At 51.5% G+C, this 284,099-nt stretch overlaps 3 protein-coding genes across 11 annotated transcripts; 2 read left to right on the top strand and 1 right to left on the bottom strand.

Annotated features, from left to right (window-relative positions):
• The first annotated feature begins 53,415 nt into the window (after window positions 1-53,415).
• On the top strand, window positions 53,416-190,365 carry Ksr1 (kinase suppressor of ras 1). Of its 8 annotated transcripts, none has more exons than XM_028866907.2 (21): window positions 53,416-53,874; window positions 130,915-131,055; window positions 155,069-155,216; window positions 157,216-157,642; window positions 159,497-159,501; window positions 161,806-161,866; window positions 164,080-164,163; window positions 165,441-165,502; window positions 165,597-165,703; window positions 169,685-169,850; window positions 172,214-172,255; window positions 174,280-174,334; window positions 174,882-174,930; window positions 175,625-176,004; window positions 178,251-178,347; window positions 182,231-182,364; window positions 183,010-183,141; window positions 183,341-183,476; window positions 184,222-184,355; window positions 185,260-185,340; window positions 187,498-190,365. In XM_028866907.2, the coding sequence occupies exons 1-21, from the start codon at window positions 53,644-53,646 to the stop codon at window positions 187,574-187,576; spliced, it is 2,751 nt and encodes a 916-aa protein (XP_028722740.1). In that variant the 5' UTR covers window positions 53,416-53,643; the 3' UTR covers window positions 187,577-190,365. The 8 variants fall into 8 exon arrangements, with proteins under 8 accessions (XP_028722740.1, XP_028722741.1, XP_028722742.1 ...); XM_037201307.1 differs by lacking the exon at window positions 53,416-53,874 and adding an exon at window positions 90,019-90,187; XM_028866908.2 differs by lacking the exon at window positions 172,214-172,255.
• Window positions 190,366-216,141: 25,776 nt separating this feature from the next.
• Lgals9 (galectin 9) lies at window positions 216,142-239,756 on the top strand. 2 transcript variants are annotated; one of them, XM_028866906.2, is made up of 11 exons: window positions 216,142-216,290; window positions 223,916-224,004; window positions 226,720-226,921; window positions 228,978-229,088; window positions 230,641-230,736; window positions 232,419-232,454; window positions 233,053-233,103; window positions 233,664-233,705; window positions 234,504-234,592; window positions 234,743-234,905; window positions 239,189-239,756. In XM_028866906.2, the coding sequence occupies exons 1-11, from the start codon at window positions 216,234-216,236 to the stop codon at window positions 239,333-239,335; spliced, it is 1,083 nt and encodes a 360-aa protein (XP_028722739.1). In that variant the 5' UTR covers window positions 216,142-216,233; the 3' UTR covers window positions 239,336-239,756. The 2 variants fall into 2 exon arrangements, with proteins under 2 accessions (XP_028722739.1, XP_028722738.1); XM_028866905.2 differs by lacking the exon at window positions 230,641-230,736 and having other exon boundaries at window positions 216,152-216,290.
• Window positions 239,757-241,708: 1,952 nt separating this feature from the next.
• Window positions 241,709-279,499, bottom strand: Nos2 (nitric oxide synthase 2). Its single transcript, XM_037200989.1, has 26 exons — window positions 279,400-279,499; window positions 275,203-275,287; window positions 274,278-274,400; window positions 272,844-272,992; window positions 268,233-268,395; window positions 267,385-267,476; window positions 265,943-266,084; window positions 265,707-265,846; window positions 263,285-263,459; window positions 263,092-263,193; window positions 258,574-258,768; window positions 258,107-258,189; window positions 257,595-257,739; window positions 257,405-257,509; window positions 255,997-256,046; window positions 255,515-255,689; window positions 254,661-254,793; window positions 253,545-253,623; window positions 252,666-252,847; window positions 251,495-251,658; window positions 249,768-249,975; window positions 247,643-247,730; window positions 246,658-246,779; window positions 245,368-245,516; window positions 244,361-244,555; window positions 241,709-242,221 (listed from the first exon to the last, which is right to left on the bottom strand). Exons 4-26 carry the CDS (start codon window positions 272,963-272,965, stop codon window positions 242,123-242,125), a joined length of 3,108 nt encoding a protein of 1,035 aa, XP_037056884.1. The 5' UTR covers window positions 272,966-272,992; window positions 274,278-274,400; window positions 275,203-275,287; window positions 279,400-279,499; the 3' UTR covers window positions 241,709-242,122.
• Window positions 279,500-284,099: the final 4,600 nt, after the last annotated feature.

Raw genomic sequence — 284,099 nt, 5'->3', positions numbered from 1 at the left:
GACCAATAGAAGGACTCCCACAGGCATTGAGCATCTCTGTGGTCCTGGGCCCTGTGCACTACCTGCTATCATTGGGGAGATGGTGCTGGCCATGTGGTTCAGTGGTAGACCGCTTGTATAGCGTGCAGGAGGCCCCGGGCTTTATCTCCCACTCAACAAAAATCACTAAAAATGTAAAAGGCAACCCCATCTTCAGGAGCTCTCACAGGAGGAAGCATATTGAGGTCACATGGAAGGCTCTCCTTGTGCTGTGGCAGTCAGCATCCACAGGAACAGTGGCCACGACTTCCTGAACAGCTTTTGTTTCAAGTGCCAGAGTCATGGTCACCACCACCAGCACCATCAGCACCAGGATGCCACCGTTTCCTGACAACGGCTGTGGTCGGCATCTGTTAGAAAGTCTTTGCTTGTGTTGGGTTTTTTGTTTGTTTGTTTTGTAGTCTGGACTGGCCTTGAATTCAATATGGAGATGAGGCTGGCCCTGAACGTCTGTCTATATTGCCTCCACCTCCCATGTGCCGGGATTGTAGGCCGGCATAACCATGCCTGGCTTATTAGCTACTCTTTTATATTCACAATGCAAGGGAGACATTCTTACCTCATTTTTTGTTTTGTTTGTTTGTTTGTTTTTCAAGACAGGGTTTCTCTGTATAGTCATGGCTGTCTTGTAATTAGCTCTGTAGACCAGGCTGGCCTCGAATTCACAGATTCATCTGCCTCTGCCTCTCCAGTGCTGGGATTAAAGGCATGTGCCATCACTGCCCAGCTATTACTCCCAGTTTTTAAATGAGAAATGGAGGCAGTAGAGGTTAAATTACTTCCCCAGGCCTTGGAGCAGTGGATCATCAGTTAAGAGCACTGGTTGTTCTTCCAGAGGACCTGGGTTCAGTTCCCAGCATCCACATGTAAGGTTCACAGTCATCTGTAATTCCATTTCTAGGGGATCCTATGTCCTCTTCTGGACTCCTCAGGCACCAGGCATGCAAATGGTACGCAGATACACGAGCAGGCTTAACACTCTTGCCCAGAGTTATATGGCGTGTAAGTGGTAAGTGAGAATTTGATTGTTTGGTGTTTGGTTGCTTTGTTCTAAATGTGTGTGTGTGCGCGCACATGCCTTGGTGCAAGTGTAGACAGAGGTCAGAGGTCAACTTTGTGGAGCAGGTTTTCTCTTTCCATCTTTACGTGGACACCAAGGATCAAATTCTCTATGAAGCTGAGGATGACCTTGAACTCCCGATCCTCTTTTTCTCTGCCTTCCAAGTGCCAGGATGACAGGGTGAGAGTCACTGTGCCCGGCAGAAAAGAGCCAGTGGGGGTCAATTGCCTTTTTTTCAGTGCTTGGAGCTGAATGCAGCTAATTCACAGCAAGCAACCTTCCTTGGGCTACATTCCCAGGTTTTTTTGTTTGTTTGTTTGCATTTGGGATATAGTCTTGCTTTTGTATCGAGGCTGTCCTTAACTGCTCATCCTCCTATCTCAGCATGCGAGAGCTGGAATTGCTGGCATGCGTCATTATGCCCAGCTCTAGGTGGGGATGTGAACTCAGGCCTCGGACTCCAAAGCCTTGGCTCTTCTCAACACGTGAGCCTTTCCGAAGGAGCAGGTTCTGAGAAGTGTTCCGAGGCATGAAGGAAGGGGCAATGGACAATGAGTGGGCAAAGGAGCATATGTCTGTCTAAGGTGATGGGTGGGGTTTTCAAGGCCTAAGAGATGAGATGGGTATCCACGGGCATGGCATTCAGCTGGAAGGTGGGTATGCTGACTGGCTCTGGTCTCAGAACAGCTTCCCTGAACACCTTGCTGCTCGGAGCAAACACAGCCTCTGCTTGGGCATTGGTTTGCTCAGATTCATGCCGTGGCTGAGAGCAGACTCCTATTTTACACCCCACCCGCCGAGGACCCTGGCGGGAGGAACGGGGCCGCCCCGGCTCCTCTCCAGGCAAGCCAACAATGGCAAGTAGTGGCTAACTACCAAAGAGTCAGTCTGTTATCTCCTGTTGGGCAAGTAGGGGGCCCAGTACCAACTGTGGGCCTCGGACCATCCACTCACAGCTTCCTGGGTCACTCCCACCGGGAGTCAGGGCAGGGGCATGGAAACAGCTTTGAAAGCCTTTGGCAAATGGTGCCTGGTTTCCCTTCTGTTCTGAGTGGGTTGACTGGGGGAGCTGCCCCAAGTCTATACCATTTGGGGGCTCTCCCCAGGCCTGCCAGGAACGCCCGACAACCCCCCACAATCAGTTCCTGATCTAATGGAGGTGGGGGCAGGGCCTGCCTCAGGCCTCCTGCCAGGATCCCCAAAGGGCGGGAAATGAGTTGGCACAGAAATTACAGTGTGCTGTTAGTCGGAGCATGAGTAAGGGTGAGCCTGGTGCCAGAAGTTCCTCCTCAGAGCAACGTGGAAATCTGTGAGAAAGCCGCGGTGAGAGCCAGGGGAGGAGTCCCAGATTCAGGTCAGCGAAAACCAGGGATTCCCAGGTGGCAGCTGACTGAAACCCAACTCACTCCTGCTGAAGCAGAAAAAGATACCGTTAGCTCATAGGACTAAGAAGGGCAGGTAGAGTGGGAAGTCTGTCAGGGAGGCTCCCTGCTCACCCTGCTTCTCTCCCCATGCCATCTCTGGTGACCCTCACCCCCCCCCCAGCTTCCCCTCCCCTCCCTCCTTTTAGTAACAGAGATTCTTTATGATGGGTGGGTCCAGCCATGTCTCCCAGCTTTCCCTGCATATAGCCACAGCCACTGAGATACAAGTGGGAACTTTTGAGCAGGGCTTCTAGAATGTTCTTTAAAGGTCTAGCTTACCCTTGCCTCTTCCCTCTTCTGTCCACACCGAGGATTTGAGGAGTGGTCCTGAGACAGCCATCTGGGGTCCAAGAAAATTACACTGGGCTAAAATATTCTGAAGGAATTTTGTGCTGAACCAACCCAGGAAATGGAATCTTCTGGAATGTTGAAAAGGCACTGTGGTCATGTCGCATAGGATCTCTGTGACTTGTGGATGAAATCACACATGAAATCATTTTCCACCTTTGCCACCTGGGAGTGGTGTTTTCAGTGGTGGGAAACATGTGCGCAGAAGCATGTTTCTGGGTCCTTCAGCGCTACGTACGTCACCAGGAAGGGAACGACTCCGCAGCTCTAACTGGATGCTCCTGGGGAAAAGCCAGCTTGGACCATGTGGCCCTCCCTTGATGGCACTGCCTAAGAAACAAGACCCCTGGTTGGCTTAGCATGGGTCACATGGCCTCCCGGGAGGCGGGTGGCCTCTGTTATGAAGAAGTCGAGAGTGCTTGGCCATAAAAACAAGAGTCCTCAGAGGTGTGGGGGCTGCTGGATGGAGTGAAAGAACCAATTCCCATGGGTTGTCCTCTGACCTTCACCAGTGCAGTATACACACACACACACACACACACACACACACACACACACACACACACACACACAAAAAAAAAAAGCTCGAAAAATGTAACAAAAAAAAAAGAATTTTTAAGAGATGCATGGCCATGGACTCCACCTACCCATAAGCCTCTAGCTGCTCCACTGTCAGCTTCCCCTTAGGTCACGTACAAAAACTTTGTTCAAGACCCTAAACAAAGCCCAGAGGCTGGGGATGTAATTCAGTTGGTAGAACATGCATACCTGCAATCGGCAAAGCCCGGGGTTCAATCCCAGCACCACAAAACAGAACAGGCCACCAAATGCTACGGTATCATTTTTGCCAGACACGATGTCAAATGACTGGGAATCCCAGCACTTGGGAGGTGGAGGCAGGAGGATCAGAAGTTCATAGTTATATAGTTATATAGTAAATTTGAGATCAGCTTGGCTACAGGAGACTCTGACCCAAAAATCTTAAATAAACAAAAATTAAAAAAAAAAAATCCTTCCCAAAACAAAACAAAAGCCCAGTCCAAACAGACCCATCTTGAAGGGCTGTTTTAGAGGGGTTGGAGAGATGGCTCAGCGGTTAAGAGCACCCACTGCCTGCTCTTCCAGAGGACCGGGGTTTGATTCTCAGCCCCCACATGTTGGCTCACAGCCATCTATAACTCTAGTCCCAGGAGATCCGATGCCTCCTCCAGCAATAGGTATTCACGTGGTGTACATACATACAGGCAGGCAAACACACACATAAAAATAAATCCTTTAAAAAAAAAAAGAACGGAGTTAGCTACAGAGGCTGTCCTTCATCTTGTCAGGCATATAACAAGGTCCATTCCTTCCTGCAGGTGGGGCTGGGACCTTTAACAGGGTTTCTGCCCCTGGGTCTCTTGTTTAGAAGAACCCCCATCCTCACCTGAGCCCTTGAGGACTCTTAACATGAATTGCTAAACTCAGAGCCAGATATTGGGGTGAAAGCTGAAAGATCAGAGGAATAGAACAAGCCAGCCACGAGTTCTTGCTGCTAGGACATCCTCAGCCCGAGAGCTACTTCCTGTATACTCACGCCTATATACCTTTCTGTGCCCTACCATCTTACTTCCTCTCTCTGCCCAGCTACATCACTTTCCTCTTCCCGTCCATCTCTATCACTTCCTGTCTGTCTGTACAGACCTCCAGACCTCTGTGGTTAACTAGCGCTGGGATTAAAGGCGTGTGCCACCATGTCTGGCTCTGTTCCCAGTGTGGCCTTGAACTCACAGAGGTCCAGATGAATCTCTGCCTCCTGAATGCTAGGATTTAAGGCGTGTGCTACCACTGCCTGACCTCTATGTTTAATACAGTGGCTGGCTTTTTCCTTTGATCCCCAGGCAAGCTTTATTTGTTAGAGCACAAACAGAATATCACCACAGGATTCAGACCCAGGAAGCTCCCCATGAGGAGTGTGAGGACTGTTCAACAGGCAAGAGATGGCCAGCCCTTGTGCCACCCAGCATGGTACCCATCACACTCTTGCATCTCTGTACCCACATTGTGAAGGAGGCCATCGCCTCAGCTGGAAGGGAGTAAGCAAGCTGCTGCATGGAGCCCACAGGGCTCCACGCCTGTAACTCCACGAGGTTTCCAGATTTCCAGCCAATACTGGGAATATTCTGACGCAAGCTTGGCCACTTTGGAAAGCCTGGCCTAGGTCTGGAGAGATGACTCAGTGGTTAAGGCGGCATACTGCTCTTCCAGAGGCTCTGAGTCCTGTTCCCAGCACCCACATTGGGCAACTTCTCTCTCTCTCTCTCTCTCTCTCTCTCTCTCTCTCTCTCTCTCTCTCTCTCTCTCTCTCTCTCTCTCACACACACACACACACACACACAAATGAAACAACCCTTTTTATTTTTAAGTGACCATAATGAACCAAATTGTTCCATCAAAGCCAGCCTAGGATGGAATTGTCCCTTTGGTTTGTCGTTGTGTCCTGTGTAGGTGAGTAGACATTTGCTTGCATAGTCTCAGGAGAAGTTAACGTAATAGTAGTCCTCAGAGAACATTGTATTCTTTCCTGGCAAAAAAAATAATAAATAATATTTTTTCAGCCAGGCACAGTGGAACATACCCACAAATCCCAGCACTCAAGAGGCTTAGAATTGAGAGCTGGAAGCTAGCCTGGGCTACACAGCAAATTTTAGAAAAAATGATCCCTTCAAGAGAGTGACTGCCTTTGACCCCAGTGTCAGGGCCTCCACCCCAAGAGTAGGACCTCATAATTCTACTCCAGGTTCACCTCTACCAGAGGCCCTAACAGACTGGGGAGGGTGGTGTGGTATGGTATGGCATGGCATGGCATGGCATGATATGATGATATGATATGATGCTCTGCTGTATTTTTAGATGGTTTTACTATATAGTCCAGCCAGGCCTTGAACACGCCAGTCTCTTGCTTCGCCCTCTCAACGCTGATTGGCAGTTTTCAATGCTTCAGCCCTTCCCTAGTGGGACATGGTTTCCAGTCTTGTTCTGAGCGCTGGTTCCTGCCCTATCCCCCACATCCTGGTCCTTTGTCGCTCTTTTCCTAAAGGGAATGAACCTTCTCTTTCCTCCCAAACTTCTCCAGAGGGAGCCCACAAGTTCTGCTTTCACTTCCTCGTCTCTTCCCCGGTTGGCCTCTAGGAATGGTTTCCATCCCTATTGTCCTGTTCCCCCTCTTGGTTTTCATCCCACGTGACCGCTCTGTGGCAGCCCTTCTTGACCACGCTGTGGCTTGTGTGACATTCCCTCCTGTTCTCTGGTCTCACTGCCTTCATCTTGTCCATCCCTCCCCACTTACTTTATTTATTTCAAGACAGGGTGTAGTGTGGGAGCCCGTTCTCGGGTTCCTCGTGGCTTTACCCAGCAGGTCCGAATAGAGGATGATCAGGACCACGGGCCTGAGTGCAGGTGTCTGAGATGGTCTGCACTTGGCTGTGCTGGGGGAGGAGGTCTTTTGCTCCACCCCTTGGCGTCTCTATAAAAACCCTGGGCCAGAGACAGTCGGGGCCCATTGGAATAGGTTCCAGGCCCTCTCGAGGCTATCCTTTATTTTCTATCTGTTTATCTCTGCAACATTCTCCGCTATAAATCCTTCTATCTAATATTTCCTGCTGATCGCACTCAAGAAAACTCTGGGAAGCTGTGGGGGTGGTGGGTAAATGCCCCACAGTGTAGCTAGAGTTTTCCTGCCTTGCCCACAGTCAAGACAAATCTCTATCACCCACCAGTCCCACAGCCGCTCAGACCTGACCAAGTAAACACAGAGACTTATATTGCTTACAAACTGTATGGCCATGGCAGGCTTCTTGCTAACTGTTCTTATATCTTAAATTAATCCATTTCCATAAATCTATACCTTGCCACGTGGCGTGTGGCTTACCAGCATCTTCACATGCTGCTTGTCATGGCGGCGGCTGACAGTGTCTCCTCTGTCTTCCTGTTCTCTCTTTTCTCCTCTCTGTTAGTCCTGCCTATACTTCCTGCCTAGCCACTGGCCAATCAGTGTTTTATTTATTGACCAATCAGAGCAATTTGACATACAGACCATCTTACAGCAGCAGGGTCTTGCTATGTAGCCCAGGCTGGCTTCCAACTCCTGGCAATCATTCTTGCCTCAGCCTCTAGAGTCCTAGAATCACAGGTGTGTGTCATCAGGCCTACCCCAACATATATGCTTTTGGTTTTGGTTTTGGACAGGGTCTCACTGTATAGCCCAGGTTGGCCTTGAACTCAGCAATCCTGCCTTAGTCTCCCAGCTGCTGGGGTTACAGGTGTGAGCCACCACACACAATCTTACTCTCTTTTTGTGGTTTGTTTGTTTTAGACAGGGTCTCTTGTAGCCCAGGCTGGCCTCAAACTCACTATGGAGCCAGGGATGACCTTGAACTCTTGATCTTCCTGCCTCTACCTCCCCAGTGTTGGGATTCCAGGTGTGTGCTGCCAGGCCCAGGATTACTTGGTACTGAGATTGAGCCCAGGGCTTCAAGACGCTCAGCAAGCACTCTTCCTACTGAGTCACATCCCCAGCCCCTCACTCATCCTTAAACATTTCCATCTTCTTTATTTATTCTGACTTCTTGTTAGATAAAGTTTTTGAGAATGGTTCCCTAAGTCTTAGTGGTTTTTAAACTATAGGTCATGACCCATTAGTGAGTGATGAAATCAGTTCGGTGTGTGCTGGATCAATGCCTGTTTTCTAAGTAGAGCCATGAGTTACAGGAGCCTTGCCCACAGTAAGCTGAGCACTGGGGTACTGGGACACAAATTCTAATTGGCCTTAATAATAAAAACCCAGAGTCGGATATCAGGGTGAAAGTCGAAAGATCAGAGAAGCAGAGCAGCCAGCCACTAAAAAGACTTCTTACCTCTAGGAATACTCAGACTGAAAGGGCTGAGCTCCTGTCTCCGCCCCGCCTCTTCACTTCCTGTTTCTTCCTCCCGAGTGCTGGGATCAAAGGCATGAGATCTCAAGTGCTGGGATTAAAGGCCTGTGCCACCACTGCCTGGCCTCTAGAGGCTAGCTCCACACTCTGATCTCATTTGTTTATTTGTTAGAGCACAAACAAAATATCACCACTGTGTACACACTTCCAGTTTGTGGGTTGTGAGGAAAGAGTCGTTCCTTCTGGCTGAGTAATAATAATTGAGAATTTCTGTTCCACAGCGTGGAGGTTCCTGTGAAAGCAAGAAGAAGGAGGCCACCAGGATGGCTCAGTGGGTTAAGATATTTGCTGCCTAGTCTGTTGATCTGAGGTTGATCCTCTGGATCCATGTGATGAAGAAACAAGTGGTTCCCTCAAGTTGTCCTCTGACTATCCATGCCTGACCTCCAAAACAGCACCTCCACCACAACCCTAAAATAGATAGATTGCAGGCCCATTCCATCTTTGGGGTAGCTATCCAGCACACCAGATGCCAGCACACCAGACAGATACTCATAGCGTGTGGAACCAGCCTCGCTGCCCATCAACAGGTTGGTGGATAAAGAAAATGCAGTACATCTGTATACACAGTGGAATAGTAGTCACCCACAAAGAATGAGATCCTGTCATTGGCAGGAAGATGGTTAGGACTGGAGTGTTAAATGAAATAAGCCAGACACAGAAAGACAAATGTCACATGTTATTTCCCGTGTTCAGAAGCCGGGAATTGACCTAATGGGGGCTGGGGAGATGGCTCAATGGTTGAGCACACTTCTTGCTCTTATAGAGGACAGGAGTTTGCTTCCTAGCACCCACTTCGGAAAAGCTCACAAACACCTGCAAACTCTAGTTCTAGAGGATGAAATCCCCTCTTCGGGCTTCCTGGGGCACCTACATGCATGGACACATATGAAGATACAAACACACGCATAATAAATAAGACACAAGTCAATCCTTGAAACGCCAGCTTGGGTGTGAAATGGTGGCTAACAGAGGTTGGGAAGGGTCAGAAGGAGCGGATATGGGCAGGCTGAGTTTGATGAGCGCGCACTGGAGACATGTGCAGAAACGCAACACTGAACCTCGTCAGCACACAGTTAGTGCATGCTAGTCAAAAATGAAAAGACAGCCGGGTGTAGGAACACACACTTGTTAACTTCAGCACTTTGGAGGTGAACATGGGAGGACTAAGAGTTCAAGCTTATCCTCCTTTGGCCACACATGGCAATTAGTGGTGACAAGCCTGGGTGCAAGGACAAGCCTTTGGCTCCCTCCCAGGCTCACCCCAGAATCTGATGCTGGCCCAGCCTGCAGTCACTCTCCATTCTGGCCAAGGGAGACAGTCAAAAATATCACCAGTCGGGACACCAATTGGGAAGCCAGATGGGAAAGTCTGGAGCTTGGGTGGTGAGGCAGACAAGGCTCTCTGTTCCTGGTGCCGCTGCTTTCCGGTGACCTTGGGCACAACATTCAGTCTCCGCTGGTCTCCCGAGCGCCACTTGTGAGGAGCAGGGCTGAGTTCCTGCACTAGGTCTTCAGGAGCAACCCACACAGGAGACGGACAAGGTTAGGAGGGACTTAGATGTTGGTCTCTGTTCCTTCTTTCTCCAACCAAGTCACGTGTTTGAAGCCCCCACTGCGGGGAACTCACTGTCTCTGACTCCACCTCCGCTGCCAGTGTGCTCTTCCCTGTGCGGGATGGACTTCTGTGGGCTCTTCTCATTAACCCAGTTTCCCTGGGGACTCTTGAACTATGACTAACTCCTTCATTAGGATATCCCTTAGAACCACTTCACTGGGCTCTGTGACTTTCCTGGAAGCCAGAAGATCACTCTCCATGCACAGCGAGCCTGTATGTTCTTGCCTTGTTTACCTCATTCTAGCCTCCAGCCTTCAGGGTCCCTCACTCCCTAGTCTGGGCATCTTCTCAGCCTCCCAGGCCACCTACTTCTCTTTGCACCTCAGATGAGCTCTTCTTGACTTCCATAAGGAACTCTCAGTATCTATTCAGCCCGGGAGGCCCCTCTCTACCTCACTAGGGCTGGTGATCCTTCCAAGATGTCCCAGCCGCTGGAGAGAGCATCTGAGGCAGTTGACAGGCTCCAGGTCCACCGACCTTTAGTTCTCCAATGACTTTGAGTCAAAAGCCCATCCATACCATCAGGGACTTAGGTCTTGGAGTTGTTTATAGATTCTGTCACACCCTGGCCAGGGCAACCTAACCATATCAGAACCAGGGTGGAGGATGTTCCCTGGCTCCTCCTCCTCAAAACCAGCTTCCACTAATGACCACCTGTCTGCAAGTGGTAAGAGAGAAATCCCTTGACAGCTGGGAATTCCCATGTGACACTGTCTCTTTTGCTCTGTGCCCTGGTGGTCATGAAGTCCCATCAGACCCAGTCCCCAAGACGGGTTATCCCCTCACTGTGTGTCCTCACGGGACCTTTCCCTTATGTCCCAGACCCTGAGCCTTCCTCCCCTTCTCTGCATTGGGCTCTGTCTCCTGCAGGCCTCTCTGGCTCTGGTCTGTCCCCACGTCACCATTCACAAGCCTGCTGAGTGGATGGGACTCAGCAGCATCCTAGGACTGGCGGGCTGAAAGCAGCTCCATCCCGCACATGGCTGTCGTCAGTGAGTCACTGCGCCACTGCTGTTTATTAGGACCCCGTGAGCTGATTTGCCAGCTCTGGAACCATGGGAGCTGGCTAAGTTTAGTATGAGAGCCGTGAGTGTGAGGACGTTGTGTTCCTTCTCCTTCTGGCAAGACCCGAGACTGGAGCCTCCTTTTCATCTTCCTGCTCCCCGACAAATCCTTGCTTCACTTACCACTCTATTGGCCTCCTCCCAGCACGCCTCTGCGATTAAGGGGGAAACACCCCTCCATTGTGCTAGGGCTGGCGAGCCTCAGATCGCTGCAAAGTTTTCAGGGAGAGAGGCCTGGGAAAATAGGGTGCTTTAATGTGTGACTGCAGATGTGTGCATGACTCTGGGTGTCTGTGGATCAGCTTCATGGGGTGCCGGGACCCCCAGAGTTCTTATGGGAACACGCCTTACCATGGAGAAGGGCTTCATGAATTGTACACTGACTGCCCTTAGAAGCAATCACTTTCAGATGGAAAGATGGCTCTCCTTGTGTCTCGCAGCCCCTTTGATCTTTGGTCCTTCCAGGATGACACCTTAGAGTCTTCTCCAGGTCTGCACCAGGAACAAAAAATCCCTGGGACCTCCTGGTTCAGGCTAGGCGGGCTGACAGGACACGGCTCTTAGATAAATCCCAGGGGCAGTGGAGGAGGTCTGCAGCTTTCAGCCCGCCCTGAGGGAAGTGATATCATTGGCAGAACTCGGGTAGGCCACCAGGGCGGTAAGGGTAGTTGAGAACTGTGATGGTGAGTGGAGGTGAGAGCCAGCAGGGAGGCACCTCCTCCTAACTCCGCCCCCTGATGGGTTCCACACCAGTGTTTGAAGGGCTGAGTCGGGGTGGCCGGGCTGCTCACCACACCTGTGCTTGTTGCCACACACGGGCTTGCCTGATCTCATCGGGAGAACCTTCCTGCTAGATCTGACGCCATGGCTTCTTCCGTCTGTTGCGCAATGTCTCACAAAACCCAGATCGGCCCTGAACTCCTCACCTTCCTGCCTCTGCCTCCAGATCTGCTCCTGCTGACTGCCTTTAATCGTTTCAGCTCCTCCCTGTCCCTCATCCTAGCTCAAGGAACTCTGCCCTGCAAACATGTGACACTCGGTGCACAAGGAAGTCCACGTGAGCATGTGTCAGGCCACACACCGCTGGGAGGGTGGGTCAGCCGTCAGAAGAAAGCAGGGTATGTTGTTCCATGTCAGACACTGTGGCCTGACCTCCTTCTCCCACCAAGTAAAGGAGCGATAACATGTGTCCTGCCCTCTCCAAGGGTGTGAAGCTGAGAGAGACAGAGTCCCGTGGTCACCAGTGACCAGCAGATCCGTCCCTGTGTTGACAGCTCTGCCTTCTGTTGTCCTGTCCAGAGGTTGAACTGGCTGTTGCCTCTGTGTGGCTTGAAGGCCATTTGGGCTCCCAAGACCCAGGTTCAAGTTTGAAATCAGCCATTTGTCATGAGACCTCTGGGAAGTCATTTACATCATTCAGAACATGACCTTCCCAGCTTACAAAAATCCAGGGGATGCTAAATCTGTACTTCCTCACCCCTATGGATGGGTTTGGGAGAAAAACTCAGGCTAGCCCCAGAGTTGTGGGAGCCCTGCCTCAGCCTCCCTAGTGCTGGAATTACAGATACGGAATACTAGATCCAGCAAGCCACACCCTTTTAAATTTTTTCCAATATTTTTTGACAGACCATTTAAGATCAAGTCTCATTCTGTAGCCTAGACAGGTTTAGAACCCACTGTACAGCACAGGAGGCAGTCTTCCTACCTCAGCCTCCAGAGTGTCGACATTAAAGGTGGGAGCCACTGTCTTAGGGTTTTATTGCTGTGAAGAGACACCACGACTACGGCAACTCTTATAAAAGAAAACATTTACTGTTCAGAAATTTAGTCCGTTATCATCATGGCGGGAAGCATGGCATCGTGCAGGCAGACACGGTGCTGGAGAGGACCTGAGAGTTCTACATCTGGATCTGCAGGCAGCAGGAAGAGACTGCCACATTGGGCCTGGCTTGAGCATCTGAGACCTCACACCTACTCCAACAAGGCCACGCCTCCTAACAGTGCCACTCTCTATGGGCCTATGGGGCCATTTTTATTCAAACCACCACAGCCACCATGCCAGGCTTTCAGTGAGAGTTTACTATCTCTGCAACGGTCTCCCAGAGTTGGTCTTGGGATGTAGCTTGGTTGGTGAATATGAGGCCCCAAGTTTGATCTGCAGTACCCACCCCCAACACACACACACACACACACACACACACACACACACACACACACACACAAAGCAGAGCATGGTGGTGCACACTTGCAATGTCAGCCTGGGGGAGGCAGAGACAACTCAGCTCATTTGGTGAGCTGCAAGCCAAGGAGAGACCCTGTCTCAAAAAACAAAGACAGTGTCTAAGGAACACATTTGTACACACATGAGCACCCATATGAATGCATGCACACACACACACACACACACACACACACACACACACACACACACTCCCAGGGTTGTCACGAAAGCATAGTGATAAGGCACAAGTGTCTACTGAGCATTTTATTCTAGGTACCAACTCACAGTAGCGAACAAGCTGAAGTCTCCGTCTAGTGGAGCTGACACTTGGTGTGACGGACAGTCAGTCAGACAGACAGTAACCAAGTATGTACAATGTCGTGTTAGGGAGATGGATAGAAGTAAGGGTAGGGAAGAAAATGAAAGAGGGGGCCCCCAGGTGGAGAGGCCCTGGGTTCTATCTGTCCCTAATACCACCAAAGGGGGCGGGAACAGAGAGGGAAGCAGGGAGGCAAGGTGGGGGGATGGGGAGAAAACAGCACAGAGGAGAGAGAAGTGGGGTGTCCCATTCGCTGATAACATGATCTATTGGCCAACGTTTGCTAAAGTGCTTGCCTACCATGCCGGAGGCCCTGGGATCTGCCCCCAGCACTGCATAAAACCAGGCACAGTGCTACTGTGTAGATGTGGAAGGCTCAGAAGTTCAAGGTCATCCTCAGCTACAATGTCATCCTTGGCTACATAGTGAGTTCAAGGCCAGCCTGGAATATGTAGGCAGAGTTTTTTGTCGAGACAGCTCTGTCCCACTGGTCAGCTCTGTCTTGCCAGCTGGCTCCCAAATAACCACACAGAGACTTATTATCAATTATAAGTGCTTGGCCAATAGCTTATGCTTGTTACTAATTAGCTCTTACAACTTAACCCATATTTCTTATCTACCATCTGCCACATGGCAGTACCTTCTTTCAGCACGACATGAAAGAAGTCACCTCTCTCTGGTGACTTTTGTGACTCCGCCCTCCTTCCCAGAGTTCTCTCTGCCCCATAATCCTGCCTAGCCATTAGCCAGTCAGCTTTTTATTAACCAATAAGAGTAATACAGTGAACAAAAGGATCATCCCATAGTAGAAATTCATGAGACCTTGTCTAAAAAAAAAAAAAAAAGAAAGAAAAGAAAAAAGAAGGGGGCTGGAGAGATGGCTCAGGGGTTAAGAGCACTGGCTGATCTTCCAGAGGACCTGGGGTCAGTTCCCAGCACCTACATGGCAGCTCACAACTGTCTGTAACTCCAGTTCTGGGAGATCCGACACCCTCACACAGATATACATGCAGGCAAAACACCAATGCACTAAAAATAAAAATAAGTCATTAAAAAGAAGAAGAAAAAAATGTGAAAAAAATGAACCAAGGAAGTAAAAAAGCTAAAGCCCCCTGGGAGAAGAGAGTCTCGGGTCAAAGCACACCACAGCCCCGTGCTGAGTGGACACATCTTGCGTGTTTGAGGAAAGATGACCTAGAACTAGAGCACAGGGACCCGGGGGAGTTCAGGAGAAAGCGGAGACCTCCACAGGGACTTTGGATGCCCAGGCCAGGGGGGCATCAATGTTCTGAAATAGTTAAGTGCTGACTCATAGATCTGACTCTCCATTCATCTGCATTTTAGACTTCGGGCAGGGTCTCTAAATAATAATAAGAAATTGTTATTGGGCTGGTGAGATGACTGAGCATGTACAAGCCTGACAAGCTGGGTTCGTGCTGGGGTCCAGACGGTGGAAGGAGACAGCCGCTCCCACATGTGGTCCTCTCTCTCTCTCTCTCTCTCTCTCTCTCTCACACACACACACACACACACAGAGAGAGAGAGAGAGAGAGAGAGAGAGAGAGAGAGAGAGAGAGAATAAAAATGCAATTAAAATTACCTTTTTGCGCTGGGCGGTGGTGGCGCACACCTTTAATCCCAACGCTTGGGAGGCAGAGGCAGGTGGATCTCAGTGAGTTCGAGGCTAGCCTGGTCTACATAGTAAGTTCCAGGACAACTAAACCTACATAGAGAAACCCTGTCTCAAAAAACAACAACAAAAAATTACATTCTTGGGGTGGGGCACACATACCATAATGTGTGCACATGGAGGTCAGAGACTAGCCTGAGGAAGTAGATTCTCTCCTTCTATAGTGTGAGTCCAAAGGATCGAACTCAAGACATCAGGCTTGGCAGCAAGCACCTTTTACACTAAGCCATCTTGTTGGCCTCAGGTTTCAAAAACCAAGGTGTGTGTGTGTGTGTGTGTGTGTGTGTGTGTGTGTCTCATTTGTCACAGCGTGCATGGAGGTCAGAGGACAATGGGGGAATCGGTTCTTTCTCTCCACCTTTATATGGCCCCAGGGATTGAACTGAGTTCTGGAGACTGTAAGTGCCTCTACCTGCTGAACCGTCTCACCAGCCCCAGACCTGAGGCTTTTTTACGTGGCTGCCAAGAATCCACACTCGGGTGCTCAGGTTTGAGGAGCAAGCACCTTACTGGCTGAGCCGTCTCCTCTGCTCTCCGGCCCATTTTAAAAGACATTCATTTACTTTTGTGCACAGTGTGTCTGTGAGGCTGGGTCTACATGGACCGTTGAGTGTATGTGGAGGTGAGAAGACAGACTAGGGAGTCTCTTCTCTTCTTCTGCCGCGTGGGTGCTGGGACTTGAACTCAAGTTGTCAGGCTTGGCAGCAAGTGCCGCTACCCCCTGAGCCATCTCGCCCACCCCTGTGGTCTCTTTTTAACGTGGATTATTTGTATTCTCATTATCCTTTTGTAGGAGTTTGGTTGGTTGGTTGGTTTTAGGTTCATTTTTATTTGTGTGTACCATGTGTGCAGGTGTCTAAGGAAGCCAGAAGAGGGTGTCAGATCCCCTGACGCTGGATTATAGGTGGTTATGAACTGCCCGGTGTAGGTGCTAGGAACCCACCCGGAAGAGCAGCAAGTGCCCTTAACTACTAAATCATCTCTCCAGCCTCAGGGGAGCTCTTTGTGTGTCCTGAATAGGACTACTTTTTTTTTTTTAATTCAAAGTTCAGGATTTTAATCTTATCCTAAAGTCATTGAAGCAAAAATCATCATAAAACATTTTGCTTTTCTTTAAAAACCTTAGTGTAAAGCACACAGCCACACACCAAAAAGAAGCCCCAGCTTCTGTCAGAAGAATGGTTGTGTATGGGAAATGGAACCAAATAACAATGCTATCCTGGGCTATACAGCCAACTCTAAACAAATGAGGCTAGCCTGGGTTACACAAGGCCCCCTGTCTCAAAAACAAAACAAACAACAACAAAAAAGCCAACGAATGAATAAACCAGGGCCAGGGAGATGACTCAGCAGGGAAAGGCACCTCCTGCTCAGCCTCATGACTCAGGTCCCATCCCTGGGACCCTCAGGGTAGAAGAATCAGAGAACCAGGCCTGCAAGTTGTCCCCTGACCTTCACACATTCTCCAGAACGCACATAAGTGTACGTGCACACCCCCCAACCCCCATGCCCGTATGTGCACACAAATAATAAAATTTAATAATAATAATAATAAAGCCAGAGTTTCATTAAAATAAGATGGATGTGAAGATAGCTCACCTAGTCTCAGGTAGTTTGTTATAGTAACACCAAAGGCCTACGGTAGACCTTCAACAGGAATCCTGACGGCCAGCTTCTGTGTCGCTTGCTTGAGCCTGGAGAAGCTGAAATATGAAGTCTCAGAGGTGCATGGTGGGTCAACAGGCCTGTGAGTCAACCCTCTTCCTGCATGGCCAGAACTCCCTCCGAACCTTCAATCCGTGACCCGGAGCTTGCTTATGTGACCCTGTTCACTCAATCTGACCTGCCATCTTAGACGAAAGATACTCAATCCTGTGACTTTGTAGATAGGGTTGCATAGGACTCTGGAGGTCGAGTGGCCATCCCAGCTTCCCCCAGCTTCCCCTGGGGAGTCAGCGCCCTCTTCCCCACTTTTCCCTTCATGGTGGCTCATTTTCCTTTCCCAGCTATGTGCGGCTGAAACAGCCTGGCCACTGTGTGACCACAGTGTTCCCTCCAGAACTTTCGAGTAAACAAAAGAAAAGCTGCCTGTTGGACTTTTCCAAAAATACCTACAATTCCCACAAAACAAAGGGCCTTTCAGGCCCAAGGCAAGGATTTGCTCGTATCATACACAATCCAGTACAAACCATGTTAGCAGTGAGAGCAGGCGGACATTTCCTCTGTAGTTTACTAACTGGGTCCACTGACTTGTGAGAATGGTTCTGAGGTACTGCCAAGCTCTGCACAGGGCTGTGTGTCTGTCACGTGCTGCCTTCTCTCCGAAGCCCTTGCTGGCTTATCCACCAGCACTCAGGAACTGAGGCAGGAGGATCACTGCAAGTTCTTGGCTAGCCTGTCTTTTGTTTTGTTTGAGACAGGGTTTCCCTGTGTAGCTCTGGCTGTCCTGGAACTCACTCTATAGACCAGGCTAGCTTTGAACTCAGAAATCACTTGTCTCTGTCTCCCTCCTGCGGGACTAAAGGTGTGAGCCATCATGCCCAGCTTCAAGACCCTGTCTTAAAAAAAGAAGAAAGGTGGCCTGGTGGTGGTGGCACACGCCTTTAATCCCAGCACTCAGGAGGCAGAGCCAGGCGGATCTCTGTGAGTCCAAGGCCAGCCTGATCTACAGAGTGAGATCCAGGACAGGACCAAAGCTATAGAGAAACCCTGTCTTGAAAAACAAAACAAAACAAAACAAAACAAAACAACAAAACAAAGAAGAAGAAGAAGAAGAAGAAGAAGAAGAAGAAGAAGAAGAAGAAGAAGAAGAAGAAGAAGAAGAGAAGGAAGAAGAATAGGGGGAAGGGGAGGGAGAGAGGGAGAGACAGACAGACAGACAGACAGACACATGTTTGCCTACACTTACAGTACTTGGTCAGGCTGGTTCCTCCTCATGTCCCTTTGCAGCCCCTGTGGCAGGCAGAGTATCTTCGTCTGTCCCTCCACAGCCCTCTGCCCAAACCCCAGTTTCCAACCTCTCCTAAAGTCTGTTATTTGTCCTCACAGCAGATCTCCTGTTAGACAGGAATCCTTGTGGCCTGACACTGGGCATCCTGCACTTCCGTGTCCCGAATTTCTATCACAACGCATGTCTAGTTTGCCCTTGGTAACTATTTGGTATTGAAAAGATGAGTCAAAGAAGGTTCCAGAAGTATGGCGACAACAGCTAAGCCAGTCTAGGAGAATGCTCTGTAACAGAAGCTCACGGAACTCTGCAGGTGCATTGTTTTGGTTACTGTTCTGTCACCATGAAAGGACACCGTGACCAAGGCAAGTTATAAAAGAAAGCGTTTAACTGTAAGCATTTGCTTACAGTTTCAGACGGTTGGCGCATTGTCACCATGGTGGGGAGCATGGGGCCAGGCAGGCAGGCATCGCCCTGGAGCGGTGACTGAGAGCTCCCATCTTGAGACCCAGCCGTGACACAGACATAGACACTGGGAGTGGTGCAAGCCCTTTGAAACCTCAGAGCCACCCCAGGGACACACCTCCTCCCACAAGGCCACACCTCCTCATCCTTCCCAAACAGTTTTACTACCTGGGGCCCCCGCATTCAAACCCATGAGCCTATGGTGGTTGTCCTCATTTAAACCAGCATATATGTGCTCCTAAGATGTAGGTCGGGCTTCCTACCAGCCGCTTGTTACCTCAGTTTCATCATCTAGATAAGGAAGAAGCATAATAACCGCTAGGCCGGGCGTGTAGCGCGGCTGGTAGAGAGCTGGCCTGGTGTATACAAAAGCCTGGGTTCCACCCCCCGGCACCACAGAAACCGGGCATAGCTGTGCACTCCTGGAACCCCAGAACTCAAGAAGCAGAGGCAGGAAGATCCAGAGGGCAAAGTCATCCTCGGCTAGATATCAAAAAATCAAGTTCAAGGACAGCCTGGGATACATGAGACCTAGTCTCAAAAAACAAAACAAAGGCCTGGGCCTGGTGGTGGTGGTGCACACCTTTAATCCCAGCACTCAGGAGGCAGAGGCAGGCAGATCTCTGAGAGTTCGAGGCCAGCCTGGTCTACATAGTGACTTTCAGAACAGTCAGGGCTGTTATATAGAGAAATCCTGTCTCAAACAAACAAACAAACAAACAAAAAACCCAACCTAATAAATAACAACAAAAACAACAACAAACCCCAACTGCTTTGTAAAAAGCGGCCAAGGAAGAAATGAGCTAGCTCAGGAGAAGCCCCCAGAGCTGTGCCTGGCACATTTCACACACTGAATTTTATAATCACCACAATCACTATTGTTATCATGAGTATTATAATAATAGCATCTTGCTGGCAGGGCAGGACGCTAGGCTGCGCGCGAGTGAGCGCTGACCACAGAGGGCGCACGTCCTGGTATTTTGCTCACTCAGGCAGGCACCTGGCAAAGGATGAGGGTGAGAGAGACACAAAGGGGTAACAGCCGATGCTAGAGAGCCTAAGTGGCTGGGAGGAGTCTAAACTGAATGGGGCTGTAGAGCCCTGGAGTTAGGACATCCAGAGAGAGGCCCACTGTGTGCTGGAGGCCTCAGTGCTGGACACCTGACCAGCAGCAGGCCTGTCTTGCTCAGACGTCTTCCATATTGGACTAATAGATTGGCTGTTACCTCTCCAGTGTCCTAGACAACATTGGAACCAACATCTTTAAGTAGAGGACTTCCTCTATTCCATGTGGGGGTTGTTTTCTCAAAGTAGATGACCGAGGAGTAGAATGAGCGGCTGGAGAGACGAATCAGCAGTGGGAGTACTCCAGGCTCTTCCCGAGGCCCCAGCCGGGTTCCCAGGTGCCTCGCATCTCCAGCTCCAGGGAACCCAGTACCTATTCTTGTCCCCAGGGGCACTCAAACACATACAGAAGATACACCCATACACACACATTTTAGAAAGGGAAATGTAGAATGACCCATCTAGTCAAGGATTAAGTGCTTTGGTACCAGCAAGAAGGGTCAGTAGGTTAAAGGCCCTTGGCACCAAGCCTGACCACCGAGTTCAATCCCTCAGACCCAAGTAATGGAAAGAGAGAGCAAACTCCTGAAAGGTGTCCTCTGACTGCCACACTTCTGCGAGCACGAGTACACACACACACACACACACACACACACACACACAGATAAATAAATAAATGTATGTTAAAAATGGTTAAGTACTTTCAACAACCAAGTTATTTCCCAAAGGTTATTACTAATAGTGTAATTAATTGGGGTTCTCTGCAGGAGCAGAACTGACAGAATTAGTTTGTATTCCAAAGGGACTTTATTAGATTGCCGTACACAGCAGGAGACAGGTAGCGGCTGTCTGCACACTGCAGTGACTCGGAGCCTGGGAGCTGCTCACTCCACCACATGGGACGTGTCCGCAGTCCCAGTGTGGCACTGAAGACCTGGAGGACTCCTGGAGAGCTAACAGTCTGTAATCTGTGTTGGAAAGTTGGAGAAGCTGGGTTCTGGTGTCACCAGAGTCTCGAGGCTGCAGCAGCAGCGGCAGCAGCAGCGGCAGCAGCAGCAGTGGCAGCAAAGATGCACTCTCCAGCCAGGGCTAAAGCTGGGCAGGCAAAAGCATCCCGGTTCCTTTGGAGCTTTGGAACTCTTTATATTGTGACTCTGCCTGGGCCACCAGCCTGGGCGACCCGCCTGGAGAGAGTCTCCTCACTCAGTTAACCCTTCCCGGAAATGCCCGGTGCCGGAAGCTTTCACTCCCGCCCGCAGGGAGACTTCTCAAAGTCTCTCTTGCTTTCTCTTTCTCCTTTGTCCCATGAAGAAATATTCCTTCTCTGAAGGGATGTGGCCCTCCCGACCACGGCCGTCTCTTGGCTTCACCGTCCTCATGCAAGCAAAAAGTCCGTTTTCAGCTGGACAAGGTGGCAATCATGTCCAACACACAGAAGTCTGAGACAGGAGGATTTCTGAGTGCAAGGCCCGCCTGGGCTACATAAATGAGATTTGTAAAAAAAATTTAAAAAAAAAGAAGGAGAAAGGAAGACAGACAGACAGACGATTGTCCTACTTGGAGTCTCCTTACAGGAAGACTGTCATCAGTGTCTCAACAGTCCATGGTTTCCATTTAATTCTTCCAGTTTTCATGTGTCAGCATTCTACCTGCTTTTTCTTTTTAATTAAGTAATTTATTATATGTCTATAGGTGTTTTACCTGCATGTATGTTTGTGCACTACATGTGTGCCTGGTACCTGAAGACTGGAGTTACACATGGTTGTGAGCCACCATGTGGGTGCCGAGAATTGAACCCAGGTCCTCTGGAAGAACAGCCAGTGCTCTTAACCCTTGAGCCATCTCTCCATTCTCTCTGTCTGTTTTTAGTTGAGGCTCTCCTGGGCTTTTGCTGAAGAGGTCATGGCTTTCATCTGTCCAGGACAATGATGAGAACATATAACCCAAGTACTCAAGCTCCAGAGATATGTATTCCATTAGACCGCTGGCACTCAGCAACTCTGTGATAAGTCGGAAACATGGTTTGAATAAAATTGGCCCCTATAGGCTCATATAGTTGAATGCTTAGTCACCAGGGAGTAGAACCCTTTGAAAGGATTAGAAGGATTAAGATGTGTGGCCTTTTTGGAGCAAGTGAGTCACTCGGGGTGGGTTTTGAGGTTTCAAAAGTCCATGCTTCTCTCTCTCTCTCTCTCTCTCTCTCTCTCTCTCTCTCTCTCTCTCTCTCTCTCTCTCTCTCCTCTCTCTCTCTCTCTCCTCCCCTGCCCCTCTCCTCTTCCTGCCTGAGGATCATAATGTAGCTCTCAGCTACTGCTCCAGCACCACGCCTGCCCTACCTGTCCTCATGCTCCCCACTGTGATGAAAATGGACCAAGCTTCTGAAACTGTCAGCAAGAGCCTAGTTAAATGCTTTTCTTTATGAGAGTTGCCATGGTAATGATGTCTCTTCACAGCAACAGAACAGTGACTAAGGTGTGGGGTCTCTGGTCCTCTCCGAGCACCATCAGTTTCCTCCTTTCTGAATCCTTAGAGAATTGGTTTAGACTTTCCTTTCCATCAAAAGCATTTTGGAGGGTTGGGGAGACGGCCCAGTTGGTAACGTGCTTGCCACACAAACATGAAGACCGAGTCCATTCCCAGAACTCGGTAAAAGCTGGCTGCGGTGTCCTGTGTTTATAATCCCAGCACTGGGGAGGCAGAGACAGGGGGATTCTCGGGACTTCCTAGCCAGCCAGTCTAGACATATCGGTGAGCTCTAGGTTCAGCTCTTAGTTCAAAAACTAAGGTGGAGGGGCCAGCAAGATGGCTCAGAAGGTAAAGCACTTGGCCCCGAGACGGATAACCTGAGTTTGATTCTTGTGACTCACATGGTGCAAGAAGAGAATTGATTTCTCTGATGGTGACGTGTGCACCATGGTGAACAGACACAGACACACCGTCTTAGTTAGGGTGTCTACTGCTGAGAAGAGACACCATGACCAAGGCAACTCTTATAAAGGGGTGGCTTACAGTTTCAGAGGTTCAGTCCATTGTCATCACGGCGAGAAGTCAGACATGGTGCTAGCGGAGTAGCCGAGAGTCCTACGTCTTGCAGGCAACAGGAAAATGGTCTGATAGTCACACCGGTTGGTATCTTGAGCAAAAGAGACCTCAAAGCCCACCCCCACAGGGACATGCTTCCTCCAACAAGGCTATACCCACTCCAACAGAGCCACACCTCCCAATGGCCCTGCTCCCTTTGGGGGACATTTTCTTTCAAACCACCACACACACATAGACACACAGACACACACACACATAGGCTCACACACACAGACACATACACAGACGTACATGTATACACACACACACAGACATGTATTCACACAGTGAAACCACCACATACACATACACAGACACAAACACACATGCTCTCACACAGACATACATACATAGATGCACACATACACAGACACACACAGAGACACACACACAGACACATACTCAGACACACACACACAGATATAGACACACACTCTAAAAGTAAAAATAACAACAACAACAACAAAAAAGATGGTCCCTGGTGGTGGTGGTGGTGGTGGTGGCGGTGGTGGCGGCGGTGCATGCCTTTAATCTCAGCACTCAGGAGACAGAAGCAGGAGGATCCCTCTGAGTTCCAGGCCAGTCTGGTCTACAGAGCAAGTTCCAGGACAGCCAAGGCTACACAGAGGAACCCTGTCTCAAAAAAACAACAAAATAAAATTTTAAAAAGGTGGCGAATTACTGAGAAGACACTCAGTATCAACCTGGCCTCCTTACCATGAATGAATACACACATGTGAACACTTACACACATGGATACACACAGAATTTTAAAAAATGGTTTAAAGAAAACATTTTTGGGGGTGAGTTGCATACGTGGAGTGGCGGACATTGTGACCCCATATTTAGGTGGACAGCTAAAGGTCAAACAGGTGAGGCATCGCTGCTCGGCCTGGCACATGCTGCTGCCTCTTCCCTCCCCAGACTGGAGAGATCTCTTTATATTTATGTCACTGGAAAATGTCCCACTCTGTGCAGCTTCCCAGGAACAAGCAGTCTCGGGGGTAGTTTGCAAATGAGTACATGTCTCTACAGATGGCAGGCCTGAGATCAGAGCAGTACACCACGGGTACAGCGTCACATGGCAGGCCCGTGGGTGGCTGACAAGATGTCCCAGAGTGGAATCAGTAGACTCTGCCCCCTCCCATCCCCATCTCCTTCAGCCCCACTTGGGCTATTCTGTCTTATCGAGTGCTCACCATGCCACCATGTTCTCTCTCCAAGCAAGGCTGTGGCCCTCCACCTTGTACTACCCAGTAGCAGGAACTTAATGTCAGGCACTGTGGCTCACGTCTGTAATGCCCGTGCTTGGGAGGACCAGAAGTCCGAGCTATGTGTCAGATTTGAGGCCAGGTTGGGGTACATGAGAACCATGTTTCAAAAACAAACAAACAAACAAACAAACAAGCAAAGCAAAAACCCCAAAACCCCAAAAGCAAGTTATGGTTGCACTCCAGAGGTGGAGGCAGGTGGATTTCTCTGAGTTTGAGTATAGCCTGGCCTACATAGTGGGTTCCAGGCCAGCCAAGGCTACATGGTGAGACCCTGCCTAAAAATTTTTAGTTAAAGTAAATCAATAAGAACTCACCAGTTTGTATACCTAAGAAGTCCAGGAGCAGTAGAGGCATGGCGGGGTCCTCGGTGTGCCTAGAGCCCGACGGTTCCTTCTGCTCCCTCCCTTGCTGGTTTAAGTCACAGTCTGCTTTCTTTTGTGATGAGAAATTCACCAGGCAGTATCCATCCTGTTTCCAATCAATTCAATTTAAGACTCCAGGGAAAGGCTTTGATTGGGCTGTCTACTCACACACACGTTCCCAAGCCAATAGGTATGGATGCCATAGGTTTGCTGTGGGTGATGTTTTTAAGATAACTTTGTGCTCTCTAGCTAGCTGGGATTGGCTTAGAACCCGCCACATAGCCCAGGCTGTCTTCGAACCCCCAGGGTTCCTCCTGCCTCTGACTTAGGAGGGCTGAAATTACAGGCATATTTTTTAACTTTATTATTATTATTAGTGTGTGTGTGTGTGTGTGTGTGTGTGTGTGTGTGTGTGTGTGTGTGCATACCACAGCGCACATGTGGAGGTCAGAGGACAAGGGGTGGGTTCTGGGTTCGAGGACTGAACTCAGGTTCTGAGACTTGGTGGCAAGCACCTTTACCTTTTAATCCATCTTGCCGGCCCTGATGTGGGTGCTTTAATGGAGACATTTATCTACTATGAAACTGGGGTGGGAGGGAGATCAAAGAGGGTTCCCCAGAACCACACATGGACTTCCACAGGGAGAAGGGTGCACTGCTTGGAAGTGGGAAGGCTTCTGAGGAACCAAAAGCAGAATCGGCTTCTGGTTGGGAGCACAGCACGAAGAATCTTGCACCCACAGATCTCCAGGAAAACCGGAAATGTTAAGCACACGGGATTGTCCTCTCAAAGGAATGAACTAAAACCTGTTCTTTCATCCAGAAAGCTGGGGATTGGAAATGATTAATTGTCTGGTGATGTGTGTTATCGCTTGGGCCAGGCCATCAAGCGCCTACAATCAGAACTGGAGGTGGCTAAGTAATCTAAATGACCCTTACAGCCAGGGGCTCCCCAAGCTCACACATCCAGGACTGGAGATACCTAATAGTCTGAATGACCCCTACATTATCTGTATGGCCAGGGGTTCCCCAGGCTCCCACAGCCAAGACCAGAGGTGGCTAATAACCCCAATGTCCTCTACGATATCTGTGTGACCAAGAGCAGGCCAGATCTTCTCCTAGGCCTTTAAGCTGGTACAGGTAACCTATCTTCAGGACACATTTTCTTGGAAGAAATGACATGAACCCTGAGTTGAGTTTCAATGTACTTATGCTTTCTTGTGCCTTGGGGATTGTGTTACCCCGAGAAACTTTTCCAAATCATACCCCGTTTAAATATACTGGCAATGAATGCTCCCACATCAGACTCCCCGAAGTCTTGATCATCCGGGTTGAGGTTCATTTCCCTGCTGTGATCACCTGTAGGGTCCCCTGCACCTTGTCAACACCAGAACTTCCAGGGTCTCGTCCTCGTCCCCGCAATTGTCTGTGGCCTCTGCCTCTTACTCAAAGGGCACAGCAGCTGGAGACAGGCGGATGTGGGCTCACCCGTGGTCCTGATGCTCAGCTGTGAGACGCTAATCAAATTCTTTAGTCTACTCCAGCTCGATCTCCTCATCTGTGGTGGCTCCTATTTCACAGACTTCCCGTGAGGATGAGCCAGCTTCAGGCCTGGTGCCTGGCATAGAGGGGGCTGTGGTTGGAATCTGAAATGCCCCCACGGGCTCATGTTTTGAAGGCTCAACCCCCTGCTTACAGTGCTCCTTGGAAGGCTAATGGAACCCTTAGAAGGTAGGGCGTGGCTGAGAGAAAGATGACCAGGGATGGGTCTCTGAAGGTTTAGCAACCCTCTGCTTCACACCAGTTTCTGCATGTTAGATGTAAGGAGCCTCTGCCACAGGCTCCGGCCGCCACCGGCCCCACCATGCCCTCTCCCCAGGATGGACTGAGCTCTCCCTGAAACAGTGAGCTATCGATGTTTCTGTTAGGAATGTGGCCACCGAGACACGAAAGCGTCTGACATCGACAATTGTCCACTCGTCTCTGGTCTCCTTGCCTCTTCTCCTGACGCCGGGTTTGGGTTCTAGGTCTTAGTTCTCAAACCTGTACCAGATCTGCCTATCCTCAGGGCTACCTGCCCTCCTCATGGGCCTGGGCTCGGGGGTGGGGGAGGGGCTTCCCTGATGGAGCAGCATCAGGCCTCTGAAGGAGGTGGTACATGCGACCTTTTTATTTATTTGTTTTCATCTTGAAATATGTGCAGTTTTCTCACACTGTCACAGAACAAACAAAACCTTGACGTATGGGCATCTATTTACAAGCCTGGCTCTCTCTCTCTCTCTCTCTCTCTCTCTCTCTCTCTCTCTCTGTGTGTGTGTGTGTGTGTGTGTGTGTGTGTGTGTGTGTACCTGTGCCTATGGAGGCCAGGGACAACCTTGGGTGTTGTTCCTCAGAAACCATCCACCTTACTTTTTAAAGGAGAGTCAGTGCAATTTCACTGTTTTTAATTTATTATTTTAAGACAGGATTTTACTATGTAGGCCTGGGTAGCCCAGAACTTGCTATGTAGATGAGGCTGGTCTTGAACATAGAGATATCCACTTGCCTCTGCCTTCCTAGTGTGCCACCATGCCTGACCCTTTAAAAAAATTTAAGCTGGGCGTGATGGCACAAACCTTTGACCCCAGTACTTGGAAGGTAGGGGCAAGTGAATCTTTGTGAGTTCAGGGCCAGCCTGGTCTACATAGTGAGTTCCAGGACAGCCAAGGCTATGTAGAGAGACCTAGTCTCAAAAACCAAACAAAAAATTAAATTTTTAAGATTCCATTTTTATTTTTTGATTTTGTTTTTTAATTGTATGTATTTGTGTCCATGTGTTGGTTTGTGCATGTGACTGCAGTTCCTGCAGGGGCCAGAAGAGGGCAGAAGAACCCTTGGAGCTGGAGTTGCAGGTGGGTTTGACCTGCCACATGTAGGTGCTGGGAACTGAATTAGAGTTCTCCGTAAAAGCATCACAAGCTTTTGATCACTGAGCCATCTTTATGGCTCCCTTTTAAATTGCACTTTTTCTTTTCTTTTTCTTTCTTTTTTTTTTTTAGTACATGTGTATATTTGGTTGTGTGCACACTCACATGTGCACATATGCATGCCACCCTATGCAAGTGGAGGTCAGAAGACAACTTTTGGGAGTTGGTTTCATTCCTTTCGCCACCTACCTTGTTCTTTTGAGACAGAGTCTTTTTTTTTTTAAAGATTTATTTATTTATTATATATACAGCGTTCTGCTTGCATGTGTCCCTGTACGCCAGAAGAGGGCACCAGATCTCATTATAGGTGGTTGTGAGCCACCATGTGGTTGCTGGGAATTGAACTCAGGACCTCTGGAAGAGGAGTCAGTGCTCTTAACCTCTGAGCCATCTCTCCAGCCCGAGACAGAGTCTTTCACTGAATCCTGGGGCTCACCAGTTAGGCTAGGCTGCACGGCCAGCAAACCCCAGAGCTCTGCCTGTCTCTGCACCCCTGGCTCAGGAATTATGAGCATACGCCACCACCCCTAGCTTCTTACATAGGTTCTGGGGATCTGAACTCAGGTCCTTACACGTGCACAGCAAGCTCTTCCTAACAGAGCCATCTCCCCAGTCCCTGAGATGCTTCTTTTAACAGGAATCATGAAACCCTCGAGTCAATACACCGTCATAGGCTGTCTCGTCTTATTCTTGGTGGGAATTCTCTGGGCAGTTGCTGATGAGGGGCTGGCTGTACCTACCGCAGGAGCTTGCTGCCATCCCCACTGGAAGCACAGGCTGGGACCCAGTGCCTCTAGACGAGAAGCCAGGGCACAGTGCCTCTGCCTGTCTGTCTGGAAGCTATTTTGGTGAGTTCAACCTAACGGCTGTCATTGCCGTCTCCGCTGGCTTGATGTCCTTCCAAGATACAGCAGGACAGGAGGCAGCTGCTTTGCTTTTAAAGTCAAATCCATCTTCTTCCTGCTCAGAGAGAGGCCTTGACTTCCACCGAAGAAAGAGGCATTACTCCCCCACTCCAAGCAGCCTTGGTCCTGTCTCCGCTTTCAAGACAGGAGTGGCCCAGGAAATGGGACACAGAGGCAGGTGATGGCGGAAAGGAGTGGCCTGGAGCGGCTAAGGAAAACCTGGAATAGGGTGTTGCTAAGAGGACCCACAGGGCCTGGAATGGGGACTCCAGCTCTAGGTGGCTGGCTCGTCTCTCACCTGCTGGCTGTAAACTGTCAAAGGCCCTTGTCTCTTGCTCCCACAAAATTTTGGCCTCTCAGGGTCCCCACTCTTCCCAGTAGAGGATGCTCTGCCAGTGAGGAGTGATTTGGGAGAGAAAGCTTGCTCTTGTAGAATGTTCTTATAGGCCATAGCTGACAAGTCCCTTCCACTGAATACTTACTGGCAGGGAATTCACTCCCTGCCAGGCCTGTGCCAGGCACTTGGGATACAAGATGACTATGGCTTCGGCTCAGCATGTAACATGCTTACTGTATGGAGGAGTCATGGTGGGGGGCAGTCACACCTATATCCAATAAGTACAATGAGGGGGTGAGGTTTTGGAAGGCCAGATTGGTGTAGCAGGGAAGGCTTCCTAGAGGAGGTGTCTTCTGGTCTGAGTTCTGGAGAACTGGTAGAGGCTAACTGGGCTGGGGTTATCAACCCAGGGGAGAGACATGGGCAAGAGGCAGGGAGGACTGAGCGAGCCTGAGGAGCTCCGAGGAGTTCTTAGGAGACTCGGGGCAGCAACAGTGCTGAGGCCTGGAGCCCGCCAGTGGGAGGGTGCTCACCAGTCAGAGGCCTCCCTCCAGCTGCTCCTGACCTCATCTCTGTCCTGCTCCGCTGACTTCCCTGCGGCTCTGAGTGCGCTCTGTTCCTGTCCTTCCTGACGAGAATACGGAGCCAGTCCAGCAGCCAGCCTGGGAAGGAGGATCTGATGGCAGCCAATGATCCCAGTCTGTCCAGGAGCCCAGGATTCTGGACTCCCAGGCCAGGGCTCCCAAAGGACGTGTAACAGCTCTCTCTCTCTCTCTCTCTCTCTCTCTCTCTCTCTCTCTCTCTCTCTCTCCTTCCCTCCCTATTTTTTTTTTTTCCAAACAGAGTCTTTTTATGTACACAGGCTGGCCTCAAAGTCACAAGCTTCCTGCCTTCGCCTCCCAAGTGCAGGGATTACAAGGAGGTACCACTGCATCCTTGACTAAATGTAAAAAGAATAAAGAATGATTAATAAGCTAAGCGGCAGGGCTGGGGACAAGTCGGCAGTTAAGAAGAGCATTTGCTGCTCTTGCAGAGGACCTGGGTTTGGTCCCCAGCACCCAGGCCTGACAGCGCACAACCACCCGCAGCTCCAGCTCCAGGAGATCCAATACCTGTTACCGGACCCTGAGGGCACCCCCACACACTTATGCACGTATCCCCCACCCACACACAAATACACACAAAGATACATAATCGAGAGTAAAAAATAAATCTCAAATTAGAAGAGAAGAAGAAAGGCAAGCCTGGTGAGGGGTGTTGTTGAATAAAAGCGCTTGCTGCACAATCCGGGCGACCTGAGTACGTCCTATGGCACTTGTACCGGAGACAACAGGTTGCCCATAGAAAAAAATCTCCATTCTTTCAGGGCATGGTGGCTCCTCCCTTTAACCCCAGCACTCAAGAGCCAGAGTCTGGCAGATCTCTGTGAGTTTGAGGCCTGTCTGGTCGATACAGCAAGTCCTGGGCCAGCCAGGGCTACATAGCGTGACCCTCTCTCAAAACAAAACAAAAATGTCCCCGTTTTCTTTGCCTCATTAACTCTTATTTGCCCATCAAGACTCTAAGTCCTCCAGCAGCTGTTTTGAGAGGGACGGGGAGACAGTATCTTGGTTTGTAGCCCAGGCTAGCCTCAAACTCACAATGCTCCTGCCTCTACCCACCAAGTGCTGGGATACAGGCACATACCACCATATCTGCTCTTTAAAGATTTTTTTAAAAGTTTATTTTGATTTTATATGTATGAGTGTTTTGCCTGAGTGTATGTCTGTGCACCAAGTGACCCAAGAGTCCAGCAGAGGGATCAGATCCTCTGGAGCTGGAGTTACAGACAATTGTGAGCTGCCAAGTGGGTGCTGGGAATTGAACCCAGGTCCTCTGCAAGAGCAGCAAGCACTCCCAACTACGGACTCATCTCTCCAGCCCCACACCAGCATCTTTAGAGACCTGTGCAGTGAACGCTGTGATGAGATGCCCAGACACCCACGTCAGGGCTGGCGGTCTCTTTCCCCAGTTCCCAGGAGGTCTGCCGGCTGCTACTCACAGAGGAGGCTCACGGTGGAGAAGGCACTAACTGAGAGGAGCTGCGGGCCTTGGAGGAGAGAGGAAGAGGTACTAAACAAAGGTCCAGGCTCCCTGCCTCCATCCGGACAGACTCCCAGGTGTCCTCTCTCTCCAGGGTCCTGTGGGCTGGAGTGGGCACTTGTTGTTGTGATGAAGTCTCTCTATACCCAGTGCTGGCTCTGAAATCTCTTCTTGAGAAACTTCTCCCCCCCCCAGTGACACCGTCTTTGACCCCCAAACCAAGATAGATTCCTTTACTATATGCTCATGTCTCCTCAGCGAGCTTTTATAACCAGCATGCTGTCTAGCCAGTGTCTGCCTCCTCCACCAACTGTAATAGCCCCACGGGTGGGAGCCATATCTGATACGATTCTCTGTTGCGTCCTATCATTCTTGCGCGTGATTTTGAAATATTTGTCCAGTGAACAAGCAACTTTACTATCCACCTAATCTAATCCCTGAGGAGGTCATCGACTTTACTTAGGGCTGGAGAATGTCTCCTTCGTTCACTTGATAAATATTTACAAAGAAGAACAAGGTCCTACCTCTCTCAACATCAAAATAATTCCAGATGGTTCCAAGATGTTTATATGTGAGAAAATAAAAGCTGTAGAGTTCTAGGGGAAAGATGAGTATGTTTTAGAAAAGACTTTTGAGGCACTAAGGGCCTTTATAAGCATGACACAAAAAATAAAATCAGGGAGAAAAGGTTATTATGTATGTTCACATAAAGTTTCAGACCTTTATAAGGGAAAAAATAAGGAAGGTGGGTGTGATGGCCCATGCCTGTAATCCCCTCCACTTGGGAGGTGGAGGCAGGAGGATCAAGAGTTCCCAACCACTCTGGGCTATGTAAAACCCTGTCAAAAGGGTGTGTGTGGGAGCAAGAGTAGCTGGAGATGTAGCTGGGTTGGTTGTGTGCTTGTTTAGTGTTCACAAAGCCCTGGGTTCGAGACCTAGCCCCACCTGAATCATCCTTAGTGATACACTGTAATCCCAGCACTCAAGAGGCAGAGGCAGGCAGAAGTTCAAGGTCATCCTGGGACCAAAAACAAGTGCAGAGCAGCCTAGACCATGCAAGACCATGTCGGTTTTGTTTTGTTTTGTTAGATTTATTTTATTTTAAATTATATGTATGTGTCTCTGTGTGGATAAATACGTATGGGTCCAGATGCCTGTGCAAGGCTGAAGGTGGCAGATCATCCCAGAACTGTCATTATAGGCAGTTGTGAGTCACCCGATGTAGGTGCTGGGAACCAAGTTCAAGAGCAACAGTCCTCTGAAAAGGCTGCATATGCACAGGTGTCCAGCACTCTGAGGCCAGAGGCAGCTCTGTGGATTTGAGGCCAGTCTAGTCTACAGTGAATTCCAGGACAACCAGGATTTCATGGTGAGAACCTGTCTCAACAAGAATGAAAAGCAATGCAGTGATCCAGTGATCTCTCTTCCTCTTTGTTTTTTTTTTTTTTTTTTTTTTTTTTTTTTTTTTTTTTTTTTTTTTTTTTTTTGAGACAGGGTTCCTCTGTTTCAGTCCTGACTGTCGTAGAACTCACTTTGTAAGCCAGGTTGACCTCGAATCAAAATCACTGAGATCTGCCTGCCTCTGCCTCCTAAGTGCTGGGATTAAAGGCGTGCACCACCACCACCACCACCACCACCACCACCACCACCACCACCACCACCCAGTCAATACGTGATCTTCACCACAGGGTCTCCAGCCCCATGAGACCTTGTATTCAAAAGCTAAATAAAGTATTTGGAACAGTTATATGATAGGAAGCAAACTAATCTACTGTAACAAGAAATCCTTGGAAATGAGAAAGTTTAAAAAAGAAATCTTGGATCTGGTTCAGCGGGTCAGCACTTGCTGCTCTTTCAGAGAACTTGGGTTCAATTCCCAGGACCCACATCAGATGGCTCGCGATCATCTGTAGCTTCAGTTCCAGGGGATCTGCTGCCTTCTTCTGACCTCCTGAGTATCAGTGTCACACATGGTGCACAGATACACATGCAGGCAAAACACTCATACACATAAAATAGAAATACATGCATCTTTTAAAAATGTATTTTAAAAAGAAAGTAAAAAAAAAAGATAGAAAATGGAAACAACGTGACAAACTTCAGGAAACCTGCTTTGCATTCTGTGCTCTTCAGGATGATACAATCATGCAATGTCATTTTTTCCATAAGAAGTGTGACTGGGTTAATACAAATCATTGACAGTAACCACCAGATCTTGGCAAGGGTATGGAGAAGCAAAGGATTCATTCACACTCATTAGCAAAATTCGACTTGTACTCTTTGGAGATCTTCTTGGTGGTATCTGTTAAATTAAAAACAGCAGTCACCTCATTTGGCCTCAAAATCATACTTCTAGGGATGTGCCCAAAGTCGTGCATTAGGACAGAAAGTGCAAAGCAGGGCGTTTCTATGTAAGAAAGTAGGGAAAACTTTGTTAGGGGAAATTAGTTACTAAAGAGGTGGTCAATGTAGAATAGGATTCTAAATATCTATTTCAGAGAACAAGGTAACTCTGCCTGGCTAGTTTTATGTCAATTTGACACAAGCTAGAGTTATCTGAAAGGAGGAAACCTCAATTGAGAATTGAGATCCAGCTGTAGGGCATTTTCCTAGTTAGTGATTGGTGGGGGAGGCTCCAGCCCATTGTGGGTGGTGCCATGCCTGGGCTAGGGGTCCTGGGTTCTATAAGAAAGCATGAGCAAGCCATGATGGGCAAGCCAGTAAGCAGCACCCCTCCATGGCCTCTATATCAGCTCCTGCCTCGAGGTTCCTGCCCTGCTTGAGTTCCTGTCCTGACTTCCTTCAGTGATGAATAGAGATCTGGAAGTGTAAGGGTCAAATAAACCCTTTCCTCCCCAACTAGCTTAGTTCCCGCTGTTTTATCACAGCAAGAGTAACCCTAACTGGGACTCTCTTGATGGACTAAAATAGTCTGCATCGTACAGAAATGTGTGCTATTATTTTCTGGAGACATGGACAAGCTTATAACATCTAAAGAGGGGGAAATGTAGAAACTGTATCTGAGAATGCATACTACCAATGCTCACAAATGAGGAGTCGGGCCAGTGAGATGGCTCAGCAGGAAAGAGCACTTGCCAAAAAGCCTGATGACCGGAAGTCAATCCCCGGAACCCACATTTATGGCCTCCTCCCACTGTTTTTTCTTTCTTTTTTCTTTTCTTTTCTTTTTTTTTGTTTGTTTTTTCAAAGACAGGATCTGGTTAAGTAGTCAAGGCTGTCTTCAAACTCCAACTAATTCTCCTGCCTCTGCCTTCTGATTGCTGGGGTCACAGACTCGTGCCACCACCTTCTGCAACTCTGACTCTCTGTGCCGCGAGTTTCCCACGTGTTTGACTTTTAAGACACTAGAGAGGACAGCAGGCACAAAGGTCAGGGACGATAGGATGCACTCAAGGCTGAGCTAACCACAGCCCTAAGGCAACCGCAGAGAGGAGATGGACAGGAAAGGCGGGACACAGCCTGGGGAGACCTTGCTCTTCTGAGGAGAAAGGGGTTCTGTCTGTGCTTTCCCTTCCTCCTTTCAGCCACTACTGTGGCCTCCTCGTGTCTGCACATCTCCGACTGCAGCTCAGCCCTGCGTCCTCACCTCTCCTCTGGCTACGCTCTTTCCCGTGATTTCACCTAGGCTCGTGGCTATAGACACCATCTCTGTCAGGTGCAGGCTTGTTCTTCCCCTGCAGCCAGGCTCAGGATGCTACTGCCTCCTTGGGGCCCTTCACCTAGGAGGCTTCTGTCTTAGCCCATTTCAAGTAGCTGTGATGAAGTACCTGAGGCTGGGTGTGGTGATATTGTGTTCCCCAAAATATTGTGCACCCTAATAAACTTCTCTGGAGTCAGAGAACAGAACAGCCACTAGATACAGAGGCCAGAAAATGGTAGCACACACACCTTTAATCCTAGCATTCTGGAGGCAGAGATCCATCTGGATCTCTGTGAGTTCAAAGCCACACTGGAAACAGCCAGGCATGGTGACACACGCCTTTAATCCCAGGAAGTGATGGCAGAAAGCAGAAAGGTATATAAGGTGTGAGGACCAGGAACTAGAGCTGCTTAAGCTTTTAGGCTTTTGAGCAGCAGTTCAGCTGAGACCCATTCAGATGAAGACACAGAGGCTTCCAGTCTGAGGAAACAGGATCAGCTGATGAATTGGCGAGGTGAGGTGGTTGTGGCTTGTTCTGCTTCTCTGATGTTCCAGCGTTGACCTCAGTACCTGGCTCCAGGTTTGTTTTTATTAAGAAGACCTTTTAAGATTCATGCTACAGCTGGATAGTTGATACAGAGTTCATTTGGTTTGTGTTTCTGGAGGCTGGCGTCGGTGGTTCTGGCCTCTGCTTGGCATGCACTATGCAATGAGGCAGAGCAAGAGGGCCAGCTCCAATCTTCTTTCCTATAAAGTCGCTAAAAAGACTGTGGGGCTCCGCTCTCGTGCCCTCTTCTGGCCCCAACGACCTCTCAAAGGCCCCATTTCCAAACACCATCGATATGGAGCTTAAGTTTGCAACAGTCAAACCATAGTGACACCTGAGACCTAACACATCTTTGCTTTGAGTTGCCTGGACTAGGGGCCCACACCTGTAATTCTAACCCTCAGGAGGCTGAAGCAGGAGGATAGCAAGGCCAAGCCGGTGCTGCACATGCACTGGACAGTCTTCTCCTTACGTCACCCATTAATCAGGGAGGCCGTCATCCCCCCAACTGCTCAGTGTGGCCGTTGAAGTCTCTCTGACTCCCCACTTTCCTTCCCAGCATCCCTCTTTCCCTGCTATTAGCAAAGTTGTTCCGTCTTATTTCCAGATAGATCTGACCTGGCATGATGGCACACATCTTTGTTCCCAGCACTTGGGTGGGAGTGGCAGGCGGGTCTTTGAGTTCAAGGCCTGTCTGGTCTACATAGTGAGTTCCAGGCCAGCCAGGGCTGCACAGTGAGACTCTGTCTTAAAGAAAAGGAATTAGAAAATAGACTCGGTTAGTCCCCTGTCTCCATCACCTTTGTCACCTTTCACCCAAAGACAGGAACAAATGATGACCACTCAGACGAGAACCAAGAACGGAGTTAGCCACTGGCGCTGGTGTGTGCACAGTTTCCACGGCAAGCAGAGCAGCGGGAAAGCTTTGGGGTGGCTGACAGGAGGAGCTTCGGGTGGTCCCTAACTGGAAATGATTGATGCGGAGACTGTAGAAGGGAGGCATCCTATGATTCCTAGTTGTCCACTTCCTGTTACTGTAATACAATAATGGAGGCTGGGATACTTAGAAAGAAAAGAGGTTTATTTTGCTCGCAGTTTGGGGCTCTGGTGAGGGTCCTCGAATTACACCACATCATAACGGGACCAACGCTACAGAGAGAGATCAGATGATGCTGTAAAAAGGCAGAGGGTGATTCCAGAATCTGGCTCGCTCCTTCATAACGAGCATTCATCAGTACTTAGGGGCCCGTGAGAACGGCATCCTACATTACTCTCTCCTGAGCATAGTATCTGCAATAGCCTGACCTGTTCTTTTCTTTCTTTGTTTTTTTTTCATTTTGTTTTTCAAAACAGGGTTGCTCTGTGTAGCCCTGCCTATCCTGGAACTTGCTTTGTAGACCAAGGTAGCCTTGAACTCACAGAGATCTGCCTGGCTCTGCCTCCTGAGTGCTGGGATTAAAGGCATGTTCCACCACTGACACCCAGCCTGACCTTTATTGATGAAATCATTAAGGCTACTCCACGTAGTTAAAAGGGAGGTTCATTTTGTGGGGTAACTTAGAAGTGAAGGGGTAGGGTACAGGGTCTGGGAAAGGTGTAGTGCCGTCCAGCGGTGTTCTCTGGAGAACTCTGCTCCGTCTACCTCCAGCGTCCAGGGTCCAGGAACCAAGAGAGCCGGCGCATCCGGGATCTCAGGTCTTCAGGGTCCTCTTTCAGCCCCGCCTTGTAGGCGTGACAGTGGGGGTTGGAACTTCCAGACCAAAGCTGGAATGGCTACCCACTACAGACCTTTTCTGACTAGACCCCAGTTAAAGGTCCCATTCCATCTCCTAACGTCAACACACTGGAGTGAAGCACCCCACGTGAACTCTGGGGGGAACAGAATGGTAGGATTGGCTTGGGGGTTGTATTTGGCTCTCTCTGCTTGGTCTTTTGTTGGGTGGATGTGGGGGGCACTGGAAACTTAATAGATAAGAGTGCATGCTGCTCACATACCTACTGGCTCACGGGCACGGTAACTGCAGTAGATCTGACGCCCTCTTCTGACCTCTGAGAGCACTGCACTCATGTATACAAATCCATACGCAGACATACTTACTAGAAATAAATAATATACAAATCCCTGCGTGCATTAGCGGTGTTTCTAGTTGTGTGGCCTGGGCAGTACCTGAGAATCTGCATTTTTTTTACAGTTTAAAAAGTTCTATGGGCCAGTGAGATGGCTCAGCTGGCCGGGGTGCTTGCTGCGCAGTTGGAGCAGAGGGTATACTCCATTGGTAAAGTGCTTGTCAGCACTCCTGGAACCCTGGGATCGAGACCCAGCACTGCATAAACTGGGCATGGTGACACAGACTTGTAATCTCAGTAGTTGGGAGGGACAGACAGGAGAATCAGAAATTCAAGGTCATCCCTGGCTAGCTAGTCAGCTCCAGGCCAGCCTGAACTACATGAGACCCTGTCTCCAAAATAAACAAACAAAACCCAAATCGTGTGTGTGTGTGTGTGTGTGTGTGTGTGTGTGTGTGTATTGAGAGAGAGAGAGAGAGAGAGAGAGAGAGAGAGAGAGAGAGAGAGAGAGAGGCAGGCACGATGCTGGGAGGCAGGCGACATGAGAGTTGAGAAGCCAGCTTACAGACCAGATGGCTGGGTAAACCTACAAAGGGCCAAAGTTCTGGGCCAGGCTGGGGCCTCTGCAGTCAGAAACTGAACCATAAAGAAGTCCAGAAGCACCCAGCAGCGAGATGCAGTTAATCTTCTGAAACTTTAACTTGTAGTAACAGAGGAGTAGGGTTAATAGTACTTTCCTTCTAGAGTGCTGGAGTAGACCTGGACATACATTAACAGACCTAGTCAATGCTTTTCATATGCTAAGTGCTTGCAACTATACGTAACGACTGCTTCTCTGGACCTTGGACAGAATTATTAAACCTACAGAGAGGGGTTTGGGAAGTATGGGACATGGGGGTCAGGTGGGGTGGTGGTGGTGGAGTCTGAGGCCACCCACCAGGTTCCCTGAGCAGTGCCGGATTCAGTAGGCTGGGGTGGAGGACTGGGTACTTGCACTGAGTCTGTATAGGTAACCGGACCACACTGACAGGGCTCAGATCCCACAGGGAGGCCCAGGTAGCATCAGAGACAGGCCATCTCCAGTCCTGCCATTAAAGAAGCAGGTGTGGTGGTGCATGCTTGTTACTCCAGCATTTAGGAGGTGGAAGCAGGAGGTCAGCGTTGGCTATACAACAAGTCTGAGGCTAGCCTGGACTACATGAGACTCTAACCAACAACAAGACAAGAAAGAAGGCTGAGAGTTGCAAGTCCTTGTAATTTAGACCAAGTATCTAAATTTAAAAAGGGAGGGGTGGCAGGCTGGAGAGGTGGCTCAGTGGTTAAAAGCACTCGACGCTCTTCCAGAGAGAGTACCTGGGTTCCCAGCACTCATTGGTGGCTCACCGTCACCTGTAACTCCAGCTCCAGGGGTTCCAAAGCCATTCTAGCCTTCGTAGGCATCCACAGATGTGTGTTATACATGCACTCAGACACATCCACATATGCATAAAAAAATCTGATTTTTACCCTTCTGAGCCTCAAGGCCTGGACATAAGGACTAGTCCTCAAGCAGACTGGCTACCACTGCCAACTACATGGTTTGTGGAGCATGATGTAAATGAAGAGTAAATCTAAGATCCTGTCGGGCAGTGGTGGCGCACGCCTTTAATCCCAGAACTTGGGAGGCAGAGGCAGATGGGTCTCTTTGAGTTTGAGGCCAGCCTGGTCTACAGAGCAAGTTCCAGAACAGCCAGGGCTACTCAACGGAAGATTCTCCGGGTGGTTATGGTAGACCATGAACTGAGTGTGGGACTCTTAGCAGTTCAGGATGCTCAGGTCACAGTCCCCTGAAGTTGCTTCTGGTACATGGTTTCCGTCAGAGTGATGTGACAGGGGACAGCCTGGTGGACGGAGGGGACACTGCCTGCCGTGGAGAGCAGCTCAAGGGGAGAAGAAGTGGTGTCATAATTGGGGAGCTGCCAGCTGTCTTGGGGTGAGGCTTGCCCAGATCAGCCTGGGAAGGGGTGGGAGGGGAATGAGCCCCCCTCTCTGGGAATTTGAGAAGTCCAACCTGTCAGTTTTGTTCTATAAAGCATTCACATGTGTGTGTGAGTTCCAGCTGGTGGGAGTTGTGGTTGGATGTGGGTGGGAGGGAAGAGAGGGTGTGACCCCTCTGCTTCATGTCCCTTCCTGGCCCTGCACAGCCCCCGTTCACTGGGCCCTTTCCATCTCCTAGTGGGACTTCTCTTGGGACTGCCATCTGTTCTTTTTGAAACAAACAAACAAACAAACAAACAAACAAATATATTTTAAGCTGAGTGTAGTGGTGCATACCTTTAATCTCATCACTTAGGAAATAGAGGTAGATAGGTATCTATGAGTTCAAAGCCAACCTGGTCAACATAGAGAGTTCCAGAGTTCCAGGCTACCCTGGGTTGTAACATAATGAGGCCCTGCCTCAAAACAAAGCAAAGTAAAAAAAAAAAAACCCACAAACAAATCCTTGTTTTATTTATTATTAGTATTTGTGTGTGTGTGTGTGTGTGTGTGTGTGTGTGTGTGTGTGTGTGTGTGTGTGATGCACATGCAAATGCTGCTGCTCATGGTCAGAGAGCAGCCATATGGAATTGGTTTTCTCCTTTGACCTTTACAGTGGTTTTGGGATCAAACTCAGGTCATCAGGGTCGCATGGTAAGTACCTTTACCAGCCAAGCATGTGTTCTTTTATGGCACTCTCTTGTTGGGGAATATTATTTATTGCCCAATATAAGGTGTGTTACTTTTGTTTATGTTGCATTTGTTTAACTCTGTGAAGCTGTGTTACTGTGCCTGTCTAAAACACCTGATGGTCTAATAAAGAACTGAATGGCCAGTAGCAAGGCAGGAGAAAGGATAGACGGGGCTGGCAGGCAGAGAGAATATATAGAAGGAAAAATCTGGGAGGAAGGAAGAAGGAACCAGAGAAGAAGGATGTCAGGAGCCGGCTACCTGGCTACATAGCCAGACATGGAGTAAGAAACAATAAAAGGTATACAGAAATAGAGAAAGATAAAAGCCCAAAGGCAAAAGCTAGATGGAATAATTTAAAGTTAAGTAAACCTGGCTAGCAACAAGCCAAGCTAAGGCCGGACGTTTATAATTAAGAATAAGTCTCTGTGTGTGTGTGTTTTTTTTTGGGGAGCTGGGTTGTGGGCCCCCCAAAAGAGTGAAAAACAACCAACAATACTCTCTGGTAGGAGGGGACAATCCCCACTTGGATGGCATTCAAAGACAGGAAAAGAACACTATAACCCAAAAAAGACACCACCACCATAACGGGAGCCACATAACTGCCAGATATGGTGGCACATACATGTTGTCTCAGCACTGGGGAGTCTGAGGCAAGAGGATCCCAAGTTCAAGGCCAGCCTCTGTCACATAATAAGCTTAAGGCCAGGGGATATGTAGGCTAAACTTGTCTCTAATTAATAAATGAATTAAAAAATCAATCTAAGAGTTGGGGTAAGGTGATGAACAAGAAAAAGTATGATGACAGGTGTGTGGAAGGCTGTAATGAAACCCATTACTTAGTATACTGACTTAAAAAATAGATTTGAAGAGGCTGGGATGGTAGCTCATTAGCAGAGTATTAGCCTAACGCCCACAGAGTCCAGGTGGTGCACACCTGTCATCACAGTATGTTGGAAGTGGAGGCAGGTAGATCAGAAATTCAATGTCATTCTCTTCAGCACAAGGAGTTAGAGGTCAGCTTGGATTATAGGAGACCTTGTATTTAAAAAAAAACAATAATAAGGAGTGGGCACCAGGAAGAACCACATACCAACATTTGGTGTAAGCAGCCTGGGCAGTGGGCACAGAGACTAGGGCAGGCTTGCTGCAAGCCTGTGTCTCTGTCGGGATGCTAGCTGCGAGTTTGTAAACAATCATGGGGTGTTTTGGAGTCCCTTCCCCACCTAAGCACCTAGCCCCCCACCCTCACCCTCAGCCTCTGGGAAGAAGCATGTGAGGAAGACAGATGTGGAATCCTAGCATGGGCTGTCCTGGTGTGAGCTTAAGGGGTGCACTCTTCCCTTCCTTTGCCTTCTTTCTGGACTGAAGTTAGTCCTGCCTCCCCTTCAGTAAAACAGGCCCTCCTGGGACAGTAAACACAGCTAGGGAATGAGGTTTTTTTAGCTTAAATTGGCCCCCTGTGCTGTGGAATAATACTTTTGAACACTCTGAATATGCATTACTCTCATTGGTTTAATAAAAAGTGAACTGGACAATAACTAGGTACGAAGAGTTTAGGTGGGAGAGCCAGAAGAGAGGATGCTGGGAAGAAGAAGGGCAGAGTCAGGAGGAGTCACCAGCCAGATGCAGAGGAAGCAGGAGATAAACATGCTGTACTGAAAAAAGTACCACCACGTGGTAGAGTATAGATAAGAAATATGGGTTAATTTAAATTGAGTTAGTTAGTAACAAGCCTAAGCTATCAGCTGAGCATTTATAATTAATAATAAGTCTCTGTGTGGTTATCTGGGAGTGGACAGGAGGGACGAAAAACTCTGGCTACACCCCTGGATTCAGAAAGGAACAGCAAGCCTTTTGGAGCATTGTGGTTTGTGTGAAGGTCCCTTCCTTCACAGGCCCACAGTCCACAGCCAGAGATGCAAAGGGAAGAAAGGCTTGGGGGCCATACTTTGGCTGAGTTGGTTAAAGCTCATGGAGGGACAGCACACAGGGTCTGGAGGACAGCACACAGGGTCTGGAGGACGGCACACAGGATCTGGAGGACGGCACACAGGATCTGGAGGACGGCACACAGGATCTGGAGGACGGCACACAGGATCTGGAGGACAGCACATAGGATCTGGAGGACGGCACACAGGACCTGGAGACTGGCATATCCCATGGCACCAGCACTAAGCACTAAGAATGTTGGAGACTTGGAACACGTGATCTGGGCCAGCCTGGAGGTAAAGGAGGACTTCTAGGAAGAATGATGCCTGGTTCCTCAGTGGTGCTGGAAATGCAGGAGTCAAAGTGAGTGGTAGTCTCCTCACCAAGGTAATGTGAAAAGCAGTTGGCTTGTGACTTTATAGATGATCTGGATTACTTTTCTTGTTTCCCAAATAAAACTCAGAATTATAAAATCTAAAAACAGACTCGCTCCAGCATACCTGCAGATTTAATATTTTGTGGGGTTGAGTGTTGTCTTCATCCCTATGCTTGTAGGGATGAATGCCATCAGTCTCCTCAATGCCTTTACCCTGGAAAGGACATGACATTATGTTTCATCTCTAGGTATGCCCCACCCATGCCAAACATCTGCAAAAAACAGTTACCCAGGCCCTCAACTCAGGACCCTGTCCAGGTGTATCTTTTTCTTTTGCATTCTGTGACCACTGGAAGCTTCTGGACCCAGGAGTCATGTACACACTGTGGTCTGGTATTTGCACAACTTGTTCACATGCTCCAGGCTCAGAGGCTTTAGGTAGCCCATTCATGCCCTCTCTATGTAACCTACTCAGGCTCTGCAGAGGAGAACTCGGCAATAAAGTGACTGAATTAAGGCCACAGTGGGAGCGGCATTCTGCAATCCTGGCTCTTTTTTCTTACGCTAAAAGCAAGTGGAAGAGAGATGATCTCAGTCTTTGATTTGTCAGATTCTGTGATACTAACATGGGACCACAGCCGGATGGCGGCGGCGGCGGCGGCGGCGGCGGCGGCGGCGGCGGCGGCGGCGGCGGCGGCGGCGGCGGCGGCGGCGGCGGCGGCGGCAGCAGCGGCAGCAGCGGCTCACGCCTTTAATCCCAGCATTCGGGAGGCAGAGGCAGCCAGATCTCTGTAAGTTCGAGGTCAGCCTGGACAGCCAGATCTCTGTAAGTTCGAGGTCAGCCTGGACTACAAGTGAGTTCCAGGAAAGGCGCAAAGCTACACAGAGAAACCCTGTCTCAAAACAAAACAAAAGCCAACCCCCCCCCCAAAAAAAACAAAAAAACCCAAAAACATGGGACCTCATTTACAGCCAAATCTACAGGACCAGACTCTCAGATGCTTTCATATATATTAATGGGTAGAATATATACATACACACATATACATATACTTAAATATATGTATGTATAGATTTAATGGGTAATGAATGTTTTGTTGCAGACCTGTGATTCCTGGGAGGCTGAAGCAGGAGGGTGGAGAGTTTGAGATCAGTCTGAGCTATATAGCATGACTCTGTCCCCAAATCAAAACCAAATAAAATTGCAATAGAAGGGGCTGGAGAGATGGCTCAGAGGTTAAGAGCACTGGCTGCTCTTATAGAGGACCTGGGGTCAGTTCCTAGTGCCCGTGTGGTGGCTCACAACTCCCTGTAACTCCAGACCTAGATGATGTCCTTTTTCTGGGCTCTATAGGCACCTTGCACACTCATGGTGCACACACACCCAGGCAAAACACCCATATGTATCTGTGGTGGTTTAAAAAAAAATGGCCTCCAAAGGGAGTGGCACTATTGGGAGGTGTGGCCTTGTTGGAGTAGGTGTGGCCTTGTTGGAGTAGGTGTGGCCTTGTTGGAGGAAGTATGTCACTGTGGAGGCGGGCTTTGAGGTCTCATATATGCTCAAGATACTACCCAGCGTCTCAGACCACTTCCTGTTGCCTGCACAAGATGGAGAACTCTCTTCAGCACCATGTCTGCCTGTGTGCCACCATGTCCTGCCATCATGATGATGATGGACTAAACTTCTGAAAATGTAAGTCACCCCAATTAAATGTTTTTCCTTTATAAGAGTTGTTGTGGTCATGGTGTTTCTTAACAGCAAGAGAAATCCTAAGACAGTATAAGATAAAATTAATCTTCAAAATTTTTTTAATTCAGTAGAATCCATACCTGTGTATCTGGAATCATTCTTCTAAAAGTGTAACAGAGAATGTTTAAATTATTGATTTAATCTTGCAGTATAGCATTTGCAGAGTCCTTTACTATGTATTCATTCAACAACTATTTAGCACCTGCTGTGTACTGTTCAAAGTGTGGAGGATATAGGAAAGGGCAACATCATTGGGTAAGAAGCCTGAACAGCTAGCAGTATAGCTTAGTTGGTAGTGTTAGCCTGGCATGAATAATATCCAGGATACGATCTCCAGCACTCCTTAAACTGGGTGTACCGACACAAGCCTATAATCCCCACACTCCAGAGGTGGGAACAGGAAGCTCTGGAGTTCAAGGTCATCCTTGGCTACATATTGGGCTCAAAACCAGGCAGGGATGGATGTAAGAGAGCCTGTTTCTACAAACTGACGAACCATTTGGCATAGTGATGCTCACCCTTGGTCCCAGCATTCAGGAGGCAGAGGCAGGCAGATCTCTGGGAGTAAAGGGCATCCTGGTCTACATAGTAAGTCTCAGGCCAGCCAGGGCTACATAGCCAGACACTGTCTGAAAGGTGAGGAGAGAATACCAGGGCAGATGGGGTAAAATGATGGGATAGAGACAAGGGTGCTATGGCTCAGTGTTCCACAGCCTGGGGTCCGGAGTCAGAGTCCAAGCCTGACTTAGACTTCAGCAAGAGGCACTTCTGTGTTCCGAGGACAGAGGCTGGACCCTTGGGCCCAACGGCAGGAAGTCTGGCATATTCAATGTGTTGGCTTCTTGTTTCTCAAGGAAGGATGAACCAGGACCCACAGCAGAGGAGAACAAGGAAATCTGTGTTGACAGAAGAGAGTATGGAGTAGCTGTCCTAGAGAACAGGAACGGGAGCTTTCTAGGAAAGGCTGATGGGATTGCCAGGCCTGCAGAGTGCCAATCTGAGGTCTGTGGTCACGCATTTAAAGGGCAGCGGGTGGCAGGGCCATGTACTTTCTTTCCAGCATTGACAGTGGCTTCAGCCCAGGCTCGCAGAAGGAGGGTGTGGCCGTGTGAAGGATGGATGCTAATTGGGTTCCCATGGTTTGAAGAGGAAGCACAGCTTTGCCAGATGTCAGCCAGGAGCGATCTAGATGGAGTGGCCAGGCTCAGAAGCAGAGGAGCCTGTTAGGGTGGAAATGTGATAATAAGGATGGGCGGTTTCCAGGAAGCGAATGGGTGGCCAGGAAGCCAGAGATCAGGGTACATGAAGAGAAGACCCTGACCTGGGCTCCGGAGCAAAGCAGCTTGTGAGGAAAAATTGTCACAAGATGCTGTACCTTAGCAGCTTCAAGCCAGCAAAGACTTTGAAGGTGGAGGATGATAAATGGCCTAGGTGGTAACTGGAAGCCAAGGGCCTCGTGTCTCCTTCTGGCCTCTTCTGGCCAGCTTCTCTCCCTGTATCTCCCAGAGTGCAGTTACGGGTTTTTTTTGCCTGGGTGCCTGAAAATATACGTGGTGTGTGTGTGTGTGTGTGTGTGTTTGTGTTTGTGTGTGTGTGTGTCTTCAGTTTCAATCCTAAGAAAGTTATTTTTCTTTCCTTCCCTCTTCCTCCTTTTCCTCTTTTTTTTTTTTTTTTTTTTTTTTTTTTTTTTGTGTGTGTGTGTGTGTGTGTATGTGTGTGTGTGTGTGTGTGTGTGTGTGTGTGTGTGTGTGTGTGTGTTTTGATACAGGATCTCATAATGTAGTCCAGGCTTACCTGGAACTCACAACAATCCTCCTGTCTCACTCTCCTAAGTGTTGGGTATAATCCAGCACCTGACAAGAAGGCCATTTTCCAACGTGGCTCCTTTTTGCAGCCTGGCCTAGAGCCTGGTTCTGACCACTGGCACCAGTGGTGATGGTATGTGTTCTAGAATACACGCTGTGGGTCAGTCTCCCCAGAGAAAAGCCTGGTCTCTGGCTGGCTGCCTCCCAACTTCTGCACATGCAGACACACCTCAGCCCTAACTGCCTTATTTCCGCCACCCCTCGGCCCCTGGGAGGGAGGGGCTCTCAGATCGACATTAAGTATTTTAAATAGCCTTACTTGTATGTGCGTGTGCCTGAGCACTTGTGCCACAGCGCACATGTGGAGGTGGGGAGTTGGGTCCGTCCTTCTGCCTTTAAGTGGGTTTTGGAGATTGAGTTCAGGTCCGCAGGTTTGTGAGACAATCGCGTTCCCAAATGAGCCAGCTCACCAGCTCTCCTAGATCCCCTTTTTACAGAGGAAGGAATAAAACCTGGGCAAGGCGGGAGTGGTGGCACATGCCTTTAATCCCAGCACTCGGGAGGCTGAGCCAGGCGGATCTCTGTGAGTTCGAGGCCAGCCTGGGCTGCCAAGTGAGCTCCAGGAAAGGTGCGAAGCTACACAGAGGAACCCTGTCTCAGAAACAACAACAACAACAACAACAACAACAAAAACCTGGGCAAGGTAAAGAGTTGTGCCACAGTGATGCAAGGTCAACTCAAGCCCAAGGAGACTCACGATCCAGTTAGGGAGATGGGGTGGGGAGCAAAATCCTATGGACTGTGGATGCTGGTAAGGTGACTCGGCTGCTATGACGAGGTAGGTGCCTGTGAGTTAGGTCAACAGAACAAGGAGAAATGTGGAGAAACTAGGCTGCAGCTACAAGTGACAGCCTGAAGCCTGTGTGATGGTAATATTGTAATACCAGCCCTAGGTCGGCCAGGGCTACGTGGTGATACCCTGTTGTGGGGGCGTGTCATGCTGGAGGGGTTGGCAAGATGGCTGAGTGAGTAGAGGTGTTTGCTGCCAAGCCTGATGATCTGAGTTCAATCTCCTGATTCCACATGGTGGAAGGTAAGAACTGACCCCCGTGGCTTGTCCTCTGACCTCTACATTTATGCTGTGGTGGGCTTGCATTCACATAGACATACACAAATAACTAAAGGTATGTTTTAAAGAATAACAGTTTAAGTAAAGACATCATGACACGAAAGCCCACCATGGCCCCCACACCCAAGATTGGTGAGTTAGGGTAGTGAGGACCAACTATCACACAGGCTTTCTAATCTTGTCTTTAATTCTGGGGTTCATGGACAACCTGCGGGGACCTAAAACCTCCTTGCCTAGATGTATCTTACTACAACTGAGGGTGTCTATATATTGATTTTTCTAGAGAGATGCTTTATATTTCTATCGGCTTCTTCTTCTTCTTCTTCTTCTTCTTCTTCTTCTTCTTCTTCTTCTTCTTCTTCTTCTTCTTCTTCTTCTCCTTCTCCTTCTCCTTCTCCTTCTCCTTCTCCTTCTCCTTCTCCTTCTCCTTCTCCTTCTCCTTCTCCTTCTCCTTCTCCTTCTCCTTCTCCTTCTCCTTCTCCTTCTCCTTCTCCTTCTCCTTCTCCTTCTCCTTCTCCCTCTCCCTCTTCCTCTTCCTCCTCCTCTTCTTTTTCCTTCTCCTTTTTTGAGACAGGGTTTCTCTGCATAGCTTTGGCTGTCCTGGAACTCACTCTGTAGACCAGGCTGGCCTCCAAGTTACAGAGATCCGCCTGCCTCTGCCTCCTGGGTCCTGGGATTAAAGGTGTGCGCCACCACCCCCCAGCCATCTATCAGACTCTTAAGTTACGGTCTTGACTTGAAACAGCCTTGGGTGGTGATAAGCTTGAAGAGGCTGGCCAGACCCTGGCATGGAAGGAACTTGCAGGCTTTGATCAGAAGTCACGGTTTGCTCTGCAGTTCTTGGCCTATGCAGTTTTCCAGATGGAAAGCAACAGGGAAAGCACTTGGGGAGACAGCCAGGCTCAGTGTGACCCCCAAAGTTCAGCTCTGGTGTTCTACAAAGTGTTGCACAGCTGGCCTTAAAAAAAAAAAAAAAAAAAAAAAAAAAAGCTAGGTGTGGTGACTTACACCTGTGATCTTAGTGCTCAGGAGACTGAGAAAGGGCAGATACTGAGCTGGAGGTCAACAAGGTATATACAGCAGGCGCCAAGCTAGCCTGGGGTGCATAGTGAAACTTTGTTTCAAAAAGTTTTCAAAATCTTATTGAGTCTGCCCGGATGTACAGATGCGCTACCACCCTCTATTGATGTGGACGGAACTCAGGGCCAAGCTCTTCCACACCCCTCATCTTTTAGACTTTTTCCTCCCCACCCCAGCTGAGTCACCACCACCCCCAGCTGAGGTCCGAACCCAGGGCCTTGTGATCCTAGACAAGCGCTCTACCACTCAACTTTTTCTTGTTACCATTCTGTAGTTGGACTTTCTTCTCCGCCACTGGCCCCAAATCAGGACACGGAGAATTATTATTAATTATGAAAGCTTGGCCTTTATAGCTTAGGCTTGTCTCAACTAGCTCTTACAACTTAAATTAATCCATTTATATTAACCTACATTCTATCATAATGGCATTACCTCTCTTTCATCTTGCAACTCCTGTTTCCTTTCCATGTCTCCTGGCACCTAGATTCCTCCTCTTCTTCCTTTCTCTCCCTGGAAATCCTGCCTAGCTCTCCTGCCTAGCTGTTGGCCATTCAGCTCTTTATTAAACCAACCACAGTGAAACATCTTCATACAGTGTAAACAAATATTCCACAACACCATTCCCTGGGTAACGTAATACAAAAGCCCTGTACACAGCATTGGCACCTATGAGGTGTTCTGGATAAACTGGAGGTGTTGAAAGTACAGCAGGGTGATGGGAGGTTAAGGTAGGATATGGGCAACTACTAATCTATATTTTGTTGTTTTTAATCCAACAAAGTTGGAGCTTACTAAAAACAACAACAACAACAACAGGTTTGTGGGTCAGTGAGATGGCCGAGCCCTCAAGAGCCTTTGCTGTGCAAGCCTGACGACCTGAGTCCAATCCCCAGAACCTACATAAAGGTAAAAGGACAGAGCTGACTTCACAGTTCTGTTGTGGAGCCAAAGTCGTCTCCTGACCACCACGTGCATGCTCACAACAATAATAAATAAAATTAAAAAGAGAAAGAAACCGGTCTATGGTTTTTTGTTGCTCCTGGTTTGCTTTTGTTTACTTGAGATAGAATTTTACATATCCCAAGCTTGCTTTGGACTTGTTTTGTAGCTGAGGATGACCTTGAACTTCTGATCCTCCAGCTTCCCCCTCTTGAGGGCTGAGTCTCCAGGTACGTGCCACCAGGCCCAGTTTATGTTGTACTGGGCATTGAATCTGGAGTTTTGTGAACACTGTGTAAGCACTGTACCAACTGAGCTCCACGCCCAAGACAAGATAGAGCTTTCATACAGATTTAAGCCTGGGTATTAGGGGAGAGAGAGGTTCCTAGGAAAAGGACAGTGCACATCCAAGACACTGGTGTGCTTCTCAAGATGGTGTCGCCTGTTCTCAAACACGGAAGCCAGGGAGGTGACTCAGAGGGTAAAGGCAATTGTCACCAAGCCTGATGATCCAAGTTCAATCCCTGGACGAGTTGTCCTCTGACCTGTACGTGCGCACACACACTCGCACACAATGTTACTCGGGCTTGCCTTGAACTTGTGGGCAAAAACGGGATGAGAGGTATATGCCACCACGCTCTGCTATAACTACACGGTTTTCTGTAAGAGGCTAGTTCATCTTCTGAGGCGGGGATCTACAGAAAGTCCCTGAAGATACGGAGGGACGATTCTACTCATCTCGGCTGTGTCCCCAGAGTGTGGCCCTGTGCTGAACATGGTCTTTGCACCCCAGTGAGTATCTGCTGCATGGATGGAATGAGGAAAGTACAGACATGCAGATGTGTGTAATATCAATAGAGAAAGTGCATCTTGGGGGGGAGATGACTCAGAGGGTGAGAGCACTTACTGTACAAGCACGGGGGGACTTGAGTTCAATTCCCAGAACCTGTGTGAAAAGCTGGGTGTGGCTACCTGTGTTGATTAAGCTTGTGGCTGGCCGCCGTCCGCAGCGGCCATGCAGACGGAGGAGAGCGCTGGATGTGTCGGTGACGGAAGAATCATGAGCCATGGTTACCTTTCTAGAGCTTTATTGAGAGAGAGGGAGGGAGAGGGAGAGGGAGAGGGAGAGGGAAAGAGAGAGAGAGAGAGAGAGAGAGACTGAGTGGAGGGAAGAGAATACGGAAGAGAGGGCACAGAGGGCACGCCCGCTTTTTAGGCTGGGACACAGGCTAGTGACGTAATTAAGGACATAATCCTTACAACCTGTGTACCTGGAACCCCAGCACTGTCCATGGAGGTGGGGGAGGGGAGACAGAATTCCTTCTGGGGTTTGCTGGATGCTTCGGGTACTTTAAATGATTTTCTTAGGGCCGGAAGGATGACTCAGTGGTTCAGAACACTTGCTGTTCTTCCAGAGGACCTGAGTGCGATTCCCATGTTAGGTAGCTCACAACTGTCTAGAACTCTGGCTTTATGGATCCAAAACCTCTCTCTGGCCTCCACATGTGTCATACATACACACATACACATAAATCAAACAATGTAAAAATCTTTTCAAAAGAGAGACTATCTCAAAGGAATAAGGCAGAAAATGATAGACCATGATGCCTGACGTCCTCCTCTGGCCTCTATGAGCAATCATACAGACACAGGTACTCACACACACAACTGGACACACATTACACACACACCACACTCATATACCTATACAGACATCCAAAGGGCTGGGCATGCAGCTCAGGGGTAAGAGTGTTTGCTTAGCATGTGTGAGGAAGGAAGGAAGGGAGGGATGGAGCGAGGGAGTAAAAGTAAGTAAGTAAGTATGGCGGCACACTCCATACCAGGAACCCAAGATGAAAGGATCCCTATAGACTTGAGGCCAACCTGGAAACTACATAGCGAGTTCAAAGCCAGCCTCCATTATGTAGGGAGGCCTAACAGTTTCCCATATCCTTTCCATTTGCTCTTTCTCAACACACTGTGGAGTATGTCAACTTTCTGCCCTTGGGCCTTTGCCTGGAGTGGTGCTGTCCTGGAGAACCACGTGCACAGCTTCATCTCCCGATTCCGATCTCTGTTCAGCTGAGTGTGGTGGCACACACTTGTCCTATCACTGGGGAGGGAGAGGCAGGAGGATCAGGAGATAAAAGTCACACCCTAAGCTACATAGTGAGTGGGAGTCTTGGATGCATGAGACCCTACCTCAAAAACAAAACAAAAGTAATTAACAGGCTGGAGAGATGGCTCTGTGGTTAAGAGCATGACTGCTCTTCCAGAGGGCCTGGGTTCAGTTCTCAGCACCCACATGGCAGCTCATGACTGTCTGTAACTCCAGCTCCAGGGGACCTGACACCCAGGGCAAAACACCAATGCACATAAGATAAAAATAAATTAATTAAAAAAGAATAGTGAAAAGAAATAACAAATCTCAGCTCTGTAATCAGAGTTCTTTCTTGACTACACTTCTTTCTTTATAGCGCCCAACACTCACTGAATTTATTTGGGTAATGTATTGTTGACCTGTGTGTGTGTGTGTGTGTGTGTGTGTGTGTGTGTGTGTTTCATTTAGAGTTATTTTTATCTTTACTTACGTCTATGTACGTGTGTGAACGTATGCATATGCCACATGTGGTCAGGTGCCCAAGGATAGCAGCAAGAGGCTGGCACTTGTCTAGTCTGTAGCCCTGCTGGTGCCGCCATGGTGGCATGGGTAGGCATGAATGCCACAGACCATAGGACAGCAGGGTCCCAGGAGCTGGTGGGATGTCTCAGTTGGTAAAGTGCTTGCCATGTGAGCCTGAGGACCAAAGTCTGATGCCCTCACACCCATGTAGAAGGTGGGGCAGCAGTGCATGCCTGCATTTCCCGAGACCTGTTAGCTAACTAGTCTAGCAGAACTGGCTACCCCCAGGTTCAGTAAGAGACCCTGCCTCAAAACAATAAGGTGGGGAGTGACTGAGAAGTCTAGTCCATCTACCTTCTGCACTGTGACTTCCTTTCTTTCCTTTTGTATATTGTTTTTTTATTAAGAAATTTTCTGTTCATTTTACATACCAACCACAGATACCTCTCTCCTCTCTCCCCCTGCCCCCCAGCTTTTCTCCCCACCTTACCCCCACTCCCACTTCCTCCAAGGCAAGGCCTCCCATAGGGAGTTGGCAGAACCTGGTACATTCAGTTGAGGCAGGTCCAAGCCCCTCACCCTGAACCAAGGCTGAACCCACCATAGGTACTGGGTTCCAAAAAGCCCACTCATGCACCAGGGACAGATCCTGATCCCACTGCCAGGGGGCCCTTAAACAGGTCAAGCTAAACAGCTGTCCTGCACTGTGACTTCTTAAAGCATGGTATCCACACTAGCAGCATCAGTACCACCCAAGAATGTGCTAGAAACGCAAATTCTCAAGACCCAGTCTCGGATCTATGGATCAGGAAACTACAGGCTCTGGGGCTATCATCCAAGGATAAACAAGCCCTCTGGCTGATTGTGATGCTTGCTCAAGCTTGAAAAAGCACCGTCCCAGTTTTATTTCAGGGTAAATGCAGGGTCTGGAGTGGGGCTAAGGTGAAAGTCAGGGCTGGGGGATTGGTAAGTACAGCACAGGGCGCTTGTTCATGCCGAGGGGGATTGCTGTATCATCCTCATTCTTTAGACAGGGTCTCACTATACAGCTTAGGCTGGTCTCAAGTGAGGAATCCTCCTGCCTCAGCCTCTAGAGTGCTGGCATTATAGATATAAGCTACCACACCTTGCTGTAACAGTGATTTTGTTTTGCTGTGTTAGGTTCATCTTATTGTATGTGTTTGAGTGTTTTGCCTGCATGTATGTATGTGCACCATGTGACTACTTGGTGCCTACATAGCTTAAAAGACTTCAGAGACCCTAGAACTGGAGTTATAGGTGGATTGTGAGCTATTGGCTGGATCCTCTGCAGGAGCAAGTGCTCTTAACTGGAGAGCCATCTCTCCACCACACCACTTTCCCTTTGAGGCAAGACCTGACTAGATAGAAATATGACCCAAGCTGGTCTTGAATTTACTATGTAGATCTAGGTTGGTCTTGAACTCATGGAGATCCTCCTGCCTCTGCCTCTGGAGTGCTGGAATTAAACATGTGTGACACCACACTTGGTTTCATTTTCCCTTTTTAAAAAAAATTGGTAGATGAGACAGACTGATAGGAGAGGAGAGTGAACAGGTGTGGCGAGGCTTAAATGCTGGGTTGGGAAGTACTGGGAAATACCACCGCTGTAGCCACTGACTGCTTGGGTTCAGGATTTCATTCAGGAAGTCTGAGTTTAGCAAGGAGCTAGCGTTTATACATGACCACAGATGCCAATAATTAATCTGGGTGCTGTGCAAACATAATCTCCCTTTTAGAAACCCGGGTTAGGTGGCTGTGACCTCTTCTGATGTGAAGGGGAAACCCGGAGAAGAGCCATTTGCCTAAGTTCACATAACAAGCAGTGGAGTGGTGGAAATCAAATTTGAACTCAGGTTCTCTCTGCTCCGAAAACTCTTAGAAGTGTTTAACTAATTAATGTGCTGTCCACGTGTCATCTGCAGGGTATGAGATTCTAAACTTACTTTGTTGAGTAAATGGAACGCAGAAGAAAGTCCTTTCTCCTTGCCTGTCCATTAACTTTAGTATAGACCGTTCAGGGTCAAGGTCTATGCGAACACAAGCACAACTCAGGGTCAAGTGTTGTGAGAACTAGATGTGGGTGGGGGGTGGAGGTGTTCTTTCCCCTTTCCTTCGATAGTGCTGGGGAATTAAACCTAGGGCCTTATGATTGCCAGGCAAATGTTCTGCCGCTGAGCTACATCCTTAGCGCATTCCCATACAATATCCCACTTTACAGGGCTCATCTGAGTGTGAACCATCAGCCCCTGCCCCACCCCATTCGCCAGTCGTGGGAAGCTACTCATATGTGTGCGCTTGCGTGTGTGAGAAGGTGGTAGTAGGTGGAAAATGGGAGTGAAGGAACTGAGGAGGATGGGGAACCAGGCTCCCAAGACCACGATGCGCAGGAATTGGAGCAGGCGCAGAGGATCCCCCTCCTAGGCGGCAGGCGGGGCCAGAGTGCGGGCGGGGCCCCGAGGGCGCGGGCCAGGAGGCAGACGGCGCGGCGCGGACTACAAGTCCCAGCACGCCCCGCGGCCTCGATCCGGCCCCCGCGGCCGCTTAAAGGCTCCGGCAACCGCAGCCGTCGGGTCGCGGAGGCTTTCGCTTTGCCGCCGCGTTTGGGCGGCGGGAGGAGCGGACTGGGCGGCCGGCTCTTAGGACTTCAGGATCTGGCGGCGCCGAGGGGGCGCTTTTAGTGCAGCCCTCCCGGTTCAAGGCTCTTTTGCCGAGGCGCCCGTGCTCCCGGGCTCCTCGCCTCGGCTCCCCGCGGCCCCGATGCCGAGGCATGGATAGAGCGGCGTTGCGCGCGGCGGCGATGGGTGAGAAGAAGGAGGGCGGTGGCGGGGGCGCCGCGGCGGCCGCGGACGGGGGCGCAGGGGCCGCGGCCAGCCGGGCGCTGCAGCAGTGCGGTCAGCTGCAGAAGCTCATCGATATCTCCATCGGCAGTCTGCGCGGGCTGCGCACCAAGTGCTCTGTGTCCAACGACCTCACGCAGCAGGAGATCCGGACCCTGGAGGTAAGGGGCCGCGGCGCTCGTGATCCCGATCCGGCTGTGCCCCGGGAGCCGCCCCGCTGCTTTCCTTCCCGAGTTGCATCCTGCAGCCGGGTCTGCTGGCTAGAGTCTTCCTCCCTTGCCTGAGCTCGCTGATGCGGTGGCTTGAGGACCTACGACCAGCGCTCACCTTGGAAAGATTTGGGGGAAGGGGTGTTATAGTGGGGGCCTGGATGGAGGCTCTAGAACCCGCGTGCCGGGTAGGATGCTCGCGGGCATCCCACTGCAAACCCCTCTCCGCCCTCACTCCATTTCCAGTGCCCATAGTAGTCATTGTCCCACTGAATCACGCGCTGGACTTTTCTCGGTGTGCTTAAGCCCGGTAGCGTGGGCTGGGGTGATGGGGGGACGTCCCCTGAAGTGTGAGCGTCGCCCGGTGGCACTGACTTTCCCTCACTACCCACTCTTTTTGTCCTGTTTCCTTTCCTTTCCACCAGGTCTTGTCTGCCACTTTTCAAAAAGTGTTTGCTGAAACAGCATTTTTGCTGTTGAGGCGTTGGGGTGCTTTTCTTTCGCGATGTCATAGCAGTTCACTGCTTAATTGAAATTACCCATTGACTTCCCCACGCCACCCCAAACGTTGGGCTTTGGCCTAGGGAGGATTATACCGGGGAAGGGAACCTTTGGTAAGAACACACTACTTAAGGGGGGGGGGGTTGCTGACAGATGACCTGGAGTGCGATGAAAAATAAGATGTGTGAGCTGTCTTCTCTCAAATTATAGCTGGGAAGTGCAGCATTAAAAGGATTTGGAAGGACCAGCCAGCAAGGTGGTTGGGATTTCAGAAGGGGGAGCTCCCCCACCCCTTACATACTGGAGGAAAAACTAGTGCCTTCCCAGCACACTTGCAGGGACGGGAAGACCTTTGAAAGTTCAGGGGTCAGTTAATAGCTCTGTCCTGAAGAAGGGTCTTTCCTCGCTTGGCATTGTCTTATCTGCGCTCCTGTAGGTCTGAGGATGTCTGTTTTATTAGATATGTGATCTCACACACACACACACACACACACACACACACACACACACACACACACAAAACGTTGCTAATTGCATCTGCCAGCTGTCATAAAGCCAGCCAGTGATTGCTGTAATTATTACAAGACCAGTCCTCCCTCCTTCACACCACAAGCCTGAATTCTTGTTTGATCCAAAATGCTCAGGGTGACTCTCCCTTAGCTGTATTTTCAGAAAAGTCACAAAGCCAGGGACACTGGGAGACTCCAACCAGGGCTGGCTATTATTATTGTTTTTTTGTTACAGTTGCTATAGCAGGACCGACCAGGGCTTTGCTTAAAAAACAAACCCACAAAGCTCTGCACTGGGCTTTTCTGCATGTGGATTTCTTGAACACAGCTGAGTGTGTGTGCCCCACAAAGTTCAGTGTTGAAGCTGAGACAATAGGAGGCCTGTGTGTCTTAGTTCCGGGGTCTTGTCCAGCAGTGTATGTCTTGAGCTGTTTGTAGATGTAACCAACCGTCTTATTAAATAAGAAACCCAGAACCAATGCAAAGAAGAAAGCCAAGATGCGTTGTTGGGCAGAGAGAATGTTCTGTGTTGGCCTCCTTTGGTCCTCCCCATGTCCCTTTGAGGTGCTCCTGAATCCCAGGGTGTATGGAGAATGGCTTACTCTTTATTCTCTGCCAATTTTCTTTGTTTTCTAATGTTGACAAAGTTGTGGCATTTAGGATACCCCAGAGCCTCCAGCTGTTAGGCCTCTCAGCTGTTTAGGCAGCAGCCTCCCTACTGGGTGCATTGTGAGGTCATCCCTGGTGGTATTCAAAGGCCCAGGGGTCATGTGCAGTATGAACAGGACACATGCCCTGTTCTTTGCAGTGTATTTGAAGGGTCTTTCTGGTCCCTGAAAAGACAAGACTTTGGGTGACATTTCAAATGGGAATTTTGACCTCGGAACTGGTTCCCTGGGACTGTTACCAGCTAGTTTGGGTGAATCACTTCATCCCTGGGGCCTCAGCTTCCCCATCTGCTTGGAAGAGGTTGGGTGGTTCCCTTCAGGCTGTTTCTGAAAAGCTCTGCATTCTGTTGTGGTTTAGACACACACACACACACACACACACACACACACACTCAGTTGGGTTGAGTTAAACATTTGTATATGCTCTTCTGTGTAGATGTCCCTGTTTAAGAACAGCACTAAAAACCAGATGTACTGGACAGCTTGTGTAGGAGCTGCCTTTCCTCTTGTGAGCATCTTGACCGCCGGTGTGCTGGGGAACAGAAGGCCCACACAGCTTTGTAGTTGGTCCTGTTTCTGTCGACCTTGGGCAAGCTTGATAACTTCTCCTCTCAACCTTCCCCTCTGTAAAGTGGAGACGGAGTGCTTTCAGCTGTAGGGTCTGATGGAGTCTGTCTGCCCTGCTACCAAAAGTCCAGCTATAAACTTTCTGGTTGGGGCCTGGCGACATCGATGTACAGGGTGCCTTTAGGAGAAGAAGCACATAGAATTGATTTTCCCCAGGTGATGGCTGGAGGCAATCCCAGAAGGCTGGATCAGGGCAGCTCACCCCAGCAGCATGTAGAAAGGCACCTAACTTGGGCTAGTCTCAATGTCCTCTTGAGTTTCTGATTTTTTTAAAGTGTTTCTATGTGACTTTATGTGCACCACATGTGTGCAGGAGCCTGAGGAGGCCAGAAGAGGGCATCAGATGCCCTGGAGCTGGAGTTGCAGGTTAACTGTCTGGTGGATGCCGAGAAATGAACTTGAATTCTGTGCAAGGGCAGGAAATTCTTTCAACTTTTTGTTGAGCCCCCTTTCCAGCCCCAGATTTCTGATTGTGTGTGTGTGTGTGTGTGTGTGTGTGTGTGTGTGTGTAACCTAGGGATAGGTCTTATGTAGCCTTGGCTGAACTCAGCATACAGATTAGGCTGGTTTTGAACTCGTGGCTAGTCTTCTGTCTCTGTCTCTTGAGTGCCAGGATCACAGGTGTCTGGTTAAAGAGCTTGGCTTATACAACTCTATCAGACTTCTGGCAGAATCTCAAGAGGCCCAGCCCACTTTGGCCCTTCTTAGCTAAAAACTCTTGATGAGAGCAACAGCGTGTGGGATTTCCCCTGTGAGACCCTGACCAGAGAGAGGCTGCTTGTGAAGGTCCCAGGTCATGATGATATGCTACCTGCTGATGACTTTGCTCTGTGGAGCAGTCCAGGTCGAAAAGGGAATTAAACCGGGTGGGGAGTGTAGCTCCGTGATAGAACACTTGCTTGGTATCCGTAAGACCCTGTGTTTAAATCTCCAGTACTACATTTAAGAGGAGGAGAAAGGAGCCAAGGTTTAATGTTCACCCCCTGCCTGCCCAGCAGTGTGCTGGCCTCCTCTCAACCTCTAAGGATTTACTGAAGCTCCACCAACTTCATCACACACATTTCCCCTGTCAAAAAGGAAAGGGCAGGCAGGAGACTTCTGGAATGAAGTTGTGGGGCTGTGTCATGGGGTAGAATCTCGTGCCCTGTCTCTGGCAGGCCCTCAAGAGGTCTGACCACTACTCCATGAAGCAAGGGGGGATGTTGTCACTCTCCAGCTGTGCCCATGGAGGGGCACCTGGCTTCTGTACAGCTGGGTCTGTTGGCCCCATCTGTGGGTTCCCTGTGGGTCCCCTCTGGGGGGAGATAGTGGTGTACAGTGCATTCACTCACGTTGTCTCATGCTTGTTCACATGGTTGGTGCTCTGGAGTCTGTTTCTTTTTGCCAGTGTACTAGTGCCTCCCACAAACAGGCTCGGTGTCTTGTCCCAGTTGCAGGGTCCCTCAAGGGCTTTCTTTGCTCATGAGTCCTTTCTGGAGAGAGGCTAAGAGAAGCAGTCATGGGACAGTCTCTGCTTTTGGTCACTTCCCTGAGCAGGTACCTTGGAGACTTTGCTGTGCTTGGAAAGCAGAGAGGCTTCATCCAGTGGGCTGGGCAGAGTTCAGAGTGTTCTTTCTGTGTTGGGACCCCTGGAATTCTCCAGTGGAACTACCAAGAGTGGGAGGATGTGTTCACTGGCCAGGCCTTCCGTAACTACTGATGTGCTGACGGTAATCCCAGCTGGTGGCTACCTGGACTCTGGTAGGTGGGGTCTTTGGATGTGAGGGGCATGTTCCATCTAAAGGGGTAACCAGGCAGGTGAACAGCAAGGCCTCCACTACCATGAATGGCAGAGAGCTTCGAGTGGGCCTTGAGTTAGGAATCCCGTAGAATCGGTCAGTCTGACTTACTGGTTCCATAGGAAACATCGCCAGAGCCTCGGTGACTGCTTCCAAGTCAGACTTCCCTAGAAGGATGCGACTAGAACCTGGTTCTCTTTTCCTAACCCAGGTAGTGTCTGGAGAGAATCATTCCTCTGCCTTGATTTTAACCTTTTGCCCGAGAAACTCCAGATATCACCAAAGGGACATGGAGCTGAGGGCCTGTGTCTTTTGGTGTCAACTTTCACCTTGGTGACCTTTAACCTGGGCAGACCCACTTCTCAACTGACCCTCAGAAGACGCCTAAGGAGGACGTGCTGTTTGTGAAGGCTGTGAGCCATGGAGGGCTGGATTGCCGCTGGCTGGAGGGAGACCTTATCGCGTCCGCACCCGGGGCCTGGAGGCCAGGGTTGCCGCCTGGGATAGAGACGGAACGCCTCCTGGCTGCAGGGCTCTTTCCTCTCTCAGACACCTGGTTTGGCTCATCATCCTGGGAAGCAGCATTCCATACCAGATGCTTCCCTGCCTGCCTGCTGGCTGTGGTCCAGAGAGGGAGCATGCACAAAGGTGCTGGCCTGTGGTGACACTGGCGGTGTCTGCAGATGTGTGGGAAGGTGACAAAGCCTCGGTTGGGTCCTTGGGCTGAGCTTTAAAATGGTTTCGTTACCTTGGTTTATCGACGGCGTGCTTGTGGAGGTCAGAGCACGGCTTGGTTGAGTCGGTCTTCTCCTTCTACCCCGTGGGTTCAGGGAATCAAACTCGGGTCATCAGGCTAGCTGAAAAAGCCCTTTTATTCCCCTGAGCCATCTTGCCAGCCCCCTGAGCTGTGGTTTTTGTTTTTGTTTTAAATGTCCTTGCAGGGCAGATTGTCTGTCCCGTTTTTTTTTACATTTAGTTCAGAGGGTGTTGGCCTTCACTTGGCGACTTTTCCTCTGGATAGACCCACTTCCCAAATGTCCTTCACAGGATGCCTAAGGAGGATGTCTGTGTGTGAAGGCTGTGAGCCAGGGAGGGCTGGGGACTTGGAGGCTGGGGTTGCGGCCCAGAGGAGGGATGGAATGCCTCCTAGCTGCAGGTGCACCAACGTTCATGGGAGTGACCTCCGCAATGAGAGCGTCCACATACGTGAGGAACATTCTTGAACGCGCTCCGTGTGAAGTCCTCCAGTAGCCCTTAACATATGCTTTCATACAGTGACCATTTTCTGCAGCCTGGGAGATTTCCAATTTGAAGATCGGGAAACGGGAGCTAGGAGAGCCAGAGAGCCTGAGTCAGTAGATAGTTGAGTCTGAGTTGACTGGTGTTGAACTTGCAGTGATCTTTCTGCCTCAGCATCCCCAGTGCTGAAAGTACAGGCGTGTGCCACCACACCACACCCTGGTCTTGGGAACTCCTGTTGCAACCTTGGCAGCTAGCTGCCTCTAGAAACACTGCTGTTGGGAGGGGTGGGAGAGGATTTGGTCAGCCATGAAGGACTGGCCCAGGATTGGCTCAATTCCAGCCCATTGAGTTGATGGGTGACTGCCCTGTCCAGCCTTTGAGTTTGAATGGTGGATGACTTCCCTCCCATTCAGCTCAGCACATTCTCAAAGCAGGAGGTGGGGCACCCAACCCTGCTGATTTCATTCTGAGAAAGGAGAAGCTGCTATGAGATCAACTTACTCAGAGATTTTTTTTTTCTTTTGTTTTTTTTTTTTTTTTTTTTTTTTTTTTTGAGACAGGGTTTCTCTATGCAGCTCTGGCTGTCCTAGAACTAGATATGTAGACAGGTTGGCCTTGAACCTGGAGATCCTCCTGCCTCTGCCTCCCCAGTGCTGGGACTGAAGGTGTGCACCACTGTGCCGAGCTCACTCAGTTTTGTTTTCTTTTTTAATGGTTATCTGTGTTATTCTTTCTGAGCAATTCTTGAGACAAAGAATATCTATCTAACTTGCTACTTTTAATTGCAGGTGCTTATGATACACATTAATACATGTTCCCTCTGCAAAAGGGAACCGTGCTAGATAATAGAAGAATCACCTATTATGCCGCCTGTCAGAGCCAAGCCCTGGGACCGTTTTTTTCCCCCCCTGACTCCTAGCTTTCTACTGTGCCTCTGCGTGGAAAGGTACATGCGTGTGCTTGCAGCGTGTGCCTTGTAGGTGTCTCTGCCTCAACATGTGCACGTTGCAGTGCCACCATGAGTGACCGTCATGCACCATGCCACACGTTCCTTTAACCAGATCCCAATTTTCTTCTTCTTCTTTTTTTTTCTTTTGGTTTTTTTGAGACAGGGTTTCTCTGTGTAGCCCTAGCTCTCCTGACACTCTCTCTGTAGACCAGGCTGCCCTCGAACTCATGGAGATCCACCTGACTCTGCCTCTGAGTGCTGGGATTACAGGCGTGTGCCATCACTGCCAGCCTATTCCAATTTTCAAAGCTGACTTTTATTTTATTTTTATTTTTTTTGACATGATGGCATATCTTGATGCAAGTAAGATTTTGCTGAATTAAAAATGTATGAATATATTTAGTATGTGTCTTTACATTAAAATTTTTTTATACATATGAGCGTTTTGCCTGCATGCATGTGTGTATGTGCACCATATATGTGCCTTGTGCTCTTAGAGGCCAGAAGAAAGTGTCAGGTTGCCTGAAATTGGAGTTAACAGATGTGTGAGCCACCATATAGATGCTGGGGATCAAACCCAGGTCCTCTGGAAGAGCAGCCAGTTCTTATTATTACTGGTTTTTGTTTTTGGTTTTTTGGTTTTTTGAGGCAGGGTTTCTCCATGTAGTTTTGGTGCCTGTCTTGCTTCTCGCTCCATAGACCAGGCTGGCCTCAAACTCACAGATCTGCTTGGCTCTGTCTGCCTCCCGAGTGCTGGGATTAAAGGCATGCGTCACCACTGCCCAGCGAGCAGCCAGTTCTTGTAACCACTGAGCCGAATCTTCAGCTATCCAGTGTCTGTCCATTTAAAGAAAATGTTTTTAAACACATTGATTTTTAAATTACCTTTCTTTATGTATGTGGATGTGTGGATGTGGGTGTGTGTGCCACAGTGTGTAAGCGAAGGTCAGATCACAACTTGTAGGAAGGAGTTGGTCCCAGGATCTAGCTCCGGTCAGCAGACTTGGCAGTAAGCACCTTTGCCTAAGTGGAGTACCTGTTAGGGAGAATTAACAGTGGTTAACAGAAGAGCCCTGAGCTGGGAGTCTCTCTCCTGAGTGACACCAGACAGCGCTTTGATCTTGACCGACTGACAGGGAAGACATAGACTTTGTCCTAAGGAGTTCCTAGGAGAGGAAGCATGGCCTGGCCTTCTCTGCTCCATCTAGTCGGAGGGGTCCTGGGGGTTGGGTGGGATTTTGGAGAGCTGTCTGAAGTATCCTGTGTAGGCCTGGCTCCGCCTGAATGGAGGATCCTTTCTATTTACACCACCACACCCAGACTGTCTGGTGTCTGACTGAATGGACTGTCTTTGGCCCCGACTCTGTTCTTTCACGGCTTGCTCACTGACAGCTAGCTCTCCTGCAAACCTTCCCTCCTGAGGAGCCTGGGGTATGAAACCTTCATGTACATGGTGTGTTTTTGTGATATCCAGCCTTGGTTTTGCTGTCAAGATAATCGTAATGACGTAGGCCTGATGACACTCGCTTTCAGTGCCAGCATTCGGAGAGGTGTTGGGGGTGGGGAGCGTCTCACAGTCAAGGCCAGCCTGGTCTCTAGGCTATAGTGTGAGTTCCAGGCTAGCCATGGGCTATGTGGTGAGGCCTGTCATGTGGCCTGCTCACTTTTCACTTACTCAGAGAAGCATAACTTTTTCCTTTTCTTTATCTTTTTCTGGATACTGGCCAAAAGCCTAAGCTTGCCTTCCTGCACACCCTGGGCTTCTCACCTGCTCCCCGAAGCACCCCCTCCGGTTCCTCCATTGCCGGACCTAACCGCTTCCTTGAAAGCGTAGTTTTCTCTCTTCATCTTCTCATCTCCCTCCTTCCAGCAGCTCCGGTGATTTATAACCCGCCTGTCTTGTTTTTCCTTTCACATTCTCATAAAATTGTCCTCGAGCTTAAAAAACGGAGGAAAGAAAGAGATATGATTTTTTTTTTCTAGTTGTTTCCAGATGTGGTAGGAGACCCCACAGCCACACAGGCAGCTTACCTCACATCTGCAGAGAGAAAACCCTCCCGATCAATATGATGCCAATACAAGCCTGCGGTTGGTGCTGTGTGGATGGTCGTTTCCGACATCCTCTTTGCTTCTTTTTCTATGCTAAAACCCAGGTGGAAATGCAGAGGCTTCCTCTGGGGCCGGCTACTGAGCCGAGAAAACTGTGTCATGGATTCTTAGGCATTGAAAAGACGTCTCAGTCTCGACGACCACCACCACCACCTCCACCCATCAAACCTGTGCGTTTGAACATGTCTGCGTTCTCTCTGTTCCGCTGTTGGTGGGCAGCAGAGCGTTTTTAACTGGGCAGATTGCCACGTCGAAGCCATTCTACTTGTATGCTGCCCCCCACCCCCACCCCTTCATTTTTCTGCCCTGGGAATAATGACAAGAATGAGCTAACACTTGAATTCACAGTTTTAAGGGGGGAAATGGGGAATAAAATATGCAGTACAGGAACCAGCCAGCTCTGATTAGGAAAAATGAATTTCCACACAGCACCAACTGCAGGCTTGTATTGGCAGGTTATTGATCGGGAGGGTTTGGCTTTCTGCAGATGTGAGGTAAGCTGCCTGCCTATGCGGTGGCGAGGTCTTCTACTGTATCTGAAGGCTTTGAAACCACCTTAGCTGATTAATTTGAGTTTTAGATTTTCCCCTCATTTTTAAAAGACAGTCTCTATCTAAATAACCCCCCTATTTAGCCCTCATTGCCTGGAACTTGCTGTTTCGACCAGGCGGTTCTCTAAGTTGCAGTGATCCTTCTGGAACCGTGGCCTCCTCTGTGCGGGAATTTCAGACCTATACCACCATGCCTGCCCCATGCAGAGAGAATTTCGTTATATATAAAAAAAAAAAGTTAGCAATCATTTTACGTTTATAAGGCTTATTATTTTATGTGTGTGTCTCAGTCACTGTTCTGTTGCTGTGAAAAGACACCATAACCAAGGCAGCTCTTAGAAGATTAAACATTGCGATGGGGGCTTGCTTACAGTTTTAGGGGATTAGTCCATTATCACCGTGGAGGGGAGGCATGGCAGGCGCGGTGCAGGAAAAGAGAGCTACATCCTGATCCACAGACAGAGAGAGGGGGGCAGGGTGTGTGTGTGTGTGTGTGTGTGCGTGTGCCTGGTATCTACAGAGGCCAGAAGACAGCATAGGATTCCCTGGAACTGGAGTTACAGGTGTTTGGGAGCTGATATGTGGGAGCTGGGAACTGAACCAGGGCCTCCCAGAAGAGCAGCCGGTGCTCTTAAACACTGGGCCATCACCCTCCAGCCCCAGTTACAGCCCATTTTAAAAAAAGTGATCTGAGTGTTCTCTGCCTCACTGGACAGCATCTTAGACTACTGTCCCTCTAAGCCTGGGGTCCCAAAAGGCTTGATTTGAGCCTTTTCCATACTGCAAGATGCTCCTCTGGAAGAGGGCTTTAAGTAGAGAATGTATTATGTTGGTTCCCTACCACCCACAACTTCAGAGGCTAAGAATTTGTTTTAAAGGTCCTGAGAAGTTCTGCAGGGCTTCCCTAAGGACTCCTCCAGGGCTTCTCCCCCAGCCCCCCCCCCACCCCCCAAGGAAAGAGACCAGAAACTGTAGGCCCAGGTGGAGCCAGTATTGGTTTTATTGTAGGTGTTTTATAAACTGTAGGTACAAGGCAGGGTTTGGGGGTGGCACGGAGCCCAAGCCCCAGTGGACTCAGCCATTGGGAGAAGTGGCCTTTTGTTGAGGACAGTGCTTGAGATTTGGTGGCAGGGGTCTCCTGGGCACTGCATCCTTCCACCATTGGAAGACAGAGAGGTCTGCCTGCCTGGGCATCCCGCCTCCCGCCCTCCCCCATTCCTGGTTGGCAGAAAACAAAGTGGGAGACATACAGATGGCTGTGGGTGCGTTTGAGCCTGGGGCTGGAGGGGAGGGGAAGGGCTGCAGACAAGGAATGCTTTTTCAAACAAAAAAGGAAATGCTGGCTCCGAAGGAGAGGAAAGGAAGCAGCTTCCTGTTGCTGGTGGTGGCTTTTTTGTGAGAGAGGCGGAGCCTTTTCTGTCCCCCTAGGCCCGAAGAAGCTGGCTGGGGCAGCCTCTCCAGCCTCTGCTCCCTCTCTGTTGCCTGAAGTGGCGGCGCCCCTCTTCCCCAGATCGCCAAGTCAGGTGGACATGGCGTTTTCTAAACCGCCCCTCAGTACCTGCTCTAACATGGATGTGTCACTGTAGCTGGCACTTTCCTGCCTGCTCACTCCCCTGGCCTCCTTGCTAGGAGCACTTTCTGGCGCATCCTCCTCACACCGGTGCGTGTGGCAGGCCCTCCCATCATCCTCTTCGGCAGGAAAGGAACCGAGGTGCAAGGAGCTTCAGTTGACTGGAGCGTGAGGAGTTGCGCAGCCCAGGATGTGCAGAGCTGTCATTTGAAGCTGGGTGGCCTTTTTGTTTTTGTTTTTGTTTTTTGGAGGCAGGGTTTCTCTGTGTTGTCCTGGCTGTCCTGGAACTTGCTCTGGAGACCTGGCTGGCCCTGAACTCAGAGAAATCTGCGTGCTCTGCCTCCCTAGTGCTAGGATTAAAGGCCTGTGCCACCACTGCTTGGCTTTTTTTTGGGGGGCGGGGGGAAGGACAGAGCCTCAGCTTAGGTTAGCTTCAAACTCACTTTGTAGCTGAAGATGACCTTGAACTTTTCCTTCTTCCACCTCCCAAGTGCAGGGATTATAGGCCTGTGCAATGCAGCTTAATTAAAAAAAAAAGCTTTGTGTGTGTGTGTGTGTGTGTGTGTGTGTGTGTGTGTGTGTGTGTGTACATGCACCAGGGAGCGCGTCAGTTTTCTCCTTTACGTGGTTTCCTAGGATTGAACTTGGGTCTTCAAGCTTGCACAGCACGTGCTTTACTCCTGAGCTATCTTGTCATCTCAGCCTTTTTGTTTGTTTCTTATTTTAGTTTTGTCTTTAATTGTGTGTCTGTGTCTGTGTGTGCAAGTGTGCAAGTGAGTGCAAGCGCCTGTGGAGGCCAGAGGCACCAGGTCCCCCTGGAGCTGCAGTTACAAGTAGTTGTGAGTGAGTCTCTTGACACGGGAGCTGGGAATTGAACTTGTGTCCTTTGAAAGAACACCCGAAGATGCCTTTTAACCACCGAGCCATCTCTCCACCCCTTGTTTGACACAAGATCTCTGCACTGGAGCTCAGGCTGGCCTCTGAACTCAAGGTAGTCCTCTGTCTCAGCCCCTGAGTTCTGGGATTACAGGTGCCTACCACCGTGCTTAGCTATGTGTTTTTAAACTTCATTGTGGAAATATTCAAACATGCAAAGGTAGAGAGAAGGATGTGTTGAAGGACACCCCCCACCCCCAACCCCCTACCCCCATACACACCTCGTAGTGATTCTCCACCAGAGGAAGCTTCTACAGGAAGCAGCTTTGGCCAGTCTTGGTCATCAGCCTTGTTCCCTCTCTGAGGAAGCCCACTTGTGAAGTGGTAGCCCAGGCAGGGCTTCGCCTGTATCCCTTGACCAGGAGGGCTCTCCATCCCACGATCCCCAAGCTTGTCCCAGGCTCTCCATCCCACGATCCCCAAGCTTGTCCCACTCTGCTCTGTCAGTCCTGCCATCTCCCACTCTAGCCAGGTCCTTTAGTAATGGAGGACTTCTTTATTCTCAGGGCTCTCCTCCTGCCCCAAGACCTAGCTGGGATCCTATAATCACACTGAGTGTGGTCTGTGAGGTACCTGGATGGCCTGTCCACTCTTTTCCATGGTGCAGGCACATTTTCTTACTTTTCCTTCCCTGTCATTAGGTAGATGAGGGCGCTTTAACATACACGGATTAAGTGCCCCAAAGCTGTGGCACTTCATGGTGGATGTTGTCTTCTGCTCATCCCTGCTGGTTTAGACTGGCTGAGTGAGATCCAAGACCCAGCCGGAGCTTCCTTGGCCTCTGCAGGTCTGTGTCTTGGCTCCGCCTGGTTTTTCCAGAAGCCAGGTTTTGCTGACTGCTCTCTCATGGCTTTTCTCGGGGTCTTTGGACAACCACAGTGGCTCGCTTTTGGTCCTGTAGGTTTCTGCTGCGTTCCGCAGTGTCTCAGGTGCTGTGTTGTCCTTTTTGACTGTTGGACATTTCTGAGCTCAGCCTCTCAGACACAGACAGGCATGATGTCCTTATGGGAAGGGCCACTCTGGGGATACAGGGTATGCATGGGCTTTGGGGCCAGTGTGACAGAGTCATTTCCTGACTCCTTCCTATCTCTGACCTCAGGCAAGTTGCTCAGCTCTCTGTGTAGTTGTGTTTTTTTCTTTCTGATAGATAAGGAGAGTGCAAAGCTATTTTGGACATTTGTGAGAACTTACCCAGATGCAGAGGGTTCATGGCACAGCATGCAGTATTTAAGAAGAAATTCAACGCACATACACGTTTCCTTGCTCAGCATCAATGAACCTTTTGCAGGCTCGGGGACGGAACCTAGGGCCTCACGTAAGATAGACAAGCGCTTTCCTAATGAGCGACATTGGCAATGGTGTCTTTTCACTTTTTCAGTTTTGAAACCCGGACTTTCAGTCACCCAGGCTGACCTTCGGGTGACTCTGTAGCAGGCCTTGAACTTGTCAACCACGGTCTCTAGAGTAGCTGGGATTTCAGGACTAAGCCAGCAGGCCTGGCTTCTGCTTAGCATTATTTTAAAGCACACTACCTTTCCACGTTCCCTCCGGTCTTGTCATTTTAACTGCTGTGTCACACTTCTCACGGTAGCGGCGGCGGTGGTGGCGGCGGCGGCGCTGCCGCCTGCCAGAGTGTTGCCGCTGTTTTTGGACATTTCGGTTGTTTCCAGAATCCTGCTGTTTCAACAGTGTGACTGGAGTCAGCCTCTCCGAGCACCTCTGTTGTTCCTGCTCTGAACTCATTTCCTTAGGATACTTCCCAGGAGTGGAAATCTTAGGTTGAAGAGCCTGGAGTGTCTGTGTTGTGTGCCCCTCCCAACCCCCCATGGCTGTCAATCATGGCCTTAAACTGTTAATCCTTCTGCCTCCACCCCCGAGGTTGGGAGTTCGGGGCGTGCGCCAGCTCCCAGTTCTCTTCTTTGTTTTCTAATCCATTTATTTGTGCATTTCTTCCCATACCCTCTATTAAACCTCTTTTGGTCCCGTTAGATCATTCTTTATCTTGCATTTGCTTTTTATTTCTCACCTGTGCGTTCATTCAGTATTTATTGAGCAGCTGCTGTGTGCCGAACGCTCCCTTAGACACTGGGAAAGCCTAGCAGGGAAGGCTGGGCGGGACCTCTCTGGTGGGAGGAGACACAGTAAGCCAGGGACCGAGAGGAGTGGGAAGTGGGCAGAGAGGAGGTGTGTGTGTGTGTGTGTGTGTGTGTGTGTGTGTGTGTGTGTGTGTGTGTGTGTGTGTGTGTCCTGGAACAAGAATGCCTCCGCAGCTGGGAAGAGGGTCTAGGCAGACAGACTGTCCTGTGTGGTAGCCTTGAGGCCGGACTGGGTACTTGAGGCCGGACTGGGTACTTGGGGCACAGTGGCAGCAGGGAGGGGGGTTTCCTCCCCACGCATCTCCTCAGCCCTCTCCTGGACACTGCGCTGTGGCATGGCGCGAACCTGTCTGCGAGGTGTATTGACTCTAACAAGTTGGCTGGCTGGGCAGGGGCATGTGAGGCTGAGTAAACCCGCAGGGGGTGTCAGTGAGGTGCGAAGGAGGTTGAGGCTCCCCAGGCTGCCTGGCTGACTCATTTCTGCACCGAGGTGTGTAAGGTCTTGGGAAATGCACCTGGTGCTGCCAGCCCTCACCGTGGGGACGAGAGTATGGTCCCAGCCCAACTGGGGGCGCCTTGGACCTCTGCCAAGGGAGGAGCTGGGAACTGAGGTGGCCAGCTCTGATGCAGGGCTGCGGAGACCAGGTGTGGTTTATCTGGCACCCGCTTATGGGAAACAGTGCCTAAGAAGACGTGGGAAACCCCCTGAGCTGCCCCATCTTTACGAAGACTTTGGCATTAGCTCCTGCCAGGAGGGTGGGCCTGGGCGTTGTGTTCTGCTCCTCTCCCCTCCTCCTTTCCTCTCCTCCTCCTCTTCTTCCCTTCCCCCCACCTAGGGTTTGATGCATGCTGGGCAAGTATTCTGCAATTGAACTGTATCTCTAGCCCTTGGTCTTCTAAGATAGGAGCTTGCTGTATAGATCAGGCTGGGCTTGAATTCTTGACCCTCTTACCGATGCCTCCTGAGTGCTGGGATTAGAGGAGGGTCCTGCCACCTCTGGCTTGACATTGTATTGTTTTTCTTGGCTTTCTTTCCTTAGGGTGGGCAAAGAAGGAGTGTGAAATCTGAGTGGATGGATGCTTCAAAATGTCTTTTATCTTTTTTTATTTTTTATTTTTTTATTTTTTGAGCCAGGATCTTATGTATCCCAGGCTGGCCTTGAACTTGCTATGTAGATGATCTTGAACTTCCAATTCTCCTGCTTCTACCTCTTAAGTGCTGGGGTTATAGGGGTGCCCCACCATGCCTAGTTTTTATGGTGCTGGGAATCCAACCCAAGGCTTCATGCATGTTAGGTTAAGCATTCTATCAACTGAGCCATAGTCCCAAACCCTTCAAAATCTTTTTCGGACAGCCTGGAATGTATTCATCTGGAGAGCTGCAGGTTTCATGCAGTTCTGGGGAACTGGCCGGTGGAAGAGGCTGGCCATTGTTTTGTTTGGAGGGTCCTGAAAGGCTCATAAGCTCTGTTGTAGTGAGTAGGGCCAGGGTTGGTCAGAGTTAACCAGCTCCCAAAGCTCCCTGCATGGGAGTTTGTCACTAAATGGACAGGAAGGCCGGATCCTGGAAGGAGGAGAATTTGGGCTCCCTGTTCACCCCACAGTGAGGGCCAGCCTGAGATGGATCTGACTGATTTTGACACAACACACTTTTCCCAGGAGTTCTCTGAGTGAATTTTGGAGTCATGATAACTCTGTGCGTCCACCTTGTGGATCAAGAAATCAGGCTTGAGGGCACGGGTGGAGTCTAGAGTTGCCTGGATTTATACTGCTGTATTCTACTGCACCCTTCAGGAATCTGCCTCACCTTGGGTCCTATTTTGGGCTTTGGGAACTGGTGGGATCATTCAGTGGGTAAAGGCGCTTGCTGCCAAACCTGACTCCCGAGTCTGATCCTCAGAACCCACATGGTGGAAGAGGAAAACCGACTCCCGGAAAGTTGTCCCCTGACGTCCACGTGAGTGCTGTGATACGTGCGTACCCCCTCCCCATATTTGCTAGTGATTAGTGTGTTCGATAGGAATCATGCTGGGAGAAAGGCTTTGAAACACCTCTCCTTTCTGTCCATCTTGAAGACTGTAGAGTTGTCAACAGGACAGAAAACGAAACAACAAAAACAGAGTGTTGGAACAGAAAAGAGTCAGGGTAGAGAGGAAGCTGGGGAGAGGCCTCCTGTGAGGAGCAGGCTCTGGTGGGGGTGCACTGGATTCCACAGAGCCAAGCACAGGTTCGAATCCCACAGTGTTCTCTGTGAAGAGCAAGGCAGTATGGTTGGTGTCGCATGGCACAGCTGTATTTTAAGTGTTGGTGGTTGACCTTACTAAAAAAGAAGGTGGTAAGTGCCCAGGGAGATTCCCCTTGGTGGCCCTGACTCACCCAGGCCAAGGGGACAGAACAGAGCAGGGTGACTCCACTTGGCAAATGGAAACTTGTCTTTGAGGGGATAAGAAACCTTCTCTGTGTGGTCGGCTGGTGGTTTATGAGGAGGGGGAAGGGAGGAGGAGGGAGGAGGGGCGGGGCGGGGGCTGTTCATGCACATGTAATCCCTGTGCACAGAAAGCCACACGTGTTAACGGCTTGCCATGTGACTAATGGAAGTGTGGTCGTTTACGCTCAGCCCTCCTCCTTCACCGGAGTGGCTTCCGATTCCTCTTAGAAAGACTCGGTCGCCTCAGATATCCAGACTTTGCCTTGGGTAGTTTGCATCTTAGACCCAGTTTCCGCTCTGACCCCAGTTTTCTTGATCGGTTTCCTGCTCTGGCAGCCCAAAGCCCCAGTCCCACAGGCTGTAGCAAACTGTCCCCCGCCACTCTGGGGCCATCCAACCAGGTCCGCTTGGGTTCCGAACGTCAAGCTTGCTGCTCCCCTGGGGAAGTGGGGCCAGAGAAGGCTCCTGGGACCAATTCCCCAGCCTCACTGGCCCTGCCTCCTCCTCTCCCCTCTCGATCACAGGATGTAGGTAGGGCCTTTGGCTGCTCACTGACCATGTCTGGTTTGGGCTGCTGAGCCGGGAGGGTGGGTGGGCAGCAACACCATACATAGTAGGTGAGACCACAGCTTCTGACGCTCGATAGAGCTCAAACTCTGGCTCCCGGCTGTGTCTGGGGGCAAGTCGCTTCGCCTGCCTGGGCAATCGTTTCTTTATTTTTAAGGGAGGATTATGATAGAGTTGTTGTTCATAGCTACTGAGATGAGCTGTGTAGAGCACACCGTCTGACCCAGAATAAGAATATTTCCACACGGGAATTTGCTATTTATTTTTTTCATTTTCTCCCTCCTTCCCTTTCTCACGTGGCCCTGGCTAGCCTTGAACCGGCTATTTGGCCAAGACTGACTCTGAACTCTGATACTCCCACCTCACGTTCCAAGTCCTGGGATTACAGGTGTGCATCACCATACTGACTTACTCGAGGCTAAGATCAAACTCAGGGTTGTGTGCACGCTGCAATCCCAGCCTGCCTTTTATTTTCTCATTAGGTATTTGATTAGCGCCCACTTGGGTTGGGCACTGCTGGGAGTCTCGGGGGTGGGGTGGGGTGGAATAACTGTGAAGACAGTGGGTAAAACTAAGCCCCGGGGGGCGAACACTTCAGTGCTGACAGGAGACACAGACCGTAAAGGAAGAGGCAGACTGTGCTGTCTGCTAAGCGGCTGCAGAAGCCCAAGGGCGCGGACCTAGCTCACTGGAGAGCCCTGAAGGAGACTGAGGTAGCCTGCACTGGGCGTGCCGCATGCCTGCCTCTGCTCCCAGGACTCAGAGTCTAGGAAAGGAGCGGGGAGGGCCTGTGAAAATAGAAGAGTAAGGAGAAGGAAGGTTTGGGGTGCTGTGTGAACGCTTCGGTGGGCCCTGCCTCTGTCCTGTAGAAACTGTTTTGCAACTTGATTCATTCTTTGCATTTCTTTTCTTTTCTTTCTTTCTTTCTTTCCTTTTTTTTTTTGGTTTTTTTGAGACAGGGTTTCTCTGTGTAGCTTTGCGCCTTTCCTGGAGCTCACTTGGTAGCCCAGGCTGGCCTCGAACTCACAGAGATCTGCCTGGCTCTGCCTCCCGAGTGCTGGGATTAAAGGCGTGTGCCACCAACGCCCGGCTTGCATTTCTTTTCTTTAGACAGGGTCTCACTGTATAGCCCAGGCTGGCATTGAGCTCACAGGGATCCACCTCCCTCTGCCTCCTGAGTGCTGGGATGAAAAGGTGTTCACCACAATGCCCAGCACCTTATTTCTTACTTTAAAAATTCTTTTTATTATGCTTTGTTGTTGTTGTTTTGAGACAGTCTCTCCTGTGGCATTGCCTAGCCTCTCACTTGCTATGTAGCCAAGCATGACCTTGAACTATTGACCTTCCTGACTGCTGCACCACCATCCTTGGCTCATGCCAAGGGTGATGGAACCCAGGGCCTCTCACATACCAGGCAAGCACTCTGTGGGTGGACCACATCCAACCTTTCCCCTTAATCTTGAGTAAAAAACAATATGGAGACCAGGATGCAAACCTGATCTAAAAAGCCATGTTTCTGACTTACACAAAGTGTATTTTCCGACTCTGGGCAGGTGGCGGAGCCCTGGTTTTGCCAGGTTATGGGTCTGCCAACTGCTAGGTCATCAGGTGGGTGAGTCACCCTTACTTATTCCACGAGTGTGTATTGAGCATCAGCATGGGAGGTCCTCCTTGGTCTGTCCTGATGTTCCTGTTCTTACATGGTCCTGGAGAACACGGTACGCAGCGTCTGGTCCAGTCTGGTCCAGTCCTGTCTCCCCAGGGAGCTTCTCGTAAGGCGACGACTTAGCAACAAAGCAGAGTTTATGAGACATATTCAGACTATTTGTACAGGAGGGGAAAAGACAGCTCTGTCCAGTGCGAGGGCGTGGCTAATCACGTGTGCCGTAGCTGGATGGGTGATTGGGCCATGCATCGGTTATTACGGACCCAGATGCTGCTTTACAAGGCTGGGAAAAGAGCCTGACCGTGTTTACAGCATTACATTAAGAGAAAATAAATACCCAGATGGCAAAGTTGTCTGCCCGCAGCATCTATAGTTACGTAGAAATATGTGTGTAGATGGGAAACCCACAAGTGAAGTGAATGGGTGGAGGCTGCTTCTCTGGAAAAATCCCTTCTTCATCCCTATGCCGTCACACTTTTGCTTATTACTGTGTAGCCTGGAGAAAAGGCTCCGTGGTTAAGAGCACTTGCTGCTTCTCCAGAGGACCTGGGTTCGATTCCTAGCACTCACAACCAGCTTGTAACTCTAGTTCCAGAGGATCTGATGCCCTCTTCTGGCATCCGATGGCACAAAGCATGTACATGGTGCACAGACAGACACATAGGCAGGCCAAGCATTTAGACTTTTTTTTTTTTTTTTTGGTTTTTCAAGACGGTTTCTCTTTGTAGCTTTGCGCCTTTCCTGGAACTCACTTTGTAGACCAGGCTGGCCTTGAACTCACAGAGATCCACCTGCCTCTGCCTCCTGAGTGCTGGGTTTAAAGGCGTGCGCCACCACCGCCCGGCTAGACATATTTTTTAAATGAAGTAATGAATGTGTGAGTGCCTAGTCCCTGAGCTGGTAGTTGGATATGCTGTGTCCCAGCCTAGAGTCCCCCTGTCCACATGGGGAAACTAGCTGCTGACAGGGCCATCTGCTGGTAATAGCCTGAGGTTGAACTTGCAACCTGATTGGTCTGTGTCCCAGCATAATGGACCGTGGTGGTGCAAGTTTGAAATCTGGCCACACAGGGGAAACTGCAACCCTGTGATCTTTCCCTGCTGCCTGGCTGAGCCTTCCCAGGATTCCGTCACGGCTCTTGATTGTTTCCTACCTTTTAACAAGTTTAACATTTTATACGTAGGAGTGTTTTGCTTGCATGGGTACACCACACCATTTGCACACCTTGCCTGTGCAGGGATGGAAGAGGGTGTCAGAACCCCCTGGAACTGGAGTTCCAGAAGCTTGTGAGCTGCCATGGTTGATGCTTTGGGAACCAAGCCCAGGTCCTCTGCAAGGGCAGTGTGTGCTGCTAACTGCTGAGCTATTTTCCAGTCCCTCTACCATGGTGTGTGTGTGTGTGTGTGTGTGTGTGTGTGTGTGTGTGTGTGTGTGTGTGTGAGAGAGAGAGGGGGGGGGGACGGGACAGGGAAGCTCTTTAAGACACAATGAAGGCTCAGGTGAGATGGCTCAGTGGGTCAAGGCGGTTGCTGCCAAGCCTGCTGACCTAAGTTCAATCCCTTGAATCCACATGGTGGAGAGCGCCAACTCCAGGGGATTGTCCTCCGACCTCCACACACCTGCCCGGGCACATATGCCCTCCCCAGTCCTCTAGTGTAAATGCATGCAGAAGGCGCGATCCTGTGGAGTTGCTGAGGTGGACTCCCGGGTGCTTCCCCCCTCTGCTGCTAACTGCCTTAGGTTTGAGGATCTCATTCTTCAGGTTTTTGTTTTTGAGTTTTGTTTTTGAGACAGAGCCTTGCTGTGGAGATCAAGCAGGCCTTGAACACTGTATATGAGCCTCGTCCCTGTGGGGTTTGTGAACATTTGCCACCGTGTCCAGCCTGAGGCAAGCTCAGGAGTCACTTGAGTGGAAGCACCAGGAGTTTGTGTTAAGGACCAGCCAGGACTCACAGAGAATGTGACCCTGAGGGTGTTCAACACAGCGTGCTTTACACTGATGGGGAGCTGCAAACAACCTTGATATCTAAAATCTAAACAAAACCCGGGGCTGTCATGCCAGCAAAACTGAGCACAGTTGATGGCAGCCTTTAAAAACACTGCACTTACTGTACAGACTTAGAAAGTGATCCTAGTATACCACTAATAGACCAAAAATCAGGAGTCCAATTAATTATTAAAAAGGAAATAAGCAGGGCGGTGGTGGCGCACACCTTTAATCCCAGCACTAGGGAGGCAGAGGCAGGTGGATCTCTGTGAGTTCGAGGCCAGACAGGGCTACACAGAGAAACCCTGTCTCTTGGAGGTGGGGGGAGGGGGAGAAAGAAATGGTCCCAGCATGGAGGTACACCCCTCCCAGCACTTTGGAAATGAACACAGGATGATCTGGAGTTCAAGGTTAGCCCAGGGTACATGAAACTGTCTCCAAAGACAGAAAGACAAATGCAGAGAGAACAGGATGCATGGAGAAGCTGAAGAGTGCTTCCGGCTGGCTTGTTTTCTTCTTGGCACGGTTCTTTGTTTTTTGTCCTAGAGTTCGGCCCAGGGGCCTTGAACCTGCTGTTTTCCCCGCCTACTTGAACTATTTTTTTAAATTTTGAGACAGGTTATTACTAAGTTGCCCAGGCAGTCCTTGAACTTGCAATCCTCCTGCCTCAGACACCCGAGTCACTGGTGTCATAGACCTGTACCGTCACACTTGGTAATTTTTCTCTCTCCTTCAGCTTTTCTTCATTAAACCTGCATTTCTCCTGTCAGGGAAAAATCACGCCATATTTATGTAAAAATATTTTAGATGGATTTTCATAGAGTTTAATGTGGCAAACATTTCTCAGGTTTAATTTTATCCCCACTGTTAAGTTTTAACCATTTTGTTGCCAAGACCTGGCCCCTGGTTCGGTGTGAATATCTGCTCACGTGACATGGCTTGAGTCTACAGATCAAAAAATAGATTTTTTTTTTTTCAGGTGTGTGAAGTAGGAGCTTGAGCACGATGAGGGAGAAAATGGAAAATTCACAGAGCAGCTTGTCGACAGGTTTTTTTTTTTTTTTTTTTTTTTTTGAAGTGAAATTATGTGTTCTTAAAAATAATCTAAACCCAGGACTGAGAACATTAGACCCTGTCAGATCCACTGTGAGTGACAGTGTTCTTCCTCCGTGACTTCAGGTGCGGTATCTCTGTGAGAGATCCTTGGACTGGCGCTCTGCTGCAGCTGAGAGCTGCCTGGGGAACTCTTTGCAGAGGCGGATGTGCTGCAGACCCCTCAGGAGCCTACTTCCTGTCCCCTGCTTTGGGAAGCACTGGCTGCTGATGGCTTCTGACCGGGTCAGTCCTGGAATTGCCTGTAGCCAAAGGGAATGTCCTCTCCAAGGGACCCCCACCCCATCTGGAAACTAGGGTACAAATCCTAGCCTTTCCTCCCCATCAGAGACCAGTTCAGATGGCCTTCGTTGGCTCCAGAGGTCCCCACAGGATTATCTGTGACCTATGTTGGACCCTCATCTCAGCCTCCCATGTCCAGGCTTCTTTCCTGAACCTCACGCTGCAGGCAAACCCCTCTTTCTGAGTCTGCTATTTGGGAAGCTTACCTCAGACCCGGGTTTGAGTTGGTTCTGGAGGGGGAAAGTGATGGCATTTCTGCCATTTTTTTTTTAACCTGTGCATGCTTTTGTGTGTGTGTGTGTGTGTGTGTGTGTGTGTGTGTGTGTGTGTGTGCGCACATGTGTTCAGAGACCGGAGGAAGACACAGGCATCCTATTTTCTCACTCTTCCACCTTAGGCCCTTAAGACAGGGCCTCAGACTAAGCCTGGAGCTGTTTTCACTAGAGTGTGCCAGCCTTCTCCAGCGATTCTCCTGTCTGTGCCTCTCAAAACTCTTCTCTCCACCGTGAAAAGCCCTGCCTATTCCATGGGTGCTGGGGGTCTGAACTCAGGTCCCCATGGTTGGGCCCCAAGCGCTCTTCCCACTCAGCCGTCTCCCCAGCCTTTGTTGCTGACGTCCGTAAGAAGGAAGATTATAGTCTGGGGTGTCCATGACTTCTCAGCCCATTCAGAGCACGTGGTGTAGATTCTTGAGAGCTGCAGATGTGGGTGGGGTCCCAGCATATTCCAGCCTTCCACTGTGCCTGCTGCCACGTCCGCCTTCTTTGCCTCCTTACTGGGGGTGTTCTCAGAAAGTGGCCTTTTGGCTGTGGGGAAAGACGACCTAGCCATAAAAGCCCTGCCCCCCAAAGAGTCTGTGGGACTCAACCTGTGGGCTTCCTTGTGCCTGGAGACCAACTCATGTGTCAGCTGAGGGTCAGGCGTCCGCCAGTCTTGTGCGCGGGGCTTTCCAGGCCCTGGCCTCTTCACCCTTCCATTCCCTGTCCTGGCACTAAAGGAGGTGACTGTCGGTGGGTAGGTGGGCAGCCTTTGGTGGGGGCTCCTGGTGCCCTCCGGAGACACACTTCTCCAACGTGTCACCGGGCCTGCTTCTCGAGCTTTTGTTTAGGCCTCCTGGTGCCACCGCTGGATTCTTGGTCCACAGCACGGAGGGCTGCTTTTTGCTTTTTCAGGCTTGAAGCTGCCTTTCCTCACCGTGCCTAGAGCTCTTCCTGCCTCTCTGGGCAGCCTCTCATCTGTTTCCTTTCTCTTTCCTGTCCTATCTGCCCCAGCAGGGAGGGTGCTAGGCCTGGCGCCTGGGATAGCTCCATTTTGAGACTTGCCGTGTCTGTTCCTGTGTGGTCCCTGCCTTGCCAGTGTGAGCAACTGTTGCTGGCCTTTCTTTGCTGTGTTGATGATGTAGACGAGATCTTCTCCTTCATAAAGACATTTCCATCCTGTCTTAGGCAGGGTTTCTAGTGCTGTGATGAAACACCATGACCAAAAAGCAAGTTGGGGAGGAAAGGGTTTATTAGGCTCACACTTCAGCATTACTGTTCATCACTGAAGGAAGTCAGGACAGGAACTCAAACAGGACAGGAATCTGGTAGCAGGAGCTGATGCAGAGGCCATGGAGGGGTGCTACTTACTGGCTTGCTTCCCATGGCTTGCTCAGCCTGCTTTCTTGTGGAACCCAGGACCAACAGCCCAGAGATGGCACCACCCACCATGGACTGGACTCTTCCCTCAATGATCACTAAATGAGAAAATGCCTTCCAGCTGGATCTCATGGAGGCCTTTCCTCAACTGAGGCTCCTTTCTTTCTGATGATTCTAGCTTGTGTCAAGTGGACACACAAAACCAGCCAGGACACATCCTGTGCTCCCAGTGCAGGTACTCTCACTCATAAAGTATACTCGCAAACTGCTGTATCACCATCCAGTGTCCGTAGAATCTACAGAAACAGGCCTTCAAAGGATGGCCTAATGAAAGGTCTGTTTTTGTCACAGAGCCCTTGTGGCCTCCTGGCAGGACCTCCAACATCAAGAGCTCCCTAAGCTGGACGTAGTCTTTTGACTGTGTGTGTTTCTTCTGTAGATGAAGTCCACTTTGCTTCGTGGTGATGAGTTGGACTTTTGGGGAGGGGTACATCCTCTGGGAAGCAGACTGTGAAGGAGGTTAGAGTGGTCTTGGTTCATCCCAGCATTGGGGACGCTGCGGTGTGCTACATCCAAGGAGAGTTTTGTCCTTCAAACCTTTCAGAGGGTGATGATAATACCCTTAGCAAGCATTTATTGAACGTCTAGTGGGTGCCAGACATTTGGACACAGAGGTGCACAGAAGGACATTGCTTCAGGGAGTCCTAACCCCAGAAAGATGCCTGCTCTGGGGTATAGAGATGTTACCTGTGAATTCTCTTCTGCTAGGCTGTGACTCTGGCATGGTATCATTTTATGTGGAGTCCCAGGGACCCTGGTCTGAGCTTGGCACCCAGGTTGCCACATGGACAGATGTTTGGAGCTCCTGGGAACCACTGTGCCCCCCACCCTCCAGTTCCTACCTCTGGCTGCTTGGCTTGCACCCCAGGGGAGCCCTCTTCTGGGGCTCAGATGGCTGGGCTTTGGCATCTGGAGGTGCTAAGTCACAGGCTCCTCTGCCTTGCTTCTGACAGAGGAAGTACAATACTCAGCAGAGGGGAACTCCTTCAGACAGGGTAGCATCTTGTGAAGTGGAGACCAGACTGGCCTGTTAGCCATTTGCTAGTTCTGAAACCTAGGAGGAGTTATTTTACCCCAGGGTTTTGGTTTCTTCCTCTGTAAAATGGGAGCATATAAGATACTCTCCCTGGGCTCCTGGGAGGACTAAGGAGGTCCTTGTGTAAGAGGTCCTTAGTGGTACCCGCCTGGCGTAGTTATCTGTATGGTCCGTGCTTTCCTAATAGCAGTCATTCCAATTATCCCAGGAGCTCTTACCATGTCTGGCCCTCAGTGGGCTAGAGTTTGTTGAGAAGACTGTTTGGACTTAGGTTTGTTAGCATTTGCTAACTAGGTATTAAGTATTAAGATTGGGACTGAGTTTGTTCTGGCCACCAATAAATGAAGCGGGAATGGTGTGCAGGGGAAAACCATCATATTTTCTTAGCTCCCCCCGGCTCTGAGGTTTTATGATCTTCTGCACAGCTCCTCAAGGTTTTTCTTCTATGTAAACACGCTGACAGGAGTGGTATTTAACAAGGGTGGTTTCCCTCTGGTTGTCACCACAGACTTGGGTCTGGGATCTGAGGCTGTTTCGTTGCCTGGTTGCTGGCATGAAGGCATCAGGGATTTTTTTTTTTTTCCTCCCCAGCTGTGGTTATGACTGAGGAGTGGTTAGTTGGGCACTCCAGTCCCCCCCAGTTTGCCAGGCTGTGGTTTATGGGCAGGCTCCCTGCTGAGGACACTGGAATGGCCAGGCTGGCTGCCTTGCCCAGAGTCAGGACTGGAGGCGGCCACACACTCCTTCCTCCCCGCTCCATCCCATGTCCATGTACCTACTCCTAGAGGCAGCAGCCCTGGCTTTTCAGCTGGGTGCTCTAATGGTGACTCCCCTCAGGGACTTACGACCTTCCCTTCTCTGCCTGCTCCATGTGTGACTGCAGCCTGGGAAGGGGTTGACCAGGTCAGGCCAAGCAGGTAGCAGCAGCCTGAGTCTTTGGTAGAGAGAAAGTAGGAAGTAGAGAAAGCAGACCTGCAAACCAGAGCTGTGGTCTCTCTGAATCTGCTGCTCACATGCAATGTGCTTTGTCTGAGACGGTCTCATTGTGTAGTCCTGGATGTAGTCCTAGGAGGCCCGGAACTTGGAGAGTCCCTTGCCTCTGCCTCCCAAATCCTGGGATTAAATTAAAGGCCTGTGCCAACACTCCCATCCCCCCACAGCCTCCAACACTCCCCCCATCCCCCGTCCAACACTCCCCCATCCCCCACAGCTCCAACACTCCCTCCATCCCCCCACAGCCTCCAATAGTCTCCCCCTCCCCCCCTCCAACACTCCCCCATCCCCCACTGCCTCCAACACTCCCCCATCCCCCACAGCCTCCAACACTCCCCCATCCCCCCACAGCCTCCAACACTCCCCCATCCCCCCTCCAACACTCCCTCATCCCCCTCCAACACTCCCCCAACCCCCGACTGCCTCCAACACTCCCCCATCCCCCCTCCAACACTCCCCCATACCCCCTCCAACACTCCCTCCATCCCCCCCTCTAACACTCCCCCATCCCCCACAGCCTCCAACACTCCCTCCATCCCCCCTCTAACACTCCCCCATCTCCCCCACTGCCTCCACACTCCCTCCATCCCCCTCTAACACTCCCCATCCCCCACAGCCTCCAACACTCCCTCCATCCCCTCTAACACTCCCCATCCCCCACAGCCTCCAACACTCCTCCATCCCCCCTCTAACACTCCCCCATCCCCCACTGCCTCCAACACTCCTCCATCCCCCTCCAACACTCCTCCATCCCCCTCTAACACTCCCCATCCCCCCTCCAACACTCCCTCCATCCCCCCACTGCCTCCAACACTCCCCCATCCCCCTCCAACACTCCCCCATCCCCCCTCCAACACTCCCCCCACCCCCCCCTCCAACACTCCCCCCACACCCCCATCCCCTCCAACACTCCCCCATCCCCCTCCAACACTCCTCCATCCCCCCTCCAACACTCCCCCCACCCCCTCCAACACTCCCCCCATCCCCCCTCCAACACTCCCCCATCCCCCCTCCCCAACACTCCCCCATCCCCCCTCCAACACTCCCCCATCCCCTCCAACACTCCCCCACCCCCCTCCAAAACTCCCCCCATCCCCCCACCCTCCCCCCCCCCCACCCTCCAACACTCCCCCATCCCCCTCCAACACTCCCCATCCCCCTCCAACACTCCCCCATCCCCCTCCAACACTCCCCCATCCCCCCTCCAACACTCCCCATCCCCCCTCCAACACTCCCCCATCCCCCCTCCAACACTCCCCATCCCCCTCCAACACTCCCCCCATCCCCCCTCCAACACTCCCCCCATCCCCCTCCAACACTCCCCCCATCCCCCCTGCCTCCAACACTCCCCCACCCCCCTCCAACACTCCCCCCATCCCCCTCCAACACTCCCCCCATCCCCCTCCAACACTCCCCCCATCCCCCCTCCAACACTCCCCCACCCCCTCCAACACTCCCCCCACCCCCCTCCAACACTCCCCCCACCCCCCTCCAACACTCCCCCCATCCCCCCTCCAACACTCCCCCATCCCCCTCCAACACTCCCCCCATCCCCCTCCAACACTCCCCATCCCCCTCCAACACTCCCCCATCCCCCTCCAACACTCCCCCCATCCCCCTCCAACACTCCCCCATCCCCCTCCAACACTCCCCCCCCCCCATCCCCCCTCCAACACTCCCCCCATCCCCCCACTGCCTCCAACACTCCCTCCATCCCCCCTCCAACACTCCCCCCATCCCCCCACTGCCTCTCCCCTTCTTCTTCAACAGCAGGCTCTCAATAGGTAGCCCTAGCTGGCTTGAAGCTCACTAGATAGACCAGGCTGGACCTGAACTTGCAGCGGTTCTTGTCCCTCTCAAGGGCAGGGGTGGTAGGCATGCACTCCCACTTCCATCACCAGGGCACTCAGACCCTCTGTGCCGTGGCGATCGCTGTGAATGGGGAAACTGATGGTCGAGTACTTTCCTGCTCTGTGATGGTGAAACGCCCTTGGGAAATCGCCAGCGCTGTGTGTCGTCTTGCTCTCTCTCTCTCTCTATGTATATATATTTAACATAGGCAATTTATGCACGTAGTACAAGATGCTGGGAAGCTATGGAAGGCTGTGGAGTAAAAGAGGAAACCTCCTTCATAGACACATTTCCCCCTGGAGTGCTCCCCCCACCGCCGCCCACCTTCCCTTCCAGAGGCATTCACACTTTCACATTTGTAAATTAATTTTATTACATTTGTTTATTTATTTAGTATGTGTTCACACATGCCATGGTGCGTGCGTGCGTGCGTGCGTGCGTGCGTGCGTGCGTGTGTGTGTGTGTGTGTGTGTGTGTGTGTGTGTGTGTAACTTAAGGGAACTGATTCTCTCCTTTCAATAGGTGGGTCCTGGGGATGGATTTGTGGCAAGCACCTTTACCTATTGAGCTATCTATTGAACTATCCCACTCCCCCCATCTTTTTGGTTTGATTTTTTTTTTTTTTTTTTTGAGACAGGATTTCACTGTATAGCCTTGGCTAGCCTGGAACTCCCTGTATAGACCTGGTGGACCTTGAACTCACAAAGATCTGACTGTCTCTGCCTCCCAGGTGCTGGGATAAAAGGCGTGCACCACCAAGCCCATCATTTTGTTCCTTTTAATAACCGCCTACCATTTCCCCTTTGTGCCTGTGTCGTTTTTAATATCAGGATATTTTTAATATCAATTGGATATTGAGACTGGGTCTTGCCGTGTAGCCTGGCTGGCTTGGTACAGTGTACTTGATGTAGTCTTCCTGCTTCAGCCTTCCCAATGCAGGGCCCATAGGTGTGCACAAACCCACTCAGCTTTTTGGTTTTAAAGCCAGTCTCCTCCTGATGGGTGTTCAGGGTGTTTGCAGCCTTTGGCTGTTACCATCAACGCTGCAGTAATTTTCCTAGCTTCCAGGAACCGACATTAATCAAAGCGCCCTGGAAGAGGCTCTCTTGCATCAGTCCCAGATCTGACAGGCAGCTCCAAAGCATGTAGACACTCTCGGCAAGGGAGCCCTCGTGGCTCTGGCCTACGTGACGATGTCCCGTGACTCCCTGCACATCTGCGGAGACTGGTGTATCCTGTCTGAGAGTGTGTACCTGCCCCACGACCCGTGGAACCAGGGATGTCTGTGAGATCCCCCCAGCTGGACCTGTCGCCATGCTCACATGGAGGGAGGGTGTGGAGAAGGGCGCCCATGGGAGCTCAGCTGCAGGCTGCACCCCAAGAAGAGAGTTCCTGTTCTTGTGTTGTGCAATGTTCCTGGGGTCTGGGCCTGCCCTTCTGCTTTTCCTTGCCTGTCTGCAGAGGGGCATGAGTGGGGGGGGGGCTGCCTGTGTGTGTTTTGTTTTGTTTTGTTTGTTTGTTTTCGTTTTTTCAAGACAGGGTCTCTCTGTGTAGTCCTGGCTGTCCTGGAACTCTCTCTGTACACCAGGTTGGCCTCAAACTGGCAGAGATCTGCTCGCCTCTGCCTCTACTCTGCCTCCCAGTGCTGGGGTTAAAGGCGGGCACCACCACCACTGCCCATTATGGCACCTGTGTTTTTGAGGGGAGCATCATGTTCCCTGTACAGCTTCATGTGCCGTTTCCTCTTCGGTCATCTTCCTTGTTCTTTCTTCTCCCCCTTTCTGCGTTTACTCTGTAGACTAAACTCCCCGGTAGCCCGGCTGTTTCTGCCATTCACCCATCCAGCGTCCTTCCCCTCTGCTCTGTGTATGGAAGGTGCCCGTTGTGAGACCACAGCTGCTGAGCTCCGGTGAGGGGGCAGAGAGTCTGAGCGACTACAGAAGTCACCGCGTCTCTCCCTCTGCAAGACAGCTGGCTCTTGATAATGCAATACACCAGGCCTGCAGTAATATTGCCTGAGTGCTAGCAATCATTAATGTCTTTTAAGTGATTTTGGTGGTGGTCTCTGTAATAGACTGTAACAAACTCGCTTATATATGATAGAAAATAAAGTTTGATTGTGAAACGTAAAAATATTTTGACTTCATCATTAAAAACCTCAGGTCAGTGCTGGTGAGATGGCTTATCTGGTTAAGGCACTTGGCATCGTACCTAAGGATGCCACCAGGCCTGCCAACCCAAGCTTAGTCCCTGGGACTTACATGATGGAAGCAGAGGATTGACTCCCACAAGTTGTCCTCTAGGATCTGTGTGTGTGTGTGTGTGTGCGCGCGCACACACACACGTTTTTTACAAAACACAGGTGATGACAAAACTCAAAAATTAAAAAGTAAAGACATAGATAAAAATAGCCATCAAGTTCATAGTTCATTCAGGCTCCACAAAGCCCCTTCTCTCCCAGTTGAGTGTTTAGCTGGGAAGCCCAGGTGGAGAGAAGCAGGCCTCACTGGTTGGTGAGGGTGGACGAGAGTGTCAGCAGGTGAGCAAGCAAAGGGCGGGGTGTCCCGTTGGTCCTGTCACCTTTCCCCAGTGGTCCAGAGGGCTGTCTGTAGCTCTCATGTGTGGTACTGACTTTGCACTGTGACTTGACAGTGATGTGTATTTTTAGGATTTAGCAATCTGGCTCACGGGACCCCGACACCTCCAGAAACTGTAGCCTTGGAGCTTGGAAGTCTGTGCATGAAGAGGTTAGAGACTGCTATGTGTTCAGTAGTAAGGGAAAGGCTGGATCAGTTTTGAAGTTCTGTGATCGGCCTAGCATGCACCCTAACACTGAGCTACACTCTCAGTTTGGTCTTTTTCTTCTGAGATGATCTCAGGTAGCTCAGGCTGGCCTCTAACTGGGTAGTCGAGGATGACCTTGAACTTCTGATCTTGTGTCTCTACCTCCTGGGTGCTGAGATTACAGCCACACACCACCACGACTGGGTTTTGCAGTGTTTGTGACGGAACCATGGACTTTGCGTGAGCCACACAAGCACTCACTCTACCAGCCGAGCTACGGGCCAGCCTCTTGTCCGCTTGTTTCTCTTTGAAACAAGGTCCCTCCATGTAGCCCTGGCTGTCTAGAACTCTCCATGTAGACCAGGCTGGCCTGGAAACTCATAGTGCTCTTCCTGCCTCTGCTTCCCAAGTGCTGGCATTATGGTGTGTGGCCTGGCCTGGCTCAGGCTGGCTCAGATTTTTGGTGTAACCAAGGATATTCTTGAACTTTTTATCTTCTTGTGTCTACCTCCAGATATAAGGATGACAGGCATTAGCCACTGTACCTGGTCCCAGCTATTCTTATTTATTTGTTGTTTTTTTAGTGGTTCTGAGGGTTGAACCTAGAGCCTCTTAAGTGCTAAACAAGAATTCTACTGTTGAGACAGAATCTATCAGGTTGTTCATGCTTTCCAGGCATCCATAATCCTCTTGCACACACACACACACACACACACACACACACACACACACAGCACCGGGATCACAGGTGCATGTCACAATTCCTGGTTTCTGTATCTTCTCTCCCTCCCTCCCTCCCTCCCTCCCTCCCTCCCTCCCTCCCTCCCTCCCTCCTCCCTCCCTCCCTCCCTCCTCCCTCCCAGATTTTGAGACAAGCTGTCACTGTGCATCTCAGTGTAGTTGGAAATACAGACATGCGCCCCTGGGCCTGGCCCAGTCCTGTCTTGAAAAGCATCTGTGTATGTGTGTTCCTGTGTGGGTCTCTGTACACACACATGTACACCTCGCTCTCATGCACTTCACTTTGGTGGGAAGATGGAATGGAAGCTGTGTTTTTGTTTTTTCCTTCTTTCTCACTCTGTCCATAAAAGGCTGGTGCTTTGGGAAATTTGACTTTCTGGTTGGTGTTTTCCTCCCACTGAAAAAGAAAGGGGAATCAAAGGTTTGTGTGTCATTTTAGTCCCAGGAGGGTGGTGGGTTTGCCGGCATGGTGCAGACCTTTGCTGAAGAGCCCTCCTCGCCGAGTGTGTGCAGGGAGAGAGAGCAGGCTCTCTCGGGTGGGTCGTTATGTTGGTCCTGCCCGCTGAACCGGGGCTCCGTGCCCTTGCCCTGCCCTGCCTTGCCCCTGGCAGGCTGCTCTGTGAGCCGCGCTCTGCTCGCCATCTGTTGAGGAAGCAGTTGCTAAGCTGTTAGCGGACCGCCCTCCCATGTCTAATTTAGCAGGGCACCCTCCTCTCAATAGGCCTCCACCGGGGCTGTGGGATCACCCTTTAATTATTGACCGGGGGCAGCCACCTGAGGGGACTCCTTTGCCCACAGACAGACGGTGCTGACAAGCAGTTCGCAGTTCGATGGCACATGGGGAGGAGGGAAGCGACCGGGAGGGCGTGAGCAGCAGCGAGGAGTGGGCGGCTTCAAAATAGAAACGCACGAAGCGCCTAGGAAGGAAGGGCATCTTAAACGCGGATTCGCGCCTAGGAAGGAAGGGCATCTTAAACGCGGATCTTCTAGAGGCTGTGTGTGGTTCCGAGTGAGCCACACGCTGCAGGTAGCACCCGGCACCGTCAGACAACCTTGCCCTCCCGGGATCCCTGTTGAGCTCACCTTTGCCCTGCTCTGCGGCTGACATCTGCCCGGTGTGCCAGCACCATATTCTCCTAGGGAAGGTTGGGCATCTCATGGCAAGGGTTTCTCCAGAGTCATAGGCCTGGGACCGTCCTTGTCCCGACCTGCCGTATCATCCCGGACAAGCTACTTCCCTTTCTCTGGCCTCAGTTCTTGACACCTTCCAAATCAGGGGGTTTTGGGGGGGCCTGTCACAGTTGTAGAACATTTTGAGTAATAGACACGTATGCTGTTGCCGCAAGAGAGCCAGGAGTTAGAAAAGGCCCAGAATCCAAGACCGTCAGGCAGGCAGGCAGGCAGCCATGACTGTGAATCCTGGCTCCTTTAATCTGCACAGAGCTTTCGGCTTGGTATAAATCAGTAGTGGGACAGATTCAAGCCGGGGTGCCTCATCTAAAAGGAAGGGCTAACAGTAAGGATTTGGGAAATACGGTTTACTTCCTGGTAGGTGCTCATTATTAAGTAGTGTTGGCGTTGAGGACTTGGCTTTTGAAACTGCCTTTTGTCTTAGCTGGAGAGTATATTTCATGTAGGGAGGGAAATGGGAGTGATCTTGCTTTAAAGATGTCACTTGGTGGAAAGCATTGGTGCGGAATTCGCCAACCTCACCTAATCCCCCCATCATTTCAATTGCAATTAGCAACCCGGAACAATCGACTGTGTGTGGCGTCATGTACGACACCCTGATCTCTGAGACTCAGGAAACACTATGGATGAACTAACAGGCACTATTGTCTGTCGCACTTTAAAAATGACAAAGTTGAGCCTTAGTGAACTGCCCAGTTGTGTCTAAGGCCACCCAGTTCTGGTGGGTATCAAGCTAGTACTGGAGCTGTTTTTATGCGTTTTAAAGACAGGTTTTAAGGGGATGGGGGCGGGGAGCCAGTCCTGGGGCTATGGCTGGGAATATTTGGCCCCCACAGGAAATCATGCCCTTGAATTATTTAATCCAATACATTTTCTCAGCTACCCTGGTGATCAGCTCCACACTGCCTATTCTTGCCTGCCGAGCCATGTGGAGCCCTGAGGCCCATAAGTATCACATAATTCAACTTCCTTCCTTCCTTCCTTCCTTCCTTCCTTCCTTCCTTCCTTCCTTCCTTCCCTCCCTCCCTCCCTCCCTCCCTCCCTCCCTCCCTCCCTCCCTCCCTCCCTCCCTTACTCTCTTAAAAAAAATACTAAAAGAGCTGCCTTCACTTTTATGTTCATAGTTCACAATACACATGAAAACTGCATTTTGTTTGGTTTCTGAGCCAGGGTCTCACTATACAGCTCTGGCTGTCCTGGAACTCACTATATAGATGAGGCTGGCCTTGAACTCACAGAGTGTTGGGATTAAAGGCAAGTGCTACCACACCTAGCCAAAACTGCAGTTAACATTTTGAAGTTTATTTATTTTATGTGTATGTGTTTTTTCTGCATGTGTGTTTGTGCGTGCCTGGTGCCTGGTACCAGTGGTGGGTATTAGATTCCCTGGAACCGGAATTACAGATGATTGTGGACCAGCATGTGGTTTTGGGACTCTGGTCGGGTCTTCTGTGTAAATAGCCAATGCTTTTAACTGCTGAACTCTCTCTCCAGCCACCAAACTGTGCTTTTATTTTTATTGTTTTTCTGGTTTGGTTTTTCGAGACAGAGTTTTTCTATGTAGCCCTGGCTGTCCTAGAACTCACTCTGTAGACCAGGCTGGCCTCGAACTCACAGAGATCTACCTGTCTCTGCCTCCCAAGTGCTGGGATTGAAGGCATGTGTCACCACCACCTGGCCAAACTGTACTTTTAAATCCCATTTCACCCCATAAAACTATTCTCTTTGCTAGGACGTGGGGGCACAGGAGGGTAGAGTCTTCGTTGTGACACCTGCAGACACTCTGGTGCAGGACCTTGGTTTCCGGTGAAATAGGACAAATAATGCGAAGTTGATAAGGCTCCCCTTCTGGCTTATCTGTCTGGCTGAGTCATGCCAGGCTGGGAGAGATCATCATGGGACAAGTGGGACGATCTCATCACTTGGAGGCCTGTACATCATGGACATGTGATCTCCCATGGGTGGCCTCATTTCAGGAGGTAGGTCCATCATCCGAATCATGAGAGGGCCTCCCTTGTTGGGTACAGACTTACAGCAGGGTGAGGAGGACCAGAAAGACTGGGAGGAAGTAGGATCATGGCTCCCCACAGGAGGAGCAAAGACAGGGGCTGGGGGTGTCTTTCGTTGTTGAAATGCAACAGCGGTTTCGTCAGGCTCTGGGCCTCCTCGTCCATCCTTTTCTGGTGGTCGTCTTTCACATTCTCCCCTTGAAGTGTGCGTCTCCCACAGACGGAGAGTCATGGGGAAGGTGGGTATGGAGTGGTCACGGTAAAACCCAGCACGTTGCTCTGCAGGCCGCCGCCACCTGGTTCCACGATCCCCTCTTTCTGTCTGGGTTTCTCGGCAGTGACCTTAACTAAAACCCGGGGAAATGTGCTCTTGCTTTGCCCTTTTAACGATGCTGGTTTTTCCTTGCAAGTGGGATTTAAATAACCTCTCCTCCCCTGTTGTCACGTACTTAAAGAGCAACATCATAAAAAAATCCCAACCCTAAACTTTAATTATGGGGTATGCTGAGGAGGGAGGGGAGCTTGGGGAGGAAATAATGGGCCCAGAGAGTGGAGTCACACTGGTGATGTTCACCAGCAGAGCTGCCGGGAAGTTAGAAAGCAAAACAGCCCCCGCCCCGGCCGGCCGAGCGAGCGAGCGAGGTTCTGCTGTTGAGTTTATTCCCTTTAATTAAGAGACCCACGGTCGTGTGATTGGCTGGCCTTTCACTCTGTCTTCTCGTGTGTGTCTGGAACCATAGGGATCCTGAGGCCCTTTGGGTGTGCCCGTCCCCTTGGAACAGTTGTCAACCACATGCACTCTGTGTTGTTTTATTTATTGATCTGTGTGTGTGTGTGTGTGTGTGTGTGTGTGTGTGTGTGTACCTGTGTGTGTGTTTGTGTATGTACCTGTGTGTGTGTGTTTGTGTGTGTGTGAACTGTATGCCACAGCATAGGTATGGAGGTCACAGGATAACTTGTGAGAGTTGGCTCTCTCCTTTCACCATGTGGCTTCCCCGGATTGAAGTCTGGGCAGCAAGTACTTTTCCCCACTGAGCCATCTTGCCAGCCCCCGCATGGACTTTGATGGCTGCTGTGGTTTGGAGCAGGGGCCTGGACGTGCTGGCGATCTATGAACAGGGCTTCTTCTCCCCCTAACTCTGACAGCGATGGGGGAAGTACAGGAGTGATGTGGGGGAGCTAGTTCAACTGGAAATTGCTCGATGTGTGGGCATGAAGACCTGAGTTCCATCCCCAGTACCCACATAAAAAAAGCTGGGCAGTGGTGCACGCTTTTAATCCCAGCACTCGGGAGGCAGAGGCAGGGGGATCTCTGTGAATTCGAGGCCAGCCTGGTCTACAGATCGAGTTCCAGAACAGCCAAGACTACACAGTGAAACCCTGTCTTGAAAGAACAGCAGTATCAAAAAAGCTGGGTATGGTGGGATGGCTGTTACAATCTCAACCGTGGAGAGGCAGAGGCAGGAGGATCCCTCCTGCTCACTGGCCAGCAAACGTAGCTTTGGCAGGCTCCAGGCCAGTGAGAGACTTGTCTCCAAAAACATGGTGGATGGCCCACCCCTGAGCAAGGACTCCCAAGGGTGACCACCTGGCCTCCACACGTTCACGTGAGTACATACTAACGCAAACACACAAACACAGAGAGCTTTGGGAACCACGAGGGAGGCCTTCTAAGGTCTTTAAATGAAGACTGGAACTTGAGGGCGAAGCTGCCCCCCAGGTTTTGTGCGAGGACAATATAGTTCTTCCTGCAGTGGGGGGGCGGGGGATTGCATGCACTGGGGTCCCAGAGGTGTGGAGAGCATGGCAGTTGAAGCTGGTGGCTTTCTGGGCGTGGGAAGGAACAGCAGGTGGCAGTAACTGGGAAGCTTGAAGCCTGTCCTAGTCATAAAAAGTGAAAGGGACAACTTACGGGAAAGTCACATGCCTGGCCAGGGCTCTTAAATGGACCCGGGGGCTGAGCCCTGCTGTTTCTGGCTCCAGCAAAGCTAATGTTTTCCTGGAGACAGCTGAGGAACTGCTATCGGCATTCCAGAGACATGAACGAACAGGTTTTTTCATTTACATTTAAAAGTAATATCAAGAGGAAGAGGTTTCTGGCACTCGTGCAAGAAATCTTGATGGAGCCGTTTTCCGCGTCGGGTTGGCAGCCCCGTCTGAGCCGAGATGGCCGTGCCTGAGCCGTTGGGTGGGGTCACAGGTCCTCCAGGAAACTGATTTTTGGACCCTGGCCTCTGACTCAGTGTGGCCCGCTGGGTGACTCCCTGTGCCTGGTAGGCGGCCCGTGTCCCTGCCCAGCCCATAAGCAGGTGCCCCAAGTGATCCCACGCCCGCCCGGCAGTCCAGGTGAGAGACTGCAAAGGTGTCTTGGTGGGCACTGCTGGGTAAGTGGAGCAGCTGGGATGGTGGGTGGGTGGGGCAGACAGGTAGGCATGGGGCGAGGCTCCGGTGTTCAGAGTGGGCGTGATTTGGGCACAAAGCTGGAGGCTTTTACCTGCTGAGCAGGGAAAGTCGTGTGGGAAGTTGGGCTGGCTTTTAGAAACTGTGTCGCTGGAAGCTGGAAGCCTGTGTTTTTGTCACGGAGTGGACGTGCAGGATGAGGAGTGGCGTATGCAGGGGGCTCTGTCATTTCCTTGTCCCCCTGCCCACTCCATGTCTCGTTTGCCAGGATGTATGTCTCTGTGTGACACTCTGCATGTCTCTGGGAATTTCTGAAACTTGAGAACAGTGTAGAGGATCAGAGCCGTGGGCAACCAGGCCCAGGAGTCCAGGGCTATCAGGGTATCTGCTCCCATGATGCCTTAGGCCTAATTCCTGGTCTCTCTGTGACACAGTCCTCTCAGGAGCCTTCATAGGTGCATGTGGGCCACCAGAGGGAGGCCTGGTGATCCTTACCAGTGTCCCTTTTAGCTTCAAAAATCCCGAAAACAGTGTTGTCTGGTGAGCTGTGCCCATTGGTAGCACATGACTGCCAACTGGGTATTTTAATCACTGAGTTCAGTCATAGGGTGAGGCCTCAGGGGGCTGGCCATCTCTTCACTGTCATGCAGGCCTTGTGGAACCAGAGTCCATGTCAGCCCACAGCTAGGTATTCTAGCGGTGTGGCACCGACTAGATACAGGTATTTGCTTCAGAGCCGGGAGATAAGGGGGAGTTGATGGTTAGGGCTGTGTGAGTAGGAGTGCACATCCACCATGGAAGTTGTTCCTCAGGAGCCAGCCACCTTGGTCTGTTGATAGAGGTCTCTAGCTGGGACCTGGGGCTTGCTGATTTGGCTGGACCGGCTGGCCAGCAAGCCCCAAGGATCGTCCTGTCTACCTTTCTAGGGCTGGGCTTACAGGTGTACGCCGCCGCCGCTGCCGCTGCCACCATCACCACCACCACCGCCGCCACTGCCGCCGGTGCACCTGGCTTTTCACCTGGGCGCTAGGATTGGCTTCGGGCTTTAAAAACTGAGCTATCGTTTTTTTAAAGGCAGGATTGCATTTGCTCATTATGGCTAGTAAAACTTGTGCCCTAGCATGGCCCCAGACCCAGAGGGAACAGTGTGAGACGTGCTTCCTTTTCTGCATGCCATGTGACTCTTCCCAAGCCTCTTTTTTTTGTAGTAAGTGCTTCTAGAACCTTCTGAACTCTGTCTGCCCTTAGTCTCATTAGTCCCAGGCTCTGGTTATAGGGACCTCTTAGGCCAGTGGCCAAGCTCCATTTGCGTCCGAACCCTTTGCAGCCCAGCTCCCAGGATGCCCTGCCTTTCCTTTAACGATTGCGTTGTGGACTAGGCTTACTCTGGGTAAGGCCTGGAGCTGGGTGCAGGGTTTCAGGTTTGCCTTGAGGAGGGGAGGGCTGCCTGATTTTCAGTCTTTGAACTAATCACAGCCAGATTTCCTAGTGGTGTCCTGTCTCTTGTCCCCTCCCCCCCTTGTGCTCTTCAGGGTGAGTGGATGTGAACCCTGTTTTGGACAGGGAGACGGGGGGGGGGAGGGGCACAGTGTACCAGTGAATGCATTGGCACCCACGGCCCTATTCATTAAGCCTTTAAAGCAGTGGTTCTCACCCTGTGGGTCACAATCCCTGGAGAGTTGAACAACCCATTTACAGGGGTCACATAAGACCATCGGAAAACACAGAGACTTACATCATGACTCATAACAGTAGCAAAATTAGAGTTATGACGTAGCAGCGAAAATAGCTGTATAGTTGGGGTCCCTACAGCATGTAGAACTGTGTTAAAGGGTCGCAGCATTCGGAAGGTTGAGAACCACTGCCCTAAAGAGAGCTTGGACAAGCGGGCCAGAGCTAGAATGCTGTCCAACCCTGCTGGGAAAATCAGCTCCGTCGTCACTCACACAGCAAGTTTAGAAAGCTCTACATTTGTCTTTATCTTGTGTACACAGGGCTGCCCCTAAGTGCTCTGGGACTTTTCACGCGGAGCTGTAAGGGCTCTTCTCGCTCGCTCCCCGTTGGCACGGTGGTGAAGCCGCTCCTTAAAGCCAGCAGATGCTTGGTCCTCGAGTCTTTCAGTCACCCGCTGTGGGGTGATTAATGATCCCTCTCCACCTTGCACACCTCTGCAGGGGCTGTCAGCCTCCAGTGGAGATCCCCAGACTCCCCCCAGATGTGGGGGTTTACATCGAAGCCACAGCTGCTGCTAAACTCCTGAGGCCCTAAAAGCTCAGGTCTGTTGACACCCCATCATAGGAGGAAGTGGGGAGGGAGGGACATTAGACCCTGACCTGAGGGTCCAGCCTGTGCCTCCTGCACCCTCACTGTATTGCCTCCTCAGATGTATGTGATTCTGTCTCATCTGTGCAGTCTCAGGAGGTGTAGAGTACACAGGAGGTAGGAGATGAACTAGTGAACTCGGTCTAACTGTGGAAAACCATCCACGATGGCTGAGACTTGTCAGTGACGCAGCTGCCTGGGGGCAGCCACGCTCCTGTAAGTGACCCCTCACCGTGCTCCTGGAAGTAAGCCCAGTTCATTAAGCTAGAATTGGATGGGATTGTTCAAGGAGAAGTGTGCTCATGGCTCCCTGGGAAAGGCCTCTGCAGAGAAGACACGAGATAACAGTGGGATTTGCCCGTAATGTCTGCCACTTCTCAGGGCTGCTGTTCTTTCTGGCAGATTCAGCTAAGGACACCCTATAGGGTGGTCCCCAGGTGCTTTTAGATGATGCTTGGATGTGGCCTTGATTGCCTGAAGTCCTGTTGTGAAGAAGCCACTCCTTCCAGCCCTGATGTTCCTCCTGTCCTCCCCCTCTCCTCTTTCCCTTGTCCTCTCCTCTCCTCTCCTCTTCCTCCCTCCCTCCCTCCTCCTCCTCACTCCTCTCCTCCTCTTTTTGGACAACACTGGAACTTGAACCTATGGTCTTATGTATGTGGACTTTGAATGGCTTTTTCTTTATCTTTTAAAATTATTTTTTTAAAAATAATTTCATGCGTGTCTTTTGGTTGCATGCATGTATGTGTACCATATGCGCGCCTGATGCCAGCTATCACCAGAAGAGGGTGCTGGATGCTCTGTAACTGGAGTTACAAATAGTTGTGAGCCACCAAGTGGGTGCTGGGAATCAGATCCAGGTCCTCAACAAGAGCAACAAGTGCCCTTAACCACTGAACCACCTCTCCAGCCTCCTTGAATGGCTTCTAACATAAAGTCTGAGTGTGACATCCGTTTTCAGAAACCACAAATGAGGCTTGGAGAAAATAGGCGTCAAAATCCTAGCCTTCTGTAGGAAACTGGGCACAAGAGATTTAAAGTATTTTAAGCTGGGCGGTGGTGGCGCACGCCTTTAATCCCAGCACTTGGGAGGCAGAGCCAGGTGGATCTTTGTGAGTTCGAGACCAGCCTTGTCTACAAAGCGAGCTCCAGAAAGGCACGAAGCGACACAGAAACCCTGTCTCAAAAAACCAAAACAATAAATAAATAAATAAATAAATAAAGTATTTTAATTTGGTTATTATATCTTCCTTCCTTCCCTCCTTCTCTTTTTTTCTTTTTACTGTGCTGGGGTTCAAACCCAGAGCCTTGGGCATGCTAGACAAGTGTCCTAGTACTGAGCTACACCCCTGGTTCTTTGTGTTTTTGAGACAGGGTTTCAATCTGTAGCTCGGGCTGGCTTTGAACTCATGATCTTTCTGTGTCAGCCTCTTAAGTGCTAGATTACAGATGTGTGACCACGCTTACACAGTTATTCTTGATTTTATGGATGTCTTCTCTGTGTGGCATGAGTACTTATGTTCCTTCTTTGGTAAAGCTGTAAAGTGTATTTAAAAAGTGAGTAAATCTGGGCCAGCGAGATGGTTCATTGTGGTCAAGGCACTTACTACCAGTCCCGATGACCTGGGTTCTGTCCCCAGGGACCCATATGGCAGAAGGAGAGATCCAGCTCCACAAAGTAGTCCCTTGGCCCCTCCCCTCAATATTTTTAAAAATAAGTAAATTTAAGGGAAAAGGAAAGAAAGATACTAGTTCTGGTGGTCTGTGCCCAAAGTGATGAGCTACCAGTGTTGGGGAAGTCTGCTTAACAGCGAGCTTGCAGTGAGGCGGCCAGAGGATTGGTGAGGAGGGTATTCAGTGCCTGGCTGAGGGGAAAGCTACCTTTCTGGAAAGCTGAGCAGTTAGTGCACATACACACAAGACTGCCAGGGCAACAGTGTGCCTCCAGTTTGCATGGGCAGGCTGCTACAGGTTTTCCTGAGAGAATGGGGTGTGCGTGCGTGCGTGTGTGCGTGCGTGCGTGCGTGCGTGCGTGTGTCTGTGTCTGTGTCTGTGTGTGTAGGTGTGTGCTCACCTGTGCTTATTATTTTTATTATTAGTTGTAGTCATGTCTGTCCCTCTTGACCTACTGTCCTGACCCACGACTAGCTTGAAGGTTCTATTTGGGGAAACAACTGGGTGTTCCCAAAGAAAGAGTCCCAGTGGATCTTTCTCGGACTGACTGATTTTCCAGCTGTTCCGATGGTTCTCTATCCTTGGTCCATATCAAGGTCACCTGGTGTATCTAGTACCTATCAAGAGGCCAGGCTTACCTCATGATGCCCTGCTAGCCTCTTGTATGCTTGCTTTCTAGGTGATCCCTACATACCCCTCCCCCACATGGAGGGGGCGGCTTGTGCATGCTAGCTGTACCACCAAGGTACGTCCATAGCCCAAGATCTCCCCTTTGGTATCAGTGTGAGGGGTGGCCTGCTCAGCTTAGACCCGATGCGAGTGGTATTCCCAAGGCCGTCCAAGTGGCAGCTGTAAAGTACCGATGGGACAGTGTGGGTTGGATGCTGTGAAAAGATGTAGGTCTCAGCAGCTATCACGTTCCAGGTAACTGTGCGGTGTCGTGTCTGGCACAGCAGTGGGCATCGTAAGCTGTGCTAGCACAAGTCTGCTGTTCAGTTGTCAGAGGCAGATGAGGGTGCAGCCACACCTGGCTGTTCTGTATTTTGAGCTTGCTTGGTTACATTAAAATCTGTTGTTTGGAAAGAGTATCTCAAGGTTCTAAACAGCGTTATAACAACTAGAAATCTAGGGAACGCACGCAGGGGAAGGGCTGCCCTCTGGAAGAGATGTGGGTGGTTGGGGTGCTAAACTGATGACCTCCACCCTCAGGAGTTAGAAAGCCCTCTAGGAAGGAGAGCAGAGAAGACTGTGGCCCCTGGCTCTGGCTGCTAGGCCTGGTCGCCACTGTTTACACATGTGGACCCCAAGTTCTCTATAGGCACAGAATCACCAGGCAGAGACCAGACACAGGTGGTACCCAGGAGGTGGGGTTCCCTCCAGAGGGCTTGCAAGCTACGTGCGAGTAATGGCTGATGTTTTTTCCGAGCCCTTCCTCAATGCCAGACATTGTGCCGAGGGTCTACTACAAGCTGCGGGATGGATTCAGGCCAAGCCCTGTAGGTCTGTCAGAATAATTGCTGATGTTTGTCCAGCCCTTTCCACTGTGCTGAACTCCCTTCCTGCATTGTTCATATAATCCTTGTGGAGTCCCACAAGGCAGTTTTTTAGGCTTCTCTTGGTTGCTTTGGAGGCCCGGCATCAACGGAGGCTGTCATTGTCATTGTCATCACTGAGAGCCGTCCTCATCCAGGGATTGCTGTGGGAGGGAGGCACTGAGTACCACTTTGTATATATTGTCATTGTTTTGTGGCTTTCTGTTGGGACAGACCCCAGGATGAAAAGCAGTTTGGGGAGTAAGGCGTTTATTTCCGCTCACAGTCTGGAGTCCATCATTCAGGGAAGCCAGGGCAGGCGCTCAAGCAGGAGCATGGCCGTGGAGGAGCACTGTTTACTGACCTGCTTCCCCCAGCTTGCTCAGCCTGCCAGCCTGCCCAGGGACGGTACCATTCATAGTAAGCTGGGCCCTCCCATATCAATCAGCAATCAAGAAAAGGCCTCCCAGCCATGCCCGTAAGCCCATCGGTTCTCTCTTCCCTGGTATGTCTAGGGTTTTCAAGTTGATAAAAACTGTGACTGTAAGAATTCCTTTGATTTGGGGTGGAGGAATTGAGGATCAGGTGGGCCACCATTATGCCAACAACTTAAAAAAAAAAAAAGTCTCTGGGCGTGGACCATGTGGGATGCCAGTTTGATGAAACTCGTGTGAATCAGGTTTGTGGTTCCACGCCGGTCTGCTGGACTGATGTCTTAATGAAGGACCCAGACTGGACGAGTGCAGGGCATGGCTTTGAAGTTGAGTGCTTGGCCAAAGCCCCATGGTTAGAACGTGGCAGAGACGGAGTTTGAAACCAGGTCTGCTGATTCTGGAGCAGAGCCAGAGAGATGTTATCATACGCTCCCCAGAGTGTCTTGTGGGGGAAGGGTGAGAGAATGGATGCGGATGCGCGGGGAGGAGGGCGTTCTCTGGTCACATGCAGCCTCACCTACAGTCTCTAGGATTGTGCACGACTGAGTGCCTAGCTGAAAGCCCTTCCCTGGGCAGACACTTGTTTGTCTTCCCAGGCTTGCCCACATGGGAGCATTAGCACATTCCTGGGCCTGCGTTCTCTGGCAGGCAGAATCACTACCCAGATGTTGATTCGACTTTAATCATTGGAACCCATGGCAGCAGTTCCCCCGCTAGCCTTCTAGCCCTGGGTTCCCACCCACCAAAGGATGACCTTGGCCCAGCTGGTTCCCCGAGAACAGACATTCCCCACCTCTTCTCACTCTGGACACAGTGCAGTAGCAGAATTGCCATGCGGCCATCCTGTCGTGGAGTCCTCCACAGTGTCCCAGCCCTGTGCCAGGCAGCTGACCACGTCAGCTGATCTGAACCTTCGAGTCGCCGGTAAAGACAAATCTGAGTAAGAATCTGGCGGGAGAAAGATGACATCATCATTTTCTGTCTTCTTCGAAAGATGTTGTGCTCACCATCTAAAGCAGAAGTTGTCTCACATGCCCTCCCTTCCCGGTTCGTTTTCGGTTGTCATGGTTTGGAGGAGGGTGGCTGCTGGCTACAAGCTACGGATGCCATTTAATACACTGCAGAATCCAGACAGACTCCTGTCACAAGGAATGATCAGTCAAGCTAGGTGTCTCGGCTCATACCTTTAATTCTAACATTTGGGATGCTGAGACAGGAGTATTGCACCATCCTCACTGGGATTACAAATTCAAAGCCAACCTGGACCCATAATACCCCATCTCAACAAAGCAGAAGCCCTCCAAATAAGTCCTCAACCTTTCACCTAGTGCTGTAAATGAACAGCTGCCCAGGTACTCTCGGGGTCGCTGCACTTCCGTCCTCAGCTACTTCTGGTTCTTTCCACTGAGCAAGCTCATGGTGGGATCATGGTTTCCCCCGAATCCACGCTTTAGGTATAGACATGTGACTTTCATTAGCCAATGAGCTGTTAGCAGGAAGTGACATGGCCCTCAGGGTGGAATCCTCTGAGAGCTCCTGTGAGGAGTTACCACAGTCCTTCCCTCAGTGGACCCCATGTGCCTCGTCTGGGAAGGTCTGAGTAAAGCCTCACGCGGGCTCACAGTGGACACTTTTGTCTAAACCACTGATGTCTGGGGGATGGTTGTTACACTGCAGAGCCTACCTGATCCTGACTGATGTGCACCGAATGGCACCAAGCTATGGAGTTGAGATTTGAGTTGACTAAGCTGGCTGTCTACCAGCTGAAGGCGAAAGTGCCAGCCCACAGTATTGACCAACTGCCTCTGTATTGAGGACACTGTGCCGGTTCCCAAGGGGAGTTCAGGGATGCTGGCAGGTCGTTTTATAGACGAATGCTTCACTCAGCCACCGATGGCATTTCCCCTGGGATCCAACAGCTGTGCCCGGTCCGCTCCTGTGTGAGTTTGCACCGCTGTCGGCCAGACACACGTACTCCACTCAGTAAGTCGCTCCAAATCAGTTGCTGCACGCGAGTGTTTTGAGGTCAGGGTTTATCTTTGCCTTCCCAGGGCCTCTCACCGCATGCCTGGGTAATGTTTCTTGAGTGTAGACTGTGAGTGTTGCCGTCGTGGGGTGTAGCAGGGGGGCAGAGAGGTCCTAGTGTGGCTGCAGGAACAGAGAGCCAGCTTGAGGCGCGGCCACCGAATAGGGTGGCCCTGAGCAGGGAGAAGAGCAGAGGGCTGGGTGTCTTTTCTGTGGTCACTGAAGGTAAGGTGTCCCATCCACAGGCCTTGAGGGGGGCCTCTGGCTTCTGCCTTGGCCTGAGCGAGCTTGCCCATTGCTGAGCAGCACCCTTGTGAGGGGTGTCGCTGGGCAGGCAGTGTGCCGAGAACTGTTGGTTCTGCTCACCTCCCACAGAGGCTCAGGTATGACGGTCGAGTGCCGGGCTTCCCGGGACACTGACTGAGCCAGTTCTCAGCACTTCAGAACAAAGTCAGCCTGACTCACGCTCCTGGGAGCCTCAGTGTTCCTGTCTATAAAAAGGGCACGCACATCAGGGCGCAGTCTTCGCTTGCCTCCTGCTGAAGTCAGCATGCAGGGTAGGGGTAAGGACATTGCCCTGTGATGTCAGTGACAGATACCTGTCTCACACGTCAGAAGGAAAGAGTGGTATGTTCATTCTAGCTGCTCAGTTCAGGTCCTTAAAGAACTCTCGCCCGGAGGGCGATTGGGGCAAGAGCTTGGGGACGGCTTGGATAGAGCCTTCCCAAGGGTACCTGCTGGCTGTGTGCAGGGATGTGCTAAGAACACAGTGCAGTGGGATTGACCCTTTGATGGTGTGGGAGCTGGTAGGGAGGGGTGCCTGCTTGCTCTTCTGGTCTCGGTGCTTCTTACCTTAGAGGTTAGTGTGAACTGAATGCAGGCTTTATAGTGGCCTGCAGGCCTGCCTCAGCCCCCCCCCCCCCCATATCTCCATTAGTCCAGGAGCAATTGGTTCTTCCTCCAGGAAGGTGCCAGTGGCCTCTGCCTCGGCAGGTGACTCATTGGGTTACAGGCCCCAGGCGTTTATTAATGCCATGGTCAGACACAGTAAAAAAGGCTGGAGCTTTGGAGTTTGGGTGCCTGAGTTTGAATCCCAGCCTGCCACTCCCTGACTGTGTGATCTTGAACAAGTTATTAAGCTCTCGGTGACTCAGTTGCCTTATCCGTAAAGTGGGTCTGAGACTGGAGGCTGCCTCGGGAGGGTTCACGGTTTTCTGTGTTTCTCCCTCGTGGTGCCAGGCATTTGTGTCACCGAAGGGTTGGCGTCAGCTGTCCCTGCTCCTGCTTCTTTGAGATAAACCATGAATGCGTTTCTGGTTGTACTTGAAACAGCTTGCCAGCTCTAGAGAAGTCTGGCTTCCAGATGTCAGGGGCGAGCAGTTGCGTGCACAGCTGGTCACCTTGGCACTTTCCACGTGCTTCCTCTCTCAGAAGAGAGTAGCCTCTAAAAGGATGCATTGGGGCTGGCAAGGTGGCTCAGTGGGTGGAGGTGCTGGCAGCCACCCTGACAACCAGGGTCCCACATAGAGGAAGGAGAAAGCGGGCTTCCACAGGTTGTCTGACCCTCTGACCTCTGCACGTATATGGTATGCGAGTAAGCACACAAGCAATCAAGAAGTAAAGAGATACATAAATGCTACTCTAAGGATACATTGCAGGGGCTGGAGAGAAATGCCCGTGGTTGAGAGCACTTGCTGCTCTTGTCCAGGACCTGGTTCCCAGCTACCACACTGTGACTCCTAACTAACTCCAGTTCCAGAGGATCTTCCAGAGGATCTGATATCTTCTTCTGGCCTCCATAGATACTAGGCATGCGTGTGTGTGTGTGTGTGTGTGTGTGTGTGTGTGTGTGTGTGTGTGTAGTAAACACTTATATTTGGAGGGAACACTGCCTGATCAGTATAGCACTGGGAGAGCCATTGGCCCATGGCTCCCCACCTACCCAAACCGTGTTCTTGTATTCACGCTTCCTCCTTGACATGGGTTGTGTTGGCAGGTACAGAATGTTGCGACTAAAGAGTAAAAGATACTTTTTAAGGTTAAAATCCCTTTCCACAAAAAAATCCAGGGCACCATACAGTAAGTTTGGGAACTGGAGTACGGTGAGCTTTGTTCCGTGTGACCTGTGTCCCTTGCCAGCTGAGCTGTCTTGGGCAAATTAGCATCACTTTGGAGAGACGACTCTCACTGCCCCACATCGTGTGGGAATAATGCTGTTCCAGCTCCTGACGTTGCAATAGTGAAGTCGGTATCCTCCGTAAAAGCCCCCGCTCAGAATGGTAGTTTGAGAGGCGTTCTTGTTGGCTGTACAGACTTGCTGGTATGGTGATCACACACACACACACACACACACACACACACACACACACACACATCTGTAGCTGTTGGTAGGGGCTTGTCCTGCCAGAGGGTTAGCCCTCATCTTCCCTTCCCACCCTACCAGAAACGCCAGGCTTCAATTAGTTCTGGTCTGGGTGTTGGTTCAGCTCCCCCGAGACAGTGTTTTGGGCTCTGCACGTGTCATGGAAACCCCCCAGCCCTGCCCAAGTCCAGGAAGCAAGAGGGGAAAGCTTGCTCACAGCCAGACAAACAGGTATTTCCTGCCAGCCCCCAGCTGTCAGGGAAGTCTTCCCCTGTGGGGATTCAGAGGGGAGCCTCGCCCATGTCAGCCTCCTTCCACGCACCCAGGATTTAGTGGAGAATGGTGGCACCATTCAGCGGAGCCTCTGGTACTCGTTCAGGTACCCATTGCGTCTTCTCCAGGATGGCAGCTGTTAGCCCCGGGAAGCGGGGAAGATGACCGCGTGTGGCTAGCCTGGCTGAATGGGCTGTGGATGGTGGATTTCCAAGACCAGGGCGACGAAAGCATACTTTTTTTTTTGTTTTTTCGAGACAGGGTTTCTCTGCATAGCTTTGCACCTGTCCTGGAGCTCACTTGGTAGCCCAGGTTGGCCTCGAACTCACAGAGATCCGCCTGGCTCTGCCTCCTGAGTGCTGGGATTAAAGGCATGCGCCACCACTGCCCGGCGAAAGCATACTTTTTGCATATTGTGTACCGTATATAGCACGCTGTAGATATTTGATCTCCCATGATGTTTTGGGCATGCTTGGCTAAATAAAATATAGCATTAACCTTAGGGACACTGAGGCTCACTTGGTATGGTAGAGTGCATGTCCCGCCTTCGTGAGGCTCTGAGCTACAGTCCCCCAAACCGCATACACTGGGTGGGATGGCACACACCTGTAATTCCCTGCACTCAGGAGACGTAGGCAGGAGGATTGGAAGTTCAGGGTCATCGTCATCTACACGGGGAGTCTGAGGCCAGCTAGGGCTTCATGAGCTGCTGTCTCCTAAATAAATACATATAAATACTAGCTTTTATTAACCAGCTACTGGAGCAGAATAACCCCCACAGCTGCTGCTACACGTTTGTGAGGCCGAGCTGTCTAGACAGCATGGCCAGGCATCCGTTCTTCTACCCCACAGAGGACGAACTAGAGTCGGGGAGGGCCTGGGCCTGGGCCTGGGCCTGCCAGCGGGCTTAAGGAGGAGCGAGGGCCCACTATGGCAGCCATCCTGGTGAGGTCTGGAGAATGCTGGGAACAAGAATTCTCTTAGGGTGGAGTGGCCGGTTTAGAAGGGACTGGAGAGTTACCTCAGAGTTGAAGCAAATGCACAGAGAAGCTAGGTGCTGGGGCATCTGTCCTGAGGTCCCCTCAGGTCCCATGGAGAGTAAACGGGGAAAGCCAGTGTCCGCAGCTTCAGGCATTGTGTTATAAAACCTCTTTTCCTGGACCAGTCTGAAGCCCCACCCACCCACTGGTGTCTGTGAAAGAGGCAAGTGTGTGTGTGCCCTCTGATCTTGCCTCCTCTAGGCTGTGAGTGGTCGTAGAACCCAGGCGTCTAGGGAAATGACCCGGATACCTGCAGAGAGCAGGAATGTCTGCCACCACTACTTTCTTGGCAAAGGTTATCTCTGATACCCTGGGCAAATCTTTTATCTCCCCAGCCTCAGTTTCCCTTCTCTGTAAAGTGGGGATGTTAGCGAGGCTCAGACATACCCCGAAAAGTTGTGCAGATCCCATGGGAATGTCTAGAAGGTTTGACCACTGGAAGAGCATGTCTGGCATGGGTGGTCATTGACTTAATTCCATGTCCTTTGTCAGACAGAAGAGAACTGGGAAGAAAGATCCAGACTCTAAGGCTGAATAGCAAGTGGCCTTAGCTTAAGGTAACTTAAGCATGACCTCCCCTGCCTTGGTGCTCTTGTCTACAAAATGGGCTTGCTGAAATGGTTTGAACAAGACCGTGGTGCCTGGCGGGTCCAGAGCAGGGGTTCAGTTTCCACCTTCTCCCGAGTGATTTGATCGGATGGCGTGGAGTCGGCCAAGCCCTGGCGTCTGCCCAGCATCCTCTGCAAGTGCAGGGGCTGCTCCTGACCCACCCCTGCCCGCTCTGTGCAGCTGGCGTGATTCAGTCCTGCAGGCATCATCTCGGTGTCCAGACCTCAAAGTCACGCACAGCTCGTGAGTGACGACAGTGTTTTCGTGTCCCTTGATGCTCACAGCCAAGAGCTGGTAGCACGGCCATTGTTCCTGTTGTAGAAGGGCATCCCAGAAGGTGGGGGTGAGCAAGCAGCTCCTGAACAAACCGTGTAGACGCGTTTAAAAAAAAAAGAAAACCCAGCACTTTGGGCTTGTGAGACGGCACAGTGGGTAAAGGTGCTTGCCGCCAAGCCCGATGACCCGAGTTCAGTACCTGAGACCCAATGACAGAAGGAGAGAACTGACACCTGCAAATCACCCTCTGACCTCCACACATGTGGCGCGCCCGTATTAACTAGATAAATATCATGTTTAAATAGAAGACAAGGCCCTTACGGTCAGCTTTCTTTTCGGATTGCTCTTGCTCAAAGCAAGAAGACAGGGAGGAGTCTTCGGGCTCGAGACCTCCCCGTGCTTCACTCCTGCAGAAGCGTCATACAGTGCACGTGGGGGCTGCCACCAGTTCACTGTGTTCCACAGCTCGGGGGACCAGCTGCCCCAGCCTGATGCTGCAGGGCCCTGTGTCTGGGTGTTTGGTAGGTTCTGGGGAAGGCACAGAAGCCTGAGGGAGAGGAGGCTTCCCGACCACCCTGTGCCAGGAAGTAGAGGGCGCGGCTGGTACCACTGCGGCTGAGCACTCCTGGGCAGAAGCTCAGAGCTCTCCATGGCCTCGAGGGACCCACAGCTGAGAAAGGCAGGGTGACCGTCTGCCCTCTGGAACCCCAGAGGCCAGGCTTCCTGCAGGACCTGAGGCCGGTGGGGGCCTTCAGATTGCCAGAACACAGTTGTGGCTTGCGCTCCGGTCAACAAAGAAGCAGTGAGTTCGAGGCAGCCTGGTGAGCTGCATCCTGGGGAAGGGGGTTCCAATGGTGCCTTGGAAGTGCCACCAAACACCCCAGGGAAGAGGCCGCCTCACATTCCCACTCCCCGGCAAAAGCCATAGCTGTGGTCATGGCCAACATCCTGGTTTGCTAGCTGGATGCCCCATAACCTGGCAGTTTGGTGTCAGGTGATGATGACGTTTCCCCGGGAAACCAAGGCTTCGGGGAGAGTCTGCTCCCAGGAGAGATTGTACCCGTGTAGGCGGGCCTTCTAGGAGAGCAGAAGCCACGGCAAAATGCCGAAGAGCCTCTGTACAGTTGACACGGCCTTGTGGCATTAACTGGAGGCTTCAGGTGGGAGCAGGCAGAAATGGTCTCACCCATTCCTCTCTCTGAGGTCCCAACCACTTCCTGGGCACAGCCTGTGTGGCGCTGACCGCTGCCTGCCTGCCCATCTTCATTGTATTAGGGGGAGGGGCTTCTCTTAGGTGTCCATCTCCGATCTAGGGAGGAAATGCATGTGTGTCTCAAACTATTCCTTCCCCCAGAGGATCATGTGGTTCCTGCGGAGGGAGCCCTAATTAGGTCTAAGTAACCCAGAGGCCAGAGGACTTGCTGTACCCTTGTCACTTTCTGGCTGGAGTGACGAGGGTGCCAGCTCCCTGGAGTTCCCCTGGGTAGCTTACAGTCCAGTCAAGACGTTTTGAGGGTCCCCAAAAAGGGCTTGTATCCAGATATAATTTTGTCCCTTTTCCTTTGTAACTGCTTATCTTAAAATATAACATAGACTCTGAGCACACGGAACATTACTGTACAGCTGGAGGACAGCCACAGCATGTGGATCCTGGTGACCTGTCCAGGTCAGTGACTGGAGCCTGTCTGTCTGTCTGACTTTCCTGACTGTCACAAGTGACATTAGCCTGACTCACAGAGTCATCATGTCCCTGCTTCGAAGTCTTATTTGACACTAAACTATATCCCTCTGGTGCTGGGATTCCCCTTGCTCACTTTCTTGGATCTTCTGTCAGAAGTGTCCAGGTGTGTGGGAGTCTGTCTGGCTCAGCATCATACAGTTCCTGCAGTTGGGCTGCGTGTCGCTGTGTTTGTTCACTTTCGTTGGTGTGTAGTAGTCCAGTGAATGGGCACAGTTAAAAAAATTCCCCCCTTGATAGTTGTTGGGCATCTTCTCCCCTTGCACTGTCCACCTTGTGTCTCACCGAACCAGGAGCTCACCAATTGGCTAGGCTGGCTGGCCGGTGAGCACCAGGGATCTGCTTGCCTCCTGTCCCTGCCAGTGCCATCTCATGGCTGCTGGGCTTGAACCCGGGTCCTCAAGCATGCATGACAAGCACTTTACTCACTCACTGAGCCATGGATGCGGCCACAGGTAGCTCCATGTCTTTTGTTTTCCTGCCGATGAGTGATTGGTTTGTTTATAGTTCTAAGTTGCTTCTCAGAATGCCACTGTGCTCATTATTGGACATGTCCTGGTGAATCTGTGTGTGTGTGTGTGTGTGTGTGTGTGTGTGTGTGTGCGCGCGCCTATGCACACACACTATTGGGGGCCCCTGGCAACAGGATCACTATCTCTCATTCCAGTTTCACATCACACGCAGGTGAAAAGATCGCTCAGGTTCATGAGGGATCTGCCAGGGCCCCAGGGGATCTCTGCCTGCTCTTCTCTCTCTCTCCTCTGAGCTCCTTGGAGGACACACTGGCTTTCCAGATGTTCCGGGACTTTGAAGCACGGAGGCCTGTGTGTTGCCTGTCTGTGTCAGCAGGTGGAGAAGAGGGGCCCTCGGCCAGCAGGGGCTCAGCTGGTCCATCACAGTGCAGTGCTGACCTGAGTGTGCGGCTCTTTAAGCCTTGTGTCTGCTGCAGTACGGTCTGTCTCAGTGTTTCTTCCTGAGTGTGGCTCCGGAGGCTTTTTCCAGGGTACGGGGTCAGGGGGCCAAGGCTCCTGGCCACGGCTTTTGGGGCAGCTCAGCGCTTAATGTGTTTTCATAATCAAAGCAGAAAGGTCCCATTGTGGCCCTCAGTCCGCTGTCATAAAGCACTTTTTGTTTGCTAGCAAAATTCCAAGTTGCAAAACCAAGCCAGCTCAGCAGACATAATAATACCCATGAATGGTCATCGCCCCTTACAGCATCAAGTTGTAAGTAAGGATTTGGCAGCCCATGCTTATTGGGCACCCCAAGGACCCTCTAAAGTTCACCGGCTGCTCGCAGGAGCAGAATATGCTACCCCAAGCCATGTTCATTGCCCTGGAATTAGGATTTGATAAAAATGTTCGGATTCCTTTGCCCCAATTGTCAGAATTCCTAGTAACGCTGGGAAAAGCAAGGGGTTGGTTTCCTAGGAAACAGGAAGTTCAGAGGTCAGCAGCCCCCAGCTTCTGTGCTGTGCTGCCCCCCATCCTGTCTCTGTGTGCCCATCCTCCACACAGGGCGTCATGCTCTCCGAGTAGCTGCTTATCTCTGGGCCGTGCGTCTGTTCCCGGTGTGATGTTGCTTTTACCTGTCTGTTACTCATCTTACCAGAAAAATCAGCTTCCTGGAAGTAGCTCCCATTTCACTGGCTGTGTGGGGCCTCGGAAGCTGAGCGCATTGCTAACCTGAGCAAAATCAGGTCTCCCCAGAGTTCAGGAAGTAGGGAGGGTGGGCAGGGGAAGGGCCAGCTGAAGAGTAGAGGCCCTGATTTATTGGGTTATATCAACACGGGAACACATTGTTTCACATTAAATCAAATTTCTTTGGTAATGGAGCACTCACCAAAATATATTTTTAAATAATTTAAAATAGTTCAAGAAGGCACATAGACCTCCGCCCCCCTCACCCCCAAATAATGTCTCCTCATGGCTGGAAGTCTCTGCAGTCTTTTTTGAAGTATGGTTTGTACTGTTGTTTTGATCCCAGACAATTATGCCTCCTCCAGGTTTTTTTTAGATAAATTTTTAGTAGCATTGGGAATTGAACCTGGGACTTCACATGTGCTAGACATGTATTTTACCCCTGAGATACATGCTCAAACCAAAAATCACGTGCCTGCCCCCCGCTTTGAGGCAAGGTCTGTTATGCAGCCCAGGCTGGCCTGGACCTCATGGTCCTTCCATCTTAGCCTCCCGAGTGTTGGGATACCTGCATGTGCCACCACGCTGGGCCGAGATGATGCTTTCTGAACCTTGCACCAGCTGTACACTGCTCCCACATCTGTCCTTGCTGCCTCTCTGTGCCGTGTCCCGTGGACACCATGGTTCTTTTTCCTTTCAAATTCTGTGCTTTGTTGGGGCAGGTCACCAAATAGACTGGACCATTGGGGGACAGATCTTGGGGAAAAGAATGACATGTTCCCTTGGGTTAGTGACAGCCTTGGATTAGGCTTTTCATTTCTCAAGTCTCCTTGGACCTGCTGTGTAAGAGAGTATGTAATACCCACCCACTCACCCACTCGCCCACCCACTCACCCACTCACTCACCCACCCACCCACTCACCCATCCATCCACCCATCTATCCATTCATCCACCCACCAACCTCCCTTCCACCCACCCATCCATCTACCCTTCTACCCACCCACCACCCATCCACTCTCCCACCAACCTACCCTTCCCCTCGCTCATCCCCCCATCCACCCATCCACCATCCACCATCCACCCATCCACCCATCTACCCACCCTCCCACCCGCTCTTCAAGAAGGGGAGGGAATTTCCAACAGTCCCTAATCATGACAGTGAACAGCCAGTTCCCATGGCTGACTTGCTTCTGCTTTTCCCATCTCCACTCAGAATAACTTCCTCCCTAATTCCCCTCGTCTGGGACAAAGTCCCCCTTCAGTAAGGAACCTGTCACACCCAGACTCAACTCAAAAGAGAGAGTTAGGAAAGGTCGCTGTGTGACTTTGGGCAAGATGCCTAGTCTCTCTGCTTCCTCTTCTACACCCAGGAGTAGTAATGATTGCGTTACTATCACTATAGCACCTGACATCCCCACCGCCACCCCTCAACCATTGTGTGGGGCCACAGTAGTGAAGGGCTGGTGGTCAGACTCCAAGAGGGTGGTTTTTGCATCTTCTCCTGAAAGCCGTGAGCCTTAGAAACTCTTCATTCCCTCAAGCCTCAGTTTCCCCAACTGGGACTAGATGTTGATGCTGGGCCTCACAGGGCTTACTCTGTTTGTTAGTGGTGTACTTTGCGGGGGGGGGGGGGGAGCACTGCAAGCCACAGATGCTGCCAGCCCTTTGTGTCTGGCTGCCTCCCTTCACCACAGGCCACCTTCCGTAGGCAAGGTTCCATTTTCCACGCATGAGGTCCCCGTGGCTCTCCGGGCTGTGCGCTTACAGTCTCCCCAGCTCGCTGCAAGGAAATGCCCCCTCCTACTGAAAATTACAGTAAGAAGTTGAGGTCATACCCTGGACGCACTCCTAGACTCAAGTGGTCCTCTTGTGTCCATTCTGTGGCTAAGATTCCTTCCCAGGGGGAAACGTAAACAACCGGTCTTCCCAGGGTCCCAGTGACAAACCAAGGCACCATCCCATGAAAGTTCACTCTGGGGACCAGTGGGTTTATTGGACTTCCTTACAGACTGTGGGTGAAAGGTGACTTACGGGGGTGGGGGGTATGCCTCCCTCCACAGGCAGCACCTGGTACCTTTACCCGGCAGGGATGAGGGCTTCCCTGAAGCCACATAGACCGAGTGCCCCCACACCCCAGTTTTCCCTGGTCTGTATACTCTAGCCCCTCCCCCAGGCCACATGCAGTTCGGGCAGAGCTGTGTATAACGGTAGAAGGAAGGGTACCTGGGGGAGGGTCTCCATGGAGTCGCTCCATAGAGGGGTGTACAGTCAGCAAGTCCACCCAGGACGCCCCTCTTGCAGAGGATACCACTGAACTCTACAGGATGCTGGTTGCTTGGCTCCCAGGACAGTCATGGCCTGATAGCAGACCCCAGCAGGTGACAGCCTCTGCAGATGGCTCACACACCTGGCGGAGGGGACTGTCTCCTTCCCCTCCCTGGATATGAACTTGGGAAAACTCTGGTTCCTGTCCTCTACTTTCCCTTTCTCCTTTTTCTTTCTCTGGAGACAGGATCTCACTGTGTAGCCCAGGCTGGCCTGGAACTTAAAATCTCTGCCCCAGCCTCCTGAATACTGAGATGTCAGGTATGCGGCCAGGCCTGGTATGAGCTCCTCCTGCTTTGAAAAGGCTCAGGACTCCCCTAGCCTTGGCTGCCTCTTGCCTGCACTGCCTTTTGTTGGCTGGATAAATAAACGAGCCACTAATGAATCCACAGGCCCCAAGCCCCTTTGCCCCTGCTGGTTTTCCCTGCCCAGTGAGCATCACAATGCAGCTTTGTTCTTCTGTCCCATTGTCCAAAAACACATCTCTCCTCTCCTCTCCTCTCCTCTCCTCTTGGCTCCCTCCAAGCAGCGAGGCCACTGCAGTTTCCAGGCCCCGCGGCTGCAGCTCCTGTGCCTTTTCCCGAGAGAGGAGCCGTGTCTGGCATCGGAGGGTGCTGCCTGCACCCCCTGGTCACCACCCTCTTAATGGGCCAGCAAGCCCTACCCGCAGAAGGGTGCACCCTGCTGGCTGCCAGCTGGAGGATCCAGGTGAGCTTTGGGGAGGGTAGTGCCCAGTCTGTCTACCTACTAGCCAGATGTTCCTGGAGTCCCTGGGAAGGGGGGACAGGCTGCCAGAGTGGCCCCTGAGCATCTTCCTGGGGCAGGTTCTGAGTTGGTCTGTGAAATGGGATTTCTAGAGTCCCGATGGCTGCCACCCTGGGGGGGTTGTTGTAGATGGTGGTTCTGTTTTCTTCTCCTGTATCGCTGGGATGGAACCCAGTTCCTCACACACCTCGGGCAAACACTCTGCAACTGAGCTGTATCCCCAGGCTTTTGCCCTCCCCCCCCCTTTATTTTGAGATAGGGTCTCATTAAGTTACCCAGGATGTCTTGGAACTCTCAACAACACCTCCCACCACCCCCAAGCCTTATGAGTAAGTGAGATTAGAGCTGAGTGGCCGGGATTTGAGCATGTCTGGTTTATTATCCTACCTTCTCTGTGGCTTCCAAGTGTTTATTTTCCTTGCTACAGAGCACAATGTCGTGGCTGTGCTGTGCACAGGCACCAGTGCCTGGACTGAGCAGGCATCCAGGGAATGTGGCATGGAAGGGTGCATGCTGGCTGTGGCTTTGAGTTGGGCAGTCACCTGAGCGCTTGGTGAGGCGCAGCGGGCCTCGTCTGCATTTGAGACACATGCTGATTGAAAAGTCGAGGCTGGTCAGAGTTGGGACACAGGACTGGTTTGGGGCTGTGAACATGATCCTGGGAACACTGGCCTACCTAAAAATAGCCCATTCCGAGGCTCCAGCCCCGTCCCGCAGCCCTACCTCCCAGCTGGCTTTTGCAGTGAGCCCAGCCAGCCAGCATACATGTCGCAGCTGGAATGCGGCTGCATTTGGAAATAAACAAATTGGCCCCTCTCCTTGCCTGGGACTTTCCTTTATCAGGAGATGGCCTCTGAGTGAAGCTGAGATGCGTCTGTCTGTCCTGCAGCCTACGTGTGCTCTGGGGAGGGCTCTGTGAGAGGGTGGGGGCGGGTACCTTGAAAGCTCATCGGCCGATTTGAGGGGTGGGGTGTGCAGAGCACTGGTCTCTTCCACAGATGGCTGCTGGCAGGGGAAAGAAAGCACACACACACACACACACACACACACACACACACACACACACACCCCGCCTTTCAGGGAGATGCTGTGTGTGGACTAGCATGTGCACTAGCTCTGGGGTCAGCGCGGTGTGTCCCCAAGGAACAGCCATTTTTGGGAAGAGGAGCTCAGACGGGGACTTCCGCATTTGTATTTCTGCTATGATTATTTAGATCATAAGAAGAGACTGTAGGAGCCTGCCACACATCATGCATGTGACTAGGGTGGTGGTTCAGAGCTCAGTGCAGCTTGGTCCAGGGGAGGCCCTTGTTTCTCCAGGCCTGGGTGTATGGGCTGGGCTCAGTAGAACAAGACCAAGCTAAAGGCACAAGACTCCCACCACCAGAAAGCTCGCTTCAGGTGTCCCTACAGGCAGACGGGAGGTGCAGGAATGAGACAGGTAGGGACATGCACGGTGGCATTTTCTGTGGTGAGGGGGAGCTGGGCACAACCCAATGCCCGTGGGTAGGAAGGTGTTATCAGTGTACTGTGGTGCACGCTCACATTGGCAGCGGAGCACTGTTCCGTGGCCCTGCCTTCCTTGTGAGTCAGCCTGACTGTGCTTAAGGAGACGATCGGGAGGAAGTCAAGTTTTAGAATGCATGTAGAGATGATATTCCCGTCAGATAGAGCAAACGTGTGCACCAGCGGCAAAACCAGTGTAAGAAACTATGAAAGGCCAGTGAGGTGGCTCAGTGGGAACAACATCCGCTGGAAAGACTGGGGGACCCGAGTTAGAGCCCCAGGATCCACATTGTAAAAGGGCAAACTGACTCCTAGAAGTTGTCCTCTCTCTCACACATACACCCCCCCACCACCACCACCACCACACACAGAGTGCATTAAATAAATTAAAAAGCCTGGACAGGAAGGATACACTGCTTGTTACATTTGAAATACTCACTTGAAAAATGAGAGCCATGCTCCTTTCCAGAAATTGCCTGTAACTAATGAGGAAATTAGTAAATAAACAGCTGAGGGTTTCCAGAAAGTAAACACTGGTGTTACTGGCCAACCAGGGTACGGGCCCGTTTGGATGGAATATGAGCGAAAATGGTGTTTAAATGACAGCATTTCAAACAAGTTCATTTTTCTCACACATGAAGGAAACTTGAAGGTTAGAAGGTCAAGGTTGGTGTGGTCACCAAGAAGCCAGATCCCTTCTGGTTTCCTTCTCTGTCATCTCTTGTCTGTATGTTCCAAGGTGGTTGCCCGAGCACCAGCCGTCAAATTGGCTCTCCAGCAGTAGATGATGAAGGGCTGGAGAAGGGCTTGAAATGCTCTTATTTGTATGTCATTGGCTAGATGTTAATGTCACACAGGTACACCAGGCTATGAGGGAGGTTGGAAATGAGGCACCAGCACAGTATCATTCTGCTATAAAGAAAGGGCCACACCTTTAATCCCAGCACTCGGGAGGCACAGGCAGGCGGATCTCTGTGAGTTTGAGGCCACCCTGGGCTACAGAGCAAGTTCCAGGACAGCCAGGGCTGTACAGAGAAACCCTGTCTCAAAAAAACAAACCAAAAAAGGAAAGAAAAGGAAAAGAGAAGGGGTCCCCATCACACTCAGATGATGGAGGATGGAGTAATGAATGGGTTGGGTTCAGACCTGATGAGTTTGCCACTGGGCCCTGTACTTGGGCAGAGTTTCTGGTTTAGGAGGTGTGTGTTTGGAGATGGTGGTGGGGAGGCTGGAGAAGGGAAAGAAAAGCCAGACCCTAGGTCTGCTTGTGTGCAGGAGGAGAGGCCTATCCTGTGGCCCCGGGAAGCTGGTGAAGAACAGCAGTTGAGATGGATGTACCAGAAGGCTGGCAGGAGCAGGAGGCCCAGATTCGGGGAGGGGGGACACTAGGGGAGAAGGAAGGGACCCTTGAGGAGTGAAGGGAAGTGACTCTTCATGCTGGTGGCCTGGCTTCAGGCTAAAATGCCGCCACCCGAGACTTGTGTTAGAGACTTGGCTGTCCAGCTGTTTGGGATGTGACAGGGCCCTGAGGACCCTGACCTCAGCAGTGGGTTGACCAGTTGACCATTCCTTTCGGATGGTGTTATTGAAAGTGATGGGAACCAGGAGGTGTGGGTGGAAGCAATCTCTTCCCCCATCCCTCCTCTCCTCTGCTTGTCCCACCTCCCAGGTCCTCCTGCCCTGATGTTCCGGGTGGAAAGCACAGTCAGAAACCTCTGTAACTATGACCCAGATCAGTCCTCATTCCGTTTACATCGATTCACTCAGTCTGTCACTGTGGAGAAAAGAGACTAACACAAGCCCTGTGGTTGATGGACAGCAGGCATCTGAGGCCTCTAGAGGGGTTGGGGGGCAGGGGGCAGGCCTGTGGCCTCCAGAGCCTGCAGAGGGCCTTGTTGAACTAGTAAGAGCCCTGTCAATCGCCTGTGCACTGGGCAGAGCAAAGGATCAGATGGGAACCGCTGAGTGACAAATGAGTGAGCCTGGGCTCAGAGTGGCCTCACACACCTGCATGACAGTTTTGCCCAGAAGATAATTCACTCATCCAGGAAGCCCATGGGCTGGGGTTGAGATTGCTTGAAGAGCGGCTTACGAAGCTGGGTAGATTCAAGGGGGTTGAATGATACTCATCAGTAAACCCCGTCCGACAAGGCAGAGAAGGGTGGGATCCATTTTGCAAACATTCCTGTTGGAAATGGTGCAAAATCAACAAGCCCCTGGTCTGGGAGGTGTGAATTCCAGAGCATTTTCCCACGACTGAAGAGCTGATCACCCTGCTTGATACAGGTCTGCTCCAGAGCTTTGTTTGATTTGAAATGATGGTGATGGTGGTGGTGGTGGTGGTGATTATGGTGATAGTGGTGGTGATTATGGTGAGGCTAATGATGATGGTGATGAGGGTAATGGTGGTGGTGGTGTGTGACTATGTGTGAGTGTGTGTGTGTGAGAGAGAGAAAGAGAGAGGGTGCATCCATGTTATGGCATGCATGTGGTGGTCAAAGAACAACTTGCAGTAATTGTTTCTCTCCTTCCACTGTGGGGTCCAGGCATTAAAAGCAGGCCATCAGGTTTTGCACCAAGCACCTTTACCCTCTGAGCAGTGCTCTCTGGGGCGCACATCCTGGGGCGTCAGAAATGTTGAAAGCCATGCTGATGTAGCAGACGGTGCCTGGTGCTTTCTCCTGCTTGTCACCATCATTAGAAAGAAAGGTTCCTGGTTCTGGATTTCCGGATGGGCGTGTTTCATAGCTCAGCATTTCTGGGATTAGGGTGCAGGGTGCAGCATCTCCCCCGAGCTCCACTACTTTCTGAGGATGCTCCTGTTAGCTCGATGGAACCTTTTTCCAATGAGTGTCCGTCCTGCTTCCCATGGGTGCATCCAGCTTAGATCTGGTTTCATTGATCAGCAGAAACAGTTCAGTCCTTTCTCCTGCACAGCAGGCACAGGGTTCTTTACTCTGGCTGTAGGTATTTTCAGACTCAGGATGCGCACTCTCCTCCCATTAGAAACCCCACTTGGTCTTCTTACCTTCTCGATGAATGGCATCGCTTCGTGATTATAAGCCTTGCACACAGGACTGGCGAGATGGCTCAGCAGGTAAACATATTGCCATGCAAGCCTGGCAACCGAGTTTGGTCCTCAGAACCTATGTCAAGATGGAAGAAGAGAGCCCATCCCACAAAGCTCTCCCTAGCTTCCATGGCGTGCACCTGGCATATACATGTACCCCTTTAACAATCATTATTATTATTATTATTATTATTATTATTATTATTATTATTATTATTATTATAGACTTTTTAAAATTTCAAGAAAAATCACACACGTTCTTTGGAAAAAATGCAAAAAAGTAAAAACACCAAATAAGATATCCTCCATTTCCAGGTGGGTATGATAACACTGGCTTGTCATCCCATCATGCTAGTGAAGCTAGCCTGGGCTACATACACACCTCCTCGATCTCCAGTATTTACGGTTTAATGTGTTTGTTTTGTTTTAAAACATAAATTGGCCTCAGTGTTAAAGGAAAGGAAAATGATACTGGATGGTCTAAATGCAAAGGTGGCTTGAGATTATTCTGTGAGTTCAGGCTTCATAGCTTGCATTAGAAATTTGCTATAGTGTGACCATGGGTATGGCCTCCATCTTCGGTCCTTTCCGACAGGCCTTTTGTCGGGGCCTCACCGGTCTCTGTCACAGCCGTGTAGACCACAGCTACCTGCTCTCTGTGGTTGGCTCCTCTCGGCAGCGCTTCTGCCGATCTCCATGTCAGCAGGCTTATTGCTTTAAGAGAAATTCCTAGAAGTGGATTTGGGGTTCAGAGGTGCCGAGCTACCTCAGGAAGCTCATGCTGCAAGGTGGAGCTCCCCATCCGCCTTCCAGGGGCCCGAGTCAGAGCTCAGTGGCCTGCCGCAACTTCCCCATGCCTGGGGACTGTTTGAAATCCCTCTGCCAGTGTTGTCCAAAGCCTCTGCAGAGGTTTTCATTTTCTGTTTGCTTATCAGCAAGGGGGACACTCTGGTCCTGCACCCCGTAACTTCCTTTCTCTGTGACGATGGGGGGTGGAACGGGTGTGAGGCAGGCACTCTCCCACTGAGCTTCGAGCACCAGCTCTTTTTAAATTTGAAGTCATAGTTTCCCTAAGTTGCCCAGGCTGTCCCTGGAGTCTCAATCTCCTCCCTGCCCTCGTAAGTAGCTGGGCTTACAGACTGGCACTTCTAGGCCCGCCTGTCACTTCCCTCTGAGAGAATTCCTCCTGGGTTTTTCCAAGATCCAGGGCAAAGCCTTCTTTTCCTGTGAACTCTCTCCTGACATCTCACTTTTCTCAAACAGTGCGCGCACACACACCAAAGGAGGAAGTTGGGTGTCCTGCCCTATCCCTCAGTCTTACTCCCTTGAGGCAGGGTCTCATGAATACAGGGTGCTGGGGTCACCTTGGGTCCTCATGTTTGGGCAGCAAGCACTTTTCCCCCCGAACCATCCCTGCCCAACCACAAGCCGTCTGTTCTAACGTTCGCCTTCCATTTCCCCCAGAACAGCTTCTGTAGCTCTCTGTCAAGATGTCCTTCCTCATTCAAGTCGACACCTTTGACCTGAGCTGGAGTCACGGTCTTTAAGTTGTGGAGGGGGACTTACTCGTTTTTCTGGTATCCACCAGGCCTGGCACAGTGAATGGCAGCGCTAGCCTCAGTGGGAAGGCCTGGCTTGGCTCCCCGACAGACAGACAGCGCACCACCACCCACCCTGTCATGCTGCGAAGCAGCCAGGGCCTGGTTGACAGTTTGACAACACGTATCATTACCAGTGACAGCCTTGCAGAATCAGCCTGTGTAATCACAGTGTTCAGAACAGGGAAAGGCCGAGAGAAGAGAACAAGGGCCCGCTCCTTCCCACTTGGCCCCCTGCCTGCCTGCCTGCCTCCCTCACTTTTTTAAAAAAAAGTTTTTAAATTATCATTTTATTTTATGTGTATAGGTGTTTTGCGCCAGCATGCATGAATGGCACCTTGTGTATACCTGGTGCCCACGGAGACCGGGAGAGGACTCCTATCCCCTGGAACCGGAGCTGCAGATGGTTGTGAGCTGCCCTGTGGGTGCTGGGAATCGAACCCAAGGCTCTGGAAGAACAGCCAGTGCTCTTAACCTCTGAACCATCTTTTAAGCTCCACTCTTTTTAATGTGAGACAGAGTCTCATGTAGCCCAGGTTGGCCTTGAACTCACTGTGGAGCCCTAACTGGCCTTGAACTCCTGATGCCGCTCGCTGCCCTGGGCTCCTGAGTGTGGAGATTTCAGGTGTGTCCCACCATTGCGTGTGCTTTCTAGTCAGAATTTTTTTTTCTTTCTTTTTTTTTCTTTTCTTTTGGCCCCTGACATGGTTTGCGCATCTGTCCTACTGGATTCTTGTTATGCTTTTGTCTCTGAATAAAACTACACACAGAGCTGTGTGTTGAAACTTGTTCGGTGGTTTGGTCATAGTTGACGAAGCAGCGGTTTTAGAGTCGTTTCCTTAGCATGGCTCCCAGGCCGGGTCCTGGGGCCAGTTCCCTTGTAAACAGCCCGGACAGGCTCTTCAGCTGAGCGCCGGCCACTGGCCCACCACTGCAGGAGCCTTCCCTTCTCTGCTCTTGCCGGCCTGGACCCCCTGCATCTCTCGCTTCTGGTTTCCTAGGATCTTGTGTAGCAACAGATTGAGAAATGACTTCCTTTTTCAGGAAGAAAACACAAGTGTTTGAGTCCACGGGAGGCCAGATAGGGGTAAAGCCTCATGCCCTGCAGGGTCAGAGCCTCAGCCCTGCTTCCCCCACACGCTCAAGGATGCAGCCCTGCAGGCTTGGGTAAGCCCAGCCTTTGGAGGGATCTAGAGGCCCTGGTCACACACTCTCTGGCCTGGGGGTTGGTGGTAGACACTTGGCTCCATTTTCTGCCTCCTCCCAGCCTCCTCTGCTTTAGGGGAAGTCTGTTCCCAGTGTCTTATGGATGATTCTTCTGGGGGTGGGGCACTCCCTGGGGCTGCTGAGATGGGAGTCGCCTTAGGCTTGACTTCAACCCTACCTCTCTGAGGAGCGGCTCAGAGCAGGCTGAGAACTCCAAGTCCATCCGTCAGCTGACAGCCAGCAGTCCAGCTAAGGAGGCTGCCTGGCACAGTGAGGTGACATCATCTGGATTCTTAACCTCCTGATGGTTACCTCATCCCTGAGTCTGACTGTCATCCCTACACGAGACAGTTACAGTACTTGCCTGGTCAAAGTGAATTCGCGCCTGGATACTTTATAGATCAGCTCTTGATTTGTTAAATAAAAGTAGCTGAGCCAGGCATGGCGGTGCACGCATGCCTGTAATTCCACACTTCGAAGGCTGAGGCAGGAGAATTGAGGGTTGGAGACCAGCCTAGGTAGGCTACACGGTGAGACTCTGCCTTAAACAATAGCCGGCAGGGCTGGGGAGACACTTCAGTCAGTAAAATGCTTGCCATGCAACCACGAGGTCTGAATTCAGATCCCCAGTGCCCACATAAAAAGCCCAGGTACCGGCGCTGGGGAGGCAGAGGGAAGAGTGTCCTGGAATCTTGCCGGGGAGGCAGCCTAGGCAGTCGGTGAGTTCTAGGTCCTTGGAGCACTCCTGTCTCAAAGGAGAAGGCGAAGAACAGTAGGTAAAGGCACTCAGCATTGACTTCTGACCTCCACAAGTACGCACACTCACACACACTGGCGGCTGGCAGAGCGGCTAACCAGTGGCTCATACCGCAGGTGGAACCCAGGCTTTCTGATGTCCAGGAAGAGGGAGATGCTGAACTGTAATTTTGACTAAGTCACTGTTCTCCTGTGGGGTGACCTCCGTTTCCTCATCAGCTTGTTATCTGGAAGGTCACTCTCATTTTAGAAACTCAGAAGGGCTGAGGATGTTGAGGTAATTCCCAGTGTTATGGATGGGTCCAGTCCTGACGGTAGGTCCTGCTGGCTGACGGATCCCTGTTGGGGGCCGGCTGCCACAGACAGGAGGACAGGACACCAGTGACCTTTGTGGTCCATCAGCATCCCCTTTATACAGCCGAGCTATTCTCTGGCTGATGTAGTCATTAGAGTTTGGATCTGGGTCACCTGGGAATGGCCCTGGCTAGGTGAGACTCTAGCGCTGCCTTGTCTGGTGGAGTGAAAGCTGAGGTAGGCGTTCCTTCACCAAATGGGCCACAGTGTGTTACAGCCCACGGTGCTGGCTGCTTGCTTAGCCTGAGGTCTGTATGTGGATGAGACTGGATCTTACGCAAGACTGTGTGTGCATGCGCATGCGTCCACCTCAGACGGTTACTCCAGAAGGCCGAGTACATAAAGCTCCTGCAATTGGCATGGGGCAGGAGGCCCTCCATCTGGTTCTTTCTACCCATGGGTGGGGAGGAGTAAGTTGTGACTTGCGAGCCCCCGAGGGGAGGACACTGTGCTGATGAAGGAGGTTGAAGCTGATGAGTTCTCGCCAAGGTAGAGGACAGGCCTTCTGGAAAGTTGTGGCCACTCCTGGTCACACAGCAGAGCAGCTGTTAGCTCCCCCCCTGGGTTTCTGTATTGTTGGTGATGTAGCAGTGAGTGTGAGTGGAATGTGACCGAAGGGGTCTGTTCTCAAGGCAGGGGTTTTCTTTCAGCTGGGTGGCCCGCTAGATCAAAGATGGGCAGGGCAATGCAGAATATTTATTAGGCATTTGCTGAGGGTATTTGCTGTAGCAAGCAACCAGCTGAGGGGTGTTGGGTTAGCTTCTTGACCTCTGGGTCCTCATTTACAAGTGGTCCTCATACCAAGATACCTATCATTTGCCCAGCAGGTACCCCAAATTCTGCCATCAATGTTGTACTGGCCAGTACATATTGCCATAAAACATTTGGGAAGAGGGAACTTCAGTTGAGAAACTGCCTCCACCAGACTAGCCTGTGGGCAAGCCTGTGGTACTTTTTTTTCTTGATTGATGATTGATGTGATAGGGCCCAGTTCACTGAGTGATGTCACCCCTGAGCTGGTGGCCCTGGGTTCTGTAAGAAAGCAAGTTGAGCAAGCCATGGGGAGCAATCCAGTAAGCAGCGCTCTTCCATGGCCTCTGCATCAGCTCCTGCCCCCAGGTTCGTCCTTGAGCTCCTGCCCTGACTTGCCTCTTTGATGGACCCTTAGCTGAAAGTGTAAGCAGAAGTTAACCCCTTCCTTCCCAAGTTGTTTTTGGTTGTGGTGTTTTATCGGTAGAAACCCTAACTGTCCTGTGGTAAAGAGAGTGGCCGTGGCAGTCACACTGCCTTCATGCAGCTGCAGGTCCTCCTTTGCCTACCTGAGCTGCGTGGTTTATGGTCGCTTGTCTCTGGTTCATTTCTCTGGGAAATGGGGACTGTGCTTGGCGTCAGCTTTGTAGGAGGATGACAGAAGTTAGCTCCGGGAGGCAGAGAAAACAGCACTGTGAGGATCCACTTCTGTGGGTACCTGGAGCCCACTGGTTATTTGGACGGCCCACATCATATTTATTTTCAAATGCACCCCTTTTTTTGTTCAGGTGGAGTTCCTCTGGGGTAGCAGGTGAATGCCCATGTCTGTGTCTGCTTATGTGTGTGTCCGTGTGTCTTTTCAAGTTGTGAGGTAGCAGGTGAATGTCCATGTCTGTGTTTATGTGTGTATATGTGTCTGTGTGTCTTTTCGATGTGTGCATGCTTGTCTGTGTGTCTTTCTGAATTATGTCACCCAGGCCTAAGCCTAGAGAACAGCCCCTGTTCTTGCCTGGAGCAAGGCCACTTTGGCTTGCTCCCGTAGGCTACCTATGGCTGGGTAACTCTCACGGTTTGTTGGACTTTTCTGCCCAGGACTCTGTTTTACACAATCTAGCTTGGCCGGTGAACTGCTCTTGACCTCCTGGGAAGAGAGTGAGGCCCAGGGAAGTCATCTTTCAGGGCAAGTGTGAGTCAGCTGGGCGCAGCCTCCCCTGCAATTACCCACTGTCAAGGAATGCTCAAAGATAGCTCGAGGTTTGCCATGGAAATACGCAGGAGAATGTTTAAGAATCTTAAGGCAATGATCAAGTCAAGTCTCTAACTGTCTTCAGAGATCCCAGGCCTTTTGAATTTTCTTGATAAAGATGGCTGAACTATGGGCTAAGCAGGCTCCCTCTGCCCCCCCCCTATTTTTGTAGGTAAGAAAACTGAGTGTGCTTAGGTAACCGACCAACAGCAGAACAGTGGTCATGCTACACCCAGGCCTGCAGGACTCACAGACTCGAGGCTTCCCGGCCTGCCCTCCCTGAACACCACTGGCTGGAGCTCTGTCTGTGTTCCTATGGTTACCTGAGCCCTTCTGAGGCCCCACTGATGCCTGGTTGCTGAGCACAGTTGCAGCGGTGCTCAGGGCTGGAAGATGGACCTGCAGCCTTCCGGCTTCTGCTTGTTGGAGCGGGTGGCCTTGCTTTCTCTCCCTTCCCACGGCTGACGTTACCATGCCCTTGCAGTTCCTTTCCGTGGACCCCGGTTTACTTCCCCTTCCCTTAGCGGCCTGATAAAATCCCCCCCCCCCCCCGGGGAGAGCGCTAATGACTTTGCTAGTGGAAAAGACCGCAGCAACTGGTTGAGTGGCCGTCACAGCGTCCCTTCTGGAAAGAGGGGTGATGCTTTTATCAGGCCACCCCAGCCTTCCTTATAGTGGCCCTTCTTGGGACTCAGTGTTCTAGTCTCTCATGTTAAAGCCATGCTTTCTTTGGGGGCTGCAGGAAAGTGTGGTGATGGAGCTGACAAGCGGCATGATGGTTAACTTCATCGAGCACTCTCCATGCTTTGTGACACACTGTAACTCAGCACGAGGGGTGTGACCTGCCTCGTAAACGCTGTCAGCACAGTGGTTGGTTATGTCACTGGTTGAGGGGGGAGGGTCCACTTTGGCCTCATTGTAAGTCAGACTCAGAGGTGCTGCTTGGGCCTTGGTGTGCACAGTGGACTGTAAACGGGGTACAGGTTGGTACTCATTGCGATTGTGCGCCAAGCCTTGTCCCACAAAGAGCCATGTGTGTCCACAGATCAGTAAGCCAGATCCTGCACCTGGACTCTAGTCTTTGGAAGTCCCCCCCTACCCCCCATCACCTGGTCTCCCCATCGGGCCTTTCTCATGATGAAGGCTTCAGAGAGGGAAGATGTGACTGAGGACCCATGGGGTCCACAGCATGCCAGGTGCTCAGAACTCACAGTGACATTGTGTTTGCCCAGGGATCTCTTCCCTCACTTAAGACAGAGGAAGAAAGGGTCAGACAACCTGTTGGTTGCCTGAAGCCGCAGGTAGCAGGTGGAAGTGAGATGCTCCGTGTGGCTGTGAACTCTGCTGGCCTTTGCAATTAAGATGGGAACGATGCTCTCCCTCTGCAAAGAGGAGTGGGCAGGGCCGGAGTGACACACTGGCTGGAGAGGGTCCCCTCAGGCCTGGTCCAGCTCACAGGTGCTATCCGAGCAGTCTCTGGCTTCCCCCCAGAGCGCTGGGAAACCGCAGCTTTTACACAGGTCCCCTCTGCCTGGGAGGCGATGCGGGTGCTATGTTCAGAAGTGGGGGGACCCGGGGCTGTTGGGTTTGCAGGGTGTGCCCTGCCCGGTTGGTCCTTCAGCAGACGGCCTCCCCACCCCAACACACACAGAGTGCCAGGCTCTAGTAAATCAAACAACCGGCTGGGCTCCGCGTGGTTAGTTCATTAGCTGTGAGGCGCACGCTGCAGCTTCCTGCATTCCAGAGTGCCGGTATGCCAGAAATGCCCGGGACGAGCAAGAAGGAAGTCTTATCTTTATAGTAAAAATGCCAATAAAACATCTCTTGGATCTGCTCCTTCATTCCACCCACACCGCCACCAGCTAGATTACCGTTTGTTCTCATCTCTTTGCCGCGCCGCAGAGTCTTCTTCGTTGATTTTCCTGTCTCTGGTTTCTCCACACCCACTTCAATCTGCTCTCTGCTTGGTTTCCAAAATGATGATCATTCAGAAATGCAAATATGATCACATTTCTCCTAGTGCCTCCCTCCCCATACCTGCATGATTACAGCTATTTTGGTGCCATGGTCTTTCAAGACCTTCTAGAAGTTTCCAGAACTTTCTAGGACCTCTACGGGCCAGTATTGTCCTACAGGCCAACTATTGTCCTAATGTCCTATGTGAACCAGTATTGACCTAACCTCTCTCTTCTTGGTCCTTTCTAGTCTCTGACTACCTCCCCCCACCCCCTCAGTTTTAAATCTTTTACGATGCTCATCTTTGCTCACAGAGTGCCCCCACCTGGCATGCCCTCCCCACATTTCCCTGGGTGCATCACACTCCTGGCTCCCCTCTGATGTCTTGTGAAGGTCCCAGGCACGCCTGCACCTCACAGTGGGGCCAGTCTCTTGGAACTCCCATAGCGTGGGCACCAAGCTCTGTGTTGTTTGTCTGATGAACGCCAGACAAGTGTGGGGGGGGGGGTGGTGGTGGTGGTGGTGTTTGAACCAGAGCACAGGTGTGTCTGAAGGCCTTGATGTGTGCGTAGTCCCTAACCTGTTGTCCCCCCCACCCCAGTTTCCCAACAGACGTACAAAGCACCAGGGACCTCTGTGTCAGTGACATTCAGAGGGTGTCATACCTGTGTCCACTGAGGCTGCTGTGTCATGGATGTTCAGAGGGTGGCATGCCTGCTCTCTGCCTCTCTGTCTCTTGTGTTCCCCAGCCAGGCATGCCTGTGGACACATCTGTTGTCTCAGCTGGATCCTGGGAACCATGCTGCCTGTGACAAATACCGTACCTGAGGATGCAGTTTGACTATTGGATGACCGAGTGATGGATAGACACACTTTTCTTCTTGCCCCTGGGCCGTCACTTTAGGATGGGGAGTCTGAGTATAAAGTGGATGTTTGCTCTCTCCTGATTTAGTCCAGCTCGTCTCTGAGGCACCTCAGGGGCACTGGCACTCAGAGCACGCAGGGTAGGTGTGCTTAGGGTAGGTAGGGCTTAGGGGTCATGGCGATGAGTCAGAGCAGGCAGCAAACCTTGGAAAAACAGTCTCGAGGCAGATCACACACAGACTTTTCAAGGCAAAGGCTGCTTTCTGAAGGGCAGTGTGTTTGGCTCACCCCGGGCTGCTTGGGTGGATGCTGTCTTAGGATATCTAGGTCAGGCAAACCTTGCTGAGGCTCACAGCCCCAGCAGGTATCACTGAGAACTCGGATCCTTGGCTGTCGGTCAGCCTTGCCTGGCTTGCACTTGGAGTTCCTCAGCAAGCCCCCCTAGTGCTTTGGGCCACGCTGCTCTACTTCCTGGCTGCAGTGCATGGTCTCGGAGTGGTCAGAGCCTGTGATGTTATCTGGGGACAGCGCAACTTGCACAGAGAAGCTAGCTGGCTCGTGAGCGCTTCGAGGCCGTGGTCTCTTGCACCCATCACTGCGCCTTGGTGGGCAGTCACACCTGCCAGCGAGGCCAGGGAGCAGGCTAGGGTAGATCCCTTGCCTTTGCTGCTTAGGATCAGGTCACAGAGTTCAGTCCTGGTAGATGAGGACAGGGCCGTCGGCTCCGTGCTCGCAGCTGTGGCCACTCTCGGCGTTGGCCTCCTTGGGAACATCTCCACTTGTGGTCTGGGGCAGACTTGTTTGTTTGTGTTTGAAGTTCCCCAACTTGGAGTTTGACGTCAAGGCAGGATTGCTAGTTGGGAGGCTTGCAGGGAGGTTGTCTCTGCAAAAATGCACGGGCTGGCAGCTTCCCCGAGGAGCCAGCCAGGGAAGGTTATTACAAAATGCTCAGTGTGGGGCCTTACTGGTGGTTTCTCTTCTGCCTGTCCCTTGGTTCCTGGCTCGTGTTGTCTCGCTCTACCCCTTTACTGCTAATGTCAGCCCTTCTGAGACCCTGAAGGGTTTGATGAGAGCCAAGGGGCCACTTCTAGGGTCAAGTGCCGTGGTCAGCCCATGCCTATTAGTGGAGCCAGCAGCGGTATGGCAGCCCCCCAGAGCCCTCCTTGCATTCCCAGAAACTGTTTTGCAACACGTTGGCCATGGTAGCCAGGCCAGAGTGCTTAGCCAGCCGGGTTGGCAGGAAGTCCCCCAAAACATCCAGCTTTGGAGAGGAGATGGAAGCTGAAGGGAGCATCCCCAGGACTGGGCAGAGGAGCAGCAGGGGCGGGGCAGTGACTTTAGGGACCATTGAGGCTGTTCCTGGGTGTAGTGGGTCATGAGAGTTTCCGTGACTTCCAGAGGCTGGAAAGATCTAGACAGGGATCTGGCTCCAGCAAGGACTGCTGTGAGCATCCACTTCATAGTGCGTGTGGTGCTGCAGGTGTGGGAGGAAAGTCACAGGGTGCTGGTGAGCTGGGACCGAGTCCAAAGTCATTGTCTATTGGCTAGAGTCTGTGTAGGTCTAGAGGACAGGGACAAGTGAGTGGCCATCCAGCTGCTTTGTTCAGGCTGCAGGACATATACTAGGACTTCAGCATGTTCAGGGGTGTCCATAGGTGCCAGGCAGGGGAGTGGCAGGCTTTCAATACATTTGGAGCCGATTTGGAACCAGGGATCAGGTTTAACTCAAGGGTTATTGCAAATCAGACCAGAGATGGTGGCCTGCTGGTATGAGTAGACCCATTTAGGGGGTGTGCGGATGAGGTGGCTTTTATGCAGAGCTCCTGTTACCTGATACAGGCCAGGCACTGCTGGATTTGGGCCACAAGAGAGGTAAATCTTTCCCAGGCCCGTCCTGTGTATAGTGGTCAACACAGCTCAGCCAGGCTGAGGAAGTGTCAGTATTTGGGGAGATTATGTGGGACTCAGGGTCAGATCATCAGACTGGGTCATTTCTTTAACTATGCGATTAAAAAATTCCAATAAAGTTCTCGGTGTCCTCATTCGTAGGCTGGGAATAATGAAGTACAGCTACGTGTCTCACGGGCTTAGCATATGCTGAGCGACTGTGATGAGCTTGTTGCTGTACTGAGGCTGATGAGGAGGTGTCCCTTGGCCAGTGAGTGAGCCAAGCCAGCTGCTCAACACCCCATCTCAACCTAGCTTTGTTGTTCTCTTCTTAGTTTTGAGCAAATGGGGGGATGGTCCAGTAGTCGAGAGTGTTGCCGAGGACCTTTCTTCAGTTCCAGACGGGCACTAGTGTCGGGCGGTTCGTGGCCACCTATTATCACTCTAGCTTCAGGGAACCTGGCACTGTGTCCTGACCTTCACAGAAACCCCCATGCACATACATGTGCACAGATATAAACATGTACACATACGTAAAAATAAGGCCAGGTGTGCTGGCACAAGCACTTTATCCCAGCACTCGGGAGGCAGAGGCAGGAGGATCTCGGTGAGTTCAAGGCCAGCCTGATCTACAGAGTGAGATCCAGGACAGCCAGGGCTACACAGTGAGGCCCTGTCTCAAAAAATAAAGTAAAAATAAATAGAACCTTTAGTGTATAAGAATCTGTAATGTTTGGGTTACGTCAGCTTATTTTGTAGGAGAAGGATGCGCCAGGGATGTGGCTAGGTCTAGAGTTGTGTGACTACTGGATGTTCCCTTGGTGCTTATCAGGGTTCTACAAAAATCTCTACTCCTCGACTTGCCATTGAGAACTAGGAAGAGAAAGAGAGTTAGGCCCTGTACAGATGGGGAGGTGATTCCTACTTCTAGGTTCATGATTGAGTGCCAACACAATTTCGAGATTTTCATAATCCAGGGAGCTTGTAGGAGAGACTCTGATGTCGGCCTCAGCCTGCTCCCGGCATCCTCCGGCCCCTGTATATCCCAACATTGCACATCTGCTCCCATAGACATAACTCCCTGCCCTGCCATCGTCAACACCCGAGTCAGGGTCAGGGTGACAAAGGTCTTGGCATCTGGCCACTTTCCTAGTCCAGATCTCTGGTTTAGAAGTCTCCTACAGAAGGGACCTCACGAGCCTAGGCCCTGCACCTTTAGGGTGGAGCTGATGTCATTCGCAGAGTTCACTCTCTGGAAAGAGGTGTTTTTTTCCGGAGGTATGAGGTGTGGCGCGGACGACGACATCCACCAGAGGTCCGAGTGCCTCTTCCCACTGAGGCCGTCCTCCTGGCTGAGCTGAAGTGACGCAGAGTCCTGTTTCCCGAGCATTTGTCCTGTCCTGGGTGCTGGAGAAAGGACTGGCAGTGGAGTCCCCAGAGAGCACAGCAGACAGACTGGGAAACTGAAGTGATCTAGTTCCTTCCACGTGGGGGGTGGCATGGGGCTGAGGTCTGTCTGAGGTCTCCATCTTAGGGGATGGAGCTCCCCAGGTAGACCAGGTGTTCGAGCTAAACATGGGGCTTGAGCATCCTTGCACGTGGGTAGTGTGTTTGCCTGACCTCAGCCAGTCCAGTGACTGTGGCTGGTCTGCAGCCAGCTGCCCTGTGCAAGCCCTTTGCAGTGTCACTGGGATCTCCAGGGGTGGCCCAAGTAGCTGGCAATAAAGCTGTGGGACTTGCGGTTTTTCTTGCCGGTTCTGAGTGTTTTCGTGGGTAGAAGCTCACCGGCCTCAGCCCGCAGGTGCCCCTGTCCTCTCCAGGTTGAAGCTGAGTCCTTGGGCTTTTCTCTGTCTTTGCTCTTAACTGTCAAAACTCTGAGCAGAAAGTCGATCTTTCGGTCCAGGCTACTCAGTGAGTGCTTGCTGTATACAGTCCCTACCAGCTTGTTTGGGGGGCTCGCCAAAGCTCTTTCACACTCTGTAAACCTGCCAGCGAGGCCCACGCCCTTGACGCCAAGGACTATCGGGGTGGAGGGGTGGGCAGACCGAGGCCCTCCCCTGTGGCCAGCATCCTAACGGCTCCTGGCACTGTTGGTCACTTCACAGGAACCTCGGGTGCTTTCAAATTCCGGAAAGTGCAGCTCTTGTAGGGTTTGTGATGAAGAGGAAATGGCACCACCGGTGAGAGGCCCCCGGGCTGGCACACCCCCCGGGCTGGCAGGCAGGCCGGCCTCCCCGCAGTTTGTCTCAGAGAGTGGCCACTTGGTGCTTCCGTAGTTGCCCCGTTTCCCTGTGATGGGAGCCCTCACCGGCCAGGCACCGCTTTCCTACGCATGGCGGGAGCGAGCGCTGCTCCGTAATAGAGCGAGTTCACAGGGGACAGCAGCTCCAGACCCGAGCTGCCAGCGGTCACAGCACGCCAGGCAGGAGCTTGTTCCTCAGACTGGCGGTGTGAGCTGTGATCTGGGCGTAATGAGGGGTCACTTCAGGTTCTACAATAGTCCTGCCCGTGGCCTGCTTTGACATGTTAGTCCAGATCTCCAACAGCTTTTATAAAAAGATGAGACTAGGGTATACCTCAGTGGTAGAGTATGGAGTGAATTGCCCATGCCATACTGGGAAAAAGTGGGGTTTGTTTGGTTTGGTTTGGTTTGGTTTCTCTGTGTAGCCCTGGCTGTCCTGAAACTCAGTTTGTAGACCAGGCTGGCCTCGAACTCAGAAACCCACTTGCCTCTGCCTCCTGAGTGCTGGGATTAAAGATGTGCACCACCATTTTTTTCTTTTAAACAGCAAACCATGTGCCAAGCTTCTGGGCATCTAGTGGTGATCAGATGCAGACTAGACCTCTGACTCTGCAGAACTCATACCAAAGGAAGAGAGGCAGACAAGCTGGAAGGAACGAGATTCATTTGGGCAAGGGCCTAGAGGCTTCCTGGAGGAAGGGGTGTGGAAACCCAGCCTAGGTCCAAGGGATTCTTGGCAAGAGGTCCACTGGCACAAAGATGAGTGAGTGACTGAACAGGGCCGGGGAGGGCGGATAGGCGGAACCGGAGACCCACAGGCTGGCTCAGGCCTCAGCTAGGGTGGTGCTTCCCTGCATTCTCTGGCCACAGCCAAAGTCCTGTGTAAAACAGATATGTTACAAATCATCCCCAGAGGTCCAGTGTGAACCCCACACTGTGATGAATGGTCATCATTGACGCTGTTGTTAACATTAGGAGTCTAGCCTCTTTCATTAATGTGGAAAAGGGTAATTTTGAGTTCGTACAGCTATCTGGTGGGTAGGCCTGCTCTGGTCAACCCTCTGAAGCTGTGGTGTGCAAGTCATTTGCTGTGGGGAGAGGAAGGCAGGGAGGGAGCAAGGGAGAGAGGGAGGCAGTCAGGGAGGGAGGGAGGGAGGGAGGCAGTCAGGGAGGGAGAGAGGGAGGGAGGGAGGGAGGGAGGGAGGGAAGAGAGATCCTGAGGATAGGGCTCTGGTGTTTCCTTCCTCCTTCCATCCTCAGCCGTTCGTGAACACACGTCACACCCAGGTGCGGTACCAGACACGAGGGGGCAGAACTGAGTGAGAGAGACACAGGCGCTGCCTTCATGGAGAGTAGGGGGACCTAATGTGTTACTTGTGGGGGTTCCATATCCTCGCTCAGCCCGAGCTAGTTCTTTGGGGGTGTAGAGGAGTGAAGTAAGACTCAGAAAGGAAGGAACTTCCTCGAGGTTCCCAACCAGTAAGTGGCAGATTTGAACTGGTACCTATTCATCTGGGAGGGAGGCAAGTATTCCGCTGCTGGGTGGGGAAGTCACGGGAGGAGCAGGGCATGGTGGGCGATGTGGGGACGAGCCAGGGAAGGGGTTTGGGCCTCTGGTTTTAGAGTTTGCCTCTGCTCATACTGTAAAGAGTGGATCCGAGCCTCAGGGAAGCATGGGGGTGTCTGTACTTAGGTCTGTACAGTAAAAGTGGCATCTGTGCAATGACATTTGTGAACTTTGCCCTGAAGATGTTCTCAGGATCTTAGGTTTCCTGGTAGAATAGCAAATACGCTGGGGGTTGGGAGGCTAATCAACAGAGTGTGATTAGTACTGTCTGCCCTGGGCATCACAACAGGGTGCAGAATATCCTGGACTAAATGAAGAGTGTGATTAGTCCTGTCTGCCCTGTGTAGCTAGAGTTTTCCTGCCTTGCCCACAGTCAGGACAAATCTCTGTCACCTGCCAGTCCCACAGCCGCTCAGACCCAATCAAGTAAACACAGAGACTTATATTGCTTACAAACTGTATGGCCGTGGCAGGCTTCTTGCTAACTGTTCTTATAGCTTAAATTAATCCATTTCCATAAATCTATGCCTTGCCACGTGGCTCATGGCTTACCAGCATCTTTACATGCTGTTTGTCATGGTGGCGGCTGGCAGTGACTCCTTCTGCTTTCCTGTTCTTTCTTTTCTCCTCTCTGTTAGTCCCGCCTATACTTCCTGCCTAGCCACTGGACAATCAGTGTTTTATTTATTGACCAATCAGAGCAATTTGACATACAGACCATCCCACAGCAGCCCTGAGCATCAGAACAGAGTGCAGAATATCCTGGGCTCAATGAAGAGTGTGATTAGTAATGTCTGCCCTGGGCATCAGAACAGGGTGCAGAATATCCTGGACTCAATGAAGAGTGTGATTAGTAATGTCTGCCCTGGGCATCAGAACAGGGTGCAGAATATCCTGGGTTCAATGAAGAGTGTGATTAGTAATGTCTGCCATGGGCATCAGAACAGGGTGCAGAGTATCCTGGACTCACTTATGTTAGCACTGTCGCCAAACATCCTGTTTACCTGAGTGGATTAATTTGATTTTGTTTCCACACTACCAATGATTCCAGTTACAACTAACCCTCTTGACACTGGTTAGCATGATTTGGGCCCTTGAGAGGACCAGTAGCTCACGGATGGGCTGAGGAGAAGGCCTTTTTTAGATTACTAGTGGAGCCAAACTATACTTTAAAAAATTTGGTCTGTGTGTTTTGCATGTGTGTGCATGTGTGCATGTGTGTGTATGTGTTCATCTGTGTGTATGTATTCATGTGGGCCTGTGTGTGTGGAAGTGAGAGTTGATGTCAGCTATTTCCCTCAATTGTTCTCTATCTTAAAAAAAATGTATTCTCTCTCTGGTGTGTGTGTGTGTGTGTGTGTGTGTGTGTGTGTGTGTGTGTGTGCACGCGCATACTCTATAGCATACATGTGAAGGTCAAAGGATGAATTGCTTCCCTTCTTCCTTCATGTGGGATCCAGAGGTCAGACTCAGGGTTAGTTATCGGTCTTGATGACAAAAGTACTTTTACTGGCTGAGCCATCTGGCCGACTGATATTTACTAGTTTTCTAGGATGTATGTTAATAAGGTCACAAATGTCATCAAACTCTTGAGAAACAGAGTTTACAGGTGATGGGAAAAGGGATGCATTACCTAGACCGCCAAACCCTTCTGAGTCTGAGTTTCTAAGTGTCAGGGTCTGGCTTTTAGGCGGTGCTTGCCTTTTGGGGACACAGAGTTACAATAGGACTTGAATCTGGTCTCAGATAGTCTCATGGGCACTGGGTGCCGTGGGCTTGGCCAAACCAGGTAGTTGCTCCACTCGGTTCTCTGGGTGGTGGCATACTCCCCCCTGTTGGAGCCTGCTGGGTAGCCTGGCTGAAGGAGCCTCCTTTCCAAGCTTATGGCAGCTGTGCCCTCCGTGTGTCTCTTGCCTCTGCCCTCGGTGTTCCTCAGTGCTGGTCAGAGCTCTGTGCTTGACCCGGGTCAGTCCGCCCTTGTTCAAGCTTATCTTGCTTGGGTCTTTTGAAAACTTTGGACATTTTCCCCTTGGGTCTGGAATTTACTGACATCTTGGGGTGTGTATCCCCGATAGCCTGTGTTAAGGGCTGTCACCAACACTGTCTCCACCCAGTAGTCACAGCCACCTCGCTGGGTGCTCTGTGCAGTGATGAGCTGACTGCTTGTCTCTTAAACTCTCTGGGGGAGCATCTTTTATGATCATCTGTGTGTGTGTGTGTGTGTGTGTGTGTGTGTGTGTGTGTCTCAGAGGGGAAGGATAAGCAACTTGTCCAGCATCACAGAGCCAGGTGAGACCTTCTGCCCCAACCCAGGCTGTCTGAATCACAGCTGGAAGGTTGCTCCGTCTTTACGGGCCTCCCCACTTTCCTTGTTATCAGTTACCCGTATTTGTGCCCCAAACAGGAAGGCGGCCGCCATTCTGAATGTTTGTGACCCTTACTGTTGAGGGGCTGATTTTGAGGCCAGCAGTTGGCTGGCCTCAGTGAAGGGGGGGGGACACGCCATTCTTGGGACCAGACCATCCTAACTCCTCTCCCCATTTGTAGCCTTTCCGCACCATGAATGACAGCAAGGGGTTTCCCCGCCCCCTGCTGGCCCCAGTTCTCAGCACATCCCTGGCCCCTGCCTGAGGGCACATGGCTGTCACATGCTTTTGCTACCCATAAAGGTGACCTTTTCTTTGCTGGACTTCCCACAGGCAAAGCTGGTGCGATACATCTGCAAACAGCGGCAGTGTAAGCTGAGCGTGGCCCCCAGTGACCGGACTGCCGAGCTCAGCAGCTACCCGCGCTTCAGCGACTGGCTGTATATCTTCAACGTGAGGCCGGAAGTGGTGCAGGTATGCAGCAGGACCCAGGCCAGGGACAGGCAAGAGGGGACAAGCGGGGGCCACATCCAAACCTGAGAACGAGACTCACGGGGCTAAGATAGAGGAGCTACGTGCTCTGCTCTTGGGAGCGGAGAGGGTGGTATGGGATTCGGGGAACTGCAGCATCCATAGGAACCCAGGGTACCTGTGGCTACAGCAAGTGCCCCGGGTGCCATTGCCTCATAAACTGGGGCAGCCTCACCACACTGGTCATTCATTTGATCATGACGATGACCTTCTTTTCTGGAAAATCCTTGGCTCTAGGGCAGACATTGTGTTTAACACTGACTGACATTGTAACCTGGGGGCTGGAGAGATGGCTCAGAGGCTAAGAGTACTTACTGCTCTTACGGAGGACCCGGGTTCAGTACCAGGACCCAGGACCCACAGAGTGGCTCCCAACCGTCCATAACTTCAGTTCCAGGGGATCAAAGGCCCTCTTCTGGCCTCCACAGTCACCAGGCACGCACATGGTGCACACACATACATGCAAACAAAACACTCATCCACATATTAAAAGAAAATGACATTGTTATCTTACTCTGTCGGAGATCGCGGAAGAGGGTTTTGCCATTGCTTATATTCAGGGACACACAGCTGGCAAAGTGGCAGTCGGGACTGGGAAACAGGAATCCGAGCTCAGTTTACTCTCCACACTGCGGAGCTGTGCTGTCTGTCTTCTTCAGTCCGTCTTTCCATCCATCCATCCATCCATCCATCCATCCATCCATCCATCCATCCATCCATCCAACCATCCATCCAACCCACCCGCAACTTATCACTTAACCAGCCAGTGTACTTGAAGACTGTATCGGAGTACAGGGCAGCACTCAGGGAGCCACCATAAGCAACCATGTGGAAGCTGGGCTTCAACAGGTCAAGTCTCGTAAAATCTCCTACGTCTGTTCTAAAATGTAAAAGACGGACCCTCGCTCGCGCTTAAAGTTAAGTCCATTCTGCGAGGGAGGGCGCTGAGGAAAGAGAATGGGGAAGAGTGTCCTGCACATCCCTGCCACTCACAAACAAAACAAAACAAAAAAACAAAACAACCCTTTGCAGTTCTGATCCTCCCCCCACCCCCACCCCTACCGATGTAAAAATATCTATAACATTTTCAGGGCGTTAGTTAGGACCGGCCAGCCCGGCAGGGAGTCATTGGTCTCCTGTGGCTCTAGCTATACCTTTTGAGATGAGAGCTGAAGCCTGGATACCAGAGAAGGTATAAAATTACCTTGTGTGTGTCGTTTCCTGTCTGCCACAGGTTGAAGGAACAGTCGTTTTTGGACATATGAGGGTTGATAACATTACTAAAATCAGTCTCCTCTGTCATTTGGTGTGGCTGGTTGGTTGGTTGGTTGGTTGGAGACAGGATCTTGCTATATAGCCTTGGCTGGCCTGGAACTCTGCCTAGACCAGCAAGGTGTCCTCAGACGTGAGGTGGTCCTCCTGCCTCTGCCTCCCAAATGCTGGCTTATAGGTGTGCATCACCCTGCTCAGCCTGGCTGTTTTTTTTTGTTTTTTTTTTTTTTGTCTTGTTTTGTTTTGTCCTTGGCAAGTGTGGCCGCTCAGATGGGAATTTACGTGCGTTGCTCCTCTGGTCCTTCTGCGGCACAGCCCCCGTTGGGACGTTTAGAGCAGTCTTAGGCTCTGCTCTCATCTTTTGACAGTTAACCAGTGTGTTTGTCTCACGTCTTCACACTTTGGTGTCTTATTTATTGTTTCTTTATTACTGTTTTTCAGAGTGGGTGCGATCAGTTATCAGACTAAGGTGAATTCCAGCCATTGGCTCTTAGATGTGGCAGTCTTTGTAAATACTCGGTAATTTTCCCTAGGAGACGTTCCTGAGTGGAAAATAGCACCAACGTACGGCGTGCCTCGACCTCTCGTGGGGCTGGGGAGTGAGTGGATCCCAGCCTGACTGGCCCCAGTTACCTTCATGTGCAGTGTGGTCCACGGTGTAGGCAGAAAGCGAGGGCGGGGGGAAGACTGGGGGAGACTGCTTTGGACAACAGGCTCCTTGAATGTTCACAGTTGCACTCCCACACGCTTGCAAGAAGCGATCAGGGAACAAACAGAGACCCACGGATGCCGACGGGTGCCTTCAAGCTGCTTTCACACAACACAACGGCAGGGGTTGTTATGAAGTGAGCAAGCAGAGGCCTCCCTCTTCCTGTACTCTGGGATAACCGCCTCGTTCACAGTTGCCGGGCACCCTGGCCAGCCCTCTCCGTGCACGCTGCAGTCACTGAAACTGACAGTTGACATTTGTTCCCTTCCTGCCTTCTGTTTGCTCTAATGGGATCGTGCAGGATGAATTCCGAGTGATGTTAGTCTTAGTCTCGCCTTTGTGTAAATGCAGAAAATCCACCTCATTCTTCTTCCACAGCACAATAGTGAGAGAATTCTTCAGGATGTCTGACCATGGGCTGGGGATGCAGCTCAGGAGATGAGTGCTGCTGCCTGGAAAGAGACCACGAGCACTTCCCAGCCTGCCGGGGAGGGCTGGATCCACTCGAGTGATGGCTAGCCTACTGTGCGGGAGCAGGGACATCCCCGGGAGCTGAAGAGGAAAAGGAAGACCTCCCCCAGACACACACACACACACACATACACACACACACAGTCAGCCTTTGGGTTCTATCCTCAGCACCAGGAGGAAGGGAGGGAGGAAGGAAAGAAGGAATCTGTTGTCATGAATGATTGTGTTTGGATGGGACCGCTTGCTTACACAGCGGTGTTCACGGTAACATCAGCATCTGAATGAGGCTGAATCTGTGCCCACAGAAGCCACTTACCTAGCCCCAGAGTGCCTGGCATCCATGGGGACAGAGGTTGGGGATGTTGGGGTTCTTCTCAGTATCTCTCCATCTCTCAGTATACCAGATCCAGGACACCTGGAAGCTGAAGGGTCCAGCCTTGGCATCTCATCACAGGATGATGTGTCTTAGGGCTGCCCTGAAGCCTGTGTGTGTGTGTGTGTGTGTGTGTGTGTGTGTGTGTGTGTGTGTGTGTGTGTGTTTATGGCGGGATGGTCTTTATGTGGTATGATTTGTACCTTCCACCTCTTGAAGCTTGTGCTGACCTTGGCTCTTCACAGCTTCACGGCCGAGGAAGACAGATGCATGAATCACATACACATGAAGCCGTCTGAAGATAGGCTCTCCTGTACAACATCACCTTCCTAGGGTTGGCCAACCATCACCTCAGCTTTATGCTGCGGGTTGGACAATGTTCGTGGTCACTTGCCAGGCAACAGAAGAAAGAGGGATGTCAAGCCAGGCCCACGTGGTGGCACACACCCTTAATCCCAGCATTCAGGAAGATGAGGTAGGAAGGTTGTGAGTTTGAGTCTATCCTGGGCTACACAGTTCAAAGATAACCTGGGCTGCATAGCAAGACACTGCCTCAAAAGAAATTCATTACTTATGAGTTGACATGATTGTGGGGTGACAGCTCCACTCCCAGGCTCCTGGTAAGCCGAGGTGACCACACTCTTTCCGTTTGTCCTTACCTGTCTTACCTAGGATTGCTATTGCAGTGACAAAACACCAAGACCAAAAGCAGCTTGGGGAGGAAAGGGTCCATTTGTCTTCCCCTCCCCCTTCACTGTTCATCACTAAAGAAGTCAGGGAAGGAACCTGGAAAGCTGGCACAGAGGCCATGGAGGAGTGCTGCTTTCTGGCTTGCTCAGCCTGCTTTCCTATACGTACGTGCCCAGGACCACCAGCCCAGGAGTGGCCCCAACCACGATGGACCGGGCCTTCCCACACCAATCATTAAGAAAATGGCTTACAGTCTTACCTACGGCCCAGTCTTATGGAGGCACTTTCTCAACTGAGGCTCCCTCCTCTCAGATGACTCTAGCTTGGATCAAGTTGACATAAAATTAGCCAGCACATCACTTGAGTGGATCCCAGCCCTCCACCACTCAGTGCCTGCTGTGGTTCTTCTTAACCTGGAAATCTTGGATTCCTCCTCTCTCCCCACACCTGGGGATGCCCATTGCAGACCCTGGGCAGAATTTTTGCCTAATGGGACCTCCGTGGTGGGGATGCTCTACTCCTTCCACAGTGGGTAGCCCAGGAAATGATGTGTTAGACACACTGGCAGGCTGAACTCTGCATGGTTCTGTATCAACATGAGCTTTAAATTATGTGGATGTTGGGCTGTCTCTGCACTTGAGCTGTGCAGGTCTTGAGTTTGCCTAAGAGGGTCTGTGCCAAGAGCTTGGTTGCTCTGACACTCTCTCTCTGCCCCATTAGCTCCAGACGTGGATAAAACACAAATTGAGAGCCGACGTAAGGTGCTCTGATGGAAGCCAGCATGGTGTGTGTGAGGCCAGCAGACAGACAGACTCATCCTAGGTAGTCAAGGAGAGATCACAGCAGGAAAGACATCAGACAGTACCAGGGAAATGACTTTTCAGCCCCTAACTAAGAAGAGCACCCAGACAAGGGAACAGTATCTGTGGGGCCCCTGTGGCTGTGTGGGGGACCAGCCCCCACCTTTTCCTGGATATTCTTGATGAGTGAGGGATAAGAGATTTAGATAGAAATAAAGAGGGGAGAGAAACAAATAGAGACACAGGATAGCCTATGGAGGACTTGGATCCTTATCCACTGGCCGGCCCAGAACTTTATTCCAATGGGCTATTTATAACAATAGGCAAAAGACCTCCCCCTTGCTAGATACAACCAAAGGAGACCCTTCCAAACGCCAGGCATCCAGGCCTGTGGTCCAGTCATCCTCTTATACAGTCCTGCTAGGTAAAGCAAGCTTAGATTTTACTAGGAAACCTCTGTGGGCTCCCACGTGGCTAGAAAAGCCAGAGCTATGCTCATAGGATACACTGGAGAAGGGTCTGGGAGGAGGCTGGTAAGGAAACTGGGCCAGTTCAGGAACTCTGTGTGTGTGTGTGTGTGTGTGTGTGTCTGTCTGTCTGTCTGTGTGTGTGTGTCTGTGTGTGTGTGTGTGTGTGTGTGTGTGTGTGTGTGTGTCTGTGTGTGTGTGTGTAGCACAGAGCGTGAGTTTGTCTTAAGGGGGTAATTGAAGCATGTGAGAGAGCAAAAGACGAAGGGTGAATATGGGAATTGTTTTCAGGAAAATAAAGCTCCCACTGGTTAGCAGGCAGAGTTCATCATGGGCTTGCTAGAGAGAAGCTCAGGAGGAAGCAGCCACCTGCTTGGGGGCCCTGCGGCCTGGAGAGTGGAAGTATAGGGCTTGGGAAAGGGCCTGGAGGCAAGTTCAGAGGCGAGGCCCCTCCCTCTGGCTCCCACACTAACCATTTCCAGCCACTCCTGCCCCGCAGGTTAAATCTAAACATCACAGCTTTGGTTTCTGGCTGCAACTGGGGAAATGATTTCAGAGCCTGCTGGCCAGGGGCCATTTTTTCCCCCTTCAGCAATTCCCCTCCTGGAAGTTTTTAAAGGAAGTGGGAAGGGCCGGCCAGGATCAGTTCTACCAGGCAGTGGCGGATGCTCCGGAGAACCTAGGGTCCAGCACAGAGCCTCACCGTATGTCCGCATGAGCTCTTACAGCTGGCACTTGGGAGCTGAGGATGTCCGTGGGTCCGGTAAAGGACTTTGTGTTGGAGGTCAGATAGGCAGGGTTCTCTTCTCCCCTTCTTCTGTGCTCTCAGCTCTAGACTGGAAGAGGCCTTCTCTGGAGATGAGCACCTGACCACGACCACTGTCACCATCTCGACCTCCCACTGGCTGAGAGTGGCTGTGCCTAGGTGTGGCCTGGGTGTGCCTGTGTGTGGCCTGTGTGTGCCTATGTGTGCCTGTGTGGCCTATGTGTGCCTGTGTGTGGCCTGTGTGTGCCTGTGTGGCCTATGTGTGTCTGTGTGTGGCCTATGTGTGCCTGTATGTGACTCTGTGTGACTGTGTGTAGCCTATGTGTGCCTGTGTGTGGCCTGTGTGTGCCTGTGGGTGGCTCCAAAGATAGGAGGGTTCTCTAAGAAGCAAACAAACAAACAAAAAGCCCGTTGGCATTTGGCCCCCGAGGTAGAGATCAACAGAGTGAGTCCTGTGGCCCTTTTCCAGCCTCTTCACTCTTCCTGTCAGCCCCGCTTACCCACTGGGAGCCAGAGGCCTGGCTCTTTGCTCTCCAGCACCTGGGAGCTTTCCCAGGAAGCAGGTCCACTGCACTGCCTTGAGGAGGGGTTGATAGAGAAGTGTCTGCCCCAGTTGCTTGTGCCAGAGGAAGTGAGATCGCTGTGTTACATGACAGGTCTCAGTATGGATGCTGGATCTCAGGAGCGGCTTCGCACACTGGACCACAGAGTCCTCCCTGCTTAGGATGGACCAGCGGCAGCCCAGTGGTAGACCAGCATGCTTCTGTTTGCCACATCCAACTAGACAGAGAGGAGCTGAAGTTGGCATGTGAAAGGGGACATGCAAGTGACAGGCTAGTGTCATGTAGGGGAGTGTTGCAAGTGTGTGTCACCAACATGTACACACACGATCCTGTTGAATATTTATGCCTGGGGAAGGGGGAAAGGGCCCTCATTCTCTGGCTTGGCAAACTGAAGCTCGGAGAAGTTGACTTGTCAGCATTGTACACTGTGTTAGCTGGTGGCGAGGTCAGGATTCGAACTCAGCTTGTTGTGATCCAAAGCCATGGGCTCCACCCAACCCCAGGCCCTGGGAGAGCCCCCATTCAGTGTCTGTGGTGGTGTGACAGAGTTGGCTGCCTTGCTCTCACACCCCTCCCCTCCTTTGCCGCCCTCTCCCCACCTTCTTCTTCCTGTCCATTCATGACATAGTCATTAATCAGTTATTCTTTGCTGGGCACCCAAATGCATTATCTTGGGGATTCATTGATGAATACGATAATGTGCCCTGAGGGCTTACAGCTGGAAAGTACACTGGTTACAGACAGCCACAGTGCAAAGCAGGTCACTGAGGGCCACGGATCCCAAGTGGAGGGGTGTACGTGACTCTTTCACTAGTTAATTCACTCTCGGTGAGCGTGTGTTTAGCCAGGGTTGTGAGCGTGTGTTTAGCCATTATTGTGAGCGTGTGTTTAGCCCTGGTTGTACACTGGTTACCATTCTAGGTATATGACATTTTCCAGTTGATGGAGTGATGCATTTTTTTTCTGATCCTGGGCCAAAGTATCTTTTAAGTTTCCAGGGCAGGGGTGCCACTGGGCTCTGGCAGTCTGCAAGGAGTCACGGGTGAGAGTGTACCTGATAAGCCTGTATTGTGTGGTCCTTTGGTCTACAAGCCCAACTCCTAGCTCTTTGGAGTTCTAGGTTATGGAGTACAGTCCAAAGTGACCAGACTGGATGTGCCATGAGGACAGGGATCTGGCTGCTTCAGTCATGGCTCTGTCCTGCCCCTTGGGCTGAGATGCCACAGGAGCTCTGTCATCTGAACCGGTGAAAGTGGCAAGCCAGCGAACCCTGGGGAGGCCTTGAATCACCATAGCAACCATTCCCAGGCTGTCGTGTCCGAAGGCTGCAGGCTGGACTTGAACAACAGCGTGTGCCTGTGGCGCGTGGTTTTGGAGTGGTGTGTACTGAGCCCCTCGATGGACACTGCTAGCTTCCATGCCTCCTCTGGGAGGGCCGCCGTGAAGACAGGATGGCTCTCAAAGAGATCTGATGAACCAGACTGAACAGGAAATGTTTGTGTCCACGCTACCCTGCAAAGCAAAACTTCCTCCTCTGCTACCTTTTGTGTGTGTTTAGTGTGTACATGTGTGTACGCAGGTGTGTGCACGTGTGGAGGCCAGAGGAGGATGTTGGGTGTCCTCTGGCACTCCCCACCTTATTCCTTAGAGATAGGGTCTCTCACTGAACCGGGAACTTGGCTGGTAACCTGCGGCCCCCAACTCTCCCTACCCCCGCATGCATAGGGTTCCTCCTGTGCATGAGCCATACTGAATTTTTTATGGGGTCCTGGGGGCTTGAACTCAAGTCCTCATCCTTGTGCAAACACTCGTAACCACTGAGCCATCTATCCCTAGTCTGCCACCCTTCTTTTTAACAACTAGCAGCAGGTGAGGTCTAGGGTCCCCTGCCTCCAGAAGCTTAGCCATCTTGGAAAGGAAGGTTGTTGAGAGTGTGACCTCGGGATAGGTGAGCCGAGGCCTGCCCAGGGAGGCAGACAGAATCCAGAGTTGCCCTCCGCCAGCTGTGTGCGTGGACAGGTCCCTGAACTTCTCTGCGCCTGTTTTCTCATCTGCTGGTTGTCCTAGTGAGAAGCGTGGAGTCGTGTCTGGTACCTTCTGCCTCCTCCGCCCCCGCCCCCAGGCAGTGCGCAGCTCCCTCCGGCTCTGTTTCCATGCGCGTCCCAGACCCATCTGGGTCTTTTCCCTCGGCAGGCAGCACCCCTCCGCCACTCCCCTCTCCACTTCCCCCTCCCTCCGCTTCTTTGTGCCTGAGCCCCGCTGGGTTTTGCGTTGCACATCCAGAAATCTGGCTTTTCTGAGCTCAGTCCTTCACCGATACCTGGTCGCACTCAGCCTCATCCCTTCAAGACTCTGAAGTATCAGGGTTCATCTCCTTCCTCACCTCCTGCCTCTTCTCCCTTTGCCCAGGCTTTGGAACAAGGCTATTTCCTGTCGCGGCCACAGGCCCCTGTATATTCATTTCTTCTCCCCCGTGGATTCTTGTCCTCGGCCTAATGCCTCCTCTTCCTCTGCAGGGCCCTAGAGAAGCCGCCCTGTCTAAATCAGGTGCCTCTCATACCCACCTCAATCTCACTCAGGGCTGTTTCCTTCCCAGGGCTTACAAATTTCAAACACACATTTTAGTTAGTTTTGAATCTGTTCTTTATTTTGGTACTTGCTGGGAAAGACTATATTGTGCTCAGTCTAATATCCCCAGTACTGAGGAAAGTCCCCAGCACACACAGCTCTTTGTTGACTGGTTGAATGGAGGATGGCTAGATAGAAAAAGGGCAGGGTATCAGGGCCAGAGGAAACACTTACCAGGTAAAGCTGTTGTATGCCCCTCCCACTAGTTGAGGCTTTTCTGTACCAGTGGATTTAGGACACAAGCCTGGAGGTTGCTGCTGTTAGGAAGTGCCTCCTGGATGAGCAGCCCTGTGTGGCAGGCATGCAGGAAATGGACAGCTCAGCCTCACTCCTTCCCACCGCGTGTGCCTGTCAAAAGGGCCAGTTCCTCTTGGACCCGTAGTGGCCAAACCTCAGGCAGGGCTGATTGGATCGGCTTTGGTCACATGGTCACAGACTGTGCTCAGTAACAGGTGAGGAAGGTGAGAGCTGGGTCCAAAGGCCTGGGTGGAGGAGCCTGAAGGACCGAGGGCCACCTGCATTCAGAAACAGGTTCCTAACCAGGTACAGGGATGCAGCTCTGCAATACAAGCTACTCGGGAAGCTGAGGCAGGAGGATAGCAAATGCAAGTCTTCCTAAGTGTCTCAAATTTTCAAAGGAGAAAGAAGGCAGAGCTCCGCCTAGAAATCTTCAGTACTTTACAGGGCGGTGGGGTTCCCGAGGGGGTCCTCAAGCCCTGCCAGCATCAGGGAAGAAGGCTGTGGGCACACCTTGGTGTGCTGACCATTACTGTTGTAGCTTTCGTGGCATCTGTGCGCCTCGGCCCCCATCGGAGAGGGTCGCCTGGAGGCCTCATGCGACCATCGGCAGACAGGAAGGACTCCTGTGCTCACGGAGGAGCCACAGGCCTCTGGCTCAGAGATGGCCTAGCCTGGCTTCTCAGCTCCCCTGTGGCTCTGCTGAGACCATGTTCCTAGAATGTAATTGGTGAGGCAATTTTTGTTGGTGGTGATGGTTTTGATTTTTTCAATTAACATTTCTCTAAGAAAGTAGTAAATGCTTATTTTATAAAATACAGGCGAGCAAAGGAAAAAAGACCTGTAATCACATTCAGAAACCATCATTGATTCTTGGGTTTAGCCTCCTACTCCCCCAAGTTTTGTGACAGCATCTCACGATCCCAAGACTAGCCTTGATCTTATGACCTTCGTGCCTCCACACCCCAAGTACTGGGATTATGGGTTTCCACTACAATGCCCAGGTTAGATTTTCCCTGCTCTTCAGTGCTTAGTCATATGTTCATGTTCAAAATGTGCAAAGTCTAGGGGAGTGGTAATCGTTCTGGTTACTAATGGTTGACCTCATGGTGTTACTGCTGCCGGGAACAGACACCGTGAATGTGGCTGTCTCCTTCTGGGCAGACCTCTTTGTTATGATACTTTCTTTCTTTCTTTCTTTTTTTTTTTTTTTTTTTTTTTTTTGGTTTTTCGAGACAGGGTTTCTCTTGTGTTGCTTTGCACTTTTCCTGGAACTCACTTGGTAGCCCAGGCTGGCCTCGAACTCACAGAGATCCACCTGGCTCTGCCTCCCAAGTGCTGGGATTAAAGGCGTGCACCACCACTGCCCGGCTACAATCCTTTCTTTTAACGTTGTAGTTCACGGGTGAATTTAGGCTGTGATGATTTATCGAGGATGCCCGTTGCTCTTGTTACTGATGGGAGCTGTCCCTAGATGTCCCGTCTGGTCCTCTCAGCCACCTTCAAGAAAGCATGCGTGATGCTCAGTGTGCAGTAAAGGAAGAAAAACTAAGTGACATGTCACCCCACCTATGAGGCCACATAGGTGTGACGTGGCCGAGCCAGACCTCTCCAGGAAGTCTGACTGGAAGACTGGGATTCAGAATCCGCTTTCTCTTCTTTTCTCTCTCAGTTCTCATGGGTGGACCCTTGTTGTATCTTTCCCTCTCTGAGGCCTGGGATGTTTGCATTGATTTAACTTGTTTATAGCGTGTTCGTGTGTGTGTGTGTGTGTGTGTGTGTGTGTGTGTGTGTGTGTGTGTGTGTGTGTGTTGGTCAGAAGACAACATCAGTACCTTCCTCAGTTGCTTGTCCTCTTATTTTTTGAGGCAGGGTCTCTCACTGACCCTGGAAGTCACCGACTGACTAGACTGGCTGGCCACCAAGCCTGAGGGATCTTCCAGTCCCCGTCTCCCCAACCCCGAGGTTACAGATGTGGGTCGCCTGGATTCCTTTACTCGGGTTCTAGGGGTGTGAACTTGGGTCTTTTCCCTGTGTGGCAAGCACTTCACCAACTAATCCCTCTCCTCAGTCCCCTTAATTTTATTTATTTTAAAAACAGTTATTTATTGCTTTAAAGAAACATTCCCCAAATCTAACCCTGTTCGTTGTAAGGAAAGCAGAAAAACTTCAAAAAGAAAACGAAATCGCCCCCAGATGCTGGCAGTCCACCCTGACTTCTTGCTCATCGTTTTCTTATTTTGAGAGAGGAAGGGTCACTGGTCCTGGGGTCACTTCTAGCTGGGTGTCAGCTGCCCATGCTCCTTTGCCACGGTCTTGTCTGCTGTCCAGGGCGTGTTGTGACTCTTCGGGCTTTTGTGTGCCCCAAATGTGTTAGAGGCTGTGGGGGCTGAAGGGTAGCTGTAGTTCATGTGGAGGCGGGGAGTCCCCAGATGACTCACGGGAGGTAAGAGACAACAGTGCTCACCCTGGCTCAGTTCTTGCCTTTTGGAGGGAGCTAGTGGAGCAGGGAAAACTGGGTCCCGGCAGCCTGGGTCCCCACCCCCTGCCGTGAGGCCGCCAAGAGCCTATGTGCCTCACGCCCAGCACCTGCTCTGGGAAGTATGTGCTGACTCCCCGGCTCCCAAGCACAGACTATTTTTGGCCACAGTGACTGTTTGCTAGTAATGAAAACAGAAACCCCTCTCCCTGCCTTGTTCTTCCGTGGGACAGGGCACTGGGGGCCGGGGCCGCCGTGCTCGGGCCCCCTCACCATGCATTGCCTGTGGAGCTGGGTGATGGCAAAGGCTTCAGGGGACCCAGGAACCCCACCACCCACCTTGCCGAGAGAAGCCCAAGGCTCCAGCCAGCCTGCACCAGATGAGAGTTGTGAGGTAGGCTGGGGGAGAGCCTTCCCAGGGGTCCTCAGAACGGGTCCCTTCGGCCGGACTCGGAGTCCTTGCCTTGCCAACTGGCTATAGAACGTATCTGAGGAGCGTGCCCTTTAGGGGAGGCGACTGTCATGTCATATCCCCTCCCTGTCTTACGACAGAGAATGGCGAGGGAGCAGCTTCTAGCGAATCTTAGAAGCTAACTGTGCCCATCTTTATAATGAAGGGGTTGGCTGCTTTCATGCTTTGAGCCTGCTGTATCCACGGGAGCTGACATGCGGCTGCTGTGAGGGGTCGAACCTGCCCCTTAGTCTTCTGGTCGGTCAGGACAGGGAAGCTGGGCCACATAGAGAATGTAAGTGCTGACCGTGGAGAGGTGGGTCCGAGGTCCAGCACTTACCTGCCATGGCCCAAGATGCTGACTGAATCATTCTGAGCCTCGGTTTCCTTAGCTAGCAAGCAGTTATGCCTGGGCCGCTTTCTGGGTGGTGGCAGTGCCCATAATTGTTATTTTTGTGGTTAAACTGGTTGGAAAGGAGGAAGCATGTGGAGAAGCTGAGTAAGAATCAGTGGGTCGTGGGCCCCTGTAGATCTTGGGCCTTGTCTGAGAAGCCCGGTGTTGGGTATAACCGGCACTCTGAGATTTCCATTTTCCCGTTACAAAAAGTGTACCTGTCTGCCAGGCGGGCAGCAGGTGGCACACACCTTTAATCCCAGCACTCGGAAGGCAGAGCCAGGCGGATCTCTGTGAGTTCGAGGCCAGCCTGGGCTACAGAGTGAGAGCCAGGACAGGCACCAAAACTACATAGAAAAACCGTGTCTCAAAAAAAAAAAAAAAAAGTACCTGTCGCCAAAGTGGGGGTGGATAGGGTGGGCAAGATTTGTCCCCTGCTACCATCATCTGTGGTAGGAACTTTCGGGTCCTAGGGCGACATCCCAGGACTCACTGCTTTGGATTACAGAGGGCTGTCACCCCACGAGGCCAGCGTGTGGTTTGGCACCGCTTTGGCAGTTGTCTCTGGAGGTGAGCCTCAGGGCAGAGGTCAGGGACTTCCCCTCAGCTTCTGGGTTGCACCAGCTCAGAAGACCTGGAAGGAACTGGGCCTTGACACCTGGGTCGGGAGGACTTAGGCTTGCCCGGAGCAGAGAAAGCCCTGAGGGGGTGAAGGACTGAGTGACTCCATGTGCTGTGGATGTGGGCACAGCCATGTCAAGGACCCCAGCGCCTCAGGGGTCCTTGGAAAACGGGAAAGCCTTCCCCACAGTGTGAGGTTCAAAGGAAAACGGCAAAGCCTTCCTTGGGGAATCAGTGTGAGTATTAGTAGTGTGTGCAGAGAATGCCTGCCATAACCCCCCCCCATGTTTACTGCCCTAAGACTGTCCCCTACAGACGCTACTCCACCCCTACAGACGCCACTCCACCCCTACAGACACCACTCCGACCAAGGTTGGCTAGACCTGTTGTTTCCTTGATCCACCGGTATACCATAAACCCTGCCTCCCTGTCCAGCTGTGTGTGATAACCCTGCCTCCCTGTCCAGCTGTGTGTGACAACCCTGCCTCCCTGTCCAGCTGTGTGTGACAACCCTGCCTCCCTGTCCAGCTGTGTGTGATAACCCTGCCTCCCTGTCCAGCTGTGTGTGATAACCCTGCCTCCCTGTCCAGCTGTGTGTGACAACCCTGCCTCCCTGTCCAGCTGTGTGTGACAACCCTGCCTCCCTGTCCAGCTGTGTGTGACAACCCTGCCTCCCTGTCCAGCTGTGTGCGGTGACACCCCCTCCCTGTCCAGCTGTGTGTGACAACCCTGCCTCCCTGTCCAGCTGTGTGTGACAACCCTGCCTCCCTGTCCAGCTGTGTGCGGTGACACCCCCTCCCTGTCCAGCTGTGTGTGACAACCCTGCCTCCCTGTCCAGCTGTGTGTGACAACCCTGCCTCCCTGTCCAGCTGTGTGCAGTGACACCCCCCTCCCTGTTCAGCTCTCTGGAACGGTCACACCGAACTTTCCAGAGTGCTGTGGTTAGTTTCTCCATCCCAGAGCCAGGCCAGCCAACCCCAGCCTTCCTGTCTGTGTCCACCTCTGTCTTTCCCTCATTCTCTCACAGTCCCCAGTCAGTGTGTGGACATGGTGCGGCCGCCATGGAAGCCGGGGACCTTCCTAAGGCCCAGCCTATTCTGGTATTGGTTCCTGTGGGGTGCAGGTCGCCAGGGCCTTGTCCTGGTCTTTTGTTTGGATGACACAGCAGGTTTCCTCCTCCCTACGTCTTATTTTTTTTGTCCTCTGTAAATTCGCCATTGGACTAGATGATCTCTAAGGTCCCTTTGAAGTCTACCTCCGCCTTTGGCAGGCAATGGGTTTCTCCTCATTTTCTTGGGTATCCATTGGCTTTTTTCATGTCCTCAGAACCTGGTGGCCGTGGTGATGATAGTCCCCTGGCTCGAGGCCTAGCCATCCTCTCCGAAGCTTTTGGCCTTCCATAGCTTTGGGGCCCAGTGCTGCTGTGGGGTTGGCCGTATTCAGTGGCTCTGGAAAACTACAGAGAAGGCTGCCTGCCCCCGGGGTCTCCTGAGAGATCTCCAGCACCTCCTCTTTGGATGCCCGTGGGGAGCTCGGAAACAATGCACCCCTTGTCTATAGACTGAAGAATCTGCTTCTCAGGTCTCCAGCCCTGGGCTCCTGCCGAAAACCTAGTTCCTTCCCTGCTGAGACAGACAGACAAGCTACCCAGAAGACAAACCGCCGGTGCTGCCCACTGGTGTGGTGCCCTGCTCCAGGGCTCTGGGACTAGCTCCTGGTCCTGCAGGACTGTGGCTGGGGGTCAGACCTTCTTCAGCTGTGACACACTGGGTCCACCCGGGTGCAGCAGGATCCGCCACGGTACTCAGAGTTCTTGTCCTGTAAACCTGGAGGAGGGCAGGTGTAGGTGGGGGGGGGGGGATTGGGGCTGGGGACATAGGTCACTGGTAAAGCGCTTGCTTAGCGTATGCAAGACTCTGGGTTTAGTCCTTGGCACTGAGAAAATGGGGGAGGAACTTGGGTAGGGAAGATATCAGGGACCAGCAAACAGTAAAGAAGGCTGGAGGCATGGCTATGTCCTTGTCCTATATCTGAGACTTAGTTGTCCCTTAGGAGGGCTGGGTTGTCCCTAATGTTTCAGACGAGCTCTTGGCCTTATGGTGCCCTGAACTGCTGGGACAGCCCCAACTGAGGCCTGTCCTCACACCTCCCCATTTGCCTCAAGAAGTGGCTTGGTGTGGTGGCATATCATATGGCCATTTGTCACCCAGCTGTCACCTGCTGTGTCAACAAAGGAGGCAGGGAAGCCTGAAGATCTGGGGAGCTGTGCCCTCGAGCAGGGCAGGGTCAGCTAAGGGCCCCTGAACCTGGCTTACTCAGGTCCGGCTCCTCTGCAGAGCCCTGTGTGGTCCAGGGTGGGGGTTTCTCATTTGCCCGTTCTCCAGAAGCAAAGTGTGACTCCGGTTTCTGCAGCTCTTTGGCTGTAGTCCAACTATCTACCCTAACCAAGACTTCCTTTCAAACCATCTTTCATTTTTTTAAAAAGATTTTTATTAGTTTTAAGCCTGTGTGAGTGCACACGCACACACACACACACACACACACACACACACACACACACACACACTCATGAATTCAGGTGCCTACAGAGGCCAGAGGTGTCAGAGCCCCCTGGAGCTGGAGTTATAGGTGGTTATAAACCGTCAGAGGACCTGGAACTGAACTCCGGTCTAATGTGAGAGCAGCAAGTGCCCTCACCAACCGGCAGTCCCGAGCCTGGCCCCTGCTTTGGATAAGGTATTCCATTTGTCCTGTTGTCTACTGTTTGGTTTTGTGTGGGAGACGGAACCCCGAGTCTTGAACAGACTGTTACAGTTTTGACTTGAACTTTACTGTGGGGTCTTGTGGATGGCGCTGTTTATTTATTGAGACGGGGTCTCCCTCGGTAGCCTACGCTGGCAGGCCTCTCTTTATTTCGGGAGGATGTGGAGTAAGGGAAACACCAGTTTCCCCCCCAAGCTTGGGTCCATGTGTGTTTCTCTGCCTTTGGCCATTGGCAGTGAAACGGGTGTTTTTGGAAATTCGCACCGGTGGCGTAGAAGCTGATGAGCACAGGCTGTGTTTTGAGCGGCAGGCGTGGACCTGGCCAGAAGCCTGTCCTGGATGACCCTTCCTAGTGATGGTGTACTGGGGTGGGACCAGGGATGCCACCCCAAGGGGAAGCAGGAAAAGAGCAGCAGTGAGGGCCAGGGCCTCTGGGAGATGAAGCCCGGCAGAGCTGGCAAGTATGTGTGGAATGACGGAATAAACCCACTTGGTCAGACCAAAGAGCTGAGGTCCACAGGCCAAATCTGCCCACCATTGTTTAAAGAATGAAGTTTTTTTTTTTTTTTTTTCAAACTGGCGGGGCGGGGGTGGGAGGCCCAAAATATTCTGTGACCGATGAAAATGATGTAAAATTCAAGTTGGAGTGTCCCTGAACAAGTCTGAACATGGCCACACCTACTCACTGACATGTTGTCATTGGGATATGTGGGTTTGGCCGTGGCAAAGTGGAAGGGTCCTTTCTTAGGTACCTGTGGGGAAGTGGAGCTGGGTGACTGCTGGGAGGCAGACCCTGGTCGGTGGCACTGATGCTGGGCACTGAGACCTGGTGCCATCCAGAGCCAGAGAGCTAGCTATACCAGGCAGTTGTGGGAAGTACCAGGAAAGGAACTGGCGTGTGTTGCTGAGGAGCCTGAAGCCGGGGTGTGGGAAGGAAGCCTCCTGGGAGCTCCTCACAGATGCTTTCGTCCCCACTGCTAAGAGCTCCCCCTAACTAGGCCCTCACTCCAACTGTCCCCTCAGCTCTGGCCGGAGTTACAGAGCATTTGTGTGTATGTGACCCATGCCAGGCAGCATGGGCCCTGGCATGACCACCGCCCTCCCCCTGGCCCACATGTGTGCGGATGGCTCCCTGTGTCAGCCGGCACAGTTTCTAAGTATAGACCCAGGCTGCCCCGTGGCTGCTGGTAAGTCCCAGGATACCATCTGATACTCAGTATGACCTGTGACCCCAGCCACTGCCAGCTGCTGGGGACTGGGGGCGGGGGCATGTTTGGCCAAACCCTTCCCTGCCTCCGGCTGCGGAGGACAGAGACCAGCAGGCTCCTGTTAATGGCATGGCTTAATTGTCACAGGCTGGGATGGACCTCAGTTTGCTACTGGCCCTGCTTCCTCCTTGTCACCTGGAAGGATAACTTAATGTCACTCACTGGAAAACATAAGTCATGGTGTTTGAGGGGGAGAAAGCAGAGCCAAGCAGGCAGCGTTCCTGATGCCCCACTCATGATCCATGTGAACCCCGAGGCGTATTGGGTCCATGGTGGGGCATATGGCTTCTCTCAGCTTCTAGTGAACACATTTCGTCCTGGCTCAGCAGCCGGACTGCTTTTAGAACCAGTGAGGCTTCCCAGCCTCCATCCCTTCTCCAGCTCCCCAGGGCATGACAGAGGGAGACAGATGTGGTTCTTAGATGACCAATGACCGTCTCCTATAGGCCTCCAAGTGGGTGGGCAGCCAGGGGCCTCTCAAGCTAGAGAGGGTTTCCCAATGGCTCTCCAGGTGAGTTTCTCTTCAGCAGGAGGCAGGCTGATCCCTAACCTGCTTCTGGTTCTCTAGCATACAGGGGAAAGACTGTGATTTGACCTCACTTCCTAACGCGGACTCCCCTGTACTGTGCCTGGTCTTGATGGGTGGGTGAGTCACATCTGTGTGTGAGGTCTGGGGGCTTTGAGTTGTTTGGGTTGAGGCATGATATTAGGACTACTCCTAGGGGTCGGGGAGGCTCATCTCACTGTGGGGGCTGGGCACCTTTCTTCTCTTAGTCCCCTTGATTCAAGCGTGCCTGCCTCATGGGACTTCTCTTCTTGTTTAACGTTGGGTCCCAAATCAGTCATAAGAGTCAGAAGACCCCACGCTCTGTGTGCAGGGTGGGTACCTCATTGAGGTAGCCTGGCCACCCTCACTGCTGGGTGACAGGCCGCTTGTGCCAGCAGAAGGAAGGCTTTAGAAGTCACTGGGCAGAACGACTCTGGGCAGGATCACATTCTTCCAGCAGCCTCCATCCTCAGGTCCTAGACTCTGTGTCCATTAACACATCTGGATTAGTTGCCACCAAGTAAAACCAACCATTCAAAGATAACCCAGATTGTCATTACTGTTTAAAAACAAAACGAACATACAAAAAACCAGGGTCATATGCAGCCCGGGCAGCCTCAAACTTATTATGCAGCCACGCCTGACTTGAACTCTGCTATTCTCTTTGCCTCAGCCTCCCAAGTTTTGGATAACAAGCATGGTACACCAAGCCCAGCTGAGTTTTTATTTTATTTTTAATTTTTATTTTTTATTTTTTATTATTTATTTATTTATTTATTTATTTATTTATTTATTTATTTATTTATTTATTGGGTTTTTCGAGACAGGGTTTCTCTGTGTAGCTTTGCGCCTTTCCTGGGACTCACTTGGTAGTCCAGGCTGGCCTCGAACTCACGAGATCCACCTGCCTCTGCCTCCCGAGTGCTGGGATTAAAGGCGTGTGCTACCACCGGGCCCGGCTATTTTTATTTTTTAATGCCGGAAGTCCTGGGACACTTCCTGGCTTTCTCCATCCCCATAATACTGAGAGCAGCTGGTTAACCTTGCCCTTTGTGGCAGAAAACATCTTATCATAAAAAGATAGGTGTAGAGATAACTCCATTGCTGCAGCTTCTGGGGACTGGGGTTGCCTCTCCCCGCCCCCCAAGTTCCTGATCTGCCTCCTCACGCAATCGGGGGGCGGGGGGCGGGGATTTAAGTGGTAGAAAGAACTGTCACTCAAGAATAATGGTGTGCTAAGCGGTGTGATTGCATCCATGTGAGGGTGAATGTTCACACCCCCGGACGCCAGGCAGAAACACTGAGTGGCGGGCCCATGCCAGAGGGGTGGGGACATGCCAGCGTATGGCGGGTTCTAAGGTAGCTTTCTTCTCTAGCATCCCTGCTGCCCCACCTTGGCCTTACCCATTTTTCAGCAGTTTTGAATCAAGTCGTGAAGAGTACGGACAAGGGAAGTATAGAAAGGCCACTCTTCCGCCCTGTTCAAGGGGGAGCAGATTGATCTAAGGGCTTCAGAGAAGTGAGACACTTCTAGCTAATTTGAAGCTATAAAAAAAATCCTTTTCTTCTTACATTTTTTTTTTTTATGTATTTAGGAAAGAGATTTGAACGTATCATTTCTCTTTCCAGGAGAGTTAATTTGCTTGGGTAAAGAACAAAGGACCTTCCATGTTACTGGGTGGTTCTGGGGGAACGTAGGTAGAAATCGCCTTCTGAGTGCCAGGTTAGCAGTCGACAGTGTGGGAGAGCGGCAGGAGCTCTGGCATCTGACGGGCTGCCATTTGAGTCCCGTGAGCTCTCCGGTGCCTGGACGTGAGCGGGCGGCATGGGCTTCCTGAGTCGGCTGCAGTGGAGAACATACACAGAGCGGTGGGCAGTGGTACTGGCCAACGGATGAGAGTCATGAATGTCATTATTTTGTTTGAGAAATTGAAGGCGTGGTTCATGAAGAAGGGATAAAAATGAAAGGAAAAAAACCCCTTCCTGTTAGCTTTCGAGTTGGGTTGGGAGATTGGGGCTCCTGTGCCTGATGCCGTGAGCTGCTGAGTCAGCGTTCCAGACAGAGAGTGTGTGTGTGTGTGTGTGTGTGTGTGTGTGTGTGTGTGTGTGTGTGTGTGTGTTTGTGCGTGCGTGCGTGCGTGCGTGCGTGCGTGCGTGCCCGCCCATGCATGGGTGTCCGTGGGAGACCAACCGAGGACATCCCATCCAAGGTAGAATGTTGCTTTGTGTTTGGGGTTTGGCTGGCCTCAAATTTAAGATCCTCTTGTATGCAGTTCCGAACTGAGAACAGGCGTGTGCTGTGTCCCACCCGGCTGATAGGTGCAGCTGTGTGGAGGTGAAGGTCCCCTGTCCCTGTCACAACAGTATCAAATGTCAGACGTCTTTCCCTGGCAAAATGAACGGGAAGGATGCCCAAGCTGCACTGTGGTGAAGAAGAGTTGCTGGGGAAATAAGAAAGGCTGGTGGGCAGGGCAACAGTTCCCGTGTGGGAACCGGTTTATAATCAACCTCCCCTCCCGGTGCCGGTGCTGCCCTGAGCAGCCTGAGCAGGGCTTCCTGTGGGTTTTCATGTGATAGCGTGGAAGGATTTCTGGCAGCCAAGAGTTGTTCTGACCAGTGATGGTGATCTTTCTTGGTATTGTGTGTTTCTTTCTCATTGTGGTGGGGATTGTTGTAAACAGTACAGAGAGTCCTGCCGCAGCCCTGGAGGTGGAGTCACCTCCTGCTGAGACATCGGGACCTGCCGCAGGTGCTGTGGGAGGAGGGGCGTGGCCCGCACTGACTTAGTCCAGTTTGAGTCTAAAATGTGCAGCACATGTGGCCTGATGGTGAAATCACTCTCTTAAAATAAAACTTGAACTGGGTGTAGTGGTACAGGCCTGTAATCCAGCACTTGGGAGTCTGAGGCAGGAGGATCACCTGGAGTTGGGAGGCCAGCCTGAGCTACAAAATGAGTTCCAGCCCAGCTGAGATGTAGTGTAAGCCCCCGTCTCAAGAAAACAATCAAGCACTAGGTACAACTTGCCTTCAGAATCTTTGGAAATCACTTCAAGCTTTCTAGACTTGCTTGATATGGGATGTGTGGCCACCTCAGTCGCTGCAAACGTGAACAGTCGTACAAGGCATGAAGGAGGACGAGGAAGACCGTGAGGATGCAGATGGCCAGGCCAGTCATGTTGCTGGTGTACTTGTCTGGATCTTAGTGCAATAGTAATTACTTACTTGCTCAACCCCACACCACACACACACACACACACACACACACCACCACCACCACCACCACACCACACCACATGAGAGGGAAAGAGGGAGAGAGCCTGGACTATAAGCTCCTAGAGGCAGAGATGTGCCCCACTTCCACTGGCCCTTGTTATCTGTGGAGTCTGTGGGCGGGAGGAAAAGTCCATCTTTGAGGTCAAGTCTAACTCGGGGTTCATGCTTTGTATTAGCTTTCTAATGCTGGGTCCCGTGCAGCAACTTCAGGCTGGCCCTGTGTGTGACTTCACAGCTCTGTAAGGGAGGATGGTGAGGAGCCCAGCCCAGGGCCAGTGTTGTAACTTCCCTTGCAGAGGCTCTTCTTACAAAGCCGAGTAAGAAGTCAGCCAGGCCGCTGGCCTCTTTTCTGGAAGCTTTGGGGGAAAGAATCCATTTCCAAGTATATTTAGGTTGGTGGCAGAATCCAGTTTCTTTAGGTGACTTTAGAGGCAGAAGGAAATTTCCCCTCTGCCCTTTAACGGTCCCTTGGAATAAACTGGCAAAGGTGAATGGGAGAAAAACCACAAGAACGTATTACACGCACAGATGCTGTCCAATTGCCCCCAGTGGCCAGAAGATCCGGAAGTTACCCTCTGTTTCTGCAGAGGGAAGGAGGGAGGGAAGTGGGCAATATTGAGAGGTCCTTGCTGATTGTTAGGGCAATGAATGATCTGGGGCAGAAAAACAGCTGCATGTTAAATGATGCTTTTTGGAATTTTTTTTTTTTTTTTCTGAGACAAGGTTTCTCTGTGTAGCTTTGTGCCTTTCCTGGATCTCGCTCTGTAGACCAGGCTGGCCTCGAACTCACAGAGATCCGCCTGCCTCTGCCTCCCGAGTGCTGGGATTAAAGGCGTGCGCCACCACCGCCCGGCGCTTTTTGGAATTTAAGTGAGCCCAAGGGACCAACATCATCCTGCAGAGCAGAGGAAGAGAGGTGTCTTTCATCCCTGGTCACCTTTTCTGATGGTGGGCTTTTAGGTGGGACAGAGGCAGTGGTGGTGTGACCTGTGGCTCATGCAGCTGAGCAAGACCAGGTGAGAGGGCCCTGGATTCTGAGCCTGCTTCTGAGGCCCTTTACTTCATGTCCATCAAATTGCCTGGCCAAAGCATTGCATTTGAGGAATGTCATTCAGGCCTGAGTTTCTGGTTTCTCACTGGGTATCAGCGACCTACAGGCCACTGGAGAGGCCTCCCAAATTCTTTCTCAGGTGACCCCCCATCTCCAAGGTCTACATGAATTCGTCTGAAACCGACTTCCTCGGGTTAACCAGAGAAAGCCTTTTGCCTTCGAAGGCTGTTGAGTGCTGCCATATAGTGTAGTCAGGAATGGCACCAGGAGGTGAGGCTCACTGGGCTGGAGAGGTGGCCCACTGGTTAAGAGCACAGGCTGCTTTTCCAGAGGACCCAGGTTCAACACCCACATGGCAGCTCACAGTTGTCTGTAACTCCAGTTTCGGGGGACCCAGTGTCCTCTTCTTATCTCTGTGGGCACTGCTCACACGTGATGCACAGACATACACGCAGGCAAAATACCCTCTCATGTAAAGTAAAAATTAATATTAATATAAATATAAAAATTAAAAAAAAAAACTTTTCTAAGGCCAGGCATGGTGGCACACACCTTTAATCTCAGCACTTAGGAGACAGAGGCAGGTAGATCTTTGTGAGTTGAAGGCCAGCCTGGTCTACAGAGAGAGTTCCAGGACAGCCAGGGCTACTCAGAGAAACCCTGTCTCAAATACACACACACACACACACACACACACACACACACACACACACACAGAATAAAACTCATGTTGTCATACTTGACCTCAAGTTACTCCTACCTGCTGAACCATCTTGCTGTCCCAATAATAGCTTTTTTTATTTTTATTTTATTTTATTCTAAAAAAAATTTTAAGACCGGGTTTCTCTGTGTAGTTTTAGTGCCTGTCCTGGATCTCGATCTGTTGACCAGGCTGGCCTTGAACTCCCAGAGATCTGCCTAGCTCTGCCTCCTGAGTGCTGGGCTTAAAGATGTGTGCCACCACCACCTGGCTAATAATATCTTTTTTTTTAAAGTTCATTTTAGTATTAATGTTTGTACGTGTACGGTATGCGCGCATGCGTATGCTACAGTGTGTATGTACAGGGTCAGAGGACATCATGGTGGAGTCAGTTCTCTCCTTCTACCTTTTGTGGGTTCCAGGGGTTGAATTTGGGTCATCAAATTTGCAGGCAAGGCAAGCTCCATCTTGGGGCGCCTCCCCCCCAGGATTTTGTCCAGCAGTGTAGCCCTTTGAGGCTCGTTCTCCAGATGTAATATGAGACAATGGTCTGCAAATACTCTACCACCGAGCTACACATCCAGCCCTGCTTCCCCGACCCCACCCCCCTTTTAGACAGTCTTATGCAACCCAGGCTGGCCTCAGACTTCCTGTGCAGGCATGGATGACCTTGGGCGTGTGATCCTTCTGCCCCTACCTCCTAAGAGCTAGAAGTATAGGCATGTACCACCATGCCTGGTTTGCGCAGTGCCGGGGCTAGAACCCAGGGCTTTGCGGGCAGACAGACACGCTGCCAACTGAGCTGCGGCAGCCGCCTCAGCCTTCACGGTCTCACCAAGTTGTCATAGCTGGCCTTGAGTTCGCTTTCTACTCCAGGTAGGCTTTGAGTTTAGGCTCCTCCTGCTTCAACCTCCCGAGTAGATGGGACTAACAGGCCCGTGGCCCGTCCAGCTGACCTGCTTTGACCGACGTAAATACAAGTTGTTGAACGCCTCTGCGGTTGCTGGCCCGGGCTCTTTTTGTTGTTTTTATCCTCGTTAAAGACATTTTAGTTTGAGATCTCTCTTGTATGATTCAGATACAGTCAAGTTGGGCAGGGCTACCAAAGGTGTCACAGTTTCCAGCTTTTCTGTACCAAAGAATTAAAAGAGAGAGAGGCTGCGAGTTCCCATCCAGACCTTTCTGGTGTTTTCTCCCCGCCTCAACCCCAGCCCAAAGGTGGCACTCGCCTTCAGCTGCTGTTTCTGCGATCCTGAGGGTGGGGGTGCGAGTGCGCTCTGCCTGCGTCCCTGACAAGTGGTGGCTTCTGGTCAGAGGCTCCAGCCGGCAGCTGGCTCCTGCCACTCAGCTGGGAGGCCTGCCCTGCAAAGCCAGAGGTCTGAGACTCCCTCACTGCTCCCCCAGCCTTCTTCCTGTCCCTTCTCTGCCCCCAGGAGATTCCCCAGGAGCTAACACTGGATGCCTTGCTGGAGATGGATGAGTCCAAGGCCAAGGAGATGCTGCGGCGCTGGGGGGCCAGCGCTGAGGAGTGTAGCCGGCTTCAGCAAGCTCTCACCTGCCTTCGGAAGGTGACCGGCCTGGGTAAGAGAGGCTTGCTTCCCTCCCGCCCCTCGGACTCTGTTCCTGCCTGTGCTCCCAGGCCTGGCCAGTTCCTTGGGAGGTGGGACTTCTGCTGAAGTAGGCCTTGGGACGGGGGGGGGGGGGGGGGGGGGAGGGGGGTGGGGGGGTGGGGGGGGTGGGCGTCAGGGTTTCTGAGGCAGCTTTGGTGTGGCTCTTAAGAAAGTATGCTGGGCTTTGGCCCTGAGGGAGCCCTCTCAGAGTCTCCAGGGCCTGGGAGCCCAGTTGCTCTGGCCAGTCTGACCTAGGAAGCTTCAGCCATTGTTAGGAATCCCTAGTTGGCCTTCAGGCCGGGCCTGTCTGACAGGCCTCCCGTGAGTTCTTTCGGGAAGGCCTCTGTGCTGCCCCAGCCCCTCCACTCACCTCCTGCATTCCAGCCTCCCTCCGCCAAGCCCTTCCCCAGCGGCCCCTGTCTCATGGGCTGCTCCGGCTCTCTGCTCACAAGGCCCCTTTGGTAATCTGTGTAGACTTATCCGGAAGTGTGCCCAGGGCTGTCCCAGACCTCGTATAATCCTGCCATTACCACAATCTCCTCAGGGATTGTCCACAGGCGTTTCGTGTCTTCCCTTGGAAACAGTTTCCAACTCTTGACTTGACGTTCCCACCACCGCCCAGAGAAGGCACTGAAGTGAGCCTAAGGATGGAAGCAGGCCTCGTTGAAAAGGTTGACAAGACCTGAGCTGCCTGCTTCCTCTCCAGCAGGGTCTCACTGTGTAATGCTGGCTGGCCTAGAGCTCCCTGTGTAGACCAGGCTGGCCTCAAACTCACAGAGATCCGCCTTTCTGCCTCTCAAGTGCACCACCGTGCCCAGCTAATTTATTTTATCCCCAAAAGGACCAGGCTTAAGCTCCTCACTCACAGCACCTGAGCGTGTGTGGTACTGGATACATACGCCTGGGGTCCACTATGGCAGGAAACAGCCCTAGGGACAAGAACATTCACACTTCTTTGTGGTCCACTCCCAGCTGGGAAGCTCCCGAATTCCTGTGACAGGTCCTGTGACAGGTCTCGGGCTTCCCATCGTCCCGCATGACTTCTTCACTGGTCGCCAGGGTCGCAAGCGGTCAGAGCATCTTGCTTGCGCCCCAGCAGGACCTAGTGAGAGTTCAGCCGCCCTGTGCCTCAGTCCCTCATCTGCACAATAAGGGAACAGCCGCCCCTCTGACGGGATTGTTGTGGAGGCGAAATGAACTCTAAGGGTCACTAAAGGTCAGGTGTGCTTTTCAGTGTTCGGCTGTGGAGGGTGGGAGATGCTGCCGTTATTTCCCCTTCCGGTCTTTTCTTCCTGTGTAGTCTGGGTTGGCTGTCAGCTCACCATCTTCCTGTGCCAACTCCCCGAGTGCTGGGGTGCAGATGTGTGCCGCCAAGCCTGGCTGATTCCTGGTTTTTGTTTTAGATTGGTTCCGCTTTGTTTTTGAGACAGGGTCTTACTCTATAAGCATGGTCTCTGACAGGCATGTACTGCCACACCCGGCAGATGTTTGAAGGCTTTTGTTTTTTTTTTTTCTTTTTTCCTTTTTGGTTTTTGAAACAGGGTCTCTCTTGTAGCCTAGACTGGTCTTGAACTCACCATGTAGTCAAGGATGCCCCTGAACTTCCGATCCCTCCACCTTTACCTCCCTGGGGTCACAGGTGTGTGCCACCTCCCACCCCACCCCAGCTAATGTCCTGAAGCAGAATTCACCCTGCCTCACACACCTCAGCCTTCTACAGGACCTGTCACCTCTTCCTTTTCTGATGTCCCACTTCGGGGTGGGTGCCCCGGCGTTTCCCCCTGGTGTCGGCCGAGTGCCGTGGAAGGCACTGCTGGGTGCACGAGAGCCCCTGACGAGCCAGGTGACGCTGGGGGCAGAGCCTGCCACCGCCGCCGAGGAACAGTCTCACCTCAGCCAGAGGGCCATGCTTTCGGGTAATAGCGACACCCTGTGTCCCTTGTGTTTCTGACTGACCCCTTGGTCCACAGGAGGGGAGCACAGAGAGGACTCCGGTTGGAGTTCGGCAGAGGCGCAGCGGGAAAGCAGCTCGGGACCTTCAGTGGACATGCTCTCCCCGCTGGGCAGAGCGGGTGCCGGCACTCAGGGTCCTCGCTCCGTCTCCGTGTCAGCCCTGCCTGCCTCGGACTCTCCAGGCCCTGGCCTCAGTGAGGGCCTCTCGGACACCTGTATTCCCTTGCACGCCAGTGGCCGGCTGACCCCCCGGGCCCTGCACAGCTTCATCACACCCCCTACCACACCCCAGCTACGACGGCACGCCAAGCTGAAGCCGCCAAGGACACCCCCACCGCCAAGCCGCAAGGTCTTCCAGCTGCTACCCAACTTCCCCACACTCACACGCAGCAAGTCCCACGAGTCCCAGCTGGGCAACCGAATCGATGAAGTCTCCCCAATGAGGTAGGTTTGGCCTGTGACTTCCTCTTAGGCACATACAAAGGACTGATAAAGTCATCCCACATAGAAGTGTGGAGGATGGCCGGGCGGTGGTGGCGCACGCCTTAATTCCCAGCACTCGGGAGGCAGAGGCAGGCGGATCTCTGTGAGTTCGAGGCCAGCCTGGGCTACCAAGTGAGTTCCAGGAAAGGCGCAAAGCTACACAAGAGAAACCTTGTCTCGGGAAAAAAAAAAAAAAGTGTGGAGGAAAAAATAGGTGTCCATCATTCTGATGCAGTTGGACTGAATCCCAACAGATCTCTTTCTGTACATACATAAATATATAAAATGATGCCATGTATCAGTCAGGATAGGCTAGACTCGGCCACAGTAACAAACAGGCCCTGTATCTCCAGTGCTTAAAACCCAAAGACTTGATTCTCATCGGCTAGCAGAGCAGCTCCTGTCTGGAACATGACTGGTCACTGAGAGACCAAACGGAATTCCAGATGTTGTGCCCTGGCAGTTAAATGGGTTCCTTCTCTGTGTTCATGGGATGCTTCTGAGGACCCACCATTGAGGGACTAAAAATATTGGGAAAGAGCTGGGGATATGGTTTTGTGATGGAACACTTCCCATCTCCAGCACACACAAAGAAAACATTTGGGGCAAAGACTGTTATGTAGGTACAGTTTTTCTCTTATCTTACGTCTTGACAGTGCAGTATAACAACTATTTAAATGGCGTTTACACGTGGTCCAAAGGCAGGCGTACGGTGGCTCGTGTAGGTCTCTGTAGAGGTGCTCCATAAAAAGAGGGCCTGTCTCCTCACCCCCACCTGAAGCCAAGCCAGATAGGAGGGCTCTTGATATCCACGATAGTGAGAGCAGCCTGACTTAAACGCCGCTCATGGCGTCATGCTGCCGTGTCCCTTCCAGGGGGGGCGGGGGTTAGATATTGTGGGTTTCACTGTTTTCTTACGGTTCTTTTTCTTCTTCCCTGAGGGGGTCAGGCACCTGGCTCTTTTCCATCACATGCACTCCTTTCCTAGAGGGTCCCCAGGGCCTTGGCGTCCCTCTTGGTTTTCTGCTCACATGCAGCCTGCCTTGGGCCCGTGACGTGTCAGACACTGGGTGGCTGAGGTGGCTTTGCGTTGTTGACCGTGGAGCAGAGACCCAGAAACCCCTGTGCTACCCTTCTTATCCAGCTGTGCCACCAAGCCCCGCCTCCTCCAGGTGCCGCTGGAGAGTTTGGGAGAATGGCCATTAGCCGATGGGTCCACTGGAGAGGACCTCACGGTGGCCTGAAGCTAACGGCCTCGTTTCTCACTCTCTCCTGAGAAGAGCAGTAGGCTTTGTCCCGTGTTCCAAGTAGGGAACTGGTTCTGAGTCCGCTCCCCTCAAACCCTGCCACCTGACTCAGCCCTGGCAGAGGTTCCCCGTGAGCTCTAAGGGCAGCAGAAAGTCCTCATCCCCCTCCCCAGCCCCCTGCCTCCTTTGGGAGAGGGGAGTTCCAGAGGAGAGGACGGGCTTGCTCAGAGCACGTCCCCACTTGACCTTTTCTGGAATCCACCTTTCAGGTCTGCATGGCCGCCTCCCTGTTCTCCTACCCAATCCCCTGCCTCTCTAATATACCAACACACACACCCCCTTCTTTCTGGACCTTGGGCACCCACCCCCATGGGTCACGTGACCGAGGAAGATCCTGTTTCCTCAAAGGGGTGAATATGCCATGCTGGGTGGCTCGCAAGGCTCACACAGAGCCAGGTCTCCGGCCCTTGTCTCGGCCCTTGGCCCGCTCTATTCCCAGGTAGTTTTCCAGGCACAGGCTGAGCCAATGTGGTGACATCACCCCCTTGCTCTCCTTTTTGTCTTCCAGGTTTGGTAAGGACAATTCATTTGCATCCCTCCTGCCACTGGAAGTCATGTTCGAGTCGCTGTCCATGTCTAGGGTGGATTTCTCTGACCCCACCTCAGCCCCGTTGGCTGGCTGTTCCGTAGTCCAGAAGCAGAAGCGCTGGCAACCGCTTCGTGAAATAGCTCTAAGACAGCCGGCCTTAAATGACAGGCTGGCCCTAGCCCAGCCCCGGGAAGTAGAGGCTTTGAAAGTGTCTCGGTTCACACGAGCCCTGTACCAAGCCTGTCTCCACCTGACCCTCTCTGTAGTGACCCCTGAGACGACTCCTTTCTTCTGAGCTGCCTCAGAAAGCTGTGCTCTGGGTGGGAGATGTCATCCACCCACTACCCTGCTGATGTCTCAGGGCTCCCCTCTCTGGGAGACAGGCATTTCCAGAGGCAGCTCCAGATCTGAGGGTGTCAGTTCCTGGGGGAGAAAAAGGAGCCCAGGCAACCCTGGAGCCCCCCTCCCTTCCCCTCTATCTCCAGCTGTGATCAGGGTGTCACATATACTCACAAACTGCACAGGAGTCAGAGGGGTCAGCTGGACCTCCTGAGTCTGCTTTGGGTGGCCCGAGTGTGGAAGCAGCAGTGTGGGGGGGGCGGTTTTCTAAGTGACATAGTGATTTGTTTTTCTACTAGCTAGCTGATAACAGTGGCTGCGGGAAGGCCCAGGGAGAGAGGGCAGGCAGGGCTTGGCTGGCAGTGGCAGTCCTTGGGGAGCTGCTGCAGGGTCCCAGGAGGGCACCGGTAAGGAGAAGAGGGTGCCTGCATTTCTCTAGGGCCATTACCAAAGCCCGAACCTCTGACCCTAGGATGTCCCCAGCCATCACCACTCATCCTCCAGTGGCTGTGATGGTGTTGGGACCACAGCCGTGAGAGCCAGTATTCCATCTGGATCCAGATCAGTGCTGGCTGGCACACGTGGTTGCATGCTTGTGGCCAACATGACAAATAAAGGTCAGGCTCGGAGCCTGATGACTGGCCTCTCTCTCAGCTTCCTACTATTTCTCTGTGGCTGGCAGCTCACACCTCTCAGAGTGGTGTGTTCTGATGGCCTTGGCTGCTGACTGGAGTGGGGTGCCCTGGGAGGAAGTTGAGGAGCAACAGCCTCATGGGGGTGGTGCCAGAGAGCTGCAGGTGATCGGGTTGTGGGTTCCCAGTCATCAGGAGGGTGGCAGAGGACCTTTTGTCACGATCACAATTCTTTGGTGTGTAAGGGAGGACCTCTGTCCCGCCTTGTGCCACTGAATCTGTGGCCATAGATGAGTCAGTGTGTTGGGACCACCATCGGTGTGTCGAACATTAGGAGTGAGGAGGGGCAGTAGCTACCGTGTGTGTGTGTGTGTGTGTGTGTGTGTGTGTGTGTGTGTGTGTGTGTGCGTGTGTGTGTGCGTGTGTTGACTCAAGGGACATTAGTCACCTGAGCACCGTGCTCCTGATTTTTCTGGGTTATAGAGACCTTTGATACATGGGATAAAAATCCAGACCCTCCCTGTGTATCAAGGAAAAATCTTGCAATAGTCTACTGATCCGCACTGAGGAGTCCTGAGTCCCCAAATCTTTTCTTTGGGCTCAGAGGCTAGGATATGGGTGATGGACAGTATCCAGAGCTGTTCCACTGCAAAGCCAGCCTTACCATAAACACTGGGGTGCCTGCCCTTAGAGGAACCCATGTCAGGAGAGGGAGCCCCCAGGGGGCCTACAGAAGGTAAGCAGAGGGGACCCTCCAAGCCTATGGTCCTCCTTGGCAGAGAAAGAAGGCCAGGGATGGCCCAGAAGAAGCGCACCTTCTCCTTGCTCTTCCTGCCTAGATCAGCAAGGACTCTCTCCAAAGTCTGCTGGCTGGAAGGGTGCAGGTGGAGTTGCATGCCTGACCAGCCCTGTGCCCTCTGTTTAACCAGAATTAGCCAAAACTGAACCCTAAAGGTGAATGCCCCTGAAAGGGGGCAAGAGGCTGGCATGCATCTGAGCTTCTCTTGCCCTTGCATTCCTGCTGTGCCCCCAGCCTGCCTCCCACCGAAGCAGACCCATCATAGGTAGACAAGTGTGCCAGCCGCAGAGCTGGGCAGAGACGTGTGCTAGAGAGCAATCGAGGCTGAGGGTGATACCTATCGTCCTTGTCGAGCTGGCTCCGGCCCTTCCCTCTTTGATGGATGTTGGTTCAGTGAAGCAATGCTGTGCTGTGTAACATGCCCCATCTAGCCTGTGATCTCTGAGCTAGAAGGTCTCAGGCATGCGCCAGCCCCCTTCAGAGCCTCCTCGGTTTACCCAGCCTGTTCTTTCCCGCAGACCTCCCTCATGGATCCCCACAGCTGGTACGAAGGGATATCGGGCTCTCAGTGACACACAGGTAGGTTCAGTTGTGGGAAGGGCAGAGCTGACCTGGGCTGCACAGGGGGCTGCTGGGTCTGTGCTGGTTGCCCTTTGCCTCTGGCCTACCTGCTTGTCTTGTGGTAACAAGACTCACCCACCTTGAACCCTTGACTTATTGAACCAGATACCTTTTGGTCCTTCTGGTCCCTCACCTACCCCCTCCTTGTGTCTTGTTCTCATCCTGCTGAGGGAAATCACTCTCCAGCCTTCCCCAGGTTCCAAAGAAATAGGGCCACAGTCATGGCCTCCATGTCATGCAAGTCCTGAGACCATCAGGGTCCTCTGTGGAGCGTGTTGAAAATCCATGTTTCCAGATCCTGCCCACATGCTTCTCCACCTGGTCATCAGTTTTTTGTTGTTTTGTTTTGTCTTTTTTTAAGACAAGATTTCCCTCACTGTGTAGCCCTTACTGGCCTGGACTTGCTGTGTAGACCAGTCTGGCCTCAGACTCACAGAGATCCTCCTGCCTCTGCCTCACAGCTGCTGGGATTAAAGGCGTGCGCCACCTTCACCCAGCAACAATCTGGATTTTAACAATCTCAGAGACTGACGTTTGTACATATAAAAGAGGTCCGCTGGAGACCTGTAGCAAGGACCATCCAGAGGTCTGGCCTCAGTGCTCACAAGACTGGAGTGTGCTGGCCACAGAGTTCTGGATGGATTGCCGGGCAGTGCCTTGGGTTGCCCGTGCTCTGGTTGTCCCTGCTAAAGTCTGTTGTGATCACAGCAGGGGACACTGTCAGGGGCCCAAGGGCAGTGCAACTTGCCAGGGCCTGTGGTTTCCATGGAAACCGTGGGCCATTTTCCAGCTGTGCTGATGCTGGCCTCAAGTTCTCACCCAAGGGGAAGTTCTAGCTCCCAAGGGTTGAGCAGTGCATCTGAGGTCACTGCCACGGGGGCGGAGCCTGAGTCCTGGTGCCCAGGGACCTCTGCCTGGAGTCTTGTCCACGACAGAACCCCTCAGCTGCTGACGCAGGGAAGAGGCTCTGGGGCTCACACAGCGAGGATGGACCCCTGCCCACTTCTCTGAGTTGGTTTTCAAGACTCCTGGCCCCGCCTAACTCTGTCGGGTGGTTGTGATCCCCAAGTGAGCTAATGTGTGTGGGTGTGTTGCAAACTGCTCCACAAACACTGTCGCCAGTTAGTCTGCTGTCGCTGTGATGGACCGTGTTTTCAAAAAGTCCCTTCCTCCGAAAACGAAAGGCTGTCTGCGCTTCCCTGGGCTGGCCTTGTGCTTTTGTGCCGGGGGACACCACTCTCCTGAAATCCCACTTCTCCTTCCGGTCTGTCTTCTGGTTTGTTTTTGGTTTTGGTTAGGTAGATTTTAGACTGAAAAATACATATGCTTAAAATTGAAGAGGTTTCAAAGGGTAGAGAGAAAAGCCCCTGGCAGGCTTGCCCCTGGCTTCTCGGTGTGCCTGCCGATAGGTCTTTTCACATTTACCCACCTGGGGGTGATTTACACAGCAAAGTGTGCGTGTTCTGTTTCCTTTCTCACACAAAACTACACGTATTACAGCTTCGTGCTCAGCTTTATTCCCCTCTTTAAATCCATGTGATTTACACAGAGCAAAACATGCATAGGAGCTTACAGCTGTGGCCCCGTGTGTGTGCCGAGGAAGGTACAGAACATTCCAGCACCCTGAGAGCCATCTTGGGCTCTTCCTGCTTGTTCACGCTGCCACCTGCTGTTACTCTCCCAGTCTATCACCACAGATGGGCTTTTCCGATGCTTGACCTTCACAGCCAGGGCATCATGTCCTAGTCGACTTAATGTGGTCATCTGGTAGTGGGATTTGGAGGCGGCTGCACCTGTGTGTGCAGAGAGCTGCATGTGGTCCTCTGTATGGAGGGTGGTCACGTGCTGGTGGACATGCTGTTTCCAGCCTTACTGTGGTGTATGGCTGCAGCAGCGCTGTGCCCGGATGTCATGTGACATCTCATCCCAGGGACTAATATGCTGAGTAAACACCGAGGTCTGGAATTGCTGGGGTCGAGGGCATGCACACCGGTGCTTGGGCTGCTGGTGCCACACTTGGTGCCACTGGCCACACCAGCTTTAAGATATTGACAGCAGCTGGGAAATCCAAGTACAGAATGCCTGGGGTTCTGGGGTCAGGCCAAGTCTCCTTTTCCCGGGACCCCTCCAGAGGCCAGGCTCTGATCTCCACACATCTCTACTCCCTGCAGGTTCTCCACAAAGTCATGGCTGTCACAGGTCTGCAATGTGTGCCAGAAGAGCATGATGTTCGGGGTGAAATGCAAACATTGCAGGTGATGGGCCGGGGGCGGGGGGCGGGGGGTGGGGAGGATCAGGTGCTTGTCCCTTACGACAGTCCCAGTACGTCATTCTTGGCCTCCTGTCCTGTCAGACCCGAAGGACGTCATCTAAGCAGCTGCTTGCTCACAGTGCCACTGGGCACACCAGGTGCTCAGGACTCCTTAGTGAGGTGAAGTGAGATACTCTTGGAAGAAAGGAACATTTGGAGTGGGTTTCGAAGAATGAAGAGAAGTTTGCTAGATAGAGCGAGGAAAAAAGAATTTAAAGGCAAGGGAGAAAGTGAGAACTCTACTGGAATCCAGAAGGAGTTCTCAAGTTGAGAGACAGGCCACAGGGTTGAGCCGTGACCACCGAGTTGCCTTATACCTGGGCAGAGTGAGGAGAGGTGGAGACTTTATGCCAACCCAGCTTTGCTGTGTCCTAGCATGGTTTCCAGTGGGAGGGACATGAGTGTAGGAGGAACAGTGAGAACCAACAGTCTGGCGTGTGCTGTCTGGTTGCCCACACGCCTTCCAGAGGGCGGCCTGGAGTCTCAGTTCCTAGCTGCCCTTGCCCTGATGCTGTGTGACATGGCGCAAGGCACTTGCCCTTTCTGGGCTTTATGTTTGCCATTTAGACATCCGGGGAGCTGATCCACTCAGATTATCTGAGCTGCCAAGAGTGACAGCTCCGGGGCCGTCATCAGGACCGAGGCTGCAGGGTTTTATGCAAGTCAGCCTGATGAATTGTATCCCGATGACGCCCTGACCTCTGAGGAAACTGGTCATTTGGCAATAAATGAGATCCTCAGCTCCCATGCGAGTGTGGCCAGCACATGGCGGCCCCTGAGCCACACACTGTCCTGTACTTACAGTAGAACAGCCCCACGGCCCACTACATTAGCGAGAACACCGAGACCTGTGGGCCAGGCTGGCTAGACCCAAAGGGGAACCTAGCTCTTTCCATTCCTGGCTGGGAACTGCTCATCACACTGGCCAGTGTCTGGATGAGGACACCCTTGGGGGCCCAGGACCCTTGCTGATACTGGCGGCCTCTCTGGAATGTTTCTTTTAGGTCAGATTTTCCCAAGCTTCCTAACGTGGAGGAGGTTCCCCTTTAAAAGCAGGGGAGGGGTTTGTGGGGACACAGAAGACAGTGTCTACAGCACACAGGGTACCCCCATACCTTGGAGCTGATACTTGCTGAGAGCTTTGGGGAAACTGAGGCTGTGTCAGGGTCATCTGGGCAATTCTGGGATGCCCTGTGGAGTACTGACTCTTCCTCCTTGCAGGTTGAAATGTCACAACAAGTGCACAAAGGAAGCCCCCGCCTGCAGAATATCCTTCCTCCCACGTGAGTCCCCACGATTCCCCTCTCCCACCTCCGGGATTCAGGTACGTCTTTGTGGCGTCTGTTCCCGCTAACCAATTCCCTCTTTTCCAAGCAGTAGCCAGGCTTCGGAGGACAGAGTCTGTCCCCTCAGACATCAACAACCCGGTGGACAGAGCATCAGAGCCCCATTTTGGAACCCTTCCCAAGGCCCTGACAAAGAAGGTAAGTTGTCAGCGCCCCGTGGCCTGCATATGCCCCGGGGAGCACTGCCAGCCCCAGCCCTGGATTCCCTTCCACAAAGCACCCCCTCATCAGCCTCGCTGGGGAAGGGGGACACCACGCTGCAATCCAGGATCTGTGGCACAGACAGGGCTGGGGCCTTCCAGGGATCCTGGCTTAGCCACATAGCAAGTGTGGTTCTGTCCATGTTGGAATTGTATGCGGTGATTTCCGTGACCCCCTAATCTCCGACATCTGTGAGCCAGCATTTCCTGAGCATCTACTTTGTGCCGAAAACCTAGTTCTGAGGGGCATGTACATGCTCCATGTTACAGATGCAGAAACTGAGTCCCAGGCTCCCCAGAGCCTGCTCCTTGTGGTCCCTCGCTGTGTCCTCACATAATAGAAGAGCCCAGCGAGTTCCCCCAGCCTCTTTGATGTGGGCAGTGACCCTGCTTACGGAGACCCCATCCTCATGATCTGAACAGCTCCACAGGCCCTACCTACTTACACTTGCACCATGGGGGGCTGGGTGTCAACATGCTGACTTTTGGGTGAACGCAGACACTCAGACACTCGGGTCCTCAGCCCTGGCTGTCACTCTCCACTGTTCCCCTTTGTGCTTCCGTGACCCTAAATGAGTGACTAGGTGTCTCTGAGCTTCGCTCACGGATTGTTCGGAACGGGGATAACAGGGCTTCCTGCACAGGCTGGGGTGGGGCCGCTGTTGCTGGGGGGGGGGTTGTAAGATCTGTCCCATCCTCTCTAGCTCCTCCCCCTCCCTTGCCCCCATCCCCTTTGTCACAGATGTCCCCAGAGACCCAGGCAGTGCTGTCCCTCCACACATCCCTTACATCCGCATTGTCCCCCGGCACATGCCCGGACAGTCGGAAGCATTTGCGCGGGTCACTGAGTGAGTGAGCAGCCTCTGGTGCAGCCGCTGTGACCTGTCGTCTGTGGGCGACCCTGCAGCTCAGGTCAGACGGATTTCAGAGCTGCACAGGTGCAGAGCGAAGCTCAGCCTGCTCTTGTGGCCCGCGGGCTACTACCCCTGCTCAGGCCAGTCCCTGCTTAGGGGGACTGCAGCGGGGGGGTCTGCAGCCTTGGAGTGGGAGCGAAAAGGTGGGGGTGCCATTTAGTTGGTGCCATATTGGGCCAGCCATCCTGGCAAGCAAGGCCAACCTCAGCTCCGTGAGCTTCGGAGTATACTGCACACTGTAGCTGGAGATCTCTCCAGTCCTGCCCAGGCCCGCAGCCACTCAGACCCAGATAAACACACAGACACTTATATTATTTAAACTGTTTGGCCTAATGGCTCAGGCTTCTTGCTATCCAGTTCTTATATCTTAAATTAACCCATTTCTATTAATCTATAAGTTGCCACGTGGCTTGTGGCTTACCGGTGCTTTCACATCATGCTTCCTCTGTCTCTGGCTGGCGACTCCTGACTCAGCCTTCCTCTTCCCAGCATTCTCCTCTCTCTTTGTCCCACCTATATTTCCTGCCTGGCTACTGGCCAACCAGCACTTTATTAACCAATCAGAGCAACACATTCACAGCATACAGCTACCCACAGCAGTACACCCTCAGCCTTTAGGTCTTGCAAGAGAGAAACTTGTTATACGTGGCACTAACAGGTTTGACCCTGTTTTGTCTGAGGAGTTTCTTTCTGCCCTAGGAAATAAAGGTGTTGAACTAGATCTGCAGTCCACCCAACCCAAAGTGCTCCTGGACCCCTCTTGGCTTTTTGACCTTTTGGCCTGGTTAAGTCTCAAAAAGCATGATCCCAAGCACTGTTTGGTCAAGATAGCGGGTCTTCCAAAGATTTGAGCAAACATTAGACACCTACCGTGTACTGCATACCCGGCTTCCGTTCTGCTACAGATCCACACAGCAAACACTGGCATATGTGACAATGTGTGACTAAGGCAATGGAAGCCCAGAGAGGTCAAGGAAGTTGCCCAGAGCCACCCAGCTAAGAAGTAGTAGAACCCTGGTGGGAATCTCCGGCAGCCTGCATCATACCTGGTTCTATTGCATGAAGCTGCAGGCAAAAGATCAGAACCTGGGCCTCCCCTGATCCCTGCCACAATGGCCTCCTTTGCAGGCTGCACCCCCTGATGGGTGCCCAGGCCCTGAATTGCAAGCCATCTGCCCCACTCTGTCCTAACAGGCACAGTCCGGAGTCATATTTACTAACCAGAATCTGGTGTGTAGTCCTCATCATCACAACTAGAAAAGCCCCACTTTTATTCTTCATCATCATAATTAGAAAACCATTTCCCCAGGGGCTGTAGAGATGGCTCAGAGGCTAAAAGCACTGGCTGTTCTTCCAGAGGTCCTGAGTTCAATTCCCAGCAACCACATGGTAGCTCACAACCATCTGTAATGAGATCTGGTGCCCTCTTCTGGTGTGCAGGCACAACACTGTATACATAATAAATAAATCTTAAAAAGAAAAGAAAAGAAAATCACTTCCCATAGGTAGAAGGTAATTGATAAACTGAATGTCTCTGGATCTGAGGCGACAGCTCAGTCCATAAAGTGATTGCTAGGACCTGGATTCTGATGCCCAGCACCCACATACAAAGCCAGGCATGAGAGCCATAAAGCTCACACCTTTCATTCCAGCACTCAGAAGGCAGAGGCGGGTGGCTCTCTGTGAGTTCATGGCCAGCCTGGTTTACAGAGTGAGTTCCAGGACAGCCAGGACTATATAGGGAGACCCTGTCTTAAAATGAAGAAACAAAAAGCCGGGCAAAGCGGTACACCTGTGATCCTAAGTGCCAAGCAAGAAAAGAAGGGAAGATCCTTGCCAACCAGCCGGGCCAGATCAGTGAGGGACCCTGCCTGAGAAAACAAGGGGGAAAGTGAAGGGAAAGATGTCCAGCATCTCAACCTCTGGCCTCCACACGTGTGTTCACATATGTGCACATACAAATGACACTCAAATGTCTTTAAAATCCAGAAGCCATTTCATTCTGACTAGAAACCATGCCTGTCCAAGGCTTGATGAGCCTGTCACCTGCATTTTGCAAGACGAGGCTGGACAGGTATTGGAACCGCAGTGTTGTAGTGAACCAGACCTGCCCCTGCAGTCCGTTCCTGGAGTCTCTTAGAATCTTCTCCCCATTTATGAGACAAGGTCTCATGTATCCCAGGCTGGTCTCTAACTCACTTTGTAGCCGAGGCTGGCTTTGAACTTCTGATCCTCCTGCTTCTGCCTCCTGAGTCCTGGGATTACAGGCCTCTTCCACTATGCCCAGGTTTTGCAGTACTGGGACCAAAACCAGGGCTTTGAGTGCTAGGCAAGCATCACACTGAGCCACATCCCCAGCTCCCAACCCCCAGCCCTGGAATTCTTAACCCTTCAAGATGGCAGACAACATTGGCCCAAGCTGTTGCCTCTTCTGGAATTTTGTGGGTTCTCTGAGAACCCTTGTACTTTTAGGACAAGATTAAAAAACCATAGAATCTACAGAGGGCCGGGCACATAGCAGAAGCTGCAGAAATGTTGGTCAGAGTATGAACTCAATTCATTAGGAAAGCAGGTGCCCAGCTCAGAGCCAGGTGGGTGCTGGGATGGGAGAGATGGTCGCCAGCAAACCAACCGTGCCTGTCTGCAGCTGACAAAGTGTATGTTAAGGTGCCTGGGTGCAGGAATTCGGGGAGCTATGGAAGGGTAAAGAGGAAGAGCATACGTAGTCCAGCTGGGGTTCAGATGGGCTTCGGGGGTGGGGGGAGTAGGAACTGCAGTAAGAAAGATGGGCAGGAATCCTTTAGGGGGAGGCCTCTAAGTGTCTTTTTATCGTATATTAGTCCCAGAAAGTCTTGGGGCTACAGAGCGGGCCCCAAGGATCTCCTGGATTGACCTCTGCCCCTGGAGGTGGGAGGAGGCGGGCAGAAAAGGAGGTCCCCAACAGGCTGGCAGCCGCTGAGTTGAGCCTGCAGCCCTGCCCCATCCTGGCATCTTTGGTCCTGCAGGAGCACCCTCCAGCGATGAACCTGGACTCCAGCAGCAACCCGTCCTCCACCACGTCCTCCACACCGTCCTCACCGGCGCCCTTCCTGACCTCATCCAACCCCTCGAGTGCCACCACGCCCCCCAACCCCTCGCCTGGCCAGCGGGACAGCAGATTCAACTTCCCAGGTACCACACCTCTGGGCTCTTCTGGGTCCTCAGGGACGGCCTCCGACCCTCTCCCAGTCTCCCCCGAGAGCCGTGTCCGCGGAGCATTTGTTGAGCATGGGACTAATGCTGTGGCGACCTTCTTACAGATGAGTTCGCTGGGCTTCAGAAAGGGGGCGTGGCTGGCCCTGCGCTGTGCAGTGGCGGAGTGAGGGCCAAACCCACGTCTGTCTAGCCCGGGGCCTGGGTTCTTGGGGTAACCCCAGGCTGCCTGCCTGTGCTTGTGGTGGCTTCTGCCCAGCATCAGCCTCTCCCAGGGCTGCCTTCTGAGTTCAGTTGTGACAGGCACAATGGGAAGCAGATAAAAAGGCCTACAAAAGGCCACTGGGCTTCTGTGACATACGCAGCTCTTTGATTGGGGCTGGCTGCTCAGATAAGACCTCACGTTCCTTTACCTGCCACCCAGAGACCTTGGGGAATTAGAATGAGGTGGTCTCCACTGAACAGGTGAAGACTGTGAGTCCTGGGCCAACCCTGGAGGGGCAGAGCCGAGCCCAGCTGCCCTCGGGGGTGGTACCCTGAAATGTCAGGAAGAGGCCAGGACTGCATCCTCTCTTGCCCTCGGTTCCGGTCAGGCACCCTGGGCTGCCCTGTCTCCGGGGACAATAGCAAAGCCCATTCACCCACATGGCACTGAGCTGTTGCCTTGGCATCCTTGGCAAGGGCAGCTCCGCTGTCGGTCAGCTGTGGCCTACCCAGTTTGCAGTCCTAGGGGGGAGTTGGAGCTCAGATGCAAATGTTTGCTGTAACCCGCAGGGTCCAGATCAGTCCCCCTGGCATTGTAACCCCGGGAAGACAGAGTGCCACCATGCCCCCCAACCTCTCACCTGGCTAGCGGGACCCACACTGACCCTATACACAGCCAGCAGTTGGCCAAGCAGCCTCTGGACCCACCGGGGACTTTGAGACTTCTTTTAGGGGTGGTGAGGGACCAGAGGGTGGGAGTCTTCTTTCTGTCACTTGTCCTTGTGCCTGCCTTAATATGCACGCGGCTGGAGTGCCCTTAACAATGACGTCTGTCCCGCACACCGCCCCACCCTGCCCCACCCTGTGGCTGAGCCGTGGCCTCTGGATTAGCTTCCTTTCCAGGTCTGATCTGCCTTGACTCTCTGAACAAGTCTCTTGCTAAACCCGTCTACTTTGGGTTTTTCTAAGAAGGGCTGCTTTGCAAAGACAAGGGACATAGAAAAAGTCCTTTTTATGATACTGATCAGACCCTGTCCACTTACACTGCTGACCCATAAGGGAAATGGGCCCATTGCCCTGCACAGAAGCCTTACTCTCTCCGTGATCTTTTTTTTTTTTTTTTTGGTTTTTCAAGACAGGGTTTCTCTGTGTAGCTTTGCGCCTTTCCTGGAACTCACTTGGTAGCCCAGGCTGGCCTCGAACTCACAGAGATTCGCCTGGCTCTGCCTCCCGAGTGCTGGGATTAAAGGCGTGCGCCACCACCGCCCGGCTCTCTCCGTGATCTTAGTGGACTCATGAACAATCCTTGGGGGGGGGCTGGGATGAGCCCCCAGGGAAGGACCCGGAACCCCTCCTGCCACCCGTGATGTCCTGCCCTGGGCCGTCCAGCAGCCTCACTGTGGCCCTTCACAGGAGAGCCTGGGCAAGCCTATGTACTCCCCTACAGACAGAAGGCACTGGGGGTGGGGGCTAACTGCCTCCCCAGGTCCCAGAGCCTTCTCATGGAGGAGAGCCAAGGTTAGGATCACCTGAGTCCCAACCACGTGCAAGGCCACAGCAGGAGAATAGAGCCCGTGTGTTTGAAACCAGCCCAGGCAAGATAGCGAGCATCTCAGGAACAAGCAGGTGGCATGCGATGATTCCCTGCCTGGAATCACAGCTCTTGGGAGGATCCGGAGCTCAGGCAGTGAGGTCAAGGTGCTCCTGGGTCAGGGTAGACTGGGGGGGAGGAGGCTGTTCTGCACACACTGCTGGACGTCCTCAGAGAATCGCTGTTCTCCCTACTCTACCTTTACCTCTTGACTCATGTGCATTTTCTGGAACAAAACCGGCCCCAACGTCGGTCGTCCCAGTGCTCACTGGCCGGGGCTGTGCAGCCGTGCGCCCACTGAGATGGTCCGTCCCCCACATGTAGTGCCGCCCTCCGCTCCTGGGCTCACCACGCCCCAACTCTTCTCTAGTGCGGTTCCTTCTTCCTGCATGGCTCCACCTTTCCTCACCAGAGCCCCCCCCCCTGGGGGGGGCAGAGCCACCTAAGCCAGTAACCAGCACCTGCCCCCCCCCGCGACCCCCGTCCACGCACCACCCCCCCCATGCCGCCTCTGCACTGTGTGACTCACCTCCTCTTCTGTTTTAAGCTGCCCACTTCATTCATCATAGACAGCAGTTTATCTTTCCAGGTGAGTCTTCCGCATGGGTCCACTAACTGCCCCCTGCTGTGACCCTCTGTCTCTTCCCGCCTGGTGCCTTCTCCCCGTGGGCTTGAGTTCACCGCAGCCGGTGGTGTGAACCCTAAGGTGGGCAGTACCTCGCTGGATGGGACCCTGGCTCAAGTCCGTCCTGTGCAGCCTCTGGCATAGACTGGGGGGGAACTGGTTCAAGGTCGCACTGCCCAGAAGTGACAGGATGAGAGCCCAGGACTCCGGTTTGCAGAATGAAGGGAGGGGGCTGCTTGCTGGTGCGTGGTGGAAAATGAGTGGCAAGGGAAAGCCAGATTGGGAAAGTCTTACAGGCATCGTCATCCTCTGTCAGCTGGCTTTGCCTTTCCCAGCCTTAACCCACAGTGCCACCTGCTGGTTGCCAGTGGAACTACCTCATTGCAGAAAGCTGGAAGGAAAAACTTTCCATTCCGTAAGGCAACCTTTGGATTTCCTCTCCAAAAACTATTTTGCACACTTCTGTATTTGCCCATTCCTTTCCCTTTAGGCTGTATAAGATCAATGCTTTTCACCTCCCACTGGAAGTACCCAACACTAGGGGCCTGTGTGCTTCAGACAACTCGAATAGTCTTTTTCTCTACCTTGCCAAGGCTGGAAACCCCAGTATTTTGGTTATTCCAGGCTTTTCTAGTCTCCAGATCAGCTCCCTTCAAGAATCGAGTTGGAACATTTGGTAACCAGTATCCCTGTAATTCCACTTAGGTGTGTCGGGGAAGGGCTGCCCCTTTTGTGTGGTGCCCCATTCCAAGGGCCTTCCGGGTTGCCAGCTCTAGGGTGTGCATGTACATTAGTGCCCCTCAGCTGGAGAACCACAGTACTTCTTCCTGAGCGGCCTGTTTTGCCCACAGTTGGGGGTGGGGCACCATGTACTAACTGAAACAGGAACACACGAAAACAGGGTGCACAATGCACTCCTTCGAGGGCAAGTGTGAGGCTTCCCAGACGTCTGCCCCTCCCCCCACATCTCACCCAGGACATGTGTAGCTTCTGGAGTGGCCTGAACATGTGTGAAAATGCTGGCCTGGCAGTCTGAAGGCGATAGGGAGGTGTCCGGAGAGGCCGGAGCAGATGCTTCCGAGGTCCATGGACCCCAACACGGCCCAGGATGTTGCGCACACGTGGGCATTGCCCCATCAGACGGCCCACAGCTTCTGTCAGAGTCGGGTTCCGCTGTGGAGAAAACCTTCCAGTGAAGACGATTAACTGAAGGCTGAGGGGAAGGTCTTTGTCCGAGGCAGGAAAGGGGCTGCTGATAGCGCGAGCTGTTGCCGTTTCCTGATTCTCTTTGTTGAGAGAGGGGAGCCCTGATCACTGCCCCGCTACTTTTCACTTGGTTCCACACGGGGGGGGGGGGGTGTCTCCTCCTGGTGTCCTAGAGCTGTGTCTTTGTGCTGCAGCTGGACCCCCTAGGGTCCAGGGGTCGGCCTCAGCTGCCAGCCCGGAGCTCCTGGTGCACACACTGGATTCCCTCTTCTTGCCCAGAGCTGTGATACCAGCCACCCAATCCCAGAGGCGGGAGCGGGGGCGGGGTGGGGGTGGGGTGGCAGCTACACCCGGTGCCAGGTGTCACAGCTGTTACCAGGTGCTGCCTAGCTGCCAGCCCTGCCACTGGCTAGGCGAAGGCTGTCCCTACTTTGAAAAATGACAGCCAGCCCTGCTTCCTACCACAAGGACCCTCTGCAGAAGTAGCAGGGTTAGCTGTTGCTACCTGTGGTATCATCTGGGCCCACGGCAGTGGTGTTAATTGTTGGGGTCTCTCTATAGAGTCACTCACCCAGGGCCTCTGCCTGGAGGGGGGGGGCAGCCGTGTAGACCAAAGGCTGTAGAGACTGAGTTTGTGTCCACTTGCAAAGCATGAACTGACCCTGGTGGAAGTGGCCTGATGAGCAGTGGCCGCTCAGGAGAGAAGGGGTGACCCCCGGGTGCTGGTCTTTGGGGATGATGGACAGCACACTCACACTTTGCTCCTGTTCTCTTTCCCACAGACATTTCCGCCTGTCCTCAGGCAGCCCCGCTCTCCAGCACAGCCGACAGCACACGGTATGAACCCCCTGCAGCCACCTCCCAACTCAGCCCTATGTATCTGACTCTCCGGTTCTGGGCCAGGCCGATGGGGAACGGGGCTGTGTCATCCTCGGAGCCTGGGGGTTATTTGCCTCCTGTCGGTCCAGTGAACACTGTATGGGGCTGTGTATACAGCAGCAGCAGGCTTGGGGCCCAGGAGGAAGTATAGGTGAACAGAGAGACCTGCCAAACATAACCCCTGTCTCTGGATCCCCCCCCCCCTCCATTAGGTTGCCTTGAGCACTTGGCTCCTGGTCCCTCAGTTCTCAGCCAGTGAAGTAGGTCTCTAAGTGGAACCACTTAGAGGAATTAAATTACATAAGTTCACACCGCAAGGAGGTGATAGCCAGGCCTCAAAGACAGGAGCGTGGGGCCCTGCCCCCTGTGCTACAAGGGCCAGGGTGATAGGTAACTGCCCACCCCCTCATCCTCACCCCCTCTAGTCAGCCTCCTTCCCGTGTCCACAGGGCCACCCTGGCCCAGCCCGGCATCTCCTTATTAACAAAGCCCGGTTCACTTTTAGGCCCGAGGACCAGCCCAAAGCAGACGTGCTGGGTGTTCAAGAAGCAGAGGTAAGTGGAAGTCACATGCATGAGGCCTAAAGTCTCTCTCTCCTTTCTTCTTGGGGTGCACAGGATCGGCGGGGGCCCAGGGGGATGAGGGTGCGGAGCCTGGTGCAGCAGGTGTGGACAGATGTGCACAGCAGGAAAGAATAGTGGGAAGTGCCAGCTGGAAGGACCTCTTTATTTTCCTGGCCTGACTCCCAACCCACAGGCCCAGGCCCTGGCCTGGGTGCTGAGTCAGTCGGCCTGGGATGGGGGCAGGCATCTCTAGGTTCTCAGAGCGTGACTGGCGGTTCTGATCAGTGTCAAGGACCGCCGTCTTCATCTTAAACAGGCATGGTAGTGCACGCCTGTAATCCCAGCCCTTGAGGTGATGGAGGTAGGAGGATCAGAAGTTCAAAGTCCTCCTCAGCTACATAGCAGGTTGGAAGCTAGCCTGGGCTACATGACACCCAGAAAGAAGCCACCATCTTGACCTTCAAACAGAAGTATGAACTAAGCCCGAGTCTCTGCAGAGCAGCATGGCTTAAAATGTTATTGCTGCTGGGGGGTGGGGTGGGGCATAGGAATCAGAAGGTGTGTGTTCAGACAGGAGACTATCAGAAGGAGGCCAGGGTGCCAGGCTTGGTGGCGCCTGGCCAGCACTCCAGGAAGAGAAGAAAGACCCAGACTCACTCCCCTCTCTCTGTTCAATTCTCCTCAGGCTGAGGAGCCCGAGGCGGGCAAGTCCGAGGCAGAAGACGATGAGGATGAGGTGGACGACCTCCCCAGCTCCCGCCGGCCTTGGCGGGGCCCCATCTCTCGAAAAGCCAGCCAGACTAGCGTGTACCTGCAGGAGTGGGACATCCCCTTTGAACAGGTGGAACTAGGCGAGCCCATTGGGCAGGGCCGCTGGGGCCGGGTGCATCGAGGCCGATGGCATGGCGAGGTGGCCATTCGGCTGCTGGAGATGGACGGCCACAATCAGGACCACCTGAAGCTGTTCAAGAAGGAGGTGATGAACTACAGGCAGACCAGGCACGAGAACGTGGTGCTCTTCATGGGGGCCTGCATGAACCCACCCCACCTGGCCATTATCACCAGGTGAGCCACGCCCCCTGGGCCCCTGAGCGCCACAGCTTCCCCGTCCCCGCAGCCTGCTGCTTCTGTGGCTGCCCTGGAGGATGCGGAAGGGTGATCAGAGAGAGGAAGAAGGAAACCAAAGATAAGGAATCATGTCCCCATCCACACTGCCCACCGATGTTTAAACATCAGAGCTGGGAGCGGCAGCGTACACCTGTAGTGCTAGCCCTTGGAGGCTGAGGCAGGGGGATCTTGAGTTTATGGTAGCCAGGGCTACATAGCAAGACCTTGTCTCTCCTCAAAAGACATAAATAAAGAGACCCCTCTGAGCATAAAGAGAATCCCAGTGTCTTATAAAAGACACAAAACTGGCTTATACCACTTTGCTTGGATACTTCCCCCCACAGAAGTGAGTGTGGTTAACCTCAGTATTCCTCTCATTAAAATGAAGCGGATTGGGGGCCAGCGAGATGGCTCAGCGGGGAAGGGCGCTTGCTGCGCAAACCTAACAACCTGATTCTGACTCCCGGAGCCGATGATGAGAGAGAATAGACTCCCACAAGTTGTCCTCTGGCCTCCGCAGGCACCCCGCGGTGTGTGCACACATGCACACACGTACACGTGCAAAAATAGATAATTTAATTAAAAACACGCGACTAAGACTGTGCTGGTTCGCACTTTACTTCTGTTGGTTGACGGTAGGCCTGAGGTCTACTTCGGGGTGCATGTGCGGCCGTGGGGTGAGCCCAGTGCCTTGTGCATTCGGCGAGTGCTGTGCTGAGCTGTACCCCAGTCCTCACATTTTGGTATCTTGATGGTGTATCGCCTGTTTTGTACTTCAGCAAGCATTCTGGGACTCACTTGTCATTCTCCGTGGAAAACATTATCTGTCCGTCCGTCCGTCCGTCCGTCCGTCCGTGTCCCGTCCCCCCCCCAGCAGCAGGCCTAGATACAGAAACAGTTGCCTGAAAAAAAAGTCAAGAAACAGTTGACTTTAAAATCAAAGGGGCCGGGGAGAAGGCTCAGCGGGTGAGCACACCCGTGTGAGCATGAGGTTCTGGGTTTACAGATGTGTGTGTTGCCAAACACGCACAGATATGGCCCCTTGGTAGAGCCTTGGCTGTCCTGGAACTCGCTATGTAGGCCAGGCTGGCCTCGAACTCAGATTCACCTGCTCCTGCCTCCTGGGTGCTGAGAATAAAGGCGTATCCCATCAGGCCCAGCTTCACACTTGGCTTTGTAAGTGGGTACTGGAACCAAACTCAGGTATTCATGACTTCCACGCTATGGAGCCAAGAGAACATGGGGTGTCCTGGACCTGGACCCTGTGCTTTGGGGGGAAGCAAGTGGCCCACCCCATACAAACAACTGGTGTTTCCCTTAACACAGTGAATGAGTAAAATTTGCCATTTTTCTCAGAGATAAAGAACTCCTGAACAGTGTCAGATCACTAGCGTCCCCTGACCCAGTCTATAGAATTCCAGCTCAAAGCAGGACAGCGAGTCCCCAGGGAGTCCACTTGTGGGTGTCCCAGCTCTGCAGCCTCCTCCGCCACCCATCCACCCTCCTCTCACGCAAGCCTCCCATTCCTGAGGAGCTTAGACTTAGTGGAAGGGGCCACCCAGAGAGGAACAGCATAATACTCAGCAGCAGGATGTGATGCCCTGGGGTCTGCCTGTAATGATCATCTTTGTGGTGAGCCCAGAGGCTCCGTGGAGCCTGGTGTGAGTCCTGGAGGCCGAGTTCTTCCCCGTCTGAGTTCTGCCGCTCGGCCCCTGTCCCTCTTGACCCTGTGAAGATGGGCTGCCCTGAATGGCTCTGAGTGTGGTCGAGCTGTTTCCTTGTGCAGGGGAGAGCTGGCAGGCCATGCACCTCCAGGCATGGCACGTGTGCATGTATATGTAAGCGTGTCTAGTCGGGCTCCAGCTGGAGTCTTGGTTAAAGAACACATGGGTTTGCCGGGCGGTGGTGGCGCACGCCTTTAATCCCAGCACTCGGGAGGCAGAGACAGGCGGATCTCTGTGAGTTCGAGGCCAGCCTGGGCTACCAAGTGAGTTCCAGGAAAGGCGCAAAGCTACACGGAGAAACCCTGTCTCGAAAAACCAAAAAAAAAAAAACCAAAGAACACATGGGTTCATGGCTTGTGTTGGTTGGGATGGAGAACCTTCCAGGAAGAAGTGGGCCCAGTCCCCCTGTCAGGGTCCATGGGGATGGGATCAGCCTGTAGCAGCTCTCGATCTCTTTCCAACCCCCACTACCTTCAACAGTTTCTGCAAGGGGCGAACCTTGCACTCATTCGTGAGGGACCCCAAGACGTCTCTGGACATCAACAAGACGAGGCAGATCGCCCAGGAGATCATCAAGGTAAAGGTGGGGTGGGGGTGGGGGTCCCCGCTGCCTCTAGAGCTCTTGGTCCTTCCCCAGGCCATATCTGCCTGTACCGGGTGCTTTGTGGCTCCTCTGCCTCCTAGCTGGGGCACCTCAGCCTGGTCCCCTGTCTTACCCAATCAAACCCAGAGCTCGCCACTCAGTTGGCGTTAATAGAACTGAATTAGCTCTGAAGAAACTCTGTGTATTCTAAAGACAGTGTCACTCTAGCTGTGTGACCTCAGGGAGCTTGTTTAGCCTCTCTGAGGCTCAGCTTCCTCCCCTATAGATCCAGCACAGCCTCCTTGACTCGGTCAGAGCAGAAACAGAAGGAAGTCATCCATACAGGGACCAGTTGGCACGGAGCTAGTACGTGGTGAGGGTTTCTTAGCATCATCAGTGGGGAACAGAGTGTTTCACTTCAGGGCATCAAAAGACCAAACTTGGACTGGAGAGATGACGCAGCAGTTAAGAGCACTGGCTGCTCTTCCAGAGGACCCAGGTTCAGTTCCCAGCACCCACATGGCAGCTCACAACTGTCTATAACTCCAGTTCCAGAGGATCTGACACCCTCACACAGATAAACATGCAGGCAAAACACCAATGCACATAAAATAAAAATAAATCATTAAAAATATATAAATAGATTTAAAAAATTTTGAAGAGCCCCACACTTTTTGCAAATTATTTGCAGTTTTCCAAATCTCGGCTTCCAGGGAGCAGGTCCTTTTGTCCAGCGCAGGCAACTCTTTTCCTTTTGTTTTTTCTTTCTTTCTTTCTTTCTTTTTTATGGTTTTCCGAGACAGGGTTCCTCTGTATAGCTTTGCACCTTTCCTGGAACTCGCTTTGGAGACCAGGCTGGCCTCGAACTCACAGAGATCGCCTGCCTCTGCCTCCCAAGTGCTGGGATTAAAGGCCTGCACCACCACCGCCCAGCTGGCAGCTCTTTTCCATTCCCTACTCATTTAAAAACTAATTAAAGAGAGCTTCTCACTCATTGCTTATCCAGACTATTAAGAGGGCTGGAGAGGTGGCTCAGTGGTGAAGAGTACTTGTTGTTCTTGCAGAGGACCTGGGTTGATTCCCAGCACCCACATAGTGGTTCGTAACCATCCATAACTCCAGTTCTGGGGGACCTGACACCCTCTTCTGACCTCCGTGTACACCAAGCACACACAAGATGTATATGTGCATTCAGGCAAAGCACACATAAAATGAATAAATCTAATTTTAAAAAAGCCAAGTACCATGAATATAAATCCCAGAGCTAGGAAGGCTGAGGCAGGAGGATTGAGAGTTTAAAATCAGCCTGGACCACATAGGGAAGGGAGACTGTTATCTACAAAACAGAAAACCTAGAATATTGAATAAGACTTCCTCTCTTGCCGGGCAGTGGTGGTGCACACCTTTAATCCCAGCACTCAGGAGGCAGAGGCAGGTGGATCTCTGAGTTTGAGGCCAGCCTGGGCTACAGAGTGAGTTCCAGGACAGGCTCCAAAGCTATGCAGAGAAACCCTGCCTCAAAAAACAAAGACTTCCTCTCTTTAAAACAAAAACAACCTCAAAGCTGTGTTGAAAAGCTGCAGCCTCTCAGGATGGGGATGTGACTCAGTCGGTCAGTGATTGACTAGCGTGCACAAAGACACGTGTTCAGTCCCCAGCACCATAAGCAGGGCACACTGGCACACACCTGTAATCCCAGGCCTTGGGAGATGGAGACAGGAGGATCAGAAGTTCAAGGTCGTCCTTGGCTACCAAGCAGATTCAAGGCTAGCCTGAGCTACATGAAACTCTGTCTCAGAAAAAAAGAGCTGCCCCTTGCCGCTGTGCATCAGCTGGCCTTCCTTCAGACCCCTCCCCCCCCCCCCCCTTCTCCTTCCCCTCTTCTCTCTGGCCATTTTGTATATGTGGACGTCTTTGGAAAAGGTAAAAATCACAATGGCATTTGGGGACAAACCAGGATTTCAGTCTGCCCCTTTCTTTCCCATGGCCATGTTTAGAAATTAAACTTCAGGCCGGAAACCTAAGGTGTCACTTCTGCCTCAGGTGTGATCTTTCACCAAGGACTCTGCTCCACCCCCTCCCTCCTTCCCCCTCCTTCCTCCCCCTCCCCCTCAGAACTGGGAGCACCAATGCACATGAGTCACAAGAGTCAAGGCCACCAGGCTGGTCACTTCCAGGGCCCAGGAGGAAAGTGACTCAAGGTTCTGGAGATGCCTCTTGTCACCCCTCGCTCCTTCTACGTCCTTCCTGCTCAGCTCCACCCCGCCCCCGCCCCGCCCACTTCCTTTTTGGAGTGATCTGAGATTCGCTGAGGTCGAAGCTGAGCAGAGGGACCTGACCTCGGGTTGCCGTGGAGACCCCGGGCAATCCTGGGGAAGGAATGGTCCCAGGCTCAGCTCTAGAGCCTGTCTCTTTAACCGGACCCTTTCCAGCCGCCACACCTGGGTTTTGTGTGTCTGGGTGGCTTTGTTTTGTTTTGTTACAGGGACTCATGTAGCCTAGGCTACCCTCAAATTCACTGTGTAGCTGAGGATGACTTTAAACCCCTGCCTCCACCTCTCAAGTGCTGGGATTACAAGTGTAACCAACCCCCTGACCCCCATGCAGGGCCTGTGGTGGGAGTAAGCCTCGGAGAGGGACAGCTACTCGTCCTTCGGTTCCCACAGTGGAACCTGTCACTCCAGCACCTGGGCCGTGGGCTCTGTGCCCCTGATCCTTGAATGGTCAGGCCAGAGCAATCACTGCTGGGCATCGCCCACCACATTTCACCTGGTGGATGAAGAGGCAGAGTCTCAGAGAGGCCAGCACTGTGCCCAAGCCCACACAGTGCTAACCAAGCACAGATGGAGTATGGAACTCAGACTTCAGGCTTCATCTGGGGCCCCTGCTACCATGGCGAGGTAGCATCCTAGAAATGTCTCTTTTACCTGCCCCGAGTGTCACCCTGCCTAAGAGCAGAGGCCAGCTAGTGAACTCCTGAGAGCCTGCCCTTTGCCTGAGTCTGGATAGTATAGTGATCAAATCTGTTTCTAAGATTCTCTCTCTCTCTCTCTCTCTCTCTCTCTCTCTCTCTCTCTCTCTCTCTCTCTCTCTCTCTGTGTGTGTGTGTGTGTGTGTATGTGTGTATGTGTGTGTGTGTGTGTGTGTGACTGCTGTATGTGCCTGTTGCATGTTTGTGTGTGTGTGTGTGTGTGTGTGTGTGTGTGTGTGTGTGTGTGACTGCTGTATGTGCCTGTTGCATGTTTGTGTGTGTGTGTGTGTGTGTGTGTGTGTGTGTGTGTGACTGCTGTATGTGCCTGTTGCCCACAGAGACCAGAAATGGGCACTGGATTCCTTGGAACTAGAGTTACAGATGGCTGTGAGCCACCTCTGAGGGTGCTGGGAACCGAACTCTGGTCCTCTGCAAGAGAAGGACGCACTCCTAACCACTGAGCCATCACCCCCAGCCCTGATTATTTAAAATTGGTAACGCTAAGTCCTGAACACGGGACTGTGAGCATGCTAAGCACACACTTGACTGCCCGTATCATCGGTCTTGACACTCCTTGACCTCTGCTCACTGTCCGTCACCACGTCCATGCCTCACACCTTACCCAAGTCTGAGGTGGCTATTTGGCAGCAGAGTGGCATAGAAAGAGCATGAACTCAATGAGGTCAGATCTGGGCTCCATGTTTAACTGCTGTGTGGCTTGCGGCAAGTCACTTGCCCTCTCTGAGCCTCGGTTGCGTCATCTGTAAGGTGAGGACAGTATCCTGCCTGCTGTCTGTATGAAGATAGGATGGGGAGTGGGGGGTAATGTGTCTTGCCCTGAATACAGCTCAGCCTCCATCTCTTAGCATCCCCCCCCCCTCTGACACAAGGTTGGCTGTCTTGCAGGGGATGGGCTATCTTCACGCCAAGGGCATTGTGCACAAAGACCTCAAGTCCAAGAATGTCTTTTATGACAACGGCAAAGTGGTCATCACAGACTTCGGGCTGTTCGGGATCTCGGGCGTGGTCCGGGAGGAACGGTGAGTTGGCCGTGGGTGTCTGCATGGGTCAGCGGGAGCCGCAGCGCTGCATGGGTGTGCAGTGCCCCTGGCTGCATCGTTGGCGAGAGCCTTCCCTGCACAGGCCAGGTTGCCTCGGTTCCTGGTGCTGCCCATGCGGTTTCAGTCCATGTTTAGGTCCCCCGTGGTACTTGATTCCCAGGTGGGGGCACCCATGGAGGCCGAGTCCCCCGGCACATGCAGCTTGGCTACCCAGGGATGGGCGAGGGGCCCGGCTTGTATCCCCTTGACGAGAAAGAGCATTTTACTTCCTGTGACTAGAGAGGGGTTGGGTGTCAAGAAAAGCTCCTCCATAAGAGTGGGGTGGTGTCTCAAGGAAGATTGACAGGCCAGAGCATCCGCGTGCAGGTTTGGCATCTGCAGACAGGCCAGGGGTCCTCGACAGCCCAGCCACTCAGTACAGGGAACGAAACCCTGTCACCAGCAGCTCCCTGCTGTTCCCAGCTGTGCTGTCCCCTTTCTAGAAGTGTTCAGCCTGTTCACGGGTAAGGGAGAACTCCATGTTCTTCTCTGGGCTTTCTCCACCACATGTGAGGGGGCCCAGAGGTGTACAGTCGGGCCACCTGCTCCCCACTGAGGGGCCCGTGCCCTTGTCCTGGCCCCCAGGCGTGAGAACCAGCTGAAGCTGTCCCATGACTGGCTGTGCTATCTGGCCCCCGAGATTGTTCGAGAAATGACACCCGGGAGGGATGAGGACCAGCTGCCCTTCTCCAAAGCTGCTGACGTCTATGCGTTCGGGTGAGTGGGCCACCGGCACTCAGGTACGGTGGTGGCCGCCGGGTTAGGAAGTGTGCCCTGGGAAGCCATGGCTGTGCTCCTTGATATTGGGGTGACCGTGTCTTGGACCTCTGGCTCCTAACGCGGGCAACCCCTAGAACCTCCTGAAGGGTTCTGTGCAGCTCCAGTCGGTGGCTCACACCGTGGTGTGTCTCCGTAGGACTGTGTGGTATGAGCTGCAGGCAAGAGACTGGCCCTTTAAACACCAGCCTGCAGAGGCCTTGATCTGGCAGATCGGAAGCGGGGAAGGAGTGAGGCGTGTCCTGGCGTCTGTCAGCCTGGGGAAGGAAGTCGGCGTGAGTAGAGGGAAGCAGGGCCCAAGGGTGGGCTGGGCCTGCCTGTGACATGACTGACCTCCACTCACTCACCCGGGAAGGACCCCAGGGAGGGTCTCTTGTCTTTCCTAAGGCACTGACGTCATTGTAGTTAAGAACCAAAGCCTGTGTTGCCTAGCCGGGGGTAGATGGTGTCTTGTGATGACCACGTGGGCAGGCCACCCTCCTGGGTGTCAGGGCTGCTGTAGAAGGTGCTGTGGGACTGAGTGGACCCTGAGAGAAGGCCTTCCTTCCGTCACGGCAGCCGTTCTGCGGGTTATCGGCTGCTTCTCCTGTATTGGTTCTTGTCCCGCCCGTCTCTGCTCCGGTAGCACTGAGACGCCCCCTGGTGGCAGCCCCACCCTGTATACATTCCCAGACCATCATCGCGTTCACCTCTGGACACTTCCCATCTGGCAAAGGCCACCTGCCTTCATTGCCCCCTCTCTCCTGTTTTTCGTTCTGCTTGACTTGGTCCCTTTGGGAAGGACAAGTTGAGGAGGAAGGAGAACAGGCAAGTTCCTTTTGACCTGGGAGGTCGGTGGCTCATCTAAAACACTTACTTCCCAGGGTTCTGCATCCACAGTTGTGCAGGGCCCTTGGGAACTTCACAGGGGCCCTTAGGAAGTGTCCCATCCATGCGCCTCCCTCCCTCCCTCCCTCCCTCCCTCCCTCCCTCCCTCCCTCCCAGCTGCCCATGCTCCCCTGACCACGGTGCTCTTTGCAGGAGATCCTGTCTGCCTGCTGGGCTTTCGACCTACAGGAGAGACCCAGCTTCAGCCTGTTGATGGAGATGCTGGAGAAGCTGCCCAAGCTGAACCGGCGGCTCTCCCATCCCGGGCACTTTTGGAAGTCGGCTGAGTAAGTACTCCCGCCATGAGCTAGACGTGCCATCAGATCCCGGAGAGCCTCCGTCTGGAGGGTGTAAGGGCGCCCTCTGCTGGACCTGCATCAGACTGCGATCTGGGGCTTCCACAGAGCAGAGAGGTTGACAAAGGAATCTCACCTACCCGGTTGGTGCTAGAGGCAGATGCCTCCAGTTTCCACCTGTGGGAATCTACATGTCACTGTATTAGATCATCACTGACACCAAGCCCAGGCTAGACCAGGGTGAGAAAGTTATGCCTGAGAAGAGAAGGGTCAGAGGTCACGACCATGTGGGTCCCAAAACAGCCCCTAACAAGCAGCATCGGTATTGCTTAGGCTGGTACCGACCCGGTTGCTGAGCTGTTGAGCACTGAAATCTTGCTGTCCCTTCATGGGCCATGCCACTCAGCTGGGTAGCGCTGGGGTCGACAGAAGCCTTTCCCCTGAGCTGCTGGAGGTCTCGGGCCCTCTGAATACAGGCTTCCTCCTCTACCAAAGCATGCCTGCACCAGGCAGGCACTGGCATTCCAAGATGACTCCTCATCCTGGAAACCAGTCAGCCCGTCCCTCCCATCTCACAGATGGGAAACTGAGTCCACGCGTGGGAGCCCACAGCCGCCGGCTCCCACACGTCTGCTCCCAGTCTCTGCTTCTCCAGACACGGGGGCCGCTAACTCTCACTTTCTCTTTTCTTCCCCCTTGGCTCTGTCGCTTTTCATTTTCGGGGGGTGGCGGATGCACTGGCCTGGCCTGTCATCTGTCTTGTGTCATCTTTCCCGCCCCTCCACCCCGACTCCTCCACCTGCCTGCTGGCTGCCATCACCCACCGGGCCGCCTGGCTGGACCGGATCGGACGGCTCTCTTCAACTGCTGGTGAAATGGTCTCGGGCACCCCCAGCCGCTGGCGGAGCCGCTACTACGGGAAAGGACGCTATGGTCACCCTGACTTTAAGAGTTCCTGTCCGGGTCTGGAGGAATAGTGTGTTTCCTTCACTTCTCTCCTCTCCTGCCTGTGTGTGGCCGGCCCATCGCATACCCACCCTTCCCCTTCCGTCTCTGCATGCTAGCTGCTCCTCACATCCATGCTTTCACTCCCGTAATCCACAGTGACCTCTTGCAGCTGAAATGGCCACCAGCAGGGGCCCCTGGGCTCGTGGTTCTCACAGAGGGATGTGGCAGGCAGGGCCCCTCTCCATACCACGTGGGCTAGCATGTGGCTGAGGGAGAATGAGCTCTGTGAGCCAAGCCCCCCAAATCCCGCTTCTGGGTGAAGCTCCGAGGAAGAGAATCCAGTGAGCTAGTTGTGGTAGCATAAGCCTGTTATCCCAGCATCCAGGAGGACGAGGCAGGGGGATTTTAAGTTTGGGTCCAGCCTGGGATACACAGTGAAATCTCAGAAATGAAAGCACCAGTGGCAGCTGGGCATGGTGGCGCACACACCTTTAATCCCAATTTCAGAGGCAGAGGCAGGTGGGTCTCTGTGAGTTCAAGGCCAGCCTGGTCTACGTAGTGAGAGCCAGGAGAGACCCTGTCTCAAACAAACAAAGTATCAGCGAATTGCTGGGGGTGAGACTCGATGTTAGAGCTCTTGCTTAGCATAGATGAGGCTGGGGTCTGGGCCCAGCACTACAAGTATTAGTAATATTAATAATAATAATAATAATAATAGTAGTAGTAGTAGTAATTATAAGAGGGGAGGGAAAGGATCAAGTGAGCAGAAGTAATAATCTCTAGGAAGCCAATTTGACCATCACAAGGAGCTGTGGGCTTAAGGAGCTGAGGGCTGCCTGGAACGGCCCTGTGGGGACATGGAAAAGCTTCCTTGTGCCCACATCCCCTGTCAAACTTACCCTGCTGCCACTCTGAGGGGTGAAGTTGGGGATCCTATTCTCTGCAGGCAGCAGGTCCCTGGGCAGCTGCTCTGGTCAGGCTCTGTGCCCCAGCTCCTTCAGGCTCCGGTTCTGACGCTGCTCTTTCTCTGTCTGTAGGTTGTAGGCCTGGCTGCCTTGCATGCCTCAGGGCTTCCTTCCTCCTAATCGCCAGCTCAGCTCCGTGACTTCTGCTAAGACTCAAAATGCCAGCGGGCACTAACCCAGGGGATGCCATCTCTGCTGCTCCGGTCCCCCCCTCCAGACTCCTTCCTGTGCTCTGTTTTTAACAACGGCCCCTCCCCTGCACATGGCCTGCGGGCACCTGACTTGAGTCACTGCCAGGGGAGGATGGCACTAACGGGGTGACCCCTCAAGGCGGAAGAACAGCTCTCAGCTGCCTTCGTGGATGAGACGGTCTTTTCTCTCTTGTTCTCCCAAGAGTGGCTCTTGCTTGTGTTCCTCTGGTCCCTAGCCCCTACTAACACCTTCATGAGCTCCTGCTGAGCATGCTCAGAGGATGGGGAGGGGCTTGGCAACCCTGGAACGTTGTCCTGTAAGGGATGTAGTGGTTCAGAGCTGCCCAGACCTAGCCCTGAGGTCATGGGCCCTGTCTAGAGTCTTGTGTCTGTCTTGTGAAGACAAAGGACAGTAGGCATGCAAACACACACACACACACACACACACACACACACACACACACACAAATACACACAAATCGTATTGCCATATGGGGAAGACATCAGTTCAGAAGGGCTGGGTCCTTAGGAGTCCCACTCAGAAATGTTGTTCTAAGCGAAGTGATACCTGTCACTCAGTAATGGAGACAGAGCTATTCTCACATCTGCTAGGGGTTCCATGGCCCTGACCAGATTTCTGCAGTTGGGCTCAGGATTCTGCTCCATAGTGGCTCCAGTGGACCCCACGTGAGCACCATTTCTCAAAGGAGTGTGTGCCATCAGCCCTGATACAGATCCTCTGGTCTCTCACTAGTACATCCACACAGAGCAGCCCATGAGGAAACAGCCTCCGTGAGCCCATAACGGCTACTGCCATGCTGGGTGCTGGCAAGTTAGGTGAACAAGCCATGTTTTCCCTTATCCCCGCCAGGCAGGGGATGTGGCTGAGGCCCAGGACTTAGGGTGGCCAGGAGCAGCTCGGCCAAGAAGTTATCCTTACTCCGATCCTCTGCTAAGCATAACCAGTGACACCTTAACTCTGGTCCAAACCAGCAGAGCCATAATCCATGTCTCTGCTCCTCTCCGCAGCATTAACAGCAGCAAAATCATGCCCCGCTTTGAAAGGTTTGGCCTGGGGGCCCTGGAGTCCAATAATCCAAAGATGTAGCCGGCCATGCACATTCGTGCAGAGGGTGTCTTCCTTTCTGAAACCTGGTTATGAAACATGCAAACCACCGCCACGAGGAATGAGAGAAGCGTTGCATGCCAAGCTACAGACCAGGAGTATGACTCCTCCGTGAGGAATGTGATGGCAGCGGTGTGTGGGGCTCAGGATCGGAGCCGTACATGCCACTCCAGATGACACCACTAAGCCAGTGTTTACACAGAGGTTGCTGCCCCGCAAGCTTGGTGTTTTATGGTAGTTAATAATAGTTCCACAGAAGGGTGCTGGCACTTCGGAGCAACAGAAATGCCCCCCTCTCGCCGCCCCCTTCTCCAAGGTCCTGCAGCAGTGAGGGGCCCAGAGGAGCAAGAAGGAAGAAAAGCAGCATGAATGCAGAGCTGTTCTGGGGAAAGAGGACATGGTGGGAGGTTTGCCCTGGCCTATGCTTTGGCCCTAACCCCCACTGGTCCCTCTCTTTGTCCATAAGGAACACCAACCCTTCCTTAGCTAGTGGGAGAAAGCCTGGCTAGGAACCCTTCTGGATTATGGGGTCAGGAGTTCCTCAAGAGTTTGGATTTAGTTTCTGCTCTGATCCGGGCTTGGTGTGCTAAAAAGTACAGACAGAATCCTAGTGGCTTCTAGATGGATCTGATGATGGATCTTAGCCCGGCTTCTACCACAGTGGAAGGAAACAGTCACACATCTGGGGAGACATCTGCTGCTTCTCCGAGGCCTCCAGGCAGACATGAAGGCTGTGGAACTCAGCCTGTATCATCACCCCCACCCCCAGTGCCTCACATTTACCCCCGGAGCCAAGAGCTCGCCCGTCAGCTGTGTGTACAGTGAGTTCTTGGTTGATGAGAATAGGGAAGAGGTGAATACGGCCCTTGGTGACCCTAGCACTTTAAAACTCACCTCTGTCGTGCCAGAAGTTTCCAGACCTCTCACCACTTCCACTTCCCCTGTCTCATCGACGCCTGTTAGTCCATTCTGACTCCTGTGTGTGCCCTGAGCTCAGACGGGGGCATGAGGCTGTCCAGACACTTGGGCGAGACCTACCTAGTAAGTCCCTATCTGTGAGCCTCCGACGTCTGTGTTCACTCCAGCGAGCAGGAGGGCTGGGTAGGGGTAAGTCAGATGGGCTCTGCAGAAACTATCACCTACAGACCCCACAAGCAGAGTGCGGAAGAAATGGGAGTGGAGAGGTGGCTAGGTCCAGGCCCCTAGGCTCACGGTCCCGCTGTGGCATGGCGGGGTGGCTCCCTCTTCGTTAAACACCAAACACATCCTCAGTTTTCAGAACCTGCCCTAGCGTTAGAGCCTGGTCCAGGTGTCTGATGAAACAGGCCATTCTCTGAGAAGTTGTGGGACTCTGCCTGCATCACCCACCACCACCCCCCACCCCCTCAGCACAGTTGTTCATGCTACAGGAGAGCTGGGACAGGAGCATCGTGACCCTGCCCCAGTGTGGGGAGGAAGAGCTGTGAGCCTGTGTTCAGCTCTGCGTGGGTCATCTGTCCTCTGAAATGGAACTGTCCTATCACTTCCTCATCCCTGTGGCTTCCCACCCTAGCCCTTGGTGTGACCTCCCGACTCCCAAACCACACGGTGTATAACTACAGCCTCTGGCTGTCTCATGGCCGTACCTCCCCGGAGGCCACAGTGTCTGGGCCTCTGGCCATTCCTTCCCTTGGCGAATGCCATGACATTGACCTCCCCTCACAGGTAGAACATGAGCCATCAGGCTGGCAGCCGGGTCAACGCTTCCAGTCATCCCACGGCACCAAACCGCACGGGGCATCACACACAGCCCCCTGACGGCGAGCCTGGGTCTCGCTCTCTACTGTGAACATCTCTGTTCAGAAAGCTTTGAGCCCTGCAGTGAATGTGGCCTTGTGCTGGGGACCAGATAGGAGTAGTCATGGTCCCTGCCTTAAGAGCTGTCTATCTGCCGGGGGCCATTATGCAGGGGACCCAACATCTGCCTGGGACCCTGGGGCCACTTGGCCCCGAGGGTGCTGGAACTTTCCCCACTTCCTCTCTGAGGCCTCCTCCGTACTGCCCTTCCTTTAAGGGAGTCCCCCATCATGGTCCCTGTTTCCTTTTCTACTTTAAGTGACTGTGAATTGAGGTTAGGAAAGTCGGCCTCCTCTGTGCTCTCCTTGTCCCCCGGGAAACACATGAAGAATGACAGATACTGTGAATTCAGCCCCTGTAGCCACTGTGAAGGCAACACAAAGAGGCTTGAGCTGCAGGGGGGCTGCCCCCCTAAAGTCTGAGTCCAGCAGAAACTTTGTCCTTTTCCAGGCACTCTGAGTTCCCAGCCTCGCCTCCAAGGAGGCCTTGACCCATCAGAGTGGCGGCGAATCCTAGCTAGTGCTGGTCTGTCTGGCTGCTCCTATGCACCAAATCGAAGCCCTTGGCCATTGTCATCTTGTGGTCCAGGCTGGGAGTGGCAAGCATGTGTTGCTCTGTAGTGACAGAGAGGGGTGGAATAGCCATGCTGTGCTGTGGCACTAGCCAGGACATCATCGGTGTGTGCTCCCGGTGTCTCTGTGGCCACAAGGCACACGTTTATTTGCTCATTTTGAATGTGATGTAAAATTTGTACAGTAAAAGTTTTTATATTTTCTATCAATTGCATTTGTCTTCCAGAAATGCTTTAATTTAAATTAAAATGGTTAGTCTGGATGAACGTGTTATATTGGGGTTTTTGCCACTGCTAAGAATGTACCCTCTGGCTGAGCCAGGCCTAGGGGTCTGGAGTTTGTGAATAAAGTTTTACCAAGGTCTCCTGGGGCTCGTGTTTGTTTTGACCGCTCTAGATGACTGTTGGGGACTATGTGGGTGGATGGCATAGGAGGGCAGGAATGGGGAGCCAAGGGGTCTGAACCCCTTCCAGGAGTTAAGGAGCACCTTCCTAAAGGAGGTGCCATGGAGCCAGGACTGGAGAGTCAAGAGTTCAGGCCATCATCAGCTAGGTAGCAAGTTCCAGGCCAGCTGAGGCTACATGAGACCCTAACCTCAGACAGACAGACAGACACACACACACACACGCACGCACGCACGCACGCACGCACTCACGTACACACACGATTAAAAAATTGTTAAGTATCTCTAAACAGAAGGCAACAGGAGGAGGTGATAGGGCTGTGGCCCACAGAGAAAGAGTCATGTCCCCAGCAGTAACAAAGTAAGTGATGCAGACCCGGGTGGTCCCCTGTTAGCTAAGATGCCCTTCATTTGATAGAAGCCTGAAGGAGGGGGAACGGAGTTCTCTCTGACCTCTGGGAGCCTCTCATTGCCGATCCACAGATGCAGAGAGCTGCTTTGGAGGTTGGCAGAAGCAGAGCCGACAGAAGAGCCATTTGTGGGGTTTCTGCTCCGAACACCTGTCCTTAGTCTAATCCTAGCAGTGCCATGTGGTCATCTGGGGAGGGAGGCAGGTAAAGAGGTCTAGGAATGGGCCCAATTGCATCCGTGGGGTACCCAGGTGATGGCCCAGACCTGATCCTGACTCCTCATCAGAAGCCAGGGATCTTAACCGCTCAGTTCCTGGGCTTCTGCTGTGCTCTCGGGATAGTGCTGAGGCTGGGGAGGTGGCTCAGCAGCTAAGAGCACTTCCTGTGCCGTCATGAGGAGCCAGAGTTTGGATTCTGCCGCTCACCACCTGCCTGGGGGGTACTATGATTCTTGGACTTGTCAGTTCTTGAACCCTACAGGGCTGTTAAGGGCTTCAAATCTCAATGGACAAATCTCCTGGCATCAGATCAACACTGGCTCCTTTCCTGGGGACAGCTACAGATCATGTGGGTTGGCGAGTGGGGTGGGGGTGGGGGGATACTGTGTCCCATGAAGCCGGGTAGAAGGAAGGGGGAACAGGACAGACAGAAAGACAAACAAGACCATCAGCAGTGTAGGCCAGTGACATGGAGGGAGCAGTTTGGGTGAGGGCTTCCAGCAGGGCGGGTGTGACCTCTGTGTAAACACCCGACGTCAGCCATTGTTCTTCCCAACAGAGATGAAAGCTCCACCCGGAGAAAAGGCTCAGTAAGTCCCTCCTCAGTGAGCAGCGTTCACAGGATTACTTGCAGTTTGCAGATGGAACCCTGGGTTCCATCCCCAGTGCTAAATATACAGGTGCACGTGGTGTGGTGCACCCCTGTAATCCCAGCACATGGTGTAGTACACCCCTGTAATCCCAGCACATGGTGTGGTGCACCCCTGTAATCCCAGCCCTCAGGAGGTGGAGACAGAAGTGTGTGTGTGTGTGTGTGTGTGTGTGTGTGTGTGTGTGTGTGTGTTCCTGGCACCCTGTGTTCACCTGATGGTGTTGAGGCCATGTGGGTGTTGGGGGTGTGGCTAATAGAGAGTTCAACTGAGCAAACATGTATCATAAGGATAGTGGGATACGGGTGTGATGGCTCAGGCTCCAGCAGCTACTTTAGCTCATGAAGTAACAGACTAAAGATGGTGTAGGGTACAGGAAAAGGAGCTGGAGCCCCCATGATGGTGGAGCTGCCTGCCTGGCCCCGACACCAACATCCAACCTCTTTCAGATGAAAGAACAAAACTCACATGGTTTTCAGGTCTCTCTAGCTGGGCACTGTAGCTGGAGTTCTCCTGGTCCTTCCAGGCCCATGGTCAAGACAAATCTCTCTCTCCTGCCAGTCCCGCAGCCGCTCGGACCCAATCAAAACACACAGAGACTTGTATTACTTAAACTGTTTGGCCTAATGGCTCAGGCTTCTTGCTATCTAGTTCTTACATCTTTAATTAACCCATTTCTATAAATCTATACCTTGCCACATGGCTCGTGGCTTACCAGTATCTTACATGTTGGTACTCATGGCGGCCACTGGCAGCGTCTCCTGACTCAGCCTTCCTGTTCCCAGAATTCTCTTCTCTGCTTGTCCCGCCTATACTTCCTGCCTGGCTACTGGCCAATCAGCATTTTATTTATACAGAGCGATATCCACAGCAGGGCGCTTTCTGTGAAAGGCTGACAAAACTCATCCCAAACCGTACAAGGAACCTTGAGAGAGTCTCCTCCCGTCTCCGTACCTCAGTCTCCCCATCAAACTGGAATGAGGCTGGAGCTTGCCTCCGTGGTAGACTGCCTGCTTGCCTGGTGTTTCATAGCCCTGAATTCCATCCCCAGCAAGGCACAAAGAGAGCAGAAAGACGTGAGGAAGGTTTGGTTTGGTTTTTTGTTTTTGTTTTCTTAAGATTAAAAAAAATATTGTATGTGTGTGAATGTCTGCTTTCGTGCATACTTGTACACCCCACGTGTGTGCCTGGTGTCCATGGAGGGCAGAGGAAGTGGCCTGGGACTCCTGGAACTGGAGTTATGAGCCACTGTGCGCATCTAGGAACCAAACCCAGATCCTCTATAAGAACAACCAGTGCTCTCAACAACTGAGCCATCTTTCTAGCCTTCGTTTTGGCTTTTGAGACAGAGTCTCATGTAGACCAGGCTAGCCTTGAATCCTGATCCTCCATTGCACCAGGCTTTGCAGGTGTGTGTGTGTGTGTGTGTGTGTGTGTGTGTGTGTGTGTGTGTGTGTTTATGTATGTATGTGTATATGCATGCATATATGTATATGTGTGTATGTATATGTGTATGTATGCATGTATATTGTGTGTGTATTGAATTGTATGTGTGTGCTTGTGTGTCTGTGTGTATATAATCTCTGGTGTCAGTCCTCACCTTCCACCTTTTTTGACACAGGATCTCTCTTTGTTGGTTTTCTGCTGCACACACCAGTTCAGCTGGTCTCTGAACTCTTGGGAACTCTCCTGTCTCCACTCTGCAGCTCCCCATAGTACTGTTGAGATTACAGATGCCCATGATACAATTCTGGCTTTGACCTGGGTTCTCGGGATTCAAACTCAGATCCTCATGACAAGGTGGCCTTTTGAGCTCTCTCCCCAGACTGCCTTTGTTCTTTAAAGGGAAGAATATTACCTGGGAAGAGTAGTGCACACCTGCAATTCTAGAACTTGGGAATAGAGTTCGGAGGATCATTGGGAGTTTGAGGATAGCCTGGGCTATACTGCAAGTTCCATACTAGCTGTGACTATATAGTGAGACCCTGAATCAAAACAAAACAACACAAATCCACAAAAAAAAAAAAAAAAAAAAAAAAAAAAAAAAAAAAAAATGTCTAGTGCATGCTTGCTTGGATCTGTATCAGTAGTAACTAGATTAACTAGATGCTGTCTACACCATCTGTTCCCCCATCTGCATGCCCCTCCCCCGTTGGATACATCAGGGCCACACACACCCATATGGAATTGGCCAGTAATAATCAATAGAACGCACTTAGAGACAGGACTCTGGATCCACATGGCTGCCAGGCAGACTGGATATCTGCCAGGATCCGGTTTCCTATGACACGTGGTATCTCTGTGCAGTTAATATTGTACCAGGACCTTCTCCCCTACAGCAATGCTTTCCATACCCCACACACCGGTGAACAGCACCGTTTCCTAACGCAGACGCCACCCCTGTGCCCGCCACTCCCCAGGACACAGCCCAGCACGCAGTCTCCATCTCTCCAGCCTCCTCTAGCTCGTCTCCCCATTCTGTCCCTCCTCCTGTCACCTGGGGACTCTCTCTAAAGTAAACATACCTCTTCTTTCTTTGCTGTTTGTGACCTCTCCCACCTCCTCAGCCTGGCCCTGGGGGCTGCTAGACTGGCCCTGGCTCTTCTCCAGGGTACCTGGCCATGGCGCTTGGGTCTCCACGGAGTCCCTGGGAGCCGCCTCGCTGCCTGGGGACCTAGGTGTGCATACACATGTGAACAGACAGAGTCCTCCTGCTCATCACCATCATCATCATCTTACTGTGCTGTCCATGGCAGGCGCTATCTATGCTCAGACCCACCCCCGCTCAGAAGTCCACCCCGGCCTTACCACCATGGCAAGAGCAGGCAAGCAGGAGACAGCACCCACAGCCTGTTCATTCTATAAGCCTGAGCCCTGACAAGCACCACTTCATCAGCCCCCGGTCCCCTCATGAAGCAGACCTGTCACCTGCTTCATTTTATAGCGAGGACACTGAGGTACTGAGGGTGGACCTCTGGCCTGGGTTCACCTAGCTGCTATGACCACACACACACACACACACACACACACACACACACACACACACACACACAGACCTTCCTCATCCCTTGTCAGGGCCTTATGGGGAGCCTGCTCCAGGGTAATGCAAGAAAATCCACAAAGGTGGCGAGGGCTCAGGAAAAGTTCTTATCCATCTGAGGGCTAGACATTTTCTAGGGTCATTAGAAATAAGTTCTTATCTACCTGACTGGTAAAATAAGAAGATACACATGTTTTCTGGTGTTAACTTCCTCTTTTACTTCAGCTTAAAAATGGTCTCCTACTCTTTCTGTCTCCACACAGCTACATATCTTTACATACATACATCTTCTCACATGGCTACACATCTTTCTTTTACCTACATTTCTCCCCTGCGTCTCTTTTCTATACAGCGTCATCTTCCTTGTCTCCACGGCCACAGCTCCGCACCTCATTTACACAGCGCTGTCACCACACAGCGCTTTACACCGTTCCCAGGCTCAGCTCCTCTCTGCAGCTGCAGCTCCTTCACACAGCTCTCTCTCACACTCACTCACACATCTTCTTTTACATTACTCACTCACTCTTTACTCACTCCCGCCCTCACACTTCTCTCATGCTTCTTCACCTCTCACTCAGCACACACACACACACACACACACACACACACACACACACACACACACCCCTCATTCATATTCTGCAGCAGCTCCCACACAGCTCTACACAGCCATCTCTTTCCACACCACCGAGGCTGCTCCCTCACAGCCAAACTCCGGACAATTATAAGTTACATCTTCAGGGCTCTACCCATTCTCCAAACACAAGATAAGTCACGTAGCCTCTCTTAGGCTAGTAATGTCACATTGACCCATGCACAGAGCTCTAAATTGATGAGGGGTCCCAGACATTAAACAACTGGATGAACCTGAAGCCGTCAGGGTACGTGCAGAAAGAGAGCTACTGCAAGGAGTCAATCTCAGGGTAAACAGCCTGGCCTTGATTTAGCAATAAATAACACCTGGGAATTAGTCTTTGTGTGTATTCTGTAGGGGCAGCTTAGTCTGTCTTGGACTAGTTCTAAGGTCTTTGCAAAATGTGTAAAAGGCTGTCTTTGAGACTGAGAATGCTGTTAGTTTCCTGTGTCAGTAAAGAAGAATATTCTGGTAATATTTCTGTTCACCAGAATTATACAGCTTAAACAGAAATCCACAGCTAAATGTGTGCCCAGACATGTAAAACACTCTACCAAAGGGCTGTGGAAATCACCCCACAGTTGTTCTTATTAGGGAGGCATAACAGTGGTACCCGAGAAAGTTACAGACAGAAAACAACCGGTTTCCACAGCCAGTGACCTCACGGCTTTGCCAGATGGTGCTCCCCATCAGGGAGTTATACACCTGGTGGGCCGACTTGTCAAACACTAGTTGTCACCTGCTGTATACTCCCACGGCCCTCAGCAACACCTGGCTGAGTTGAACTCACTTCCTTCACAGCAAGTTTACAGGTAGCAACTTACATAACCACCCACCGTAATGACTCCCCAATTGTTTTAATAACCTTTGGAAGCAAAGGTCAGGTAGCATGGTCCTCTTAATCTAAGGCTGAGTGATCCATGCTCCTCTCCTGGCATGCACAGGCACTCAGGAAAGCCTCAAGACTCATCAGCTTCTTCGGGGAGTTTCTCTTTCCTAAGCACAGACTCCTCGGCGGTCAGCTAGACTCCTGGAGGGCTTGTGAGGCTCAGGAGCTGGCCTTCTCCATGACTGGGCCCCAAGAGGGGACCTGGCACCCTGTGCCTATGGTGGTCATCCATGCTGGTAAAGCAGGGCATTCTTTTTCTTTAAGATGCTTTCTAAATGTGTAACCTTAGGGGGATAATTATTCAAAAAATGCCAATTTCTAGCCATACCTTCAACCACACAGCCCTGTAGAAACTTCTGGCTCACTCTCTTTGGAGCTCCATAATGCTAACAGCCCCTCCCTGCCGCGGCTAGCTTATTTGCTTAACCGCCACTGATTAGAGCCTGAAGGTAGGGAGGACCGGCCCTGCTGCTGTTATCTGTCCCTCCACCCACACTGTTCCTGGAAACCAGCTGTGAGCATCAGGCCCTCCCTGTAGGGCCTGTCCCTGCAGGAGGGAGAGCTGGGGAGGGATCCAAGGGCAGTCGGGGACATCCCAAGCCCTTGTCCCTGTTCTGCCTCAACAAGGGGTCCTGGATCCCCTCTCCATACTCCTTGAGGTGTGTGCTTCCCACCTGATCAGTTTCAATTCCCCTAGGTGAGCAGCATGACTCAGCAGCTGCCCAGAGCAGGAAGGGTGGGCCTAGGGTACTGGTGTTCCAGGCTCTATGTGTCCTGGAGTCTCACCCCAAAAACACTGCTATCCTTTGATTTCCCCTCAGTGCATTTCTCCTCAGTGTGAGAGTTCACATGATGAGACCCTGCCCAGTGATTACAAAGCACAAAAGTATACACCAGAAGAGGAGCAGCTGGGAGGCTGAGGCAGGAGGATTGCTGTGAATGTGAGGCCAGCCTGGGCTACAGACACCCTGTCCCTGCAAAACAAAAAGCAAAAACAAACCAAAGCCAGAAGAGGAATTTCTGGGGAACGGTGGGAAGGCGTGTGACCTATCCTAGCGATGCAGTTAGCCTAATGAGTCCATTAACCTCCCGGGAGCCTCTTTACCTTGTCTGTCTGCCCGCCACGGATCTGGCCCCTAGTCCCTCAATAGGATGCTCTCTGGGGAGGGAGTATGGTCACTCTCTTCCCTAATGGTCCCATGGAGGTGAGAATCAGTAGATCCTGGAGGGGCCCATCTGAGATGGAGGGTGACACTAAGAATGAGGACAGCTCTAGGTCTGTAAGAGCCAAAGTTATGTTTTAAGCTTTAAAGAGTGTGCCTAAGAGATCTATAAAATAAAAATGCCTCTAACATGTAAGCCCCTTACCCAAGGACAGATAACTTCCTGAAATGCTGGAGGCTGTTGTTCATATACAATGACAAGCCACATGTTTTCGCTTCCCTGAACAAGTTTGGTTGACCCAACTGGTGGTCTTGATACAGTCTCTCAAACCCACCAGGCTACATGACCAAAGGCATACAACCTCATAAAATGGCACAGGACTGCTTGATGAAAAGCCTGCTTCCTTGTCTCCTTTGTTCTCCTCCTACCCAATCAGGGGCAGCCACCCCAACTCTCTCCAGGGAAGGGATACCCCCTTTCTCCTCTCCCATGCTAGAGCCCTTAAAATGGCCACATGTAAGTCAGCCATTGCTGTCTCTGCTCGATCCAGAGGCAGCCCACTCCTTGTCCCTCTGAATAATAAAATCTTCTTTGTGCTGAGAATTTGGTGTCTGGGTATGTTCTGTGCCAACTCCAAGGCCCCTTCACCAACTGCTTTGGATGTGTTTGATCACACATAGATAGGAGGCACATAGGAAGTATGTCAGAATGTATGCTTGCCTATGATTGAACAAAGTTGGGAAGTATATAGCCTTGTGGGTTTGCCTTTATAAGCATCTGGCCAATGTAGCTTGTGGCCATTTTAGGGAACCGTGGGATGGAACTGGCCAGAGTCCACATCCTGGTCAGTATTTATGCTTGCTTCAAATTTGGCTCAAAATTGTGGTAGTGGTCTTATTCTCTCACAGTAGGATTAACATTTTCTGGAGGCCCCAGCGAGATTCAGCTTCTAAAGCCAGACCTTCACTCTAGAACTTTGGAGCTGAGGGGCCACCTCTGGTGGCACCTGTCTTGAGACATTCCAAGGCTCTGAGGCATGCCTTCAGTTATGTGGACTATTAGAGTGAACTGCCATGCTGAGAAAAGCGCCAAGCATCTGCTAAGGCTTCCTGGTAAGTTATAGTCTGTTTCTGTTCTGTGGGATCCTGATCTGGGACATGGAAGGGGCTTGATGGGGGCCCAAATACTCTCCCATCCAGAACAAGAAGTGAGATGTCAACCGCCCACCTGGTTCTGGTTGTTGGGATCCCTGGCCGCTCCTCTAGCTGCATGACCGCACATGCACAGTTAGTTCAGTAGCCACGCAAGAGGCCTTACATCCTACGTAATCTGTGCGCTGCGTGATTGTATAATTTATGTGCAGCATGATCACACGATCTGCGCATGCGTGCGTGCGTGCGTGCGTGCCTGTGAGGCATAGCAAAACTGAGAATGTTGGCTTATATGAACTTTCTGTACATCGAGATCCATAAGTTTATTGGTACAGTATGAAAAGACCGAGAAAGTAAAGTTGGCAGTCTCTCTATGGACTGTATTTATGACTAAAATTTTTATTTTGATTCTAAAAGAGCTTCAATTCAGAAATTTAATTTTAATTTTTTTAAGCCTAAACCTAATGGGGTAAAGCTATAAAATCCTAATCTTATAAAAAGCTATTAACATATTGTAAACTGTTAAAGATGATTAAGACATGCAATGATTTATGATCAGTTACCTTATAAATTATCAAATTCCTTAATGTATTCAGAACTATACTTGTATTCATGCTAAGTACTAATGTAATTAATTACATGAAAAAGCTTTATCTAGCCTCCTGTGTGTATTTTCAAGGTTAAGCCTAAAACAAGTAACTAAAAACAAGCAAAGTTTGTTTAGCTCAGATTTACTTAACAGAGTATGGTCCTCAAACTCTTCAGAGAGCTGCTGAATATGGCATTTTAAATGTTTAATGGAAAAAGCTTCTTGTGATAAGATAGAAATGCCCTTCCTAGTGGAAACCCTAAGGTCTCCAAAGAAGACAGATGGTCTCCAATGACTCCCACCTGGATTGTGGCAATGCTAACCACTAGGCATAACTGCCTCAATGCCTCACCCACCACCAGGACACTGCCCAAACTGTGAACAAGCAAGATACTGGAGAATTGATTGCCCCACTTTGCCTACACAAGGTAAAGTCAGTCCCCAAAGTTCCTTCTCCACAGGAAAACCTCTCAGATCTTCTGGGCCTGGTGGCCGGACACTGATACTGCCCTGGGACCTCTGCCTCCAGTGAGGCCATCAAGACCATGGGAACGTAGGGCGACCATCTAGGTAGTGGGTAAGTCTCTGTCATTTTAACTGATACATAGGCCATTTGGATTATGCTTCCTGCTAAAATATATTCTTCTCAGATCTCTGATGGCGTTGATGGCTAGGGCAACTGTCATTTAACAGGGTAAGGGAGAAACCTGATGCTAGGGAAATTCCCAGGAATCCATAAGGACAAGCCCAGCTAAGACTCCTAGCAATAGCGGAGAGGGTGGCCTTCCCCTGTAATCAGATTAGTGACTACCCTGATAGTCATCATAGAACCTACACCCAGTAACTGACGGAAGCAGATGCAGTAATCCACAGCCAAACACTGGGATGAGCTCCTGGAGATCAGTCAAAGAGAGGAGGAGGAGGGATCATATGAGCAAAGGGGGTCAAGATTATGATGGGAAAAGCCACAGAGACAGCTGACCCAAGCTAGTGAGAACTCACAGACCCTAGACTGACAGCTGGGGAGCCTGCAGGGGACCAAACTAGGCCCTCTAAATGTGGGTGACAGTTGTGTGGCTTGATCTGTTTGTGGGACCCCTGGCAGTGGGACTAGGATTTATCCCAGGTGCATGAACTGGCTTTTTGGCTCCCACTCCCTGTAGTGGCATGGCATACCTTGTTCAGCCTTAATACAGGGGAAAGGGGCTAGGCCCTGCCTCAACTTGTTATGCTAGATTTTGTTGGCTCCCCAGGGGAGGCCTTATGGTAATGATATGGTACGCAGGAGGCCTTGGCAGGTTTTGGACCAAGATGCCCCACAGTGGGTGAGACTCCATTCCGGCATGACAGACAGTGGACAGTTACTCATACAGCAGACACAACATCCATGTGGCAAGTTCATTTTGAGGGGAGGGTAGACGGAATGGAGGGAAGGAGAAAGAGAGGTAAGAAGGAAGAGAGAGAGAGAGAGAGAGAGAAGAGAGAGAGAGAGAGAGATGCATGCTACCTCTGAAGAGAGGGGAAGAGAGAGCGTGAGGAAGGGGGAGGAGGTTTTCCTTAAAGGAGATGTCACATAAGATGACATTAGGACACTGAGCGTGTTCCAAGGGCAGGTTCAGAATGCTAACATTGCTCCTTTTTGATTATTATAAAAAGTTGAGTTATGGATAGCAAGTGGGGGGGAAATGAGGGCACTGGATTCTAGAGACTGATTTCTACTGACAAGGGGTGAAGTGGGGAGTTGGGGTCACACACAGCGGTAGGTGTGAGTGAAGAAGCATTCAGTTAGCTGTCATCATGGGGACCTCAGGCATGGAGGTCTCCGGTGTCTGTTCCTTGAGGGAGCTGAGAAGGCAGGTTGCAGCAGTGATGTTCCAGGAGCTTGGGGGATGGCACACCAAATCAGGAGTATGGGAGCCTTGGATCTTCTATTTCTCTGGAGGTGGAAATGCCTCCATTCATCCTGTAAAAAGTGTCAATAAATTAGGAGATAAGAGAGTTTTCACGAGTGGGCAAGTGGGCAAAGTTAACCCATCAGTATTTGCCAGTTGTCATCCTTGGTTGGTGGTTGGCATCCTCAGAACTGGTTCTGGGGCTGGTGGTGTATCTGAAGAGCCCCTGAGGGTTGGTCTTGGCACAAGTCTGGCAGGAGGGGTGGAACCTATGTGGGAACCTGTAAGCATGTAAAACAACTGGAACAGATTTACATCTTCATGTCCTAGCAAAAGGTAAGGAGGGAATTTTGGGCATTAACCAAAAGCATCTGATTTGATCCAGCTGGAAACAAGGAGCATTCATATCGGCTGGCTTGGTCTATATCAGCTTTCAGCAAGTCCATGTCTCACAGGTTGAAGTCAGTGGCTGATGCCTGGATATGTCAGTCAGCCAAACGGAAGCCCATGAAATTATAGACTAGAGACAGTGTTAGAATTCTGCCCTTACTCCAGCTGTGTGACCACACATGCTTAGTCCCGGAGTTAAGCAAAAGGTCTTGCGTCTTATGTCACTGGCAACTACATGCATGCAGTGTGGTCACGCAATCAGCGCATGCGTGGTGTAGCTCTGTACTGGGAGCCCTTAAAAGCTGGATGCTTTTTTTCCCTCTCTCTTTCTGCTCTGCTCTGCTCCCTCTCCCCCCAGCCCACCATCTCTCTTTCCTCCCCAGGCCTGGTCCTTTATCCCTCCTCCCCTTCCTCCTAATAAAGCTCTCCACTACTAAGCAACTGGGTTCTGTTGTGACTGTGACCTTTCCACCGGTGAGCAGTGCCATAACCAGCATTTATCATTTCAGACGGGAGTTAAAATTTATGAACTTATTTAAAACTTTTAGGCCCATGGTCTTAGTAATTGGGAAGGGGAGACCAGAAGAGAAAAAAATAGCATCCTCAGGAATATACAGGTGAGGAAAAATCATTTTTCTCGAGTTCTTTTGAAAGAAAATCCAAAATCCTGAGTTTGTGACCCAAACTGCAACAGAACTCTATTAATGTTAAAATCTTAATACAACAATATGATAGGAGGGGAAAGCAATCTGAAGCATTTAGACCATTTGTTTATGTCAAGAGACCTAGTAGCTTTAGGAAAAGTAAGGCTTGATTTTTTTTTTGTTATCTATAAAATGAGCTGGCAAGGTGGCCATATGGCCACTATGTGGCACCGCTGATACCCTGGAGCCCTAGAGCCCGGGAGGGAGAGGATAACTCTAGGCCTATGCCATAAGCCGCAAAAATATACAAAGTAGGATTTCAGCTCATTATGACAAAGCTAATACCTGGAAGAAGCCAAGGGCCTTCCAGAGGTAAGCTGAGACTCAAGGAGTCTTGGTGATATTTGGCATTTGATTATCAGCTGTTTTCTGCTATGAGTTTCTTGTGTGCTATTGTAGCTTTTCCATCATTTATTGGGCACAATCTCCCCTCTACTAAAGGAATATTTACATAACCTACGCTAACAGCTATGCTCAGCCAGAACCCCAGTTCCAGCCTCCCTGTAATTATCATCATTGGCAGCTCCCGGCCAGGTCCATCCCCAGATGGAGGAAAGTGCCTTATCAGAGACACCTCTCTACTCTCTAAGAACAGACTTAAGCATCCAGACTACCTGTTTGAGAAGGCCTGGTGGATGTGCCAATTAAGCTTAACTACCTCCTTTCCCGAATCCTTCCTCTAGTTCCAGATCTCCCTTTAACTATCACCAGAGGCATCTAGAGCTGTACGCAGGTTGCCTAGCAACCGAGCACACTTTCCTCCACCCTGCAGAAAAAAACGGTAGATAGCTTGGACAGATAGGAGCCACAGGAAAAAAGAAGGCAGTTTTATTTTCTCCCATTGACCTAGAAACTTATAGATTCTTAACATTTCTACCAATCACATTTAAGACTATAGTGAAGCACATAAGATCCCTCTTCTTAGATATTACCTGAATTTAGCCTTTAGTTAATTCATTTCCCTATTAGTCACTAACAATTACTGCCCCTCTTTGTAATTCTTATCACCCCTCTGCTTGACCCTGGAAGCCTGGCTTTGCACTGCCAAGGGATGACTGCTTGTAAGTGTATATATACTAGGACTCCCAGGGCACAGGAGGACGGAGAAGAAGATTTGGAAGAATAAGTGACTGGACTAAGAGCTCTGTGTGCTGGGATGTACAATATTAAGGCTGGTTCCTCTAAGATTATACAAGAGGTCTAAGTCTCTGGGCCCCGCACACATAAGCTCCAGAGTAGCAGCAGAGGAATGCCAGGCTGTGACCAGAGGTTCGAGCTGGGCCCTGTAAAACAATGCACGTTGGAGGTGGAGCCTTCCTGACCTCCCCAATGCAGATGGCCCAAGCACCAGGCGCCCTACTGGTGCCTGAGCCACAGACAGGAAAGGCCTAAAGGAGCTGTGGGCGGCTCCGGAGAGGATGTAACGACCCAGTTGAAATTTACTCGATTGCTGCTGGTGGATAAGGTGGTGAGTGATTGGGTGAGCCGGAGCCTGTTGGGGGTAGACTGGGTCCAGGATCCTGGCATGCGGGGAGCTGCCAGGAGGGCCTATCCAAGTCATGCAGCACCAATGTAATGATAATGGCACACGCGAGGCCTTGGCAGGTTTTGGACCAAGGTGCCCCACGGCGGGGTGAGACAGGCCATTCATCACGGCAGACCGTGGACAGTTACTCATACGGCAGACACAACAACCACATGGCAAGTTTATTTTGGGAGAAGGGTAGAGGGAATGAAGAAAGAAGAAAGGAGAGAGAGAGAGACAGGGATGTTGTACCCGTTTCATGAAACCCCCAGAGACCACCAAGGAGCCGGTTTCTGATGCAAGCGCATAAGGGTGCTTTTATTCAGGTTCAACCTGGGCCCATAGAGTTTTTATAGGGAAAAACCACAAGCCGGGAATTGGCAACTTGGGATTGGACAGAAGGGGCAAGGTGATTTTTTGAAACTATTGGTCTAGACTTTGGGTGCGAAACCACATTTGAAACCACTGGGTTAGACTTTTGGCGGGGAACCACAACCCGCTGAACAGGATTATCTGGACTGCTCAGCAAGATTATCTAGATATCTTCAAGGGCCTAAACTGCAGACAGGATGTCTGCAGGAGGATACTGCTCTGTATCCGGTCCAGTTGTCATGGCACATTCCTGAGCCTGTAGAGTTAAGTCTAGGCCTTCACAGGGAGAGGGAGAGAGAGAGGTCCATGCTGCCTCTGGCAAGAGAAGGGAGGGAGGGAGGGAGAGATTGAGAGAGAGAGAGAGAGAGAGAGAGAGAGAGAGAGAGAGAGAGAGAGAGAGAGAGAGAGGAGTTTTTTCTTAAAGGTGACATTTAGACACTGGTGGCCCCCAAGTGTGGGTTCAGAATGCTTACACTTACCCCTTCTGAGGAGTGGATGGGGGTGGGATGGGGGGTGGATTGGGGGTGGAGAAGGGGAGGGAGGGGGAACAGGGGCTGGTATCCAAAATGAAAAAAAAAATTTTTAAATAAAAAACCAACAACAACAAATAGGCCCAGATCTATTACAGGTAGATTCATTAGTTGAAGTAGTTCTACAATATGATAGGACACTCAACCTGCTCTATGTAGAACAAGAAGGTATTATATGGCTTTAAGAGAAAATTGTTGCTTCTATTAAAAAAAAAACCATTTGGAAATCATTAGAAATAATCTGGCTGAACTAAAAAAAAAATTGCAAAAAAAGGAGACCTGAGATGAATTAAATGGCTGATTTCCGTTCTTACTTCCAGGTTCCTCCTAGATAGTAACTCTGATGTCAGCCATCTCAGGGCCTTTGGCCCTTCTGTTTCTGTTAATTACTCTTGACTCTTAATCATTAATGCCTTAACTAAATGATAATTCATGCTTGGGTACCATTAAGCTGAAGGTTATTAGATCCCAATATAAACAGGTACCCACCACAGAGTCAAGGATTTGACTTGGGAAACAACTCAAGGGGGGAATGTGAGAGCCACAGTTATGTTTTATTTTTAATGACTGTGCCAAAGAGACCGCAAAACAAAAATGCCTCTGACCTGCAAGCCCCTTGCCCAAGAACAGATGCCTCCTAAAATGCTGGAGGCTGCTGTTTATATAAGATAATAAGCCACAGGTTTTCACTTCCCTAAACAAGTTTGGTTGACCAAACTGCACTGGATATGCGCTATCACACGTAGGCAGGACTTATGTAGACAGGAAGTACATTAGGATATATGCTTGCCCCGGACTGGACAAAGGCGGGAAGTATGTAGCCTTGTGGGTTTGCCTTTATAAGCGCCTGGCCAATGTAGCTCGTAGCCATTTTCTGGGGACTCTGGAATGGACCTGGCCAGAGTACATCATCCTGGCTCAAAATTGTGGTGGTGGTCTCATTCTCACAGAGTGGGATTAACAGTTTCTTGCTGTCTCTGCTCATATACAGAAAGGCATGGGTTTCACCTTTTTGTGTTGATGGAGGGTGGGGCAAGATCTTTAAGATTTTATATATATTAGAGCTGGAGAGATGGATGGTTCAGTAGTTAAAGGAACTTGTTGCTCTTGCAGAGGACCTGGGTTTGATTCCAGCATCCACGTGGCGGCTCACAAAGGCCTGTAACTCAAGTTCCAGACTACCCAACACCCTCTTCTGACTGGTCTCCACGGCTCTGCACAAATAACTGCACTTACATACATGCAGACAAAACACTAACACATAAAAATAAATAAATCCTGTTAAAATTTAAAATAGGCAGGAGTTGAATGCCCCGTTTCTCTTTAGAAAGCTTCGCTGCGCTTTATTTATGAATGACAAACACAGACTCAGCTGGCGTGGTGACTCACATCTGTAATCACACCAGTCAGAGGATTTGGGAAGTGAAAGCTGCCTAGTGAGCTCAAAGACATCCTAGATTACAGGAGACCCTGTCTTCAAAACAAAACAAAGACAAGATAAAGAAAAGTACAAGACTGAAGATATTTTGTTTGCTTATTTTGGTAGGGCTGGGATAGGGCCCAGGGCTACCTCTCGCTAGGCCAACCACTCTCTACCTCTAAGCCACATCCCCAGCCTAAGGGCATATTTAGGGTAAGTGTTGGGTGTGTGTGTTTACTGTGCCTTTCTCAATATCGGGAACCATCACTTCACGAGGGTCCCTTGTGCCGCTTCCCAGTCAGCTGTCATTCTTCTCAGCTGTAACTAATGCTCAGTATCTCTCACGTCAGCACTCAGAAGAGCCCACAGCACAGGGCAGCAGGGGCGCTCAGTGGGTAAAGATGCTTGCTGTCCTGAGTTCCATCCCTGGGAACCCCATGATGGAAGGAAAGAACAGACTCCCACAGATTGTCCTGTACCCCCACATGCATGCTGTGGCTTGCATATGCCCCCATGTACAAATTAATAAAATTTCAAAGAATCCACAATATAGGAGTCTGCAATTTTTACACTGATAGAAAATACTGTACTCTAATAGCTGACAAACTCTTAAAGTAAAATCTTTATTTATTCAATAGTAAACCATTGTATCTATCGCCTATCTACTTTTCAAATTGAAGCTGGGGCAAATGAAAATAAAAGACTTCTGTAATTAATTAGAAATATAAGTTGAGGAGCCGGGCGGTGGTGGTGTACACCTTTAATCCCAGCACTCGGGAGGCAGAGGCAGGCCAATCTCTGTGAGTTCGAGGCCAGCCTGGTCTACAAAGCGAGTTCCAGAAAAGGCTCAAAGCTACACAGAGAAAACCCTGTCTCAAAAAACAAACAAAAAAAAAAAAAAGAAAGAAAGAAAGAAAGAAAGAAAGAAAGAAAGAAATATAAGTTGAGCTGGGCAGTGGTGGCGCACACTTTTAATCCCTAGATTCGGGAGGCAGAGCCAGATGGATGGATTTCTGTCAGTTTGAGGCCAGCCTGGGCTACAGAGTGAGATCCAGGACAGACACCAAAACTACACAGAAGGAAAAGAAAGAAAGAAAGAAAGAAAGAAAGAAAGAAAGAAAGAAAGAAAGAAAGAAAGAAAGAGAGAAGGAAGGAAAGAAGGAAAAGAAAGGAAGAAAGAAAGATAAGTTGAGAACAAATTCTCTTAGAAAATCTGGATTGAGAGAAGTTTGGCACGATAAACCTGCGCATTGCTTAGAGATGAAGGCTCTTAAGTACTGTGCGGAGAAGGATCAATTTCAGACCCTTTAGTTGCTAAAAATGAAAACTCGAGGGCTGCCGAGCTCAGTGTAGAAACGCTTTCAAGTGCAAGCCTGAGTTCTCCTCCTGGAACCCACAATGCAAGGAACGTACTTGTCTAAACTGACCGTCACCTCTCCAGGGGACGGTCAGGGGGAAGGTTTTTATTGTAGATCTGAGGGAGAACAGGAAGAGACATCTGGAAGAATGCAGACAGAGGAAGAAGTAGACTGAACATGGCCTGCAGACTGGGCGTGGAAGGGCTGTCTGTGGGAGAAGGGAGAGTAGTGGGGGTTGGAGAATAGAGAACCCATGGGGAGAGAAGCAGGGGCAGAGCGCGCGCGCGCGCGCGCACACACACACACACACACACACACACACACACACACACACACATGCAGGAGAGAGAGAGAGAGAGAGGGGGCAGGGGAGGAGGGGAGGAGGCCCAGGAGGCTAACATGAACTTTGAAATGTGTGATAGGTATTGTGGTACTGAGGGAGCCCAAAGGCTAGCATGGACTTTGGCATGCTGATAGGCATATGTTAATGGGAGAGCTGTAAGTCCCTTTGCCAGGAATAAGGGAAATGGCCCCTTTTGGCAAGTGGGTACCAATTTCACGACTTCCTGAGGAATGCTGGCTTTTATCCAACTGACAGAAATCCTATAGTCTAGGTTGAGATCATTTCTAGACATTTGGACTGTCTTCTGGAGTTTGGGAATGGAGTTTCTTTCCCTTTGGTCCAGAGAGTACTGACTCCCGGAAATTGTCTTCTGATTTCCTCATGCACACTGTGGCACCAGAGTACCCCCCAATACTACTACTAATACAAATAAAAATTTTAAATGGACATATTCAATTCAATTAGTTATTTATAATAAAGATTAAAATTTTCAAATAATGTATCTCTTGTAGTATAAGCTGGAGAAATGAGAATATCCACATAATCTTTTGATTACATAAACATTTAATTTTACATACATAACATTTTTATTAGTTTTTTTTTATTATATGTGGTTGTTTGTCTTAACAAATGTATATACGGCTTGGCGGTGGTGGTGCACGCCTTTAATCCCAGCACTCGGGAGGCAGAGCCAGGCGGATCTCTGTGAGTTCGAGGCCAGCCTGGGCTACAGAGTGAGTTCCAGGAAAGGCGCAAAGCTACACAGAGAAACCCTGTCTCAAAAAAACAAAAACAAACAAACAAACAAACAAACAAAAAGTATGTACACCACAAGTGTGGCTGGTGCCTTCAGAGGTGAGAAGGGGGCATCAGACCCCTAGAGCTTGGGTTTCTGAAGGCTGTGAACTGTCATGTGGACGCTAGGAATTGAACCTGGGTCCTCTACTAGAGCAGCAGAAGCCTGAGCCATCTCTCCTGCCCTCACAATTTTTCTTGAGTAGAAAAAAAAAAAATCGTGAGCCAGGCATGGTGGCACACATTTTTAATCCCAGAGCTCCGGGGGCAAAGACAAGAGGTCCTCTGAGTTTGAGGCCAGCCTGGTCTACATAGTAAGTTCCAGGGCTACACAGAGAAACCCTTTCTCGAAAAACAAAAGGAAAAAGAAAAAAAAAATGTGTTTCAGCTAAAGCACTGAGAACTTCCCGTCAGAAAGTGTTGCATGGGTGAGTTCTAGGCCAGCCAAGGACTCCATAACCAGATCCTGTCTTGAAGTAAATAAATACAAGAATAAACTGGATGGCTTACATCTGATAGAAATGTGCCTCTCGTAGTTCTGGAGACTGGGAAATAAACCCGCTGATTCTAAACTTTACATGAAAAGACGAAGAGGCTGGGTGGGTGGGTGGATCACTGAAAGCACTTGCCTAGCAACACACAAGGCCTTGAGTTTGGGCCCAGCACCCCTCCCCCACCACACACACACACACACACACACACACACACACACGACACAATTTCTAGATGAGTTAGAATTATCATAGGTTTGTTTGTTTGTTTGTTTAAGATATGGTCTCCAGAGTCCCAGGATGACCTTAAGAGTTTGCTATATAGCTGAGGAGGACCTTGAACTCTTTGTTTTTTTGAGACAAGGTCCCATGTAGCCCGGGTTGGTCTTTACCTGATGACCTTGGACTCCTGATCCTCCAGTTTCTACCTCTCAAATGCTGGGTAAATACTGGCTTTATAGGCACTTGTTATAAAACAGTCTTGAAAAAGAGCACAGGGGTGTCTTTCACACCATGATGGTTTTATGACTTAAAATATGATGCTGGCATAATCAGGACATCAGGGTAGACAAACACATCAGTGGAACAGAACGGGAAATGGGGGCAGGGCATGCGTGAGGAGAATACACCTACAGTCAATGCCCAACAAGGCAGCGATGTTGTGCAATACTTAACTATTTAAAGATGTGTTACATTTGTTTACGCTGCTGCATTTGTTTAACGATATAAGGATGTGTGTTTAATTACGTAACGATATGTTACATTTGTTTCACTTTGCCAGCATCAGGCACCTGATTGGTCTAATACAAAGCTGGACAGCCAATAGCGAGACAGGAGAGGGACAGGTAGGGCTGGTGGGCAGAGAGAATAAATAAAAAAGAAGAGAACAAGAGGAGAGAAGAGAATGAGGGAGAAAGAGAGGGAGACACCCAGCCAGGCAGCCGCCAGCCTTGAGTTTGGACACGGAAGAAGCAGGAAAAGTAGGACATACAGAAAGAAAAGGTAAAAAGCCCCAAGGCAAAACATAGATGACGAGAAACAGGATAATTTAAGTTATAAGAGCTAGTGAGATAAGCATAAACTAAGGCCAAGCATTCATAACTAATAATAAATCTCCATGTCATGATTTGGGAGCTAGTTGGTAGCCCAAAAGAAGAAGCCTGCTACACAGCAATGTGGAAAGGGAAAAAAATATTAGTAGCATAGACTCACTATGTAGTCCTGGTTGGCCTCTAACTTGTGATTCTCCTGCTTCAGCTTCCAGAGTGCTAGGGTTATAGACAAGAGCCATCATACCTAGCAAGAAAATTTTTCCTTAAAATTAACAGCAGTATTTGAAAACAAAAAAGAAAAAAAACACACATATAGTGGACTTCATGCTACATATAAAAAACAAAACAAAAACCCAGAAATGGTGTTAGCTCTCCCTATAGACACTAAAACTCTAAAGCTTTTAAAAACAGAATCTAGGAGGGTCCACAGTTAGGCACAGCCTTAGCATCCCAAAGTACCAACCCTTTGTACAAAACAGACTTCATCAAAATTGAAAGCTTCGGACTGTGAATGTAGTGTACCGAGCATTTAAGAGGCTCCCGGTATGATTTCCAGTACTTTCTGTTTTTAGCCTGCTAAGACAGCTAAAAGCAGAGACCGGCCACAGTCAGGATTGGAAGACCAGGCAACAGTTGGTCCTTCCATCCGTTGCTGTTGAGATCACGTACTGCTCACTCATTGAGAAACTGTCTCAGTAGTTTCTCATTCATACCTTATGACCTAGAAATTCTATTTCTAATTCTATTTCTTACTCAAAGCAAATACCAGCCTACATCCAGAAGCCCGGTCATCGTTCAGTTGAGAGTGCTTGCTTACGATGCACGAAGCCCTGGCTTTGAGTCTCTGAAACACACAAAACCCTGAGTACTCAGAGGAAGAGGCAGTTATCCCTCGGTCATTGAGAGTTCAAGGCCAGTCTGGGCTACATGAGGATCTGTTTTTTGAAAACTGTAGGTCCAAACCAACAGAAACAAACGTCACAAAGGTGTCGAGGGAAGACACAGAGATACCTGCACTCCAGGCTTCTGTTTCTACGTCTAGACCAGGTGGGAGACCCCAGGACTCCGATTCACAGGTGACTGGTGGTGTCTGAACTGAAGGGATTCTTTTGCTACCATGATGCTTAAATTATTTTATTATGCATCCAAGGTAAATTATACATGTAAAAATAGAAATTTAAAACCTAAAAATACCATGATAAGCAATAATAATGTAAAATCTCTCATTCTATTCCACTGTCTTTATATAACTATCTGTTCTTCCCCCTGCCCCCTTTATGAAATAGACAGCTTTAAACATAATGAAACAGCCTTCTTGTTCATCAAAAAGCCCTTCGTCTTTGTGTGAGTGACCTGGGGTGACATCCATGAAAACGGCTCGCTACTTGATTGACCCAGAAAATCATGCAATCAAGAGAGTCACCTCTTTATATTCCCTTTGGGACACCCATGAGGCTGTCAGGCCATCAAGCGTATGCATATTCCCAAAGTCTTGAAGCACCTGAGGAATGTCATTTTACAGAAGCATTGTATGACATTCCCAGGGCACCATGGTGACGAGGCCAAGCCAAACGGCCATACTGGACACTGAATCTGCAGCCTAGAATTTTAGTGCTGAATTTTTGCTGCCCCCAAGTGCTCTAAACTGCAGAGTGATACTTTGTAGATTCTCTGGGCCTGGGGACATAGCTCAGGGTTAGCATCCTCACCTAGCTTGTATAAGGCTCGGCGCTCAGCCTTGGCACCACCATACACAAACATATATTGCTTACATGTAGATTCTCTGGTCCTTAGGCACTTCCAAGGGAACAAAGCCCCAAGAGGCGCTTGGTTGGTAATTTTAAATGCTATTTGTAGGCTGGGTGTGGTGAGGCATATGTAGACGAACTTTCTTTTCCACTGACAGCCCCAAATAACGACATGGAGACTTCTTGTTAATTATGAAGGCTTGGCCGTAGCTTAGGCTTGTTCCTAACTAGCTCTTATAACTTAAATTAGCCCGTTCATATTAATCTGCATTCTATCACCCAGTGTTACCCCTCTTCCATCTTGCACCTCCTATTTCCTCTCCCGTGTCTCCTGGCATCTCCCATGCGCCTAGATGCCTCCTCCTCTTTCTCTCCCTGGAAATCCCTACACCTCCTGCCTAACTAGTGGCCATTCCGCTTTTTATTATACTAATCACAGCAAATACATCTCCACACAATGTACAAATATCCCACAACAGACGTACCTGTAATTCTAGCACTTGGCAAGGGGAAGTGGAAAAAAAATACCTGAAGTTCAAGGTTGGCCTGGTCTATATCATAGATAGATAGTTCCAGGATTTCTAGCTAGGATTTTTCAGAGAGTCCCTCTCTCAAAAAAAAAAAAACAGAAAAGTGGGAGCTGGAGAGATGGCTCAGCAGTTAAGGGCACTGGCTGCTCTTTCAGAGGACTAGAGTTCAGTTCCCAGCACCCATGTAGGGTGGCTCACAACCGCCTGTAACTCCAGTTCCAGGGGATCCAACAACCTCTTCTGTTGTCGAGTACCCGGATGTTCACACACACACCCCCTCCACACATATACACATAAATAAAATAATAAAATAAATCTCATTTGGTTTACTTTTTAAATCAGAAGAGTAGCTGGAGAGATGGCTCAGACACTGTGCAAGCATAAGAACCTGAGTTCGGATCCCAGTGCCTACATAAAAAGCCAGCACATACCTATACACCCAGAATTGGAGAGGAGGAGACAGGGGTGGCTGAGGTGGGTGGGGTGGGGATCCCCAGACATCTAGACAAATCAGTGAGCTTTCAGGTTCCATGAGCTCTCTGAACTGAGGTGAAATGAGGTGAGGGAGGAACTGAAGAAAACACTTTTTGTCAGCCTCTGGGCTCCACATACATGCACACATGTGTGAGCACACACAGATATGTACACACATACCACACAAAAAAAACCCCAGAAAAATGTTATTTACATATGCATATGACATATTGTAAATAGTGTTCTCCTCTTCTATCTTTCTTTCCTTTTATTTTGGTTTTTCAAGACAGGGTTTCTCTGTGCAGCCCTGACTGTCCTAGATCTCGCTCTGTAGACCAGGTTGGCCTCGAACTCACAGAAATCCACTTTCCTCTGCCTCCTGAGTGCTGGAACTAAAGGCATGCACCACCACCGCCCGGCTACTCCTCTTCCACCTTTCTTTCTGAGGATAAAAGTCAGGCCATCATGCTCTCCACGGCAAGTGCTCTCACCACTGAGCCATCTCACCAGCTCATAGAAGGTAGCTTTCGTATGTTATAAAAATCAGAATTCTCTGCAGAATTCCCTGCTGCAATGATTACTCTAAAAATACATCAGCCTATGGAGTTGCCGGTGAACCCTCCCTATGGGGCAGAGGGCCCTGGGTCCCTCCTCTGGGGACTGACATGTTAGTGAGACAACTGAATGATTGTGACTCACCTCCAGAGCAAACACCACCCTAAGCCGCTTGGTTTCCTGAGCTCAGCTGGGCCTGTGTCCTCCAGGGCTCTAGGACATTTTTCCTTTTAGCTGTGGTTTATTGAGGGGAACATGCAGATGCTGGTTTGATAGAAGAATTTTGTGTAGTTAGCAGGGACCACCTCCCAGACCAAGATCGGGAGCATTTAATGCCATCAGAAGACCTTGCCTCTCCCAGGCAGTAACCCCAAGACAAACCTGTTGAATTTGACGTTCGTAGAACGGCCACAGCACAGGCTTGTCTGGGTTGGCTCTTGGATGTATCCCTCATTCCCTAGTTCCTCCGTGGAAGCTAAGGGCTCTTTAAACGCATGAATACCCTGATGTCTCTCTCACGTGCCCTGTGCTTGGAGCTGTTCTGAATGGCCATCCACGGCTTTCCCTTAGGAAAATGTTCAGTCTCGGAATGGCTGGGGTGTAGGAGAAGCAGATGTCCAAAGCAGCAGTCCTGTACTTTTCCATCCCAACTTGCAGAGAACGGGGTTTCCAGTTGCCCCAAATCCCTACCTGTTAGTAGATGCCTACCACGACAAAAGTGTCCTTGATGTCCATGACATCCAGGGGACTGTGAAGAATTTCTCTCCAGCTTTGCTCCAACAGGATAGTTAGTCTGCTCTTTAAATCCAGTCAATTCTGGTTGAGTGAGGAATGTATAATTAGGTTGAAGATAGGAGGGGACACATGGCCTTGAAGGAAACATGTTCCAGAATCAGTCTTTGCAAATGTTGGTGTCTTAAGCTGAGCACAAGAAGAAAGAGTGTCACAGGTCATGCCTGGCCTGGCAGATAACCAGATTCCCCTTTGGCACCTGGGGGGCCAGTTCAGGACACTGTAACAGAACGTTGCAGGCTAATTAGTTCATAAAGAACGTGTTTCTTCCTCCCTATCCTGGAGGCTGCCGGTGCACAAACCAAGATACCATCTGATGAAGGCCTTCCAACTGCATCGTCCCATGGTTGGGGGCAGAAGGCAGAAGGCAGAAATACAGGCAAGAGATCCAACCTGCAGCCACATGTCTCCTGCTAAGTCACACCAATCCAGGTAAGAGGACAGGTCCCCAAACCACATCAGCTCCTGCTGGAGGGGGGGGGGGGGCGTGTGCACTTACCAACACTGAGGCAGGGGGATTGGTTCACTGCCTGTGCTTCTCTAGGAATAATGGCACAGCTATCACCACAAGCTTGCTTCCAGACAACCTGCTAGTTAGCAGTGGTGAGATGGCTGGGACCGGAATGACGCCAGGTAAGTCTGTCGTCCTGGCTCCCCTCCCCCGACAAATCTAGCCTGCAGTCCTTTGCTCCATCCAGTTATTTCCCCTAATTCATAACCTAAGCCACAAGAGCAGGGGTTTTCTGTTTGTTTGTTTGTTTTTGTTTTGGGCGGGGAAGTCTGGTGATGTAGCGTAGTTGGTGGAGTGGTCACCTAGCATTTAGGAAGCCCTAGGTCTGATCCCCAGCACCATCGGGGCCAGGTGACCCATACCTATAATCCAGGCACTTTGGAGGATCAAAAGTTCAAGGTTGGGACTTATGCAGGGACGCTTGGCTCAGTCTGGGAGGAGGGGACTGGACCTGCCTGGACTGAGTCTACCAGGTCGATCTCAGTCCTCGGGGGAGGCTTTGCCCTCGAGGAGGTGGGAATGGGGGGTGGGCTGGGGGGAAGGGGAGGGGGGCAGGAAGGGGGAGAACAAGGGAATCTGTGGCTGTTATGTAGAACAGAATGGTATTGTAAAATAAAATAAAATTAAATAAAAAAAAAAGTTCAGTGTCATCCTTGGCTACATACTGACTTCAAAGCCAGCCTGGCCTACATGACAGTGTCGGACAAGGAACGGGGAGGGAGGAGGGAAGGAGGTAGGTAGGTATGCATGAGGCAAGGCATTCTGGGTTGTGCGATGTGCCATCATGCCTAGTTTGAAAACTAGTTCAAATATTCCCTTGGGTCTCCTTCCTTGTTGTTTGGGATATTCTACTGTATTTGCTTCTTTTCCTCTTCTCACCCCAAAACTGAGGAAAGGAGGAGAGAGATGAGGAGAAGAGAACAGATAAATTCACAGGCAGTTGGAAACGAAGTTCCCAGGGCACCCCCATATTCCACATTAACAGTCTCGGTGGGGGTGTTTTTCTTGCAAAAATACTTCTTCCTACGTTGTTCGGCTTTCACACAAGGAGAAATACTTCTTGGAAAGCCTGGATCTTCGTAGAGACTTTAGACTGCCCGTAAAGAGTTGTGCAGCCTCGCTGGTGCCCCTCAAACTTTCTGAGCACGCTTTCTCTGCACACACAGTGGACTGCAGCAGGACTTCCCCACGGCTTCCCACACACAGGGAAAGCGGAGCCTGAGCTTTGCTGGATGTGGTGATGAAACCATACTCAGAAGAACAGCCACATGCTCTGGCCAAGGCTGTCGAGGAACTCCTCCTCGCTGTGCATGTCACTGTGAAACTTCAGAAACTCCGTGTGACTGGTTCTCCTGGCAGAGCACAGGAGGAGGAGGCGAAGCGTCAGAGCAGGAGCACCCCGTGCCCTCCCCGAGTCCCAGTCTCAGCCCTCCTCTCTGACATTCCCTTTATTTTTTCCAGACACTTCCTTCACTGACTCCTGGCTCCTCCCTGTTGAGTCAGTGCCAGGAGGCTAAGGTTTCTATTTCCTCTCTGAGCCCCGCCCTGTGCAGAGGTCTGCTAGCTGTGAGGAAGAGTGGTGGTTCCCTGAGGCGGGAGAGATGGCTTTCTTCGGCACCCAACCTCCCTGCGGCATCCAACCCCCCTACGTGAACCCGGTGAGTTGTGGGGAGCAGTCGTGGGACACATAGGGGAAAGCTAACTGCCACATCCAGGGAAGTTGCTCTGGGTCTCTGAGGAGACCACTGAGCCGCGTGGGTAGTGGTGGGGTGTCCCCACACACAACACACCAGGCAGGGTCTTCCTGGTGCCGCTCTCTGTGTCAAAGCTCACTGTGCCTCCCGGGATCCAAGGGTTCCACTCACCATGATTCATGTGGTAGACTAATATATGCCTGTTCCAAGCTGCCTAGTAGCATCTAGAAAGGAGATAGTTTATATGGAGATACAGATGGGCTTCTGGGAGGGTGGGCAGGTACCAGCCAACCACACGACACTGAAGGTACTTACTTTTTTTGGGGGGGGGGTTTCAAGACAGGGTTTCTCTGTGTAGCTTTGCACCTTTCCTGGAGCTCACTTGGTAGCCCAGGCTGGCCTCGAACTCACAGAGATCCACCTGGCTCTGCCTCCCGAGTGCTGGGATTAAAGGCGTGCGCCACCACCGCCCGGCAGGTACTTACTTTTGAGAGGACCTCTGTTCAGTCATTTACAAACTAGGAGACTTCCGCGTGGTACTTTCTCCTCTCTGGGTTTCAGTTACCACATCTGTAAAATAGGAATCCTACTTGAGTCCCTCTCCCGAGGCTGGGCCAAGGAGAAAGCAGATAGTACACGTGGGTGTTTACACAGCACCTGGAACATGGTTCTGGGTGTGGTCTGGGGGCAGCTGGGAAGCCCTCCCAAAGAGGTGTCTGTCCTCCAAGGACCACGTCAGAATTTACCCAGGAATGCCTCCAGAATGTGTGCGGAAGGGCAAGGTGGTAGGGACTGTCCTTCAGCGTGGTGTGCTAAGGGCTGCTACGTGTTCCTTTTTTTTTTTTTTTTTGCGGTCTGCAGGTAGCCTTGTTTACACCCTGGGAAGCTCAGGAGCTCCCCTGTGTGTGGAGAAACTGAGCTTTGATAGGTGGGGGGTCTTGTGGCATGTCCTCAGATGGTGAGTGACAGTGAGTCAAAGTGCTTTGATTTATTCCCAGAAGAGGGGTGCTCACAGGGAGAAGGCCGTGCAAACAGAAGTGAGTGCCCCCAGGGACCTTCTGCAGCGTGCTCACTGTGTGCAGGGTGGGAGACACAGGGTTCTGTGGGTGAGCTGGCTGCCAGGGCCTGGCATCAAAGCTTACTCTAGCGTGGGCTCTGGGCTTTGCCTGGTGCTCCTGGAAGCAGTCAGTGCCCCCAGCCACACTGTCCAGGCTTCTGACTTGGGACCTGCAGGGAAGGAGGTGGGGAAAAGCTGGAAGGGGATGTCCAGAGCCTCCGTGGGGCCTTCAAGGGCAGAATGGGACAGAGTGGGCTTGCTACCCCAGCTCTGGAGGCCTCGTGAAGTCCCCCGTCCCACAGCACTGGCATCACACTTCCTTCTTCGTGGCTACTCTCACTCAGTGGTCCACTGACTTCTGCACCTGGGCCACATGTCTACTGAAATGCTGACGGGGTACAAAAGCCGTGCGACTTCTGTCCCGCTGGGGAACAGCACAGTCATGGCCCGAGGGCCAGGCTCGGTTGCTCACTCCCACGTCCAATGAGACTCCTCTGTGGGCCCAGAAGAAGACGGAGCTGGTCAGGATGGCCCCCTTGGGTGACCCTGGCAAGCCAGGGGCCAAGGATATTTATGTGCTTCTTCACAAGAGGAAGCCGATGATACCTATGGCTGAGAACATGAGTTCTAGTGTTCAAATCCCAGGCTTGTCGTTAACCAGCTGTCTAGCTTTGGGCAAGTTACTGAAGGTTCTACATTTCCGTTTCTTCATCCTCAAAAACGCTTAAAACTAAGACCGTTAGGACGCGTAGGGAAGTGACGCCAGCTGTTTAAGGACAGGCACTGGGAGGGTCTTTGAACTTCTGAAACAGCTGGGCCTTTTGACTTGAGAGCATACCAGACTGGTGTCCCCACTGCTGGTGCGTGGACTGCGTGCCCGGTGGATCACTGAGCTACCCAGCAGTGAGCTCCGCCTTCTGCACGTCCCAACGGGAAATTGAAGCAGAAGGCCCTAGTCTCTGAGTAGAAGACAGGTCTGCTCAGGGAGGAGGGTGCATTCTTCTTAGGGCAAACATTTGCACAGTCAGGGCCCCTCTGGACCAGGGACATCGTCCCTGCATCTTGTCTCATCTTCTCAGGATGCTCAGGCTGCCATCTGTGCCACTAATCCCAGGAGGGATGAGGACACACATAGATGAGTGACTTGCCCACCAGCGTCAGGACTAGAACAGGGAGATGGGAGCCCAGACCTAGGGGATCATAAATCCTGAGAAAAAGACAACAAGGACAATACCTGGCCGCCCCTCCCAGCAGCAGCAGGGATCAAATGGAGGGCCCATTATTTCCTGCTAAGATCTCTCACTGACTCACTGACGTTCTGAATTCCACAGTGACCTGGATCCCCAGGTTTAACTCAACACTTTGTTCTATCACTGTTCAGGGAGGACAGAAGTCTCAAACCCGAAAGTTCAAGTTCTGGGGTTACCTGCCCATCATGTGGAAGGCCCTTGACTTTAATGCCCAGCGACAAGCATTGCCCCGCCCCAGCAGCAGCAGCTCAGGCTTCTTTAAAAAAACATTATTTATCTATTTGTTTGCTTGTTTGTTTATTATGCGTGTGTGTGACAGAGGTCAGAGGACAACCTTGGGGAGTCAGTCTTTTCCATCCACCATACGGGTCCTGAGGGCCTAACTGGGGTCATCAGGCTTGGTAGCAGGTGCCCTTCATCCACTGATCCGTCTCACCAGATCAGTTCTCTTCTTGCGTGGAGTCTGTTTCAGAGCCCGACCCCCTGACCTCCCTCCTATAAGGATACTGGTCGTTACGTAAGGCCTGCTGGGTAATTTGGTAGTCACCCCACGTCAAGAGACTCCAGCACGTCTGCAGAGTCAATTTTGACACTTAAATCAACCTATGCCCAGGTCCCGGGCCATTTCCGAGGGTGGGGGTGGGTGAGGGGTGCCACTCAGACCCTCCCTGCAGCCTCTCCTGCCGTCGGAGTCTTGGAGGATTTCTCAAGAGGTAGTTTATCTACAAATTAGTAACAGAGTACAGCTAGCCGCCCCTCCCACTTTCTATACAAACGACCTCGTTCTGGCCCAGTTGGAGAGGGCTCTTGCCGCTGAGCCTGGTGACGTGGGTTTGGTCCCTGGAGCCCACAGGGTGGAAGGAGAGAACTGACCCCCGCAGCTTCTGACCTCCACGACCCCACGAAGTGAGTACATAAGTGTAGGCAGTGTTATTCCACACCCTTGCTCAGAGTTCCCACCGCCATCCTTCCTGCATCATTCGCAAACAGCATTCTTTATTTGGCTTTTTCCTTTGAGCGGGCTTTTAGGTTCTTTCCGGTCTTTTGCAGTCTGTGCTGAGACATGAACAGCCCTGTTTATAAGACCCACTCATGTTAAAAGAATGCCTCAGAATTTGGGGACACCCTTTAAGATACTAAGATCTATGCCGGGCCTGGTGGTATACACCAGCTATCCCAACACGTAAGAGGTGGAGGCAGGAGGTTCGAGGTCATCCTCAGCTACAGTCGGCCTGGGCTATAGGACATTGTTTCAAAAGACACTGAAATTTCACAAAGCTTTTTTTGGGGCAATTGATACTTCCGAGACCAAGCTGTACTGTCCTGCCCCCATGACCTCTGTCCATTCTTCCTCTGCCTCTGTCTTTCTGTGCGTAGGTGACCCACAGCCATCTCACTTGCTTTCTGGTCTCCAAATCTCGCGGCTTCCCAGGAGTGTTAGCAGGGTTAAGTATCCAGTCTTTCTTCGCCAGCAAAAGCTCTGAGGAAAATTTCAAGAGAGGGGAGGAGTTTTGTTTCTTTTTTATTTATTTATTTATTTATTTATTTATTTATTTATTTATTTATTTTTGGTTTTTTTCGAGACAGGGTTTCTCTGTGTAGCTTTGCACCTTTCTTAGAACTCCCTTGGTAGCCCAGGCTGGCCTCGAACTCACAGAGATCCACCTGCCTCTGCCTCCCGAGTGCTGGGATTAGAGGCGTGCGCCACCACCGCCCGGCTCTTGTTTCTTTTTAAAAAGGTTTGTTTTTATTTGTGTGTGTGTGTGTGTGAGTGTGTGTGTGTGTGTATCACATGCATTAGGTGCTCAAGGAGGCCAGAGGAGGGCATCAGATCCTCCGGCGCTGGAGTTACAAGTAGTTGTGGTGTGGATTCTGGCATCTCACTTGGGGCCTCTGGAAAAGCAGGCTGTGCTCTTCGGCCAGCAGCCCCCAGGAGGAATAAGGACCCTGTCAGCCTGGGGATACAACGAAGTGTGCTTCTCTAGCAATTTTGAGAGCCTTGGTTTGATCCCTAGCCTCTTCGCAGAAGAAGCAAAACAACAACAAAATGTTTCCTGCCGTGCCAGTGACAAGGCCCTCGGGCTGACTGGTCTCACACACCACAGGTGAGGGTGTGACAGAGGAACTCAGACACAGGCAAGCTGTGATCTGTTCCAGGAAACACTGTGACAGAGCCAACACGAGCTGTGAGACGACATCTCCCCGACAGGATGACCTGGGGGTTGGTCTGAATGAGACTCCTCATCGAGGGAGAGGGGCCATCACAGGCTTCCATAGGTTCTGGGTGGCCAGCCAGCTCAAGGATGAAGGCAGCGTCAGTTAGATAAGGAGGGAGAACCTGGCTGGGGTGTTGGTTAGCTCTAGACAGGAGCTGACACGCGTTTCTACAATCAAATTCCTTAATAATGCCAGCCACTAACAGCAGGAGGAACTGGAACGTGGAGATCCAACAGCAACATAAAACAAAGAACAGCAAGCCACAGGAGAAGGAAGTTCTTTAACTCTGTAGACTTTAGAGGGGAGGGGTTGCTGTTCATAAACGGGAGGGCGAGCTTAGTGGAGAGTGGCTGGCTTTAGAGGGAGGGTCTAAGTTTAGAGTGAAGAGGTCTCTGGGCTTATTATAGAGAGGGTCTCTTTGCTTAGGAGGGAGGAGATTATTGAAGATGCTCAGTAGGCCATAAAAGCTGTGTCTAGGAAGCTGACCCTGTAGTCCATCCATCTGCCTTGAGAACTGACGCATGCTAAAAGTTTAGCATCCTAGGGAAGGTCCTAGATAGGATGTAAGTCATGGCAGATCCCTCTACTGGCCCAGCATTTGTGGTCTCACGGGCAGTGGGTTGAATTTGGTGGGTGGGTGTTTTCTGTTGGGCTGTCAGGGGATAACTTAATCTGAGCCTGCAGAGAAGTGTCCTAAGCGGGCGGCCATCCCAAGACCTGTCTTGCTTGCTTTCTTATACCTTTCTTTCCAATCTCAGTTTATTTCAAAAGAACACCAGTCATATTTCACTGAAAATATTCTCTCACATATCTCTGCAATACAGGATGAATTTTTAACTGATTAATTTTGAACTCAGATCCCCCAGCACCCACTTTCCAAGTGCTGAGATCACAGGTGTGCGGGACCCCACCTGACAAGAATTCTTATATGTTTGTGTGGAGTCCCCAGCACCCCAGAATTAGAACATAAAATCATCCTCATTGTCCCGATTTCCGGGTTCTTGTGAAAATCTGGCAGCCCCGCTGTCTGTAGTTGGTGTTTCCAGGCTTTTGGCATCTTATCCAAAGAATTCAAAACAAGAGGCTCACAGGGATTTGCAGAGGAAGCCACACAGCTTTATCTGAAGCAATGCTTCGGGTTAGTTAGAGGGGGAGCCGCTCCGAACGGACAGCGACCTAGGCCGAGGTGTGCCGGAGTACTCCAGGGCCCGGCTGTCGGCAGGACTTCCTTTTACAGGGTTCAGGAGAAGGAGGAGCAGCTGGGGTGTGGTCTAAGGGCTTCTCTGCCTTCACGGATAGTTTGGGTCATCTCTTCATGAGCTCCGCTGTGCATGTCCCTTCCCTCTGGCAGAGGCACGGGGTGGTAAGCGAGCCTCCCCCTTTGACGGCTTCGCTTTGCCGCACACGTACCCCAAATCACTTCAGGCTGAACGAACCCTTCTTTACTTCCAACATGAATGTGTTGGGGATACATTTGAATAGGAACTGTCTGGATTTGATTGTTACCAGGGAAACTTACACTATTGTTCAGATAGGGGAGTAGGCCAGCCTGATGCAGGTGCAGCCTTCAGAGACTTCTGGGGTTTCTAGCTTCATTGTTTGGACAGGGGTGTACGTGCACAGCGCAAGCGGGTGGAGGAGCGAGGCTGCCCAGTGAAGTGCTGGAAGGGATGGGGTGTGCACAGTCCCAAACCAAATAGGGTCCCAGGGCACTAAAACTGTGTCTTGTGTTTGCCCACTTGGTTCCCCCAGCACTGGGCATGGACGATGACCATTCACTAGAGCTGAGTGGACAGTGCCCTGCTAAACAGTGTGAGGCCGACTCTGTCCCAATCCCCGTCACTTCCTATTGTGCCCTGCCTGGCCGCTTCACTCAGCTCTGTCACCTTCCTGGCTCCCGGAGTATTTAACTTACATAGGGTGTTAGAAAGGCCACTAATGAGCTGGGCGGTGGTGGCCCACGCCTTTAATCCCAGCACTCGGGAGGCAGAGCCAGGCGGATCTCTGTGAGTTCGAGGTCAGCCTGGGCTACCAAGTGAGTTCCAGGAAAGGCGCGAAGCTACACAGAGAAACCCTGTTTCAAAAAAAAAAAGAAAGGCCACTAAAAACCCTGGGGTGATGTGGGAATCAGCCAGGGAACAGACCCTGCAAGGGGCAGAGCCACCCTTGGTAAACAAGGCATTTTGGACATTGGCAGTCATCAGTTTGGGAATTCGGCTCTGAGAGCACAAGGCAAGGCGAGTGGGGGCAGAGGAATACCAGCCTGGTGAAGAAGCCAGCAGGGAGGTAGTTCATCCCTGTTTACTAATGAAGAAACGGAGGCAGAGAGGCTAAATTTTGGAAGATCACACAGATACTGAGCAATGACGAGGGTTCAAACCTGGAATCCTCCTGCCTCTAAAACTGTGACGCTCGTGGGACCCAGTGCTCCTTCAGGCCACTTTAGGGAGATCTGGGAGAGACCTGATGGACAGACTTCTGGCAGGGCCTGGGATGGAGGGAACACTGGGGCTCACAGGCTTCTGGGGCAAGCATGAACAGGAGCCAGGAGCTTCAGGAACGAGGCTGCCTCCACCAACTCACAGCAGAGCTGGCCTCGAGGGTAAGGTCCTGGCTGCCATTGTTACATGGTGGTGGGAGGGGATACCTCGCTCTCAGGAACAAATTGTTTGTGGTCCAAAACAGAATGGTGGGTCCCTAGTCAGAACCCTGAGGCCTTTCAGGAACTTGGTTTGGTAACAGCAGCCCTCACCCCATTCTAGTTCCTTCCTTACCTTGCAGGCCATTTGCATGCTGCTTCACTCTGGTAGGTTCCACAGCTGTCACTTCCCCCCTGACTGCGGAGGTCTGCTGCCAGTCACGCCTCAGAAACCTGGCAGTCTTCTGATATTCTCAGAATGACTGTAATGAACTGGACTGGGCTTGCTTCTGTGAGGGACCCTCCGGTCTGTGAGGCTGGGATTCTAGCTCCTCGATGACCATGCCCCCCCCCCCCAGCCCTAACTGGGTACTGCCACACCATGCAGGCGCCAGCCAACTGGTATCTCTCCATTTCCCCTCTGCAGGCCGTCCCCTTTTCTGGAACAATCCAAGGAGGGCTGCAGGAGGGACTTCAGATCACCATTCATGGGATCGTCCAGCCCTTTGCAGATAAGTACGTGGATGATGCTTGTCTTAGGGTTTTATTGCTGTGAAGAGACACCATGACCACAGCAACTCTTTCCCTGGGACTGGCTCACAGTTTCAGATGCTTAGTCTGTTGTCGTCATGATGGGGAGCATGGCAGTACTCGGGCAGACACGGTGCTGGAGAAGAGCTGAGAGTTCTACATTGTGATCCGCAGGCTGCGCGGGAGGAGACTGTGTGTCACACTGGGTGTAGCTTGAGCACATGAGACCTCAAAGCCCGTCCCCACAGTGACACACTTCCTCCAACAAGGCCACACCTCCTAAGAGTGCCACTTTCTATGGACCAAGCACTCCCATACTCGAGTCTCTGGGGACCATGCCTATTCAAACCGCCACAATACTGATGTTAATCTTAGCCTCAGCAACCAAGGAGCTGCAGGCTGTGGAGAGCTGGCCGTCCCTACCTCCTGCCATCTTGGCACCATGGACAGGCTCCTTAGACTCCTGGGCCCTGAGCACCCTGCTCCCAGGGAGCTCACAGTCTGAGGAGGGAAGTAGCAGCAGGGCCAGAACAGCAGGAAGCACTCGACACTGTGAAATGGTGCCGCAAGAAGAAAAGTTCCGTTAGTTTCCACCGCAGCTTTGTGTAGTTTTCTTTTTAGATGTGTGTGTGTGTGTGTGTGTGTGTGTGTGTGTGTGTGTGTGTGTGTAGGTGACAGATGAGGCCAGAAGACAGTGTCAGATCCCCCTGGAGCTGGAGTTACAGGCAGTTATGAGCTGCTTGATAGGGATGCAGAAAACCGAGTCAGTGTCCTCTGGAAGAGCAGGAAATGTTCTTAACCTCCAAGCTGTCTCTCCAGTTCCAGCCCTATCAATTTTTGAGTCCTAGGAGATATTTTCAAGTTCCTGTCAAGAGTGATCCCAGGGGTGGAGATGTAGTTGCATTAGTGGAGTGCTTATGTAGCACACACAAAGCCCTGGGTTAGATCCCAGAACTACATAAACTGGGCATGGTGGTGCACACCTGTAATCCGAGCAGTCTTTCTGCCCTCTCTTCCGCAATGTTCTGTGAAACTAGAAGGGGGCGGTAGAGATGGCCCATGTCCGTTTTTGTTTATTTTTACCATTGATGCCCAGGGATAGCTGTCACTTTTTCTGCAGTTACCACTGCCCATTGCAAAAAGAGGCTTCTCTGCCCAAAGCTGACAGCATCGTTGATCTACTACGGGCACAAACATGATCATGTAGAGGTGTTTTTGTATGCACATTGTGTCCATGCAGCAAAACAATGGTATTAGTTTCTCCACCAGGGCCTAAGACCTTCCAGCTGCAGGCTTTTATCCAGGTCTACAGTACCAGATGTGAATTCCCACCTCAAATCCAGTCAGAAAGTAGTCGATACCGCCACAACAAACTTGCCACTGTTGACCCAGGGGGACACTGTCTCAGTTAGGTTTCTATTGCTGGGAAGAGACACCATGGCCCCAGCAACTCTTATAAAGGAAAACACTTGATGGAGGTTGGCTTACAGTTTCAGAAGTTTAGTTCATTATCATCATGTCGAGAAGCATGGTGGTATGCAGGCAGATGTGGTGCCCGAGAAGGAGCTGAGAGTTCTATGTCTTGATCCACAGGCAGCAGAAGGAGATTGTATGCCACCCTGGGCATATCTTGAGCATATGAGACCTCAAAGCCCAACCCACAGTGACACATGTCCTCATCAAGGCCACACCTTCTGATAGTGCCCCTCCCTATGACCAAGCTTTCAAATACATGAGTCCATGGGGGCCATTACTACCACCATATACATCTTGCCTGGCCAGATGGAAGTTGTGTTAGTTTGCCTCTCTGTTGCTGTGATAAAGCTTGCTGACCAAAAGCAACTTGGGAAGGAAAGCGTTTATTTGGCATATAGGTTACGATCCATCATTGAAAGAAGCCAAGGAAGGAACTGAAGCAGAGACCCCAGAGGGAAGCTGCTTCCTGGCTTGCTTCCCCTAGCTTGCTCAGCTGCATGTTTTTGTTTTTGTTTTTTCAAGACAGGGTTTCTTTGCCTAGTTTTGGTGCCTGTCCTGGATCTCACTCTGTAGCCCAGGCTGGCCTCGAACTCACAGAGATCCACCTGCCTCTGCCTCCCAAGTGCTGGGATTAAAGGCGTGTGCCACCACTGCCCTGCTACTTTTTTTTTAATGCAGCCCCAGCCCACCTGCTCAGATATGGACCGCCCACAGTGGGCGGGGCCCTCCTAATCCACCAATAACCAAGAAAAACACCCCATAGACACGCCCATAGGTCTGCCCTTAGACACAATTCACTGGTCGAGGCTCCCCCTTCCCAGATGTGTCAACAACTGAAACCAACTACGACAACGGTGTCGCACACGGTGCCCAGCTGAGTAAGATAGTTGATGACAATTCTCCTCCGGAAGGCTGCATAGCACCTTCCCAGCCCTGAGTGCCGGCTACCAAGGTCCAGCCCAGTTCCAGCTTGGTTTCTCTGTGTCCCGTGACCAGAGCCGGGGGCAAAAGATGTGTTTGTTGTTACTGTTAGTGTCATTTTCCTTAATTGCCTACTTAACTTTCTAAGAAAAGAACGCAGGAAGGGCAAAATGCCGTCACTACACGAAATACATTAAGTCTGAACTAGATGAGCCCAAACACGCTAACTGAGAAGGGGGTCCGAAGGTTCTGTCCGCCCGGGGCAGCAAGCCATGCTCCAGGAGGCTCGTTTCTCTGCCTTAGGTTCGTTGTGAACTTTCAGTCCGGCTTCAGCGGAAATGACATTGTCTTCCACTTCAATCCCCGGTTTGAAAATGGAGGGTATGTGGTCTGTAACACGAAGCAGAAAGGACACTGGGGGCCTGAGGAGAGGAAGATGCAGATGCCCTTCCAGAAGGGGGTGCCCTTTGAGCTTTGCTTCCTGGTGCAGAGGTCAGACTTCCAGGTGAGTGGGGATCCCCCACCCCATCCCCTCCACCCCCCCACCCCCCGCAATCTGTCCCCTGGGTGGACAACATTTTAACAGCCACATTCACTGACATCAGGCCCCAGCCTAGCTACTACACAAATGTGACCTTTGGCCTTTGCCTTACACACTCCAGCCTCCAGTATCTACAGGTCTACCTTTTGCTTTGATTCCTCAGAAAATGAGTGAAAGTTCCCCCCACCTCCACCCCTGCATTCGACAAGCCTCTCCGCGGACCCAGCAATCCAAATCAGACCAAATTAGAAAAACCCAGGTTTAATGGGTAAAACATTCCCGGGTGATTCCCCAGCTCCCCAAAGAGGAGATGGGGACAAGACACCAGAAGAACCATGTGTCTGTTTTCTGGGATGCAACTTAAATACCCTGTGGGAGTGGTCAAGAGCCTCTCTGGGGGAGGAGCTGTGTTTGGCGGGCTTTGAGGGGGCGATTTGGGGAAAGAGATGGCGGAGGAGAGTTGAGGTGGATCTTCCACGAGAACATTCCAGACTCTTGGGTATAGGGATGCCAGGGTGCCAGGGGTTGAGGTGGAGCTTCCACCCAAACAATAAGACTTCAATCTGTCACTGTGTTGCTTTTAGGCCCCAGGTGTCTAAAACAAACAAACAAACAAACAAACAAACAAACAACAAAACACCCCCCAAACTCTGTGTTTATCCTTTGATAATTTCATACACATATGGAATGTATTTTGAGCGTGCACACTCCCCCTCCTCCTCCCCCCCCCCCCTTGCACTCCCTCTGGAACCTTTGTCTCCCCACAAGCCTTCCTTACTTTCATGTCTTTTAAGCCCCGCAATAACCCACTGGGTTTTATTAGAGTTGCCTTGTATGCATGGGTGTGGGGTTGTTTGCTGGATTGAGGGCCACCCTGCAGTGGCTCCAGCACTGAAAAGATATGACCTTCTCCCTCCACCCCTACCCCCACACCCCCAGCTATCATCAAAGCCTCCCGTGCAGAGAGCCTCGCTTGTCCCAAAGTCCAAGTTAGCTCGCTGCAGAACATCTACTCTGTGGTGCTGGCCATCAAACCTAGCTTCCCGCATACTAGGCAAGTGCTCTGCCCCTGAGCCACGCCCCAGTCTCACCATGTATCTGTTGACCACATTGTTCTCTTCAGGCTAAAAGGCAGTGTCTTTACAGAGGAACTGGGGGTACTGTCTCTGGGCTGGGGTGGGGTGAGTGTGTCCGCGCCTGAGCTTGTCTGTGCGGCACTGGGGTTCTTGTGCACTCCAAGCACGACCTAAGGTTGCCTTTCCTGCGCTGCTCACATGCATCCTCCGCACACCTAGATACTGTCCCGGGCGAGGGCTGGGATACAGTTCACTGGGTTGGGTGCTTGCCTAGCATGAACAAAGCTCCGGATAAACTGGGCACGGTGGTACCCACCTGTAATCCCAGCATTTGGGTGATGGGAGCAGGAAGATCAGGAGTTCAAGGTCATTTGTAGCTTTCAAGGTCATCCTTAGCTACATAGTACGTTTGAAGCCAGCCTGAGCTACATGAGACCATGTTTCAATAACATCAATTAAAAAAAAATTAACTGACATGAAAAGATAAACCTGGGGACTGGAGAGACGGCTCAGAGGTTAAGAGCACTTGCTACTCTTGCAGAGATCCGGAGTTCAGTTCCCTACACCCACATGGCAGCTCACAACCATCTGTAATCCAGGTCTAGGGGACTCAGCACCCTCTTCTGGCACCACAGGCATGCATGTGGTGCACATACATACATGCAGGCAAAACAGCTAAACACATGAAATAAAAGAGCTCTAAAAATATCCTAAAAAGGAACGATAAGCCTGGAGTAATAGGGGAATGATGGTTAGAACTGAAGGCCAGCCAGAAACAGGAGCCCGGTGGACAATGATCTGAGAGCAGTGACTCCCTTTCTGTCCTTGGTGCCCCACTGAAGATGAGGCCCCTGCCTCCGAGTGGGCTCAGGTCTTTATTTCTGAATGTGAAGCTCAGGCGCGGCCCGGGCCGGCACTTCTCCACAGCATCTCTCTTCCGGCAGGTGATGGTGAACAAGAACTTCTTTGTGCAGTACCCACACCGCGTACCCTACCAGCTCGCCGACACCATTGCTGTCTCCGGTGCCCTGCAGCTCTCCTTCATCACCTTCCAGGTCAGGAGCGCCTGGCACCTGTCCCGGGGTTGAAGGACAGTGACCAACTGGGCTTGTGCTCACTCAACAGGGAACCAGCAAGTATCTTCCCCCGATAGCTTTGGGGCCGCACTGGTTCCCTGGTTTGGTGTCTGTCTGCCTGTTGTCTGTCCCTCTGTCCCTCTTGGTATTGCTTTCTTGATAATGAACGATCTGCCTTGGTCTCCGAGATGCCAAAGCTACTCCTTCCTTGCAACCATCTATTGCTAAATGTTCTAGAGGGAGTTCTAGAAGGGCTTGTGCTCGGGGAACCAAATGGAATCCAAATCAGAGGGCAGAGCACGGCTCCCGGAGCCCAGCCTGGGTCTGTTTGACCTCTGTGTTAAAAACAAACAAGGCCTAATAATGATAACAATAATAATAATAACAAAGAAAATAAAAACAAACAAAAAAGAAAAGAAAAAGGAAAAAGAAAACCAAAGCCAAAACAAACACCAAAAAAACGTTTCGTGTGTGAGATTTTTGTTGTCTGTGTCATGATCTCACTTTGTAGCCCAGGCTGGCCTCTGGCTTATGACCCTTCTGCTTCAGCCTCTTGAGTGCTGGGATTACAGACAGATGTTACTGGGCTCAGCTCTGAAAACCAATTATTTATTTATTTATTTATTTATTCATTCATTCATTCATTCATTCATTCATTAAGTCATTAAGTCATTCATTTATTTGAAGGCAGTGTATACAGCTGTGACTGGCCTTGAACTTGTGTCAACCCTTCTGCCTCAGACTCCACAGTGCTGTGATTACAGGTGTCTAACACCAGGTCCAGTTCTGAAAATCCATTTTTTTTCTCTTAAACACAGATTCTTACTATGCAGCTTGGGCTGGCCTTGAGTTCTATGTAACCCAGATTGGCTCTACCTTGTGATCCCTCTGTCTCAGGCTCTTCAGAGCTTGGGATTACAGGCATGTAGGACCTCATTCAGCTGTGTTTTTTTTTTTTCTAAAAAGAGAGAGAGAGACAGACAGACAGACAGATAGAGACAGTGTCTTTCTATGTAGTCTTTCTTTTCTGGAGCTTGCTATGTAGACCAGGTTGGCCTCACAGTCACAGAGATCCACCTGTCTCTGCCTCCTGAGTGCTGAGATTAAAGCCGCCACCATTACCCAACTTGTTTTAAAATTTTTAATATGTTGCCAAGATCTGAACGTCTAGCTGGGCATAGTGTCTCAGGCCTATAATTCCAACAGCAGAGGGGTTAGGAGTTCGAGATCATCTCATCTTTTCCTACATAGTGAATTTAGGGCTAGCCTGAGCTACATGAGACCCTGTCACCAAAATACCAAATATAATAAATAAATAAATAATGTAGAGATACTCTGTGATTAACTGGAAAGCTGGGGTATGCTGGACCCCTTTCCCTCTGGCCTTATGCTCCCATTTCCTGTTTTCCAATCGAACCCCTTTCTTGGCCTCATTCCTCTGCGCCAGGAGCCAGCCCTTGCCCTTTGCCTGCCCTTGCTCCAGCCGGGCGCCCTGCTTCCTGTCACCCAGACGTGCTTTTGTTTTTAACAGAACTCCTCTGCAGCCCCTGTCCAGCCTGTCTTCTCCACAGTGCAATTCTCTCAGCCCGTCCAGTTCCCAAAGAACTCCAGGGGGCGCAAACCAAAAGTGAGTTAAGCGTGCGGCCAGGAGGTCCATCAGTAGCAAAAAGCTGGAGCCCAGAGGCGGGTCCCACCAACAAGCTTTCCAGGGCCCTCGGGCCCCGTCACATCAACACAGGGTCCTCTGCATTCACCAGCTCCCAGAGTTGTCACTACCCCCTTTGTCCTTCCATGTTCCATCTTCTCTCTCCCCAAAGCCGCTACCTAGGTCCAACCTGTGGTAACTCCTCACACACATGACCTCTGGCTTGGTACCTTTCACCCACTGGCACCACCGCTGCACGGTGACCTCACCCAGCACATTCCATCTCACCCTCTCCCATTGTAAATCTTTAGGGTTGGGTTCCAAAGTCTTTCTAAACGGAGCCCAAAGCCTGGTGGATACCTATAATCCTAATACTTTGAGGGCAGAGTCCGGAAGGATCAGAAGTTCAAGATCACTCTCAGCCTGGACTACGTGAGACCCTGTCTCAAGCAAATAGAACAAAACCACAGAACAGAACCTTGCATAACAAATAAACACAAGCGCCAATTCCCTCACAAGACAGAAGAGAACACTCCCTAGTCTGGCCCAGCTCACGACCTCTGCTCAGCCATGCCACCACCAACAGCTCATCTGGCCACCTCTCTCTTGCCCAGGCTGCCCCTTCTGTCCACCTTGCCCCTGGCAAACTAACAATCACCCTGTAGTTCTTTGTTTAAATGGCGCTCAAGAGTCTTCTCTGACCCACCCCGTGTCACGGTGGACTTCCTGCTTGTTTGTGCTGGTCGGTCACAACATCCTTTGTCTGTCTGTCTGTCTTCGTCATGCCGCCCACCTTCCTCATGCCCCGGAGCCCCTGGAAGACTGGCGGCATGGCTTGTTGGTTCGTTAGTGTGTTGCTAGCCCCTCACACAGTACTGGCATGCCACGGGGCTTTTTGTTGTTACTGTTGTTTTGTTTGTTTGTTTGTTTGTTTGTTTTGCACAGCCAGGGAAAATAGGGGGCAAAGGAGGGAAGGATCTGCTGGAGGGGTGGGGGTGGGTGTGGGTGGGGGGTGGGGGGGTGGGGTGGGGGCAGGGAGGAAAGGCCGCAGCTCTCTCTGTGGTCACTCAGGCAATTGGGGTTAGGGCAAAGAGGGTCTCCTAGGTACTAGCCTCTCTGTGGGTCATGGTGGTCCGGGCAGGGACCTCCCTTCTACCTGGGGAGGATATGGGATGTGGTGGATACAATATGACCCAGCTTGGGTCTATTAGGAATCTTTTCACCCACTTGCTACCTGGGCTAGCCTGGACAAGTTGCTTAACCTCTAAGAGCCTCGGGCCTCACCGGAGAGATGGGGGTCAGGGATGCCGCCCTCCGTGGAAAGCACCGAGGCTGTGTGCTGAGCGAGCACTAAATGCTCACTTTCACCTAGCAGATGAAATGGGGAGCTGGGGGGTGGGGCTCTTGCCTCTGGGGGCCCAGGGAAGCAACATGGTCGGCAGACTGATCCCTCAGGAAGCCAGGAGACAGCCTCCCTCCCTTAATCCTGACCCCCCTGTGCACACGAGGGTGAGACCTTGGGTGCAGCAGGCCCAGGAAGGAGGTGACGTGTCTAGGAAGGTACAGCCGACCATAAGAAGCACACCTGGAGTTTGAAGTCACCTCTCACCCCATGTGACCCCAGAGATAACATCTCTCCTTTTATCTCCCTTGATCCTTCTCAGCCTCCGGGCATTCGGCCTGTCCACCAGCCACCCATGGTAAGTCCCTTGATCTTTTTATGTTTTGGAACCTCTTCAATATGGCTCCTGTTGTGCGTTAAAAGGAGGAGCAGGCTGAGCCTCCCCTATGAGGGCCGACAAGGCTACCCACACTCCCCACCCACCAGGCCTCAGCGATGTTGGTGGGAAGGGGTCGCAGGTGTGCTTGGCTGGCTCTGACCCAATAGAGAATGGGGCTGGGGGATGAATTCCGTCGGTGGGGTGCTTGTCCATTGCTTGCAAAGGCCCAGTCTGAATCTCAGCACGCCACATACAACGCGGTGGGCAGCCGTAATCCCAGCACCGGGGAGCAGAAGTGAGTCAGAACATCTGAAAGGGTTTGTTTGGCCCAGAGGGAGCCACACATTCCCCCTTCCCTCCTGCAGAACAAGGCTGGTGGGGTGGAACTCTCGCAATCCACCTTCTCCAGTTGAGAATCGCCTCTCCCCACTCCTAATGTCTGGGGAGGGGCTGTGGTGAATGATGCCCCTAGTTACAGTTCAAGGTTCAGGCTTAAGGATCATGTAGCGCCCTCTGGTGGCAGGTAGTAGTCTTCACAGTGGTGAGAGCTGGTTAAGACCCGTTTCTTTTCCCCCAGACTCAAACCATCATCCACACCGTTCACAGTGCCCCTGGACAGATGTTTCGTGTAAGTCTAAACATTTTTGGTTATCTCACAGTCCCACCACTTTCTTTTAATCAAAACCAGAATTCCCTAGAGTCACACAGTTGGAACCAAAGTGCTTAGGAAAGAAGATGGGGAAAGCTGGGGATGGGTCCCGTGCTGGCTAGGAAGATGGCGGCGCTCAGACTCTCCTCGGGACAGCAGAGATTCAGGAACAGTCTTCAGAGGAGTAGGACGGGCAGACACACTGGCCCTCCGGCTGCCCAGGCTGGAGTGTGGTGGCCCCAGCCTCTAGCTGGCTTACTAAGGTCAAGTCCATGCCAAAGCACTACTGACCAGGCCGGTCTAATTCTCTTTCCCCAGCGCAGTGCGGGTGGGGGACCCCAAGTTGGTGGGGCTGCAAGGGGCGTGCCTGAAGGGTAGGGGACCATAATGGGTCCAGGAAAACAGCGGGAAGTTTCAGAAACGCTGGTGTGACAGAGAAGGGGAATGGGAGGTCTCAGGGGCTGGATATTGGGGTCCCCATGAAGTGTGGGCCACTATTTACCTTGCGTTTCTGTATGGAACCCTGATCTCTTTTGCAGACTCCTGGAGTCCAGCCCGTGGTGTACCCCAACATGTCCTATGTAAGTGGTTTCCTGCAGAGGGCCCGAGCGTTAGCCGGTGTTAGGCAGGCTGAGAGGTGAAGGGCAGCTTTAGTGGCGGACAATCCTCTGACTTGCATGATCCCGCATCCAGGCAAACAGTTAAAAATAGCCATGTAAATTAGCAGACAGTGGAATAGAGCTTTTAACTTTAAAATGGTGCCTTCAACATGAGCAAAGTGTATGCCCGCCTTTGTCGCTTCTCTATTGACGTGATAAACATCATAACCAAGGCAACTTACAGGAGAAAGAGTGTCGTTTGGGGCTTCAGAGACCATGACCATCACGGCAGGGAGCATGGCAGCAGGCAGGTAGATATGGTGCTGGAGCTGGAGCTGGAAGCTTACATTTGTAGGAGGGGAAGAGGTGGGGGAGAGGGAGGGAGGGAGAGAGGAGAGAGATAGAGAGATAGAGAGATAGAGAGATAGATAGATAGAGTCTGGGAATTGCACAGTCATTTGATACCTCAAAGCTTACCCCCAGTGCCACCAACTGGGGGCCAACTATTCAAATACATGAGCATCTGGGGGTGGCCATTCTCATTCCAACCACAAGACCCCAACAAGCCGTTTGTGCCAAATCCCTCTCATGACAGTTGAAATGGATTTTAGGAAACACTGGAAGGTTTTCTTTTGACATTTGATGAACCAAGTAAATAACCTGGGTCCCTTCCAGAAGATGCAGGACTCGCAGGCGTGACTCCAGAGTCCACAGCCCCCTGTGCCGAGTCCCCACGGCAGCTGTCCAGCTGCTGATGATCCGTTTTCACCCTTCCAACAGCCTATACCTTTGTTCACCTCCATCCCAAATGGGCTTTACCCATCCAAGTCCATCATCATATCAGGCACGGTCCTGCCTGATGCTCAGAGGTAAGACAGGCCTCCAGGGCTCTTGGGAGACCCGAGGCTCCCAGTGTGGTTCTGGCCAGCCTCTGGCTCTGAGCCACCTGGGGGTGATGGGTAGAAACTGGGTCCAGAGCTCAATGGTCAGACAGGCCCTATGTGGACTGCCCATTCCAGGTTCCACATCAACCTCCGCTCTGGGATGGACATCGCTTTTCACCTGAATCCCCGTTTTAATGAGAAGGCTGTAGTCCGAAACACCCAGATCAACAACTCCTGGGGGCCTGAGGAGCGGAAGCTGCCTGGGAATATGCCCTTCACTCGTGGCCAGAGCTTCTCAGTAAGATGCTGGGGTGCAAGAGGAGGGGGCGTGCACGGGTCTGTGACGCAGGGGGCAGACGTCTGGGATATGAAGGCTGCATCCCAAAGAAGGGAGACCGTTCTACAGATTGGTGTTTCATGACTACTGTCCCTGCTGAAGTAAGGGCTTGTATCTGCGAGGCCCCCTTCCCCCTGTTCTGGGGACTGATCTACAGTCTCATGCATGATAGGCAAGTACAATATCACTGAGCTGCATCTCCAGCCCCCCATTCTGTTGTTTTGTTTTAGGAAGGGACTCACTTTAGCCCAGGCTCACCTGCAACTCACTCTGTAGGGTGACTGGCCTAGAGCTCAGGGGATCCATCTACCTCAGCTGGCCAAGAGCCTGAAGGTTGCAGGCCTGAGCCGCCACATCCATCTCCCAGCACTCCCTTAATTTCTTTTCCTTCCTTCCTTCCTTCCTTCCTTCCTTCCTTCCTTCCTTCCTTCCTTCCTTCCTTCCTTCCTTCCTTCCTTCCTTCCCTCCTTCCCTCCTTCCCTCCCTCCCTCCCTCCCTCCCTCCCTTCCCCCTCCTTCCCTCCCTCTTTCCTTCTTTTCTTTCTTTCTGCTCTTTTGAGACAGGGTCTTGAACCCAGCCAGGGCTCAAACTTTCTACGCTGCCTCAGCTCCTGAATAAGTCCGAGCGCAGCCCCACACTCTGGGGCCTTTTGTCCTGCTTTCCACAGAGGGGCAAATAAACTCACAAGGACGGGTCACTTGCATGAGGTCACACCGGCCAGTTGGCACCGACCCAAGAGGGACTTGCCATTCACTCGTTCACTTATACCATTCTGTGTCACCTGGGGGAAGCACTCTGTGAGTGGTACCAGTGCTGCAGCTGGAAGCCTGATACCCTGAGCAGGCCTTATCCACCCTGAGTATGACGTCAAATCACCCCATGAGCTTAAAGAAGAAAAATCAATGCCTGGGCCCATCCCAGGGCAATGTGCAGCCATCGTTTGAAAATGTGATGGCAATAATCTCTGCCATAAGGCTGAGAGTATAGGGCTCTGTGAGCTGAGAACGAAGCTTGCGTTTTGTTACTGTTGTTGAGACATGTAACCTAGGCTAGCCTCACGCTTGCTCTGTTATCACTGCCTGGGGGGGCCAGCCTGGAGCAGTACAGGGCTCAAAGGGAATCCACGGAGCTGGCATCCTCCGGCTTTTTTATCTGAGGGGGTGAAGCGCTCACACTGTCTCCTGATGGGTCTCCTTTATTCTTCCTCTGTATCCTGACTCCGTATTTTTCCTGGTGATTTCCTTCTCCCATTCTTGATGTTTTCCTTCTCCTCCTTCTAATGCTGTCTTTATTCTTGATGTTTTCCTTCCAATTCCTTCTAACTCTATTTTTTCCCCTGACAGCTTATATACCCCAGCAAAATCTTTCAAGCAGTATAAAAATTACAATGCAGTTACAATCTATTTTTCAAGTGAAGGATTACAATGAATACAAGTAAAAAACAGCATGCTTCCCATATCCCTTAACATGATTAAACATTTTACGTATTACAGATGAAAACAAATTATCCCAAGAACCCACATACATTCATACCCAGGCAACTTGTTATAGATTAACAGTGTAAGCAAGCAAGGTATTCTTTTACTGGCAAGCTGCATTTTGCAGTTACAAAGAAAGGACCAATCACTTTATTACTTATTACTTATCTTGAAAGGTAATCTTATCAGGAATCTTAAAGGAATCACAAATCTAAACTTTTATACATGAAAAACAGTCAGCTCTACTTTAAATCTTTAGGGTGTGTATCCTCTTGTTGTTAGCTGTTTTATTACTCTTTACTCCTTTGGGGGCTCACCACCCAGCTTCCAAATAAATTGCACATGGAGGCTTATTACTACAGATGAATGCCTGGCCTTGCCTTGGATTGTTTCTTGCCAACTTTTCTTAAATTATCCCATCCACCTTCTGCCTCTGGGCTTTTATCTTTCTCTATTTCTGTCTACCTTTTTTTCTTACTCTGTTGCTGGCTGTGCAGCTGGGTGGCTGGCTCTCCTCCTTCTCTTTCTCCTTGACCATCTCATTCCCAGATTTCTCCTCTCATTTATTCTTTCTGCCTGCCAGCCCCACCTTTCCTCTCCTGCCAAGTTATTGGCCATTCAGCTCTTTATTAGCCCAATCAGGTGTTTTAGACAGGCACAGTAACACAGGTTCACTGACCGGTGGTGGCGCACACCTTTAATCCCAGCACCCAGGAGGCAGAGCCAGGCAGATCTCTGTGAGTTCAAGGCCAGCCTGATCTACAGAGCGAGATCCAGGACAGGCACTGAAACTACACAAAGAAACCCTGTCTTGAAAAACAAACAAACAAACAGTAACATAGGTTCACAGAGTTAAACAAACGCAGCATGAAAGAATGCAATACATCTTTGCATCATTAAACAAATGTTCTACAGCATAAACAAATGTGGCACGTCTTAAAATAATATTCTACAACATCCACTCATCAATAGTTTTTATACCAGGAGACTGAGGGCAGAAATGGGTATAAGGAATTAATCATCACCTTTAGTCATCAACCAATCCTAGCAAGAAAGGCACATCAGTGAATAATAATTGGGCTTCTTTGTTCTTGTTCGCTGACCTTAAAGAGTTTCTCACTCAACTATGTGCCTTTCTAAAACTTTAGATTGTCTTCTTGGGTTTTTCACCTCAAAGCTATTTGACAAAACATCTTAGTCTAACTTTAAGTTATTTTCAGAGCTTTGTTTCAGCTGTATGCACTCTGAAACCTGTGAGCACCTCTCCCAACATTAAGATGAAAAGAATTTAAACTAGCTGGACTACTGGGATTCAGTTGTTTTCCTTAATCATTAACCTAAGCCCTAGTCTGTACAGCTCCTCAATAGAAACTCCTGTGTTCTAGCTGTGTGACACTTCCTAAAATTTATTCAAATCTCTCTTTAGACTAACATTATTATTATCATCAATTAGACAGTACAGCTTAGGAAGAAATCATCTTCATAATAATCCACAGGTAAAAATGCCCAGTAGAATGGGATTTTTTTCTATGAGATAAACACACTACCTTACAGGCAGTGGGGATCTCCCCACACCCATGCACACCATGCCAGATACCAGAGAAAGACGGCAGCAGCAAACATGTGAAGGCACAGCAGAAGCAAAAGACACTCTGGGGTCTGTGGTCTTGGGGCCTTGTCTATCATCCATCAGGGATTCGCCTCCTGGTGGGCTGACACTCTGAAGTCAACTACCATCTGCTGCTCCTCTGACATGGCCACCTGCACTATGTAGTCAAGGCCGGCCTTGAACTCCCAGTCCTCCTGCCTCTCTAGTGCTGGAACTAATTGCAGACATGCAGCAAGCCTGGCTTTTTTTTTTTTTTTTGACTGCTAAGATTATAGGTGTGAGCTGCCATACCCTGCTGAGGTTTTTGTGGGGTCTTTTGTTTGTTTTTAATGCATATGAATGTTTTTTTGCATGGATATATGTGCACCACGTGCACGCATGCCTGAGGCCCTCAGAAGTCAGAAGAAGGTATCAGATCCCTTGGAACTGGAATTTACAGACAGTTGTGAGCTTCCATGTGGGAGCTGGGAAGTGAACCCAGTGCTCTTAACTGCTGAGCCATCTCTCCAGCCCTTTGAGCTTGGTTTTTAATTTAGTGAGAGCAAACAAGACCTAACAAGACTGAATCTCATAGAGCAGAAAGGATGGGACAGGCGAAGTCTGCAGCATACTCTGGATAGTGCCCACATACAGTGTGACATGAGTATTAGCCTGTTCCTTATACAGTTCGATATGAGTGTTAGCAGTGGCCATGGGTCACATGATCCTTTAACGTTTGTGTCAATTGTCTCATTGAAAATGACTTAGAGGAGACCAGGCATGGAACACTGGAGACTCAGATAGCCTGAGCCAGCATTCCTGTTCCTAGTGGCTTAGGGTTCAGCTGGAGAGTGAGGGATAGGGTATAGGTAGGCAGTTGGCTGAAACAGGTGGGGGTCAGGAGGTGAGAGGGACATGGAAGGTCATTGCAAGAGATGGACCAGCACTTGTCCCTGTATGGAAGGTGTAGAGGGTGGGAACAGCATTCTAGGCTTGGGAACAGCCTACGCTAATGTAGTAGGCAAAGAGAACACTCATGTTTGGTGAAGGGCAAACCATTCACATTGGCCAAGGGCCAGGTTTTAGGCTTGTTCCTGAGGAAGGGGAGGTGGGGGAGGGAGACACCAGCCTGGTGTCTTTCCCAAGTGCCCTGCAAATGTTGTGGTGTCTCTCCCCAGGTGTGGATCCTATGTGAAGTTCAAGCCTTCAAGGTAGCCGTGAACGGGCAACACCTCTGTGAATACTACCACCGTCTGAAGAACTTGCCAGACATCAACAGTCTAGAAGTGGCAGGTGACGTCCTGCTGACCCACGTGCAGACATAGGCAAGGTCCCTGGCTAGAGATGAGGGCTAGGGCACCTTGTGTGTGTCTTGTCACCTCTTCTCTGTCTCAGGCCTGTCTTCCCCAATCCCACCATCAGAAGAGCACCTCTGACAGGCGTTCTGGGAAGGGGCAACTCCCAGTTCACTTCCCTCCACAAAGGGGGTGTCTTGGTCTATGTGGCATCTCAGCCACAGTCCCATTGTTCTTAAGTGAGTTATACACTGAGAGGCGTGACCTCCGTGGGTCTGCCCCTTTCTCTGATCTTTAACCTCTCGGGCCCTTTCCTTTACCCTGCCTTCCCTTCACCCCACCGCAGGAAGGCCACCCTGATGGCATCCCACTGGCCTCCAATGTCCTCATCAGTTCTTCCCCACTCTTTCCCAGTGCCCATAAAATAAATAATAATGCTTGTTTACACACACATGTGAGACGGCTCCGTTATTGAATGGGTCTGGAGACATTCTGGAACCTATTAAAGGGAATGGGAGGAGACAGGTTGGTGCCCACACTTGCTCACAGGGGTCCCCCTCCCAAACCCCACAAGGTGTTGGAGTAAGTGGGTGGGGGCTGGGACCCAGGGTCTCTGACAGGAATGCTGGCCTCTGTGTAAACAACCTCAAGCCCCTAGGTGGGGAGGGTCTGGGCAGAGGCTGTGCAAGCCATGGCAGCTTGTGCTGGGTGGGAGGGGAGGTAATGGGCTCAGGAGTTGATCTGCTGTGGGCTTCCCAGCAGAGGGAGCTGGGGTGGAGACCTGCCGCACGAGGGATCCCCCGCACCCTGCTAACTCATCAAGGCCCCCATCAATTTTGAGACCTCAGATCAGCAACACCAGCTGGGAGCTGCTCACCTGCAAGGCTGAGGCAAGACCAGCTTGGGCTACATAGTGTGACCTTGTCTCACATAAAGACAAATGAAAGGAAAGAAAAGGCAGAGCCGGGCGGTGGTGGTGGTGGCGGCGGCGGCGGCGGCGGCGGCGGCGGCGGCGGCGGTAATGGTGCACACCTTTAATCTCAGCACTTGGGAGGCAGAGGCAAGAGGATCTCTGTGAGTTCGAGGCCAGCCTGGTCTATAAAGCAAGTTCCAGGACAGCCAGGACTCTGTCTTGAAAAACCAAAAAAGAAAAAAGAAAAAGCAGCATCAAGTCCTTCCCAGACCTACTGAGCCAGAGAGAGAGAGAGAGAGAGAGAGAGAGAGAGAGAGAGAGAGAGAGAGAGAGAGAGAGAGAGTTTTTATGTGCCTATGTACATGCAAGTGAGAATGTGTCTGCATGTGTATAGGGGCCAGAGGCCAATTCTGAGTCCCTCCTCCTCCTCCTCTTCCTCATCCTCCTCCTTCGAGACAGGGCTTCTCTTTGTAGCCCTAGCTGTCCTGGAACTCACTCTGTAGACCAGGCTGGCCTCGAACTCACTGAGATCCGCCTGCCTTTCGAGTTTTGGGATTCAAGGCATGTGCCATCATGCCTGGCCTTAGTGTCTTCCTTAATCTTTGTCCACCTTATCTTATAAGACCAGGTCTCTCACTGAACCCAAAACTCACTGATTAACTAGGCCTGTGGCCAGTGAGCTCCATGGGTCTGCCTGTCTCTACTTTCCCAGGAGTGGGATGACAGGGCCACACCTAGCTTAGTTTATGTGGGTGCTGGGGATCCAAACATATACCAAGTATTTTACCAACTGAGCCATCTCCCCAGCCCCCAGTCTCCAGTCTGGAGTTCCCCAGTCTCCCAGGCAGGTGAGGATGGTGGTGCCCTTCACACCGAGGCTTCACATGCAGAGAATTTCACCTGTCTTGGCAGGTGCCGGATCGTGGCTGGCTAAACTCTCAGAAAACAGGTCATGGAGCACGACCAACACTCTCTCTCATTCTTTTAGATGGTCTCAGATTCACTATGTAGGTGAGAATGACCTTAAACTTCAGATCCTCCTGCCTCCACCTCCTAAGTGCTGGGGTTACCAGCGTGTGCCAAAACGCCCAAGGTTATCCCGTGGTGGGAATCAAACCCACAGCTTTGTGTATGCCAGGTAAGCAAGCACTCTGCCAACTGAGCTACATCCACAGTCCCCAAGCACATCATTTTCTAAGATAGGGTGAGGGTCCTCAGGGTCCTCAGGAACTCCCCGCCCTTATGAAGAGCCCCAGGGCTCACCATACCCTCCAGAAGGTACCTTGTGTGTGAAGCCCAGCTCCAGGCCCTGGTCTCTGCTGCCTTGCCATGACCAGAGAATTCCAGACAAGCACAAGCTTCATCAGCTGTCCCCTAGGGACCTGGTTAAACATGCTCCCTCGTGGGGCCATCATTGTCCAGGCTGTGGTGTCTACCACCCCTAACCCATGTATTACTTGAGAACACTTTCACTACAAAACTCAAACACACAGGGTGATTAAAATAAAATGCATTTCATATCAATATTTTCATCGAGAAATTATACAGGAAAGGCCCAAGAAGTCCTTGGGAGTAGACAAAGGTATTTGTTTTCTTAAATACAAAGTATAAATAACTGTACACGATGCAGCTAAATATTAGAGTGGCGGCATGGCGCCTCCTGGTGGTCACTCAGCTTCAAGGCTCCAGGGAAGTATGTGAGGGGAAGGAAGGGAGGGGAGAAAAGGGAGGGAAGGAGAGGGAGAGATTCAAGTAGTCCACAACGCTGCTTGGTAGTGCGTGGGGTGCGGGGTATGATGTGAGGGATTTGGAGAAAATCGCACTTCTGTCTCTCCAGACCCCTGACCAGCTGGGAGTTGAGTCCATCACTGAATTCTGTACCAGAAGCTCTAACTCCTGGGCTGTCAGAGCCTTGTACTTCTGGGCTGCTCCAGGGCACTGCCCTTTTTCGCCCCATAGGAGAAGACTGCACCGAAGATATCTTCATGATAACGTTTCTGACTCTGCGGAGGGAAACAGAGGCCAAGGTATCAGCTCTGCTGGACCAGCCCCCTCAGTTTCCGTGTCTAGGCTGACAAGATCCTGGGGCTGCACCAGCTTCCTGGTGACGCTGGCACTCACTAGCCCTGTGCTTCCCTGCTCGCTTGGCATGCTGCCTTCACGCTGAGGTTCGGTTTCTGCCCGGCACTGCATGTGGCCCACCTCAGCCTCTTCCACTATCTGTCTAGTGTTCATCCCACATGGCGCCGGCGGATGTGAGCTCTGAGATCAGCATGTGTGGGGCAGGCTGTGCGAGCCTTCCTCTCCCGGGGTCCTGAAGTCAGAGCACACAGCAGCAGGCTGAGGGCTCCGAGAAATCTTACAGGGAAGCCACCTGCTGGTGCTGCTCTTTGTGGACCTGGCCATGTGTTCCAAATGATCTGACCTTGGGTTGTTTCTCCCCCGCCCCCCCTTGGTGCTAGAGATCAAGTCTGGGGCCTCTCATGTGCTAGGCAAGGACTGAGCGACACCTCCAGCTCTTGTTTTTTTTTTTTTTATTAATAAATAAATGAATAAGATTTCCTGCCTCTGTTTCCTGAGTGCTGGAACTAAAGGTGTACATGTGCCACCATGTCTGGCTACAATTTTATTTGTGTGTGTGTGTGTGTGTGTGTGTGTGTGTGTGTGTAGCTGTACATGTACATGAATGCCATCAGAGGCCACAGGAGGGCATCATGTCCCCTGGAGCTGAAGTTACAGGCAGGTCATCCTCTCCAAGAACAGTATACGCTCTTAACTGCTGAATCATATCTGCAGTCCTAGGTACCCCATACTGACTTACACTTATCATTCTCCTGCCTCAGCTTCCCCATTTACAGGTATGGAGTGCCTCTACCCCGCCTGCTTCTTGTAACCCTTTTGATGACAAAAATCCATGAACACATCTGACACGCACACTAAATACATTTGGGGAAGTATCCATGATGTCCTTGCTGGTCATCACACATGTCAGAATAATCTGTACCCCAGGACCTTTGTACATGCTGCTCCCCCCCCCACAGAATAGTCTAGACCTCTGTCCTGAGTATGCACAAAGCTTCTTCCTTACCTTCTTCAGGTATTTTTCTCAAATGTCACCTCCCAGAAACCCTTTCTGCAGACAGCATCATTAAAATGATGCACACCCCCCCCTCACACTCTGAGCTGCTGTTCTGCTTAATTCTCACCCGAAGCAATACACATTCTACGTGTTTTATTTCATCAACCCTGCCTGAGTGTAAGCTCCATTTAGGCTGGCTTTTTGCTTTTTTTTGTTTTTGAAACAGGATCTCATGTAGCCCAGGCTGGCCTTGAGCTGACTATGTAACCAAGGGATAATCTTGAACTCTTGATCCTCCTGACTCTGTTTCCCTAGTGCTGGAATTACAGGTGCACACTATCATGCCCTAGGCCATTTTTTTTTACCTGTTTGGTTAACTGCTTTTTAGTCTCTAACACATAGTAGGTACTTAATATAAACATGGAGCCTGAGTATAAGCTTTAAGGACAGGACTGGGAAGTAGAGAGAAGGAAAGGGAGAGAGGCCATGTACCTGGGCTCTCACGTTCTGTAGTACCAGGACCCCTTCCCTCTACAAAATGGGGCAACAGTCACTCTTCCCTCATAATGCCCTTAGAAGGGCAGAAGGAAATGTCACAGTGTGGTCCTTGGTGAGCACCTGAAACAAGGCCAGCCCTGCTACCAAGAGTCCTTCCTGAGCGACATGAGGGCATCCAGCCAGCAGCCTGCTGTAATAACTATGTTTCCCATGGCCACTAGGGGACAGGCCTCCCAGCCCTGGTGTCCACAGCCCTGCTCTGCCCCATGAGTACTTTCTGGAGGGGTGTGGGGAGCAGAGCCTGCTGCTCTGATTCCACAGCTGGAGAAAAGGACACATTGGCTGGACTTCTCAGTTAGCTGGCAGCCAGTGTGGAATGGGAAGTTCTGCCTCCAGGAGCCCAGCCAGTCAGCTCCCCTCAGCCCCCCTCAGGTCTCTGCAGTGGTGGAGAGGGGCTCAGGGCACACACACACCCCCCCCCCAGTTCTGCTGTTCTGGTCTTGATTCCAATGGCATGTGACCTTCCCCTACACCCTTCTCTAGGGTCCCACCCCGACTTCCATACCTTGAGCTGGAAGAAATAGTCCTCAACCTGCTCCTCGCTCAAGTTCAGCTTGGTGGCCACCAGCTTCTTCAAGGTGGTAGCCACATCCCGAGCCATGCGCACATCTCCACACACATAGAGGTGGCCCTGCTCCCTGTGGAGCACACTGAGTACCTCGTTGGCCAGCTGCTTCTGCAGGATGTCTTGAACATAGACCTAAAGGCAGAGGACATGGTGGGACCATCCCTGGGTGCTGAGGTCCCCGTGGTCAGGCACACATATGGTCAGGCCATGGGGAGGGGAGGAGGGCCATTGAGGGCTTCAATCAGGCCCTCAGCTCAGGATACACGAGTATCCTGTCCAATCCTGGCCAACAGAACCCACAGATCTTCCCTGAGTTCACCACACTTCAGAGATGCTCCATCAGGCTAATGGCTCTGCCCAGAGCTCTGAGATCCGCCTGCCTATACCCCAGAAGGAAGGGGCTTCCTAGCATGTATCAGTCCCAGCTCTGATTTAGGGCTGGAGTGTAGGCTCCCAGGCTCCCCATTTATAAAGAAGGGCCCAGAGTTGGTCAGGAATCTGCTTTTTCCACATACAATGGCCAATGGTCCAGCAATTGGATCCAAGGGGATCCTCAGGGAATAAGGTTCCTAGTTGAGTCTATACTGACTGCTCATGCCCCTGGAGCACAGTGCCCATTTGAGGGCCCTGGTGGGATCAGCTCCACATTCTGGTCTCACTGAGCTGAGCATAAAGCCAACTTACAGGACATCTCCTGGCACAGTCCTGCATCCCAGGGCTGCTGGGCACCTACAGCTGGTGCGTTGCGGAGATTAGGCTATAGTGTGATTCTAAAGTCATTCTGGGCTTGGTCGTCTCATCATAGTGTTCTTCATGCCACTCGAGGCTGTGCAAGTGTCTCCACTTTGGAGCAGAGGAGCCGAAGGCTCAGAGAGGGAGGCCTGTGTAGCCCGGGCAGTGGCCATCATGCACATTCTGTGGGTTTGCTGGGTGGCTGCACTTACCTTGGGCTTGCCTGGCAGCCGGGAGTAGCCTGTGTGTGCCTGGTGCAGCACTCCTTTGTGGACCATCTCCTGCATCTCTTCACGGTAGAGGTGGTCCTCCTCTGGGTGCCGGCACCCAAACACCAAGGTCATGCGGCCTCCTTTGAGCCCTGTAGGACCCAGAAGGTTGCAGTTACCACACTGGCCACCAGAGGGCAAACCATGACCACCAAGTGCTCAACATGTAAATTTCTTATTTGGTAGTATCCCATTTTCTAGTTAATGGAGGCACTCTTGAAGAACTCTTCAGTATCCGTTATGACTATGTCAACAGATCGATCTTTCTTTTGTTTGCCATACTGCGTTTTAATTTTACTTTTTCCTTTTAAAATATCATTATAGCCAGTACTTGGGAAACAGGGGCAGGAAGATTGCTGCAAATTCAAGGCCAACCTTGTCCATGTAGGGAGTTTTCAGTCCAGCCAGGGATACACTAGCACGATCTTGTGTGTGTGTGTGTGTGTGTGTGTGTGTGTGTGTGTGTGTGTGTGTGTGTAACATGCTAAGGGCATTCTTTTAGTGAAATATCAGACATTCTGTGACTTCTTTTGTGAAAGCCATCACTCCTGACACAATGTCCTGACAGAGCTGCTACATCAAATGCACGTGGTGAGCCTCGGTGTCCAGGACATCCCAAACAACCTCCTGATTGCCCTTGACTGCGCCGGACTTCACATTCACGGTGTTAAATGCCAAACATTGCTAAAAAGCCTCCTTCAGAGGATTCCAGGCATAGAGACATCCTTTCTTTTGGGTTATTTCTCAAATGAAAGGACTATGTCTTTATCTAAGATCTTTTGCTTTCATCTCTTAGCTCTGAGGACCTCTTCACAGCCTCACTCTATGGGTTACTCCACCGACGGCACCAAAGACAAGGCCAGCGTTAAACAAAGGAAAATTAACAAACCCAGCAAAAATGGGCCGGGGAGATGGCTCAGCAGGGAGAGGAGCTTGCCACTAAGCCTGACAAATTGAGTTTGAACCCTGGGACCTACATGGTGGGAGAAGAGAAGAAAGTTGACCTCTGACCTCCACGTGTGCATCTGGACACATGCACCCCTCTAATTACATTAATAAAGAACAACAACAAGGAGACATGGAGGAGATGTGAAGCGGGCAGGGCGCAAACCCTCCAAATCTGTGTGCCCACTCACGGGGGGTGGGTGGGGTGGGTGGGTGGGTCCAGTGTCATACTTGGATGTGCGTGTGTAATGATCAGATCGTGGTGACTAGCATGCCCCCCCCCTGTACCTCTGTGCTGGGAGTCATGGAGCCGCTGCTGCCAGAAACCGCGGAAGGGCGCGATGCCCGTGCCAGGCCCAATGAGGATGCAAGGCAGGGAGGGGTCCTCAGGGAGCTGGAAGCCACTGACACTGCAAGGAGACAGAAGTGGGGAGACCCCAAGTCGGAAGCACATCACGATAGAGCTGGGAGCTAAGCACCTGGTTATGGTGATATTTTATTTGTACTGAAATGTAATTTTAATTTTATGAATATGGTGATATTTTATTTGTACTGAAATGTAATTTTAATTTTATGTTAATAAAGTTGCCCTGGGGTCAGAGCTATTAGAGCCATAGCAAGAGCGTGGTGGGTAGAAGAGCTAGGTAGATTTCTGTGTGTTCAGGGATACAGCCAGTATTGGAGACATACGCCTTTAAGACCTGGAGGGCGGTACTTACAGGCAGTGATGAGGCAGTCATGTGGTTGGGTTTAGAACCAATGAGAAGGCAGAACAGAAAGACTATTTAAACACAGAAAAACAGGAAGTAGCTCTCTCTCAAGCGGGGAAGTTAGGAGCACTGCAGGAGGTAAGATTTTATCTCTGAGCTCTGACCTCTCGGCTTTCTCTTTTACATTGGCTCTGTGTTTTTTATTTTAAAAAGACGATTGGTTACATCTACACCTGGTAGGGTGGTACTGTCGGGGTGGAGGGAAACATGGATTCCCAAGCCCTGTGCAAAGCTTTATTCCCCCTGCCCAGGTACGGCACCTCCCACACTCGAGTCTTTTGGTGAAAAGTTTCACTGGACTCTGGACCCCGCCACGATCATCACCATTGTCCCCGCCATTGACTCCACCACACCTTGTAGCCAGATGGTAAAACGAAGAGACCCAGAATTACCACCCCCCCACAAACCTTTATGGGCCAAGGGGAGCACTCAGCCCAAAATCCTTCCCTTGTAGTGCAGAATCCCCAAGTCCAGGGGTTCCAAAGGGCCGAGTGGGTGCTTACCTTCGCACAAAGCAGGGAACTGGGTCCTGGGGCTTCAGGCTACTGATCCACGTGCTGCAGACACCGTGGTGCAGGGGACCCTGACCATCTGCAGAGACAGCACAGATCTAACCAACAACCCCCGTGGCCATCACGCAACCCCGCTGGGTGCTCTTCCTACACTGCCAGGCCCCCTTGGGTGCCTAGTTCCCCAATGATGAGCCACTTTCTCTCCCAACTCTCCACACAGAGCAGGGAAGGCTGCAAGGGACTGACAGGCAATTGCTCCCTTTGCTATTGCAGACACGGGGTCACAGAGCAGAAAGAGGAGCAGGTGACTAAAGTCCTGATGGACTCAGGTCCATGCTCAGATCCCTCACTCTTAATCTAGAGCAGTAGTTCTCAACCTGTGGGTTGTGACCCCTTCAGGGGTCAAATGATGTTTTCATAGGGGTTGCATATCGGATATTAGCATTAAGATTCACGACAGTTATGGAGTAACAGTGAAAATAATTTTGTGGTTGGGGGTCATCACAACATGAGGAACTGTATTAAAGGGTCACAGCATTAGGAAGGTTGAGACCCCCTGCTCTAGAGTATCTCCCAAGTGTTTGTCTAGGGACCCTCCAGCACCCCCTGCCAAGGCTCTGCCTACAGCAGTGTGAAGTGATTCCCCAGGGCTGGCCACTGGAGTGTCCTCAGGAAGGAGGCCTTGGCCAGTAGGAGCCCTGGGTGAGAGATGTCTTCCACCCCACTCCCCGATCCCCATCTCTTCTGGCATCTCAGTCTTCCCCGGCAGCCTTTCCTGGGCTTGTGGGTACCCAGTTTCCTCTGGATTACATTCACTTCCCCATGACCAGACACAGGAAGGAGGCCTCCAGCAACCCGAGTAGTCCTTCGGTTCTGTTCTGCATAAACCGCCCTTCCCAGGGCTCACATGCATCTCCTCTCTCACCCAGTGATGGGGTCTGGTCGGTCTACATACAGGCTCTGCCTAATCTTTAGAAACTGCTCTTTGCCAGGAAGGGAGAGCTCTGCGGTATGGCCCCTGCCCAGCCCTTCCAGCTCAGACAGAGCTCAGCTACAGATGTCAGAACAGGGAGCCAGTCTACCCCGGTGCAGGATCCAAGGCTGAGAGGACAGAACACAGGACCTCCAAGTCTACGGTAGCTGCACACACACACACCCTCACTCCCTCATGATACCCATTGCTTATGGGCACCCACGCAGCCTTATCTTTAAGTATTGGCACGCCCGAACTCTTTACTGGCTCTATGGCTACTCTATGAGGGCAGGGCCTGCGGGCAGAGTTTCCACACCCAGTGTGGCCCCCAGCATGGAGGTGGGACATGGCCACCACAGAATGAGAGCATCGGGAGAGAGAACAATCCATACAGGATTTCCCCGCATTGGGCTGCATCATTAGGATGGCCAGGAACAAGTGGGTTCTCCAGTGTTCAAGGCTCCTCACATTTGAACCCATTCAGCAGTCGAGTCCAACGGTCCAGTGCTTCGCTTCAGCACCTAACCTCCCTGTCTCTGCATCTCCAGTTATTAACAGGGTGACTCAGAACAAGTGGGTTGGCCACTCCCTGCCTCTCTCTGTCCTCCCTTGTAAAATGCACATGGGAGTCAGATCCTACAGTAATGGATGGTAAGCCAAGGGGTGAGCTTCATGCCTGCCTCACGACAATGTGCCCCACACAGCTGCTCACATCACTGATAACTCTGGCAGGTGGCTGACACTGCACCGTGTAGCCGATAGAGACCAGAGCTCCATCGAGGTGTTGAACTGCTGCCAGGTCAGTTCATCTTGGCCATCAACTTCACACACCCGGGAAGAGGGAGACTCAGTTGAAGAATCGCCAGACTGGCCCGTGGGCAGGGCTGTGGGGCACGTTCTTGACTGTTAACTGATGGAGGAAGAGTCTAGCCCACGGTGGCCAGTGCTGCCCCTGAACGGGTGGGTGGTCCTGCCTTGGTTTCCCTTGATGGTGGACTGTAGCCTGTAAACTCAACAAGCCCTTTCTCCTAAACGGTAGTGGAGGTGGCCATGGTGTCTGTCTGTCACAGCCACAGAAAGCAGTCTAGTACAGCTGCCCTAGAAGTAACAGGTACCGATGACAGCAGATTCTGCCTGCCTCACCTCGGGTCCGGTAGGTGACCACAGCCACAGTGAGGTGGATCTCTGAGGGGGTGTGGTCCTGGGAGGAGCTGACAGAGTAGTAGCGGGGCTTCAGGAGGGGGAGCTGAGACAGGAGGAAGGCCGCGGGCACACGCAGCGACGGGAACTCCTCCAGCACCTCCAGGAACGTGGGGCTGTTGCTGATCTTCCAGTCATTGTACTCTGAGGGCTAAAAACCAAGGGTAATGTGAGGGATGGGGGTGGGGGGCTGCCATGTGTAGGGGAAGGAGCTGCCCCACCCAGTATTTATCCGTTCACTCAACAAACATGGGCAAGGACTGGTGCTGTCCAGGGTGCTGAGGCCACTGTCTTGGAGGGGAAGCAAGGAGCTGGGGCAGCCAGTAGCATTTCTCAGTTGTGCCTAGAAATGTATTATGGGTAGGATTAAGGTGGTGGTGAGGCGTTTTTGCAACCCCGACTACTCAGAAGGCTGAGGCAGGAGGGTTCCAAGTTCAAGGCCAGCAGGGTCTACAGACCGAGATGAGTTTGAGCCTGGCTAACTTAGAGAGACCTTGCCTCAGAATAAAAACTAATAGGAAAGAGAGGAGTTTGTCTCAGTGGTAGAGCACCTGCCTGGCGTGTATGAAGGCCCAAGGCCAACCCTTAGGGCCCACAAAACAAGGGCAAAAACAAAACCAAGAGCAAACAACAAAGATCAAAACACAAAAACCTCCCCCAATATTAACACCTCATGGGCAGGGCTCAATGCCCTTTCTTTGGGGAGGGGAGTGGAGGCAGGATCTTGTTCTATAACCCAGATTGGCCCTGAACTCTTTTTGTTGGCTGAGGCTTGTCTCTAACTCACTATCCTCCTGCCTCAGCCTCCTGAGTGCTGGGATCACAGGCATGCACCACCATGCCCAGCTGGGCTCACTTCCTTATTATACTATAATTTGGAACCAGGTGGATCTGGGTTCAAATCGTGGTGAGATATCCTTCCTAGCTTGGCCTCAGTCTTTGTGGAGTGAGGCAGATAGAGTTTTTCACACGGGGAGGTTGAGGTGGTGGTGATGTGTCCAGCGCCTTTTACAAAGACAACTCATTACCCCAGCCCCCACCAGCCACTCCATCCAGGCACCCACCATTGAGTTTGTCCCACCCATGGGAAGACAAGGGCCATCCATGGAGGCTGCCCCTCCACGGGCACATTGGAGGAAGTGCACTTTGGCTGTGTGATGACTACTCTTTGCTGTAAATGTGACTGGATTTACGATCACCATGGAAACACACCTCTGTGCCGGTGTTTCCAGAGGTTGAACCAGGGAGGACCCACCCTGAATTCCCATGGGCTGAGGCTCCAGACTAAACGAAAAGGGGAAAGTGAGCAGAACATCCGCGTCCACCTTTCTCGGCCGCCTATTCCGGAAGTGGAGCAACTGGCCACCACACTGCTGCTGTAATGACTCCGCCCTGACCGACGGGACCCTCCTTTCCTTCCGTCACGTATTTTGTCACAGGGGCAAGTCATGAATACAGGCACATCATACCGACTCTCAGAGAAACTCCTTTACTCAGTACTGCTGTGTACTAAATAAGATGGGGCAGCCAAGGATGCCCAGCCCCCACCAGACACAGACAAGTTACACCTCAGGGACTCAGGCAGGTGGTCTCAGAGGTCGAACTCGGCTCTGGACTTTGGTTCTCTCCACTCTGTGGAACGCTCCTGCCTCACCCACCCACCACCTCACCTGACACAGGGCCTCCAGCCTCTGCCTTTCAGCCTCGTCTGTGGCCAGGGGGGCCAGCTTGTGCAGCTGCAGCTGGGTAGGAGGGGTGGTGATGTCCAGGAAGTAGGTGAGGGCTTGGTTGATCGAGCAGGGGGGCAGCCTCTTGTCCTGGACCCAGTAGCTGCCTGAATGGAAGGGAGGGAGGTGTCAGCATGGGGAAAGGCCCAACTGGGGTCTCTCAGAAGACTTCTACCCTCCAGCTATGAGGAAGGGAAGACTCTGATGTCTTGACCCCAGACAGAGCAAAGATCAGGCATTGGTGCTGAGGCCGGGCAGCCGGGGCAGGCTGATCAATTGCTCCCACATGGGTACCCATATTGTTATTGTCCTGACAAGCTAACCACATCCTTCTGTGACCCCTGCATGTGTCTGGCACCCTCAGGGGAACTGCTCACTCATAGTGACTGAGTCCACTCGAGACGGATGTACATCTCCGGGGCTAGTCACTCATTTAGAGAAAGATTTATGGCTACAGCCCCCTGGGATACCAAGTCAAGAGGCTCCAGGTGAACAGGTCAGTATAAATTGAGGTGGCCAGGCTTCAGGGGTCCCAAAAGACACCATTCAGAGAAGTCACAGAATCTGGGGCAAGCAGACCCAGGTCCAAACTGGCTCCTCACTTCCCAGTTGAGTGTCTGAACCCTGTGGCCTCCAGCTGCTTCCTTGAGAGACAGATGAGATAACACAGGCTGGGCTGGCACCGGCCATGAGGAAAACCACACTTGGGAAGTGGTTGGCACGGTGCCCGGTCCACAGGTGTTTACTACATGTCAGCACATTTCTTTTATTACTCTCCCTCCCCTCCCTTCCTTCTGGAGAGAAGGATTGTGTTATCAATGGCATCTCATCTGGACCACGTCTGTATCCTTACAGCCCCGAGGATGCCTCAAGCCCCTTGTCTCGGAGGTTCAGGCTGACTTGCTTTCTTCCTGGTAGTGGTGGACACTGCCAGGTTTTGCTTCTCTGATGCCTCCTCTGAGGCGGGAGGACACACTCGTGGAGTCATCACTACCGGGGGAGGCCGGGGAGTTTCTCCCATGAGCTGGGACTGGAGCACACCAGGACAGACACAGCCCCAGTCCTCAGGGATGGGGGTGAGGGGAATGGGTTTTTCCGGGGGCCCAGGGCTCACCGCTTTCATCCAGCACCTCCAGGCACACGGTTTGGTGGGGCGAAGGACAATCCACAACTCGCTCCAAGATCCCCTGGACCAGGGCTGTCTGGTTGCCTGGGAAAATCCCAAGGTGTTCCCCAGGCAGGTAGCTGGGGCCTCGGCTGCCCTCGGAGGAGAGCTGGACGAGGAGGGTGGTGCGGCTACAGAAGGAAAAGGGAACCCTGGGTAACTGCCGGCCTCCCTAGCATAACCTCTCCTATCACCTTCCTGCTGGCTCCCTCCAGCCTCGGCCACCAGCCAGAGTTCGTAGCAGGACCTCCCCTCAGCTGGGGACCCTCAGAGCTCCATAGTTTTCCAGAGGAGTTTGGCCACAGCTCTCCCTAGCAGGGGACAGAGTCCAGAGGGCTTGGCCACAACCCTGCCACGAGAAGCATCTTCCCAGGGGGTGTGGGCATTGGAAGGAGCCTTTTCTTGTCTCCAGAACAAATTCTGTTCTCATTGGAACCGAGGTCAGTTTCCCCCATGGATAGGGGTTAGGAAGAGGGAAGATAACACAGATACAATCTACAGACCACCCGTGACCCTCGACTCCCTGGCTGAGGAATTTCCATCCTTGTCCAACAGCCTCACGAAAGGTCTGAAGACTCAAGTGGTCTGAGCATCCCCTGGTCAATCCTTTTAGCGAGAGTTCAGAGAGGAGGAAGAGCCAGTGAGGCAGACACCTGGTTCCCAAATCGGGCACAGGCAGGGGTGCCAAGGACTAGCAGAGAGGCTGGTCCCGAAGGTGGCATCCTCGGCAGGCATGTCTCCCCTGCCCACGTACAGACTGGCTTGCTCTGGTCCTTTATTCATCCCGGAGCAACCGTGGAACACCGGCCAGGCATCCCTCGCCCTTACCTGGACTTCTCACTCTGCAGATTCTGCTGGGATTTCAGCCTCATGGTGAACACATTCTTGGCGTGCATACTGCTGAGGGCTGAGGGGACAGAGCCTGAGATGGCACAGGGCTCCTGTGCTGTGGTGGAGGAGCCCCTGCGCTGTGGTGGGGGAAGCCCTGTATGCTGAGATGATTACCCCTGCAGGCTACCCTTGCTCTTGCTGTTCTGTTAGGTTTTTCCTCCCCCACTATTCGTGAGTCACAAGTAAAGGAAGACCCTGGGCCTGACTGGATGTGGTGACCCAAGTCTGTAATGCCAGCACTTGGAGGTAGAGGGAGGAAAGTCAGGAGTTCGAGGCCATTCTTGGCCATATAGCAAGTTTGCCACCAGTCTAGGCCACAGGAGACCCTGTCTCAGCTACCTGCCTCCACATACACACAGAGGGGAAAAACCGTAACTAAAACTAAACAACCGAAAAGATCCCAATGGACAGTGGCTTTGCGGCTGGGAAGTACCGGGAGACTCAGAGTAGACGATAAAGTACCCAAAGTCTCCGGCCACCATCCCAATTTGGGATTCTCAGAACACAGCAGAGATACAGCTAGGCACATCCTAATGTGCAGACACCTTTGTGATGTCTGGACTCAGGGAACCCAGTGTGTCACCCAGGATGGGCGGAGCTGAGCCACTGACTGCTGCCCTGAATCGCCCCAGAAGCCTTCTTCATGGCCTTCTTCCCTTTGGAAGACTGACTCCAACCCCCTTTCCCCCCCACATGCTACCACTCAGTTCATTTCCTTGAGCTGTGACTTCTCCTGATTTGCCACAGGCCAAGTGGCAGGCCAAGCGTCATAGGCCAGTCCATGTGGGTCAAGAGGCTGGCACAGTGCCTGGCAGAGTTGCCCCCACCACCCACTGATGCTGGCTGCCTGCTCCCACTACCTCTCTCTCAGGGCTTCCTTCTGACTGCTTTTCCTCTGAGCCTGAAGTCCTGTACCAGGGAGACAGATACCCGGCCGTCCCAGCGGACTGCCTTCACTTAGAAGAACGTGGTAGATTCCTTGACTACTGGTTCAGGGCTCAGATAGCCTCAACCCAGGCAGGAAAGACCAGTAGGGTGCAGAGGGGCTGGTACCTTTGTTGAGGTCGAAAGGCTCTGGGCTCTGGGTGAGCCTGTATTGGTGTGGCTCCCAGACTGCGTTGGAAATGTAGCGTTTCGGGATCTGGATGTGATGTTTGCTTCTAACATCAAACGTCTCACAGGCCGCCTGGAAAGTTAGGCAGAGTGGCATCGATTATCACCATCACCACCCTTCACCATGGGTCAAATACTGAAAGGATGCATCCCAAAACTCCTAGGTATGTCGTCTGATGGGGACTGAAGGGACTCAGAAAAGCCCAGGCTTGGTACACAGCGGCCACTGATATTCTAATGAGTATTAAAGCGGCCATCATATACTTATCCCCTTCCCACATAGTGAGGGAGGTCCGGGGCTTCCCCATCCTAACAGAAAACCTCATGGAGGAGGCCCGAGTCTTAGGACCAAGTCTGCTGGGCTTCCAATTGCTGCCCTTTCACTTCAGAGATATGTTCCCTCCAACAGCAGGGCAGAGTCCAGAAAGTAAAGATTTGAGGAGAAAACAGCCAGGTCGTAAGAGGTCAGCAGTGTGGTCCCTGTCCCCACCTCTGCAGAGCTGGGAGACTGAAGCAAGGCACCATTGTTACAAGGTGGCCAAGACTCCCAATAGGGAAGTCCTTAAGCCAGAGAAGTTCAGGACAGGGAGCTGATCTGCCGCCTTCTCCCACCCAGAGCAATCCACCTGACACTCTTCTTGCTGGGGTGGGGGTTGGGGAGAGCCGCTTTGACCTGAGACATCAGGCCCATAGCCCTGGCTTACACCTGGCAAAGGTCATGACCCCCAGGACACCAGGCTCAGATGTGTTTGGTGTGAACGCATTAATTACATCCTGGCTGGCTGGGAACTGACCCGGAAGGTTTGCACAGCCCAGCTGCGGAAGGCGTCCTCTTGCCCGCTGAGTTCGTCCCCTTCTCCTGTCAGGGCAAGCTGAGAGGCTCCCAGGTGGGAGAGTTTCTGGTCGATGTCATGAGCAAAGGCGCAGAACTGAGGGTACATGCTGGAGCCAAGGCCAAACACGGCATACCTGCCCAGGAGAAAACACACACACGGAGACGTCAGGACGCACGGCAGCAGTAGCCACGGTCTGCAGGGACAGCCCTCCACTCCCGTGCCCGCTGCGTCACATCACAATCTGGCCTTCCTTAGTCATGTGACCAATGCACTCTTGGCCTGCAGACCTGCAAGGGGGACTTGGTTTCTGTGTCTTGATCCTCAACCCACTTAGAAGGACTCTGCTCTTGGACGTCTCTAAGAAGACGTCCTGTGTACATCCAGTTCCATGGTCTGATCCCAAATGGCCCAGGAGGCAGGACTGTGGGAGGGTGCCTCACCTGAAGGTGTTGGTGAGTTCTCTCAGCATGAACAGAGCTTTCTTCAGAGTCTACAAAGACAAGGAACCAGAGTTCTCAGGCCTGGACCCACAAAACCGCCTCTTGCCTTTCCCACTGCGGTTCATTTAAACCTTGGCCACACTGAGCAGGCCAAGAATCCAGATCCATGGGACAAGCCACTGGACAAGTCCAGCTGAGCCAGCTCACATGGGCCCTGCCCCTCAGTGAGAGACCCAGAAGTCCCTGGTATCCCCATTTAGTCCTGGAAGAGCACAGGCTCCCTCAAAAAGAATATGAACCTCACTCCTTGCTTGGAACTTGGTAGGAGCAACAAATTCTCTAAAATACTTTGATTTTTCCAGGGAACTGTTTTAGATAACATTTTAGGGACCCATCATATTGTGGGGAGCTATGACTTTGGTAATCTTTTCTCATGCGGTTTCTTTTCAATGGCCTTTTCATCCCTCCAAGCACTAGAGAGACAAGCTCAAATTGGTGCTAAACAATCCTTCACATCTCTCTCATCCTTGCCTCTGCTCAAAACACAAGGGCAAGCAGACCTGGGTGAGGCAGGCTAGACAAAATTCATGCTTTTGGCCCATTTTCCCTTTGTGAGAATGAAACATTTTCTTTGAATAGGAATTCTTTTTTTTTTTTAAGAAAGATTTGCATCTGAGAGTGTGTCTGGGCATGTGGGTGCGGGTGCCCAGGGGGGCCAGAAGTCAGCTCTGGGTCCCCTGGAGCTGAAGTCACAGGAGGTTGTGAACCACCGGATGTGAGTTCTGGGAATGAAGTATGGTCTTTGGACGGGCAGCAAGTGCTCCGAACTACTGAGCCATCTCTCCAGCCCCTAACTATGAATTCTTGTTGAAAGGGAACTTGAGACAAGATTTCCTATAAAGTCCAGGCTGGGCCCAAATTTGCAATTCTCCTGCCTCTGCCTCCCAAGTGCTAGGGTTACAAGTGTGCATCACTATGCCCAGTTAAATAAGAATGTTTGAATTTTAAAAGAGGGTGACTGTGGCTGCTGAGAGAGCTCAGCAGGTAAAAGTGGCCTGAGGGACCCACACTGTGGAAGCTGAGAACCGCCTCCCGCAAGTCCCCCCACATGTGAGCTGTGGCACTTGCACATGTACACGTGTGTGTACAGACAAACACACAATAAAGAAAGAAAGAAACATAATGAAGATTACCCCCTCAGATCATCTAAAACTAGAAGTAAAGGCTGGCCAGTCCACAAGAAGGCATTGCGTGCCCCTGGGAAAGTGGTACAAGAGGGACCCGGAGTGGTCTGAGCACTTACTTCAATGCCAATGCCCTCTTCGGGTCATTCTGTGTCCCCTGGACCCTTCTCTTGATCCCCCCAAGTTCCTCCCCCCCCCCATGACCAGGACGCCTGGCCACCCACCTGCCCATTGCTGGGGCAGTCTCCATTCCCAAACGTGCTGGTCACTACTAGCAGCAGCTGCTCCTCTTCCAAGGTGCTTGCCTTGTACTGGTTCATGCAGACAACCTGTGTGTCACACAGGCGACATCAGCCCTCAGCTCCCAGGAGGCCCTCTGCGCTCACCCCAGATGCCTGCCACCTAAGTGTGTACCTTGGTGTTGAAGGCGTGGCTGAACAAGGCTGCCAGGTCCCAGGCTAGCGCTTCAGACTTCCCTGTCTCGGTAGCGAAGAGGACTGTGGCCCTGACTCGGGAAGCCATGGCCTTTCGCATCAACATGGAAGCAAAGAACACCACTCTGTGGGGATGGACAGACAGACAGATGCTATGCTGAGTCAGCTTCCAGAAGAGACTAGAGAGGGGACAGCACCGAGGGGGTGGGGGGTGGGGGCTGGGGGGTGGGGGTGGGGGGGGTGGGGGGGGGTGGTAGGAGGAAGCAGCCTCCACCTCTCACTGACTGGTGGCCCCTGTCCACCCTGACTCAGGCCCTTTGGGACGTTTGGGATGCCAGAAGCGAATGAGTCTCAGAACTGGTGTCTAGAGTCCTAGGTGCCAACCCCAAAAAGAACATTCTCCATATGCCCTGCCCTTCATGGCGGGCACAGGGAGGCTGCCTCTGTGAAAGGGACACCGTGTGGACAGCAATCCTGTCCACCTCCACATACTTCACCAAGACTCTGAACCGGATCTCTCTCCTCCTGGGCCTCAGCTTCCGGTCCTGCCAGATGTGAGTCTTCCAGGGCTCGATCTGCAGGCAAGAAGGGAGATGTGATGGTGGGGGATGGCTGGGCTCGGGCTGGGGGGTGCTGGAGAGGCAGAGGACCCTCGAGAGCACTCATAGAAGCCCACCGCACCCACATCACCAAACCTCAGCCAAGGGGCACCTTCCAGGCCCCACATGGAGCCACACAGCAGCGGGCACTTGACTTCGTTAATGTCCCAGAAGGTAGAGGCCCACCTGCTTTTATCATCCCTTTATTGGGTACGCTAGATAATACGTAACCGAGTCTGGGGACTTTAGAGGGGACAAGGTGGCCCTCAGCTGGCACGCGCTACCCTGGGCAGTCACACTACGTCATCTCTGCAGCCGAGCTGCTGCAGGATGGGGAAAGTGGAGGGGCTTCTCCCTGACCTGATAGAAGTAGAACGGAGACAGGACGTAGTTCAGCATCTCCTGGTGGAACACAGGGGTGATACTCCCAGACACCGGAGGGACCAGCCAAATCCAGTCTGCAGGGCAGCCTCCTCGGGCCCGGTACTCATTCTTCATGTGCTTCATGAAGGACTCTGAGGCTGTGTGGTGATCCATGATGGTCACGTTCTGCTTCTGATGGAGAAGAAGATGGAGTGGGCTGAGATGAGGGCAGGAGAGGAGAGCGAGCGAGCGAGCGAGTGAGTGGGGAAGGTGGGTGATCTATGCAGTGGCTCTGCCTCTGTTCCTGGTCCTCTACTGATGGCTGCAGAAATACACACAAGTCCACAGACTTAGAGACCTACGCCGTCATCACAGCCACTCACAGGGCAGCCAGCCCTCAGTCACAGGATAGCTTTCCCTCAGACCCTCTAGAAGCATCTAGAAACTCATATGCACAGGTCTCCATGCATCACCAGCAAACAGCAAGCCTCAGATGTGGGCCACTCACACAGCACCACCTTGTTTCAGGTAAAGGAGATAGGAACTCCAAAGCAGCTCCCTTGGTGGAGTGCCTGCCTGGAATGCACGAGGCCCTACGTGTCTGTAATCTCAGCACACGGTGGTACAGGCAGAGGATCAGGAATTCAAGGTCATCCACAGCTACATAGGGAGTTCCAGGCCAGCCTGGGCTGCCGGAGATTCTGTCTCCAAAACAAGCAAACACAAAACCATCCTAGTCACCTGTGGGGATAGGGAGGACCAGCGTGTAGGGAAAACAAACCATAGCATCTTAAAATTAGAGGACATGAAGTCTGAACTAGCCTGGAGTGATCCAGTAAAAGCAAAGTCTGGAGATCCATTCAACCAAGAGTTCATGACTGAGGAGATGGCAAAGTGGGTAAGGGTGTTTGTCACCAAGCCGGATCTGAGCTCCGTCCCAGGAACCCACACAGTGGAAGGAGAGAACCAACTCCTGAAAGTTGTTCTCCAACTCTCACACTAAGTAAAGAAATGTTTAAAAAATATCTTTGAAAGAGAAGTATGTTTAACATGGTGGTCAAAACTCTGTCCTCTCGTTAGCCTTGTGACTTTGAGCTACGGGTTCATCAATCTTGACAAACCTCAGTTCCTTCATCTGTGAAATGGGAGGCAGCGGTTAATGTATGAGTTCCTACACCGTGAGGTTGCCGACAGAACGTGAAGCATCCTAAGCTCTCGTGGGTATTATCTGCTCCCATCCATCTGCCAAGGACTGTGAAGGCCACGGGCAAAGGAGAGATGGCACAGATCTCCATGCACTGCCAGGAAACAGCCAGTCTCTGCGGGAGGCTGAAGATGGACGTCAGCCATTTTCATCAGGCCAGCTGGGATGTGTGAGGGAGGCAAGCAAAGGCTGCTTGGGAGAGACAGCAGAGAAAGGCTAGTGTCAAAGATAGACCCAGGGGAGACATGGGAGTCAGGACAGCTGCAAAGAGAGGGAAAGTCTTGAGAGAAACGGATTCAAAGTGGCCAAGGGAGGGGCATTCCTGGGGGAGGACGCCGTGTGAGCCAAGGTTGGCAGGTATCACCGGATGCTCGGCTCTTGAGTCTAAGCCACATTAAAACTCACATACAGCTGCTGCTAGACTCGTGGTAGGGCTCCGTGCCGGTGGGCCCGTCACAAGACGACAATATCCTCAGTCAAGAATACACAGAATGGGCACTGGGGTGTAGCTTGGCTGCAGGGTGCCGGCCTAGCCTGCACCAAGCCCCGGGTTCAATCCCTAGTACCACATTATAAAACAAACAGCTCACACCTGTAATCCCAGCACTCTTCGGGTAGATGCAAGATCAGAAGTTCCATAGTGAGTTTCAGGCCAGCCTGGGGCGCATGAGACTCCATCTCAAATCTTTTTTAAAAAGCACCTTGGGTTCCAACCCTCTTAGCTTGACTACACGGCACACTGCGGTGCCAGCTGCTGGCCCTTTCAGCTGGCATGACTGGTTGAGGTGTGACTTGCTTCTGCTGCCCAGCTTCAAAGGAGCACCCAGCCACCACCATTAGTTAGTCTAAGAAAAACCAAAATTCAAAAATCCTTATACAGTTAGCCGTACATGCCCGAAAACACAGCTATTCTGGAGGCTGACGCAAGTTTAAAGCCTGCCTAGACAACAGAGTGATTCAAGGCTAGCCTGGGTAACCTTGTCTCAAAATAAAAACTAAAAAGGGGGCTGGAGAGAAGTCAAACTCCAAGTACTGTAAAATCAAACAACAGACCCAAGTAGGGGGACTGGAGAGGTGGGTCAGAGGTTAAGAGCACTGGTTGCTCTTCCAGACCACCGGGGGTTCGATTCCCAGCACCCACATGGCAGCTCACAACCAGCTGGGACTCCAGCCCCAGAGGATCTGATGCCCTCTTCTGGCCAGGCTCTGCACACATGGGGTACACAGGTGCACACGCAGGCAAAACACTCATATACATAAAATAAAATGAAAACAAATACATATAATAGTAAAAGATTTAAAAAAAAAAAAGATTTTTGAAAACCCCAAGTAAAGTTGCTCTGGATTCACAGTGCCTTCACACCCTTGTAAAGGGAAAAATCTCCCCAAGTGGAGCCAGAGTGAGCCAGGGACCATCTGTGCACATATACAGTGCCTTTGGATGTCTGAACAGGTCCCATGGAGCAGTTGATGGCTGTGACAAGCATAGACACACCACCCACGTATGCCGAGTGCCCCCGGGGGCCAAGAGAGCTGTCAAAGGTGTCTTATAAATGGTCAGTTAATTTAGCAAGGGTGTGGAGAGGGGAGTACTATCCCCATTCTTTGTTTTCTTTAGTTTGGCTCTATGAGAAATAACTCATGGAGTTGCCCAGGCTGGCCTTGAACTCACCATCCCTCTGCTTCATCCTCCTGAATGCTGGACTTACAGGCATGCTCTATCATGCCTGGCTACAGCCGTCCCCAGGTCCCAAAGGGACCAGGAGCACAGGGACAAAGCTGAAGAGGGACAGCAGAGAGCAGACCCGGTCCACACAGGAACCAACTGCTGTGTCGACCTAGCGCAGAGAAGCGTGAGTAACCCCTGCTCACGTGGATGGGGGCTCACCTCCATCCCTCCAGCCATTCCGTAACTTCCCATCCTCTGCCATGGGCTAGACTAGCGGTGGAGCAGTGAGCTCAGTCAAGATCCCAGCCCCACGGAGCACCCAGCAGCTCACATTTCCAGCAGAGGAAAGAAACAACCAAGAAAGAGAGAGGTGGACCTGTGACCTGATGCCGGAAACTACCAGAACAAAACTAAGTTAACGGAAGTAGAAGGAAAGCTGGAGGAAGGGCCGCAGGGGAGAGCAGTGTCCAAGGAGGCCTGGTCCAGGAGGGGCTGGCTCTTCACGGAAATGAGTGGCTGAAGCCTAGAAGAAGGGGAGGAGCTGGCCAGGGGATGATTTATAGAAAGAAGATTCTAGGTGGAAGGAAAAGCAAGGGAGCCATCGAGATGGCTCAGGGGACAGAGGTGCCTCCTGCCAAGCTGAGTTCAAATCCTAGGAGTGAAAGTAGAAAACAGATTCCTATTAATTCTCCTCTGACCTTTACACACACACACACCGTGGCACGGACTTGGAAGTGCTACGGTCCTGTGGGAGGATCCTTTTTTGCTGAGTTTTTGAAGCCTGCAAGGATTTCAGATGATGCAGAGAGACAGAAGCCAGACTGGAGTGGCGGAGGAAGTATGGGGAGATGGGCCTGGTTGGCTGTACCAGGAGCAGGAGAATGAGAGGGAGCCCAGGGGCTGGTAGGAACTGTTGGCTAGCTGTTCATTCCTGTCCTGCAGCCCGCAGCTGAAACAGCCTCTCTGTGCTCTGTGGGAAGGACAGGGCAGGGAGAGAGGCCCCGGAGATGCAGCCAGGAGGGACAGTCTCTAAGTGACATCCCCGAGCAATGGAAGCAGAGCCACACACAGCGCTCAAGGGCAGGGACAGGCAGGCTGGGGAGGAAGGGAGTTGCCAGAGCTAGAGCTGCACAAACACAGGATGCTGTGGGATGTCTTTCTGTACGCTGTGAATATGTGTTGCTCTGATTGGTTGATAAATAAAGTTGCATTGACCTATGGCAGGGCAGGATAAGGTTAGTCAAACTGAAGACTAGATGAAGAAGGGTGGCGCCAGGGGAGATGCCAGCCTGCCACCCAAGGAGCAACATGCCAGCAGACTGGTAACTCCATGGCCACGTGGCGATACATAGATTAATAGAAATGGGTTCATTTAAGATGAAAGAGCTAGCTAGCAAGAAGTCTGCCACAGGCCACACAGTTTGTAAATAGTATTAAGCTCCTGAATGATTATTTTGTAAGTGGCTGCAAGACTGCAGGGCCCAGCAGGAAGGGAGAAATGTACCACTACAGCAGGAAGCATGAATGCATGCATGCGTGAATGAACGATGCTGTACGGGGGAATAGCAAGAACCAGATAAGTAGCTGGATCAAGTCACCTTCTTCCCAAAGCCTCTACCCACCCACAAGACGCCTGGCATACCTGGAAACTATGGAGCACAGCCACGTTGATCTCCGTGACAGCCCGGTCTTTCCAGAGGGAGGCCAGTGTGTGGGTCTCCAGGCCCATCCTCCTACCCACTTCCTACAGAAGCCAAGTGACAAGGGTGAAGCCGTTGTGGGGACCCGCCCACCAGCCTGCTCCTCCAGCTGGCCCAACTGGGTAGCCTTGTCACCTCCAGGATGTTGTAGCGCTGCGTGTCACAGAAGTCTCGAACTCCAATCTCCGTGCCCATGTACCAACCATTGAAGGGGCAGGCTGGGAATTCAAGGCCACCCACCTCCAGCAGCATGTTGGCTACAGCAGGTAGGGCATACCACTTCAGACCGAGCTCCTGGAACCACTCGTACCTGGCCAGGAGTAGGGGAGAGCCAGCTGCGGTTAGGGTCTTCTTCTTTGCCCACTCCCCTCAATCAAAAAAATAATTAACTACAGTAAACGAGTCAACCAAAGAAATTGACTTTTTGAGACAGGGTCTCATATCCCTGGCCTTGATTTTATGTAGCTGAGGGTGGCCTTGAACTTCTGATTCTCCTGACTCCTATCTCCCAAATGTTGGAATTACAGGCATGTATCATCAAACCCAGTTTATGCGGGGTTGGGGATCAAAGCTCAGGCTTCGAGCATGCTAAGCAAGCGTGGTCAACTGAGCCATATTCCCAGTACTAGAAAAGTCCTCTTTAAGAGTTGATCTCAGTCACCCAACCGGGAGAGATAACAGGGCACACTAGGGGTCATTCATTAAATAATACATCTCTTTATTCAGTCATTAATGAAAATCGATGAGGTATATGCCAGGCTAGACGCTGAGACTCCAACCGAAGGCAGCGACTGGCTAAGGACTCTGGCACCAGACAACTGGGGCTCTAATTCTCCTCAGCACTGACTAGGGTGCTTTTAGCCTCTCTGAGCCTCGGTATCTCCATCATTAACAGAGACAATAGCATCAAACTCATGGGATTATTACAAACAGAGCATCCTTCATTGGATAGTTAGTCATTCCATAAATATCTATAACTAAGCACCTACTATATGCATTGCACCTTGTGGACAGTGGGGATATACTGATGAAAAGCAAGATTCTATTCTCAAAGAAGTTTCAGCCCAGCGTCTAGACTATAGACCGCAAAGAGGTACACCAGTACACCAGTAAGAAAATGAGAAACATCTCAAAGAAGTTACAGCCTAGCGTCTAGACTATAGACCACAAAGAGGTACACCAGTAAGAAAATGAGAAACATCTCAAAGAAGTTACAGCCCAGCGTCTAGACAATAGACCGCAAAGAGGTACACCAGTAAGAAAATGAGAAACAAAGTGTGATGTTAAATTAAAGGTGGGCGGTCAGGAAAAGCTTCTCAGGGGCCCTGGTGACGTCATAGGGAACACCTTTGGATGAGAAGACTTGAGCCTTGCAAACTTCTGAGGAAAGGACATATCAGGTAGAGGAAGCAGTGCAGAGGTCCCGAGGCAGGCAAGTTCAGGGTATTCAAAGGTGAAGACAGTTAGCCCAGGGCCAGCTGTTAGCAAGTCTCCATATATGGAGGTACTTCGCAGACGTTCAGTTATGCTCTTAAAGGCCTTGGGGCCCTACACTTCCTCTATCTGGGAGCGTGTCCTCTTCCTAAGAAAGCTGGGAGGCCATTCAGATGGCTCAGCAGGAAAGGCCACTAGCCACCAAGCCTGATGAGCTGACTTCAATCCCCAGGACCCTTATGGTAGGAGAGAATCAGCCGACTCCTACAATTGACCTCTGACCACACACACCACACACACAAAACAACACAAACACACACACAAACATAAACACACACATACACACCACATAGACCATACACACAGTACACATATCACATATACAACACACACTATATACAACCACCACACACACAATATATCACACAACAAATATGCAAGCACATCACACCACACGTACACACATAAAACATAAACACACACCACATACACCACATGTACCACACACACCTTACACACACACCCATACACATAAAAAACACACACACAAATATAAACACACCACACATACCACACACACAAACATGCACACATACATCATATACAATCACACATGCGCACACACTCACATACACACCTCTTCACATGCACTAAATAGATGTAAGAAAAAAAGTGTTGGGAGAGCCGGGCAGTGGTGGCACACTCCTTTAATCTCAGTGCTTGGGAGGCAGAGGCAGGAGGATCTCTGAGTTCCAGGCCAGCCTGATCTACAGCGAGAGTTTCAGGACAGGCTCCAAAGCTACACAGAGGAAACCCTGTCTCAAAAAACCAAAAACCAAAAACAAGCAAGCAAACAAACAAAATAAATAAAATAAAGTATTGGGACGAGTGCAAAAGGCCTGGCTGCTCAGACAGAAGCCAGAGAGCATTCCCAAAGGCACTGCCCGCCAGGCTCCCAGGACCTTGCCAGCTAGGCGGCCGCTCCCCTGTCACCCCTCATAAAGCTGAGGCTGCAGAGGGCAAGCTGGCCTTGCGACATCAAGGACTAAGCTGGGCTTCGGAGGAGGATAAGCGTCTCCCTGAGGAGGGATGCATGCACATAACCTGGCCCTTGGTGGCTTACTTGGGATGCTCCATGGTCACCTCCAACACCAGGTCGGGAGGGATTTCAAAGACCTCTGGATCTTGGCCATTAGCCTGCAGGATCAGAGGCAGCACATCGAAGCGGCCGTAGCGTGGCTTCCAGCCCAGGTCAATGCACAACTGGGGGAGAGAGAGGCCCATGAAGTCTGCAGCCCCGACCACAGCATCTGCTCTGGGTTCCTGCCCAGAGGGACCCATCAGAGGCTGGACAGGTACCTGGGTGAACTCCAAGCTGGCAGGGTCCCCTCTGATGGTGCCATCGGGCATCTGGTAGGCAGCGTACCTGATGAGCTGCGAATTCCAGATCCGGAAGTCATGCTTCCCATCGCTCCGCTGGGGGAACACAGTGATGGCCGACCTTCCCCAGGACAGGGATATTGCAGGTTACCAACTGTCCCTGGCTGGGGGTGGAGGGGCAGGGGCTCCCAGCCAGCCTCCTCCACTCTCCCACTCTACAGTGCCTGTACCCCAGCCAGACTGAGATCACCCTCTGACAATGAGCCATCCTCCTGCCCGTCCCTCCCTATCCTTCAGGACCTACAAGGGAACCACCGCTCTAGGGCGTCTGTCCCTTCCACACCCCGGCCTCCACTGCCTCTCTTCTCACACTTGGTGGCTGTTCAGCTGCCATAGGTTTACAGTTGTCTGGAGTTGCATTCTGGGGTCTCAGTCTCCTCTGCATCTCACCCTGTCACCCCCTTTTCCCTGACCCCTGGCCTAGTCCTCTGCTGAGTCCTCGTTAGGTGAGCACCAAGAGTTTGCTGGAGAGAAAAATGAATGAGTGACAGATTGAGTGAGCTGTTCAGTCCTATCAGTGGTGTGTGTGTGTGTGTGTGTGTGTGTGTGTGTGTGTGTGTGAGAGAGAGAGAGAGAGAGAGAGAGAGAGAGAGAGAGAGAGAATGTACAATGTTAAGCAGTGACTCTCACATCTAAGAAAAATACCACAGCAAAGATACAGCCAGAAAATCAGTGTCTCCTTCCCAAACAGAGTAGTATGATCTTTTTTTAAACTATTTTGTTAGTTTTTGTTTTCCAGAAGATGTAGCCCTGGCTGCCCTGGAACTCGCTATGTAGACTAGACTAGCCTCGAGCTCAAAGAGATCCGCCTGCCTCTACCTCCTGAGTGGGCTCTTTTTAAAACAAGACAAGGTCTGTCTATGTGGCCCAGACTGGTCTGGAACTCACAGCAATCCTCCTGCCTCAGCCTACCCACTGCTGAGATTATAGATATGTATCACCATGCCCAGCTAAGAAGTTTTTTTTTTCTTCCCTCTTTGTTTCTGTTGTGTTTTGTTTTGTTTCTGAGGCAGGAGCACATGGAGCCTAGGCTAGCCTTGAACATGCTATGTAGCTGAGGATGTCTTTGAACTCCTGATCTTCCTGCCTCCACTTTTCCAAGTGCTTGGATAACAGGCATGTGTCACCGTGGCCTGCTAGAAGTGGCTTCTTAAAAGGATGTAACTGCCTCATGGTTCTAAGTTAGAGGGGGAAAAATAGCTGGACCTACGACAGAGGCTAATGGGGAAGAGGTCACTGTCACGGTTCTTTTGTCTCTCCCTAGTTCCTCCTGGAGCCAGAGGCCCCTCCCCTAAGCCCTCGAGCCTCTTCCGCCTGAGGCTGGCAGGGTGGGCCCAGCACAGCTGGGAACCGTGCCTCACCTGATGTTGCCGTTGTTGGTGGCGTACAGCATATGTCTGCAGATATGCTGGAACATGTCCTGGGCAGTGCTACAGCTCCGGGCATCGAAGACCTGTGTACAGCCCACCAAGACCACACCAGAGAAGACTCTGAGGACAGAGCCTTGGGGCTGGTTGAAAGTCCCCAGGGAAAGAGGGCAGGCGGCACGCCACTGCCCAGAGAACAGACAGTCGTCACACCCTCGCCTCGGCACGCCACTGCCCAGAGAACAGACAGTCGTCACACCCTCGCCTCTGCATCGGCAGTGCCCGTCTCCAAGCTGCCCTACTCGCCACCGCTCTCGAGATGGGGCACAGAGACTCCCACTCAGAAGGTCCCAGCAAAACCCAATCCCCGAGAGTGTCTGTCGTTAAAACACCAAAGGGCAGGGTCCCCACGGCCCCAGCCAGGATTGGAGTCTGTGCCATCGATGAGTCTCCTGGATTTCTCTCAATCCAAGTGCACTCAAAGGGACCCAACAAAAAAATGACCCTCCAAGGAGACGATTGGCCTGGGAGGCTAGGATAAATAAAATGTTCTCTAGGAGCCAAGAACGTAAACACTGGGGGCAAACACTTGCAGCGCAGGGGCCTCGGGAATAAGACATCCAAGGTTGCTGTTTGTTTCAGGGTGGCATGTGGTCTCCCATGTTTAACATGAGAGTGGGGCTTCTCGAGACCCTGGTGTTAAAATAAGATCCCAGGCTCCTGGATGGGGGGCCTGAGATACCCCATCTCAGGGTTCGGCTGCAGTCTGCGGAGCCCTGGCCACTTGCTCGGTCTCAGGACCTGCCTGTCCTATTCCCTTCTGCTCTGCCTGTAAGGCTCACCTGCAGGTTGGCCCACTGAATCCTGCCGATGCATCGAGGGGCGTTCCGCCAGGCCTGCTTGGTGGCAAAGATGAGCTCATCCCGTGTCAGCTGGTAGGTTCCTGTTGTTTCTATGTCCTTTGTTACGGCTTCCACCCTGGCCAGATGTTCCTCTATTTTTGCCCTGGGGGACAGGAAGCCGTCAGGAAGATCGACAATAGCAGGACCTTACATGGGGATTAATTCAGTCCCCAGAGATCAGGAACTGAATTCGGACACCAGAAGAGCCAACTGTCCCCCTTGGGGACACTGTCCCCTGTACGGCTGGCTTTGTGACCCACTCTTAGCCTACTAGGGGCCAGTTTTTAATACTCTGCCACCTTGAAGTTCTTAGTTCTGTTGGAACAAAATCACACTTCCACTTCTACACTGCAAGTTATCATCATTGTCGATGTCATCATCATGATCATCACCATTGTCATCATCATCATCACCATCATCATCATCATCATCATCACTATCACCATCACCATTGTCATCATCATCATCACCATTGTCATCATCATCATCACCATCATCATTGTCATTACCATCATCATCATCACCATTGTCATCATCATCATCACCATTGTCATCATCATCATTGTCATCATCATCATCATCATCACTATCACCATCACCATCATCATCACCATCACCTTGAGACAAAGTCTTGTTATGTAGCCCAGGCCAGCCTAGAGCTTGTGATTCTCTTTCTCCTACCTCCCAAATACCTGGGATTGCAGATGCATGCCACCACAAGCAAGTTAGTAGCTACCGCCGTGTTTACTTTGCAATCAAAGCTGTAGAGTGAAAAGTGCCAGGCCCAAGAACACAAGCATGGTAACAGAGAAATGGGGACGCAGACCCAGGCGGTCTCGCTGCCAACGCCAGGCTCCTGGCTGTCTGCGGTGGCCAGGACCTCCTACCTTCTACCCATGGGAAAACTGCAGCCTTGAGTGTTCCTCAGAGAGCAAGACAGGCCCAGACAAGACCTGAGGTCAGGACTCAGCCTGAAGGACCCTAGAGCCCACCCCAAGGAACCACACTCAGTGATTTAAGCATACTTCAAAATTATTCCAAGCGAGAGGAACTAGGTCACAACGACTTAGAAACACACGCACACCACAGCAACCTTGAGATCTCCGACCGGCACCACCAAAAGCTTTCGAAATGGCAACAAACAAAATTATTTAAAGAATGAACTTGTGATTAAGGCAGCGGAGGACTTGGAATGAAACAGCCTTCGGGGCAGGTGGAGGGTCTTGGCAACTCCTTTCTGATTACAGAAAGACTCAGAGACTCAGTGATGTTTGTCCTCAGTGATCCCTGTAAGGGGGAGCTTCTGGGTGAGGTCAGTGTCCTTCCTCATCAGAGGAAGATTCTAGAAATACCCCTACTCTGTACCCGAGCAGGAAAACAGCAGCGCCCATGGTATGGCAATGCCACGTAGAAGGAGAAAGTGAACTCTTGGTGGTGTTTACCCAAGAGTGGGTCTGCTTCCTTTGGAAGAGTCTTGGCCTCTTCTGTTGTAATCTCAGGAGCGGCCAGGTCCTGAGCAAAGCCATGCTCTTCACGTCATGAACAGGGTAGCAGCTCTGCTGGAAAGAAGGAGTGGGGGCCTTTGTCTATGGCAATCCTTGACAGGACTCTCAAGAGAGACAACTGTTTTCTGGCCTTCCCGACTCAGAACAGCTCATGAAGCCACGGTCAGATTTTTATCCCTCTACACCCACGAGTAACTTCTAGAATATTCTGTGTCTGAAAGGGAAGGTGTGGCTCTCACACAATTATAAATGATCTCAAAGTACATTGTTAACGCCATTACAGATTGGGTGAAAGTCTGACTTGTAAAGGTCGACTGAAAAACCCACTCCCACACACAGTAACACTAAAGCTTCCAACATCCATGAGACTATAACACGTGGGAACACATAAGAGAGATGACTTTTAAAAGAATATTTTAAACTTGCTTTTTGTGTGTTTTTTAAGGTGGATTTTTGTTTTTGTTTGTTTGTTTGTTTGAGTCAGGGACTCACTCTTAAAATTATTTTTAATGTTTTCTCCCAATTCCCTCTGATTTTTTCATGGTTTTGAGACAGAGTCTCAGTAGGTAACCATGTCTGGCTTAGAGTTCACTATATAGACCAGGGTAGCCTCAGACTCCTCCTGCCTCTGCCTTCTGAGTGCTAGGATTAAAGGCATGTGCCACCACACCTAGTGAATTTTATTTTTAGCATTTTCTTTTTACCACTTTTTCTCCTCTGTTCTTTCTCGTGTGTGGTACCAGGGTCTGAGCCTAACCAAAGTAGGCTTATTCTACCCCGACCTACATCCTCAGCCCCTGCACTTATTTTTCTAACCTTTTATTTTGAGACAGGTTCTCACTACGCCTATCACCTAGGCAGTCCTTGAACTTGGAATCCTCCTGCAAGGACCTCGGTCTCCAGGGTAACTGGAATTACAGGCCTGCACCACCAGGCCCACATTACACATTGTGTGGTTTCTCGTGGTCCTATTTCAGAGTCACGAGGAACGCTGTGGTGTCTCTTAGTTCTGAAAAGGATTGGATGGTTACTCTCAGAAAGTCAGAGCTGAAAAGGTCCTGACATCCTGCATCCTGTACAGATGTCTAGTCCACTCTGCTGGAAGCCTTCAGCTGCTGCTGTCCCTGCACCCCGGGACAGGCTGTTGTTCATCACTCCTGGGGACCAAGATATGGACTTGTGACTGTCGAAAATGAGAAGTAAAGGCATGTGCCCAGGCACTGAGCAGAGCCCTGTAGCCTCTCTGGGCTTCCTAAGACCCAACCAACTGTGTTTGGGATGCCAGCTGGGTATCCCAGCTCCAAAAGGAGTCGGGATGCCGAAGGGCCAAAGGGCTACATGCTAGGGTGCTGAGACCACCAGCCAGGATCCCAGCACCAGCATCCCAGGCTCCTAATGTACGTCTTCAAGCAGGTCCTACCCTCTCCGGAGACTGCTGCCCTCGGTCCAGGGGGCCAGCCTCGGTCCAGGGGGCCAGGCATCAGTGTTCTGTGAGCTCCCAGGTTGGGGAGCATAGCTACAGGGTATGGGGGCCTCTTGTCAAGCACCCTCCCAGCTCTAGCACTCAATAGACAGGTGGAGCAGGTATCCCCAAGAACAGCAATTTCTGCTCTGGGTCCCAGATATCCTTCTGTGTCTCATGTCCCCAGGTGGAACTGCTACGTGAGGCTGGACCACAAAACGACACTGCCACACTGTATCCAGCTGCAGAGCAGACGTTCATTGTCTTGGTCAGTCATTCTTACAACATCTTTGTGTATTTTGGTTAGAACGTTTTAGAGAGGCTAAATTACTTAGTCACATATTCTATGGGGACAATAACAATGCTCTGCATTCAGGCATTAGCACTCCGACCTGTCATCCCAGCACTCGGGACAATCATGGGCAGAAGCCAGCCTCCACTATTTCATGAGACGCTGCCTCAAAAAACACGCAATGAGGGACCAGAGAGATGTCTCAGTGGGTAAAGACACTTGTTACTACGTCCGATGATCTCAGTTCAAACCCAGGAATCCACATTGTGGAAGGAGATGCCCGACCCCCACAGACTGTCCTCTGACTTTCATACACTTGCTATGGTTCAGGTTCCCCGTTCTCCAACAAATAAACAAATGCTTAAAAGTTAAATATCAACATACAATGATAACTAAGACCTCGGTTGCGTTCATTACAGGTCAGCACAGTCCTTAGCTCTCGATAGCCTCTAATTCACTCAGCCTTCATACAAACTCCTACAAGGTGTGTATATTATATTAGATATTTTCAGGCAAGAAAACCAGGCACACAGAGAGGAAGAAACTTGCTGAGGTTTGAACTTGGGTAGGTGGCTGATTGGACCCCAGCTCTTAGTCATGTCACACGGCTTGTCCTTGATCACAGTTGTGTGTATTGACAAGAACATTGGCAACTGGCAGTGAAAAAACGTTTGTATTCCAGGCTGGACCATGCTTGGTGCTTGACACGTGTTTGGTTATATAGTGACTGACTGACTTAAGAATGACGGAGGCTGGGCCCTGGGCTCATGGAAGCCTCCTGGGTAAGAAGACAAAACACTCAGGGACACAGCACCCCACCAAGGCAGGCATCCTAGGATGATGTCAGGGGTGCCTCCAGGAATCTTGCTCACATCTGTAGGAGGAGAGGCCTGACCACATAGTCTCTAAGCTTCCTGCTACTTGAGGAGAAAAGATCCATTCTGAGTCACTGTCCCACAGTCCATAGGCTAGGACACTGTCCTAAACTTGCACATATCTCAATGGCTGTCGAATACGCCATTTTACAGATAAGGAAGTTGAGGCCCAGTGAATTTCTCCAGGACTCAGGAGAGGCTGTGATGGAGCCAGCACCCCAACCAGTTACCCTCTGCTCTACACTGTCAGACGTTATCGCAGTGCCTAAGCCTCCTCCAGGGTCTGCTCTGGGCCTAGAACCATGGCAAGTCTGAAGATTGCAGAGTTCAGGGGTCAGCACGGGACAGTTGGAGTCAGGACAGGCCCAGGGAGGTGGGGGGGGGGGCAGATGTCACTCTGACAAAAGCCAGACTTACTCTGTGAAGGAGCCGTAATACTGGTTGATGAACTCAATGGCTTGAGGCAGAAGCTCCTCCAGAGAGGTGGGCTTGTCTCTGGGTCCTCTGGTCAAATTCTTGGAGTTCATGATGGACCCCATGCAAGATCTGGACCTGCAGGTGAAATCCTAGGAAGAGAGGCAGGGGGTGAGTAGGCCTCCCAGTCTCCCCCTCCCCTGAACCAGTCTCCCAGCCTTCCTTTGGGTACTATGCTCACAGTGACTCCACGCAGGCACCCTCTCCTTGGGGTCTACCGAGATTTCTCCTAGCCTAGCTGTCCTCTCCTTTCCTGAGACCCAGTGAGTATGAGCTGGTTCTCTCTGTCCCTGCTCTCCAGGCAGCTAAAGACCCGGTGCCAGCCTCAGAGAAAAGCCCACAGCTTCCTCGAAGGAGGCTTCTTGTCTGTTTTCCTTTCTGAAGAGACCCAGCTGGCTCCTGTGGGAACACGGGTCCAGTGTCGGCCTAGAGAAAACGGATGAGCCACCACTGAACATTCCAAAGTCAGGGAGGCACGGGAAGAAAAGCCAGAAAGATGGATGCCCCGATGTTAACTGTGGCTTTTCTCTATTTTGCTTTGTTTTGGGGGGTTTGGTATTGTTTTTGAGACAAGATCTTACATGGCCCACGATGACCTCAAACTCACTACATAGTCAGCTGGAACTCCGAATCCTCCTGCCTCTATGTCCCAAGTGCTGAGATTACAGACAGTTTCTGAGGGGTTCAGGAAACCAGCCTGCCTGCAAAGGCTTTTCGGTTCTTCTGCACTTTAAAATCACAGCGTGAATTATTTCTTTGTTCTTTTTCTCTCTTTTGTTTGTTTTTGTTTTGTGTTTTGTTGTTGTTTTGAGACAGGGTCTCACTGTGTAGCTCTGGCTGTCCCAGAACTCACTATGTAGACCTGGCTGGCCTTGAACTCACAGACATCTGCTTGCTTCTTCCAAGTGTTGGAATTAAAGGCGTGTGCCCCCACACTTGGCTTCATAGTGTGAATTCTGGAGTCAGAGTAAGGAACCTTAAAAGACCATCAGTTCCCGTTCACTGGCCGTTTGGGCCACTGTTACCTTCCTATGAAATAGTGCTTGAATCCTTCCACGCACGGGAAGCTCATTGCTTCCCCTGTCCTCGGGTTCAGTCCCGCTTTGGACAATTCTAATAGGAAACTCTCAGATACTTTTGAAATCTAAGAAAATAGGAACCGGCTCCTGTAGCCTTCTGTCTGCCCAATCAGGTGGTTAACAGGAAACTGGATTGACTTACTGCCGACTATAATTTATAAAAACAGAGTTCCCAGCATCTTTTGTCTCAGAAGATGGCTGTCTACTGAGTCCAGGAAATATGTGGTGGACCCACAAAGGTCCTAATGGCACCCTAGTTAGGACAAAGGTGGTCCTCCCCAGACCCCGGATTTCTCACCGACGTGGCCTTGTGGTGAAGGGTGTCTTGCAAAATCTCCCCACTGCCCCAGTTTTTGATCTTCACGTGCTGTGGGCAGGTCGATGGAGGCGCATGCAGCTTGTCCAGGGATTCCGGACCATTCTAAGATGGGTAAACATCCAGGGTTTTCCAAATGCCTGGAACCCCAACAACCCATACAAGAGTCCCCTGCACCTCTGTACTCTGCTTGGGTGAGGGATGGAGCTTTGTGTGGACGCACAAGGCAGGGCACGCACACAGCGCCAGGCCAGCCCTCCACCCTCCCCAGAAGTTGAGTCAGAGCCAGCTGAGCACTGCAGGTGGCTGGGCCAGGGCCATGCTTCTGTCCTTACCAAGGCCCAGCCAGTGCTGGCTCATAGGGGGAATTCACGTTAGACGGGAAGGCCGCTGCTGTAGCTGGGCCTGCCAAGGACAGAGCTGGGAGCTGCGACGTTAACAGATACTCCACTGTCTGTTTCCCCAGGGATACCTTTCCCTTTCCCCACCTCTCTGCCACCTCTCTACAGTCCTTAGGATGGAAAGGGCTTCAGGAAGATGGGATCCATGGCCAGAAGCCAGGGGCTGAGTCTAGAGGCTGAGCAGCTAAGTCTGAGATCATTCTAGAATGTTCCACCCATAGTTCCGGAAGTGGTCTTAAACTGCAGACACCTATGCTTGTCAACCACCCAAGCAAGTTATCTGGGTGCCGGTGCACCCTGGGGACCTCCTTTCTCGGTCATCGAGACTGTCCCATTGTTCACCACCTCCTTGGCTCCCTCAGTGCCCCAGGTCTGGGTGGCTCCACGCGCTCCCCAGACCTTGGCTTCCCGTGCCTTCCTTCTCAGCCTCCAAAGGGCTGTGCAGCCTGGATCTCCCAAGGAGAAGGAAGAAGGACCTTCCCATACACGGTAACCAAACCACTGACCTGCACTGTCCCGTCGAGGGGCTGGGGGGAACCATTTTGGTGCTTGGCAGGTCTGTGAGCCTTAGGGTCATCCTGTGTTGTTGGGCTGTGAAGAGAAGGTTATGGTGAGATGGAGTCTGGGAGTGGAGACGGTCTTGGGAGGAGGGCACTGGGGGCTAGAGGTGGGAATGACCTGTCGCTGGCTGCCCGTCTCGGAGAATCTTGTCACCACCTTCTCGCTTCATTTTTACTTTGACCACCCAAAGTTAATGATTTACGAGGGGAGCAAGCCAAAGCTATTCAGACAGGAGCACACAGAAGCTCTGGGGAAATACCCTTCTCAGAAAGCCAAGTGCAAATGTCCCGACAGTCCAGTCCTTCCAGGCCTTAGTTTAAGCTGGGCATGGTAGCATATGACAGGAATCCGGGCCTCTGGCAGGTGGTGGAAGAAGGATCAGGGGTTCAAGGCCAGCCTCAATTACACAGAAAGTTCAAAGCCAGTCTGGGCTATCTGAGAACCTATCTACAAAGCACACAAACAACCCCATAACACTCAGTTTGACTTATTTACTCTGTATATCACACTGGCTTCCAACTCGTGGCAATCCATCTCCCTGAACCTCCTGAGTGCTGAGGTTACAGGCACAAGCCACAGTAACTAGTACTCCAAGTATTTATCTTGTAAAAAGTGAAAGGAACAAAAGCCAGGTATGGATGGCACATACTTGTGATCCCAATACTTAGAAAGCAGAGGCAGGAGGATCAGGAGTTCAAGGTCATCCTCAGCTACATAGGGAATTCAAAGTTAGCCTGTACGACATGATGCTTATTTTAAAAAATAAGATAAAAATAAAATAAAAATAGACTGGGCGGTGGTGGTAGACACCTTTAATCCCAGTACTCCTGAGGCAGAAGCAAGAGGATTCTTGTGAGTTCAAGGCCAGCCTGGTCTACAGAGCGAGTTCCAGGACAGGCACCAAAACTACATGGAGAAACCCTGTCTTGAAAAACCAAAAATAAATAAAACCCAACCAAACAAACAAACAAACAAACAAACAAATAAATAAATAAATAAATAAATAAAAATAAGAATAACTAGTTGGAAAAATGTAAAAAAAAAAAAAAAGAGCCAGACACGTAGAGCACACCTTCAATCCCAGCACTCAGAAGACAGAAGCAGGCAGGTCTCGGAGTTTGAGGCCAACCTGGTGGACAAAGTTAGTTCTAGGGCAGCCATGGTATACAGAGAAACTCTGTCTGGAAAAACATAAATAAATAATTAAAGAAGAGAGAAAGGAGAAGCCACGTCTGCTGGTGAAGAAGTTCCAGTCACATTTCTAGCAGAGTTGAAGATGAACTCCTGGCACCAGAAAAGATAAAAACAAAACAAACAAACAGAAAAACAGACAACTATTGATATAGTCACTGCCTCAACTATCCACACCCATAATTTTTACTACAGTGCACTGTTATAATGGTTCTGTGTTTTTAGTAGTTATTGTTGGGAATATCCTACTTTACCCAACTTATATTTTAAACTTCATCATCGGTAAGTATGGGTAGGACAGAAAGAGTGTACATGCAGGATTCATTACTGTTGTGGTATCAAACGTCCCCTGTGGTCCCAGAGTGTGCAAAGGACAGCTGCAGACATCACAAAGCAACTTATATCTGAACCAAGTTAGACACCAACCTGAGAAGTGTCTTGTAGACGAGCCATAAAAAAGATTGGCTTGCCCACACCTTGACCTAGACCCATTTGTGTGCACCCTTGTAAAATCCAGATTTAGCTGAGTGTGGTAGCACACGCTTGTGACCCCAGAACCAAGGAGGCAGAGGGACTTTCCATGAGTTCCAAGCCAGGCTGGGCTACATAGTAAGACCCTGTCTCAAAAACAAACAAAATCCGGGGTTTGAGAGATGGCTCGGTGTTTAAAGCACTTATTTCTCTTGCAGAGGACCCAAGGTTTGGTTTCCAGCACCCACAAGGTGGCTTACAACCATCTCTAACTTTAGTCCCAGGAGATCTGAAGCCCTCTTCTGACTTACATGTGTACCAGGTGTGCATGTGGAACACAAATTTACCTACAGGCAAAACATCCATACACATAAATAAATCTAAAGTAAAATGAAGCAAAAACTCCAAACTCGGGTTTTCATTTCCTCCCTGCTTAGTCATCTAGTAGTAACTCCCTCCCTGGTCCCTCATCCCTGCGTAAGCTGTCACTGTCCAGGTCTACCTCCGGCAGGAATCTGGTTGGGTCAGTTCAGCGAGAATCTGCTTATCTTTAGCTGGAACTTGCCCTTGCCCTGCTGTGTTTGTGTGGACCCCGTCTCTCCCTCCATTGCAAGATTGCAGTGGTTCCTGAACCCACCTGAGGGACCGTCCTCAGTAAAGCCCTCCTTGTCGTGAGTCAGCAAGTATCACTAAAATGGAGCATGCTGGCTGGTGTCCGGAAGAACCCCAGCACTCAAGGATCTCGTGGGAGCATTGTTTAGCCTGGGCTATATAGTGAGAGGCTATCTCAACAAAACAAAACAAACACAAAACTACAAACAAACATCCCTTCCTCCACCTTCCCCTCCCCCAAAAAAATAACCCAAACAAACAAAATCATGGAGCATTTCTTGCTTGCTTGCGAGACAGGGTTTCATGTACCTCCGACTACCCTTGAACTCACTATTCAGCAGATGATGTCCTTGAACTCTTGCCTCTACCTCCCGAGTGCTGGGATTGCAGGCATGTGTTGCCACACCCAGCTGGATAATTTTTCTTTAACCTGTTTCTCTGGTCTGGACTGGTATGCTTCACCAGAAAGAAAAAAGGAAGCCAAGATTTGTGTTCTCACCATCCTCTCTCGACCCATCCTTCACATCCAGCCCAGCCCGGCTGGGCTTCACTATTTGGGGAATAAAATTAGATCAGAAACATCCCCTAGGCTACAGTAATAGACTTAAAGACAATGCCACTGTCTACTTAAGTGCTTCTCCTAAACATCAAAATGTTTTAAATGCTATCTGAAATCCACGGTTGAAATGAGCCACGGTTAGCCTGGCCCCAGGGTCCACGGCTTCATGCTTAGGTTGTGCCTAATGCCTCAGACTGGATATCTGCTGATCCTCTCGGTGACAGCCTGAGTGCATGCATGCAGTGTGTGTGTGTGTGTGTGTGTGTGTGTGTGTGTGTGTGTGTGTGTGAATGAATGCGGGCTTCTGTGGGCCTGAAAGCACCTGGGGGAAATGCCAGTAAAGGTTCACGATGATTAGCATAATTGATAAGTCATGAGCTATTTAAATTTTGTTCTTTCTTTTTAACCTTATGCCTTTTGAAGGTATATTAAATGTGTGTGGGGGGGATTTTTTATAATTTTTCAAGTACTTTTATAGTTAGGATTAAGGAGGAGAAAAATGTAACAGTGACTAAACAGAGCTTTGCTCCAGCTACTATGCCCTGCCACCAGTTAGCAGATTTCTTCTGGCCACCCGCTAAAGGAGGACCAGGTGTCAGATGAGCGCTTTAAGGCTCAAGACCCTTGGTTCCAATCACTGCGCTGTGTATGTCCAAGCCCGCAGACACTCCCAAACCCACAGCCTGCCTGAGACCTGCCGGCCGGCCGCTGGTAGGAATGAGGGGCCATTAGGGACTTTCAGGCAAAAGGAACCAAGGGAGCTTGCTCGGGCCCCATCTGCAGCCATGGTGTGGCAGAAGTAGGTGCCGTGGAGGGAGTACTGAGTCCACAGCTGGCGGGGTCCGGACTGCTCCGTCAGCCCACCTGTCTTGTGAGAGGAAGAAAGTCTTATTGTAAAAAAAGATCGTCTTTGCCCTCTTCACCTATTTGTCTAGAACGCAGTAAGTAGGGGAGGGCAACAAGGCGGTGTGTGTGTGTGTGTGTGTGTGTGTGTGTGTGTGTGTGTGTGTGTAAGAGCACTCGTTTAAATGCAGTTCAATTCCCAGTACCGCAAAAACACACATTAAACAGTGGCACACGCCTATAATCCCAGCATCTAGGAAGCCGAGGCAGGAGGATTTCCAGGTTTGATGCTGACCTATCGACATAGCCAGAACCCGTCTCAAAGCGACGCGGCTCAGAAGTTCCTTGGTGCAAAAGCACCCACTGGGTGGCACGCGTGGCCGCTCAGCCCGACCTCTCTCGCGTCCCAGCGGGGTCACCGGGGCGCCCGACGCCCTCGCGGCTCCCCAGGCCCCGCGCGCTGTACCTGGCTGCGCCCACGCGGCGGGCGACTTTCGAGCCGAAGATCCTGCGCAGGAAGCGGCAGAGCCGTGGCCGGGCGGCGTCGCACGCGCTGCTCAGCCCGTCGCGCATGGCTGGGCCACGACCGCTCGCTGACGCTGTCCCTTTATCTCCGCGGAACCCCTCAGCGTCCGCCCTCACCTCCCACTCCACCCCCTCGCCACGCAGCGCCCGCCTCCTCCAGCGCTCCAGGCTTGGCCCCTAGCGGCCCAGAACAACCAGCAGGACGGCGGCGAGCGCGAATTGATTGCCTCGGTGTGTGCGTTCCCTTAGCGATGACAACCCGCAGGATCGCGACCTAGACTCCCCGCTGCACCGGCATCTCCCATGTCTATTATTTTCTCTCCGCCTAACGAAATCCACCCAAGAAGGCAATTCTTTATTACCTCCGTTTGGTGGAAGCAGAAGCAGAGGGACCAGAGTAAGAGGGGTCCCCCCGCTCAAGGGCGCACAACAGCCCCAGGGCCACTTCGGCCTCTGCTTCACCAAAACTCTCCCGGGAAACATGCTGTTCGTTCTCTCTGTCCTTTATGATTCCAGAAAGGAAAAGAAAGCTTAAGGTTGTGGGTGACTTCTAGTGGAGAAAGTGGGGGCCCATGGGAACCGAAGCATCCTTAGGTCCCCTCAAGCCTCTGGATCCTGCTACGTAGAAGGCACAGGACCAAGGTTTTTTGTTCCGTTAGTAGGCTGTAATTTGGGGTCAGGGCAGCTGATAGGACCCGAGTGGAATAGGACTGCAGCCCTCAGGGACCCTCCGGGCCAGTATTTCAGCAAATGAAACTCAAGTCCAAAGAAGAGTTCGGAGGAGTGTTTCTTTTTAGCACCCTGTAACCCAAGCACCAAGGCTTAGCTTCGCTTTGCTCTGAACTCCCTGTGGTTCACCTAGATGAGCTCACGGTTACCCTTTGTCTCTAAAACACGCACGTGTGCATGCATGGACACACCCTGCACACGTCTGAATCACTTGTTTACACAAAGTCGAAAGCCACCAGGAACGGGCGCTTGGTTTGCAGGGATTTGAAAAGTATGCTTTAAAATAAAAATAAATAACCAGTTCCCACTGCCTTCAGACGAAAACCCCCTTTGTAAGCTGCTTCCTCTTCCAGGAACATCCTCTGGCCACCTTTCCTGGGCAGTCCCTTTTCAGCTGGGCTCCCTCCTCCAGAAAGCCACCTGCCACGCACTGGCCCCTCCTGACCCCACAGCCGGCCCATACTCTCAGAAGGCTCAAGTGTGCAAAGTCTCCTATTACCCCTCCCTTACATGACCCCTCCCCCACACATAAAGCTCTCTGGCTTTGCCAGGACTGCCCCAAACTAGGGAGGAAGCCATTGCTTCCCCCTTCCCTCCCTGACTGTGGCAATGGATCTGTTTTTCCCATTCTGAGTGCAGCATGTAGTAGGTCCTCAGGGAAAGAGCACATTGGACTTGGCTCAGATCTCAGCTCCTCCACTTTCTAGCAATTGGCCTTGTTAGACAAGATCAAAACAGTTCCCGCCTGCCTGTTGATGTCGTCCTACAGACACTCTAAATATCTGCGGCTGCATATGCAATTAATAAATGGCCCAGTTGATCCATTGACTCACCAGGAGGGCCGTGTTGGCATGTAACCTGGCAGCACAGTGCCAGGTGAGTGTGCATCAGTTGTTAATGGGATAAAACTCACCCAGGGCCCACAGTGTGGCATCCGGGATAGTGACCATAAGCCAGACTGTCCAGTTCGAATCCTGGCCTTGCCATTTGCCAACTATGGGTGTTAAGATGACTTGAGCACCCTGTCCTCTTTCTTAAAGTGGGAGGATAGCAGGCACCCCTTCTGGATTGTCAGAGATGTCCTCTGTCTGGGCAGGGTCAAGCCACAGTGTGGTGACAGACGGTGGCCGCTACCAAACACTTCAGAGCAGGGGCACGACTCGTGTGAAGAAGAGTTGGAGGGAAAGGGGGTGGGGGCAGCTACCGGATTCTGGAGGACAGAAGGCAGAGGCTGCAGAGACCAGGTAAGGAGAAGGAGGGATGAAGTATTTTGAAATGGTGCTGTCAGGTTGACCAGAGGCCCCCAACGCTGCGCATGGGCACCTGAGCCCCAGTGTTCCTGACAACCTGGGTACAATCGCCTTCAGTTCACTCTGCCTTCCACGCCTGGGTCGTCTGCCTCCTTTAATCCTACCATAATTACTCTCTTCCTACAAGCGAGGACATGGAGGTTTGGTGGCTAAGGGACCTGACAAAAGCCACGGGGTTATGAGGTGGCAAAGCTAATCCTTTCTGCCTAAGTTCCCTTTCTAAACCGGGCTGCACAGGGACGTTTAGGTTTGCCCTGCATTCTACCTCCAGGGGGCGCTGCCCACTGTAGTCCTGCAAATACCTGAGCCAGGTGCAGACTGAGGCTTGGATGTGATTCTGTATCATGACACCTTTTGGCTTGCGTTAGCCTCAGGTCCTGGGCTAAGGCTGTGGACTCCTAGCATTCTCTAGAATTCTCCCAGGCTGTCCATATGCATGGTCGGAGGACTAGTTCAGTTCTAAGACGCACCAGACCAGCCTCAGATTTCACCTCTGTTCACAGCAATCATGAAAGCCAGGTTTTCCTCTCCAGAGCCTCATTTGCAGAATGAGACCACAGCGAAGGACCCCATGGAGGCCAAGTTCAAAGTGTATAGGTGCATGCCCTGTGCAGTCCTGGTGAGAAAGAAGTGCCAGTAAAAGGTGGCAAACCCTTCTGTTTATCAAGTGCCTGTGACATGCAGAAATACTTCAGTGTGCCTTATGTATGTATACCTTATTTCATCCCTAGCATGCTATCGGGTAGATCACACTACAGACTTGCCTAAGATCCAAATAGGTTGACTTGCTCAAAGTCACACAGTCACTGAGGACAGCACAGGGCTATATTGACACCCTTCAGTTAGCTAATAGTCAAAATATCTAACAACTGGTGGGGCACATGCCCTGGACAATCAGGGTGTCATCTGAGCTAACCACTAGGATCTCCAGCCTCCACTCTCATGTATTCTTCCCTTCTTCCTCTAGAGAGTCCAGACTCCCATGGGAGCAGCACCAGGCCCTAGGCCTCCCTTCTGCACACCATAGCTGCACCAGACTCCAGCACAGAATGCCAAGCAGTGCCTTGGAGACCAGGCTCTCTTAGGAGGCCCGGAGCAGAGAGAGGCAGCAGGGGCATGGAAACCCCCGTGGAAACAAGCTGGAGGTGGGAGCCGAGACCGCTTACCTGGGAACGGCACTTGGGGCTTTCCCCACATTGTTGTTAATGTCCTTTTCCTCCTTCGAGTCACCTTGGTGGGATTTGACTCTGAACAGGAACTTCCAGGGGCAGGCCATGTCTGCGACTTTGCACTCCTGTTTCAGCTCCGAGATGTTCTCTGCGGGGGGCTGAGGGAGGGAAGAGAGGCCGTGAGGCGAGGTTGCAGAAGCCCCTCACAGAACAGCGTCTTCTCACGGGTGCCAGTGTCCCAGAGAATGGAGACAAAGTCCAGCTAAGGCTCGCAGGGCCGCTCTCCCCATGCTCGCACTCTGGGTTTTTATTGGGGGTTGGGGTTGAAATCCTGTGGGGCAGGACTCCTGTTCTGCAAATTAACACATAACAAAGGAACAACACTGGACGCTGCGTAGTCACCTACCGAAGACCAAGGAAGCGTCCACAAGCCTCCCTAGGAGGACTCAGTGGCTCAGGGCAGGGCTATCCTTGGCCTCAAGCAAGGTGGACAGGAGCTGAGGATACTGAAGCAAAGTGTTTATCTGCACTTGCCTGGCCCTTCTTGCTACCCGTTGATGGGAAGAGCCAAGAGCTGTCAGTAGTAACCTTCCCGTTAGCTCTGCACTTGGGGCTGGCACTCCAGCCCCGGCCACCTTTCCTGTGATTTGGGAGTCGTTGTTCACCCTAAGCCAAGGACGATGCTATGGATACCACAGGTCCCCTTTCGTTATTCCAGGAGAAATCAAAGATTTGTGGAAAAGGGAATTAAATTCTCAGCGCTTGAGGTCGTCCCCTTTAAGAAAAAGATAAGAAATGGAGACAGGCAGAGCCTGGGGGTGTCGGGGAAAGACATCCTCGGATAGCAGTGGGAATGAGAACTCACCCGGGAACCTCAGAACCCTGATGACCTGGATCCTAACCTGAAGCATTCTAGTTACTTGATCTAAATCAAGTCAGTTTGCAGAAACTCGATCTTCGCTCCCTACCCTTATCAGATTTGGGGGTGGGGAAGGGGTACATTTTATGAGACGAGCTAAGATACGCTATAAACTAGAAAATTTTCCAGAAGGTGCCCCCCAATTCTGAACTTTCTAGAAAGCTTTTCTTTGTAGTATTATCACCACAGTATATGTTTGCAGAGAAGAACTCTGACCCAGACGCCCTGTTGAACAGTCAAAAGCTCCTGGGGCTGTTTTCCCTTGACCTTCCGTCAGCTCCAGTTCATCCACCAAAAAAGGAGGGGAAAAAAAAAAAAAAAAAGCCTGATTTTCTGACCTTCCCTAAACAGGAAGATGCTCCTAAGAGCAGCTGTCCCCAACACAAGACTCACCTTGCAGCTGACTAGGCTACTCCGTGCAGTGAACAACACCCAGGCCTGAGGAACCTCAAGAGAGTCTCTAACTGCAGTCCCCTCACCAAGGTGGCTGAGAGGTTTCAAATCAGTGACACTG

The sequence above is a fragment of the Peromyscus leucopus genome, chromosome 8b (assembly GCF_004664715.2).
Source record: "Peromyscus leucopus breed LL Stock chromosome 8b, UCI_PerLeu_2.1, whole genome shotgun sequence".
In the NCBI taxonomy this organism is placed as follows: Eukaryota; Metazoa; Chordata; class Mammalia; order Rodentia; family Cricetidae; genus Peromyscus; species Peromyscus leucopus.
This window is presented reverse-complemented; position numbering and strand designations above follow the sequence as displayed.

Bases quoted from the DNA above. Each gene is read 5' to 3' on its own strand.
- Nos2 (XM_037200989.1), bottom strand. From the start codon at position 272,965: ATGGGGTCCATCATGAACTCCAAGAATTTGACCAGAGGACCCAGAGAC. The intron at 263,460-265,706 runs GTAAGCCACCAA...ACTCCTGGCCAG, and splicing joins GTGACCATGGAGCATCCCAA to GTACGAGTGGTTCCAGGAGC. The intron at 251,659-252,665 runs GTGAGCCCTGGG...CCTTCCATTCAG, and splicing joins GGAGGTGCTGGATGAAAGCG to GCAGCTACTGGGTCCAGGAC.
- Lgals9 (XM_028866906.2), top strand. From the start codon at position 216,234: ATGGCTTTCTTCGGCACCCAACCTCCCTGCGGCATCCAACCCCCCTAC. The intron at 216,291-223,915 runs GTGAGTTGTGGG...TCCCCTCTGCAG, and splicing joins AACCCCCCTACGTGAACCCG to GCCGTCCCCTTTTCTGGAAC. The intron at 232,455-233,052 runs GTAAGTCCCTTG...CTTTTCCCCCAG, and splicing joins CTGTCCACCAGCCACCCATG to ACTCAAACCATCATCCACAC.
- Ksr1 (XM_028866907.2), top strand. From the start codon at position 53,644: ATGGATAGAGCGGCGTTGCGCGCGGCGGCGATGGGTGAGAAGAAGGAG. The intron at 53,875-130,914 runs GTAAGGGGCCGC...GACTTCCCACAG, and splicing joins AGGAGATCCGGACCCTGGAG to GCAAAGCTGGTGCGATACAT. The intron at 169,851-172,213 runs GTACCACACCTC...TTCTGTTTTAAG, and splicing joins CAGCAGATTCAACTTCCCAG to CTGCCCACTTCATTCATCAT.